This window comes from Eubalaena glacialis, chromosome 1, assembly GCF_028564815.1.
Source record: "Eubalaena glacialis isolate mEubGla1 chromosome 1, mEubGla1.1.hap2.+ XY, whole genome shotgun sequence".
NCBI classification, from domain to species: domain Eukaryota; kingdom Metazoa; phylum Chordata; class Mammalia; order Artiodactyla; family Balaenidae; genus Eubalaena; species Eubalaena glacialis.
The window spans coordinates 13,579,220-13,867,577 of NC_083716.1; the positions used below are offsets into that span (position 1 = coordinate 13,579,220).

General features: G+C 43.4%; 4 protein-coding genes and 1 pseudogene across 4 annotated transcripts; 2 read left to right on the forward strand and 3 right to left on the reverse strand.

Moving 5' to 3' along the window:
- Positions 1 to 40,667: 40,667 nt before the first annotated feature.
- LOC133093158 (non-histone chromosomal protein HMG-14-like) lies at positions 40,668 to 40,975 on the reverse strand (annotated as a pseudogene).
- A 58,478-nt stretch (positions 40,976 to 99,453) lies between these two features.
- On the forward strand, positions 99,454 to 188,152 carry PDZD8 (PDZ domain containing 8). The gene is made up of 5 exons (XM_061190983.1): positions 99,454 to 100,541; positions 127,582 to 127,707; positions 151,458 to 151,560; positions 178,753 to 178,915; positions 183,608 to 188,152. The coding sequence occupies exons 1-5, from the start codon at positions 99,676 to 99,678 to the stop codon at positions 185,812 to 185,814; spliced, it is 3,465 nt and encodes a 1,154-aa protein (XP_061046966.1). The 5' UTR covers positions 99,454 to 99,675; the 3' UTR covers positions 185,815 to 188,152.
- On the forward strand, positions 115,156 to 116,563 carry LOC133093163 (gamma-aminobutyric acid receptor subunit alpha-5-like). Its single transcript, XM_061192922.1, is given in 2 exon segments — positions 115,156 to 116,334; positions 116,336 to 116,563. Coding segments are annotated over 2 exon segments (1,392 nt in total). The 5' UTR covers positions 115,156 to 115,170.
- Positions 188,153 to 191,837: 3,685 nt separating the features above from the next.
- SLC18A2 (solute carrier family 18 member A2) lies at positions 191,838 to 225,963 on the reverse strand. Its single transcript, XM_061192930.1, has 15 exons — positions 225,843 to 225,963; positions 224,100 to 224,451; positions 216,280 to 216,338; positions 215,915 to 215,998; positions 215,502 to 215,594; positions 214,729 to 214,818; positions 214,582 to 214,625; positions 214,451 to 214,511; positions 211,805 to 211,900; positions 202,465 to 202,543; positions 202,246 to 202,297; positions 201,134 to 201,197; positions 198,944 to 199,063; positions 198,670 to 198,803; positions 191,838 to 191,942 (listed from the first exon to the last, which is right to left on the reverse strand). The coding sequence occupies exons 1-15, from the start codon at positions 225,961 to 225,963 to the stop codon at positions 191,838 to 191,840; spliced, it is 1,554 nt and encodes a 517-aa protein (XP_061048913.1).
- A 24,683-nt stretch (positions 225,964 to 250,646) lies between these two features.
- On the reverse strand, positions 250,647 to 262,355 carry KCNK18 (potassium two pore domain channel subfamily K member 18). Its single transcript, XM_061192943.1, is given in 4 exon segments — positions 250,647 to 250,936; positions 250,939 to 251,439; positions 259,625 to 259,753; positions 262,136 to 262,355. Coding segments are annotated over 4 exon segments (1,140 nt in total).
- Between the last annotated feature and the right edge of the window lie 26,003 nt (positions 262,356 to 288,358).

A 288,358-nucleotide genomic window follows, 5' to 3' on the forward strand; every position in this document is an offset into this window, starting at 1 on the left:
GTCTCTTTCAATCCCAGACCCTCTCCACCCTTCTCAGTGGCTCACACGAAAACAGCTTGGGACCCCCTCCCGGGTGGGAACAGTGAGGCGAGTTTGGGAGACCCCAGCTTGGGAGACCCCATCTTGACCCCAGACCAGTCCAGGACCGATTCTTCTGGCTGCCAGGGGAGAGCTGGACCCAGCAGTCTGGAGAAAAGAGTTCGTGCCGACTGGACACCTGGGGGTCACGGAGGTTCCTGGCAGGTGGCCGAGGCCCCGTGTCTTTGCAGGAGTCAGCGTGCAGAAGGTAGAGCTCAGGTGTGAAAGAGATGCAGCAGAGGAGAGGGCCCTTCTCCCCCAGCATCCCTGCCAGGTGTCAGGTGTGCTGAGTCAGGAAGGCCCCTGACCCGAGGAGACCCAGCACTCCCAACGCTTGGCTTGAGCCTGGAGCAGCAGCAAGGCCGACCCAGCAGGCATGGGGGTCACAGGTGACTGTCCCTAGACTCTGGACTCGAAGGAGCTGATGGTCCAAACGAGGCTGGGTCCTGCGCCACTTTGCCCCGCGGGAGAGCCGGGTCCCCCGGCCCTTCCTGGCCTGCCAGCCCCGCCCCTTTCCCTGCCCCCACTCACCGTCTCCCGCCCCTCCCCCCTTCCTTCTCTCTACCACTCACTCCTTTTCTTCCTAAAGTTAATTACAACTTTTTTCTCAGCGCCCTGATCTGGATAAGCCACATCTCATTAGAAAAAGATTTAGCTGCAGCCAAAGCAGTCTGGAGAAGGAATACCTAATCAACAGAGAAAAGATTTGGGTGTAATTGCTCTCTCCCGCCATTCTCCCCCCCCCCCCCTCCAATCTTTCTCTGCTCATTAATCTGAAAAGAAAGTCGCAGTTGAACGTCTTGGTGTTCAAGTACCCGCTGCTGCGGCAGACAAATCGAAGTGCTTTGGGGTTTTCTTTTGCGCGGGTGTCTCTATGGAGAGCTTTGGCTGTTGCGCGTAGGAGTAAAGCATTTTGCTGCTGTGGGGTGTGCATGAAGCACCTTGGGTGGGAGAGTAAAACTCTTTCGGGGGTGTGTGTAAAGTGCTTGGTCGTGGGGAAGGTGTGAGTGGGTGTGTGAACCTTTTGGTTGTTGGAGTGTGTATGTGTGTGAAGCTCTTTGGTTATTGGTGTGTGTAAATGAGGTGCTTTGATCATTGAAAGGGTGTGTGAAGCTCTTTGATTATTGAGGGGGGTGTATGCGTGTGAAGCCCTTTGGTTGGATGGGGGTGGGTAAAAACTCTTGGTGTATGTGTGAAGCACGTTGCTTGTTGGTTACATGTGCGTAAAGAGCTTTGGTGGTTGGGATACGTGTGTTTGTGGGCGTGGAATATGGCTGGGGTGTCTGGGAGGCAACCCTTCAGCTGTTGGTATGTGGGGATGCAGTGTAACCCTTCGGTTGTTTGTGTTTGCTGGGGTGTGTATGTGTGTCATTGTGTCATGCTTTGATTGTTGGGTGCATGTAAGTTCATTCATATACGCTAGTAGCCCCTTTGGTGTTTTCCTTTTGCCCCAACTAAATCCTAACCGATACTTAAATGGTGACACATAGAAGATGACTTTAGGAGCAAATCATCTCTCCAGGTATAGGGACCCCAGGTCTTCAAACATCCAGCAATGAAACGACACAGTATTTCCATGCCTTCCTTCAAAATTTGGAAATTTTCTACAATGACCATGCATGCCTTTGTAATTGGTGGGGAGAGGGGAGGATATTTTAATTAGTTTTATTTTTTATTAAAAAAGTACTGCATGCTCAAAAAGAAGAGAAGCCATAATACACACTCCTGGTATAATGTGAATATTACAAGGGGCCAGGTAGTGAAAAGCACCTCTCTTACACCCCTCATTTACTCCTCGGCCCAATTTAGGAATGAGCTATTATCGCCCTCACAGATGAGGACGTTGATGCTAAGAGAGGTTGGGTAACTTGCTGAAATCACACAGCAGATGGCAGAATCAGAGTTTGAACCCAGGCCAAGTGAAGGCAGAGCCCTGGCCCTCAACCACTGCCTTCCAGAAGAAAGTAAGGAACTATCTGGGAGCTGGGGGTGAAGGGAGAGTAGGTGGGTCCCTACTACCCTCAGAGCCTCTGGAGAGCCCAGGCCCCTGTGTCTAAGCTACCCCACCAACATTTCCCACTCTGTCTCAGCCCGGCTCACGGGTCCCTCCTTGTCCTCATCGGCCATCCCGCCCCGGCCCTCTCCCTGAACCCCAGTGGCCACTGCTGTCAGGGAAACACAGGCAGGTGAGGGCTCCTATCCCCCCTCCCAGCCCCCTGAGGGTGAAGCCCGGCTTGAGCCACTCTGTGTTTCTCTGAACACAGCCCTTGCGCAATCGCTGCCCTGACACCGGGGAATCAGCAAATCTAAGTCCTGGACACAGAGGTGGAGCGTCCTGGTATCAAGGGGGTTTCAGGGCAGGCCACGGAGTTGAACTGGGTGTGGCCAGGTGAGGTTCTGAGCTGGAGAGCAGGGACCGCGTCCAGGTAACCAGAGTCCTGGGCCCCAGGATCCCACCAGGCGGAGAGGACACAGTTCCTCCAGCTGTCCTGTCACTTCACCCTCCTCTCCACTCTTCATCCTCATTGGAGCTCAGTCTGTTGTGCAGTCGTTATGAACACTCCCGCCAAACCAAGGACGAAATAGACAAGGATTTTTGCAGAGAACACAAAAGCGCTGCTTGTGACGCTGAAGGGAATGGATCTGGGAAAGGAAGGTTTTCAAAGGTACCCAGTGACCTGAGCAGGGAGGGGCTGGGGATTTATCACCTCCCACCGCTGAGCCTAAAGACAGACCCTCCAGACCTGTCAGGGTCCCAGCACATCCTCTTCAGGTGAAGATGCTCTGCAGCAGACAAGGTATGAATACAGACTCTGAAAACATGGAGCCATGTGCTGAGAACATCCATCAAGGCTGAGAGCACTGCTGTTCAACGCAGCAGCCACTTGCCACATATGGTTGGTGAGCATTTGAAACGTGGCTAGTCCAAGTTGAGGTGGGCCATAAGCACAAAATACACACCAGATTTTTGAAGGCTTGGTATGAAATCAAACATGAAGAAAAAAGAAACATGAAGTATCTCCTTGTAATCCACTGTATACAATTATGTACATTACAAAATAAATTGCATATTGATTAGATATTGAAATGATAATATTTTGAATATATTGGGTTAAATGAAACAAATTATGAAAATTAATAGTGATGTGTGCGTGTCAAGTGCTTTGGCTCTCCTGTTTTCTTTGCCTTTGTTTAATGTGACTACTGGAAAATTTTAAATTACACTGTGGCTTGCACTTGTGGCTCACATTATATTTGCGTTGGACAACACTGGCCTAGAATATAACATACCCTTTCATGAGTACTGCTATCCCCCTTTTACCGATGAACAAACCAGATCAGGTGAGTGGCTTGGCCAAGGACACCAGCTGCAGAAGCCAGAATTTACATTCTGAGAGTGATCCTGGCTGGAGAGTCTACCACTTGATGAAACTCCTAAAACAAGAGATGTATTGTTGTTGTGACATGATCTTACACAGAAGTGTTTAGTGCCAGCAGGACTGAAGCACATTTGGAGTCTGGGGGACATTAAATAAAAGCCTGTGACTCAGGGATGAGGATGACCTCCTGACACTAGCCAAGAATGTTAAGGTGCAGGATAGTTCTTAGTGGTGCTTGGGCAGGCTTCTGGGTTCCCTGAGTGAACCTGGACCAGTTCCTTCCCCACTCTGGTCCTCACTTTCTCCATCTGAAGAGAAGGGGCTGGATTAAATGTTCTCTGAGGTCCATCAGGGTCCGTGGTGCATCTCAGCAGATTCCTCCCTCCCAGGGGTTGAGAGTGAGCTTGAGAGCAACTTGCTGGGTCCTGGGGTGAAGTAACACGTCTCTTGTGTCCTCTGTGAGATGCGGATGAGAACAGTGTGGACTTGGGAGAGTTGCTCTGAGGATTACTGAGAGAATGCAGGTGATGCACTCAGCACATGCCTGGCACACAGGAAGCACCCAATAAATGCTAGCTCTTGTTGTCAGTGTAGTAGTGAGCAGGTTGACCAGCTGGCTTGGATAGTTCTGGGTCAGCAGACTCAGATTCGCAAGCAGTATCTGCCTTGGAGCCTCCTCCTAACCTGACACACTCTAACAGCCGAATTTGGTCCAAGTCAGGGTCACCTTGAACTTGGCTTTTGAAGGGTTTGTTACCACTGCAACTCAATTCCCTGATTGCATGGGTAACAGAAGCGCCCAGGAAGAGCGCAGCTTGGCAGGGGCCCAGAGGACAATATTGCAGCGGGAGACTCAAGGTTCTTGTAACAGAGCATCTTCTGGCATGTTCAGAGGAAGAAGTGTTAGTTCTTAGTGTTATTTCTGTCCTTTGGTGGTATAGTGGTCAAGTGTCACTTTTCTGTCCTTTGATGGTATAGTGGTCAAGTGTCACTTTTCCATCCTTTGGAGGACTGATGCAGATCCATGACCGCAGGCTTTCTTCCCTGCTTTTTTCCCACCGTGGGAGGACTCTGACCTCAGTTCTTCTCAACAGCTGTTTTCATTTTTTTATCCCTGAATTGTGGGTAAACAACCTCCGATAATAGATAAAGGCTTTCTGAACTCAGCAGCTCACCTCCTACATACAACATCTTTCTCATGAATACAAGTCTGTGTTAGGAGTAAGTTGGACTTGATTTTGTCTGCTGGGTCATTATCTTGAACTTAATTGGGAGGAACCTTGAGTTCAGAGTGTAGGCTCCCAGCTGTCTCTAGCGTTCATCGGCCGCCATCTGCTGGGCAATCCTAGTATGACATGATCTCCTTGGCTGGCAGGGCTAAAGAGTGAAGTGTATTTCATTCAATCAGAAAATATTTATCAAGCAGGAACTGTGTGCCAGGCATAGTTCTAGGCACTTGGGATTCATCAGTGAACACAGAGACAAATAGTTCTTTTTCACACCAAAAATATTCCATTGTCTGGAATATTATTTATTCATTTACCTGCTGAAGGATATCTTGGTTGTTTCCAAGTTTTGGCAATCATGAATAAAACTGCTATAAACATCTGTGTTCAAGTTCTTTTGTGTACATTGTCAGTGCTTTGGATTTTGGCCATTTCAATAGGCATGTAGTGGTATCTCATTGTTTTAATTTGCATTTCTGTGATGACATATGATGTGGAGCATAGTTTCATACATTTTTTGTCATCTGTATATCTTCTTTGGTGAGGTCTGTTTAGATCTTTTGCCAATTTTTAAATTAGATTGTTTTCTTATTGTTGAGTGTTAAGAGTTCTTTGTATATTTCAGATAACAGTCCTTTATCAAATGTGTCTTTTGCAAATATTTTCTCCTCATTCTCTTGACATTGCCTTCTATCGAGCAGAAGTTTTTAATTTTACTGAAGTCAAGTTTATCAATTATTACTTCATGGATGATGCCTTTGGTATTGTATCTAAAAAGTCATTGCCATACCCAAGCTCATCTGGGTTTTCTCCTACGTTAATTTGCTCTTCTTTTTCTAGTTTTCTAATGTGGAAGCTAAAATTATTGATTTTAGATATTTCTTTTCTAATACACGTATTCAATGTTATAAATTTCCCTCTAAGCACTGCTGTCACTGCATCCCACAAATTTTGATAAATTGCATTTTCATTTTCATTTACTTAAAATATATTTTAAAATTTCTCTTAAGATTTCTTACTTGACCCATGTGTTATTTACAAGTGTACTGTTTAACCTCCAAGTGTTTGGGGATTTTCCAGCTATCTGTCTGTTGTTAATTTCTAGTTTAATTCCACAGTGGTCTGAAAGCTGACATTATATGATTTCCATTTCTTTTAAATTTGTTAAAGTGTGTTTTATGGCCCAGAATATGGTCTATCTTGGTGAATGTTCCATGTGAGCTTGAGAAGAATGTGTATTCTGCTGTTATCGGATGAACTAGTCTATAAATGTCAATCATATCCAATTGACTGAAGGTGCTGTGTACTTCAACTATGCCCTTACTGATTTTCTGCCTGCTGGATCTATTTCTGATAGAGAGGTGTTGAAGTCTCCAACTAGGGCTTCCCTGGTGGTGCAGTGGTTAAGAACCTGCCTGCCAACGCAGGGGACACGGGTTCTAGCCCTGGTCCGGGAAGATCCCACATGCTGCGGAGCAACTAAGCCCGTGCGCCACAGCTACTGACCCTGCGCTCTGGAGCCCACAAGCCGCAACTACTGAAGCCCGCGCGCCTAAAGCCCGTCCTCCGCAACAAGAGAAGCCATCACAATGAGAAGCCCGCACACCGCAACCAAGAGTAGCCCCCGCTCGTCGCAACTAGAGAAAGCCTGCGCACAGCAACGAAGACCCAATGCAGCCAAAAAAAAAAAAAGTCTCCAACTATAGTATTGGATTCTTCTTTTTCTCCTTACAGTTCTGTTTTTGCCTCTTATATTTTGATGCTTTGTTATTAAGCATATACACATTAAAAATTTGTTATATCTTCTTGAAATATTGACCCTTTTATCATTATGTGATGCCCATCTTTATCCCTGATAACTTTCCCTGCTCTGAAGTCTACTCTGTCTGAAATTAACATAGGTATTCTTCCCTTCCTTTGATTGATGTTAGCATGGTATATCTTTCTCCATCCCTTTACTTTTAATCCATATGTAATCTTTATATTTAAAGTGGGTTTCTTGCAGACAACATACAGTTTGGTCCTTTTTTTTTTTCCAATCCATTCTGACAATCTCTGTCTTTTAACTTGGATATTTAGACCATTGACGTTTAAGGAGATTATTGATATAATTAAATTAATATCAATATATACCATATATGTTACTGTTTTCCATTTGTTGTCCTTGTTCTTTGTTTCTGTTTTTGTCTTCCACAATTTTTCTGCCTTTTGTGGCTTTAATTGAACATTTTATATGATTTCACTTTCTCCTTTCTTAGCATATCAATTATACTTTTTAAAAAAAACTCTTCTTAGTGGTTGCTCTTGAGTTTGCAATATACATTTACAACTACTTCAAGTTCTCTACTTTCAAACACTATACCACTTCACAGGGAGTTGCAGGTACCTTATAATAACAACAAAAATAACATATAATAATAAAACAACAAAAAAAATCCTAATTCTTCCCTCCCGTTCCTTATATCATCGCCATCATTCAATTTGCTTATATATAAGCATACTTAAGTGTATGTGTGTGTGTATTAGTTATATATCCTTAGATATATAATCTAATACATTCTTACTAGTATTTTGAACAAACTGTATCTGTTCCATAGACCAATTAAGAATAAGAAAAATTAAGTTTTTATTTTACCTTCACTTATTCCTTCTCCAGTGGTCTTCCTTTCTTCATATAGATCTGAGTTTCTGATCGATATAATTTTTCTTCTCTCCTGAAGAACTTTTGACATTTCTTGAAAGGCAGGTCTACTGGTAACAAATTCCCTCAATTTTTGTTTATCTGAGAAAGTTTTTATTTCTCCCTCAGTTTTGAAGTATAATCCCCAGAGTATATGATTCTAGATTGGTGGGGGGGTTTTCTCTCAACACTTTAAAATACTTCGCTCAATCATCTTCTTCCTTGCATGTTCTCTGAGGAGAAGCTGGATATAACTCTTATCTTTGCTTCTCTATAAATAAAGTGTGCCCTCGCCCTTGCTTCTTTCAAGATTTTTTTCTTTGTCTTTGATTTTCTGGAGTTTTAATATGATATGCCTGGGTGTAGTTTTTTGGTTTTGTTTGTTTGTTTTGGCATTTACCCTGCTTGATGTTCTCTGAGCTTCCTGGATCTGTGGTTTGGTGTCTGACATTAATTTGGAGAAATTCCTAGTCATTGTTACTTCAAATATTGTTTCTGTTTCTTTCTCCCTTTCTTCTCCTTCTGGTATTTCCATTACATATATGTTATACCTTTCCTAGTTGTCCCACAGTTCTTGGATATTCTGTTCCACTTTTTCCAGTCTTCATTTTTCTTTGCTTTTCAGTTTTAGGAGTTTCTATTGAGATATTCTCAAGTTCAAAGATTCTCTCCTCAGCCATGTCCAGCCTATTAATGAGCCCATCAAAGGCATTCTTCATTTCTGTTACAGTGTTTTTGATCTCCAGCATTTCTTTTTGACTCTTTCTTAGAATTTCCATCTCCCCACTTGGAGCCATCTGTTCTTACATGTTGTTTACTTTTTCTACTAAAGCCCTTAGCATATTAAACATAGTTTTTAAAAAATTCCTGGTCTGATAATTTAAACATTCCTGCCATATCTGACTCGGGTTCTGAGGCTTGTTCGGTTTCTTCAAACTGTGCTTTTTGCTTTTTAGTATACCTTGTAATTTTTTTTGAAAGCCAGACATGATGTACTAGGTAGAAGGAACTTCCTTAAAAAGGCATTTAGCAATGTAGTGGAAAGACGTGGGGGGAGGGGAAGCATTCTTTAGTCCTATGATCAGGTCTCAGTTTTTGGTGAGTCCATGCCCCTGGTCTGTGAACTTCACCAATGCATCTGTTCCTCTCCCCCAACTTTGGTGAGACAGGATGGCTAAAGGGGGCTGAAGTTGGTATTTTCCTTCCTCCACATGGAAGGCTAAAGCAAGCTGGAGCTGAGTATTTCTCTCCACCTGGGTCAATTAGGCTCTGATAAAACCCCATAGTTTAGTCTCTAGTAAATAGTTTTGCTTGAGGGCTGGCTTGTTCAGAACAGAATTCTCTGGCATATTTCAAAATGGTTCCTTTTTCTATCCCCCTGCTGGAAGCACAAGGGGATTTTTCTCCATTATTCACTGGTGGATCCCCTGGAGATAAAACTCAGAAAAAATGTAGGGACCCCCTATGACTGTGAATTAAACTGGTGGAGAGTTTAATTCACAGACTTGTCCACACTGAGCCTCCAAATATTTGTCAATTACAGTTCCAGTTTTCCTACCCCTGCACTTGTTTCCACAGAGGTTTCTGCTCTGTTAAGTTGTGACTTTCTGTATCCTCCTGTTTGTTTCTCCAATTTTTGGAGCAGAAATTTGCCCTATGACCTCACTTCTCTGGTGAATATAAGAAGAGTTGTTGATATTTCAGTTTATTCAGCTCTATACATGCCAGGATGCAGTGTTATTTTATTTGTTAGGATGCAGTGGCGACTTCTAAGCTCTACACATGCCAGACCAGAAACTTAAAGTCGCCTGGTTTTCTTTTCTTGTACTGTCTTTGTCTGGTTTTGGTATAACAGGGTAATACAACTTCATAAAATGAGTTGGGAAGTATTCTCTCTTCTGTTTTCTGGAAAAGATGATGTAAATTTTATGCTACTTCTTTAAATGTTTGGAAGAATTCTCCAGTGTAGAACTGAAGATTGCTCTTTCAGAAGCTTTTAAAATTACAAACTCAATTTCTTTAATGGTTATAGGGCTATTCCAATTATTAATTTTATCTTGGTTGAGCTTTGGTAATTTGTGGTATTTGAGGAATTGATACACTTCTTTTAAGTTGTCAAATTTATGAACATAAATTTGTTCGATGTATTTGCTTAATACCTTTTTAATGGCTGCAGTTTCTGTAGTGACCCTTGTCTTATTTCTGGTATTGATCTGGTGTCTTCTTTTTATCTTTGTCAGTCTTGCCAGATGTTTATGAATTTTACTGATGTCTTTAAAGAACCAACTTTTTGTTTCATTGATTTTTCTCTATTGTTTTCCTTTTAATTTCAATGATTTCTGTTCCAACCTTTAATATTTCCTTCTGTTTACTTTGGGTCTAATTTTGTTCTTCTTTTCCTAGCTTCTTGAAGTAAGAACATAGATTTTTTGTTTGAGACGTTTCTTCTTTACTGAAGTCGTAAGCATTTAGTGGTATACATTTCGCTTCCAGTTCTGCTTTAGCTGCACATCACATATTTTGATGTTATATCTTAATTTTCATCTAAGTTCTATGTATTTTTTTATTTCCTTTGAGATTTCCTCTTTAACTCATGAATTGTTTAGAAGTGTGCTACTTAATTTCCAAGTGTTTGGAGACTTTCCTGTTGTCTTTCTGCTCCTTAGATTTTAATAATTGTCTCTGATAATATTTTATCTCCATGAGAACAAACTTTTTTCCATTGATCCTACCATTATTTCGCTAATGCTGAGAACAGGACAATAGTTTGTGCTCAAAAAATAAGGATGAATGAATGATGGAAATATTTAACTTAAAATCAATAAAGAGAATGCTGAAAGTTAAAAAGGGGGAGAGAGGCATCAGAACATTGATGATGATTATCGCTGAGTGGGGAAACATGGGTGCCCTTTTTGTTGTTTGTTTTTCATATTTTCCAAATTCTCTGCAATGAGCATGTACTACTTTTATAATCAGGTAAAGGAATTATAAAAGTGGAAGCTATGCTTTCTGATCATTCTCACTACCTCTCTGGCAGGTCACATCAGAATCTGAATTGCTGAAAAAGCTGAAGATGAGAGGCCACAAAAAGACCCTGTAGAAGGTCCCAGAGCTGAACTGACCCCAGCCCCCCAGGGAGACAGGTAAGGACCCTGCTAGCCATCCACTTTTGTAAGCTTCTGAGATTGCTGCCACGGTAACTTTATCACGAAGACCATGACCACTTTGAGTCACAAGGGTCAATTTCACGCTTCTTTTCTCACCCCTTCCCCCAAGAGGCCCCTAGAGGTCTTGTGAATTAATATGCATCCCAAAAGATCTAGTTTGCCATTGGAAATTAAACATTCATCTACCTAAATCCAGCCTTTAAAATTCCTTTGACAGTTTACTTTGAGGAAGCAGTATTGGCGTTTGCTTTCAAGATTCATGGTGTGCAAAAGATTACAAAAGAAATAAGAGGGAACGGAGAGGAGATACTGTCTTTTTAAAATATAATTATCTTTTACACCTTTAGTCACAGTCTCTTCATGTTTTTTGAAGGCAATTTCTTTGAGAAGCAGAGTAGACAAGACAATTTGATGGTAACCTCAGGTGGCCAGGGTCACCACACAAACAGTTCTTAAGTGTGGACAATTTCTGAAGATGAGTGAATATGCTTTTCTACTTATGAAAACAATACTGAGAACTTGGTTTAAATTTTTTAAAATATTTTCATTCAACAAAGAAATTGCCTAGACCTGGAAATCTTTTTCACCCTTTCCTACTTTTGAAGTGAAGTGACTTGCTATAAGGTCCAGGGATTTCCTGGAGGCCCAGGATTGGGCAAGTGTGTAACCTGATGCTTGGGGATGGCACAAGGTATCTACCATTCCTGGGGGACACCCCACACACAGTGGGAGACGAGTGTGGCAGCAGTTACATTCTCCTTGGAGCTGAGCCAAAGAAGGCATCAGGATCAACAAGCATACCTATATCGACTTGTCAGAGTCTTAAAAGGATAGCCAAGGAAATGAGAATCTAGAAAATAATGGCATAACCTGACGGGGGGGCGGGAAACAAGAATCCATATCCCAGTAACAATTCATAGCAAACAAAACAGCTTATGTTGAAACCAGCCAGAAATAGAATGTTGTGATGTAAACCAGTCTGTCCATTTAAAAAATCATTTAATTTCCATAATTCCTGAGCACCTGATTTCTGACTTTTTGTTGCTGTGGCTGACTTGACTGATTTGAACTGAATATGTCAAAAGGCATAGATTTGTTTAGTCATTTAATTTTTTTTTTTTAATTTTATTTATTTATTTATTTATTTATGGCTGTGTTGAGTCTTCGTTTCTGTGCGAGGGCTTTCTCTAGTTGCGGCAAGCGGGGGCCACTCTTCACCGCGGTGCGCGGGCCTCTCATTATCGCGGCCTCTCCTGTTGCGGAGCACAGGCTCCAGACGCGCAGGCTCAGCAGTTGTGGCTCACGGACCTAGTTGCTCCGCGGCATGTGGGATCTTCCCAGACCAGGGCTCGAACCCGTGTCCCCTGCATTATCAGGCAGACTCTCAACCACTGCGCCACCAGGGAAGCCCAGTCATTTAATTTTTATTGACACTGTCCAGTTAAATTCAACAGCATCAATTGCTCCTCCAGAGCTCCCCAGTGGAGACCACCCTGGCCCACCGTGGAGACGGTTCACGAGATAATTCTGGCTCTCTGCTTTCTGAGCACGTTGGGCTTCTGCTTGCCCACTTGCAAAGTTAGGTATGGCTATGAGTCTTGCTTTGGCCAATGAAATGTGTGCAAAAGTGACACTTCAGAAAGCCTGGGCAGAAAGCCCAGGCCAGTGTGTAATTCATTCCATCTTCTTCCCTCTTCTGTCATGGTTGTGGATGTGTGTGTCAAGATGAAGCCATTCTGGGTCCCAAAGTAACTGTGACGTGCAGAGCACCCCTTGCTGACCTGTAATGGACGGGTAGCGTGAATAGAACGCATTTGCTGTGTACAGCTGCTAAGATCTGGTGCTTGTTACTGCCACATAACCTAGCCTATCCTGGCTGATGTGCACGTAGGCACATAGGCACGTGAACACACACCCACGCACTTACTGAGTACCTGTGTGTGCAGGAGGGACCCAGGGCCATGGGCGGCAAGGGGGTGTGAGGTAAGATGCAGTCTCTGTGCCCAGTTTACAAGCTGGTTTAGCAGATTAGATAACTAGCCAGCGTAGGATGATGACAGCACAAGAATGCCTCCTGTGCCGGGTAGCGCCTCTTGGCAACTCCACGATCTCCCTCTACCCTTCTCGCCCTGCTCTCGGCCTGGCGAGACCCCCTGTCTGTACTCCCTGACTAGGCTCCTTCCGCTCTGGCTCCTGGTCAGGTTGCGTCAGCAGGGGGGCAGGGTGAGGGCTCAGCAGAAGACTGAAGGCAAGGAGGACAGTGAAGCTGGAATAGCTCTGCCTCTGGCTGCCTTCTCGCAGATTTGCTCCGACCGGCTGCACCCCTGGGTGAAGGCCGTAGCTCCTCTCAGTGACCCTCCGCACTTGACAGTCTCCTTCCAGGTTTCCACAATGCACCCTTTCCTCGCCCCTTCAGGCCGGGGGAGGGGGTAGGAGCCCAGTCAGTGACTAGCCTCAGCACCCTCCACTGTCCCCCTTGGTTTCCCTATACCCTGCCCTCACCTTTGTAAATAGTCTTTTTTTTTTAAGGAGACCTTAAATTTTCCTATTTGAGCATGCCCTCTGTCTGCTGATAGACCCCGAACTAATTGATCCTGCTTTGGGGAGTCAGCAGTGGAACGGAAATGATCATGCTTTGTCTTTTTATAGGGTCAGTTGGTCAAAGAGCAGGGCACTTTAAAAATGATCAATTCTTCATTTAGAAATGAATTTTTAAATGACTTTCCTTCTCCCACCCAAACTGGAAGCTTCTGCTCCCAAGTAGAAAAGGTTTGGAGGCAAAGCACTGGCCTCTTTGCACCTAAGAGGAGGGAGTGGGCCCTGCAGAGCCTTTGTCTCATGAAGCCCTTTGCAAACGCTGGGGCCACAGGAGCCAAGGAGGATGTGGTGTCACCTCCAAGGAGCCTCCCCATTCCCCCTTGTTTGGTAAAGTCGACACCAGAATTCCAACCACTATTTTCAACTTGAACCTGAGGACAGAAGCCTAATTTCTAGCTGCTCAAGGAAAATTCTAGGCCTTTCTTTTGGATTCCCATATATAGCATAGAGCTGCTTAGGAAAGAGATACCACCTCTTTGCCACAAGCTTACCCACCAGGAGTTGTCCTGTGTCCTGCCTTGGGATTCCTGTGTCAGATTCACTGAATTTATTCATTGGTTGGTTGGTTGGTTGGTTGGTTGGTTGGTTGGTTTTCCATGTGGAAAGCCGAAGGAGCCTTTGCGAGATTTGGACTTGGGAGAGTTCTGGGTTCCGTTTTCTATTCCCCCAACTGCTTTGGGCCCCTCTCCTTAGCTGTACCCAACTCTGGAAGGTGCAGCCAGGAGGAGGCTGGTACCTGGAGCCCCGGCATTTCCCAAAGCAGCTGGAATGAGCAGATGCTTGACTGCAGCTGCTGGAGCTGGACCCGGGAGGGCGGGTCAGCTCAGGCATGCTAGGATATAAAGTTAGAGGAAGTGCAGACAGCAGTTGGGAAGATTTAGGAGCTCTTGGGCTACACTGGATTTTACTGTGTTGTCACTGACATATGTTTGATTTCTCTCCTGAGCAGGTTAGAGGGGGGAGAGTTAAGGGAGGGCGTTCCCGGGTGCCAGGTCTGCACAGCTGGGCGGATGGGGAAAGATGCAGGGAGGGGGAGATTGTCTGGGAGCTCGAACATCCTGTTTTCTCCTCAAGTTCCGGAGGGTGCACGCCAGGGCCTGGGGTGGTACCACAGAGGGGTGATAAAACTCACAGCAGTACAGCTTGCATTAACAACTCCCTTGAATTAAAAACACGCTTTTCAGGGAAACAAATACGATTCCATCAGCAAACACATTATAATCATGAGGAAAGGCAGGGCTGTTGAGCAGCATAAGAGTTTCAGAAAAGAAGAGGGGAGATATTCTGGCAGGAAGGAGCAAGCTCAGAGTGCGTGACCCATGCAGCCTCGTCCGTTTGGTCAGACACTGGGAGCCCTTTCTGGAGTGGGGGAGAAACAGCAACTCCTACATGCTGGCCTCTCTTCCAGAAGTGACCAAACTGCAGGTTCTCTGTGGCAGTTGCCCTAAAGCAGTGCTTTCACACTTTAATGTGCACGCACAGCCCCTGTGGATCTTGTTGAAATGCAGGTCCTGATTCCATAGGTCTGGCCTGAGAGCTTGCACTTCTAACAAGCTCCTAGCTGAGGGTGATTTGCTGGTCCGTGGAACACACTGAGAATAAATAACAAGGCATGGGAGGGTGCTGCCTTGGCTCAGCACCACTTCCGCTTCCCTACAGACGACTCTAAAGCAAAAGCAGGTGTAGATGACCCAATTCAGCAGCCTGGGAAGTTTGGGGGAATGACCCAAGACTTGGCCTGGTGGCCAAGCGGTTGCATTAGGAGCTCCTCCAAACTCCCCTGCTCTCCCCCCCAAGAGTAAGCAATGTGCGGAAGTAGGTTGGGGTCAGCCGTCCCCAGGTAAAAGAGGCTGGTCACCAAGCACAAGTGTGTAGGGCAACGTTACCTTTGTGAATTTACTACAGCCCTGGACCTATGGGCCCCCAAACTTGACTTGCCACCCACTAACTCACTTATTCATTCATTGCTTCAACAAACACTGAGTGAGCCTCTATTACCCCAGACACAGTGGTTAGCACTGAGGGTCCAGAGATGAAGAAGCAGATTGTGTCCTCATGAAACTTACTGCACAGCTAGCCCCTGGGAATGGATCCATTTCTCAAGGGCACGTGGCTGATGTATACAAAATAAAACTGATGTGCTTATTTATTATAATATTTGTAATTATGATGATGGTAGCTTACGCTTTTTTAAAAGCCTGGGATGTACTCGCCGTTGTGCTAAGCACGTTGCATGGATCATCTCATTAATCCTCACGACAGCCCATGTGGCAGGTACTGTTGTTAAATCCACTTCAAAGATGAGAAAACTGAAGCTCAGAGAGGTTAGGTAACTTTCCAGAGGATACCAGCTAGTGAGGAGAGGAGCTGGGATTCATGCCTAGGCAGGCTGACCCCAGTCCAGGCTCTTAGCCTTTACCCCCAGGGGCTGGGTCCGCACTTCTGCTCATGGGCACATTTCCTCCCTGGGGGGAGAGCTCCTGGGAAGCCAAATGACAGTCAGTGGCTGAGCGAGTTTGGAATCTGATGGTGGGCAGTGGAACATTGGATGATGGGGGTGATATTAATCACAGAGGCATCACACTATACAACTTGATGCCTGTGACGTACCTATCCCCCTAAATGGACAGACCTTCAGCACCCAAGCACTCGAGTTCCTGGCCCAGGAGCCCTCTTTCCACTGGGGAAAGGCAAGAACACACTGCTTGGCTCTGCTAAGTCTTGCTCTCTCTTCCCTGGGTCTCCCTAGCTGTATACGCATACACACATACACACACACTCTCACACACACATACACATGATCATGCACGATCACACACATTCATACACCCACACACGTGCTCCCACTCACGTGCACCCACATACATACAACCACGCACAACACATATATGCACATACATTCACACACACACACAAACACACACACTTCCGATGACCTTATTCTCTTTTGGATGTGTTAATACTGCGAATCAGGTGAAACAAAATGTTTGCTCCTCTCTGCTTTGAACTAGTATATTTGTTTTAGAGGGTAACTCTCAGAAGACTACCTTATTTCTCTGAACCCAGGTTCCACTGGGGCCTCTCACTGCAGCCCAGAATTTCTTTCCAGTTTTAAAGCCCCCAAGTTGTACAGCCACTTCCCTTGACACCCAGGTGTCAGATACGAGGAGTCTTAAATGGTCTGGAGTGTCAATGGTTTCTTTTTTAAAAAAATACACGCTCGGTGGGAGGTTGGATAACTTTGCACCCAGTCTTCATTCATCCCGGTTGACCTCAGCTCTCCATCCCCATGTAAATCTGCCTTCTACCGCATGCTGGGCCCAGGCTGCTAGCAAGCCTTCTGAGGGCATTCTTCTCAGATTTTCACTTTATCACCTAACCACCAGTCCTAATAGCATCAGATAAGAGAGTTTCTGCTGTGCTGTGCTTGTTTTAAAAAATCGCAGATGCTATCCACCTGGAGTTAAGTCCAGCCTTAGAGAGACAGCATATAAACACCCAAGGAGACCAGGCATGCCCCAGCCACTGAGTTCCTCAGACACTCTGTGCTGTAGGATTTCCAGAGAGGGGAGATTACATGAGCTTGTGTGGGTGCAGAAGGCTTCCTCGAGGAGATGAGATTCCTGATGGACCTTTATTATGGGTTGAATGGTGTCCCCACCCAAAGTTCATATGTTGAAGTCCTCAAAATGTCCACCGTCTAATAATATAATCCCAACCAGCAATTCACTGAGTACTTCCAGAAGCTTTGTGTGCTTTGCTTCATTTGTAATCCTCCCCTCTCCTCCTGCAGAAGCTCCTATTATTCCCATTTTACAGACAAGGAAGCTGCAGCTCTGAAAGCTGAATGTGGCCAAGGTCTGAATAATTGCCACCCAGTGTCCAAAGTGCTCCAACTAGGGCCTGCCACACTGCCTTGGGAGCTTGGGACTGACTTTTCAAAGTAGCACAGGCAGTGGTAAGGGCAGAACAGTATCTGAGCTGCTTCTTGAAGGACTCAGAGAATCCCCAGCAGGCAAAGCAGAAGGGAAAGGAATTCCTGGAGCCAGGAGCACATGTGCAAAAGCACCTGGGTGTAAGAGAGTACAGTTAGGGGCATACGTCCTTTGTTTCATTCTGGAATTTAAGAAGCTTTCGAGGTAGTGATGGGAGATGCAGCTGTGAAGACAGGCGGGGCAAGATTATAAAGACCTTTGAATGGCAACCTAATAAGCGCAACTTCTGGAAGCAACAGGGAGCCATTGAAGGTTGTGAAGCGGTGAGAGAGCATCTAAAAGATTACGAGGCAGTAGAAGTGAGCCATATCGTCCCAGGGTGCCCTGGGCGATGGGGGAGAAGAGCCTGGGTGGCGGGATCTGAGAAGGTTCCTAGAGGCAGGGGCCTCTGCCGGAAAGGAGGATCCAGCTAGGCCCAGCGCCCCAGTGAAGGCAGCACGCTGAGAGGGAAAGGCAGGTTGTCGCATTAAGCCCCGAACAGAGAACATCACACCTGGGGTGTTTTAGGCTCAGCCCAGATTTTCCCTATACCCACCTCAGCACGGGAAACTAAAAAAGAAACAGCTAAGAAAGTGTCAGGTTTATTAAAACAGCTCAGTTCCGATCTCTCTCGGGCTCTCCAGCTCTGACTTTCCCGCTATTTTTAGGTGTTCCAGAATTCTCCACCCAGACATTCCCCATACCCCCTGAAGAGTGAGCATGTTTCCCGCCTCGCCAGCCATGGCCAACCCCACTCAGCTTCCTGTTCGACCCCAAGGCCCAGTTTCTGGTGGGAGTCTGAGGGACTCCAAGTGTCACAGCCCCCTCTTCTCCCTGGGTCTAGATTCCACAAAGAACCACCCAGAACTTGGTGTTATTCTCCTCTTGAAGAAAAGAAAGCCTAAATTATTTCTTTGGCTGGGTTTTTCACTATGACTGGTTTTCATTAGCTTTGCAAGTAGAAAATAAATTCCCCTCCAGTGGAAAGTTGCCACTTGTGTGCAGAGAGTCATTGTTCATTTAATATTTTTTATGCTGAATGACCCAAGCCCCAGTCTGCTGGAGCTCTGGCCAGGGACCTGAGAAGTGTGCTTCAGAAACCCTCCTGGCAGGTACTGTTTGTGGAGCTGGTGGCCGTTTGCCTCTTGTTAAAACTTGAGGGTTGGGCTTCCCTGGTGGCGCAGTGGATATGAATCCGCCTGCCAATGCAGGGGACACGGGTTCGATCCCTGGTCCGGGAAGATCCCACATGCCGTGGAGCAACTAAGCCTGTGTGCCACAGCTACTGAGCCTGTGCCCTAGAGCCCACGAGCCACAACTACTGAGCCCACGTGCCACAACTACTGAAGCCCGCGGGCCTAGAGCCCGTGCTCCGCAACAAGAGAAGCCAATGCAATGAGAAGCCCAAGCACCGCAACGAAGAGTAGCCTCCACTTGCTGCCACTAGAGAAAGCCCGTGTGCAGCAACGAAGACCCAACACAGCCAAAAATAAATAAATAAAATTTAAATTTAAATTAAAAAATTAAAAAAAAAAACCTTGAGGGTAGAGGAAACCTGGGGAACTTGAGCGATCTGCTCTCCACTGCCCAGCCCCGTCTGCAGAGCCTGGACCCCCTCTCAGCCTTTTCCTTCCGGCCCAAGTCCTGGTTCACCTGGCGGAGAAGCTTCTCAATGCCACTTCTGCCTCCCAGCCTTCCTCACCCTGGAGCTGATAAGGGGGGAAAGAGAAAACTGAATCAGGAAAGAAATCCAGCTGATAGAACTCCAGGTCATGCTGCTTTGTGGAACCAGAGGGGGCCTCCCTGGGCAGAGTTCTCCCTCTAAGGGGCCAACTCTGCAGGGGCTGAGACCAAGAGGGGTCTGGGCACCCAGGCCAGCCCCAAGGTACTGAGTGGCAGGTTAAGACAGGTGAGAAGAGGAGAGACAGGCAAGAAGTAGAGATGGGAGTAGAGACTGAGAAAGTGGGGCTAGAGGAAATGGAGAGATAGGTAGAGCAGAGAGACAGGAAGTGGAGGAGACTTGGCCAGTGGCAGGAGAAATGGCCAGCAGGGGCCCGTGTTACTCAGGATTCCTTTGCCAGCTGTATTCCCCATGCAAGAGGATGAGGAAAATTTAAGTCTCTACTGGGAAAATTCAAGCCTGGAGATCATTTAAGCTTTCCTGGGACTCTGCCAGCCGTCTCCAGGGTTTTGTCAAATTTTCCACCTACTCCCCTTTGCATGTGGAAACTCAGCCTGCATCTTAGAAACCCCATACTCAACACTGGCTTTTTTCAGCTCTCGGTTATTCAGGAGGGTTTGTGGATGAAGATGCACGGGCTAAGGGGTTTATAGGGACTGGCTGCAGCTATGCCCCTCTGCCCCACCTCCACCCATCTACGCACATACACACACACTCAGCAATCAGTAGTGCAGGAGGCACTGCTTGTGGGGGACACTTAGAGAATCAGGTATTGGGTTGTCCTGCTTTATCCCCCAGGGAAATACCAGGTAGCCGCAGAACCCCAGGACACGTCCCCCACTGCCTGGAATGACAGCACCTCCTCAGTGTAATTCAGGATTGTTTTCTACTTCATTGTGCAAATATAGAACCAAATCGCACAATATAAAAAGTATTATATAGGTGCGTATATATATATATTTTTTTTTTTAAGTTGATGGTCTTTCCCTCTCTCCTTTTAATCCTACCTTTCTGAGGATTACTATTTTGATGTGTACATTTATTTTTTTTAATGCTTATAAAAACACACTGACCTACTGGCTTTTATCCCCCAGACAAAATGGTGACGCGTAGTATTCCTAAACTTGCTTTGTTAAAAATATTTAGCAATATGTCCCAGGTATTGTTCCAGGTCATGAGATATGGATCTGAGTCATTCTTTTTTAACAGCTCTGTTGCATCCCATTGTGTGGATATACCACTGTCTTCTTAGTCCTTTCAGGCCATCATAACAAAAGTATCACAGACTGGGTGGCTTATAAACAATAGGAATTTATTCCTTACAGTTCTGGAGACTGGGAGGTTCAAGATCAAGGCGCTGGCAGGTTCAGTGACTGGTGAGGGCCTGCTTCCTGTTTCATAGACGACCTTCTCACTGTGTCCTCATGTGGTAGACGGGATGAGGGAGCTCTATGGGGTCTCTTTTATAAGAGCACCAATCCCATTCATGAGGGCTCCACCCTCATGCCCTAATCACCTCCCAAAAGCCCTAGCTCCAGTTATCATCATGCTTAGGGTTAGTTTTCAGCATATGAATTTGAGGACACAAACATTCAGTCTACAGTAATCATGATTTTAATAACCAGTCTTCTGTGATGGACATTCAGGTTATTTCCAGGTTGGGTTTTGTGTTTGTTGTTGTTTGGGAGTTTTATTTTTATTTTGCTATTATTATAAACAACCCTGTAATAATTACTATGCATCTCTCATGACATACTGGGGTTTTGACGCTATAGGGCAGAGTGCTGGAGTGGGATTGCTGAGTCAGAGGAAATGTGTGTTTAAAGTTGTACCAGGCACTGCCTGATAGCTTCTCAAGAAGATCTTGCAATTCGCACTCCTTCAGAATAATCTTCAACTCCAAAACCAGAGGGTGATAATTTCTCAGGGAAAGCCTTTTAAAAACATTTCATGTCACTTTTAGGTATTGAATAAGGTGTGAAATTACTTTATAAACTCCGAAGTGTTTACGGATCAGATATCAGCTGGTGATGACTTGCTCCTTAAATTCTTTTTTTTTTTAATTAATTAATTTATTTATTTATTTTTGGCTGTGTTGGGTCCTCGTTTCTGTGCGAGGGCTTTCTCCAGTTGCGGCGAGCGGGGGCCACTCTTCATCGCGGTGCGCGGGCCTCTCACTATCGCGGCCTCTCTTGCAGCGGAGCACAGGCTCCAGACGCGCAGGCTCAGCAGTTGTGGCTCACGGGCCCAGCTGCTCCGCGGCATGTGGGATCTTCCCAGACCAGGGCTCGAACCCGTGTCCCCTGCATTGGCAGGCAGATTCTCAACCACTGCGCCACCAGGGAAGCCCGCTCCTTAAATTCTAAGTAATAATGCTTCCAATCCCCATTCTCCAGATTTTCCCAAGTCAATGCCCTGGCAAGTTTTTTGGAAATTCTCTGTGAGAAGAGGGAGGAGTTTGCAGTTGTAGGGCCGCCTCTGATTTCTCACCCTGGGCAACCCTGAAATCATTCTGTTAGTAATCCCACACATGCTGTTCTGTCCCATGCCACATTTATCCAGATTAAGCCCTTTTCTATAACGCACACACACGTGCACACACACACACACCCCTCATACACAGTTATTCATATGCGTACAGACTACTGAAACTTTAGGGGAACTGAGAGGATTTATATCTTAAGATACATATAACTTAAAATTCACAGTTCAATATATCTGTTGCTAAAAATTCCCCCAAGCATTTCTGAAATAGGGCTCTGATCTTTGGATTTTTATTTGGTCTTTCCCTTCCTTTCTCCCCATATTTATATCCTCTCTCAAAAGAACAACTCCAAAAATATAATAAATCCTCCCCCCCCCTTTTTTTTGGCTGGGCCATGCAGCTTGAGGGATCTTAGTTCCCCAGCAGGGATCAACCCTGTGCCCCCTGCAGTGGAAGCGCAGAGTCCTAACCACTGGACCACCAGGGAAGTCCCTTCCCTTTTCTTAGACACTGAAATTCAGTTCATCCCAGCCTCTGCTCCAAGATTTTGTGACCCTGAACAGAAGGGCCTTTCGTATAATGGGATCCACCCTCCTTAGAAAGGCGCATGGGTTGTAAGTAGCAAAAAGTCTTCTCTCCTTCCATACCAAAAGGTTCATTCTTTTAATCCATTCTCCACCCAGAGCAGAGTGTTCTTTAAAAAAATGTAAATCAGGGCTTCCCTGGTGGCGCAGTGGTTGAGAATCCGCCTGCCAATGCAGGGGACACGGGTTCGAGCCCTGGTCTGTGAAGATCCCACATGCCGCGGAGCAACTAGGCCCGTGAGCCACAACTACTGAGCCTGCGCGTCTGGAGCCTGTGCTCCGCAGCAAGAGAGGCCGCGATAGTGAGAGGCCCGTGCACCGCGATGAAGAGTGGCCCCCGCTTGCCACAACTAGAGAAAGCCCTCGCACAGAAACGAATACCCAACACAGCCAAAAATAAATTAATTAATTAATTAATTAATTTTTTAAAAAGTAACAAATGTTCAAGTACAATTGGTGTCTTTAAAAAAAAAAAAATGCGGGCTTCCCTGGTGGCGCAGTGGTTGAGAATCTGCCTGCCAATGCAGGGGACACAGGTTCGAGCCCTGGTCTGGGAAGATCCCACATGCCACGGAGCAACTGGGCCCGTGAGCCACAACTACTGAGCCTGCGCGTCTGGAGCCTGTGCTCCGCAACAAGAGAGGCCGCGACAGTGAAAGGCCCGTGCAGCGCGATGAAGAGTGGCCCCCGCTTGCCGCAACTAGAGAAAGCCCTCGCCCAGAAACGAAGACCCAACACAGCCAAAAATAAATAAATAAAATTTAAAAAAAAAAAAAAAAAAATGTAAATCAGATTACATTACAGCCCTGGTCCATCCCTGCTGGCTTCCCAAAGCCATTAGAATAGAAGCCAAACCCTTTTCCTGGGCACACACCTGCACCCTTTCCTGCGTCCTTTTCCTGGGCACGTACCCATTTCTGCTCTCAGATCTCCAAACGTATTTTAGGTTCTGTTGTGTCCCCTCCCTGCCCTCTCCCTGCTTACACTGTACATAGGAACTCAGACAGGGAGGAGGAGCCCACCTCAGGCCTCTTGCTCCCCTTTATAACCCCCCACTACCCAGCCTTCATTGGGACTAGCTGGATCTCTTCTCCTGGGGGCGGGGGGGAACTGGCTTGGGTTGATCACCCAAGATCTTCCAGATCTTTTGTTCCATAGTTGGACCTTGGCTTTCAAAACTCAAAAGCCAAAAATTGAGCTCTTGTTCTCTTCACTGTGCTACAATGATCCTCTCTTGAGGTGATGGTCCGACGGCCCTAGATTGGGGAGGGGCACGGGATGGCAGGAAGAAGCGGAAGCAAACACTTTAGTGGCTGCATCAGCTTGTGTTCTCTTGGCAAAGACACCCTAGCAAGACGGCCGGCTTCTTTCTGTGAATACTTTGATAAGCTCTTGGATGGAGAGGTGGGCAGACACCCCAAGGGGCAACTCGAGGGACAGGGAGCGGCTTCTGTCCAGCTAACCAGCTGGCTTACATCGAGAGGGGGGTCAGTGCTGGCAGTGGACCCAGGAGTGCTCAGGCTAGCGAAGTTTTGAGAGACTGTACATTCATAGTCAGAGGAAACGTGAAGCAGGGAAGAGACATAGCATCTGATTCCACTTAGATGACGTACCTAGAGAAGTCAAATTCATAGAGACAGAAAGTAGAGTGGTGGTTACCAGGGGCTGGGGGGAGGGGAAAATGGGGAGCTATTGTTTAATGGGTATAGGGTTTCAGTTTGAGATGATGAAAAAGTTCTGGAGGTGGAAAGTGGTGAAGGTTGCACAATGATATGAGTGTACTTAATGCCACTAAACTGTACACTTAAAAGTGATTAAAATGTTAAATTTTCTGGTATGTGTATTTTATCACAATTAGAACAGTTTTTTAAATTGCATAATAAAAATTATAGACTTCATGGGAAAAATGGAGTTGGGACATAACACTCAAAAATTTTGTCGATTACACATTTTAAAAAATATGTAGGAACCTAACAAAACAGTAGCACAGTTTTACAAGTGTTAAATGGTTAAAAAACACATAAATACGACAATAAACATGGTACTGCACCTCGAAGGAAAAAAAACAAGAAAGATACAGAACAGAGATTCTCAAACTTTTTGGTCTCAAGACCCCTTAACACTCTTAAAGCGTTTTGAAGAACCCCAAAGGGCATGTGCTTATATGGCTGATATCTATCGATATTTTCCATATTCAAAATTAAAGCTGAGAAATGTGTAGCGAACAAGAACACAGAAGCACACGGTCCATCAGGGTGATGACATCATCGCATGTCACGTAGACTCCGGGAAACCCCACCACACACTCATGAGAGAAGGAAAGGGAAAAAGGCAAATAACAGCATAATATTCTCTTATGAGAATAGTTTTGACCTTGTGGGTCTCCTAAAAGGGTTCAGGGGACTCCCAAACATTCCCAGAACACACTTTGAGAGTGGCTGGTCTATTCTAGAACTAGGGCAAGGTCTCTAGAGAGGCCTGTAGAGAGGATGGGAAAGGGGGAGGAGAGGGTGTCCGAATGGGAAGTCAAGTACAGTCGGGAAAGGCCCCGCTAGGAGGAGCTCCAGAAAGGCCGATGGATGCAGGGAGACTTGCAGAGAGACACAGCTGTGCCCACCTGACCCGGTATAGCGGTCCCTGCAGTTTAGCAAGTGGGCCCAAGGCTGCCCACACGCAGCTGCTCCCCGGGAGTACACCTTCCGGCCCTTCCCCAGGGCCCCCAGCAACGAGGCTCTCCAGGTTATTCCCGATTTGACACAGAAAGGAGCAGTTGTTTGAAAGCGGTTTTCTGCCGGCCAAGCGAGGGATGGCCAAGCCCTGCCCTGTGATGCTCCCACAGATCCAGCGTGAGTGGCAGCCAGTTTAATAAGGCTTATTTAAAAACAAAAACAAATCAGCTTATTCTCAGCGTGAAATGAGTTGTGTTCGGCCTTAATCCCCTGTGGTCAGTCAGCGCTCTGCGGCGATGCCAGCCGTCCCAGTCCCCGCAGACCGCCTTAGTGAAGGTTACGTCCCCTTTCCAATGACGAGGAGCAGAAATCCAGTAATGCATTCAGTGCAGTGAAAACTTAATCCCAAATATCATTTTTACCCATCTGAGGAAAGTTAACCCGCTGAAGATTCAATTCAACAAACACTGCCTCTGAATTGAGGTCATCCATTTACTTAATTGTAACGTTGCTGCTTCTTGCACGAGATCCGGATCAACACCCAGGTCAAGGCTCTGTGATGGGTTTTATTCATCATGTTTTCTGCTTCCCTCTGGGTAAGTGAAGCCAGGATGGAGTGGCGATTGGCAATGTGCTCGCGCTGATGCCAAGTGGAGCTCCCAAAACATGCAGGCATTTATGGATCAGGAGGGGTCACAGGCATAGGGGTGTCGAATGACACGCCCCTTGGGAGGGCTAGGAAACTGGAGGAGCCTCTTCAGCAGGGGACTCCTGGGCCACATGGGAGAAATGGGGGAAGGGCTATGGAACCTGAAAGGAAGGCCCCTGCCCTACCAGAGTAGGGCACTGTGGTGGTCAGGGTTCTCCAGAAAATAGAACCGCTAAGATGTACATATACATAGGAAAAGATTTATTCTACAAAATTGGCTTACACAATCATTGAGGCTAACGAGTCCCAAGATCTGCAGGGTGTGTCGGCCAAGTGGAGACCAAGGAGAGCCAATGGTGTAGCTCCAGTCTGAGTCTGAAGGCCTGAGAACCAGGAGAACCAGTGGTGTAAGTTCCATTCCAAGAGCTGGCAGGCCAAGGGCCAGGAAGAGCCAATGCTTCAGTTCCAGTCGGAAGGCAGGAATAAGCCAACACCCTGGTCAGAAAGCAGTCAGACAAGGGGAATTCTACCTTACTCAGAGGATGGTCAACCTTTTTGTTCTATTCAGGCCTTCAACTGATTGGATGTGACCCACCCACAGTAGGGAGGGCAATCTGCTTTACTTAGGCCACTGATTTAAATGTTAATCTCATCCAGAAACAGCCTCACAGAAACACCCATAATAATGTATGACCAAATATCTGGGTACCCTGGGGCCCAGGCAAGTTGACACATAAAATTACTCATCACAGACACCCAAAGAAAAAGGGAGACAAAGATTATCTCCAAATCAGGAGGGAAAAGGTGGTGCTCATTTAGAAGCAAGAGAAAGCGGAAAAACTGGCTGTTCCAGGTCAGGCTGATGGTTGTGGCTGGGCTGGAGGCTCCCCCTTGTGAGTTCTTCCTGGTCCTGCAGCAGTGGGGAGCAGACCATGGACGTAGGCTAACTTGGAAGGGCCTACAGGGCCTGGACCATTAGAAACCAGGCTTTTGGGCAATAATCACCACTCCCAACTCTGGGGCTAAGGAGGACCTGCCCCCAGCTTCTGGGCCTTTCAAGACAAGGCGACATCTTAGACCAGGGTGTCTCCCCTCCTAACTGCATTTCTACAGCTTTATTAATTAAGGCTGGATCTCTAACAACCAACAATGAGAGAAAAGGGCCTTCACCAAGGAGAAAAGAAGGAATAAGAATTCAGAGAACCCGCCCGGGACCCTTGCAACACCTGGCAAGTACATCATCTTATTGAGCAATGAAGAAGGTCATGGTGGCCCACCTGTAATTAATCACAATTAATTATGATATAATCAACATAACGGAGTGCCTATGATAAACCTGACCCTGTGCTTTATGGTCTTAACTCATTTAATCCATTAATGACCTTAACTGGAACAACCCCAGAAGGTGGGAACCATTATCCTTCCCATTTTATAGAGGAAGAAAGTGAGGCACATAGGCAGGCACTGACATGGGGTCATACAGCTACTGAGGGATAGAGCTGGGATCTGAACCCACACGGTCCTTCCGGAATTAACCACTCCACTATGCCACCTCCTCGCATGAGTGGGTTCTCCATGTGGGGTCCCTCGGGTTTGGGTCATGCCCTGGGCACACGGGAAACTGAACGGAGAAAGAGCTGGGCCCAGGCCTGAGGGCACAGCTGAGTGGAGTGAAAAGCAGGCTTGCTGGGGGTGAAGAAAGAGCCGACTGGCTTCCAACCTGGATCCTTCTGTCTCCTGTCTTCCTCTTGCCATGGCCACACGCAGCCCCTGGAAGAGGATTACCAGAAAATTAGGAAAGAAACAGACAGCCACCTGTTAAAGGGAAAAAAACCAAAGGCCCCAAATGGCGTCACCTGTGCTAAAACCCATGATAACTGACCTAGATTTCATACCTGACCTAACTGTAGTTTTGACCTTCCCCAGGAATGTAATGGTAATCAGCCAGTCTGGAACTTTCTGGTCAGCACCAGTGAAGTACCCTATCACAGGGCCCTGTCCATTCCCCCACCAAGGGATGAAGAGGTAAACTGCATGATAGACCCTCATCCTCCCCCCACCCACCCCCCGAAAGAAGGTGACCTGGTCTGAAACAATCCTTTCTTTTGCTGATAGCTTCTGTGCGCCGCCCTCCTCCTGCCTATAAAAACCTTCCAGTTCATACAACCCCTCTGAGCACGCTTCTACTTACTAGGTGGGATGCTGCTGCGTTCTTGAATCATTGAATAAAGCCAATTAGATCTTCAGATTTACTCATTTGAATTTCGTTTTTTAACACATTTAAAGCAAGGCTAAGGGGGAGGTGGCAGCCCCAAGGACAGCAGTATGGGTACCACTGCCTGCAGGGAGGGCTGATGTTCTGGAACAGGGAAGGCAAGAGACTGTTCCCTGACTGAGGGCCCTTTAGCCTCCTGTGCCCCCTCCAGGCTCCCTTGTTACATCTGTAAACCCCGTGGTGACAGCGACTCTGTCTTCTCTCAACACTCAGCAGACAATCCACCAAGCTAGTGGCCCCTCTGCTCCAAACTGCTGTGACAACGCTTCCCAAGCCAGCCTTGGGCCTCTCTTTATCCCTGAGGAAAACAGCTAAGTCTGCCCTTCGAGTCCAGAACAAGCTCTGAATTTTAATTCTGGATTTAATTCCATGTGGGTTGAGCCAGGAGCCATTCGAAGACGGATTAGCAGCCCTGACGCTCAGCCTCTTGTCTTTGGGAAAAGGGACATGAATCAGCACCCACTAAGCCCACCGCCTGTGGAAGTCTCCCTGCGACTCAGATAGTGCCTTTTGGAATGACCCCTCTGGGCCTGTTCACCATCTTTTCGGGATCACTCTGCCTACCCCAAAGCAGGATTCAGCAACATGACGGGGAGGCAGCCGGAGGGGAAGGACACAGCAGAAATAAGAGGTATAATACCAATGGCCACGGATTCCTGGGGTGGGAGGTTTTCCTCCTCATGGCCCTTGATAGACACCAACACACACCAAAACTAGGAGAATAAAAGGGAGTCTGAGGAATTGGGGCTTGTATCAGTCAGGGTCCTTCAGAAAAACAGAACCAGCAAGAGATATGCATGTATAGTCTGAAGGGGTCTGAGAACCAAGAGAGCTGATTCCAGTATGAAAGCCATCAGACTAAAGACCCAAGAAGAGCTCATGCTTCAGTTCATGTCCAAAAGCAGGAAAAGACTGATGTCCCAGCTCAAGAGTCAGGCAGGAGGAATTCTCTCTTACTTGCAGAAGAGTCAATTTTTTGTTCTATTCAGGCCTTTGACTATTTAGATGAGGCCCACCCACAGTAGGAGGGCAATCTGCTTTATATCATCTATGGATTCAAATGTTAATCTCATCCATAACCACCCTCAGAGATGCACCTAGAATAATGTTTGACCAAATATCTGGGCATCCTGTAACCCAGTCAAGTTGACACAGAAAATTAACCATCACAGGGCTCAAAGTAGAAAAAGAAAGGGTACTTAGCATAAAAACACATAAGTGCTATGCATGAGAAGTCACCTTTGACCAGGGAAAAGCTTGATTGTGTTGCAGGTTCCCCAGCCTGAGGTCAGAGCAGGTGCAAAGCCAAGTGGGACTGAGTGACTGCAGAAGTGAAGAGGGACCCTGAGGAGGATCCCTGGGAGGGACCCAGGGTAAGGGGATGTGCAAAATATGTACAGCCTGGGCCGTATGTAAATCCAAAACAGACTGTTACCTTCTATCTCTAACTTAACAAAATTATTTATGCTGACATTTCATCTTAGGAATGAACGTTGTAACACAAATCATTTATTCAATCCCTCTAATAATTATCAACTCATTTGTGGAGTGATTTTTTAATTTTTTCTGGCTGCCACTAGCTGGGAGGTCCCTGTCTGAGCCACGGTTCACTATCAGGACTGCATCAAATCCTTCCAAGGTTGTCCCCATCAGATTGATGGTCACTGGGTCCCTGGCACCTGGTGTTCTGTTACAGCTAGTGAAGCATGGCCTTGTGCCCACACGTCATGGCTAGGAACACACACCTACCCCGTGGCCTGGAGGCAAAGAGCCTCTGCGACAGTGGCTGCCTGCCTTGCCACCGGCTCTGTTGTGCCCACCAACGCTGGCTGCTCTGGAGCGGTGGACAGGCACAGCACTCACCCTCGCTGCCCCCATCCATTTGGTGCCAGCAAGGGCTGCCAGCATCCTCTCCAGCATCTGGCCACCTGGTAACCTCTGGGCTGCCTGGGCCAATGTCATTTGATGGTTTAGAGTCTCATGAACTCATACTTTTTACCATCTGGTATGAGAGGATTTCAATATTTTAATCACCATGAGGACTTACCAGTGTGTCCTCAGCAAATAACAACCCTGAGTGAGAAGGACCTAGGGGGCATGAGGAAAGGGGTGGAGATAGAGGGGGACGAATGATGGGGGCTTCCCCTATTGGCTAGACAGGAACAGTTCAGGCAGGCAGCCCAGGAATCTAGGATTAAGACCCCCAGTGTCACTGTGGAGATGGGGAATGAGCTGGAAAGAGAAGCTAGAAGTACAGGTCTGCCTTGAACATCTCAACTCTGCGCACTCAATGGTAAGAATTAAGGGTGGAGTGCTGGGCATATATTAACATGTACCATGCACCCATACCATGCCAGGCCCCATGGAAGGCATGCCCCAAATAGTTTTCTTTACATTTCTCAAAGAAAAAATCTCTTTAAAGAACATATTATAGGGCTTCCCTGGTGGAGTAGTGGTTGAGAATCCGCCTGCCAATGCAGGGGACACGGGTTCGATCCCTGGTCCGGGAAGATCCCACATGCCGCGGAGCAACTAAGCCTGTGCACCACAACTACTGAGCCTGTGCTCTAGAGCCCGCGAGCCACAACTGCTGAAGCCCGCGCGCCTAGAGCCCATGCTCCGCAATGAGAAGCCACCGCAATGAGAAGCCCACGCACCGCAACGAAGAGTGGCCCCCGCTCGCCACAACTAGAGAAAGCCCGTGCGCAGCAACAAAGACCCAATGCAGCCAAAAATAAATAAATAAAATAAATAAATTTATTAAAAAAAAAAAAAAAGAACATATTTTTGGGCTTCACTGGTGGCACAGTGGTTAAGAATCCACCTGCCAATGCAGGGGACACAGGTTCGAGCCCTGGTCCGGGAAGATCCCACATGCCACTGAGCAACTAAGCCCGTGTGCCACAACTACTGAGCCTGTGCTCTAGAGCCCGCGAGCCACAACTACTGAAGCCCGCGCACCTAGAGCCCGTGTTCCACAATAAGAGAAGCCACCACAGTGAGAAGCCCGCACACCGCAACGAAGAGTAGCCCCCGCTCGCCGCAGCTAGAGAAAGCCTGCGCACAGCAACAAAGACCCAATGCAACCAAAAATAAATAATAAATAAATAAATACATTTTTAAAAATCATATTAAAAAAAGCTATTAATGAGATTTTTTTAAAAAAGAACATATTATTATCTCGTATTTCACATGAGGAGAGTAAAGCTCAGAGAGTTTGGATTTATTCATTCATCCCACAGATGAACATACCAAGTACTGTGCCAAGCACTAGGTAAGAACTGACCCAACAGACATGGGCCCTGCCTTCACGGAGCTTGCAGTCTGGTGAGCAAGGCCCACATTAAAGAAATGAGCCCGCAAATAAACATACAATTATATTATACATCACCATAAAATACAGTTTAAAAAAAAAAAAGGCCAAGGGTGCCGTGAGAGTGAATGACATGGGGACCTAATATAGACAGACCACTCAGGGAGGACTTCCATCTGCAGGAGCCCACGGTGACTCAGCCAGTGAACGGCAGAACCAGGATTCTAACCCACAGCCTTGCTCTTCCCACCAGTTTCCCCATCACTAAGCCAATGGGAATGGAGGGGCTGAACAATCTCCCCTTATATTTAGTCTACACATCTTGGATATATCTTAGGCTGCTGAGGCCCAAGGTTCTCACTTCTACATTCCCACCAACTATCCTACCTACGTCCCTCAGTGTATGGAGTTAGGATAAGTCAGACATGGGAGGCTGGTGATGGGACACTTTAAAAAAATGTTGAACAGTAGCAGGATGCTTTGAGGCCCATTCCTTACTTTGCTACTTACCAAGGATGAGACTGAGATACTTTGCTTTACCTAAACTCTAAGGGGTCATGCAATGATCATGGTTACCTTTTACTAAGCACCTACCACATGTCAGGAGCTGAATAGCGGCTTTGAATGAGCATTGTCATCTGTGGTTGCCTGAACTACCAACCCTGATTCTTCACTCCTCCATGCACCCATGCCCTTGCCATGGGCCAATTGTGGGCAGATTGTGTTTCCTGATCCCTGTCTCTGGGCTCAGTCACATGATTTATTTTAGACAATGGGATGTTAATAGATAAGATGCAAGCAAGGACTTGAAATATGCTTGAGCAGTCTTTTTCTTGTGTCTCTGTGATTGCTGTGAGAAGAGATTCCCCAGGCAGCTATTGCCACTTCAGCCTGGGCCCACAGTGAGGTCCATGGAGGAGACTGGAGTCATCCAGACATGCAGCTTGAACCAGAGCTACCCAGCCTAGCCCAGCTACAACAGCTGGTCCCAGCCAACCCTTAGAAACATTAGAAATAAATAGTTTATTGTTGGATGTCACTGAGATGTGGTGGTTGTTACACAGCAGTAGCTAGCTGATACAGTATTTCAACCTCATAACAACTCTGTGAAGTAAGTATTTTCTCTACAATTTTACAGACGGATACACTAGAATTGAGGTTTATACGTTGGCCTATGTCATAAAATTAGCATGTGGCAGAGTTAGGATTTAAATCTAGGACCTTCTGGGGCTAACGCCCAAAATGTAGGTGTTGGTGCTGCTTCAGTAAGACCTTTGCATTAATACCGATCCTGTGATGATGTAAATTTGGACATGATGTAATTGACAACTGGCCCCTAGAACCTGGAGCTGCCCAGCTGCACAAGCTCATCCCAGTTGTTTTATAAACGTATCAGTGATGCCACCCTATTTCATGCCTGTAAAATTTTTATCCCCATTCAGTAGCATTACAGCAGGTTTTGTTCTATTATAATTCTCTAGAGATCAAGAGGAATTTTTAGAATAAAACTTCAGTGTCTGGGGAAGGGAAAAAGAGAAATGAAGGAGATGGATTGTGTTTAAGAAGATAAAAATCCCAGCGAGGGAAAGAAGGAAAAAAATGATTACTATTATTCATTCCAAGGGGCTGGAGTGGAGCTGTCACTCCAACCAGGAGAACAGTGAGGAGGCTCTTGTGGTTATAATCAGGCAGGTGACAATGGTGACTTGATAGAGAGTGAAAGGGTTAAGTGAGTACCTGAAGAATGAAAGCTCATGATGTGACCAAGTGCCCTAAAGCCATTCTGTGAAGGAACTGGCCAAGTAAACCCACTTAATCGCAATGACATCCTCCAAGTTCTTTCTCCCTATCCAAAGTCACAAGCCACAGAGCCCAACTCTGGCTCAGAGCCAGTTTCCAGTTAACTGGGCACCTCACCTCTTCTCCAGTCTGAGAAGTGGCCCCCAAATGAGCTGGAGGAAGGGTCCCCAGCAGGGACCTTGTCCTCACAGCAGGAGGGCAGCTGTGCAGTCAGGGCACCTCTCTCTCCCCATGGGCGCACCCACCCGGGCCTGAGGTGCATCCCCACTCCATCTGGGAGGACTGCGGACCTGCGTGGAGGCTAGAGAGATTCTGGAGAGGCTTCTGGTTTTCACAGAGGCCAAACTGGGGGTGGGGAGGTGGGGGGTAAGGAACATCGTGTAGGAATCCAGGGTTGAATTGCTTTGGGTCAGAGATTGGTCTTCCATCTTCAGTGTGTGAACTGAAAGCCAGGAGGGGGGGTTGATTTGTCTGCCAAAGGATGCACCAAACCTCCATTCTTCACGCCTTCAGGCTCAGCTCTCAAGGAAGGCCTGGCGACAGGGCTCAGAAGCCCTCGGCCTGTGTCGGGCTATCCCTGGAGGCAGCAGGCATCTGCTTCCTACTCCCTTAAAACTCAGTAGCGGAAACTTGGGGAAAATAAAGGACAACCGTGTGGGTCACTGAAATATACCACCACTACAGCCTTGCTGCCTCCAGTGTCCCCAGACTTGGCTCCAGAGGCCAGTTCCGCCGGGGGGTGGGGGAGTACACCTTTCCCTGCTTAAGCATCTGGGTCATGGCTTTGCTAAGTGTTTGTTTCTGAGCAGACTGACGTAGGCAGCGACTAAGCTTGGAAGTCATAAAACGTGGTACTAAACCTGTCAGTGAGGCTGTCAGCTGGGCCAGGATGCAGACCCCTGGGTGTTGTTTGCAGCGAGGAAAGTCCTCTTGCTTCCAGCTCCTCCAAGTGCCCCAGGCCATCCACAGGCTCTCAAGGTGCTTTCTGATGGGCCAGGAGGTCCAGCTGGGATCCACCTCGGATGCAGAGCAGGACTGAGCCGTGGTAGAAAGATGGGCCAAGATCAGTGGGACCAGGTGACCTACGCTGGGTCATTCTCTGAAGCCCTTTCTGAATGTATCGGCAGAGGACCCTGGGATTTGACAGAGGGGGCTGTCTCCCTGGGGGTTTCCAGCTCAGCTCATTGCAACACCATCTGCTTCCTGTGGATGGTTTCACACACAGTGGCTGTGAAATCTGCAGTCTGAAGAGCCTGACCTCAGCTCAGCTCAGCCACGTGACTTAGGCAGGAAGCATCCTCTCTCTAAGCCTCAATTTTTTTCAGCTATAAGATGGGAACAATAGTATCACCTATCCTGCCTGCCCCACAGGCATTGGGAAAGGCTCAAGGGTAATAATATATTCAGAGGATTTGAAAAAAGGCAAAGTGCCATATAACAGTGAAGAATAACAAGTCTTGAGTCCAACCCAACAGACCTTTACCAAGTGCCACCGTTGTGCCAGACAATGTCTGGGCACCAGAGATGCAGAGATGAGGGAAAGAGATACAGTTCCTGCCCCCATGGGCTCAGCACTCTGCTGGATGCTTGGAGGAGACAAAAATGTATCCTAATAGTAGCACTAACAATTTTAATAACAGCTCATTCACTGAACGCTTTTATGGCTCAGGCTTGAGCTAAATACTTCACGTAAATGTAAATCCTTGGACAACTAGGCAAGGAAGACATTGTTATTTCCATTTTGCAGATGAGGAAACTGAGGCTCAGTAGAGTGTAGTCATTTGTCCAAGCGCACTCAGCTAAGAAGTGATTTCAAAAGCTCTCCTTACCAGATGTGCATCTCCTCTCCTGGACTTAGCCAGCGCGCACGTATTTTATATAGTTTCCTCTTACAACCTTTAAAACAGAACTAAAGAGCTTCGTGCTTTATTGTATCAGTGTATAAAGGGATGTGTGTGTAGGGTCTATATAGAGCGCCGGTCTGGAAGCATCTCACCTGTCCTCCTACTTAGGTTGGACCCATCTCCCAGCAGGTGAGTGGCCTCTCTGTCCAGTTGGCCCATGAGTGGTGGTGACATCATACCCTGGCCCAACCTTCTGCTTATTTAAAAACAAGCAGACTGGGGACTTACCTGGCAGTCCAGTGGTTAAGACTCCGCGCTTGCAATGCAGGGGACACGGGTCCGATCCCTGGTCGGGGAATTAAGATCCCATATGCTGCGCAGGGCAGCCAAAAAGAAAACAGACAAACAAAAACCAAGCAGACTGGCCCAATCTAGGCCTCCTTTTCCTGCTGTGGAACCTTGGGCAAGTTCTGGCACTGAGCTAGTGTTCTCTGTGAAATGGAGAGAAGAGTGACACCTGCTGTGAGGTGATTTTGTGGAGATGACAGAGAAGATGCCGCTGCAAAGCGTGTGGATCCCAGAAAGGCATCACTGCCTGCTCTTCCCCTTCCCCTGCCCTCCTTCCTGCCTTCTCTCCTCCATGTCTGTTCCCAGGCCCTCAAGGTAGAGGCTGCCCTCAGCCTTCCCAGCAGGCCAGGCTCCTGCTCTGGAAGCTTCTCCCACTTCTTAGAGGGCTCGTCTCAGCAGAGGCTGGTGGTTTTTCCTTGTTAGAGTTATAGAGGATTGTGGTGACTGGCCTGGGCACCCGGGAAGGTGGGGAGACTGTCCTGCAACACAGCATGTCTTAGATGTGGCTCTAAGCAGATGTCTGGGCCAAACACCGTTCATTCAGCTGGCAAGCGCTTGAGGGGCTCCAGCTGGTCTAAAGGCTCAGGGAACATGGAGATAAACCCTCCCTCAGGGGCTCTCCAAGGCCAGAGAGGACATGTGCTCACATCCGTGCTATAAAGGGCTGCAAATGTTTCCATGAAGTCTTCATGGAGAGCTGCTGGGACCCAAAGGTGAGGGTGGGGATTCCTGCAGGGAGGGGAGAGTTCAGGACTGGCTTCCTGGATGGGCTCCCCCACTGTAAGAACTGAAGAATGAGTCAGAGGAAGCAGGGCTGAAGGAGAAGTCAAAGCAATGGCGTGGAGGCATTTGGGGAGCCACAGGGGATTCTGTGTGGCAGAGCAGAGGGGAGACCCCAGGGGAAGCAGAGGGGCAGGCAGAGGGGTACCAGCTGGGGAGGCAGGGGGAGGGGGCAGATCCAGGAGGACTTGTGGGTGTGTTCTGGGCCAGGGGGAGCCCAGGATTCAAGGGCATGGATGACCGGATTCACCCCTCATGCAGCATGGACTCAGGGGAGACTAGAGACCTTGAAGCTTGAGGGTCCCAGTTAGGGCAGGTCTGACCTGGAAGGTCACTGTGTTCAGCTTCCTGTTTCCATTTCACTTGTTCCGGTATAAGAACCGGCCTATCAAGGAGTAGGGTTCAATTAATATTCTTCCCAGTACTTCATGAGAACCTGAAAGGAACACACACACCTGAGGGTGGCATCCCATGCTGCCTCTTTTCTCAGGACAGAATGGCTTCCCCAGGCACAGAACTGGGCCTGTCACTGAGCACACCTCCAAGGCAACTCAACTGTCATCACCATGTTAATTTTCAGAGTTGATTCTTTTCAGCCCCAAGAGACAACTTGAAGGCAAGCATTTTCCATCTTCCCAAATCACTATGACCCAAAAGAAAATAAGAAAGCTAATATTCAAGCTTCTTCCTCCTGGAGAAATTGAAAACTTGACCACTTTTTCTTAGTTTCTGCTACATCTAATTCAGTTGTTCTTAAGCTTGAGAGTGAATAGGAACTCACTTGCGGTGTCCATTAAAATGCCAGTCCTCGGGTCCCACCTTGAGATACTCTAGTTCCACAGGTCTGGAGTGGAGCCCAGGAATCTGCAGTTTAAGTTGCCCTGGTGGTCAGAGACCACATGGAGAAAACTGAAGTTTGGCATCCCCATTACTCACAAAATCTTTGAGCTGATGGAGCCTCCCCCAACCCCGGCCCCGCCATTGTCTCCTTTCCTTGTATGACCTCAGCTCGGGATTGCATCACTGAAGGCATCTGATGAGTCAGGAAAGAAGAAATTTCCTAGCCTTGTGGTAACTCTGCCAGAATCCTGGCCTCCACATGCAGGGAGACGTGGGGGGGAGGCAGATGTTGGAGGCTGCCTCCCAGCAGCCACCACCCCCACCCCCATCCACACTTCCATGTTCTTTCTTACTAAATAGAACCCCAGTCCTGTTCCGGAATCAGGTGACATGTGTTTCATGGCAGGCTGGTCCCCAGCCCCAGCCCCAGGGAGGAATCTTGATTGATCTAAATGAGCGGTTTTCAATCCTGGCTGTACCTTAGAGCATCAGGGGAAATTTTAAAGATAGCCATGAATGTATCCCATCTGAGATCAGTTAAAGCAGACTCTCTAGGACTGGGATTTTGGCATAGATACATTTTTTATTTTGTTTTTTAATTCTGCAGGTGATTCTAGTGTACAGCCATGGTTAAGAACCAAACCAATCATAATAGTAATTCCATTCTCCTTGCCAATGGTTGACTTAAGAATGAATGCATGGCATGTTTATGGCATAAAAGGAGATATAAATGGAAGGATCCATATTCTTCAAAAGGGGCATGAGGAAAAGTTATGTCTTCTTCTGACCTTCTGGCCTTTGGACATTGTGTGAGAGTGATGGCAGCCATCTTGTGACCATGAGGGACGAGCTTGCAAAGGTCAATGTGCTGATGATGGCTGAGCAAAACCATGGCAGGAACCTGGGTCTTGCATTTGCTATTGAAGCCTTGCATTCAATATTGAACTGCTAAGCTAACCAACCCTGGAGCCACCTTATCTCTGGACTTCTGGTTATGTGAGATAGTAAATGTTTTCCATATTAGTTAAATCACTGGTTAGGTCTTTTTGTTGTGGTGGTGGTTTTTTGGTTTTTTTTTTTTGGTTGTTTTGTTTTGTTGCTGATTCACCAGCAAAAAGCATCTTAGATGACACAAGAAGACAGAAAATTCTATCAAGGCCGCCTGTTGGTTCCAATTGCCCTTATAATGATGCTCTTCTTATCTTTCTGTAATGAATAACCACACCTCCCTTCCACAGAACCTCAACTGAATCTGGCTCCCTTAGGACTCCAGAGAGGCAGAACACCATACTGACTAAGCCCATGGGTTCTGGCACTGAAGTCAGCCTGCCTGATTCAGATATGCACTCCACTACTAACTAGCTGTGTGATTTCTGGTAGTTATTTAAGCCCTCTAAGCCTCAGTTCAGTCATCTGTAACTTAGGGATAACTTTTACCTATTTCCCAAATTTGGGGATTTAACATGTGGATTTCATGAGATAATCCACGCAAAAGTCCATTTCACAACATTCTTGGTGCCTACTACTCAGTATTGAGTTAGACATAGGGAGTCTGAATTTACTAGAACAGTCCCAACTTTTCAGTAAAGGCAATTCAATAGTAAAACTAAATGCCTTTCTATGACTGTAATTGTAAAAGTCAAGAAAAGCCCTTCACCAAGCTCTGTCTCAGTTCCTGTTTCAAGCAATGAGGTCTCCACGGCTCTTTCAGGGAATGGAGTGAGCATAGTTTTCATATCCTCCGACAAAGCAGAGATGAGCTGAGGTGTCCCATCGTCCTGTTACTGGGCACAGCACAGACGTGCGTGTCACCACAAGCTGTTCATGCCGCTGCAGCCGTAAACCCTCAGAGGCTGAGGATGCCAGTTTCCTGACAGATGACTCATCGGGCTCGGGATATCCCACAAAGATGCTGGTCTATCTGTGTGTTTCTGTAATGTCTATCACCATGGTACTCAGGAGCACTTGAAAGAGAATCACAAAGGTGGGAGAAAGCAGCCTCCTGGGTTCTGGGGCCTCTCCTGGTGAGGTGTGGCCAAAAGGCTGAGGGCCAATCAAGACAAGAAGTAGGTCTACCTCTTCTGGAATGTTCTGATCCCAGGGGTGAGCCTGGGTTACAAGTTCAAGGAGTTCCTAAGCCTAGCCCCTCAACAGCAGCAGCCCTTTCCCCACCACTGCAGCCTACAGTATCTGTGGGCAGTATCCAGGCAAAGGACACCAGTGGCTAAAGACGTCTCCCTGGTCTCCCTGGGGTTCCAGCCTTTAACTTGGCTTTGCCAGCAGTCACATGCTTGCTCTGCTGTTCAGCATGGCTAGCTCTGAAGGGTAGGATTAGATCGGAGGAGGAAACTATGTCCATATTTTACTTTAATCGCACCTGGTTGAATTTGTTGCAATGAAAATGTGGGGTTTTAAGTACACTTTTTTTTTACTCCCTTAAAATGACAGTGGGGATTGGTGGAGAGCAGAGGGGTGGGGCCAGTGGATGGGGGTCAAGAGACCTTTCCATGACTTGTCTGCAATGAGAGCTTCCTGGTGACCCAACCCAGGCAGGGTCCAGGCAGCATGGGGGAGGGAGTGTTGCCCAGCCCTTGCCTTCTTCTTCTTCCCTTCTTGCTTCCAAACACGGGTTTGGTACCCACAGACCCCTTCAGGTCTTGCTCACTCTGTCCATGAGGCTTATTCAGAGGCTGCACTCAAACCCTAACATCAAAGACGATTTGGACGCGGAGCCAGGGTGAAACCCCAAACTGCCACCATTTGATTATTTTTTCATGTGTCTCATGGTTCTGCTTTGACACTGTTTCTACCAGTACCTTTTTTTTTTTTTTTAAGATTTAATATGTGATACTTAGATATACCCAAAAAGTTTAAAATATAATTACCACATTTATGCCCACCACCCAGTTTAAGAAACAAACTTTTTACCAATAGAGTTGAAGCTGATCACACTCTCTCCTCCCCCTCCTCAAAATAACCTGAATTTGGCACCCATCCTATGTATCAGTTGGGATTAAGTTTAGCTACAAATCACAGAAAACCCAAAACAGTTGCTCAAGCAAGGTAAAAGTTTATTCACTTTCATAAAAAGAGATCTGAAGGAAAGCAGTTCAGGGCTGCTGTGGGAGCTCCATGATACTCAAGGACCAGCTGTCCTGTGTGCCACCATCTACAGTACAGTTTCCACCTCCTGGACTAAGATAGCTGCAAAGATCCAGCCATTTCATCTACTTTCAAGCCAGCAAGAAGGAGAAGGGAAGGAAAGAAGGTGACTTCTTGAAAACTGCATGCTATGGTTACGTCATATCCCACTGCCCAGAACTGAGTCACAAGGCTGCACCCAGTTGCAAGAGAAGGTGGAAGATGTAGTTTTATTCCACCTGGCTCTGTGCCCAGTTAAAAATCAGGAGTCGCCTTCTAAGGCAGAAATGGAGAGTGAGATTGAGAGACACCTAGTGGTCTCTGCCACAACACAGTCTTTTTTTTATTTCTTTCATAATTGAGATTTTATTGGTTGTTTTGAGGATCAGTACACAGACATTTCAATTTGTACACAATTCTTAACATACTTACCAAAAATCTAAAATATCATGTACTTGTGATTCTTTTCTGAACAGTTATTCCAGTGACTTTCCAGCTTAAAATTTGGAGGCAAATTTTCCTTGACAGGAAATCAAGTACCAATATCTTCAAATATTGATATGCTGTTACATCGTAAGTCCCCCTAATTCACAATTTAATATCATATACACTACATACTCAAATTGTCAATCACAGCACATTAACAAAGTTACTAGAAGAACTGGACTACCATGACCAAAGATGTTACAGAGTGCACAAAATTCTGCCCAGGAGAGCCAAGATCAAGGGGTGAGTGGTTTGCTTTAGGAAACAATTCTACCAAAAACAACATGGGAAGAGAAGTAATTTAAAGTATTTAAGACATTAAATGCACAACTGACTTTGGACTGCCATTTAGTATGCTTTGTATTATAGGATATAAAAGCTACCCCTCATCTATAGAATGTTAAGCTTGACACCCAAGACAATCGAAGCCTCCCATATTCAATATCCCACTATTTTCTGGTTGTACCAAAAAGTAAACAACCAGCAAATGATTTCACCTCTTAAAAAAAAGCATTGACACAAAAAATGGGATGAGGTGGGATTCCCTCCTTTTTAAAAATGTTTCTAGAGCTACTAAAAAACTTGCATTTACAAAACAGTTGATAAAAATATTCCTCTGGATTGTGCAAGAAGGGAGACAGGGGCCACTGATAGGACCGGGTGTGTGATATTAATCAGACTTGGCTTCTTTCTCTCCTGCTTCATCAGAGGCTGGGCTCTCCTCATTTTTAGTTTCTCCATTTTCTGCAGGGAAGTCTTCTTTAGTCTCTTGGTTAGCCACTTTGGCCTGTTTTCCTTTTGCTCCCCTTCTCCCTTTTGTTTGCACTTTTTTTTTCTGAAGATTTATCCTTTCCTGCCACCTTTTTTGGCTTCGTTTCCACTTTTGCAGGAGCCGGTTTAGCTGACAACCTCGCCGATCTCCTCTTGGGCTCCTCCTTCGCCGCCCCCTCGGTGGAGGTGACCTTCCTCTTGGGCATCGTGGTGGCGGGGCCGGTGCGTGCCAGGTGCCTGCGGGCAGAGATGCGCCAAGAGGCTTCGTGAAGCTGGGCTGCCTGACCGCTGCCACACTTCCCGCCGCTGCCGCCGCCGGAGCTGCTGGGACCCGCCCACATCACAGTCTTAACCAGAATGCCAATTTAGGACCTTTTTTTTTAAAAGAACATTTCTAAATATTTAGTTTAATTCAAGTATGCAAATAATAGAGCTCAATGAATTTTCACAAATGGATCAAGATATAGAATGTTACCAAAAGCCCAGAAAGCCCTCCTTAAAACAAAAAAAGAATTCAATTAGAAAATAAAATCCCAGGCTAGTAGCTAGCTCATTCCGTGTTGGCTCACAAGAATTTATTTTGCATTACTCCTTGGTCTTAACAAGAATGTATTCCCACTTTCTCTTCGGTAAGTCTTTCTCCTGATAAACTGAAGTTGAACTTCCCTTAAGAGAAATGCTGACCGACAAGGGATATGTCCATGGATTTGATACAGATGACTTTTACCGTGCAACTATGATGTGCCAGCGGCTATGCTGAGTGAAGATGCCACTTTTGATGCCATCCCCACTCCTGGATCTGCCACTGCCTGGGGTGTGTGACGTCACCTGAAACTGAAGTCACTTGAGCCAGCTCTGCCTTAGGCTTCTCATCTGCAGAATGGGGATAATATTATTGTGATGACTAAAAGAGAAAAATGTTGCCCAAGTGGTCTATAAATATGAAACTCGACTTAAAGACGTTGCCCATTCCTCTCGGAAGACCAAGTTTCTGAGTTCTACCTGCACCATTATCACCCCAGCAAACGGCTCCATTTCTGATGGTGCCTCCTGGCTCTCATGAAGGCGGGAGCCACCCCATCTCCCGTCACAGAGCTGATGGCAGACCGAGCACTGAAGAAACATCTGCTTGACAGAGCCAAGGGCTTGCTATTTTCTCCTTTTTTAACTGGATCTGAGCTGTGAACCCTTTGCCTCATGCTACTGCAGCCCTCCCCTAGGTTTCTGGAACTCTCGGGCTGTCTACATGCTTGACCTTTGTGTCGCCTTCTTCCCTCCCACCCTTTCATATTGTGCCAGCCCATACAGACTTAGCTCTTTTAATCTTGCTTCATAAATCATTTCCGTAAGTCGAGTCCCTGAAAATGTTTCTCCTGAACTCCCTCCAAACCGTATCTAAAACACTTACCTTCTGGTAAATGCATCATAGCCGATTCAGTCTGCCACCGCTGCTGTCATTACCAGGAGAAATACAATGTGGAAACTGCAGAGGAGCAGAAAAGGCAGGCCCTGGCACTCTGTAGGTTGCCGTGTGTCTCCTTTTTTTAAAGATGCTGAAACAGCATTGAAAAGCCTTGCATGTAATTTACATTTTGGTCTTTACCATAGCGGTATAACCTGGTGGTTAAGGGTTTGGACTCTAGCATGAGTGCTTGGGTTAATGTCCTGGCTTCATCACTTGTTTGCTGTGGGACCTTGGCCAAGTCACTTAACTTCTCGGAGCCTCAACTTCCTCAGCTATAAAATGGGAATGGTGAGTGTTTACCTTACTGCGCAGTTATGAGAATTAAGTGAGATAATGCATGCAAAGTTCTCCACATGGTGCCTGCTACTTAATGAGTGCTCAATAAGTGTTAGCTGTTGTTGGTTTTTCCTGTGGCCTACTTAATATCCATCCTCTTGTCATTATTAGCAAAACCCTGGTTTTATGCTGGATGCCAATACACCTTGGTTTAAAAACAACGATGCTAATGTTTTCTGGCTTCCCTTGCACTCAGAAGTGGTCATGTGACTCAGTTCTTTCCAAGGTGACTTCAGCTGGAATCCTCAGTAATGCACCCAGGAAAGCTTTTTAAAGGGAGCAAACTGAATTGGCATGTGCCTGTCTGCCCTTCTCGCCTTCCTCCTTTTTCTTGTTTAGAATGTGAGTGTGATGTCTGGAGCTTCAGCAGCCATATTCTGACCATAAGCCAGATTTGAGAATGGCAGCCATATGCTCAGAATGATGGAACAGAAGAATCAAATGAGGCTGGGCCTCTTCTCCCAGATGATGCTGTGGAGCTGCCATACTAGCCCTGGAGTGCCTTCCTTCAGACTTCTTGTTACCAAATAAACGAATGAATGAATAACCCCCCCCCCAATCTGCTTAAACCTTTGTCAGGTTTCTATTACTAGCAACCATGCACAACTCCTACCTGCTACAAGCATTAGGCTTCTTCTGATTAGGAACAACTCCAATTAGAGCTGTATGGGAGCCTGAAGTGGTTTTCAAACAGTGTGCCACAGAAGCTGGGAGGTTCCATGGAGCTCCCCTCTCAGACTGGAGATTGGGAGTGGGGGCATATGGGACCATGCTGCCTCTTCCTACCCCATCTTTTTTTCCCAACTTCGTCTTAATGTGTTGTAGAGGGAGAGGTGGCCCAGTTAGCTTTTGTTTAAAGAACAGATTCCAGGGCAAAAAAAGTAAAAGGTTTGGAAATCAGTGTTCCTGTTCCAACCCCCTCATTTTATAGACTAGTGATCTGAGGCCCCAAAAGTGAGGTCACTTGCCCAGTCAAGCTCAGCCAGGCAGAGCCAAGAGGAGAACCCCAAGTTTTCTGCTCTTTATGGGTGCCCTGCCGAGTGCTGGAACTGCCACAAAAAAAAAAAAAGCAGATCCAAAGAGTTTACAATCCCTGACGAAGCCCCAACCCGCCAAGCCCTGATCAGCTGCCCACTCTAGGGAGAAAGGACAGACCTCTCCAGTTAGAACTAATGAGGGCTGGGAATGCCCTTTCAAGGCTCTGGGCAGCCAGTCTGCCCTCCTGCTGAGAAAAAGTTGGACCTGTTTCCTCTTCTTTCTAAGTAATTCATTAATTGTTTGTTTATTTTTTAAAAACACACACACACACACTGGATGCAAAGGAGGTGAATGGATGGTGTGAAATCCTCAGTACATGGGGTTCTTTGTCCCTGTTCCTGTAGTTCTGCTTTTCAAAATGCTGGCTTCATCAATTCAAGATCAATGGCTGCTAAGTTGCAGCTGTAAACACCGCCTCATTCAAGGTCAATTAGAGAGCAACCTAATGTTCTATAGCAGGAAGTTAACCATGGGAGGGCCTTATTCACAGAGCCTTCAAATACTGTTTAGACGCCCTGTCCTTGCAGAGTTGCCCTGTTTGGGCACACTTGGTCTACTCAGTAGAAAACAAATTGCCATTTGGGTGGAATAACCAAATGTAATAACAATTCAAAATATCTCATTCTAGGACTTTAACTAGAAACTCTTTTCCTCATCCCTCCATTCCATCCAACCATCCATCCATCTATCCAATAAGTATTTATTGAGCACCTACTCATGTGCCTGGCACTGGTCCCAGAGAAAATAGGCAAGGTCCTCACTTGGAGCTTATTTGGGGAGAGTGGGGAGAGACTGAAAACCAGCACATAAACAAGCAAACACCAGAGCCTTTGCAAGCCGCCCAGAGGAGGCCACAGGGCACCTCCTCCGGGACAGCCAGGACAATGTAGCCCCACCCCCAGCCCAGCCCCCCGATTTAAAGCTGTGGTTAACTATCTTATAACTATCATATCGTGTAGCTCTCTCATAAGTAATCTTATCAGGTGTTTACTAATTATCAAGCACTCAGTGTTAAGTGCTTAACACTGGATTCTTCAGCTTAACTCTTTTAGGAAACAGGCTTTCTTCCCTCCTGCTGCCCCCAGGCAACCAGTGGCAGAGAGGGACCCCCCCCCAGAGCTCTCAGGGAGACCCAGATATCAGGGTGACCTCCGCAGCATTTCCCTTTGTGAGCAATGGGCAAGGCCTGGGTCTGCTTAAGGACTCTTCTTTGTAAACTACAAAGCTTTCAGAACAGCTGTGTGAGCCAAAAGAAAGAAAGCAGCATAACGTAATCTTTCATAAATTCATTAGGCAACTATTTGAAAAGGCAGTGGAGGGGAGCCAGAATAGACACTACACTCAACCTATAAACCAGTGATAACACTATCCTACTCACGGAACTGTTATGAGGATTTTTTTTTAAGTGATGCTGAGCACATTTCTGGCATAGAGGGGGGCCTTCATAGATGGTGGCCGAATCTGCCTTGAGGCAGGGAGTATCACTAAGAGATCAGGAGGGTGGCTCGAGCCAGAGGCACTGAGGGTCTGACCTAAAGAGGGAGCCTTGGGGATGAGAACAATGGCTGGGAAAGATGTTGAAGTACTAAGATCAGTGGGCCTTAGCCACTACCTAGGTAGGAGTGGGGGACAGCAATTCAGGAGGGCAAGGGGCTGGGAGAAGCTTGGGAGACTTACTGGGGGTGGTGCCATTGACAAAGACTGGGGACACCAGAGATGCTCAGTTCGGGGGTGCCGGTGGGCCACCAGGTAGACCTCCGTAGGCACCTGGCCGCTGGGGACTGTGGGAGTTATCCACATGGTGGTAGTCATGGCAGCAGTGGTTGGGGAGCTCTTGAAGGAAACATCCACTGTCCAGCATATGCACACACACCCCTTCGAAGAACTTCTCCCCCTCCACTCCCATTAGGGGCGTCTGGCAGGACCGCCGAGCCCTGCCCCACAAAATACAAGGGTAGACAACAGGCCTAACCCCACTTGATCCCGGCACACAACTCCCTTGGCCACGCGATTGCTCCAGTGGTGAGCTTATGACCCAACACAGAGTGTTCAGAGCCCTTCCTCAGGATTTTTAAGTTGGAGTTGGAGGAGAAGGGCTTGGTCTTTGAGTCCCAGAGTGGGAAGGAGTTGAGAGCTGCCAGGTACCATCCTCTGTGGTATGTGAAAAAGCTGATTTGCAGGAGAGAATAAGCCAAGCAGAGACAAGCAGAGTTGAGAAATCGAGAATCCTGACAGCAACGTGTTCCCAATTCCAGTCCCCCAAACCCCCAAAGCTGCGGTGCTTCCTTGAGTTCTTTGAGCTACTCCAGGCATGTGAGTCATTAAATTCCCTTTATGTTCAACTTGGCTTAATTTGGGATTCTGTCACTTGCAACCCAAAGTTTCTTGGCTACCTCAGTTCTCAAAGGCAGAAAGATTACAACACTTTAGTATTCATGGACCCATTTGAGAAGCAGATGAAAGCGATGGATACATACACAAAATGTTGCCTACAATCTAAGGTTCCACCCATGGGCTTCTAGAACCTCTGGGATACAGGAAACAGCAGAGAGCCTAGGCTGACCATTGGGGGGCAGTTCCTTTCAGAAGACCAGGGGAGACTTGGGCCAGAGGAGAAGCAAGAGCATAGAGATGGAAGGAGAACCAAGAAGAGGCATCATGGCAGAAGCCAAGGAGGAGATATTCCAAGAGGGAGGTTTCCACCAGTGACTGACCAAGGGTTGAGAAAGGCCATGAAATTTGGGAACTGCAGAATGGACGTCATGGGGAGCTCAGGAAGTAAAGCGTGGGGCAGGTTCACAGAAGCCAGGTTGCAATGTATATAAGAGTGAATGACCCTTGGAAACACTATGCTTAGGGAAAAAAGCCAGACACAAATGGTTACGTGTTCTATGATAACATTTATATGAAATGTCCGGGCTAGAGTAGGCAGATCCATAGAGACAGAAAGTAGTTTAGTGGTTGCCAGAGACTGAGGGAGGGAGGAATTGGGAGTGACTGCTGATGAGTATTGGGTTTCTTTTTAGGGTGATGAAAACGTTCCAGAATTAGATAGTGGTGATGGTTGCACACCATAGTGAATACACTAAAACCACTAAATCGTACAATTTAAAAGAGTGACTATTATGGCATGTGAATTATATCTCAATTTAAAGAAAAAAAATGAGCAAATGGTAAAGGATGGGAAATAGCAAGAATAGACCCTCCTCTGAGGAGCTTAGCATGGGTGGCAGGACCAAAAAAAAATGATTTTTCAGGATGAGAAACCCTGACTTCAGAGAGAAGGTAGATGTGGAGGGCAAAATAATGACCCCCCCCGAAATGTCCCTGTCTTAATCCCTGGAACCTCGGAATAAGTTACCTAACATGGCAAAGGGGAATTAAGGCTTCAGATGGAATTAAGGTAGCTAATCAGCTAACCTTAAAATTGACAGATTATCCTGGATTATCTGGATGGGACTAAAGTAATCACAAAGGTCCTTAAAAGTACAAGGAGGCAGAACAGTAAGTGTCAGAGTGACTCAGTGTGAGAAAGACATATCAGCTCCTGCTAGCTTTGATGATGCAGGAAGAAGGGGCCACAAGCCGAGGAATGTGAGCAGCTTCTAGAAGCCAGAAAAGACAAGGAACTGGATTCTCCCCTAGAGCCTCCAGAATGAAAAGCAGTCCTACTGACACCTTGACTTTGGCCCAGTGAGACCTGTGTCAGACTTTTGACCTGCAGAACTCTAAGATAAATTCGTGTTGTTTAAGTTATGGGTACTTTGTTACAACAGCCACAGGAAACTAATACTGTGGGATATTCCAAAGATAGAGATGATTAAAGTCCAGTGGATATGAGACGGTGGTGATATGGGAAGAACTTCGGCTGAGAGCCAGCTGATGTGTGAAACCCCAAACTGCCACTAAATTGACTGAGGAGTCATGGGCAAGTCATCCCTTCCCTCTCTGGGCCTCAGTTTTTCCCATCTGTGAAATGGGAATATTGGAGTGGATGACTTCTAAGAGCCCTTCCAGCTCTGACACTCTGACTCCATAGGCTGGTCCTCTGGGTGGTGTGGCTGCAGTCACTGGGGCAGCTCACACTGCATCTCTCTGTGCCGGGCCTCATGAGGGATGCTGATCTCATCTTTGGTTTTGCACTTTGGTTTGTCAGAGAGGCTGTCCTGCCAGAGGATGATGACAAAGGGAGTTCAGCTGCCTTCCACAGAGGCAAGAAGTTTGAGGGGATTTGGGATAACCCATCACCACCACCACTACCACCAAATGCGTCTTTCCAACCCCCTGAAATTCCCCCTTTGTGTGTAGGCATGTGCAAAAGGGGTTCCTGGACCCAATTCCAGTGCATGTGCGTGGAGGCTTCCCCACACCAACAAGCAATTCTCAGACGCCAGCAGAGTGTCCAGAAGTTCAGCTTAATTCTGACACTACCTTCTCAGAGACAGAATCAGATTCCACAGGTAAAGGACTCAGTCACACAAGACCGCCCTCCACTGCAGACACCAGTCTCAAGGCCAGGTTGTTACCTGACCAACCGGCTCTAAATCAGAGGTTCCCATGACACCCTCCTTGGGTTTGATCAACTTGCTAGAATGGCTCACAGAACTCAGGAAAACCTGTTTACTCACTAGATTACCAATTTATTGTAAAAGGATATTAAAGGATATGAATCAACAGCCAGATGAAGAGGTACATAGGGCGAGGTCCCAAACAAAGGAGTTTCTGTCCTCATGGAGCTTGGGACCCTGCACGGTGGCACATGGAAGTGTTCTGGGTCCCCCAGGTAGAAGCTCTCTGGGAAAGGGAGCCAAAAAGCTGTCCTTTGGGGGTTTTATGGAGGTTTCATTACGTAGTCATGATTGACTAAATCATTGGCCAAGGGCTCTTGATTCCACTGCAAGCCCCCTCTTCCCTCCCCAGAAATCGGGAGGGGACTGAAGGTTCCAACCCTCTAATCACACAGTTGGTTCTCCCGGCAGCCAGTCCCCACCCTGGGATGGGTCCAAAAGTCACCTCGTTTCCCTAACAAAAGACACCTGTATCACTCTCAACAGTTAGGAAATTCCAAAGGTTTGGGGAGCTGTGAGCCAGAACTGCAGACAAAGATCAAATATATGTGAGAAATATATTTTGGTCATCTGAATAACCACATATATCTTTCTCATAAAGCACAATATCACAGCATGGAAAGCATCTGCATCGTAGGGGCACGGCCACACTTTCCCCTGTCCCTACTGGCAGACATCACTAGTGAGTTTTAGCTTCATAATCCTCAGTGCAGCACCCCATGTAGCCACTGCCAAGTGAGCAGAGCTAGCAGGTGAAGTAATATCTATATGGCATCCTCAAGTTGAGGTATCACTGATGCCAGCATCCTCCTTGAAACCTAAACATCTTTGGGATTAGGTGAGACCTTAAAATGGTTTCAATCATGAACAGCAAACTGCGAGGTAATTAGTTCATCAAGGTTCTGATTGAGGTTCCTGGTTACAAACAATAGAAATCAACTCTGAGGGGAAAGGTGTGGGGAGGGATAAATTAGGAATTTGGGATTAACAGATACACACTACTGTATATAAAACAGATAAACAACAAGGACCTACTATATAGCACGGGGAACTTTATTCAATATCTTGTAATAACCTATAATGGAAAAGACTCTGAAAAAGAATGTATATAACTGAGTCACTTTGCAGTACACCTGAAACATTGTAAATCAACTATACTTCAATTTTTTAAAAATCGCTTACAAAAAAAAAAAAAAAAGAAATCAACTGTGGCCAACTGAAGAGAAAACATCAAATCCTTACTGAAGGTATTGGGTTACTCACAAAATTGAACATGAAGCAGAGAAAGAGGCAAGACCATGGAAGTTAACAGCGATTACAGTCACGTTCATGCCACAGGAAAAGCTTGATTGAGACATCACTGTTGACACCACTGGACACGCCACACCACGGCCATTGCATTGGCAGTTCAGCTGCTGCCACCCTGAACAACCTCTACCTGAGCCCATATCTTTGGGTCAACTCTCCAGATTCCAGGTCCTAGGGGAGAGAGCCAGTTGCCAGCATAGGTTAGGTGCTGCCCACTAGGGGGCAAGATCAGAGAAACGACCTCTGCCCCATGCCCCCTTCCCCAAGGAGCTGGAGGCTCTGCCCCGTACCTTAACCCACACTGTGGGAGAATGCCCCCTAGTACCAAGTGGTTTCACATGCTAGATCCCCTTAAAAGGGTCTAAGGTCCCTTGTGTTCAGATAATTACCATGGAATGTTCCTGCTGGAAGAGATTGAGATCTATAGTGCAGCACTCCTGTTTCAGAAGCTCGGAGCTCCTTGTTAGCATCAGAGCTGGGACTAGAACACAAGCCTCCCAGCTCCCCTTCCAGTGGTCCTCTGCCCCACTGCACTGTCCTCCAGCTTGCAACTGGCCTGCTCCGGTGTAGGACCAGGACAGAGACGAGGCGAGTGTGGCCATGGCAACCGAAAATCACAGCTTTTCCAAGACGGGATGAATTTCTTGAGCTGTCATACTTTTCTAAGAAGAGATGAGTAGTAGCTCTATATGATTTAACCCTTATACCTTTGTAAACATAGCTTTCAGATGAATACATTAACAGTACAACAAAACAACCCTTTTCCTGGTTTTGTATGTTCTTTCTGAGAATCTGATTGCCCCAGGGACCGACAGGTTACTGAACACCACAGCAAGGGTCTCTGGGCAGCAGGGGGCCACAGTGCCTGGGGTGAGAAGAGGAAGAGGAAGCAGGAGGGAACGTGGGCAGACAGGGAGGGAGCTGGGACTTCTAGTGACTTCATTATTTTTCATCCAGCTGGCACGGCAGCACTGCATCTTGGCTGGACAGGGCAATTAAACAGCTCCCCAAGCTCCTAATGAGTTGTTTTCTCAAGATTTAAGCTGCCCTCGGAGTTTCCCAAGGGAATTTATTCCTGGAAGCTAACTTCTCAGAAGTGGCCTCCCCTGGGTGCACCTGGTCCAAGGCTACTGGTTTGGCCAATTGGTTGGAAACCGGGAATTCTGGGTTCAGAGCCATGGCCTGTAATTTGCGAGGGGTGATCGGTAACACAGCTCAGCCCTAACTCCAGCACTCGTGATCGTAATCGTGCCTGCCAAGGACACTTCGCCTTCTGGGGCAGCTTAGGGGTCCTCCTTCCTCACAAGCCTCTACTGAGACACTCTTTCCACAGAGGGTCCACAGTGCTTTGCACCTACTTCACCTGGAGTTGGACCCAGCCCCCAAAGGCAGGATTTATAGTTGATCAGGAGCCAAAGCTCTGTCTTAGAGCAAAGCCTAAACCAACCAGACCAGACTCTCTCCTGGGGAGCTTAAGAGTTACAGAAAATCTGTTACTGCATGAGCAGTGGAACGATTTGCTGAGAGGAGGTGAGTCTTGGAGGGAGAGAAGGCTCCTGGGGCATGGCTGCTTGAGGATGTGGAGCACCTCACAATGTGCCCTGTAACCTCAAACAACCTGAGTGCAACTCTGATCTCTGTGACCCAAAAGATCATCTGTCACACACCCAAACACACACACACATACACACACACAGGGCAAGGTGGACCATAGGACACTCTTTTTTTTGGCCACGCTGGCATGTGGGGTCTTAGTTCCCTGACCAGGGATCAAACCCATGCCCCCTGCATTGGCAGCACAGAGTCTTAACCACTGGACCACCAGGAAGGGACAATGGGAAACTCATCCAACTGACTCAAGCCTGAAGGACTCCGCCTTTGCCTAACACTGAGAAGATATGTGGGATCCAGCAAAATTCAAGAAGTGTCCTCAGTTCCTCACTTTAGTTTGTCTGTGAAACATAGGCAGGGTTAAAATCTGGGAGCAATTGATCCCTCAACAAGGAAAAATATTCTCAGTGGAATGTAATCTTCTAAAGTCCCAAACTCTAGCCTTTAATAGCCATTCAAGAACCTTTATCCTGAGAAAATGGGACATGGAGGAGGCCTTTGGTTCAGTGGAAAATGCTGAGCTTAGGTAAGTTATGGAGGTTTGCAGGGCCACAGTCGCCAGGGCTGCAAACTTGAGTGTGGCTGCAAAGCGAAGGCGGGCCTTTGTGTGCCTCCAGCCCACTGCCCACCTTCGCTAGCAGCCCCAGCCATACGCAATGCTTCCATAGTGCTGTTTCATATCTCTATATCCCAATGCCTTCCCAATAAATTCCTTTCCTATCTTCAATACTGTAGGAACTAGGATTTTTTTAACTGCAAGATATGGAAACTGACATTGAATTATTAGAAGGCTCTGGGATGCCTCACAGATTCAAAAGAAGAGTTTAAGTACCATATCTCAATAACGGCATGGGTAGGACAGCTCACGAACTTGAGGGCTGTAACTCTAGAGAAGTGGTTCTCAACTTGGGGGGAGGTGATTTTGGCAATGTCTGGAGCCATTTCTGATTGTCATGACTAGAGATGAGGTGCTAGAGCCATATGCTGAGTGGAGATCAGAGAGGCTGCTAAACATTCCTCAATGCACAGGACAGCTCTCCCAACCCCAAGAAAAAATTAATCAAGCCCAAAATGTCAATAGTGCCAAGACTGAGAAACCCTGCTCTAGAGGACTACCATCACCATGATTTGGCTCCAATGATACCCAGCCTCTGAGGCTCTCCATCCCAAATTTCAGTTTACTGGGAGACAGAACTTGATTGGCCCACCTTGAGTATTTGTTCACCCCTGGATCTATCAGCTATAGCCAGGAAAACAGAGTGACCTAATATAAATTGGCCGCTGGGGACCCTTCTCTCGGTATTAGGGGATACTTAGGAAAAAATGACTTCTTGTGGGCCATGCATCCCAAGAGCAGTGGCCAGAGCCCAGACAGACATCACTCCTTCAGGAAGCCTTGCCAGCACCTTTTAATTAGAGTTATCTTGTACATGTTTGGTTTCGCCAAATTATGATTTGTCTGTTCATGTGTCCATCTCTCCCAAGAGACTATGAGCTCTCTACGGGTTGAAACTGGGTCTTACTCATCTCTGGAAGCCCAATGTCAATGTTCTGGTTACCTATTGCTACATAACTACCCCCAAACTTACTCACTTAAAATAGCAACCCTTTCACATCATGATTTTGTGAGTCAGGAATTTAGGCAGGACTCGGCTTGGTGATTCTTCTGTTACACACTGTCTCAACTGGGGTGACTCAGTGATATTCAACTGGCCACTGGGCTGGTCTGGAGAGTCCAAGATGGCTTCTCACATAACTGGAGGCTTAGTGGGGTGGCTGGAAGGCTGGGCTCAGCTGGGAGCCTCTCTCTAGTCTCAGGGCCTCTCAACATGGTGTTTCCAGAAGGGTAGTAACATTTCTTATGTGGCAGATCCAAAAGCAAATGTTTCGGGCTTCCCTGGTGGTACAGTGGTTAAGAATCCGCCTGCCAATGCAGGGGACACGGGTTCGAGCCCTGGTCTGGGAACATCCCACATGCCGCAACTAAGCCCGTGCGCCACAACTACTGAGCCTGCGCTCTAGAGCCTGCGAGCCACAACTACTGAGCCCATGTGCTACAACTACTGAAGCCCGCGCGCCTAGAGCCCATGCTCCGCAACAAGAGAAACCACCGCAATGAGAAGCCCACACACCGCAACCAAGAGTAGCCCCCGTTCGCCGCAACTAGAGAAAGCCTGTGTGCAGCAACGAAGACCCAATGCAGCCAAAAATAAATTAATTAATTAAATACATTTTTAAAAAAAGAAAAAAGCAAATGTTTCAAGAAGATGTATGCTGAAACTGAAAGGCTCTTAAGACCTATCATTAGAAGTCCCAGAACATCATTTCAGCTGCATCTCATTAGTCAAGCAAGTCACTGAGAACAGCCCAGATTCTAGAAGGGAATTAGATTCTACTTCTTGGTGAGGGGCAGCATTCATGAACATGAAGGGAAGAAATTGGTGGTAGTCATCCTAGAGGTTAGCTACAACAACCTAGTACAGTAATTGCCCAATAAACATTTAATGGATAAATGAATTAATATGAAGACAGACTAGCCCTGCTTCACACAGTTGATGGAATGGTTCAATGAAAATAAAGCACATGGGGACTTCCCTGGCTGGGCAGTGGATAAGACTGTGCCCTCCCAATGCAGCGGGCCCGGGTTCAATCCTTGGTCAGGGAACTAGATCCCATATGCATGCCACAACTAAGAGTTCACATGCCACAACTAAGGAGCCTGCCTGCTGCAACTAAGACCCAGCAAAACCAAATAAATAAATAAATATTTTTTAAAATAAAATAAAGTTTAATTTAATTTTATAAAAGGAAATAAAGCACATGAAAATGCTTTCCAAACCATCAAATGCTACAAAGACGTAAGGGGTTTGTGTTAGGAGAAAACTACCAAGCTTACTCTAGTTTACAAATGAGTGTCTGCAGGGTTCCCTCTGGGCTCCCCCCTCCCACGCTGAGATTCATGACAGACATCACTAATCAATCACAGCTCTTTTCCATTGATGCTGTTCATGGTCTCAGAATCCTTCTCAACACAACACTCCACTCACCCACTTCTAATTGATCAAAGTTGTCGTGGGACTTGAAACCTATTTGCTTTTGTTGTTCTTGCCTAAGTTCCTATTGCTAAACCATCCCCTAAAAGCCCGGGCCCTTAGTTTCTTAAAACATACACACAAACCGCTTCCTTTTTTACAGAGAAAAATATGAAGTTTAAGCCCTGAAGAAGATGAAATGGCAGACACCATCACCTTCCAAACTGGATTCATAATGGAAACAGAAACTGATTTATGGCAGTGAGCTCTGCCATTACGAATTATTTTAAAAGGAAAATAACTGCATGCAAGAGTAGTCATAAGACATCTCATAAAGGAGAGAATCTGTCTACCTTGACATATTTTCCCCCATGAAAACTGCCTTTCAAGGTGAGGCAAGCCAAAACTTGTATATCTGGGTGAATGCAAGCCGTGCTGGCTGACCACCGCCTGCCTCCACACTCCCCTCACACCCACCCTGCTGGCTCTTCAGCCTTTCGGAAAATACATTTTGACTGCTCAACTAAAGTCCTCGAGGAAAGACAGAGAAAAATCCACACAACAGCCTCTGGCTCTAACGTGGCTTTCTGCCATGTGATTGCTGATATGCTGCAAGGCCAGCAGCGGGTCATGCCTCCCGCGGGGTGAGTGGTCCCGAAAACTGCTTCTCTTCCCTTCTCAGCCTCAAGGGTCCCACCACTGTCCTCAAGCAAGAAAACAAGAGGCTGAAAATGACTGATAGAATTTTGGGAGAACAACTAGATGGCTAGAGGCCACAGGATTTGGAATGAGGAGACTTGGGTTCAGGTCTCACGGAAGTCACTTATTATTGGCAGGTCACCTCACATCTCTGAGCGCATCTGCTCATCTGTGCAATGGGAACAATACTAAGGGTGGCCTTGAGGGAGCTGGACCGTTCAAAGGCAGTGATGGATGGGAGCCAGGAGCCCTCTCTACACAACTGTACCAGGAGCCACCAGCAGGATATGGAACCAAACAATCGGACAGTCAGCTTTCCAAATGTGGAATATCCAGGTCTGTAAAGCTGCTTTTCCCTCCATGGCAGGAGTCAGGCCCTAGTGACTGGGATAATGCTTCATGGAGATATGTTCCATACTGTCTGCTTAGAAACAACCCAAGTAAAAGAGTAATAGCTAACCCTGCTGATACTGCCCTACCAGCACCTGCATGAAGTGTTTACAAGCAGTCCTCTAAAGCAGGCGCGAGGTGTTATTGTTCTCACGCTACAGATGAGGAAACTGTGGCACAGAGATGTTAAGGAGCTTACCCAATGTTTCCCAGCTAGCAGCTGGCAGACTTGGGATTCAAACCTACAGAATCTGGTTCCAGTGGCTTTAACCTCTATGCTACACTACCTCGCCAGAAGATGAGGGTGGCTGGAAAGAAGTTGGGACCAAGCAGCTCAGTCGGAAAGGGTGTCTTTCCTCCACTTCTTCTTATACTTCGGGAGCAGCATTTTCATCCTTATACTGCAGGGAAAATAAATGAGCCAGAGCTGCAGGTAAAAACACAGGCAAATCTCACATTTGACGTCAAGCATTGTGTTGAGTGAAAAAAGCAGAAAGATGATATACTATGATGTCATTTACATAAATGTTTTAAAACATACAGAAGATGATATATTACCTAGAGATTCAAACATATACAGCAGTACCGAGACATTCCTTGGAATAATAAATATCACCTGTAAGATTCACCTTGGGGACAGGTGCATATTGGGGCAGGGTACACAAAAGGCTTCAAATATACCTGTAATTTTGAAAATCAATTTCAATGGTGGGAACATGAATGTTCAGTAAATCCCTAGGCCTTTCTGGATGTCTGAAATATTTCCTAATTAAAAAAATAATTTTCCACCTTAGAATGCTGACATCTCAATATTGACATCTGGTTCATTTGTTGTCCCTTAGTTTATATCAGCTTCCATCCTTTTGTCAGCTGATGATCAGGTGGCCTTGAGCATCTGCTAATAATAACATTAATAATAACAATAGCCAACACTTATTGAGAGCTTAGTATGTACCAATACCGTTAAATGCCTTACAAATATCAACTCACTTAGAATTCACAGTGACGCTGTAAGGTAGGGACTGTTATTAGCCCTGCTTCATAGATGAAGAAACTCAGGGATGTGGAAAGTTTCTGCGGTTCCTCAGATAATATGTGGCAGAGCTGGGACTTGAATCCATGTCTGTCTGACCCCAAAGCCTGATTTCAAGCAAAATTCAGGTGCTAGGGGAGGGGAGAGGCAAGCAGGAAGGATGACATGGCCCCCAATCTCAAAGGGCTTCCCATTTGTAGTAGACACCATGATGCCCTCGTTTCCGCCACCTGCTGGAGGTGCTGCTAGCCACAGCTCTCGGCTGAGTCCCTCTCCAGGCCTTGCCCTTGGCTGAGGAGAGACAACTCGCCCAAGGTCACGCCTTCTTCCCGGAGCAGCTGCATCCAACGACTGTTGATGTGGGGTATAAAGGTCCAGTCTTTGTCCAACTCTGAGGGCCCTCCCAGGTTCAGAGGTCCTGGAGGTTGGCTGAGACCTTGGCTGCAGCTTTGCCGTTCAGCTTCTCCCTCTGCCCATTCCTGCAGCTGTCACTCCCCGCCGAGGCTGGGCACAAGAGCATCCCCAATAAACTTCTTGTGTGCAGAGAGCCTGCTTCCCAGCAAACTGGCCTGTGACACCATCTAATGGGGGAAGAAATGACGCAGGAAGGATCCCATGCTACACTGTAAATATCCCAGGGAGAGGTCGGAAGGGCCCGAGGAATTACAGAGGCTTCCTGGAGGAGGTGAAGATTCAGCTGAGTTGTTTGTTTTTTTTTTTAATTTATTTAATTTATTTAATTTATTTATTTTTTTAGCTGTGTTGGGTCTTCATTTCTGTGAGAGGGCTTTCTCCAGTTGCGGCGAGCGGGGGCCACTCTTCATCGCGGTGCGCGGGCCACTCACTGTCGCGGCCTCTCTTGTTGCGGAGCACAGGCTCCAGACGCGCAGGCTCAGTAGTTGTGGCTCACGGGCCTAGTTGCTCTGCGACATGTGGGATCCTCCCAGACCAGGGATGGAACCCGCGTCGCCCGCATTGGCAGGCAGATTCTCAACCACTGCGCCACCAGGGAAGCCCTTCAGCTGAGTTTTGAAAGATAGGTAGAATTAGAATATTACTACTTGGCCATAAAAAGGAATGAAGTACTGACACATGCTACAACACAGGTAAACCTTGGAAACATTATGCTAAGTGAAAGAAGCCAGTCACAAAAGACCACATGCACGATTCCATTTATATGAAATGTCCAGAACAGGGGAAATCTATAGAGAAAGAAAGTAGATTACAGGTTGCCTAGGTCCAGTAGCATGGGGCTGAGGGGACTGGGAGGTGATAGCTAAAGTGTGTGGGGTTTCTTTTTAAGGTGATGAAAATGTTCTAAAATTAGCTGTGAAACAATGCTCATACCTGTGAATATACTAAAAACTATTTTATCTTAAAAATTTAACTAGATGGATTGTATGGTATGTAAATTATATCTCAATAAAGCTTTTTTTTTGTTTTTGTTTTTTTATTATTATTTATTTTATTGGCTGCGTTGGGTCTTCCGTTGCTGTGTGCTGGCTTTCTCTAGTTGCGGTGAGCGGGGGCTACTCTTCGTTGCAGTACGCGGGCTTTTCATTGCAGTGGCTTCTCTTGTTCTGGAGCACAGGCTCTAGGCACGCAGGCTTCAGTAGTTGTGGCACACGGGCTTCAGTAGTTGTGGCTCACGGGCTCAAGAGCGCAGGCTCAGTAGTTGTGGCACAGGGGCTTAGTTGCTCCGCGGCATGTGGGATCTTCCCGGACCAGGGCTCGAACCTGTGTCCCCTGCGTTGGCAGGCGGATTCTTAACCACTGCGCCACCGGGGAAGCCCTAAAGCTGTTTTTTTTTTAAAAAAAAAGAGAGAATGTGGAGGAGGGTGGGAGAATTGCAGATGGGCAAAAACACAGGCAAATATGTGGAGACTTACGTGAGTGTGAGAGAGAGAAAGAGAGAGTGTGTGTAGGTATGACGGGAAATAGCAAAAAACAGAGGCGGCAGGAGGCTGTGGCCAAGTAAGGAAGGTCAGAAATCCCTGCAGGGAGGAAGTTCGCCCTGGAAGATCTGGGAGTAATGAGATGAACATGGTGCTTTAGGCTGATTAATCTGTGCAGAAAGGGCGGTGCAGAGGGGAGGCCGAGAGACCAGTTAGGGGACTCTTGAGGCAATCCAGGCATGTGGGCTGGGGGACAATGTCCTTGTTACAGCACGATATTACCTGGTTTACAAGAGACACACACGCACACACGCTGTAGTGTTAAATGTCCTTTTATGTCTTTCTCAACTGATTGTGCCCATCATCCCTGCCTCTTTCCCAGCTGTCCACCTGTCCCCCGCACTGACCCCTCAGCCACGTCAATATCCACTGTAATTATGTTCCTAGAAAGTCTTCTTCACTACGTTATAAGGTTTTCCCTTAAGATGGTGGTGAATTTACAAGAATGTCCAGCCTTCCTATAAATCTTGTCACTTACCTCAAAGGTGCTTTCTCACCTCCTAAACTAAAACCGTAATTTGGGCAACGATTTTCATTTAGTTAAAGATAAGAGTAATCTTGCCCTTCCCCCAGAACCTCACCCACCTGCGGTCTGGGACTTCATTAAATCACTCTTACCCACTGTCAAGGGTGAGCTGAGAGTCTGCCCACCTCTCTTGTCCTGAATGAGGTCAGCCAAATGCGACTACCCAGGCCACGCCCCAAGTTCAGCTTCCTTTAGGAACACAGAACAGTAGCGCTGGATGGACGTGAAAGGTCCTCCAGCTCCACCTGGCCATTTGACAGGTGAGGAAACTGGGGCCTTCCACTGATCACTAACTGGGGACCTGTGGGACTTCTCCCTCTGAGTCCCACCACTTGAACCACTCCAGTCTGGCCTTCAACCCAGAAGTCCGTGTGGTTATTCCACTCCCTAGGATGGTGAGCAAGTATTCCTGAAGAGGCTTTTCTCCTGGGTCTTCCTTCTTTCTAAGACCCTAGAGTTTCCTATATAGACACCGTGAGAGCCCCCATGTTCACCCAGCAACCATCAGACCTTGGGTCAAATGTCAGCTGAGGACCCCAGCAAATCAGTCCCAACCTAAAACTGAAGGCCAGGGTCTCTGGTTTCTTATGGTTGTAACCTCCATGGCCCAGGCCTCACCAGCCTGGGGACGCAAAAGTGGTGATGGCAACCTACATACCCAGTGTCACTGCTCCAAGCTCCTTCCTGCTTCTTGGCTTAAGAAAGTTATGTGCACCAGATAGCAATGCCCACAGGCAGGGACCAAGTCTGTTTTCTTCCCTGCTCAAGTCCCAGAACCTAGGTAGTAGTCAAAACTACATTTTATGACAACGGAGCAAAAGTGTTTGAAGAAAATGGAGAAAAGATAGTCTTTTCAACCAATGATGCTGGAACAACTGGACATCCACATGCAAAAAACTGAATCTAGACACACACCTTACAAAAAAATTAACCCAGAATGGATCACAGATCTAAATGTAAATGCAAAACTATTAAACTGCTAGAAGATAACATAGGAGAAAATATAGATGCCCTGAGGTTGATGATGTCTTTTTAGGTACAAAATCAAAGGCACAATCCATCAAATAAAATAATTTGCAAGCTGAACTTCAACAAAATTAAAAACTTCTGCTCTGCAAAGTATGATGTCAAGAGAATGAGAAGACAGGCCATAGACTGGGATAAAATATTTGCAAAAGACTTATCTGGTAAGAGACTATTATCTAAAATATATGAAAAACTCCTAAAACTCAACAGTAAGAATACAAACAACATGATTTAAAAATTGCCAAAATATCTAAACAGACCTCACCAAAGAAAATATGCCAGTAGTAAAAAGCTTATGAAACTATGCTTCACATCATATGTCATCAGGGAAAGGCAAATTAAAACAACAATGAGATACCACTACACACCCATTGGCATGGCCAAAATCCAAAACATTGACCACACCAAATGCTGGCTAGGATTTGGGGCAATAGGAACTCTCGTGCATTGCTGATGGGAATGCAAAATGGTACAGCCACTTTGGAAGATAGTTTGGAAGTTTCTTACAAAACTAAACATATTCTTATCTGGCCATCACACTCCTTGGTATTTATCCAAATGAGTTGAAAACTTATGTCCGCATAAAAACCTGCACATCTACATTCATAGCAGCTTTATTTATAATTGTCAAAACTTGGAAGCAATCAAGATGTTCTTCAACAGATGAGTGGTGGTACACCCAGACAATGGAATATTATTTAGCACTAAAAATAAATGAGTTATCAATCCATGGAAAGACATGGAGGAAACTTATACATGAGTATTACTAAGTGAAAAAAGCCAATCTGAACAAGCTACGTCCTGCATGATTCCAACTCTGTGACATTCTAGAAACGTCAAAACTACTGCTGTTTACTGGAAACAGTAAAAAGATGAGTAGTTGCCAGGGGTTAGGAGGGAGGGAGGCATGAATAGGCAGAGCATAGAGGATTTTTACGGCAATCAAACTACTCTGTATGATACCATGATGGTGGCTACACGTCATTATACATTTGCCCATAAAATGTACAACACCAAGAGTGATCCCTAATATAAGCCATGGACTTTGGGTGACAGTGATGTGTCAGCGTAGAGTCACTGATTGTAACAAAGGTTGTTAGTTGGGGAGACCACGCACGTGTGGGGACAGGGGAATATGGGAACTCTGCACTTTGGACTCAATTTTGCTGTGAACCTAAAATTGCTCTAAAAAATATTCTATTTAAAATACACTTTGAATAACTATTTCCATTTTCCTCATGTTTCCAAGGTCCACAAAGATGCCTGAATATGGGAACTCTGCACTTTGGACTCAATTTTGCTGTGAATCTAAAATTGCTCTAAAAAATATTCTATTTAAAATACACTTTGAATAACTATTTCCATTTTCCTCATGTTTCCAAGGTCCACAACGGTGCCTAAATCTGTCCGTGAACAAGCTCTGATCATCGCCTGCCTCAGAGTCCATGATTACACAGCCCCAAGACTGACCCATCCCTTGAGGTGCCTCTCTGAGGCTTGAACTGTCTCCGGCACGGGTAGAAATCCACACCACAGGCCTAATGAGATAAAGGATAAATACAAATACCCTCTGGGTTATGCTCAGTCTAGAGATGACCTAGAGCCAAAGTTTCTGGGCCCCAATCATCACATATCCACCTAACCTTTCTCTTAAGTCGTCTCACACTGTGCCCTGGGTGGCTAGGTCAGAATGCACTTGGCTGCCAGACGCCATGGTCCATCCTTGATGTCCCTGTTGCTAGGTTTCCATCTATGAGGAAAAGGTCCCTGACAATATGTGCACCAGATTGAGAGGGCTGGAAGGCTGCCTGGAACTAGAAACAGCTCCAGGTCCAGAGGAGGAGGGATGGGGGGAGACAAGGATCACCTGCCAGTTTGGGGATATCACAATAGGTTGAGGGGTGCAGGCTGCATGAGGACAGGAAGGGAGGGTCCCAGGAAGTGTGAGTTATCTTTTGGGTTGGTTCAGAGCTGTGCTTGTGTGGGCTGTGAATCTGCCTTCCCGCTCCAAAATGGCGCCATGGCCATCCGGGCTACTCGCCAAGACACAAGGCTCCTTGGCCTCACTTTCCCCCGGTTCTAACACAGACATCTGGACATCTGGACCACGGAAAAAACATTTGAGACAGTCAGGGAACTTTGTCCCTGCCCCACTCCCTAGCCCCAAACACTGTGTGATTTTGGACAAGTCATCTAGACCCTCTGGGTAAAGGTGAAGGAAGGCAACATAACAGAGCAGTGGAGAGATGGGTTCTAGAATCAGGCAGGCCAGAGTTTGAAACCCAGTTCCACCACTGGCTCCTCGGACAAGTTACTTAATCTCTCTAAACCCTCATTTCCTCATCCAGCAGTACCTCGTGAGGTTGCTGTAGGGCCCAAAAAGGAGTGAATGATTTCATCTAGGGTCACTGAATCTCTAACACCCAGTGCCTTTGTGGCCAGTCCATGAGTCCATCCTATATTCTTTCCCCTTCTCCCACATTTAGTGGCTGCTTTAATTTTATTTATTTATTTATTTATTTATTTATTTATTTATGGCTGTGTTGGGTCTTCGTTTCTGTGCGAGGGCTTTCTCTAGTTGCGGCAAGTGGGGGCCACTCTTCATCGCGGTGCGCGGACCTCTCACTATCGCGGCCTCTCTTGTTGCGGAGCACAGGCTCCAGACGCGCAGGCTCAGTAGTTGTGGCTCACGGGCCTAGTTGCTCCGCGGCATGTGGGAATCTTCCCAGACCGGGGCTCGAACCCGTGTCCCCTGCATTGGCAGGCAGATTCTCAACCACTGCGCCACCAGGGAAGCCCATTAGTGGCTGCTTTATAACACTTTTTTGCTTCTATTTTATTCAAACTGCATATTCACATAATTTTTTTTTTAAGAAATTCACGTTATTGATTGATTGATTGATTGATTGATTGCTGTGTTGGGTCTTCGTTTCTGTGTGAGGGCTTTCTCTAGTTGTGGCAAGCGGGGACCACTCTTCATCGCGTTGCGCGGGCCTCTCACTATCACGGCCTCTCTTGTTGCGGAGCACAGGCTCCAGACGCGCAGGCTCAGTAATTGTGGCTCACAGGCCTAGTTGCTCCGCGGGCATGTGGGAATCTTCCCAGACCAGGGCTCGAACCCGTGTCCCCTGCATTGGCAGGCAGATTCTCAACCACTGTGCCACCAGGGAAGCCCACATAATTTTAATTTAAAGAATCACGTAGTTCTACAAGGTTCCCCTCCCCCCAGTTTCTCCATCTCAAAGGCAACTACTTAAACTCTTTGCTTGATGATACTTTTCATACATCTGAAGTTGTGCCATCCTTGGAAAGGGAATTAACGAGCCAACAGAGATGTCCTAAGTTTTGCTTGGAATTCCGGTTGTTTTCTCTCTCTTGCTAGATCAGGTCCAGAACAGCTAAATCCAACAACTTAGAGGGAGGATCCAAGAACAGTAGCCTTCAGAGATGGGGCCGCAGAAACCCAGCTGTTTAACTAAAATACGTAGTCACTGTACACTTTGCTTTTAATCAATGTGCCTCTCCTGTTCCATTTTAAATCCCGGCGCTAGGGGCTCTGCCCGGCCTGGGAAGAGGTTCTGCTCTCTGGCATAGATCAGTACTGACATCCAGTGGTCACAGAGGATTCTCTGCCTGAAGCTCTGCATCTCTCTCTTCCCAGAATGCAGTGGATGTTCACCCAGGGAAAGGAGGAGCAATGGAGGCTGACAGCTACGGATAGGTGCTGTTAACCTGGATCTGTGTGATCTGTGTGATCTGCAGCCAGAGGCAAGCAACCCAGATCAAGGCCTTGCCAGCTTACAAAATGCCCAGGGGTTATTTGAATGATGACCCTAGAGTCACAGGGAGAAAAGGGGGCCATCACCGGCAATGTGGCAAGACCATAAAAAATTAAAATGTTAAAGGGCCACAGGGCCTTGGAAGACACACTGGGTTTTAAGTTAGAAAACTTGATTCAAGACTTGCTGCTCTGTGTCACCTTGAGCAGTCCCTTAAACTCTCTGTGCTTTAGCTTCCTCACCTTCCTCACCTGCTCAGCCAGCCTCATAGTGTTGTGGTGAACGTCAAATGAGAATGTTTGCAAAGCGTTTTGTAAGCTGCAAAATGCTGTACAGCTGGGGCTGCTAGGATGGAATGGTGATGGACAGGGCAGGGCAAGCTGGAGCTGGTGAGGCTGTGCTAAGTATTGATACTATGACTCTGGAGGCTTGGCCAGCTGACAAATAACACTTCCAGTTTTGGAAACTCAGCCTTGGACTGCCAGGGTGACCTCATCAGAAAAGGGCATTCTGCATTTTTCTCTGGACTCAAGTCTCAAAGATAAACCTGGGTGAGTAACTTCAAGGGCCATCTAACTTCAAAAATCACATATCAAACAGGTTTTTAAAAATAGAATCATAGGGCTTCCCTGGTGGCGCAGTGGTTGAGAGTCTGCCTGCTAATGCAGGGGACACGGGTTCGAGCCCTGGTCTGGGAAGATCCCACATGCCGCGGAGCAACTAGGCCCGTGAGCCACAACTACTGAGCCTGCGCGTCTGGAGCCTGTGCTCCGCAACAAGAGAGGCCGCGATAGTGAGAGGCCCGCGCACCGCGATGAAGAGTGGCCCCCGCTTGCCACAACTAGAGAAAGCCCTCGCACAGAAATGAAGACCCAACACAGCCATAAATAAATAAATTTTTTTAAAAAATAAAAAAAATTAAAAAAAAATAGAATCATAACCCAAAGGAAAAATATGAGGCACCCTTTATTCTAATATCCAAGGGAGCTATTGTTAATGTCAGTTGCACTGGTAGACTACACCCTTGTACATTTCCTTATAATTTTTTTTCTTGTTTTTCCATGTGTATTTGGACTAGGGTTTTGCCTAGGAAGACTGGTCTTGCAAAGTGGCTCTAAATGAAATTATGAGATGACCAGAGATAGAGAAATGGTGTGTGCGTAGGAGAGAAAACGTAGGGAGGTGATTTTGGAGGCTCAAAGACCACATTCCTGACTCTTTCTGTTTGTGCCATCAGATTTCAGAAGTTACCAGAGTGGAATTTTTAAAAGTTTAGTCTAGTCTTTCTACTTGAGCTTAATTTAAAGACACAAAAGTCAATCCTCTCGTGTTTCCTAAAGGTATCAGAGGGCTTTGAACCCAAAGAAGTATTATGCTGCTGCTTCCAGATTTCCATACAAGTGTATCTGTCAAGGAAAAAAAAAAAAAACTCTATTCTAGTCCCAGAAGGGGTTTATTACAGTTTATAGAATTATAAGAAGGGCTGAAAGAAACAAGTGTAATTTCCAGTCGCACAGTGGAATCAGGCCACAAGGGAGCAGCTGACTCTTGTACTACCAGGAAGCCACCTACTGACCTGGGAAGTGTCCAGCCCTCAGCAGCTCCAATCCAGAGCAGCAGATGTGTGCTGCACACTGCACCCACAGAGCAAGTGATGGGACATGGATACTTTTGCTAACACTGATTCAAAAGAGCCTGATTCCCCCCAGCTGGCTGAGCTTGTCAGCATAAGCAACAGCTGAGCAGCCTCTATTTCACATCCCCTTCCTAATCTCACCTAAAGGTGTCTCACTGGCTAAATCTAAACTACACCCAGAATCCTAGCTGTAAAGGAGTCTGGGAAATGTAGTTTTTCCATTTCTGGCTTCCGCACCATGGAAGGGAAACCAGAAGGAGAGTGTACCGAACAGTGAACACCATGCCCCCCACATGGCTTGTTTTTATTTTATTTTAGAGTTATTTTTTTAATTGAAATCTCTTTTAATTACAAAAGTCATACATGGTCACTGTCAAAGAAACAAACAATACAGAAATGAAGTAAAAAATGAATCCAAATGAATGAATGAATCCAGATGAATCCTGCTCCAATCCCATTCTCCAAAGGGAATCACTGTTCAGAGTTTGGAGGGTAGCCTGTCAGAGGTTTTTGTGCATTTGCGGAGGGGGGTGGTTGTACTGCATACTGTCCTATAATTTGTTTTGTCACTTGAATGTATATCCTAGTGGTCTTTCTGTGAGAAGAGATGTGATTGTAAGTCACATGTTTAAGAAGAGCAGCCGAGTGTCCCATCAGGGGAACCCTACCAGTGGACATTGAGGTTGCCTCTAATTATTCCCTATTATACATAATGCAAAAGGAACAGCTGTTCAGACATTTGGAAAGGTCAGATTTCCAGAAGCAAAAGACCTGAACCATATTTTGAAGCTATATCTTCCTAATCACCACACAGTCATGGGACTTTGACCAGAATTTGACTCAAAAAATTTCATCTGAGCCCTAAAGATTTTGACTCAGCAGACATTGATGGAGCCTCAGTTGTCAGCATGAGGGCTTCCTAAGCATGCCCCCCCCCCATTCCTGCCCTCTGCTGAGAACAGATAGGACTATGCACAGCTAACTAGTGCCCAGTTCAGGGAGGTAAAGCACAGAAGGCAAGGAGACCAGGAGAGAGGACATGGCTTTGACCTCCATGAGCAGTAGAGTTGGGAGTGTCAGAGAGCTAAGGTTAAGAATCCTGCTCTACCACATGGGGATCCAGGGACCAGGAGGAAGGCTGGGTCACATATCATCTGCTAGGTCCCCAGACAGCCACCTAGGACATGTGCCATCTCTTGGCAAAGTGGACACCAGCTGCTGCAGATCACTTCAAAGTGTGTTTCCCCTGCAGTTGTTTTTAAAACCTTCACTGCAGCTTGGCTCTGTGCAAGCTAGGCTGCCCCAGCATCTCAGCCAATTCTATCCCAAGCCTGGATACACAGTGGCCTGAGCGCTAAGTGTTGCAGTGGACATGTGCTGCTCTGTCCGTCACATCCTTTCTCTGCTTCTCTCCCAACAGTGTTTGATTTTCCTTTAGAGAAGTCTCCCTCCTCCATCCTCCACCATGAAATCTGGACTGAATTGCCTCCCACCCTCCCTGCAACATATCCCCCTTCCCAGGCTAGCTAGTGACTGATTCAAGGATAGGCCTCAGATGCAGCCTGAGCCATTAAGGAAAAGTAAATCCCAGCCCTTCTAAAAAATCAATGGTAAAATATCCTCTCCTTTTCTGAAGGCCTGAAATGGATGCATGCTGCTCCTTTAGGGGAATCTTGAAGCCTGAAGCTTCTGGGGGTCGTTCTGTGAACCCTGAGAGTGGTAGAGTAGAGAGGTAAAGAAATGACTTCAGGGACATCATTAGAGCCTGGATCAAGCATTACCTGAAAGCATGCTTTCTCTAGACTTCTAAATCACATTAGCTATTAAATCTACTTTATTGCCTAACCCAGTTTATATTGGAGTTTTCTGTCATTTGCATTGTACAGAGACAGACACTTTTTTGCATATCATCCACAGGGGTATTTCCCTTAAATGGCCTCTAAAAACAACCTATATGCAACCTCTACCACTGCCCCTTGGCACTACCCCAGAAACAGCTCAAGCTGGCCTCTCAGTGAGAGCTCTTTGAATGTATGGCCTAGAAAGTTAACCCAAACTGGCTTAGACAAAAAAGAGGAAGGACAGGAGGAATCAAAGCAAGGGCCTCCAACACTTCAGGATATTCTCTGTCTCTCCTCAGCCTCTGGCTTCATCCCCCAAACGTGCTTTATTCATGAGGCCGGAACACAGCTACCCTCAGCTCTGGGCTCACGTATGCACAATTATTGCTTAAGAGAAAAAGGTTCATTCCTCCAGCTCAAAGTATAAAAATCCCTGAGAACAACTCTGATTAGCCCAGCTTGGGTCACATGTACATCCTTGGGCCAATCACTGCAGCCAGAAGAATGAGCTTCCACAATGAGCTCTGTTGTTTGTTTGTTTGGTTGGTTGGTTGGTTGGTTGGTTGGTGTGGGGCAGGATCTATTGCCATGGCTCCAGACCCAATTTGTTGGAATGAGGAAGGTGCAGTTCCTTGAAAAGGGGGAGCAAAGCTGAGAAAGAGAATAAGGAATGCTGACAAGTCATAATAAAAATGCCCACGACACCTCAGAGCCATTGTGCAGATCAACTGACAATGAGTGCAAAAGAGCTCCCATAAAATGGCTTTGTTTAAAGCCTGCTATGTGATGCTTCCTGTCATTTGTAGACAGAGAGTCACTGGTAAAACTCAGAAGCTAAGTGGCCGGTCGACCAACCCAGGACTTAGAGGCAGGCGTGACTGGTTTATAACTAGCATTGTGACCTAGGGTGAGTCACAAAACCTCTCCCAGTTCAGTCCTATAAGGATTAAATGATATAATGTGCCTGGTACAACGTCTAAGGCTTTCGTGGCTTCCTCCCTACATTTAGAATCATTTTGGAAGAAGGATTTAAAGGCCCAGTTGTGAAAGTCTTCTCTGAGGATGTCAGCAGCTGGACAAACTGAGTGGGAGCCAACTGTCCAAGAAAAAGAAGTGATGCCAAATCAGCCTTAACCTAGAAAAGTTTCAAGATAGCCTCTATAGCCAAGAAATGCCAAAGGAAGGAAGCAAAGGAAATGTGAGTTTGGGTGGGCTTTTTTTCCTTACTCAAGCCATTGTTCAGTTAATATACTTTTTTTTTCTTGAAGTTGAGTCTGATATCAGTTCTTTGGGTTGCAGAGTCCAAAACTGGGTAGGCAATGTGCGTGGAGTTCTTCAGCCATTTATCCACATCCTGCAGGGGCCATAGGCCCATCACTGCATGCTGGGTGTATGACCAAACAAGACAGGTTTATTATCATGGTAGCCACATGCCCCAGATCTTCTAGGACTGGCCCAGTTTCAAATAGCCTGCCCTGCTCTCTTCAGGAGCTCGCCCACTCACTCTACACCCCATTTTGCTCTCTTCATAGCACTTCTCTTCATTCAAAATTTTCCTATGTGCTCATTTCTTGGTTGACTTGTTTATTTTCTGCTGTCCCCATTAGGACATCAGCTGCATAGGAACAACCCTCATCTGTCCTGCTCATTACAGGGTCATCAGCTCTCAAAACAGGACTGGCATTTGCGGGCCACTCAGCAATATTTATTGAATGGTGCTGCCCTGAATCAAATGATTGAAGAGTTGTCAGACCATGTGGCCTGTTTTTTTGTTTGTTTGTTTGTTTCACAAGAGATAGCCACAGCACTTGAATTTGGAACTTCACTCCCGTTTCGGCCTTACAATAAACTTGTGAGTTAGGCATTATAATTATCTCCGTTTTATAGGTGAGGAAACATTCAGAGAGGTAAATGGTTTGTTTGACGTCAAATGATAGAAAGGAACAGAATCAGGGTTCTCAGTCCAGTGTTCCTTCTACCCTAGCAACACATGGAAAAGTTAGATGAAGGATAGCAGATCAGAGCAGCAGTGAGGAGGCCTTGAGATCAGAAGTAGTTAGGGTAACACCAGAAGTTGCACTTTGTTTATTTGTTTGCTTCTGAAAGCTCTTTCTGGGAGCCTAATATAATTTCGATACAGACACTTCCAATTCGCTGAACTCTCTCATGACATCATCTGCTACAGATGCCATGGTCTTTCTTAAGATCCAGGTGGGGATTTTAAGGACAAAGAGCTCCGAGCATGTGAAATGCTTGATACAGTTTTGTTCCTCTGAGTCCGGACACTTTGGGCTGCATGTGACAGAAATGCAACCCAAAGTAGCTCAGACAAAAAGGAGGTATCTCATCCAACCACGGGAAGGAGAGAGCTGCAGCTGGGCCACAAAAACAACTGAAACCAGGAACTCCAACACCACCTTTCCTCTGCCCGTTGAGTTAATTCTCTCTCCCTGTAGCCCAGTTTTCTCCATGTGGCTGAGAACATGCTCACTCACATCTCCCATCTCATATCCCGAGGCTCCCACCTCCAGATGGTTCCAATTTTTTAAATTCACAGGGTAGAACTCTGATTGGTCCAGCTTGAGTCAGGGGCCCGGCACTGAACTAATCAATTGCACGGGTGTGGCACAGGCTCGGGACCACAGAGCCCAGACTTGGTCCTATTTCGGTGAGCCTCCTTTAGGGAAACGGCAATTGTTGTGATCTGGGCCTTCACCTCATGGGGAATCTACTAGAGTTGGGTGCCTGATAATTTTAACTGCCATGTTGCCTCTTCAGTTACTTTCATAGTGCTAAGAGATTCATGTTCTTCTTGAATTAAAACAAAACAAAACCCTCCAACTTTCTGCATTCTTAAGTGGTAAGACAGACATGGGCTGACGGACCTCTCAAGGTCAACCCCTACCCATCTGTGGTTTCTGGATGGCAATTTCCCTATAGTCCCAACGTTCTCCTCAGATGGGAGCATCCCTCTGCTCTATCTCGTAGAACCAGAAAACCTGGTACCCAGAGACCCTAGTGGGGCTGGAGAATAAACTTGGCTGAAGAGGATGAAACTCTGTTGAACCGTGAGCGGCAGGAAGAAACTCCTGGCCTCCAAGTGCAGCACCGGGCAGAGTCCAGGTCTCCTAGCTCCCGGTCCACCAGACTGCCACCCCTGTGAGCCCGAAGCCTCTGAGGCCTCACAGTCCTACATGTGCCCTGCCCATCTCTCCCTACAGAGATGTGGGTGTCCCCCCCTCCAGGGGAAACCCGGGACCTCCTGAAGACACAGATCTCCATGGATTTAGGAGTCAAACATGTAAAAGGCTCCAACACCACAATGGTGCTCTGCCCTTTGCTCTGTGGGAAAGAGACAGTGAAAACCAAGGAAGCAGGCAGTGCTCCTCATCCACAGGGATTAGCACTCCTAGAATTTACTGCTGAATCTTAAAATGTAAACCTAACGTTTCTCATGGTGGCTCTCAGGCTCAGGAAGACCTTCCGAATCTCAAAAGAAAATTGGGAGTCTGGTGCCTCTGTAGCAGGATTTCAGGGTTTAGAAATGGATCCAGTGCTTCCACCCCTAAAATGTGCCTGTAGTTTACAAAGTCATGCCTGAGATACCTCTACTGGGTGTATTTCTTTGGTATATAGCCCTGAGATATAGAAGTGTATAGCAGTGAGTGAGTGACATTTACCTGCCATTTAGAGGGCAGACAAGATGTGGGGATTACACACAGGAGGAATAAGGCCTTCTGAGAAAGAAGGAGGAGGTGATGCTGGAGCTAGGACTTAAGGGAGGAATAGTAAGTAGCTAAGTAAAGTCATAAAGAGCAAAGAGAGGTTATATGAGCATGGGGCATTCTGGAAAACTCTTGACTGGGGCATAGGGTGTGAGGTCAAGGGTAAGCCCATGAAAGCCCTGAATGTCATCTGACACATTTAGACTATATCTTCTAAGAACTGAGCAAGCACAGATCACTTTCCAGGTGAGCTAACTGTGACCAGAAAGAGGAGGGTAATTGTGAGCCATACATGCCCAAAGCAGAGCGCGGCCTGTGTTTCTCCGTCACCCCCAGCGGACACCAGCCCGCTCACTTACCAGCTCCCTTACCACAGTCAGCTGCCTGGAGAAGGTGAAAGAAGACCAGGGAAGGGCAACGCGCAGAAGATCCACCCAAGACCAGCCCAACCCAGGAGATGGCAGACAGCAGTTTGGAGGCTGGCCATGGTCCATCGGCCCCAAGTTAGAGCTGCTGGTGCCAGGCCCATATTAGAAAGGAGGGCTGTTTTGGCCCAGAAGACACTGTGCCTTGCCGGCGAGGCTTGGAGGGCAGGGCTCTGGACCACAGAAGGTTTATCACACCTGGGCAGGAGGAAGCCCCGCCTTCATAGGCAGTGAGACTCCCCATGAGGAAGCGTGGTGGTTTGGTCAGACTTGCAAGCACTCAGGCAGCCCGAGAGCCACCTGACTGCTTCCTCTGCTCCCAGGAGCCAAGGGGTCCTGAGAGAAACAGGCACAGAATCAACAGGGGTTGGTAATAATGGCTGTGCCCTCCTGCCTGCTCTCTCCCTGCCCCTCCCTTTAGGAAAAGGCAACTCTCCTGATTAATTTCTGGCTGCCTGTCATTGTTCCTAACTTGTCATCAATCCCAAGGTGTGCCAGGATGCTTTATATTTATCTAGAATTGCTTGCCTAGGCGTGCTGAGTCGGCAATCCTATTAGCAGAATTTTTTTTTCATTGTGTTTGTGAAATGAAATAAAATAAAGAGGCCCTATCTCCAGAGAGCTCTTCCTGCTTCATTTCTCTGAGCACCGTCAGGCTCTGGGGAGATCATGAGGTCTTTTCAGGGGGCCAAGGGTATACCTTTACCTTTGGTGCTGAGAAGGCCTGGGAGGACGTGTTGCTGGCTCCTCCAGCCAGGAGCAGGCAGCGTCGTGGTGAGGAAGAGAGGTCTGGCTGGCCGCAGCGGAGAGGTCATGCAGCTGATGCATGACCAAGAGGCGGCGGTACAGGACAGGGCGGATTAAGGCAGGGAGATGCGTCCTAGGCCCCGTGCTGCCCTTCCTACCTGGGGGTCTTAAGCATGTAATTCAAGCTCTGAGTGTCACTTTCCTCATCTGCAAAGTGGGGAGAACAATTCCCGCCTCACAAGGATGAAATGAAAGCTCATACGCATAATTCCTTGGCACAATGCCTGGTGCAGAGACATTCAGCTAATATTTCAGTCATCCCTTTTGGGGCATTACATTCTACAGTGCTGTATATTAGAGCTTGCCTTCTGATGGTGCAGGGAGAGGAGGGGACCTTTTTCTGGGTCCTTTGGAGGGAATAATAAAGGTTTGGGGAAGGCTTCAAGAGCCTGAAACATACATATGACTAATGAGACCGGTGGGCAGTGAGCCTCCTGAAACTGCTCCAAGGAAGTGATTTATTGCCCAGAAGCAGCGGTGCTCCAGCATCACTAGCTGGGGAGAACTCGAGAGCACTTTCCTGGGTCACAGACCTTAGCCTTGCACGCACCGTGCTCCACGTGAATAGTCTTTGTGTCAGAATTTATAAGAAGTCCATTCTTAGCTGGCCTTTGTGGCTGCCTGCCCCATCAGCACGGGCTCTGTGCAAAATTCAGCCCTCTTATTCATGCTGAAGAGAGAGCGGGGAGTGAGTTCCTGCCTTAGTGCGAGGTTAGGAAACGTTTTAAGCAATTTTCATAGAAAAGAAAACCCTCCTGCAAAGCCCCACTTGTATGGAAATCTTGGTCCAATACTGCAGTGGGGTATTACACAGTCAGTAAAAGCTGTGTGGGAAAAGGCCTGTGAAAAAAAGCAGAGTACAAAGTTGTGCATACTGCATGATCCAAGCTATGTTAAAATGCATTAAAAATGTTTAAAGATGAATAGATACCTTCTTATGTCTAGCCAATGGACACAAGAAGCCAATGAGCCTTTTATTTTTTTGGTCTTCTTCCTGCTTTTCTGTGTTTTACTAATTTTTCCGTGAGCATGTATCTTTATAATGATAATAAGGACAAAGAGGGGCTTCCCTGGTGGCGCAGTGGCTAAGAATCTGCCTGCCAGTGCAGGGGACACGGGTTTGAGCCCTGCTCCGGGAACATCCCATGTGCTGCGGAGCAACTAAGCCCGTGCGCCACAACTACTGAGCCTGTGCTCTAGAGCCCACGAGCCACAACTACTGAAGCCCGCGCGCCTAGAGCCCGTGCTCCTCAACAAGAGAAGCCACCACAATGAGAAGCCCGCACACTGCAACGAAGAGTAGCCCCCGCTCACCGCAACTAGAGAAAACCTAGTAAATGAAGACCCAACGCAGCCAAAAATAAATTAATTAATTAATTAAAAGAAAATAAGGACAAAGAGAAAAAGGAAGAGGAGGAGGTTAAGAACTTTGAAAGCCCTCTCAAGCCTCTGTGTATTGCTGGTTCCCATTTAAAATCACACTTTCCCTCTCTGGATACCAAGAAGTCATTGGGGAGGGGGAAGCACCATGGCAACAAGTCCATGGGCATCAGACCAGAATCTACAGCTGCAGAACCTAAGGCCACTTCCCAGGCCTGCAGTGTGCTGACAACCTAGGGAATTACGCCCCCTCATGTTGACTTTCTTAGCGTCTCACATGCTAGAGAAAGAAAACATTGATGAGGCCAGTGGTTCTCCAAAGGCAATCTTATACACAAGTTTAGTACATGAAACAGGTTAAAAAGGAGCCAGACAGCTTATTAGGAGGGAGGAAAAGAGGAAGGGAGGGAAGGAGGGAGGGAGAGACAGGGAAGCTTCAACCATCCCTCCTCAGTCCCCCACTCCCCACCCTCCATCCCCTGGTCCATGAGGCCCTTCTTTGGATTTCCATGGAAAGGAAACACAGCCTGAAAACCTTGTAAGGTTCAACAGGCCCATCGTGTGGAGAACAGAGACAATGATAGTGGGAAAGGGGGAAGGATTCTAAGTAATTGAGAAATATCTTTTTGCTGAAAATCCATTTCCATTTAAACAGCTGCATCCAGCTGTTTTAGAAACAAGCAATAAGAATGTATTTACCAAACAAATATGTCTTCTGGGAAAAGTGTAAGGTTTGACATGTGAATACATTTAAGTCTGAATTATCCAGTTGCTTCACGAGCCCTGCGATATGAGATTGAATAAAATCGTGATTACTAGCAGTTGATTGAGACTTACAAGTTGTTCCCAGTGAGTTCTCGGCTGGGCTTCGAGGTGGGTGGGGGTGGGTTGGAATACCCTTTTAGGTTTGTTTCTACCTAATTGTCTCTTAGAAGAACAGATTGCTGTGGGTGTTGCTTTTCTTTCTTTCTTTCTTTCTTTTTTTTAAAATAAAAGGTGAGTTTGTGTATTATTGGAACTCATTTTCAAATATGACCTAAAATATTAAAGGCAAGAAATGTGTTTTTTCTGCATTTGGACTATTTAACCTGGTACCTTTTCAAGGTCTAGATCCTGGTGAATGGGAAGCTCTCAGCAGCCTTCAAACACATCTGCCATCTCACCTGTTCAGCCACTGGGGAGTTGAGTGTTTTCTTTCTTCTGTCTTTAAAGAGAGGCAGCCAGAGGCCACAGGTGGCATTCTCAAACCTGCTGGTGTGAGTGAGTGTGTATGTGGGCGGGGTGCTCAAAGGGTCCCTCTGAGCACATTTCTGGTCTGTCATGTGCTATGTGCTGCGAGGACCCAGCTGTGAGGAACTGCAAGAAAGGGTCTGCAGAGGTGTCAGCCTTCTTTGTGCCCCAGAGGCAGCAAACTCCTCTGCAGGGACCCTTCACTGCGGCCACAGCAGAGACTAAGAAGCCTGATGAAGGCTCTGATGAAGACTGCCTACTCCACCAGCTACTTCTTGGGTGACCTTGGGCAAGTTTTTCCGCCTCCTTGGGGCTGTGCCCTCACCTGTAAAATAGAGATAATCACAGTAACTTGTTATTAAGACTTTTTACATAATCCCATTGGCATTGTGATTATGTGATTATGTAAGTAAATGCCCATAACTTTTAGAGAGACACACAAAGTGTATAGAGATGAAACAACATGAGATCGTGGGCTTAAAATAATAGAGCAAAAATATAGTGGGGAATGATCTCATTTACATCAAGTTCAAGAACAGGCAGAGCGAATCTATGATGATAAAAATGAGAATGAGAATGAGAATTGAAATGAAAATGAAATGAAATGAATGAAAATAAGTGAAAAACAAAAAATGGAAAAGAGCACCAGGCAGCTTTCTGGAGTGCTGGAAATGTTCTATAACCTGATTTGCGTGATAATTACGTGGATGAAAATATTCGGAAAAACTCATCAACCTGCAAATGATTCAGAAAGATGATGATGATGTTGATGGTGATGATAATGTGTGTGTAAAATATGATAAAACAAATGTGGTAAAATTTTAACATTTAGGGAATCACATTAAAGAGTATATGGGAATTCTTTGTATTATTTTTGTAACTTTCTGTAAGTACAAAATTATTTCAAAATAATAAAAGTTCAAAATAAAAAGAAAACTCATACCTGTACACTTAATATCTATGCATTTTACTGTATATAAATTACATGTCAAAGAAAAATTAAAAAGGGGGATTAGGAAGTATACATAGCAAGATCTTGATAAATGTTGAATCTGAGTGATAGGTGTATGGAGGTTCATTATACTACGCTTTCTACTTGTGTGTATGTTTGACTATTTTTATAATGCAAAACAAATTTAAAAAAATTAAAAACAACCAAAATATCTGTCAAGCTCCTGGCCATGTGCCTGGCAGAGGGAGGCTCCCGCCTCTGAGAATGGCCCTATTAGGGCCACCCTGCACCTTCTTGTAGGGTGATCAGGGAATTATACATCAGCCTGCTAATGCTGACATTGCCTGCAACCATGCTGGACAAAAAACGCACCCAAAGTTGATTTTCTCTGCCCTTCAACTAAATAAGGTGAAACCAACAGCCAGACAACGTTGGAGAAACATGTCCTTTCTGAACAACCACCCAGGTGAATCCCTTGCCTGGGTGTCTTTCTCCTGCAGAAGCTGCACTCATGTGGCTGCAGCTACAGCAAAGCTGCAAGGAAAAGTCAGGGAGGGCAAAGGTGGAGTCATGAAAACACCTTGTAAAACAAGCAGGAACCACTCTGGATCTAATTTCACCTTTGCAAGGTAAACATTTGCCTTGATGGAGACAGAGGAAAAAGTGAGGGCTGATGACCTTTGAAGTGAATCAAGCACATCTCTTAAGAAAGTCTCCGTTTTCATGAGGACAGGAGCACTGACCCAGGAGGGTGGAGATCTGGGTACTTTCCCATTGCATCAGTGATGATCCATGTGACCTTGGGTGAGTCACCTCCTCCTCCCTGGGCCTCTTTCCTCCACCCACAAATGAGGGTTTGGACCAAAGGAACCTTTGAGTACAATCGAGCTTTGTGATTCTTTAAAACAAACATCGAGCCTTAGCTGGGGAAGGACCCTAGGTCAAGGAGTGAGCAGCAAACGGCCCATGGGATCCACCAAGAGATGAGGCTTCACGTGCTTCCAGAGCCCAGGCAGGAGACAAATGAGGATGCAGGCAGGACAGAGACTGTGGGAAAGATACCTGGTATGGTCAAATCTGAATTTTCCAGAGAAACTGAAAATCTAGATTTTCATGTCCAACCTCCTGATTTTCAAATGATAGTAATGATTTCAAAAATTTTTATCAATGCAATGTGAGCCTAACAAAAATATCTGTGAACAGAATTAGGTCCCTGGGCTGCTAGATCGTGCCTTTGGTGTGACGTCATAGCCTCCAGGCTGGGGGCTGGATGTGGGGCCTCTGATCTTTTCAACATTAGGATTTGGTGTCTCCCTAACTCTCAGAGATCATTGCCTCAAAGATGAAGGCAAATTTTAATGACAAATATTTCAAACTTTTTTTTACTGTAACCTACAGTAAAAAATCCATTTACAGTCCATCAGTGGTCACACACACGTGCACACAAATATATAAAGCTGGAAGAAAAGATTCACAAAATAAGACTGACCCCTACTACAAGTGATGCCCTCTGATATTTTCTATTCTATTTTATCTTACTTCATTTTTTTTAATGCTGGTGGCAACCCATTAAACAGATTTCATGGATCATGTTAGAAAAACATTGTTTTAGAGTTCACAGTTACTTAATTCTCATTTAGTCCTCCCTCTCACCTTATGAGGTAGAAATTAATATCATCCCCATTTTACAGAACAGAAAAATGAATCTCAAGCTTCGCACACCAGATCGATTTTCTCACTTTTATTCTATTAATCAAAAAAGAAAAGAATGAGAGGAATTAGGAGACTCCAAAGGGCAAGATCAGAGAGGAAAAAGTCACAGAGTTTAAGCAATTAAGGAGGGCCTTGGGGAGAATAGAAAAATCCAGCCGAAGGATTAAGCTGTATAGTGTGGGACATGCAACTTAAAGGCTCCCCTTTGTCTACCTTATGAAATCTGCAGTAAAATCTACATGGCTCCCCACACCATGGGTGAGTGGCTTCTACAAGGAGGAACCATATTTGTCATCCAGATGACCCCAGCAGACTCAAAGGGGATAAGGAAGTTGCTAATGCCTAAGGTCACATTCATGAACTTGAAACTCCAACTCCCAGACTTGTAGGGATGGGTAGTTGGTGGGAAAATGAGTAGGATTCAAATTCAGATCCCTTTGACTATCAAGGCTGGCCTAGGAAACCTTGTCACTCAACTTTGCTGCCTCCCAGTTCATCATTAGTGAACTGACAAAAGCTCCGTGTCTTCTCCATAGGCAATGATCAGAGAGGACAAGAGACAGAAGCCTAGCCTAGGGATGTCAGTGGGGGAGATTTGGTTTCTTAAGACGCTGATGAACTTTGCTTCTAATTGGACCAGTCAGCTGAGCCTAATAATACTGTTTCTAATCAAGCGTTGCAGCCATCTGGTCTGGAGTAGAGAACCTGGCAACACTCTACACAGCCCAGCACAGCCCAGCACTGCCCAGCACCGCCTGGCCTTCATTTGTAGCATGTCTGTGCTGTATTCTAGGATGGTTGAGTGTATCCCCATCTCTCTGTGTCTTTTCCTTGTGTCTTCTACCTCCAGACTCCTAAAGAGAAGAAGTGGAGGTGACTGTCTGTTTGTAAAGCCCAGAGGCAATGATTTCAAGCATTTGCATTGGGTGGCTTTCTGTTTTCTCCAAAATGTTTGGTGTAAGCGCAGTTGTTGAGTAATGTTTAAAGCCAAAGAGTCCTAGATTAGCATCGCAAAAGTCAATTAACAAGGCAATTTCTTCCCTTGGTTTGTATTTGTATATTATTAACGAACCACAAGGCCTCCTAGTGCGGTAAATTAGCCTAGGTAACTGGGGAGCAGAGTACAAACATTTTTTTTCCCTTAATGGCCCCAAACTTTTATCTCATACAGAGAAAACTATATATAAGCACGGGAGAGCTCCCTGTTCTGGCGGCCGCCGTGGAAGCACATCGGAGCAGCTCTGATAAATATTGATGTCTGTTTATCCAAATGCCTCCGACCATGCTGGCAAGCCGCCACCCGCTCCCACCCTCGTGCAGCCCTTACTGGCAGGACTCATTATGCAAGGAGGAGACACAGGAACCTCAGCCGCCTTTGCTGACGGACTTTCAGCCTTTGTTTCCTGAACACACATACACGCACACACACACACACACACACACACACACACTCACATACAAATTAGGGGAACTAGTTGTCCTGACCTTCAAGGGTCAGGAATAAGACAAAACAAAACAAAGCCCCTATGTCCTATCTTTAATGGAAGGACAGACGTATATTCTCTTATGTATAAAGAGAATGGTAATTGGAAGATTCTGCTTCACTGAAATAGCTAGCTTAGGAATGTATGAATCCTACCCCGAAGTGCTGCTTTGTTACAGAATCAATGCCGTTAAGAAATAAATTGTGCTACATATACATACCAGATATGTAACATCTCCATGTTAATAACCACTCATTCAATTAGTCACAATTGAGCACGGACTATGTACAAGGCAGTGAGACCCATACCCGTCATTTAATCTCCACTCATCTATTTCTAAGCAGCACGATTCAGCCTCAGAATGTTTGGGACTAAAGCGGAGTATAAATTAATAAGGTTCGTGTATTCATTCCTTTAATAAATATTTATTGAATGCTTATCATGTGAATGCCAGGTGCTAGGCACAGAACAAAAACTGAAAAAGACACAGTGCCTCAAAGAGCCCAGTGGCGAGTTGGGGGGGAGAGACAGGTCGGCAAAGCACCAGAAAGCAGGCCACGGGAGGGGCGTAGCCCGGGCTCCTGGGACACACAGGAAGGAGTGGGCCGTCAGGGATGGCCAGTGATGGTTGATGTCCTGGGGAGAAGCCAGGCGCCCCTCCTAATGTCCTCTGCTCTTCCCTCCATTGATTCCTTCTCCTGGGGTGATAAACTTACTCCTCCAGGTGGCCTTCTCAGGAGGACCGGCAGACCTCAGACGGGCACCCCTCAGATGGGCAAATCTCAGCTGGGCATCTCCGCATGCCCCAGGAATCCCATCCTCTCCCTTTAGAGGCAAAAGAAAACAAAACAGTTCCTCGTTTCAGAATAAATTTTCTTCCTGACAAAATCTACCGTTTTCTGTCTGCCTAGGCTCCTTTAGACTGAGCTCCCTGATATGCTCTAGAGGATGCTGACCCTGAGGCAGCCCTGAAGGCACTCAACCAGGCCAGGGATGCCGGAGACTCTAGGGAGAGCTACTTGGGGTCAGAGGCCTGGTGGAAAGCCTCAAGCAGCCTCTTGTACCTGCAGGTGTGCAAAAAAGCAGAGCATAACTGCCTGATGTCTCATTGCTTCACAAGTCAGTGGGTCTGTGTGTGTACATATGTCTCTAATTTACATTTTATGGCTTTCTACCTGGATGGCATAATGAATATCTGCACACAATGCTCCCTTTACCTAGACTATCCCCCATCTCCCCACCCCTTTCAGCTTCATCTAGTTAAACACCTACTCACACTTCAGATCTCAGGGAAATGCGCCTTCCTCAGAGAAGCCTTCCCTGACCCCTTGGGCTAATTGCCAGAGTTATTCATTCTCACTGTGCCAGACCCCTCTCCTCCATGACCTTTGTTGTAGCTTACAATTATGCATTCCTCTCGGTTGTTTTCTTTTCTCTCTGCCTGCCTCTCCCGTGGTCATAAGCTCCATGTGGGAAGCACAACGTCCGGCTTATTCCCCTCTGTAATCCCAGCTCTAGCTCAGTGCTCTGTGTGTACTATGCACTCAGCAAATTCTCCTTGATTACTCAATGAATTTCAAGGAATGAGTTTCTCCCCAGAACCCGTTTCTCCTGTTCTGCTCCCCCCCTGCCTGGCTTGGATTTCTGTTTGGTCTGAAACTTGGCTTTTCAGATCAAAGGCATTATAGGCAAAGGCAAAGTCATTCTTACCTCCCAATATCTCCTGTGCCACTTGGCCTCAAGGAGCCCTTAGAAGCCAAAATGCAAAATTAGTAAATAGGAATTTTTAAAAATTAAGATCTGAGTGCAAACAAGCCAACTATTTTGCCAAGAGGAGCACACACTGGTTGTTTCAGAAGGCTATCATAGATACAAATCAATAATGTTTTTGTTCCAGTAGATTAACTTCACGTTGAGAACAAGAAAAGAATCTAATGGACAGCTCTTTGCTTTCTCCCCCTCTGCGATATGATGCGCTTACGCCAGAGAGAGGAGTCTGAGGACACAGAAGGTTAGAAAGCTAAGGACATTGCCTATAATGCGGGAAAGAAGACTTGGAAAGAAGGTCAGATTCTCCCTGACCTGTCAAGCTGGTGGATAGAACTGTTTATGCACTTGAAATGCGATGTGCAGACAGGTCACGTTGAAGGTGACTGTTTTGGCTGCATGTGTGAAGAACCAGAGAAAGCCAGCCTGCAGATAGAGAGAGGATGACAAGAGAGGTCAAGTGTCCATGAACAAGAGAGCCACCCTTTTCCCAAGTTCTTAGATCCTGGTCCTTGTCCCTTATGAGGCCAGCCTGAACTTCCCATCCTCGGAATCCATGATACCCCCTGTGTCTTCCTAGAAAATGCCCTCTCTCCACCTTTCTTGTTGCTAAAGTTAGTTTGAGTGGGTTTCTGTTCCTTACCTATTAGTTTCCTGTGGCTTCTGTAGCTAATTACCACAAACTGGGTGGCTTAGAACAACAGAAATTATTCTCTCACAGTTCTAGAAGCTAGAAGTCTGAAATTAAGATGTTAGCCGGGCCATGCTCCTTCAGAAGCCTCCAGGGGGCAGAATCCTTCTTTGTTTCTTCCAGTTTCTGGTGGCTCCTGGCATTCCTTGGCTTGTGGCTGCATCACTCCAATCTCTGCCTCTGCCTTCACATGGACTTCTCCGCTTCTGCCTGTATCTCTCCGCATTTGTCTCTTCTAAAGACATTTGTCATTGGATTTAGAGCCCACCTGGTTAATTCAGGATCATCTCATCTCAAGATCCTTAACTTAATTACATCTGCAAAGACCCTTTTTCCAAATGAAGTCACATTTATAGTCACTGTGGGTTAGGACTTGGACATATATTTTGGGGGGCCACCATTCAACTCACTACACCTTGCAACCCACTGAGCCCTGGGGTGAGTTGATCAAACATTCCTCATTAGCTTTGCAAAGTGTCAGTGACCAGTTGATGCACAGCCCACAACACAAACTGTTTATAGATTCTAAAGGATGCATAAATGAAATAAAAAGCAATTTGCATTTTTTTGTGGGAAAAGTGCTTTGTGGCAAATTGTTTTTGAATATTCTGGGATGGAGTCAAGCCTTGGTCTGTCACATCTGAACTCATTATCTTCTCTAGACTCTCTTGGATTTGTATTGATGATAATATAGTGTGGTGTATTGAACACTTGTTAGGTACCAAGCATTGTACTTGGCTCTTTATGGGGCAAAACAATGATTTTCTAAGTGTGGTATTATTATGCTCAGGAGTCACACTCAAGTTGGTCTAGTACCAAGTCAGAGTTTTCACTGCCAGGATGACCTTTTTGGAGATCTGGCACCTTTGAGGGCTGTGGATATTAGAGAAAAGAGAAGAACCTAATACGGGCAGCACCTACTATGCGCCAAGCACTGCCTTTGGTTCTTCACAATTGTTATCTCCTTTGATCTTTATAGTTCCTCCACGAGAGAGATGGTGCAGAAATTCATGAAAGGCTGATCACACTAGCCAGGGCTTCCCATGGACACAAGTGCTCAAGTCAGTAGGGCAAAGTCCCAGATGTTCCTTCTCATCAATTCCCAGGAGTACCAGCCCCTACAGAACTACTCCTAACAACTTAAGGAAACATGACACAGGTAGACACCAGAATGGCAGTTGTAACCTGAAGGTGAGAAAGTACCTCCTGAATTAGAATACTCTTCTTGCTGGAGAAGCTGCTAATGTCACCTCCCAAGTTGTGGACCTGGATGGGAACTGAAGGGAAGCAGCCTCCAAGGTCAAGCCCCAAAGAGAAGGGCTTCTCTTGGTACATGTTTTGTCTTAGCAGTTTTCTACCCCAACCCCAGGAAAGGATTTCCTTTCAAAAGCCTCACCCTATTCTCATAGTTTCCCTCTTCCTCCTTGTTGCCAATGGTATCTTTCCCCTCCTCTAGCCTTAAGAGTTGAGGACACACAGTGCAGATCAAGATCACAACTCACCTCCACCCTTATTCCACACACACAGTCGCCCAAGTCAGCCACCAGGACATCATCCTCAGCTCCCCCGTGCCCCATCAAGCCCTGCCCACCTCTCTGCCACCTCCGTGACTTCCTCTCTCCCCTAGCCAGCATTGCCCTGGATCAGGTCCCCAGCATCTTTTTCCTGGACTCAGTCAGATCTCCCTACCTATATTAGCTCTTGATTTGATCTTGTTGTTCCTTTGCTTTCAACTCTGTGATGGCCCCCCATCAACCTACAGCAGTGGTTTTCAAAATGCATCTGGAGGAACTCCAGTGTAATGCATCTTGTTGATGTTGTAATGAGCCGGTAAAATGGGCCTGAGTTTTGAACAAATTGAGAGACACAGTATTCCAATAGCTGGAAATGAAAATATCTCCTTTCTTACTGATAAAGCTATAATAGAGGGCATGGCTTAGCTCTGGCCAAATAGCATGACAACTCTTCACTGAGTTAAACCAGAGATGCCCTAAGCAGTAGGAATATTCCTCCTTTTTGAGAAGTGATTGTTTTTTGAAAGGAGGGTTCCTAGGTATGGAAAAAAGTATGAATTAATGTGCAAAACCAGGGGTTAGACTCCTGTCAGGCAGAATTTCTCAAAGTGTGTTCCATGGAATGCTAACCTTGAAAAGACATGATCTGGGAAGAAAGTGTTCCATGGTCAAATGCCTTTAGAGAAAACTGCCCGCCATGTTGTCCCTTAAGAATCACAGCACACATATTAGAGGCTCCCAGGTCTGCAGTAAGGAAATCAGACTGACTTTGCTTATCAGAAGTCAGTCCACTGATTCCCTAAATTATCAGACTAAAAAAAAAAACCTTTGAGAGCGGTGAGTCTTTTTATATTTCCATGTGAAAGAAACTCCATCAGAGTGAGGCTACAGACCTCTTTCTGCCCCCAAGGGAGGAGGAAGAGGTGAGCTACTGATTGGAGAATAGAGGGGAAGGGAGTACAGCTCAGACCCTTTCTCCCCCCTCTTCACCTAGGGCTTTCCTAAGTGGACCTTTGTTGTTCATGTTTGTTGCTTCTAACAGACTGTAGCTCTAAAATCTCTTCTGAAATGTTGCTGTTTTGATAGTAGAATGAGTTAAGAATGTTTTAATAAAAGTGTATGACTAAAGTGCAGCAAAAGGGTATCCTTAATTTCACAAATTAAATGCAATTCATTCAACCTTTACATATGACCTCTGAACTCTGACACAAAGGGTAAGGGAAGGGAGTAATGCAAGACCATTTGTAGCGGCTTTGTGGTTAAAAGTAGTATGAAGTCCTTTGAAGAATCCTTTGCAAAGCAGAGAATAGTTTCAAAGTAGAAGATTCCTAACCTTCATATTACATTGGAAATATGTGTCAGATTTGTTCATTAGACAACATGAATGGAGTATTAAGTGCTGCAGTGGGAAATTGTCCTTGGTCAAAGACCTTTTGGTTCCTCTTCCTTAAGAAAGAGACCCACGCCTGACCCCCACCTCATAGACCTTTGAGGTAACTAAAGAACATGGAAGAGAAAGGGTCTGCCCAGCTAAGCAATTTTATGGAAAAGACCGTACACTCATCAGTCTGGAGTCTTAATTATGCTCACTCTGATGGGAAGGACCATAAAAAGGCACATGGTCTAAATTGGGCAGGATCAATGTCTTTGGCCAGCTCTTGAATTGTCTTCAGTCCAAAGATATTTTGGTCTGAGCCAGGAAGTGAGACAGTGAGGGTAAAGACATCTGAAACCCATGAGCATCTTCCACCTATTGATCCAAAGGTATCAGAGGATGTCATGAGCCCAAGCATGGTTTGAGGAAAGTAGCTTTAGGGCAAGTGAGAACAGAATTTCCTGGGGTTGAATGCGCGTCTAAGTCAGTTTCTGTAGAGTTCCAGGAAAAGAGGAGTTTTGACAGCCATCAGTTTATTTGATCAATGCATTCAGGTCCTCAAATGGTTTTCTCTTAAATATGTGTGTATAAAGCCTGATAAGGCTCTTAATAAACCAATACTTATCAACGAATCCAGTAATTGTCAAAGCCCCTCTTCAGTTTGTATAAGAAACATGTGCACAGGTGTGACTTCTCGAGTCAATTGTTGCACAATTGGAGTGTGCTTGTCTACCCACAGGAGTTCACATATACCAAGTGAATCCAAATCATTCATTCAACACAATTTGAATTCCTGGGCCTGGAGTTATAAAGACAGATAGGATGTAGTCCCTGCCCTCAAGAAGCACAGTCTTGTTGGAGTGACAGACATGTTAGCAAATTAAAGGTCCCTGTGGAGTGACAGAGTCAAGGATAGAAGTGTGTACTGACAGCAGTGAGGTCCAGAGGAAGGGGTGTCAGAATGCCTGGGGAAGGGATAGAGAGTCTTCAAGAATAAAGGGGGAGTCTGGCAGGAAGCCAAGAGCCCTCCATTATGAGAGAATTGCTTGTGCAAAAGCCCTGAGGTGTAAAGTCTTAGTATTCAGGGGACTGTTGATGGTTAGGTATAATGAGTATTGGAACAGAGAAGGAAGGCATGTAAGATAAAGGTGAAAAAATATAGGGAGAGGTCAGATCTTTTTTTTTTTAATCAATATTTTTTTATTGACGTATAGTTTATTTACAATGTTGTGTTAATTTCTGCTGTACAGCAAAGTAATTCAGTTATACACATATATACATTCTTTTTATAAAATTCTTTCCCATTATGGTTTATCATAGGATATTGAATATAGTTCTCTGTGCTATACAGTAGGACCTTGCTGTTTATCCATTCCATATATGATAGCTTACGTCTGCTCACCCCAACCTCCCACTCCATCCCTCCCCCAACACCCTCCCCCCTTGGCAACCACCAGTCTGTTCTCTATGTTCGTGATTCTGTTTCTGTTTCATAGATAAGTTCATTTGTGTCATATTTTAGATTCCACATATAAGTGATATCATATGGGATTTGTCTTTCTCTTTCTGACTTACTTCACTTAGTATGATAATCTCCAGTTGCATCCATGTTGCTGCAAATGGCATTATTTCCTTCATTTTATAGCTGAGTTGTATTCCATTGTATATATGCAGCACATCGTCTTTATCCATTCATCTGTCAATGGACATTTATGTTGTTTCCATGTCTTGGCTATTGTGAATAGTGCTGCTATGAATATAGCAGTGCATGTATCTTTTTGAATTATAGTTTTGTCTGGATATATGCCCAGGAGTGGGATTGCTGAATCATATGGTAATTCTATTTTTAGTTTTCTGAGGAACCTCCATACTGTTTTCCACAGTGGCTGTACCAACTTACATTCCCACCAACAGTGTAGGAGGGTTCCCTTTTCTCCACACTGGGAGAGGTCAGATCTTTCACTCACTGCTTCAGATAGCATTACTGAGTACCTGTTATGCACCAGGAAGGTACTGCTCAATACAGCGCTGAACAAGACAGATGCAGTTCCTGCCCTCGTGGAGTTTATGTTCTGATGGGAAGAGACAGAATACACAAGCTAATAAACTTAATTTCAGATAGTGATGAGTGCTATGAAGGAAATAATCAGGGAAATGAGACAGAGTAATGGGTTGGGAGAGCAGCTTAGAAGGCATGGTCTGGAAAGGCTATTCTGAGATGAAGGCTATTAAAGAGGTAAAGGATGGAAAGGTCAGAAAGGACCCAAATGTGGAGTTTCCTATAATTTAGGGGACAGAGAGAGGAAGAAGAGGCAGAAAAGGAAACCAAAATAAATAATCAGAGATTTCAGACATCAGTTGGGAGAGGACAGAGTAATGGAATCCAAGGGAAAAACAGAGTATGAGGAGAAGAAAGGCCTCCACTCCATCACTCACCTTTCACTGGTATTTTTAAAATAGATGGTTATCAGATTCCCAGGTAAAGAGAGTGGATTAAGCTGAGCATCTGATTTTCCTCCTCTTAAAACCTCACTTAAAACTATATTAAAGGAATTTTTTGTAAGACTTAAACCCACAAGGACAAGGCTAAGAGACAACATCAAAATTCTAGAAAGCAGATAGATGAGTGTTAATTGACTTGACAGACACAAGGAAGCCAAATCCTAAACTGGCAATGGGGAATGTGAGAGCTAACATGAAATAATGGAATATGGAGAAAATTCAAAAGACTCAGGAATTAGTGGCACTGCATACCTTTCGAAATGAGGGTGAGGTTGGGAGACTAAAATTAGGAGGACTGGTTGAAAGCTGTTTGAGAAATAGATTCCCTTCTCCCACTCTACATCACTGGTGACTGCCCCTCTCTCACCCTGGCAGAAGACTGGAGGTATAACCCTTGGAGCAAGTAAAACACAGCTGAGGGTAGGAATGCTGTAGTAAAATAATGGGAAATCAGTAATGGATGCATACTGATCTCTGAGTTCCTCCTGATTTCTGCCCTTATTCAGTTCCCAGAACCCTGACATTCTGGTCTTTATCGTCAAGCCAGGAGAATCAAAGAGCATTCTCTAAGGAATCTGACTTGCCCAAGAGGAAATATCTAAAGATATAGCATGAACAATTACCCTAAGAATGGCTGATTCAGATCATTCTATAACAAAGTTCAAAATCTAGAAGCCCACCAACATACTCAAAGATCCCGTCAGCTTTTTGGCCCACCTCTCTTAAATATATACAGACAGCCAGGATTCCCTGACTCCTGAGACATAACACTCACATTCATGGTCAATTGATTTTTGAAAAGGGTACAAGACCATTCAACAGAGGAAAGAACAGTATTTTCAACAGATGGTCTGGGACAACTGGATATCTACATGAAAAAGAATGAAGTTGGACCCCCTACCTCACACCATACACAAAAATTTATTCAAGATGGATTATAAACCTACATGAAAGAGCTAAAACTATAAAGTTCCTAGAATAAAATATAGTAGTAAATCTTCATGACCTTGGGTTAATCAATAGTTTCTTAGGTATAATGCAAAAACACAAGCAGCCAAAGAAAAAAAGACATAAATTTGACTTGAACAAAGTCAAAAACGCTTATGCCTCAATGGACGCTATCAAGAAAGTGAAAAGACAACTCACAGAATGGGAGAAAATATTTGCAAATCATATACCTGAGAAGGGACTTGTATCCAGAAATACAAAGAACTCTTACAAATTAATAATAAAAATTAATAATAAAAGACAAGTAGCCCAATTTAAAAATGGGCAAAGGATTTGAATAGACACTTCTCCAGAGAAGATCATCATTAGACAAGAGGGAAATGCACATCAAAACCACAATGAGATCCTACCTCACACCCATTAGGATGGCTAAAATCAAGAAAACAAGCGATGGCGAAGAAGTGGAGAAATTGGAACCCATATACACTGCTGTTGGGAATGTTAAATGGTGCAACTGCTTTGAAAAACAGTCTAGCCATTCCTCAAAAGGTTAAACATAGAGCCACCATATGACCCAGCAATTGTACTCATAGGTATCTATCCAAGAGAAATGGAAATGTATGTCCACACAAAAACTTGTATACAAAAGTTCATAGCAGCATTATTCGTCATAGACAAAAAGCCGAAAAACCTAAATGTCTAACATCTGCTAAATGCGTAAACAAATTGGATATTCATACAATGGAATATTATTTGGTCATAAAAAAACAATGAAATACTTATAAATGCTATAGCATGGATGAATCTTAAAGACATTATGCTAAGTGCAAGTAGCCAGTGACCCAAAAATCACATATTGTACGATTCCTTTTACATGAAATATCCAGACTAAGCACATAGATAGAGACAGAAGGTGATTCGTGGTTGCCTGGAGTTGGGGTGAGAGGAAATGGGGAGTGACTGCTAATGGGCATGTGGTTTCATTTTAGGGTGTTGAAAATGTTCTAAAATTAGATCATGGTGATGGTGTCACAACTCCAAATATATGAAAATTAATCAACTATACACTTTAAGTGGGTGAATCTTATGGTGTATGAAAAATATTTCAACAAAGCTATTAAAAATCTCACTAATCATAAAGATATCGACGAACCGTAAAGATACTGTCCATATCTTCATAGCACTACAACATGTTTCCCCATCTTGCTATTCAAGGTCCTCTTGGCACTTTTTCAACTTGTAATAATGTTGTAAAGCCGCTTGGTCTTCAAAACTAAGATTAAGCAAGTCAACGTTTTGTAGTTAGAGGGAAGAGGTAATTTAAAGTTCAGTGGTCAGGTTTTTACTCAATAAGAAAGGGTAGGTCAGTAAGTGTTGTTTTACAACATCTTATAACCCAACACTTTAACACATGCTTATTAACTGTTTGCATGGTGTTAATAAGACTTATTCGTCTTTTTGAAGAAACTGAAGACTCAGAAGAATAAAGATGCTCAGCCAGGGTTCCGACTGAATTTTTCTTCACTGATGTTGATTATTTGGTTTCTCTGGATGTGAGGCAGTAGGGAGCAAAGAGCCGGTGTGTCATGGTGGTCACCAGGTCAGAATCTGGACACAGATGAACCTGGATTAGAATTCTTCCCTTGCCACTTTGTAGCTGTGTGACCTTCTGCATGCTTCTTAGCCTCTCTGTGCTTCCATTTCCTCTCTGTAAAATAGGAATTCTATCTTTACCTCAGTTTTTATTTGAGGGTCTAGCCCATTGCAGGTACCTGTGTTTTAAAAAGGCTTTTAATAGGCATTTGTGAGCAATACATCTTTGTGACTTTTTCCTGACTTAAAAAAAATAGTGTTGGCATTTTCTGCAGATCAGTATCTTATTCTTCTTTCATTAGTTCTGTTTTATTTTGATGTGTTTATTATTGAGTTACTTGTCAAAGTACTTCCCTGAAACTCTGCTATCAATCAGGAAATAAAGAAGTAAAGCATTTGATTGCTGTGTCTTTTGTTACTTAACAGTTGTGGCTCTACTTCTGCTTAGCAAAAGCATAGAGAGTGCAGAGTCAGAATGAGGACGCAGAGCTCAAGAACCCCATTCTTCTGATGTGTGGGGGGCAGTAAGGGACAGTGAGGGCAGGAGGCGCTGTACATCTTTCTGGCTCAAAATTGCCTTTTTTTTTTTTTTTTTTTTTTTTTAAATTTATTTATTTATTTATTTTCATTTTTTGCTGTGTTGGGTCTTCGTTTCTGTGCGAGGGCTTTCTCTAGTTGCGGCAAGTGGGGGCCACTCTTCATCGCGGTGCGCGGGCCTCTCACTATCGTGGCCTCTCTTGTTGTGGAGCACAAGCTCCAGATGCGCAGGCTCAGTAATTGTGGCTCACGGGCTTAGTTGCTCCGCGGCATGTGGGATCTTCCCAGACCAGGGCTCGAACCCGTGTCCCCTGCATTGGCAGGCAGATTCTCAACCACTGCACCACCAGGGAAGCCCTCAAAATTGCCTTTTAAGGTCCCATTCATCCCAGGGATTCTTTGGGGGTTGAGTAGGAGTCTTTGTTACAATGCAAATATTTCTTGGCCCTCAATAGCACATGAACAATAATAATTAAATTCAGTTGCCTTTGCTATTTTGCCATCTTTCAGTCATGTAAAAACTAGAGTTTTCCAATTTTTAAAAAGTTCTGCCATTGTGAAGCCATATTTGTCAATGTAGAGGGAGAAGACAAATCTTATTTCACAGCTTGATTTATAATTTTCAAACATTTCAAGCATTTGTACTCTAGCCCTGATCACACATAGTTTAAGGATGGGCTTGATACCTTCAATCAGATAATCAGATTGTTCTTTTTCTAAAATTTAGCTAGTAATAACTTATTGATACTAAGTATATGTCGGACTTCCTATTAAGTACTTTCTACATATTACCTTATTAAAGCCTCCCGATAGCCCTATATCACAGGTAATTTTATTATCCTTGCTTTACAGACAGGAGACTGAGGCTTGGAGGGTTTAAGTGACGTGATCAAGGTCATATAACCACTAAGTCCTGGATCTGAGATCTGACCCCCGGAGGCCCGAGTAACTTTGGGAAAGGGCACTTAGGGGAGATGACCTTGATGCACATCCTGTTGGGAGCTTGGACAGAAGGAAGGCGATACGGGAGGGTCAGGGTGTTGGAAGAAAGGGCTGCGAGGACAAGTCCCCACCAACTCTGCAGTCAGACCTGAGATGTGAGGTCACCTCCAGGGAACATCCCCAAGCACCAAAGGCTACCAGATGTCTGAATAGGTGGGGAGGAGTGCCAGTGTTGCCATTTCTTCCTGTTCTCCTGACTTTAACAATGCACAGGTAAGTAGAATGTCCCATTTATTTTTGTTACTCTTAGATGCTCAGTCATTTAACAGGCAAGTTCAGAAGACTGATTCCTTCTTCCTTCCTTTCTCTCTCTCTCTCTCTCTCTCTCTGTCTCTCTCTCTTTCTTCCAGGAAATACACACTGAGTTACTACTATGCACTAAGCACTATGCCAGCTACTGAACGAAACAGACAGGGCCTCACCCTGATGCCTAGTGGGGAGACAGACAGCAAATTAACATGAAAAGACTGAAAATTACAACAATGATACAAAATGCCATGAAGGAGTGGTAGGTGCCCTAGGAAAGTGTACTAGGGGAATCAGGGAAGACTTCCCTGAGGAAATGACATTTGAGCAATGATCGAGATGGTAGTAGGGGTTAGCCATACAAAGGTTCAGGAGAATTTTCCAGGCTGGGAGCCCTGTGAGGAAGGGACCCTGTGGATTGGAGCATGAAGATTCTGAGAGGAGGCAAGGGAGGATGGATTGTGAATAGAGGGCAAGGTTCCAGGCCTTCCAGACCAGGAAGTAGGCAAATTATGGCCCCCTGCCTATTTTCGTAAATAAAGTTTTCTTGGAACATAGCCACACTCATTTATCTACTGCCTATGGCTGCGCTTGGCTGCAGTGGCAGAATTGACTAGCTACAACAGAGAACTGATGGCCCACAAAACCTAAAATATTTACACTTCGCCATTTACAGACAAAGTTTGCAGACCCCTGATCCAAGGGGAGTTCCCAAATGAAAGCAATGCTAGGCAGACCAAAAAAAAAAAAAAATCCAAACGACATAATAGGCCTGTAATATCTGCCAGGCCGGTACCCACAAGCTTTGTAGAGGAAGCCACCTCTGCTCTTGCGGCCAGAGCTGAGCGGACCAGAGATCAGTCCCAGAGCAGCCTGCAACACATATATCACCTGGACACAAGGCAGGCTGATCAATACTGAGGTGACTCAGCACAAATGTGGGGTAGGGGGGTTTGGGGGCTCCACTGAAAGAAGCTAACCAATCAGACCTTCTCTTTTGGAACTATAAGTGCCAGGTCAGCAAAATAAGGAGGGCTGTTTGCACTCAGATTGACAAGGCCAACAACACTTAGAAATGTGTCCTGGTTTCTATGTAAATCACTCTACAGGGTATAAACAGGAATCCATACAGCAAACCTCCTTGGCTGAAAGAAAGGCAGGCCTGACTTTTCCTCCTAAGGAAGCTGGCTGTCTCAGTCACTACAATCTGATGCCCTGGGAATATCTTCCCCTGCCTTTTCAAGGGAAAATGTTTCTGTCTTTGAATTTCAGACAGCAAGAAACGAGCTACTCTCTGCAAGGAATAGGGTCAAAAGAAAGATAACCGCATTGGAGGAGCATTTAGACACCAGTAGGTGGCCAGGGAGATGTAACCACAAGAATTTCTTGGGGAGGAAGCTGAAGTAAAAGCTAAGTACCATAGAATTAGTAGCCCACAGGTAGTTGGGCAGGAGTCCTGAGTTCAAGTCCCTGCTGGGGCACCAGGGGCAGGTCACCTCTCCTCTCTTTCTTCTGGAAAATGAAGTTTCAAAATCATTCATTCCTCTACAAAGCTGTAGATTAATGGCTGGATCAAGAGGGCACTGTGGCTGAAGAGTGAGTAAGGTGGAAAGTGGGAGATGATAGGTAACAGGGACCAGGTCATTTGGAACTTTGGACTTCACTGCTGAACTTCAGCTTTCACGTTGTATGCGACAGGGAACTGTATTAGTTCTTGTGGCTGTTATAGCAAATTGCCATAAACTTAATGGCTTAAAACAACACAAGTTTATTCTCTTACAGTTCTAGAGGTCAAAAGCCCAACTTCCAGCACATCTCACTGGACTGAAATTAAAGTGTGGGCAGGGCTGTGTTTCTTTCTGGAGACTCTTTGTCTTTTCCAGCTTCTGGAGGCTGCCCACATTTCGTGCTCCTAACCCCCTTCCAGCTTCAAAGCCAGCAATAGTGGACTGAGTCATTCTCACATCACATCACTCTGATTTTCTTCTGTTCTGCCTCCCTCTTCCACTTTTAAGGACTCTTGTGATCACATTGGACATAACTGGATAATCCAGAATAATATCCCTCTCATAAGGTGAGCTGAGTAGCAACCTTAATTCTATCTTCAACATTAATTCCCCTTTGTCATCTAACACAACATACAGGTCCTAGGGATTAGGCTGTGGACATCTTTGGGGGGGGTCACTATTCTGCCCACCACAGGAACCACTGGTGCTTTTGAGCAGATGAGTGGCACGATCAGACTTGTCCTTTAACGTAATCACTGTGGCATCTGTGTTTGAACAGACATCAGGGTGGCAAGGGAAGAAGCAGAGAGGCCAGTTAAGAGTCCACTCCAAAAATCCAGGCCCAACCTGGTGCTTGAACCAGGATGATGAATGTGGTAAAATTCCAAATATATTTTGAAGATAGAGCCAACAGGATTTGTCAACAGACCAGGTATAGATATGAGCAAAAGAAAGGTGTCAAGGACAACACGAGGCTTTTGGCCTTAGTAACTGGAAGAACAGAGGCACCATTAACTGAAGCCTGCCCAAAGAACCAGTGGAGTTGAATATCAGCTCAGTTTTGCACACAGTAAGTCATTCTACACCCAAATGGAGATGTCCAGTAGGCTGTAGGATATATGGGTTTCCTAGAGGAGTTCAAGGGAGGGGTCCAGACTGATTAAATACATTTGGAAGCACAGCAGATGGGTAGTATTTGAAGCCATGAGGTTGGATTAGATCACCTAAGGAGTGAATATAAATACAGAAGAGGTGAGTGTGCCTGGGACCCCAACAGTTATACTGATTCCCAGCAGTAGATTTGGATCCATCAATAGATCTCAAGGACTTACAGTCTCCAAGCCTCTTGCTGCTGCAGCCTGTTATTCTCTCCCACAGTTACCTTCCCCTGCTTTGCAGGGGAGCACAGCCAACAGCAGTGCCTCTTCTCCCAGTCTACGGGGGCATTCTGGTATCAGTGCTCCCTCCTCCCTAGCCTCTTCCTTCAAACGAGTGGTCCCAAAGTTTCAGGAGAATAGGGTAGCTCTTTCTCACCAAAAGTGGAGAGGATGTCATGTGAATATATTCATTCATTTAATAAATATCAGTTGAGCACTTGCTATGTTCCAAGATCTATGTTGAGGACTGGGAAACACTGTGGTTTATAAGACACATTGTACAAGTGATAACAAAAAGGTGTGATGAACTTTTATCAGGATTGCATTTGGCAGCTAGCAACAGAGACCTGAGAAGTACTAGCGTGACAGCTTAAAGGACATATTTCTCAAATGTAGAAGAAGTCCAGAGGTGAGGATTGCAAGGTTGTATACAGCTTCAATATCATTAGTGTCCCAAGGTTCTTCTATCTTTCTGTTTAACTACGTTTAGTGTGTGGCATCTATCCTCAGGGTTACCACATGATTGTAAGATGGCCATTCCAGCTCCAGTCATCACATCTGTATGTAATGTGAATAGGCAACTAGCAGTCTCTGTCACAAGCATCAGGAAAAATAGGTTGTTATATGAGTACGTAGCAGGGGCTCAAGTTAAGGCTAGGACCAGGGACAGTCTCCTAGAAATAAATATTTAAACTTGAAGGGTAGCAGTTGCCTACAAAGGGAAGAGGGAAAGAGTTTCAGGTAGAAGAAGTAGCATGTGCAAAGGTCTAGAGATAAGAGAAAGGGCAAGGGACAAGGAGGAATCACAAGAACTTTAGGAATCCTGGAGCACAGCCACAAGTGGGGGCATATCGCGAAATGGAGTGGAAGATGTAGGCAAGGGCTAGCTCGTGAAAGCCTGAGGGATCGTGCTCAGGAATCAGCCCTTCATCCAGAAGCCTATGGAGAGCTGTTGAAAGATTTTAAGCAGAGAATAGCTTAATTTGGCTTGGCTGAGAATGGTGAATAAAGTAAGGAAAGGAAAGTTGGAGGTGGGTAGACCAATTAGAAGGCAGTGGCAGGAATTTAGACAAAAGATGACAATGGCCCAGGCTAAAGTAATTTCAGAGGATAGAGAAAAGTGGAATGGTTTGGAGAAGAATTTAGGAGGAATATAAATACTGATTAAGGCCTCATCTATCTAGTAAGAATCTGAATCCATGACCATGTGTAGGTGATAGGCCTACAGCTTGCTCTCCTGTGTTGCCTGTCTTTGTTTATGGAACCCCCATCTTCCTACTCACTCAATTATAAAACCTCAGTTGCCTTTGAGTTCTTCTCCATCCACTTAATTTCCAACCAATTCCATTGATTTTTCCTCTAAAATGTCTCATAAGTCCAACCTACTGCCTTAGTCTAATCCCTGATCAACTTTTATCTGGATTCTGGCAAAGCTTCTTCACAAATCTCACTCTCCCTCCATACAGACTCCACTTGCAATTTGCTACCAGTTATATCTTAAAGCAGATCCCACTCTACCATCTCTCCATCCATTCATCCTATGAGCATGCTTCCTAGTATGTGCTTTGCGGGCTGAGGATACAGAGACAAGAAAGCCATGGTCTTTGCTCTTGAGAAGCTCACAAGTGGACTCATGATTCCGAGCAAGTAACAGGGAATCTCAGAACATGATAAGAAATGCTGTTTCCAAGGTGACCTCAAAGTGCACTGAGGACAATGGAAAAGCTCCTAACCCAGACTTAGATGAGGTCAGGAGGGACAGGGGTGTGAACAGTCAGGGAAAACTTCCTGGTAGAGGTGACCCTTCTGTTCAGTCTTAAAAAACCCCAAGTAGGAGTTATTCAGACAATGGGCAGGTGGACCAAAGGGTTAAGGTCAAAAGGAAAAGCATTCATTCACATCCACAAATATTTATGGAGTACCCACCATGTGCTAGGCAAGACTGACAAAAATAAGGCAAGTAAGATAGATAATTGTGTGTTTAGGAGTCTGCAAACAGTCCCATATGGTTGAAGAGCAGGGCCAGGATTAGGGTGAGCTGAGTGATGTACTCACCTTGGGCAGAAAATTTGAAGGGGCACCAAAAAAACCAATCAACAAGATAAGTAAGGTTTAATGCAGCATCTAAAAAATAAAAATAATATGTTATCTATGATAAACAAAACATCAAGATTTTAAATAAAGACAGGATCTGACAGTGCCATGCCAAGAAATACCAGATCCTGAGACAAAAGGACAAATGTGGGTGGACAAAAAAAGTTGCCTGCCATTTCTGTAAACCAAGAATGTTGCCCATCATCAAGTCATCAGGCACTGCAGCTAACCCCTGCAGTGTGCCCTGAGAAAAATTCAGGGTGGAGAAAAACAGGATACTGGCCCTAGACAGTTAAGATTCATATCTAAGGAATAACTTCAATGAACCCAGACTCTTGCATCTTCCCATACATAGAAAAGCACTAAAATCATTAACTCGAGATGTCTGTTTTTCATGACTAGCAGTAATCTTTTTTTTTTTTTTTTTAATTTTACACTTTATTTATTTATTTATTTTTGGCTGTGTTGGGTCTTCGTTTCTGTGCGAGGGCTTTCTCTAGTTGCGGTGAGTGGGGACCGCTCTTCATCGCGGTGCGCGGGCCTCTCAACGTCGCGGCCTCTCTTGTTGCGGAGCACAGGCTCCAGACGCGCAGGCTCAGTAGTTGTGGCTCACGGGCCTAGTTGCTCCGCGGCATGTGGGATCTTCCCAGACCAGGGCTCGAACCCGTGTCCCCTGCATTGGCAGGCAGATTCTCAACCACTGCGGCCACCAGGGAAGCCCCAGCAGTAATCTTTTGATGTTTGACTACATGTTTTGTTTTGTTTTCAGCAAAAATTCCTATTCGTCTGGGCTCTTCCCTTTCCTCTTTGGAGCAGTTCCTCAGAGCTATCTGAGAGGCTGTCTCCCAGGCTGTAGTCCTCAGTAAGTTTTCCAAATAAAACATAACTTGCAACTTTTAGGTTGTGTGTCTTTCTTCAGTCAACATGTGAATCCCTGTATATACCTTTTAATATATTTTAATGGCCAGTTTATTCCAGAACATTAAAGTAGTTGAAAAAATATAGTAAATTTGAAAAGTAGATATATTAAAGTTCACATTAAGTTTAAATATTTTGTTTGTACCCCAAACAGCATTTATAATTTTACTTTCTGGCTTTAATGAAAGCAAATTCATCAATAATATCTTCATCCATCGACTGATGAATGGATAAAGAAGATGTGTTATACATATACGATGGAATATTACTCAGCCATAAAAAAATAATGAAATAATGACATTTGCAACATAGGCAGACCTAAAGATTATCATACTAAGTGAAGTAAGTCAAAGACAAATATCATATGATAGCACTTATACATGGAATCTAAAAAAATGATGCAAATGAACTTACTTACAAAACAGAAATAGACTCACAGACATAGAAAACAAACATGGTTACCTAAGGGGATAGTGGAGTGGGGGGGAGAGATAAATTAGGAGTTTGGAATTAACATATATACACTACTATATATAAAATAGATAAACAACAAGGACCTAAAAAAATAAAGACAGGAAAAAAATCTTCAAAATCTACTTCTGGAGTAGTGAGAGAAGAAGCTGAAGTGTAAGCAAAGGCAAGCTCACAAAGGATGCTAATGAGTTTGGACTGTATCCTAAAGAAATATTGACCTAAAATGAGAGGTCTTGGGGTTAGAGTTTATTCACATCTCCACTCCTCCACTTATTAACTTAGTGACTTTTGGCAGGTTATTTATCTGCATTAAGTGTCTGTTTCCCCATCCATAAACTGGAGATGATGGTACCTACCGCAAAGACAATTGTGGGAGTGTAAATGCTTCTAAAGTGCTTAGCACAATGCTTCCCATGCAGAATGGATTAATACACAATTTGAGGATATTGTATCTCAGTAATGTGAAAATTACTCAGATAATCTTCCACCCCACCTCCAGCTTCTGTGACATTTATTACAATGGTGCAGGAGTATTATAAATAAGGTTTTTGGTGGATATTAAGGGTCTACATTTCCCATGTGGGTTGAAACAGTGTAGAACTGAGACAGCAGCCAAGAGATGATCACAAGAAAAGAAGCTGCCTGGAGCTCCCAGATATCCCGGCAGGGCTCTGGACTTCGATAGGATGTGGAATATGGTTTTGAGCCTGGCTCTCTCAGCAGGCTAACATTTTTGCAGCAAAGGAGCCATTCTGGTCTCACACCTGGGGATGAGTAAGTAAGATGAGAACAGCTCGGTTCCAAAGTTCTGTACCTGCTCCAGTTGGGTCAGAATTCTGTTTTTTGTTCTAGAATCACCCAGACTCAGGACAGTCACTGGCTTGGGGATCTTCCAGGGCTAAAGAGGAGCCCTGCCCTGCCTGGCCCCTTAAGGCCAGCCAGAACCAACCTGACTTTTAGGTATGGAATATCTGACCGTTGTGGGACTAGGGGTGGATCTTTGTGTTGTCTATGTGGTTGGAGCACATAAGCATTTATGAAGTAACCAGATGGCAGGAGGATAACATTGTTGCTGGGCAACCTGGCTTCATTAACTCTATGGCTTTGGTCAAGGTGCTACCTTGTGCAAAATTCCCTGAAGTCTTTCCTCACCACCCCCTTCCTAACTCCCCCTTCCTGTGCACCATGGAACCAATAAGCCCCCTTCCAACTCTAGCAATCTTGGTATCCTAGTACTGAGTAGTGACCAAGGACTTAGGGTTTAGTTTTACACAAAACCAGGCACCATTGTGTGACCCTAGGCAACTTCCTTTGCCTCTCTGCGCCAGTGTTTGCATCTGTAAAATGGGTGGTGGCTAACTATAACTGTCTCTTAAATGAACTAAATGTGGTAATACATTCAGGGGCTTAACGCACTGCGATAGCTTGACAGTAACTATTCATCTTCCAATCATCTGGCAAGTTCATCCCACTCAAGTTCATCATTCCTCAAACCGGCTCTTTTTTTTATGTCCTTCTCGTTTAAATCTCGAATATCCGCCTAGGTAGTAAAGTTAGTCCGCATCTGACTCCTTTTTTCTCTGTCCCTCCTTCCCAGGGCCCACCCTCCGCGGACGCAGAGCGTCTGCTGGTCAGATTGATGGTCGGCGACGGCGGTCTCAGAGGCAGTGCAATCTTGTCCTCGGCTTGGGAAGTCTCCGAACGGCCAGCTCAGATCCTTTGCGGCGCTGCCCGGCAGGGAAAGACGCCAGCCCATTCTCAGGGACGGGAGTGGAAGAATCACACTGCAGCAGGGGTAACAAGGGGCGCGGCCAATGAGGGGCGATGGGCGCATTAGAAGATAACGGGATGAGCGGGGTCAAGAACGCGCCACCACGACATCTCCGCCCGGCCTCCTTATCCTCCAACCGGTGGCCCCAGTTATCCTCCCAGATCCGCGCAGCGGCTTCAGAAGTGACAGCCACGTGCATCGCGGGGGACTGGAAAGTTGGCGTGGGGGCGGGGTTGGAAGGGCGCCCGAGAGGTGAAGAAGGACCCGCGTACGCGTGCCCGGGCGCCGGCTGCCAGGCGACGCCGCCGGGAGCGAGTACGCTCCTGACGTCACGCGCCGTTCGTCCAATAAGCGGAGGCCGGAGGAAGGCGCCGTTCCGCTCTCTCCCGCCCCCGCTGCCGCCACCACAGCAGCCGCCTCCGGGAGCTTCTGAGGAGGCGCGGGCCGCCGCAGGCTGGGGCGCTGCAGTGCGCCGTCCGGAGCCCCCTGGACGAGGCCCAGGGAGCCGCTCGCCCAGACCCCGGCGCCCGATGTCCTCAAGATGGAGGCAGGGGGGAGGGCGGCGTGAAGAAAGCGGCGCTGTGGGCGCGGGGGCAAGGGCGCGGGCGCTCCGGGCGGAGGCGGTGGCGGGATGGGGCTGCTGCTCATGATCCTGGCGTCGGCCGTGCTGGGCTCCTTCCTCACGCTGCTCACCCAGTTCCTGCTGCTTTACCGCAAACAGCCCGAGCCGCCGCCGGACGAGGCCGCCCGCGCGGCCGACGGCTTCCGCTACATCAAGCCGGTGCCGGACCTGGCCCTGAGAGAGTACCTTTATGGCGGCGGCGGGGCTGAGGAGCCCTCCGGCGGGCCACCCGAGGGCGGCACGACTCCGGCCCCCGAGACCCCCGCCCCGCCGACGCGGGAGACCTGCTACTTCCTCAACGCCACCATCCTGTTCCTGTTCCGGGAGCTGCGGGACACCGCGCTGGCCCGCCGCTGGGTCACCAAGAAGATCAAGGTGGAGTTCGAGGAGCTGCTGCAGACCAAGACGGCCGGGCGCCTGCTGGAGGGGCTGAGCCTGCGGGACGTGTTCCTGGGCGAGACCGTGCCCTTCATCAAGACCATCCGGCTCCTCCGGCCCGTGGTGCCCTCGGCCACCGGGGAGCCCGACGTTCCTGAGGGGGAGGCGCTGCCCGCCACCTCCCCCGAGGAGCTGGCCTTCGAGGCGGAGGTGGAGTACAGCGGGGGCTTCCACCTGGCCATCGACGTGGACTTGGTCTTCGGCAAGTCCGCCTACCTGTTCGTCAAGCTGTCCCGGGTGGTGGGGAGGCTGCGCTTCGTCCTCACCCGCGTGCCCTTCACCCACTGGTTCTTCTCCTTCGTGGAGGACCCGCTGATCGACTTCGAGGTGCGCTCCCAGTTCGAAGGGCGGCCCATGCCCCAGCTCACCTCCATCATCGTCAACCAGCTCAAGAAAGTCATCAAGCGCAAGCACACCCTCCCGAGTTACAAGATCAGGTGAGAGGGGCGTGGGGGGAAAGGTCACCCGGGCGCGGGGGCCTGGCTGCTGGGACCCCGGGCCTGGAGGCACGCTGCCGCCTGCGTGGGTGGGAAGGGCAGCGACTGAATCCCAGTCCCCGCTTTCCAGGGCTCTTCCCAGCCCTGGACAGGGCCCTAGATAAAGGCAGGTAGTGCCTACGTTCTTCGCTTCCGAGGGGCCTTCATGGGAGCTAGAAACCTCTTCCTGTGTCCTTGGGCATCCAAGGCGCTGTCAGCATGGGTCGAAGCAGCATACTGAAGATGGAAGGGAAGTCCACCCTCCTCCCCGGGACGGCTCTGGGACTGTTGAGAAACTACTCCTATCCGTGGTTGCTGCATTGAGGGCAGCTTTGCAGCATCACCTTGGCCACGTTGAGAAATTGTTCCTGGACACAAAGTACAGGCGTGAAGAGTGTGCTGGTAGCCCAGGGCTGTTGTATTTTGCAACTGCAGGCCCGTTTTGCTGTGCTGCCTCGGCAACTTTCAGGGTAGAGGGAGTGTCTGTTGGAAAGGAATACTCTTCCACTGCAAATTGGAAACGAGTTGGGAGCCCATGCGCGTTGCAGTTCTCTGTACATTTTGTGTTAATGGCATCTGCCCTGTGGGGGTAGGTTCTGTAGCACAGACCCAGACTGCCCCTCACGTTTCAGCTCTTCCTGGCTCTGAGTTCCTCCCACAGTACCCGAAATGGCCCTGCAGATAGTATTTTAAAGATTGGTAGTGATTTTAACTGTTTTAAAGTCTCCCTATATCTGGCGGTTTGATTTTATGTAGTATACTATTTTGATTACTGTACAAGGGTTTTGGTTTTTTTTTTTTTAAACATCATAGAAGTGGAAGGGGAAAGGAAGTTTTGTAGGGCTAGAGGCTTCAGCCACTTTGGTCTGGGAAGGCTTGTCGGTGTTGAAAGGGTCATGTATGGCTATTTCTTCCAAAACAGATGAATTTTTAATTTTACTTTCTGTCCTCCTTTAATTTTGTGTTCATTAAAATGTTTGACCCTTTTAGATTTTGTTCTTTACTGTAAAATTATGTCAATCTGGTATTTGCCTTACCTAGTTTCCTTTAGTGGAAGTTACATATTTCTAGATCACTGATTTTCTACCACAGTTTCAAGCATCAGTGACCCAAATAATTCAGGAATATTTTATGTTTGGGTTTGGGATGGAGTATTGACTTGTGTTATGTGGCAGATTTACCTTAGTAATTGTGTTTTGTTTACGCTAATAGCACAGAGTGCCAGTTTAAAACCATCAGGTGGCAGGAGAAATTTATAATGGAAATATTTCCATAGATTTGCAGAGGATGGTGAACTGGTCATCCACTGTTTGATTTCCTGTTCTGTGAAGTAGAACATAACTTTATGAAACCTACTCTTTCAGCTCTGGAATATAAGTGACTAAATTATAAATGAGTTCTAGTGTTTAAGCAGTGAGGTGTTTATAGCAGTGTGTGGCTAAGAAAGTCATGAGAGAAAGTTGTTACAGATTTTGATAATTCTATCACAATTTCAATTCATGTTTTCTGGGTAACTTTCAGGTGATAAAACTTGACTAAGTTATTATTTGGGGGTTATTTGCAGGATAGCCAGTGGTAATGAGGGTACATGTCATTTTGAGGTGGTTTTTCTTTTAATGTAGACTTGGAATTAAGTTAAATCTGAAGGAAATTATGATTAGGAGTTATGGAGCCATTAATAGGTTTATTGCTTTGAAGGAACTTTATCATCTGTATCATTGAATAGCATCATCATTTAAAATGTAGCAAAATTGCTTTTATTTACTGTATCCAAAGGGATTTTTAAAAATATAGCATGCGTGTGTTTGGTTATGTATGATATTTCAACTTTTAAACCTTAAACATTAAATGATCACCTCCAGAAGTATACACACTTGTGCTCTTTATATTCGAAGGCATTTCAATGGTCAATCAGTAAATACTGTACAGAACGTATCACTCAATCTGTAAATATTTATTGTACACCTGCTATGTGCTTATCATTGTTCTAGGTGCTGGGGTTTCAATACTGAACAGTCTCAATCCTTACGGAGGTTGGAGTTTAGTGAGAATTCAATTAGCTATACTTCATAAGATTTAAACTAGAATGTGATTGATGGGGTTGAAGTAACTAGGAAGCTGATTTTAGTTTAGTAAAAGAAAATGATAGAAGTGTGAGGATGAAAAGGGCTGCTTCAGGAAGTGTTGAGTTCTCTCATCTGTGTGTAGCTGTTCTGCCAGGAATCTTTTAAAGTACTGATGTTGTGGTACAGATTCAAGTTTCAGCTAAGAGAATGAGTTAAAATACATTTAAGATGTATCACAATTCTCAACATGAGAATTAAAGTAGCTATGGTTTATCCTTTTTTATAGATGAGGGGATAGTGCCCAGAGTAGTTAAATAACTTGCTTAAAATCACACAGCTGTCAAGTTCTGATAAAGCCAAGCTGCCCTTTTTCCTTAAACTCTGCTGTGTTGTTCTTAAGGATTTTTTTTTTTAAGTATGTCATCAAAATAATATATGTGGGGGTAGCCTTCCAAATTAACTGAGAACTCTGAGTATGACTATAAAACTTTTTTTTTTTTTCTTAAAAAAAATTTTTGGAAATTTTGAGAAAGGATACTTTTACGGTTAAATCATAAGGTTAAACCTTTGGGTGCTGCCCCACTTAGCATTTCTTTTTTAATCCAGCAGATTTTATTTCTAAATAGAAGGTCTTGCTAGTTTATCCTTTTTAGCTATCTAATCTACTTAGTAGAGCTAAAGCAGTAAAGAAAATTGTATTGAGTCTTAGGATCTTTTAGCACTTGAAATTATTATAAAACAGAAATACCTTGCCAATTAACATTGTTGTCACTTCTTCCTCCTCTTCATTTGTTTTTTATTTTCATGTTGCTAAAGTAAAAGTGACCCATCAGGACTACCCGTTCCTGATGTCTCATAAAGAGATGAGAAGGGAGCTCAAGTGATTGGTTGCTTTCTGGGGACCCAGCTGATAGACATTTTACCCAACTAACACAGTTTGTAAAGCATTATAGTATTTTTTAATAAGTGTACATTTTCTACATATTATAATTCTAATTTTATTAATTTTACTAATATTCTGATTTCACCACCTCAGTGTTCATTGTTTTGATTTTTTTCTTAAAATGTATACTTTAAAATAGTAAAAGCCATAGTGTTTTTAAAATTATTATTAGTCAAAGATTAGTCTTCAAAAGAGAAGGATTACCACCAGTGTTCTTGACTACATGGAGAATCCATCTTCAACATGAAATCTGAGTAATAGTCCTGAGGAGTTTAGGGTTTGGGAGTCAGACATTTGAGATTCTTACTGATGCTTCTGTTCCTTTGGTATTATTGCTGTGTAGTTAGCAGTCGTTGCATACTGAAAGGTCAGATTCAGTTTGTAGGTACTTTGAATTTGGCCTGCACTGTGGTTTTCTTATTTCTTAATCGCCAACATTTAAAAATGGAAAATTTTGCATGATTTGGATTTCTGGCTTTTCTTAGGAAAATTTGGAAGATCTGGTAGCACTAGGCCTGCATTTGTCCTAGCAATAATAAGATGGAGAGATGGAGTCTAGTAGCAGCTGCAGGAACCTCTTACGTGTAGCTTGTAGTTCCCACCCACTTGCTACATTTACTGATGGTACTTGTCTGGCCTGGCAATGTAAACTTGAGATGCTTACTAAATGAGGAGCATTACTGTTGCTCTTCATCGAAATGGGAAGAGTTAGTTAACAGCTGGATAGTAGAGGGTGATAATTTCTATCCCTCTTTAAACATTATATCTTTGAAGAGACTTTCACTGAGCAACTTTATTTTATAAAAGACATTATCATTATAATGTTGAATGTTAAAAAAATCATTCTGTTAGAAATCTTTTAAAAATCCCTTGAAACATTTTTTGTTTCTCTGCAGTACAGTGATAGTAAGTAGACAGTGGCTGCTTTTACCTTGAGTTTGGTGGACTTTTGCTTTAGTGCAAGGTTTGGGTCATTAATTAACTATGTATAAGTGTTTACTTCTCTGACTTACAAATAAGGGGGCATCTACGTATTGACACTATTTGAATTTAATGAATGAGTATGGAACAAATATTTGGGGGAAACTTCACTTTTCAGGTTCACGGAATGTCTTCTGAACATGACTGTTTTGTCATAACTGTTTTGTTCTTAGTGACTGGAGATTGAGGAGGCGAGGACAGAACTGTATTTAGTTAGATAGGGTCTTTTAGCATCTTTATCTACATCTTCTCTAAATATACCATTAATTTCAGAGAACTAAATTAGGCTTGATCTGGAAAGCCTCATACTCTATAATGTGGCTTGTAATTTTGTTATTTCTTCCTTGGTCTTCTGAGATGAGGAAGAAAAACATTTATTCTTAATGTTAATTATAACATTTTAAATTTTACTGATTATTTGAGGTAAAGATAGTTTCGAGTAATCGATGTCTTCTTAAAAACTTTCAAAGTAAATTCGCTGAAAGCTGACAAAATCATTTGTAAAGTTAAGTGTAATGTGCTGTGTTTATTCACTTACGCTTTCATACTTTTCTTTCTATATATAGACAGCTTCTAAAAGGTATCTTTGCTTAGGCTGGAAAATACTTTAAAATAGCTGCTAAAATTCCTTAGTGATTGTAGGAATCAGTTTTACTTACTAATGTTAGTAGGAAATATAACTCACCTTTGATACTTTGGGAGAGTGGAGACAAGGACATTGGGGTATCACGCTAGCTGTTCTGGAGTAATGATGTAATGTATTTGCTAATTTTTTATCTGTTGTGCTTTTTCTGTACTCCTGCTCAGATGAGTATCTCTATATAAATGGAACTGTAAGATCATTATCTTAGATAGTTGTCATTTTAAAAATAGACACTTACTTTCAGTAATTATTTCCTGAAGACTACCATACCTCCTGTTGTGTGAGAGTACAGTGATAAAAAATGGTTAAAACAGAGTTCATGCTTTCAAGCTGGTTAGTTTTCCAGGGGAAAACAATGAACAATTAAAGCTCATTATAATGACATTTGGATACATTTAAGACCTTCAGTTTTGTGAGAAACAGAGGAGAGATCAGTGTCTCTGCTAGGCAAATACTTGATTACTTTGTGTTGTATAATATTTTGTGACCTTAGGTTCCTTGGTACACCTAAGTATGCTCCAGTTTAGTGTTGGTTTTAATAACTTCTTGCAAGTTGGGTTTTCTTAAGCTGTTTTGGATTATTATGATTTAGGCATTTAAAACACTTCAGATGGAAAATAATATATTGAAAATTAAATCTTTGCTCTAGAAATTTGACTTACATATTGAAAGGAGAAGAGTAATTATGAGGAAACTGTTGGATTCTAATCAGTAGTGTACAGGTCTGTTGGCTTCTGGGAAAGCCCCACTTTGTTACTAGAAGTAGTAGCCAAAGCAGATCATTATAAAGTAGATTGCATTGGAGGAGCATGCCTGACCACAAACTTCATATTGACTTATAAATATTACTAATTTATCATATGAGATAGAGGCACAGGTAATAAGATCAGTTTGCTAACTATATGCCAGGCAATGTGTGTGCAGTTCCATACACTTGCCATCTCTCTTAATAGTTAAAGGAACTGTGTAGGAGAGGTCGGTATCTCATTTTTACAAAGGTGTGGAAACTTGAGACTTTGAGGGGGTTAGTGACTTTCTCAAAGTCCTTTAAAAAAAAAGTCCTGGACTCCCAAAGCCATGCTGTGTTACTTCTGCAGAGATAAATCAATGGTTACTCTGAATAAACCAGGAGTTTGCAAACAAGCTGGTGTTAGACCCACAAATTAAGAATGGCTTTTACATTTTTTAACTTTACATTTAAAGTTGTTCAAAAAAAAAGAGAGAAGAAGAAGAAGAATGTGCAACAGACCATATGCACCCACGGATTCTAAAATATTTCCTGTCTGGCCCTTTATAAAAAATGGTTTGCTAATTCCTGCTCTAAACCCTTAAACAGAAAACCCTAAAAAACGAAAAACTGTGGTTAAGTGCGTACAAAAAAGGAACGTGTACGCATATATGTTGAAAGGTACTTTTAAACCTTTTTTTGAGGGTCCTTTTTGGAAAGCTAATGAAAACTGTGGATACTCTCTGCAGAAAAATGCATAAACAATTTAATTTCATGGAATTTTTAGTCCCCTGGAAACCTGTCTGGGGTCCTTAACTCCCCGTTGCATAGTAAACACAGACAGAGGGATACAACTTTCCATAAATATAACTAAAACTAACCTGCTAAAACAAATATTAAGCACTTAATATTTTTGCTGTCCTTCTTGTATGGCTTCAATGGCTCCGGCATTTCTTTTCTTTTTTTTTTTTTAAATTAATTAATTAATATATTTATTTTTGGCTGCGTTGAGTCCTCCTTGCTGAGCACAGGCTTTCTCTAGTTGTGGAGAGCGGGGGCTACTCTTTGTTGCGGTGTGCAGGCTTTTCATTGCGGTGGCTTCTCTAGAGCCTGTTGCGGAGCACAGGCTCTAGAGCGCAGGCTCAGTAGTTGTGGCGAACGGGCTTAGTTGCTCCGCAGCATGTGGGATCTTCCCCAACCAGGGCTGGAACCTGTGTACCCTGCATTGGCAGGCGGATTCTTAACCACTACGCCACCAGGGAAGCCCCAGCTCAGGCATTTCTAAAAAACCTCTCACTATCCAAGAAAGTATAACCTGTCTCTTTTTTTTCTCTTAGTAAGATTCCCTATAACAAGCTGAGACTTTCTGAATCAGTTGTTCAATACGAACAAGTTAGTTAGTTTCTACCACTAAATATCTCCTTTAGAAGTTAAATACTGACCCAGCATTTCTTCCCTTTACATTCTCTGTTTCCTCAGAACAGTGTCACCAGGAAACAAGTGCCGTTAAATCCCTTTGTTCCTTTTTTTTTTTTTTTTTTTTCCTTTGTTCCTTTTTAGAGTCATAGGACCTACCAACACTTTGGGCATGGCATGAGAGCACTTCACACTTCATTGGAAAGTCATAAAGCAACTACTGGGTCGTTAGCAGAAGTTTTACAGAGTAGTTTCAAAATCTCTCTTGCCAAATTGCTAGGACTCCCATAAAACCACATACTTACTGTATTTGTACTAGGGAAAAATGAGGTGTAAGTGTTAAATATTTACCTTCAAATGAGTAGAACTGCAGGTGCTACGTAGAGACTGCAATACCATGGAATTATTTCATTCTTTTGGTTGAAGCTATAGAGAAGTACTTAAATTGTCTATTCCAGTAGATAGAGTTTTGAATTAACGTATACCTGAATTCAGCGCTCTACCGTGCAAAAAGGCCTTGGACAAAAGGCCTTATCTTCCCTTAGTCTCTTAGTTAAGTTTGAGTTGTACACCCAGCTCTATGCTCAAACACACAAATACAAGCCTCTTATATGCTGAGGAGGTGCCTGTCTCTCCCTCTGTCCCTCCCTCTCCATCCTCCCCTCCCCATCTCCCCCTCCCTCTCCATCTCCCCCTCCCTCTCCATCTCCCCCTCCCTCTCCATCTCCCCATCCTTTTCTCCTTAATAATAAAGTGGGGAGTATAATATAAATGTGACCCTGAAAATTAGTTTGTAGGTATAACATAGACATTTCTCCAGGCACTATGCATGGGTCTAAGTCATTTACTGATTTACTCCACTCTCGGCCATACCTTATTTTCTGTAACTCTTATTTTCTATAACTCTTCCTCTCACTTACTCTTTTCTGGCCTCCTGGGTGTTCTCACACTCCAAGCTTGCACCCATCACAAGGCCTTTGCTAGTCCTTCTCCAAGAATGTTTTTCCCACAGATAGCCAAAGAGCTCACCCTTTCACTTTTCAGTTCCTTGCTTCCATATCACTTTTTGACTATCCTATATAAAAAAGTACACTAGCCTGTTAAACGCAGAATTTTTTTTTTTGCACAAACTTTTTACTGACACATAGTGTGTGTGTGTGTATGTTTCTGTGGGTATATACAGAAACTGCTCAAATCGTAAGTATACAGTTAATAAATTTTCACAAAATGAACTCAGCCTTGTAACTGAAGTCCTGGGATTTTGAAGTTAGTCTGTCTAAAGAATACCTGTTCATTGAATTTCATTAAATAGAATGTATAGAACATATTAACCTTTTTTTTAATGGTTGAAGGTTGTCGTTATAAACACAGACTGATGATATATAACCCAGTTCTGATTGTAAAAGCAGTATTGAAGAGGAATGTCTTCTCCCCTACACATACACAGGCACACACACGCACTCGAATGATGCTGATTGAGGTTTCCAACGGTTCACAGTGCTGACTTCAAGGTCTGTCAGGCACCCAACTGACACCATCTCTCCTCCTCTCATTCCCACACACAAACAAAGACAAAACACAAATGTGTTTGCAGCCTTCTCTGACACTCCAGAAGCCTTGGTTTTTAATTTCACATTCTTAGGAAAGGTCCAATATTGATAAACTGCAGATTATCATCCTTCCCTTGGACTGATATAGAATAACAATAAAACTTATTTTCACTGGTTTGGTGCATAATTACCAGTTTTCCTGAAACCAGCAAAATGCTTTAGAACATGTATTTCTTCTCTAATCAGCACATTGGGTCTTTATGCCCATAAATTCTTCATGTATTGCAGGGAGAATGGAGCTGATGATATGGTAGGTGGATTACTGGAATGCCCATGCTTTGATTTGCATAATTTTGATTTAAAAAAAAAAAAGCTACACAATTTCCCACTCCCCAGCTTAATTTTTCGTGATATGTACTTACAACAAAAATGCTGATTAGCAAGCATAGTAAAGATGTTTTAGTTGAGTTTATTCTTTTGTATTAAGTATCTGTTATGTGTACTTGTTTCATTGGTGAGGTATGTGCCAGTTGAATAGGTATTTGTAACCTAAGTATGTTTAGAAATGGTGTTTCTGCTAGGATCAACTCCATATCCTCCTATATAATCTGCAATTATAAGTGACTATTGTTTTCTTTGCTGTAAAATCTTAAGTAGCAATAATGGGGGAGATATTATTTCTGTTTAGTAGCTGGCTATAAGAATCTCTGTTTTGAAAAATGACTGTGTTGTTTTCTTAGTACAGCTATTTCATGCAGACATCAGTATCTACTAAATAGTGCATCTGGTGTGGTGTGCTCACTCGTTCTTTTCACACAATAGCTTTTCATGCATATTAGATTATACTCATACTTATTACTAAGGATGAATGTGGTTGCTGACTACACAGTCTCGCTACCTTAGTTATTTGGTCAAGCAAGTAAATAATTCAAAGCTTTTAGTTCTGTGAAACTTGCTGAGGCTGAAGTTAAGAGCCATTCTTCCCATAGCTAATTTCATTGTATGATAATTATTTTTATAATACACTGAAATTTTTATTTTGTTCTCACCATTATTAAGTACAATATTATTTTTGTAAAGTTTATGAAGATTATGTCTCATCTATTTTAATATTTGGAAAGGTTATTAGTTCTCAGTATTTAACTTTGGATTTTAATCAGAACTAGAATTGCAGACTCTTGACATGGGAAGAATTTAAGTAAATGTTTGTAGCAAAACATGATTCCTTTTGTTTACTGTTGCTGGAGTGGTAGATAGCACAGATTGAATTTAGTTCAGCTATTTTGAAATTAGTGAAGTGTAAGGAGAAAATTCATGACAATCTTAATCTGTAGTAAAGCCCATGAATACAATTTATCTAAACTATAAGCCATTTTGGGGGTAAATTGCTTACTTAAAATATTTGAGTAAATTATTCAAACTATTTGAATTTTTTAGTACTATAGAGTTAGGATTTGGATTCATTCTGAGATTCATGCCAGTCAACAAGCATTTTAGACCAGAATCTGTGGTAATAATTGTTGGAGCCTCTGTGCTCTTAAGGTTTTTCTTGAAAGTAACTCAGCCTCTTGCCCTGAAATAGTAGGATTATATGATGAGGAACATCTGTTTACTGTGGATTTCTTGATTTAGTGTATAGTTGGGTAAGTCATGTAACTTGTACTTTTTGATACTGAATGAAACAAAAATCTAAAGTTTTTAAAGTTCTTAGAGAAAAGAATTATGTAAATGTTGAGGTAGCATTATTATTCACTTCTCTGTTATTTCTGCATAGGTCTAATGTAGGAATTTCTCCTAAATGTGCAGGTACAAATCATCTTTAATATATTTTCATTTAATAAGTTCTGACTTTAGTTAGGTGACTGGTTATGAACTAAGTGTAGCATAGATATGGATAATATTAAAAATCATTTATAGTTCAGAAAATGTTTTGCTACTTTTATTTGGATAGAGAAAATTGAGGGGAAAGCTGGACATTTATAACCTTAAAGTATTAACTTTTGCCTCATTTCTCTTGTTCAGATCTTTTGCTGTTTCTTACTTCATATCTGGAATGGAGTTTTTGTCTGTTCAATACAGCTAACTGACTTAAGACAGACCTCTGTGTTATATACTTCATCTTTCTTATCTTTACATAGTAGGGAGGTGATAATTTTGGCATAAGATGTTTTCTTTTCCCCCATCCACTAGATTTCAGAAGAGATTCAGTTTACTCAGTAAATGTTTGATACCATCTTTGTCCAGGGCACAGTGCACTGCAAAGAGAATTAGTGCAATGAGGGAATAAATAAAACAGTCCTTCCTTCCTTCAAGATTTTTTTTTAATCTAGTGTGAGAAACAATGTACTTAAAGTAAAATAATGAGTTACAACTTGGAATTTAAGAAGATTTGCCATGACTAAGAGTTGTTACTAATGGTTTTCAAAGTATGGTTTGAGGACCCCTTTGGACCCTGAGAGCCTTACAGGGCAGTCTACCAAGTCAAAACTATTCTCATTATAATACAAACATGTTATTCACCTTTTTCACTCTCATTCTCTCATAAGTGTACAATGGAGTTTTCCAGGAGTTTCCTGATATGCGATGACATCATCACCCTGAAGGCTAATGGAATGTGAGCTTTTGTAGTCTTATGTTTAAAAGTATTATTTCTAGTTCCTAATGTGGCAAATATGAATTTATATAACCCATATAAACAACAGCTTTTTGGAGTCCTTAATAATTTTTTAAAATGTATAGGGGCCCTGTGAACAGAATATTTGAGAACTGCTGGTCTAACCTGAAGTTTATTTATTTTTTGCCATATGTAAAGGAGATATCCCTATTGCCTCACTTTCTGAGTCAGCTTTAATGAATATTAAATACATACATTATTTTTTGTTGCTTTATAGTATTGCTTGTACATCTTGGTGTTGTAAGGAGCACGGGGCTGGGCGGATGTGTTGCAGTTTTGACCGTACCATTTACTATGTGATCACAGAAAGCTATTACTTGAACTTCCTCATCCTTAGTTTTTTCACATGTAAAGTAAGACTTATAATGCTGTACATTGTTATGAGTTATGAGAATCAAGGATGTCTATAAAATTATTATGTAATTTGTAAATGTGCTAGAGTCGTATAAAGTGGTAATTTTTATATTCCCTTATTCAAAGGCATGTATTGGAAAGCTGGTAGAGAGGAATAGAAGGAGTTGGGATTTGAGGACAATTCTCATTGTTCTGCCCTTTTTGTAGCTTTGTGAAAGCTGAGAGTTTCAATTTAATTGATCATAGGCTACGGTAAGAGACCTTCACATTGTAGGTTGTGATGAACATAAAAAGACAGATGATTTATTAGACATGGTCAAGAGAATTACTTTGGTTCCCTGAGCCACTCATCTCATTTGATACTTTATCTCTCTCCTGCATAGGAGATCAGTTAACATTGACTCATCTTTGAGTCACCAGCTATTGAGTTCTGTTATGAGGGACTTACAGCCTCTATTATCACTCTTGTTCGACGTATATATAAAACCGCTTCAGAAAATTTTGAAGCATTTTAGATCTTGATCAGTCTGTGCAGAATTAGGAGTTTAGATAAAAGTGAACCTTTCATATTAGGTAGACGGTGTATGGATGAGCAGGTGGGAAAAGTTTCTTTGTAACAGTATTCGTTATCCTTGTTCGTTTTAGTTTCATTACCACTTAGGAGTACTTTTTTCTCCCTAGGAGTACAGAAATTAAAATCATTTTCCCAAGTATGAACTTTGTCAGCCTAGTGCACACCAAGGAATTCCATAAATAGAACAATTCTGCATGGGTTTCTCCTTAAGTCAGTTTCTTAATATATTCAGTTTAATATAAGCCTTAGTTAAAAAGCTTAATGACACGGAGGTATAAAGGTGATACCTAAGGTAGGAAAGCGCACTGGCTATTATTAACTTGTTTCCTTGCACTTGCAAGTTTATATCCTCACAAAGGACAACTAGTATAGTGACTGAAGTCATGGCCATGGGAAATCTGAAGTCCAAGGAAGACAAACAGCTATAACCTTGAACATCATACGTGGCGAATGCTGAGTCCTGATATGGTTCCTTGTGGAAGGGAAGAAGTTTGCTGTCTGACATGTCTCTAGGAGACCAGCCTTCAAATAAATAAATAGAAAGTTTGATAGGAAATATTTCCAGAGCACTTCCCTGTGCCAGATGCTTTATGTGAACTTTCTCATCTAATCCTTATAGTAACCCTAACATAGGTGCTAATTATTATCCTACTTTTACAGATGAAGAGACTGAGGCTCTCAAAGTTGAAATAGCTTGCCCAAGGTCTCAAAGCTAATAAGTGTTGGACCTAAAATTCAAAACCAAGCCCTAACTAAAACCTGTGTCCTTAACACTGCTTTAAACTACCATGTCACAAAGAAGCTGAGAAGTGAGGGATGCTAAGTGCTTTACATTATTTCATGTAATTCTTATAACAGCACTGTGAGGTTGGTGTAATTATTATCCTCCTTCTGCATATGAGGAAACTGAGGCTTAAAGGCAAGAGTTTGCTCAGGGTCATATTGCTACGAAGCAGCAGAATGGGATCCCAAGCCAAGCTGTCTGGCTACAGAGTCTGCTCTTACCACAGTTCTGTACTACCTGCCATATATGTTTCCTCTCCTCAGGCAACTCCCTATTTAGTTGGGAGGAGTGGGAGGTGTGGGAGAACTACAGAGAGACAGACATGTAAATGGGGTGATTAGTGGCATAACAGAAGTGTGTATAAAGTGCTTTTAGAACACAGATGGGGAAGCAATGACCAGATGGTGGGGGGTAGGGCTGCTGGTTAGAGAGGAGGTGACTCTGAAGGAGAACTTGAATAGTGAAAAGGAGCTTACCATGTGAGGCTAGTTATGGGATCAGAGTGATTAGCAGGCAGACACGTCTCTCAGGAGAAATAATGTGGCTGTGTTAACCTTGCTAAGTGTGGAGGAGCTTGGTGTATGAATTGTCTTTTTAATGTAATATCAGTTGAATTGTCTACATAAAATAGATTTGAAATTTAGGTTCATGGTTTACGAATATAGAAAATTAAGAATGTTTCAAACTATTTGTACTTTGTTTTCTTTCTAGTTACATGTAGTTTTGTATTAGTGTGCCATACTTGGCATAATAATGTGCACCATACAAGTTATGGCTAATAGAGGTTTGTGATGATATTTAAATGCAGCAGGAGAACTAATTATTTAAAGGGCCACTGAGGTGCCTCTGAAGAACGTAAATGAAGACACATTTTGAAACGATCACCACTGATTTATCTAGTTTATATATTTGGTTTAGGAGATTTGGGAGCACACTTATGTTTGCTAGTTCCTAATGTGAGAGAGTCAAGACTGTCAGACTGAAAGGCAAAAACCACACAGAATTCCCAATTGCCTAATTTATATCTACTTGTTCTACTCTCTTCCTTAGGCAGGATGTAGTGCCACTTGTATTCCTGACCCTGAAATAAGACTGTAGTCTCTGAGTGCCTGACTTTGATTGGTCTCTCTGTTCTTGAATACAGTGAACATATTTGTTGAAGGGATGAGATGACATTTGAGCTGATTGTTAAGGGATAGTGTAGCTTTAGACATAGGAAGATGGGATGGAAGTTCAGTGGAGGTAGGAGAAATAGCAAAGGAACAGAATCAGGACACTGTATGATATCTTTAGGGATTCAGTGAGGAAGCCAGTTTGATGAGACTCAAGCACAGAGAAGGAAGAAAACCAGGATTTGTGTACCTGTTACATGCTGGGAATTCTACGAGGTGCTTCACATGTATGAACTCCCTAAATCTTTGTAATAATCCTGTGAGGTAGCATTTTATTAAAGAAAATAAAAGACACAGACTTTTGTTTTCGGTTAAGAAAATAGTCTTTTTGGGGGGGAATCTGCAGCAGGGCAGAGCGCGGCCTCGGTTGCGGAGCGGAGCCGCAGGGCGGCGGCGGGAGCACGGGGGGCACAGGAGCCTTTCGGCCCAGGAGGACTGGGGAAGTTCGCGCTGGCGGGATGGGGCGGTGACTCTGCACTGGCCTTCCGCTCCTGCCAGCTGGTTGAGAGCAGGCGGAGGAGGAGGAGGATGCACCCTCGCCGACGGCTTGCCTTCCTGGGCCGGCGCGCAGGCACCTTGCAGAACAAGGAGTAGCTTGCGGACTTTGAACGTGTGGCAGATATTTCAGAAAGCTTCAAGGTCAAGGTGGAGAAAGGAACAGTTATTCTTCCAAATTCATCTGCGTCAGCTATTATTCTTATTGGGAATGGACAATGGAATGTTCTCTAGCTTTATCATGATCAAAAACCTCCTTCTGTTTTGTATTTCCATGAACTTAGCCAGTCACTTTGGCTTTTCACAAATGCCAACCAGTTCTGTAAAAGATGAAACCAATGACAACATCAAAATATTCACCAGGGTCTTGGATGGGCTCCTGGATGGCTACGACAACAGACTGAGGCCTGGGCTCGGAGAGTGTATCACTCAGGTGAGAACGGACATCTACGTCACCAGCTTCGGCCCGTTGCCTGACACGGAAATGGAATGCACCATAGACGTGTTTTTCTGACAAAGCTGGAAAGACGAAAGGCTTCGGTTTAAAGGTCTCATGCAGCGCCTGCCTCTCAACAACCTCCTTGCCAGCAAAATCTGGACTCCAGACACCTTCTTCCACAATGGGAAGAAGTTCATCGCCCACAACATGACCACGCCCAACAAGCTGCTGCGGCTGGAGGATGATGCCACCCTGCTGTACACCATGCGCTTGACCATCTCGGCAGAGTGCCCAATGCAACTTGAAGACTTCCCGATGGATGCCCATGCCTGCCCTCTGAAATTTGGCAGCTATGCATATCCTAATTCCGAAGTTGTCTATGTCTGGACCAACGGCACAACCAAGTCGGTGGTGGTGGCAGAAGATGGCTCCAGGCTGAACCAATACCACCTGATGGGGCAGACAGTGGGCACAGAGAAGAACATCAGCACCAGCACAGGTGAATACACAATCATGACGGCTCATTTCCATCTGAAGAGGAAGATCGGGTACTTTGTCATCCAGACCTATCTCCCCTGCGTAATGACTGTGATCTTGTCGCAAGTGTCCTTTTGGCTGAACCGAGAATCATTCCCAGCCAGGACAGTGTTTGGGTTGACCACGGTGCTGACCATGACAACCCTCAGCATCAGTGCCCGGAACTCTCTGCCCAAAGTGGCTTATGCGACAGCCATGGACTGGTTCATAGCCGTGTGCTACGCTTTTGTGTTCTCTGCGCTGATCGAGTTTGCCACCGTCAACTATTTCACAAAGAGAGGCTGGGCCTGGGATGGCAAAAAAGCCTTGGAAGCAGCCAAGATCAAGAAAAAGGAGTGTGAACTTACACTAAATAAATCAACAAATGCTTATACTACTGGGAAGATGACCCACCCCCCTAAACATCGCAAAGGAGCAGACCCCTGCAGGGACCTCAAATGCCTCTTCAGCCTCAGTAAAACCTGAAGACAAGACTTCTGAAAACAAAAAGACTTACAACAGCATCAGCAAGATCAACAAAATGTCCCGAATTATATTCCAAGTCCTGTTTGGCACTTTCAACCTAGTTTACTGGGCAACATATTTGAATAGGGAGCCAGTGATTAAAGGGGCTACCTCTCCAAAATGAGCGGCCATGCTCCCAAACTCCAAGACAGCCATACGTTCAGTGACGGGCACCAAGGAGAGGTTGAGCTTGGGAGACCTCCCTTATTTGGGCACTATCTTTCAGGAAATTTTTGCATGTTTAATAATATGTACAAATAATATTGCCTTGATGTTTCTATATATAATGTCAGATGTTTCAAAGATGTCACATTGATAAATCAAACCACTTTCTAGAAAAACAGGAGACAATGGCTCTGACACTCAGATGCTCAGTATCTTACGTTGATTGTTTACAAACAAGTATATTTTTAACTGTTCCAAGTGTTACCTAACAATGTTTTTTATACTTTGAATGTCATTTCATACAAATTTTCCCAGCAAATAAATATTTTAGGAAATACTCCATGATTATTACTTGACCAACTCTCACAAGAAACAAATTTCACAAAGAGCACATTTTTCATTGAAAAAGAAACTGTGGGCATTTATGTACAAAACTAATTGCCTTTGATAATTCTTACTGTTCTGAAATTAAAAGTACTGCATGATCTTATGTTAAGAAATAGAATAAACAAATATTTATGCAGACATTTAATAACAGAAATATATGGTACGTTAGATTAACAGATACAATGTTTCCCCAAGGAAAAATTTAACTGCTTAAAAGATATTTTTAGGGGGGGAGGTGGGAATGAAACTTACTTCTCTCCCTCCGACTCCCCCCACTAACTGAACAATGACCAAGAAAGAAAAGATCTTAAAAAGTAGTGTGATGACAGTCTTGGCATTTGGCCTGAGCATCCACTGTCTGAAACACTGACCACACCTCACTGCAGCCAGTGTGTAGTGCTTCAGTGGTGAGAAATTGTAAATGACTTATTTTCCATTTTATTTCATGATTGACTTATTGCTCTGTTAGCTTTTGTATATGAACCTTAAATGTTCATTAAAAAATAAAAAATAAAAATAAATAAATAAAGGAAAATAGTCTTTTTTAAGAAGAGGAAACACAATTTTAGAAGTCATAAAATTCTAAGTAATCGTTGAAAACCTGAACCAAGCCAGTGGGGAACACAGAAGAAAAGTAGAAGACATATTTTAGCAATATGAAGTTGGGGAAATAGAGGTGGAACTGGTTGGTTGTGAGAAAGGGGGAAGTAAAAGGTAACTTCAGGTTTCTTAGAGTCTATGAAATCAGTGGTGCCAGTAAAACAGGAGAGGAGGAGCAAGTTGGAAGAAAAGGTGTTCCATTTACTTTTAAACATAAATGTATGGAATTTATAGAAGCAGTGAGAGCAAATGATGTTGCTAAGGAAAATATAGAAGAGAAAGGAAACAGGAAGAGAGAACCCAAGTTGTTTTAGTATACACAACAAACTTCTTCTAATTCTCCATTATGGGAAATTTCAAACTTACTCAAAAGTTAAGAATTCAGTGAACCCCCATTATATGTAGCCAGACAGTCATTAACTTGTGGCCACTTATGATCATCTGTATCTTCCCACGCTCCCCTCCCTTGATTATTCTGAAACAAATCTCTAGGAGTTGGGACCATAATCTATGTTTGTATGATTCTAAATTTTGTGTTCTTTTTTTTTATTTTTTGACTGTGTTGGGTCTTCGCTTCTGTGCAAGGGCTTTCCCCAGTTGCGGCGAGCGGGGGCCACTCTTCATCGCGGTGCGCGGGCCTCTCACCGTTGCGGCCTCTCCCGTTGCGGAGCACAGGCTCCAGACGCGCAGGCTCAGCAGCTGTGGCTCACGGGCCCAGCCGCTCCGCAGCATGTGGGATCTTCCCAGACAGGGCCCGAACCCGTGTCCCCTGCATTGGCAGGCAGACTCTCAACCACTGTGCCACCAGGGAAGCCCTAAATTTTGTGTTCTTTATACAACACCTTGCCTCCTTGACAAAGCCTCATCCAACCTCTACCTGAATATTTTTGGAGATAGAAGGCATGCAGTGCATTGAGACAGTTGTGTCCTTTTTGACTGGCTCTAATTGTTAGAAAGTTTTCCCTTTTATTGAGTTGAAAACTCTAGCAGATTTATTATTTTGGCAAGGACACAAGAACCCATGCTGAAGTTAAGAGTAGATTTAGACTGCAGAATATTTTTATATTGGGTTTGTAGTAAACCCTTTTTCTCTAAAGATCACAGTGTTTGCAAACGGTTTTACTGCTGCCATGTGATGGAGATGTCACCAGCTGGCATTCAGGGTGCTTATAGAACAGTCTTGAAGAAACATCTTGGAGCAAAAACATATTTTAGATGTTAAAAAAGAGTATCTCAGATCCACATATGAGAAGAAGGCTTGGCGTCTCTTGTAGGTGTAAAATTTTAAATGTGTATTTTAAAAATGTTATCAGAGTAACCCATATTTTTAAATTAAACATGTTTTTTCTTTTAAACTTTTACTGAAGTGTAACTCACTGCTTAAAAAGTACACTCACTGGGCTTCCTTGGTGGCGCAGTGGTTGGGAATCTGCCTGCCGATGCAGGGGACACGGGTTCGAGCCCTGGTCTGGGAAGATCCCACGTGCCGCGGAGCAGCTGGGCCCGTGCGCCACGACTGCTGAGCCTGCGCGTCTGGAGCCTGTGCTCCGCAGCGGGAGAGGCTGCGATGGTGAGAGGCCCGCGCACCGTGATGAGGAGTGGCCCCCGCTTGCCGCAACTAGAGGAAGCCTTTGCACAGAAACGAAGACCCAACACAGCCATAAATAAATAAATTAATTAATTAATTTAAAAAAAAAAAAGTACACTCACTGTAAAAATTTAGTTCAATGAATTTTTACAAAATGAACAAAACAGCATTCAGAACAAGGAATAGAATTATTACCAGCAACCAGAAAGTCCCTCATATGCTACGCTACCTTCCCTGCTCTGCCTAAGAGTAACTACTATCCTGACTTCTTACCACCATTGCTCTGGGTGCGGGGCCGGGAGGTGCCTGTTTCTTAACTGTACATAAATTGAGCCATAGTGTTTACACTCATCATTTTTCTAGCTTCTTTGACTCAACAGTATGTTTGTGAGATTAATCCATGTTATTGTGTATTGATGTAGTTTGTTTATTATATTTGCTGTGGCGTCTTCCACATGTACCTCAATTTATCCCTTCTATTGTTGATGGACAGTTGGATATTGCTGTTATGAATATTCTTATACATGTTTTTTGGTGAACATTTATGCATATTTCTATTGGATATCTAGGATTGCTGGGTCATAGGTTAAGCATCTATCCCTGTGTAGCAGATAATTGCCACACAGTTTTCAAAGTAGTTACGGCACACTAGCAGTTTCACATCCTTTTCAACATTTGATATTGTCTGTCTTTTCATTTGAGTTAATGTACATAATTTAAAAATCAAATATAACAGAAGGACTTAGAATTAAAATCAACAATTACTTCCCTAAACCCTCTACTTTCCTCCCCTAGGTCACACTCTTCAGAAGCAACCATAAGTACTATTTCTATTTTTAACAACTTTTAAGAGGCAGTGATTAATAACACAGGTTTTGAAGCCAGACTGCTTAGATTATTTTCTTGGCTTCACTACTTATTAACTGTGTAACCTTGAACAAGTTATTTAACCTGTGTCTCAATTTCCTCATCTACAAAATGGAGATTAATTACAGTACCTATCTCATAGAATCGTGAGAATTAATAACAGTAATGACTTTTATTATGTGGTAAGTACTCAGTAAATGTTAGCTATAGTAATTAATTATGATGTTACCTATATTTTGCTCAACAAAGTCATACAGCTGTCTTGATTCAGCGACTTTAGATATTTTCTATTGATTGACTTCCTGCTAAGATAGATGAAGATTTAGCTAAGTGATATCCTCTCTCACCTTCCCTTCTGTCTTTTCCCAATCTAGTTATGTCACTATTTTCAATTCATTCATTGAACTACATCCTTATTTATATATAATAACATTTATGTTCTGTTCAGACTTAAATCTTCCTTGATTGAAATATTTATGTTACTGTTACGTCTATACAATTTTTTTTATTGCAGAGCTGCCTAATATGCAAGTTTATGCTTCCTTTTCTAGATTCCAGTTTCAAAATCTTTATGCCATTAAAGCACTACGTTCCTAGAGTCAAGTTTGAATTCTTTTTTATTCTCTTACCAAGTTGCCTTAACCAAATCTTCAAGATTTAATTGAAAAAGTGAACCTCTTCCTTCTCATGTCTTCTGCCTCTTCTATTCATTCCCTATTTCCTGGAGATCTCCTTCTTGGAGTTTTCATCACCTTCCCCAAATTGGACTTCTCTCTTGGTTTGCCAGACTTCTGTCATCTGGGTTTAGGACATCATTGCCTTCTTGACTTGGATCCACTATTTTCTGGATCACTTTCTTCTTTCTTGCTTTAGGCCCTCACTTTGCCAGCATATATCTTCATGTAACTTTTTAATAAAGTATGCAGTCTGCAGCAAGGCTCTTTGTACTCTCTGAACCTGTTGTGTGAAATGGGGAAATGATTTGCAACCGTGCCTCACCATGTTATTGTGAGTGAGGATCAAGCACAGTAATATATGTGAAACCATGACCATCCTTGTCAGATAACTTCAGACCAGGTTTAGAGCATGTATTCCAGCAGAAAACAGGTCGGTAGTCAAATCAGCCTCAGGAACTATAGACGAGGCTCCAGAGTTATATTTGAGTTCTTTTATGGACAAATTGTGTCCCCCAAAATGTTGAAGCCCTAACCCTCAGTGTAACTGTATTTGAGGTTATAGGACCTTTAAGGAGGTAATTTAAGTTAAATGAGGTCATAAGGATGGACCTCTAATCCAATAGGACTGGTGCCCTTAAAAGAAAAGGAAGAGATACCAGGAGTATGTGTGCAGAGAAAAAAGTCGTGAGAGGATACAGCAAGAAGGTGGCTGTCTGTAAGCAAGGAGAGAGGTTTTACCAGAAACCAGCCCTCTTGGCACCTTGATCTTATACTTCCACTGTGAGAAAATAAGTTTCTGTTTTTTAAGCCACCCAGTCTGTGATATTCTGTTGTGGCAGTGCTAGGAAACTAATATAGGTTCCAGTTTTGGCTCCAGTGTATAGTGTTTGTGAGACCTCTAGGACTGTTTCCTTATGTACAGTGTGCTAATGCCTGGTTTGGGGGGATTAAGTGAGCAAATAAATGCTTTATACAGTCAGTACCTGGTATGGTAGCCATTCAACAAATCTGTGTTTTTCATAAGCCTTAAAAGGGGCTTTAAGTTATTTTAATGGAGCTGTGTCATTTATGGTTTTGTTTCTTTAATCAGATAATTCTAACTAAACATTTATATACCAAAGCAATGACAAGAGCAATTATCTTTGGGTAACTGGGTTAAGTTTTTTTTAAAGTAGCTTTATTGAGATATAATTCATACTCCATATAATTCACCTATTTAAACCTACAATTCAGTGGTTTTTAGTACCACAGATATATTACAACTATCACCACAGTCATTTTAGAACATTTTTATCACCTCAAAAACAAAACCCCATACCCTCAACCCATCATCCTCCTAGCCCACCTACCACCCCCAACCCTAAGCAACCACTGATTACTTTCTGTCTCTATAGACTTCTCTATTCTGGATTTTCATAAGAATGAAATCACATAATTTGTGGCTTTGGGGCTTACTAGCTACCTACCTCTATTTGAATATTTTTTCTGCTCTTCTCTCTCTTCTCCCCTCCCCTCCTGCTGGCACTCCCTTTATGTGTATGTTAGTATACTTAATGGTATCATTTCTCTAAGGCTCAGTTTATTTTTCTTCATTTTTTTTCCTCTGTTCTTTGGCTTACATAACCTCTGTTGCTCTGTCTTTGAATTCACTACTTTTTTTTTTCTTCTGACAGTTCATATGTACTATTCAGAACCCTTTTGGTGAACTTCAAAATTGCATTTTACTTTTTTTTTAAATTTTATTTATTTTTTGGCCGCTTTGGGTCTTTGTTGCTGCACGCGGGCTTTCTCTAGTTGCGGTGAGCGGGGGCTACTCTTCGTTGTGGTGCACAGACTCCTCATTGCGGTGGCTTCTCCTGTTGCAGAGCACGGGCTCTAGGCGTGCAGGCTTCAGTAGTTGTGGTGCACGGGCTCAGTAGTTGTGGCACACGGGCTTAGTTGCTCCGCGGCATGTGGGATCTTCCCAGATCAGGGATTGAACCTGTGTCCCCTGCGTTGGCAGGTGGATTCTTAACCACTGCGCCCCAGGGAAGTCCCTATTGTATTTTTCAACTCCAGAATTTCCACTTGTTTTTTTAAAAAATTATTCTTATATCTATTGATATTATATATTTGATGTGACATTGTCATAATACCTCCCTTTACTTCTTTAATCATGCTTTAAAAAATTTTTTGTGAACATACTTGTAAGGGCTATTTTGAAGTCTTTTTCTGTTAAGTCCAATACCTGGTCACTTTAACTGGCAGTTTGTGTTGACTGCTTTCTTTCTGCTTTATGGATCATGCTTTCCTGTTTCTTTATATGCCTCATAATTTTTGTTGGAAACCAAATATTTTAGATAATATATTGTAGTAACTCTGGATACTGGTCCCCCTTTCCCAGGATTTATTATTTATTTATTTGTGTTTTAGTGATTTGCCTGGATTATTTTAGTGGAGTGTTAAGTCTCTGACATTGTGCCTTTTGTTTTCAACAATGCCCTGGGACATTGTTCTACACACAAATCCAGTCAAAGTGTGGGAAGAGTTTAGGAGCTGTTTTATGTCCTGCCTTTCCCTCTCCTTCTCCCTCAGCAAAATCTTTGAGCCAGGGCTCTGGAGCTAGGGTTGGGGACAATGGCAAGCTTCTCTGTGAGTGAAACCCCCACTCTAGCTGTTGGACACTAGATGGAGGTGGGATGAGGGGTGGTAGCAGCCTGAGGTTCTCTTGGCTTGCCTCTCTTGGCATAGAACCACTGTTTCATGAGCCAGGGCAAGGACAATCAAGGCCTCAGTATTCTTAGCGTGCTATGCCCAAGGTAGAGTCTCTGTTTCTCAAGTGGGAACTCGGTCAAAGAAAGGAGCTCCCAACTTCTTGACCATTCTTTCCCGGAACTCAGCCTAGTAATAGGTGGTCGAGGGCCAGATGAGAAACATTGATGCCCTGCTCTTAACCAGGAAGAAAGCCCTCTGACAGGGTGCTGGGGAAGTGAGGCAGCCTGTGTTCTTCGCTTCAGCAGTCCAGAGTGGAATCTCTTCCCTGCTGAGCAATCTTGGCTCCAACACCACAGACTCTCACCTTTCTTACCATATTTCTATAGGTTTTCTTGAATGGAAGTTTCTTTGTTTGCCCTTAGGACCATTTCCAGAGGCTTTAATATTTGTTTTAATAATTTCACCAGCTTCACTGGGAGCAGGTCAATGGAGTGTCTCATGCTGTCATTATAAAAGTCCATCTTCCCAGGTTGGTTTTTTAAAGTTTTCTACAAGAGGAAGTACAGATAGCTTGTAAAAGAAGGTTTGAGTGAGGGGAAAAGAAAGGGAACTTGAGTGAGAAAACAATGACATTTTTAAGTTGATAGGTTCACAGGAGATATAGGCTAATGAAGGAAGGATTTTGTGGTATAATGGGAAGATAAAAGGAAGGACTAGAAGTAGCCTACTTCATTGTTTGGATTCCTTTATGAGTTTGGGCTATTTAAAGACTTGGACTAAAAGTTTTGAAAACCAAGTGTTCTTTGTGAATGTTTGGTTTCTGTTTAGTAGCTTGAACAAATAGCTTTTGTTTTGTTTTATTGACATATAGTTGATTTACAATGTTGTGTTAATTACTGCTGTACAGAAGAGTGACTCAGTTATACGCGTAGACATTCTTTTCCATTATGGTTTATCACAGGATATTGAATATAGTTCCCCGTGCTATACAGTAAGACCTTGTTGTTTATCCATTCTATATATAAAAACTTACATCTGCTAACCCCAACCTCCAACTCCATACCTCCCCCAACCCTCTCCCCCTTGACAACCACCAGTCTGTTCTCTATGTCTGTGGTTCTGTTTCTGTTTCATAGATAGGTTCATTTGTGTCATATTTTAGATTCCACATATAAGTTATATCGTATGGTATCTGTCTTTCTCTTTCTGACTTACTTCAGTTAGTATGATAATTTCTAGTTGCATCCATGTTGCTGCAAATGGCATTATTTTGTTCTTTTTTATGGCTGAGTAGTATTCCATTGTATATATTTAGCACATCTTCTTTATCCATTCATCTGTCAGTGGACATTTAGGTTGTTTCCATGTCTTGGCTATTGTGAATAGTGCTACTATGAACATAAGGGTGCATGTATTTTTTTGAATTATAGTTTTGTCTGGATATATGCCCAGGAGTGGGATTGATGGATCATATGGTAATTCTATTTTTAGTTTTCTGGGGAACCTCCATACTGTTTCCCACAGTGGCTGCACCAACTTACATTCCCATCAACAGGGTAGGAGGGTTCCCTTTTCTCCACAGCCTCCCCAGCATTTGTTACTTGTAGACTTTTTAATGATGGTCATTCTGACCAGTGTGAGATGGTACCTAATTGTAATTTTGATTTGCATTTCTCTAATAATTAGCAGTGTTGAGCATCTTTTCATATGCCTATTAGCCATCTGTATTTCTTCTTTGGAGAAATGTCTCTTTAGAACTTTTGCCCATTTTTCAATTGGGTTGTTTTTGTTGTTGTTGTTGAGTTGTATGAGCTGTTTGTAAATTTTGGAAATTAAGCCCTTGTCGGTCGCATCGTTTGCAAATGTTTTCTTCCATTCTATAGGTTGTCTTTTTGTTTTGTTTATGGTTTCCTTTGCTGTGCAAAAGTTTGTAAGTTTGGTTAGGTCCCATTTGTTTATTTTCATTTTTATTTCTATTGCCTTGGAAGACTGACCTATGAAAACATTGGTACGATTTATGTCGGAGAATGTTTTGCCTATGTTCTCTTCTAGGAGTTTTATGGTCTCATGTCTTATGTTTAAGTCTTTAAGCCATTTTGAGTTTATTTTTGTGTATGGTGAGAGGGTGTTGAACAAGTAGCTCTATCCCACTGTTTAGTGTGTTATTTTAAAATGGAATACATTTTTTCTGATTTTAGTTTATTTTTGTGCATAAATCCTTTTAGCAAACCCCCTAGAAGCATTAATAAACCCAAATTAGACTTCACTACTTATAACATTGAAGTCACACACCTGTGAGAAAATTTTTAATCAAATTTTAGCTTTATACTTGACAAGAAAAGTTGATTCATAGAGCAGCTGTCATTTAGCAAACTTGGATTATTATATTCAAAGTTGCTAGTGTATGTAGTGCTTTTTGTGATTTTTTTTTTTAATAGAGTGACAGTTACATGTTCTTCAGGAGCCATAAGGCTTGTTTATTAAAAGCACTCAGCTACAACATCGTATTAACATGATAAATGTAGTTTCCTTTTTTCCTCTCAAAAATTTGGTGCCAGTCTGTCTGAATCAAATGATTTCAATGGAAATTAGGAAACTAAAGGGGCTTTCTGTTTTCCATCTGTTTCCAGAAGCAAGAGAAAAGCACTGAGCATTGTCTGTATACCTCCTTATCTTTCCCTAAGAATTTTTTCTTTAATCCTGTTCAGTGGGAAACCGTAAAATAGTATTTCTCCCTCTCTATCAGTATCTTTCAGTATAAATTGTTGTGGGCTATTCATATTTTCTAAATGTTTGTTTCATTTTTTATGTTGGATTTTTATAAATCAGATCAGTACATACTTCAGTCCTGATAGTGTGTGTGAGGGGTAAAGATAATTGTGAAACCAGGTCACATTTGAGATTTCAAGGCATAAGTGCCCAGCAATTTAAATGACTGCAAGATAAAGAAGAGTGAAAGCAGTGCATGTGGTCTGCTGTGATGTAGGACCTAAAGCTGATTATAGAAAGTGTTTAGGGTTTGGGTAGGCTTTGAGGAATAGGGAAAACCTCCAGTTGGTACAAAAGGCTTGAAAGCAGGAATATGCATGGCATCTTCTGGGTACATGAGGTGACTACACTTCCTAGATTGGAAGGTTTCTATAAGGAAAAATACCATTGGAAAGATTAATCGTGGTAGACCTTGAATATGAAGCCAAGAACTCTTGACTATCTTATATACTGTGTGTGGTTAGTGAGAAGGCATTAAAGCTTTTGAGCAGACAAATGTCATGTCTAATGACAGCGTGTAAGGTTAGTTGAAAACTATAGGCCCTCAAGCCCAATTTTCTCATTTTCTTTGTCCTTTGCTTTAATGGAGGAGTATGAATTATGTTTCAAATTAAAGTTTTTAAAGCTTACAGTTTGTAACTCACCACAAGCTTCTACATAAAACCCAAGAGTATTAACAGTGAGCACATAAAGACCTGAATAATTCATAGGTAACTGAAGTGTTACGTAGTCAACTAGTCAAACTAGCTTGAATTCTGGTTATGCCACTCACTGTGTAATGTTGAACAAATTCTTTAACCTTTCTAACCCTCACTCTTTTCATCTGGAGAGGGAAGTTAATCATATTGCCCACTCAGGATTTTGAGCATTGAATAAGATATAAAGCATGTAAAGCTCTTAGCACACTGCCTAGCAAATAGTAAACATCTCTGATAAATACCTTTGCTGCTGTTAATTGTTGTTGTTGTTATTATTATTATTTATCATTATCTAGTACTAATTGCTATCCAATTTTATTGTTTCCATGGAACATTGCATTCTGAATTTTGATCTTTTACTGTAGGAACACTCTTCCCCTCGGGTCCAGAAAGAATCTCTCTCCTGTCCCACCCAAGTTTCAGGGCCCACTGGTGGCTTCTAGATTTTCTTTTCCTTTGTTCTAGGTGTCCTGCCTTGTCAATGAGGGCATGCCAAAAAACCAGGAGGTCTGGGTGCCACCAAGAAAGCACTATTTGCTGCCAGTTATGGGGGAGTGTGGTAAGCTCTGGTTTTATAGGGCACATGCAGTATTAGATGTTTGTTCTGTGTTGTTTTCCTACAGGTAGGTTTTGTTATTACGCTTTAAAGTGTGGTGTTTATTATTCAGAAATTTAGACTTATCTTTACTTTTGTCAGGTTTAAGCCGTTTTTCCCATTCCAAACCTTGCAAGGATTCGAAGAAGATGATGAAGAGCATATCCATGTACAACAATGGGCGCTTACTGAAGGCCGCCTTAAAGTTACATTGTTAGAATGTAGCAGGTATGTTCTTTGTTTTGTCATTACTACATTATAGGAAAGAAAGTACACTGAAAATGTACTTGAGCAGTATTTGTGTTTATTCCCCACTGTGTTAATTTATATTGTATTATCTTTAATTGTATTATCTTTAATATTATATTATATTGTATATAATACTGTATATAATATTATATATAATATATAATTATATAATATAATATATAATTGTATATAATATTATATTGTATATATATTGTATTATCTTTAATTGTAAATTTCATAAAAGTAGTCCTTTCCAACTTATAAAAAATACAAACTATATTTTAGAAAGCATTCTAATGGCGGGGGTGATCATTTATCCTGCAGTAATTTCCAAACTTTTTAGATACATAATGCTCTGTTGGCATATTTCTTACTACCTATTAGAAAGCTGTTCATAGCATAACAGTTTTGAGAACTGTTTTTGATAATTGGAAATACCCTGGAAAGTTGCAAAACCAGACTTGTAAACTCCTGTGATTCTTAAAATTTTAGAGCTGGAAGGGAATCTCAGAAATAATCTTGCCCAGCCTCTTTATTTTCCAGCCCCATAGTCTAAGCTGTGTTCATACTTTGCTTGAACTACTTACTACATTAGCCTCCTTACTTATCTCCTAACACTGGTTACCGTTATGACAACCAGAATGAGCTTTTCAAAATGCATATCTGATTGTCACTTTCCTACTTAAAATTCTCTAATGGCTTCCCCATTCCTCTTAGAATATAGACCCAAATCTTTTTCATGGCTTGCATGCCCCTCTTTACCTCTCTAGTTTCTTTCTCCACCCAGCCCCTCACTCACAGTGCTTCAGCCACATAGGCCTTCCTAAGAGAAGAGGTTGGCAAACTTTTTCTCTAAAGGGCCAGATAGTAAATATTTTAGGCTTTGTGATTCACATGGTTTCTGTTGCAACTACTCAACTCTGCCTTGTAGTGTGAAAGCAGTCATAGATAGACAACAGGTAAATGAATGGTCATGGCATGGCTGTGTGCCCATAACACTTTATTATATGAATTTTATAATTTTTATGTGTCATAAAGTTCTTTTGATTTGTTTTTTTCAGCCATTTAAAAATGTGAAAACCATTGGTAGCCCACAGGCCGTATAAAAACAAGCAGTGGACTGGATTTGGCCCATGGACCATAGTTTGCCATTCCCTGCCTTAGATATTTTAACGTACCAAGCTCCTGTGTTGACTCTCCACTATTTTCCTGGCTGAAGGCCCTACCCCATCTTCTGTTCCTTGAGACTAGCCTTTCTTGCTTCACCTTAAAAGCTGCCTCCTTACTGTGTCTCCTGATCATTCCAACTACAAATATGCTATCCTTATGCTACATTTCTGTGACCACTTATTTGATGCTTAATCACTCTATTTTTATTTTCAGCCCATAATAAAAAATAAGTGCTTGAGTCCAGAGGTTTTATTTTATACCAAATATATCTGTATCCTTGCTAATAGGTTAATTTTGAGTATACTAATAATATGCTAAATATTTTTTTAAGTCTTGGAGTGAATCAATATTGTGTACGATTATGTCAGAAAGTCTAGTTGAAAGGGAATTCTTTTATCAAAGAAAGACTGAATATGCTGTAAATTTTGTAAAAGGGACTGCAATGTACAGTAAAATGATATATACAATAAAAATACGGTTCTACATAAGTCTGAATTTGAAGTAGCTAAGCCAATACGCTATGGTAAGCATAAGTATTAAATATCTAATTATAATTTGGGCTTGTCATATTATCATTTGGAAGGATGTTTTTCAAGTGGCCTGTGTCTGAGGAAATTTTGGACTGATACTTTCTTTCAGTGAATTTTCTTATAGATTCACAGGCATCAAAATCATACCATTGGATTACCTTTTCCAAAATAATCCTAGCAACTTCTAAACATTTGAAAGGCAGCTTTGTACAAAATTTCTTGACTCTCCTGTTGTTAATTCCTACCTACCTATTCACCCGCCCATCCCCAAACTTGCAAAGATAGCCTTGAAGAAGATTGATTGATTGATTCATTGAACAGATATTTAATGCAGTGTATATGATGTGTAATAGGTACTGTGCTAGGAACTTTAAAAAACTAGTTCTTTTGTCTTGGTGTTGCTGATGGGATTATGGATTAATTATATGTCTGTTGTTTGCGGCTTTTTAACCACTAGCTATTGTTGTCTCCTTTGCTCAGCATTCTCTTGCTTTATTTGAGATATTGCTCTCTTAAATCCTTGGGTCAGCCTTGAACCCAAGACTGCATGAAGGCATTGAGAGAGTGTAGTCAGGCATTATTTAGGTCATGTTGAATTGAGATAAATAATACAAAGAAAAACATTACAATTTGTGAAGTATATGTATCCTATTTTATTTTAATAAGGAACTGTGTAATGACTCTCTGAAAGAATATACAAGAAACCAATAAAAATTTTTATGGGGAAAAGGTTGAGGGAACTGGGTTAATGATGATGGACAGGGGTGAAGGTGAGAGCCAGACTTTTCACTATAACCTTTTTTATACTGTTTGATTTTTGTGACTGTATCACCTTGTCAAAAAATTTAAAAATAAAGACCAGTATTTCTGGAGAGTTGAAGGAGAAAGCATGGACAGTAGTTCATGTTCTTATGTTAGTCCTTGTAGGCCAGCACCTTTCCCCATGTGACAGCTTAATCTTGGGAACAAGCACACTATCTCAATAGTGTTTTAGTCACTATCTTTATAAACCCAACCATGTAAAGTTGCTTAGTGTTGTGGTGCTATGTGTTATTCACACAGTTTAAGGATTACTTAAAATTGTTAATGAAGGAGAGAATAAATTACTAATTACTATTTTCAACTCATTCCTGCTTTTTTATTCTTCTCATATTTTTATTAAAATCTTTCTTACATTGTTGTTTTTCTTCTGAACATTTTTGTTAGTAGAAAAAAAAGAACTCTCAATTCATATAGATTACAAGTTTGTAAGATTCAAACTAAAGAGGAGATACTACTATAATCTAAGTATTTTCATTTTTCCTGCTTTTGAATATAAATTCATCTTGTGGGGTTTATTGTAATCTCTAAAACAGAAAGAAAGTGACACTCTAGAGAAAATGGAAGAACAAATAACAGTGCCCCCTTTTTTGGAGGAAGGATAAAAAAAATGCTTATCATTTATTTCAATTTTGGAAATTTAAGGCTTAAGACCTCTTGAGATATTTTTACCGTGACAACTTCGCTTAGTGATATGAGAAGATTTGAAACAAATAGAGGAACGTTTTAGAATGATCAAATTTTTAAGAGCACATAAACCAATTAAGATTAGAACATTTCCGTAGACCACTTGTATGTATATAACGTTGTTTTGAATTAGCTTACTGTCACGAGTTGAAGTTTCTTGAGTTCTTAACCCTTAGGCATACATATTCACATTTCTCCTGCTTGAGCGAGCACTATTTAAACATGTCCAGGTTGTTATAATGTCATAGGGATCACTTAGTGTTGTTATAGTTTTAGCTTAATATTCGTATAAATGTTTATTTTATAAGCTTTTTATTTTTTTAATAGATCTTTATTGGAGTATAATTGCTTCACAGTACTGTTAGTTTCTCTTGTACACCAGAGTGAATTAGCCATATGCATACATGTGTCCCCATATCCTCTCCCTCTTGAGCCTCCCTCCCATCCTCCCTATCCCACTCCTCTAGGTCATTGCAGAGCACCAAGCTGATCTCCCTGTGCTATGCTGCTGCTTCCCACTAGCTAACTATTTTACATTCAGTAGTGTATATATGTCGATGCTACTCTCACTTTGCCCCAGCTTCCCCCTCCCACCCTGTGTCCTCAGGTCCATTCTCTATGTCTACATCTTTCTTCCTGCCCTGCAACTACGTTCATCAGTACCTTTTTTTTTTTTTAGATTCCATATATATGCATTAGCATATGGTATTAGTTTTTCTCTTTCTGACTTACTTCACTCTGTATGACAGACTCTGGGTCCATCCACCTCACTACAAATAACTCAATTTTGTTTCTTTTTATGGCTAATATTCCATTGTATATATGTGCCACATCTTCTTTATCCATTCATCTGTCAATGGACACTTAGGTTGCTTCCATGTCCTGGCTATTGTAAATAGTGCTGCAATGAACATTGTGGTACATGACTCTTTTTGAATTATGGTTTTCTCAGGGTATATGCCCAGTAGTGGGATTGCTGGGTCGTATGGTAGTTCTATTTTTAGTTTTTTAAGGAACCTTCATACTGTTTTCCATAGTGGTTGTATCAATTTACATCCCCACCAACAGTGCAGGAGGGTTCCCTTTTCACCACACCCTCTCCAGCATTTATTGTTTCTAGATTTTTTGATAATGGCCATTCTGACCAGAGCGAGGTGATACCTCATTGTAGTTCTGATTTGCATTTCTCTAATAATTAGTGATGTTGAGCAGCTTTTCATGTGCCTCTTGGCCATCTGTATGTCTTCCTTAGTGAAATGTCTATTTAGGTCTTCTGCCCATTTTTTAATTGGATTGTTTGTTTTTTTGATATTGAGCTCCATAAGCTGTTTGTATATTTTAGAGATTAATCCTTTGTGTGTTGTTTCATTTGCAAATATTTTCTCCCATTCTGAGGGCTGTCTTTTTGTCTTGTTTATGGTTTCCTTTCCTGTGCAAAAGCTTTTAAGTTTAATTAAGTCCCATTTGTTTATTTTTGTTTTTATTTCCTTTACTCTGAAAGGTGGGTCAAAAAAGATCTTGCTGTATTTTATGTCAAAGTGTGTTTTTCCTATGTTTTCCTCTAAGAATTTTATAGAGTCTAGTCTTTCATTTAGGTCTTTAATCCATTTGGAGTTTATTTTTGTGTATGGTGTTAGGTAGTGTTCTAATTTCATTCTTTCACATGTAGCTGTTCAGTTTTCCCAGCACCACATATGGAAGAGGCTGTCATTTCTCCATTGTATGCTCTTGCCTCCTTTGTCATAAATTAGGTGACCATATGGGCATGGGTTTATCTCTGGGCATTCTATCCTGTACCATTGATCTATATTTCTGTTTTTGTGCCAGTACCATACTGTCTTGATTACTGTAGCTTTGTGGTATAGTTTGCAGTCGGGGACCCTGATTCCTCCAACTCCGTTTTTCTTTCTCAAGATTGCTTTGGCTATTCGGGGTCTTCTGTGTTTCCATATGAATTGTAAAATTTTTTGTTCTAATTCTGTGAAGAATGCCATTGGTAGTTTGATAGGGATTGCACTGAATCTGTAGATTGCTTTGGGTAGTATAGTCATTTTCACAATATTGATTCTTCCAATCCAAGAACATGGTATATTTCTCCATCTGTTTGTATCATCTTTGATTTCTTTCATCAGTGTTTTATAGTTTTCTGAGTACAAGTCTTTCACCTCCTTAGGCAGGTTTATTCCTAGGTATTTTATTCTTTTTGTTGCGATGGTAAATGGGATTGTTTCCTTAACTTCTCTTTCTGATTTTTCGTTGCTTGGTGTATAGGAATGCCAGAGATTCTGTGCATTAATTTTGTATCCTGCAACCTTACCAAATCCATTGGTTAGTTCTAGTAGTTTTCTGGTAGCACCTTTAGGATTTTCTATGTATAGTATCATATCATATGCAAACAGTAACAGTTTTACTTCTTCTTTTCCAATTTGGATTCCTTTTATTTCTTTTTCTTCTCTGATTGCCGTGACTTCCAAAACTATGTTGAATAAGAGTGGCGAGAGTGGACATCCTTGTCTTGTTCCTGATCTTAGTGGACATGCTTTCAGTTTTTCACCATTGAGTATGATGATTGCTGTGGGTTTGTCATATATGGCCTTTATTATGTTGAGGTAGTTTCCCTCTATGCCCATTTTTCTGGAGAGTTTTTATCATAAATTGGTGTTGTTGGATTCTGTTTGCTAGTATTTTGTTCAGGATTTTTGCATCTATGTTCATCAGTGATATTGGTCTATAATTTTCTTTTTTTGTGATGTCTTTTTCTGGTTTTGGTATCAGAGTGATGGTGGCTTCGTAGAATGAATTTGGGAGTGTTTCTCCCTCTGCAATTTTTTGGAAGAGTTTGAGAAGGATGGGTGTTAGCTCTTCTCTAAATGTTTGATAGAATTCGTCTGTGAGGCCATCTGGTCCTGGACTTTTGTTTGTTAGAAGATTTTTAATCACGGTTTCGATTTTATTACTTGTGATAGGTCTGTTTATATTTCCTAATTCTTCCTGGTTCAGTCTTGGAAAATGGTACGTTTCCAAAAATTTGTCCATTTCTTTGTGGTTGTCTATTTTATTGGCATATAGTTGTTTGTAGTAGTCTCTTATAATCCTTTGTATTTCTTCAGTTTCAGTTGTGATTTCTCCTTTTTCATTTCTAATTTTACTGATTTGCGTCCTCTCCCTTTTTTTCTTGATGGGTCTGGCTAAGGGTTTATCAATTTTGTTTATCTTCTCAAAGAACCAGCTTTTAGTTTTGTTGATCTTTGCTATTGTTTCCTTCATTTCTTTTTCATTTATTTCTGATCTGATCTTTATGATTTCTTTCCTTCTACTGACTTTGGGTTTTCTTTGTTCTTCTTTCTCTGTTGTTTTAAGTGTAGGGTTAGAGTGTTTATTTAAGATTTTTCTTGTTTCTTGAGGTGAGATTGAATTGCTATAAACTTCCCTCTTAGAACTGCTTTTGCCGCGTCCCATAGGTTTTGGGTTGTTGTGTTTTCGTTGTCATTTGTTTCTATGTATTTTTTTATTTCTTCTCTGATTTCTTCAGTGATCTCTTGGTTAGTAGTGCACTGTTTAGCCTCCATGCATTTGTGTTTTTTACAGTTTTTTTCCTGTAATTGATTTCCAGTCTCATAGCATTGTGGTCAGAAAAGATGCTTGATACGATTTCAATTTTCTGAGGCTTGATTTGTGACCCAAGATGTGACCTGTCCTGGAGAATGTTCCATGTGCACTTGAGAAGAAAGTGTATTCTGCCACTTTTGGGTGGAATGTTCTGTAAATATCAATTAAATCTATCTGGTCCGTTGTATCATTTAAAGCTTGTGTTTCCTTATTTATTTTCTGTTTGGATGATCTGTCCATTGGTTTAAGTGGGGTGTTAACGCCCCCATATTATTGTATTACTGTCGATTTCTCCTTTCATGGTTGTTAGCATTTGCCTTATGTATCGAGGTGCTCCTGTGTTGGGTGCATAAACATTTATAACTGTTATATCTTCTTGGATTGATCCTTTCATCATTATGTAGTGTCACTCCTTATCTCTTATAACAGTCTTTATTTTAAAGTCTATTTTATCTGATATGAGTATTACTACTCCAGCTTTCTTTTGATTTCCATTTGCGTGGAATATCTTTTTCCATCCCTTCACTTTCAGTCTATATGTGTCCCTAGGTCTGAAGTGCATCTCTTGTAGACAGCATATACATGGGTCTTGTGTTTGTATGCATTCAGCCAGTCTGTCTTTTGGTTGGGACATTTAATCCATTTACATTCAAGGTTATTATCGATATGTATGTTCCTACTGCCATTTTCTTAATTGTTTTGGGTTTGTTTTTGTGGGTCTTTTTCTTCTCTTGTGTTTCTCACCTAGAGAAGTTTAACATTTGTTGTAAAGCTGGTTTGGTGGTGCTGAATTCTCTTAGCTTTTGCTTGTCTGAAAAGCTTTTGATTTCTCCGTCAAATCTGAATGAGAGTCTTGCTGGGTAATCTTGGTTGTAGGTTTTTCTCTTTCATCACCTTAAGTATATCCTGCCACTCCCTTCTGGCCTGCATAGTTTCTGCTAAAAAATCAGCTGATAACCTTATGGGGATTCCTTTGTATGTTATTTTTTGTTTTTCCCTTGCTGCTTTTAATATTTTTTCTTTGAATTTAAATTTTGTTAGTTTGATTAACATATGTCTTGGTGTGTTTCTCATAGGGTTTATCCTGTGTGGGACTCTCTGTGCTTCCTGGACTTGGGTGACTATTTCCTTCCCCATGTTAGGGAAGTTTTCGACTATAATCTCTTCAAATATTTTCTCAGATCCTTTCTTTTTCTCTTCTTCTCCTGGGACCCCTATAATTCGAATGTTGGTGCATTTAGTATTGTCCCAGAGGTCTCTGAGATTGTCTTCAATTCTTTTCATTCTTTTTTCTTTATTCTGCTCTGTGGCAGTTATTTCCACCATTTTGTCTTCCAGCTCACTTATTCGTTCTTCTGCCTCAGTTATTCTGTTATTGATTCCTTCTAGTGTATTTTTCATTTCAGTTTTTGTGTTCATCTCTGTTTGTTCTTTAGTTCTTCTAGATCTTTGTTAAACATTTCTTGTATCTTCTCAGTCTGAGCCTCCATTCTGTCTCCGAGATTCTGGATCATCTTTACTATCATTACTCTGAATTCTTTTTCAGGTAGATCACCTATTTCCTCTTCATTTATTTGGTCTTGTAGGTTTTTACCTTGCTCCTTCATCTGTGACATATTTTTTTGCTCTCTCTTTTTTTTTTATGAGTGGGATTGTGTTCCTGTCTTACTGGTTGTTTGGCCTGAGGCTTCCAACATTGGAGTTTGTAGGCTGTTGGGTAGAGCTGGGTCTTGGTGCTGAGATGATGACCTCAGTGAGACCTCACTCCGATGAATATTCCCTGGGGTCTGAGGGTCTCTGTTAGTCTAGTGGTTCGGACTCGGAGCTCCCACTGCAGAAGCTTCAGCCTGACCCCCGGCTCATGAACCAAGATCCCACAAGATGCGAGGGGCGGCCAAAAAAAAAGAACAATAACAAAGTAAAAAATAAAATTAGACTAGGAAACTAACAGATGTGTTAGAAAGAATATAAAAATAAAAATATAGATGAACCAACAACCGGAAGGTACAACAGTACCACAATAGTAAAAAAGAGGAGGAGGGGAAAGGAAAAAAGGGTTGGGGGGAGGCCTTAGCTGTGGAGGGTGGGACCTAAGCAAGGGCGAGGTTTGGGCAGTGGTTGGGGCCTATGCTTAGGACCCACAGGGCTGGAAAAGGCCCTGGAGGCTGTGGGGGGTGGGGCTTAGGCTCAACAGAACAGAAGGGGCCCAGGTGTGCCCCCCTCCCCTGGTCTCAGAGGGCGGGGGACCTCACCTGGGAGCCCAGCAGGCTTCCTGGGCTCGAGTGGGCAGGGCAAATGCCCTCCTCTCCTGCTCCTCCTGGAGGGCCCCTCCCACCTGCCTCTCCTGATCTCCCTGGTCTCAGGGGGCCTGATCCTGTCTGACCTCCACTTCTCCTACTCCTCAGTCCCCCCACATCCTACCAGTTCACTTGGGGGTTCCTCCCATCTCCTTGGGTGTCAGGGTCCCCCACCAGTGGCTGGCAGGCACCCTAGTTGTGGGGAGACTCTAACTCAGCATCTTCCCACACCACCATCTTGACTCCGCCCACTGTAAGCTTTTTAGAGCTTGCCCTTGAATCAAGTAAAAAGAATGTAACTTTAATAATTTTTTCCCAAAATCCATAAAATGGAACATCATATTCATCATCCACAGACAATGATGGCTCTGTTCAAGGACTTCTTTCTTTTTATTTTTTAAACTTTATTTTGAAATAATAAAATGTTTCTGTGTGAGGATTTTTTCTTTTTTAACTTTATTTTGAAGTAATCTCAGACTTACAGAAGTCTGTGTGAAGATTTATCAAACTTAGCTGTTGTAAGGCTTTGAGAGTGAATTTTGCCAATGAGAAAACAAGTTAGAAGTATTCATAGAAAACTGTTTACTGAAAATACTGGAGTTGTACAGCTGGAAGCTTTATGCTTTAGAAGGCAACATGAAGTGGAAATAATACTGGCTTTTGAGTTAGAAAGTGCTGTGTTCACATCCTAGCTATGTGCTCTTACTGTTATATGTTCTCAGGGAAGTTACACGTCTGTAAAAATGGACAAGGGTGCTACCTTGCTGATAATTGTGATCAGAGGTAGGTAAATAAACCACACTTGCCTACCACATAGTAAGGCTTCAGTAGATATGGCTTCTATTATTATTCCTTAATATAATCATTATCTTGTTTATCAAGAAGAAAACAAATCTTTAAACAAAACTGTTCTTTTTTGCATATTTGGTTATGAGAACTGGAATTTGAATTTTATTAATTTGAAAGGGTCTCACACTGTAAAGGGAAGTTCTTTTCTAATTATATGAAATAACAGTTTTGAATTTCCAAAATAAAGCTTGAGAATGGAAACACAGTTTTGTTCTATTTACCAAAAAGCAAAGTCATTCTGAATAGTTGCTTTTTTTTTTCGCATTGACTAAGGCTAGATTTTAACCACAGAAGAACTCAATTGCTGTATTTGTAGTATTGTTATTAGACTAAATTATTTCACATTAGTATTACAATCATATTAAGATTATTATTTTTAAATTTATAATTTATAGTCCATCTTCTAAAAGGATTTTAGGTATTTTGCAAAGAAAATAATATACCTATGTGCAATTAAATAGAAAATAAATTAGATCAAAAACAACCATGTAGAGAAGAGAAGATCAGTTTTCTGGCAGCAAAGGAAACTTGATGGCGTTCCTAGTTTTTATTTCTTGATAAACTGTGCATGTTTTTCAGGGGAAAAGAAATTCTGACCTCAAATTCTAGGAGGGATTTGTCCCCTACATCTTTGTGTAAAAGACATTGAACAATGTAATGGGTCTCTTTTCCCTTCTCTTCTCTTCTCTTCTCTTCTCTCTTTTCTTTTCCTGGTTTTAGCAACCAGTTATATTTTTTAAAAAACAAACTTAAGATTATAGTCAGTGAAGGCAAAGCGTATAAAGTTCTGTTGTGTGAGAGTTCTGTACTCTAGAGCAGTATATTTAGGATAGTCTGTCCTAATTATAGATAGAAGTTCTAATTAAGGTCAGTTCTTCACTGAGTCACACTTACACTGTTCTAAAGCCTCTATTTTCTCAGCACCTTTTAGAGTGTTGTTTTACTGGGTTCCAAAAATACATCATTTTTAAAATTTTTAAATGTTAACACAAATACAGAAAAACCACAGCGCTTGACATTCTTCTTTCATTACCAAGAGTTCTCCCTTGTTCCATAATTATCATCAGCATGGACTCATGGATTCCTGTATTTTTCAATCGCTGTAATTCTTTACTATCCTTAATTATTTTGGTGCCTAAATTATCTCATATATGACCACTAGGAGCCTCTTCAAATAACCCTGTATTTTTTTCTTTGCTTTTCTTCTTCTTCTCCCCCTCCCCCTCCTCCTCCCCATCCTCCTCCTCCTCCTTCTTTTCTTTCTTCTTCTTTTTTTTCTTTTTTTCTTTTTTTTAGGTCTTCACTACTTTCTTGTACATATAACAAGCTGTTCCAGGTTCATTTTGTATCTTCCCCATCACAGTTCTAGAATCGGCTATTTTTCCAAAAAGCCCTGGTTCCTTTTGGTAGAGAATGATATTAGGAATCAAGATCTGGGTGTTGGGTATCATCATTGCTACTTCATATATTCATAGGGCCCTTCAGTGAGCAGAGTTAGGAAATACATATATGTGTAGACACTTGTAAACATATACATACATACACACACAGACACAGACACACAATTTAGAAATCATGAGTTCACCTGATACTTCCAATTCTATTTCATCCTCATAGGGTTGTTCCTTGCCTTGGTTCTTCCCCGCCTTGGTTCTTCCCCCTTTTGTATTTTTATGTCCCTTGAGCCCTGACTCCCAATAATATCAGCACTTTGACTCATTTGCTCAATCCTATACTACATCTCAGATAGTTTTGGAATTGCTTTGTCCCTACGTGAACAGAGAACATACTTACTAAAAGGAATTCAGGATTTATTTGCAGTTCTCCCCTACCCTACCCATTGAGGGCATGTGGTCATGTACTGTATTCATAAATTATAATAATTTTTCCCCTTTAGTGTGATTATGTTGTTCATTTGAAATGTAGTTGGGTTCGTTTCAGTTTGCTTTCAGTTTCAGTCTCCCCACACCCCTGCCTTTCTATGCTTATTGATTCCTATTTTTTCATATGTAGAGCATTAACATGCTTCTATAACACAAAACTGTATACAAAAATATATACAGACGGCCCTTACTCAGCCTGGCACTGTGTTAACCAAAACCTTGCATGTCAGAACAGTGCAAAGCAGGGACACAATTCTGATATGCAGTTAACACAAAGTGAGGACTGCCAGTACCATCATTTGGATCTTCTTTACTGGTTTTTTTTTTTATCTAGTTCTGTCAATTAGTGAATGAAGTGTGTTTAAATCTTCAACCATGACTATTAATTTATCTCTTCTTTTGTAATTTGGTTATTAGGTCCATATTTCTTCTTTTTTTTTTAACATCTTTATTGGTGTATAATTGCTTTACAATGGTGTGTTAGTTTCTGCTGTATAACAAAGTGAATCAGCTATACATATACATGTATCCCCATATCTCCTCCCTCTTGCATCTCCCTCCCACCCTCCCTATCCCACTCCTCTAGGTGGTCACAAAGCACCAAGCTGATCTCCCTATGCTATGCGGCTGCTTCCCACTAGCTATCTGTTTTACATTTGGTAGTATATATAAGTCCATGCCACTCTCTCACTTTGTCCCAACTTACCCTTCCCCCTCCCCATGTCCTCAGGTCCATTCTCTACATCTGCATCTTTATTCCTGTCCTGTCCCTAGGTTCTTCAGAACCTTTTTTTTTAGATTCCATATATATGTGTTAGCATACGGTATTTTTCTGTTTCTGACTTACTTCACTCTGTATGACAGACTCTAGGTCCATCCCCCTCACTACAAATAACTCAGTTTCGTTTCTTTTTCATATTTCTTCTTGACATAATGACTCTTTTATCATTATGAAGGGTCCCTCTTTGTCTCATAATATTTCTTGTCTTAATATTTATTTCATCTGATATTGATATAGCATCTACAGATTTCTTATTATTTTCATGGTGTATATGTGTGTGTGTGTGTGTGTGTAGATATACAACTTTTTTTAACAACCTTTTCCTTTCGATCTATTTGTGTCTTTATATTTAAATTGTATCATATGTCATAAACAGTTGGCTCTTGCTTTTATGTGTATAACAATCTCTGCCTTTTCATTGGAGTGCTTAGTTCCCTTATACTTAATGTAATTATTGATGAGGTTGTGTTTTTAGGTCTGCCATTTTGCCATTTGTTTTTTGTCTCATCTGTTTTTTTTTTTCTCTCCTCTGTTTCTTTTCATCCTTCCTGTCTTGTGAATCAAATATTTTTTAGTATTCCATTTTAATTCCTTTATTGGCTTGCTAACTATAGTTTTACACTGTATATATGGTTGCTCTAGGAATTGGAGTATGCATCTTTAATGTATCCCATATACTTAGAATATTGTTACTTAAGGTAAATTACAAGAACCTCATAATAGTATATTTCCATTTATGCCCACATCATCGGTGTTGTCATATACAGGTATCCCCTGCTTTTTGAAAGTTCGCTTTACGCCACTTCACCTTTATGAAAGACCTACTTTAGTACCTGTTTTTGCTAACTGAAAGAAATTTGAAGAGGATTTTTACTTTTACAGAAATTGAAAAGAGAAAATGTCATTCAACCTTTGTTTTGCAATAAGCTGTTACAGAGGTAGCTGTGTACCCTAGCAGCAGTGAGAGTGACACCACCAAGCTCCTTCTCTGGGAACTACATTCAGCATCCCAGCATCAAGCCACCATAGCTTTGAACTGTATCTGTGAACATCTGTGCTTTATCTTGATTTATTTTGTGCATCCGTTAGCAAGATGTGTCCTAAGATAATTGCTTCTGCACTTTACACCATTTTTGCTTACAAAAGGTTTCATAGGAATGCTCTACTTTTGGATAGCGGGGGGAAACCTGTATATTACATTCATATATGTTATTAACCCATCAATAGTGTTATTTTTAGCTTTAAACAGTCATATGTCTTTTAAAGAAATTAAAAGAAACAAATTTTTTTTACATCTACTGTATATTTAACATTTCTATTGCCCTGCATTTCTTCCTTTAGATCAAAGTTACCATCTGGTATCCCGTCCCTCCAGCCTCAAGAACTTCCTTTAGCATTTCTTGTTATTTAGGTTTGCTGGCAACAAATCCTCTGTTTTTGTTTATCTGGAAATTTATTTTTCATTCAGTTGTGAAGGATAGTTTTCCTGATATAGACGTCTAAGCTGACAATTATTTTCCTTCAACACTTTAATTATTTCAATCCTATATTCTGATGAGAAGTCAGCAATCAATCTTACGGCTCCTCTCCACGTGCAATGTGTCATTTTTCTGTAGCTGCTTTCCAAGTTTTCACTTTGGCTTTCAGTCCTTTGGCTATGTCTAGGGGTAGTTTTCTTTGTTTGTTTTTAATGCTTCTATTTCAGTGAACTTCTTGGATATGTGCATTAATGTTTTCAATCAAATTTGGGAAGTTTGGGGGCATTATTTTTTCAGATATTTTTTCTGCTTCTTTCTTTTTCACCTCTCCTTATGGGATTCCAAATTACATATATGTTGGGCTGTTTCATTTTCTCCATAGGTCCTTGAGGTTCAGTTTGTTTCTTTAAACTCTTCTTTTTTTCTCTGTGTTCTTTGGATTGAGTAATACTAATCTGTCTTCAAGTTCACTGAGTCTTCTGCTATCTCCAGTCTGCTATCTCCAATTTTTAATTTCATTTATTATGCTATTCAGCTCTAGAAGTTCAATTTTGTACAGTTATCATTTCTCTGTTGAGAATACCTATCTTTTCACTCATTATTGTGTTTTCTTTAATTCTTTGAACAAGATGTTCTTTCAATTCTTTGAGTATATATATATTTTTTTCTTTGAAAAAAATATATAAATGCTGCATTGAAGTCTTATCATCTGGGCCCATTAGGAGTCAGTTTTTATTGACTGCCTGTCCTGTTGACCATCGGTCATACTTTCCTCTTTTCTTTGATTGAAAACTGGACATTGTAGATAATGAGTTGTAGCAACTCTGTATTCTCTTATATTCTGAGGATGATTGATTTTCTGTTCTAGTGGGCAGTTAACTTGCCTATTTTCAAGTTGCAAACTTTGTCTCCGTACTCTTCCCACCCTCCCCATCTTCCCAGCAACAGCATATATTTCTCTTCTTCCTTTGTCTTCCCACTGCTGCCTTTTTAGACTGCTGCCCTAATTTTTCCTTCTTTATTTAGCAATCAGCCAAGGATTTGAGCAGAGATGGGACTTACCCTCTCAGTGATTTCTTTGTCTCCCCATAATTTCTAGCTGCTCTGCTGGCTCTGCTGGCTTTGCACTCTATCCTGATTCTTGAAACCCATAAGGCTTCAACTTTCTGCTGCTTGAACTACGCCACCACTTTCCTGCAGCCATAGCCCTGAGCTATGAAAACCCCATGCTAGCAGTTTGTACTCCGTGTTGCAATTTTATGAAATTAGACTGTCCTCTGGCTTCTGTCTGCTTTGGGAAGGTTTACATTGTCTTTAAATGTGTTTTTAAAATTCTTTTTATCCAGTTTTTATAACTGCAGTCTGTTGGAGAGTTTGTGTGACCACTTTACCACTATTACCAAAAGTACTGTTCACTTGGTTTTCTTGTAGATGTTGTTGACAGGTATTGCCTTTGTTTTCCCGGTTGTTCTTTGTGCTTTTATGGGAGGATTTGGGGAGACTCAAAACCATGCTACCACCACTGCCATCCTTCTAGAACCAGAAATACATATTTTTACTTTGATTTTATAAGGCAAAGGAAAGGATTTAATTATGTGATTAAACTATTTTGAAATAAAATCAGCTGTTTCTTTTATTAGGTGAGGCAGCTTCAAGGTAAAAATTTGGTAGAAGGAATTAATACTTTAAGTAGCATTATATCCATATTATATAGTGAAATGTTTAGTTCTTCTATAGAGAAGGCTGTTAACATGGAATTTTGAAATTCGTTTACAAGATGAGCTGTTTTAGAAGTTAAAACCAAAGAAATATTTCTAGCTTGCATTTGTTTGTGGTCTTCCATTTATTTTAGTATTGAGTTTTATTATATTCACTTGTTTATTTTTTTTATTTTTTATTTTTTTTAATGTATTTATTTATTTATTTTTGGCTGCGTTGGGTCTTTGCTGCTGCGCGCGAGCAGGCTCTACTCCTTGTTGTGGTGCGCGTGCTTCTCATTGCAGTGGCTTCTCTTGTTGCGGAGCACAGGCTCTAGTCACATGGGCTTCAGTATTTGTGGCTCGCGGGCTCTAGAGCACAGGCTCAGTAGTTGTGGTGCACCGGTTTAGTTGCTCCGCGGCATGTGGGATCTTCCCGGACCAGGGCTCGAACCTGTGTCCCCTGCATTGGCAGGCGGACTCTTAACCATTGTGCCACCAGGGAAGTCCGACTTGTTTATTTTTGACTCAAGTGGTAACTTTTTTAAAAATTTTATCTGAAGTAAATAAGGCTAAATATTAACTCCCCGCCACCCAAAGTAGTTGGTAAATTTGTGTTCCTTATACTCTGCATTTATTTTAATGTTTGACAGTTTATCTTTTTTAAAAAGAGAGAATATCTAGCTAAATTTGAATATATTTGGGGGCATGACTCTACAAATACCTCTGTTGTTACTAATAGCATTTACTTATTACCTGCAATATATAATATATGGTAGGTACTTTGCATTCATTATTTCAGCCCTCAGAACATCTTTATGAGGTTAGTATTATATCCATTTTATAGATGAAGAACTGAGATCCATAAGTTACTTGCCCAAGATCCCATAGCTGGAATTTGAATCTAGGTTTGTTTGACTTCAAAATCCTTCACTCATTCTATCTTCATAGCCTTTTTTTAAAACTTGTTGAAGAAAATTTTGGTTCTTAAATTTTTCATATTATGTTAGAAGTATATAAATTTTGGAAATTTTTTTTACCTATTTGAAGGCAAGTCATTATATTTTTTTAAAAATTACCTTTTCAAGAAGCTCTTGGGATGTAGAAATGTGCATTAGTAATGAAGCATCATTAAGATAAAGGCTGAAGTTGTTTCCTTCATGGAGGAGAGATAAAAGGAAATTAGCTCAAACATGAGACATTTAAATTTGTGTAAGGGAAAACTTCCACTCAGAACGAATTACTTGGAGCTGTTGCTGAATATTACTCCTAGTGGTTTTTAAAGCTATATAGATCTATAATCATAAAGGTCTGTCAAGGTTGCTTTTGACTAGAAGAAGACTTTTCAGAAGATTCCAAATTTAGAGTTCATTTGTCCTGGGTTTATGTAGGTATTCTTCCCCCACCTCCTCTTTCCTAAGATTACTGTGTTGGAAAATAGTATTGTTTCTTTTGTAATTGTACAGGCATAGCTCCAGAACACCACAATGAAGTGAATATGACAGTAAAGCGAATGACATGAATTTTTTGGTTTCCCAGTACATATAAAAGTTATATTTACACTATACTGTAGTCTATTAAGTGTGTGATAGTATTATGTCTAAAAAACTGTACATACCTTAATTGCAAACTACTTTATTGCTAAAAAATGCTAACCATCATCTGAGCCTTCAGCGAGTCATAAAATCTTTTTGCTTGTGGATAATCTTGCCTCAATGTTGATGGCTGCTGCGACTGATCAGGGTGGTGGTTGCTGAAGGTTGGGGTGGCTGTGGTAATTTCTTACAGTAAGACAACAGAGAAGTTTGCTGCATTGATTGACTTTTCCTTTCACAGATGATTTCTCTGTAGCGTGCAGTGCTGCTTGATAGCATTTTACCCACAGCAGAACTTTTTTCAAAATTGGAGTCAGTCCTCTCAAATCCTGCCACTGCTTTATCAACTAAGTTTATGTAATAGTCTAAATCCTTTGTTGTCATTTCAAAAATCAGTTGAGTTTGCCATCTTACATGGGAATGATTCGTGGTGCCCCAAAATAATTATAATAGAAACATCAAAGATCACTGATCATAGATCACCATAACAAATATAATAATAATGAAAAAGTTTGAAATACTCCGAGAATTAACAAAATGTGACACAGACACGAAGTGAGCAAATGCTGTTGGAAAAATGGTGCTGATAGACTTGCTCGATGCAGGGTTGTCACAAACCCTCAGTTTGTAAAAAATGCAATATCTACAAACTATAGTAAAGCAAAGAGCAACAAAGCAAGGCACAATAAAACGAGGGTATGCCTGTATACCTCTACTGCTATTTCATACAGTAAAACAGCTGTTTTAATTCTTCTGATGTCTGAATTGTAAAAGAATTTAAATTAAGTATGAACCAAGATGACATAAAGCCAACACTATGTTTTAAAATGCCAAACTCCAAAATGTTTAAGTGCAATGTTGGCATGCTATATACTTATATATGATACTTTCAACAAAAATGAACTGTAAAATGAACTGTGGTCAGAAAAATAAGAACTCAAAATAGTGTTTTATCTGAATTTTCCCTCTCTTTGCACCATTATTCCATGACTGTCAATTAGTTCCTCTAATGAATTTATTGAAGATGTCTGAAGGTGATATTAAGATACACTGTTTTCAGAAATTGCTGTTTATATATGGATTGCATAGAAAGAGAAATTGAAGGCCCAGAGACAAATTAAGAGGTATTTAGGTTAAAGGTGAGGAAGTAAGTTCTTGAAAGACGTGTATTAGTAGAAACAGGAAGGGATAACTGGTATAACTAGGATAGGGTTTAGTGAGTGACTGAATATGTGGATGGGTATAGGTGGAAGAGGCAAAGGAATGTTAAGGATTTGAGTCTAGGAGAATTATGGTCTCATTGACTTTGATTTGGTCATCAAGTACTGATTATTTTCTAATATTAGAGATATAAAGATCAAGACAAAGCTTCTCTCTTTCAGGACTAGTGGGGGAAATAGAGGTGCTTGTTTCAGAGGGAGATGAGTTTGACTTTATATGTCTTAAGTAGTAGGGCATGGTTAGATTTCCTTGTAGAAGTGTTCTGCAAACTTGATGGTTTAGACATGGAGAAGGAGAAAGACAGGGACTGGAGATTAGGTTTGGAGGTCTTCGTCATAGACAGGGAGAGTTAAGTCCTGGGTGGGGATAATTTCCAAGGGGGAGGAGTATAGACCAGAGGTAAGCATATATAGGAGGTCAGCCAAGTTTGATTCTTTTCACAACCCTTGAGTTGATATTTGACTCCCTTCAGGTGTGAGATTCTCCTTTCAAATTAAGTTTAATCATCCAAAAAAAGAAAAAAACATTTTTGGTTTTCACTTTTGATTATAAAAAGGACTTTCTTGTAGAAGGGTGCACAGGGAATTCCTTTCCTTTTCTCAGTGGTTTGGTCTTGAGTCATATAAATTCTCTCTCTTTGTTTCTTGATAGGTGATGTTTGTGCTTATGCTCAACATGAGGTTTCAGTACACCTTTGCCTTTAAAAAAAATAAACATTTTGAAATTGGAAAGAACTTTTATAGAGCTAATAGCTCTTTCCAGAGACAGATGTCTAAAGGCAATTTTCTTTGCCTTTTTTGTTTGCAGTACAGACTCCTACTCCCTTAGGAAGTAGTAATAGTAGAAATGTATTTGTACTCATTTCTTGTTAATTCAATATATGTTGAGTGTTCATTTTACTCAAAATATGTATTAACCAGTGACTGTTGCTACTTGTTTCTGGTGATTATATAATTTGAATGGTAAACCTTTGTTTAACTCAAGACTGAATTGTAGATGTACAATGAAAGTGGATACTTTTGTTTTAAATGTTCTATGTAAACTAAAGCAAATGCCTTCTTAATTCACCCAGTTGGCTGGTACTAGTGGTACAGTGGAAACTCCTTTCTGGCACTTCTCTAGAAAATTATATGTTTTTCCAAATCAGTCAAGATATCAGTCAAGAAATCAGGAAAATGGGGGATACTATTATTATTCTTCTAAGAGAATTAAATCTTAATCAACATAGAATCATTAGTAGTTGAAGGAATCCACTGATTGCAAGTCAAAAGCAGGTTCAGGAAACACTAACATAGGAATTATGTCCTGGGAACCAGATCTGGTGCTTGTAGGAGAGAAACAGTCAATCTAAGCAGTCAGTCTCAGGTATCTCTTTTTCCCTGTCTGTTGCTAATGGTGGGTCATTCTTGCAAACAAAATAAATACTAAGAAGTTTATACACATCGTATACTTTATACAGATCCTAAGAAATAATACTTTTTTAAAAGAAATAAGTTTTCTAAGCAAAATAGATCCTTACTAAATTGGCATTTATGACACATGCTTTAGTGTAGTGTTGTTAGCTTTTCTAGAGTACTAGTAATGTTTGCTCAGTTTTTCCAGAATATTCACCATTGGCTACAGATCTTTGTAACTACTTTAACAGAAGAAATGTAAAGAGTAGAAGTGAGTATTGTGGAGTGCTCTGACATAGAATCAGAAGTTGATCTAAAATCAGAATTAATAAAAGCAGTATCTATTTCAATGGCAAAATTAAATTCAGGGTAATCAGACAAAATATTTTCATCCTTAAGAAAAGAAATAAATATCTGAAGCAACATAGAGCCTAACAACCCAACCTAAAGGTGTTTTTGGAAGTACTTTTAATAGTTGATCAGTTGCTTTTAAAATGAAAGTTTTCTGTATCTGGAATATTTGTCACAAAACAAAGATCAAGGCTATCTGATAGGGCAGTTAATGTTTCATGTACTTTAAATTTTCATTGTTAAGAATGATAACTATTAAATGTTAATTATTTGTGGTATTTCAATATTTTAAATGATTTTTATTTGGAATTTATTTTAAGGGACCCTTCTTTTAATATTTTCTGTTATCAGATGTCAACATCAGATAAAAATCCATTTTATATTTTATTGAAATACATAATCTTATTGCAGTGTATTGATTCATAGTAAAAATAAAACAAGCATTTATTATTATATCTTTTTGTAACAAATCTCTGAGACTTTTGATATAACCCTAATGAACGCTCATTATTCTTTTTCTCTTTAAACAGCTTTATTGAGATATAATTCACATACCATACAATCTATCCATTTAAAGTATATGATTCAGTGTGTTTTAGTATGTTCAAAGGGTTCTACAGCCATCATCACAACCTAATTTTAGAATATTTTTGTCCCTCTCAAAGAAACTCCATACTCATTAACAGTCAATTCCTAATCCCCCTACTCCTCCTCCCCCAGCCCTTAAGTAATCAATAGTCTACTTTCTGCCTCTATAAATTTGCCCATTTCCAGACATTTCATACAGTTTGTGGTCTTTTGTGACTGGCTTTTTTCACTTGGCTTGTTTTCAGGGTTCATCCATATTGTAGCAGGTATCATTACTTCATTTCCTTTTGTTGCCAAATAATATTCCATTGTATGTATATGCCATGTCTTATTTACCTATTCATGAGCTGATGGACATAAGGGTTGTATTCACTTTTTGACTATTATGAATGATGCTGTTATGAACATTCATGTCAAGTTTTGTATGAATGTATGCTTTCATTTTTCTTGGTTATTTACCTAGGAGTGGAATTTCTAGGTCATATGTTAACTCTATGTTAACTTTTTATGGAACTGCCAAAATATTTTTCAAAGTGGCTGCATCATTTTACAACCCCTCCAGCAATGTGTGAGGTTTCTAGGTTCTCCACATCCTCACCCATACTTGTTATTGTCTGTTTTTTAATTAGCCATCTAGTGGGTATGAAGTAGTATCTCATTGTGGTTTTGATTTGCATTTCCTGATAGCTAATGGTGTTGAGCATATTTTCATGTGCTTATTGGCTTTTTGCATATCTTCTCTGGAGAAATGTCTATTCATTTTCTTTGTCCATTTTTAAATTAGGTTATACTAGGTCCTTACGAGATACATGATTTGCACATATTTTCTCCCATTCTGTGGATTGTCTTTTTGCTTACTTGGTGGTATCCTTTGAAGCACAAAAATTTTAATTTCAGTGAAGTCCCATTCATCTATTTTTTCTTTTGTTACTTGTGCTTTTGGTGTCCTATCTTAAATCATTGCCTAATCCAAGGTCACAAAGATTTGCTTTTATGTTTTCTTATTAGACATTTAGGTCTGTGACTTATTTTGAGTTAATTTTTGTTGTACGTTTTTAAAATGTAAAAAAAGGTGTTATGAAAAATACAGAATGACTTATGATTTCAGGGGGAGATTCCCAGCATTATGCTTTCTTTTTTTTTTTTTTTTTTTTAAAGTTTAATTTTTTATTTATTTATTTATTCATTTATGGCTGTGTTGGGTCTTCGTTTCTGTGCGAGGGCCCTCTCTAGTTGCGGCAAGTGGGGGCCACTCTTCATCACGGTGCGCGGGCCTCTCATCATCGCGGCCTCTCTTGTTGCGGAGCACAGGCTCCAGACGCGCAGGCTCAGCAATTGTGGCTCACGGGCCCAGTTGCTCCGCGGCATGCGGGATCTTCCCAGACCAGGGCTCGAACCCGTGTGCCCTGCACCGGCAGGCAGATTCTCAACCACTGCGCCACCAGGGAAGCCCGCGTTATGCTTTCTTATTCCTGAATCCTGTAATATCTGTTGAGAATTTGAGAGTACTAGCTGGTGCATAGCCTTCTCTGCATGACCGTAAAGACCTTTAGGTAGTTTGCTCTTTTGGACACATGGTGGCAGCAGAGCTTTGATGAATGAAAATTCTCATTTTCCTAAACTTAGTATTTTATACTTATGAATCTTCTTAATGCTCTTGGCAGTAAATTGTTGAGCAGTAAGTTTAAATTGCCTTTCAGATTAAAAATTATTTAAATTTATGAACTTTTTTTTGCCATGAGTTTATTCTGATTTTTCAGGTTATGAAGCCAGTTTGTGAAGTATGGACATGATTTGCTTGAGTTCTCCAACCTTAGGACACAATTTTCTCTTATTACTCTAAGGTCTTTTATCCACTTTTCTTTCATTATCTCACTCCTATCCCTATAATCTTCGTGTAGAGATAAAGTAATAGAGTAGCAGTCAAAATGTTGATTAATGCTAAAGATAGTCTCAAACTTACTCCTAAAAAACATTGGCAGACTTACATTCTGGCTTAGAAGATAGATAATATAGAAGTTGAGCATGTGGGTAACAGTTTTTTCCTTCAATAAGAAAAACTGCTTTATGTCATCTCAAGATTGGACCCAAGATTTCCTTTTTAGATCTGAATATTAAACAGTAAAATTAAGTGATACAATTATTCCCTGACAGTTATTTTCAAGATAATAGAAATAATAAACATTTATTGAGCACTGACTGTTTGCTAGACACTATGCTAAATGCCTTATATGCATTGTCTTTTATTCTCACAACAGCTCTAAGAGGTAAGTTTTATTTTTGGCCTGAATTTTCCAGAGGAAGAGATGGGTTTAGAGAAGTTAAATAATTTGCCCAAGGTCACATTAGTAGGTAGAGATGTACATGTATGTATGTGTGTTCATAGCAACTATATTGTACTATTTTGTGTTTAATTTTTATAGATATGGTATCATACTGTATATATGTATCACTCTGCAACTTATTTTTAAAATTCAAATCTATAGCTGATTTGAAAATCTATAGCTTTTGCTACTGTGTATAGATATCTGGTCAATTTGTTTACCTCATGAATAGGTACTACTTTCTATTTCTTTGATTTAGCTGCTGAATAACAACTTGTCCTAGAATTTCACCTAATTTTTAGCTTTACTTTTCCAGTAGAGGGTATACAAAGTGTTTAATTAAATTTTTCCTCTGTTAACAGAGTAATTTATTACTTTTTAGTATAATGATCAGAAAGAAAAAGTTTAATACATATAATTGGTATAATAGTCCCCTTGTTTTATTTTATACTGCAGGTTACTTATTTTTGGATCCTACGACAGAGAGGCAAATATTCATTGCACTCTTGAGCTGAGCAGTGGCGTTTGGGAAGAAAAACAAAGGAGTTCTATTAAGATGGTAAAATAGATTTGCATAGCTTTACATCTGTATAAAGTTTATATTCTATAAGTGTTGTTTTATTAATATTTCTGTATCCTAGAGTTATTTTTGGTCATATGCAAATAATTATGAATAGCTCTTATTTGTCTTGTTGCAATATATCCATAATAAAATGAATCATGTAAAACTATAGTATTAATTGCTTGCATAAGAAACCTTGTCTAACTAATTTTCCTTTTATAACTTTAAAGTTGTTTCATAGTTGTGGAATCAGAAGGAAATGATTCTGAACACCTTAGAAAGCATGTAAATTCAGAGCATTCATTCATTCATCAGATATTTCATGAGCACTTACTTTGTGCCAGGCACTGTGTTAGATGCTGGGAAAACAGTTCAAGACAAGAGACCCTGTTTTTGTGGTGCTGTCATAGGGGAGAGGTTTGATAATCGTCTGCCTGTAGAGAGAAAGGATTATAGGAGGATGGGGTAAACCTGAAAGATCAGATCAGTTAGGAGGTATTTAGGGGGAGGTGTTGGCTACTTTAACTAGGTGGTAGCCAAGGAAATGGAAAGAAGAGAATGGATTTCGGACATACTTTTGGTGTGTGAAGGACTTAGAGTTCCAGTTTCTTTTTTGATCTCTCTCAAAAGAAACTGTCACCTAAATTGCAAGACTTTGAAAAAAATGTAAAGGCTTTTAAAATATTTTAAGTGCTATAATTAAAAATACACAGAAACAGTGCTTTACTCTCAACATGTTTTTTAAATTTTATTTATTTATTTTTGGCTGTGTTGGGTCTTCGCTGCTGCATGCAGGCTTTTCTCTAGTTGCAGCGGGCGGGGGCTACTCTTCATTGCTGCGCCACGGGCTTCTCATTGCGGTGGCTTCTCTTGTTGTGGAGCATGGGCTCTAGGCGCATGGGCTCTAGAGCGCAGGCTCAGTAGTTGTGGCCCACAGGCTTAGTTGCTCCACTGCATGTGGGATCTTCCCAGACCAGGGCTTGAACCCATGCCCCCTGTGCTGGCAGGCGGATTCTTAGCCACTGCACCACCAGGAAATGCCCTCTCAACGTGTTTTAATTGGACTTGTTTGGGTTCTTTGGATTCCTAAATGAGTAAAAATTGTCACTAGTTATTAGCTAATTTGTTGAGCTAATAACCAACAACCAAACAACTCAACCAAAGTTGAGTTGGTGTTTTCTGAATATTCTGCATAGCAGTTTTAATAGCAGTTATGTTATGCTTCTTGGAATTTGCATAAATCTAGTTGTCTATTAAAGATTTTAGAGCATTTATCAAGATGTTGTCTACAGAATTTCTTTATTAAGCCCATGAAGTTTCACAATGAAAATAGAATCCCGGAATTTTATGGCTGAAATAGGGAAAAAAAAAAAAATCAGTGTCCTAAAGGGATCCTCAGCCTTTTTTTAAAAAGAAAATTTATTTAATTTACTAAGCATATACTGAAATATTGGGCTGGCCAAAAAGTTCGTTTGAGTTTTTTTCACACCATCTTAGGGTTTGGTAATAATAAAATTCCAAGAGTGCTTTTGGAACCCCTAGACCTCTCCAGAGTTGCTTTTAGTCTGTTTTAAGGTAAGATCTATTTAGTACATCAGTAGTTTTTTGCAGGAATAAATTATAGTTGTGTTCTTTAAAGCTGTATTTAGTAAGTTCGATGTTTAGCTGTTTCTATCACATTTAACTCTTGGTGGCAGTATAGCAAATCCTATGATTATTATTTGTAGCCAATATTTAGGAAAACTCTCTCTCTATTATGTCTTCATTATACTGGTGAATAGGTACTTTTGAACTGTACTACCTAGCTGTTTTATAGTAGTAGTAATGTGCTTTTTGGTATTTCTGGGATAGTCTGTTATTCTTCATAGCATTTTTAAAAAGTTACAATTCTCTTAAATAGATACATAAGCATATTGCCATGCTGTCAAAAATTATGACTTTTAATGGTTATGTGGTATTTTTTTGGATGCCTCTTTGACTTTTAAATTGTTTCCAATTTCTCCATGTAATAATTGTGAACATTCTTATATAAAAAATTGAGCAGTGTGAAATTCTTTTGGAATAAAGAGAGTAATTTTAATGAGTATGAGAAAGTAGGGAGAAGTAAAGCTGGAAAGGGAAGATGGGCTGATCCCCAGAGTTTGAATGTATGAAAGTAGTTGGGAGAATAGGATTTGGGGCATGGGAATGACAGGGTCAAAATAGTTTTTTTAGGAAAATCTCCCCTTTCTCTCATGGTTGTTCATGCCACCTTTAAGTTACGTCTCAAGCAGTTTGAAGCAACTCCTCAGAGAAAATAACCAGCTTTATAATTTGTTCTGAAATAATAAATACATGAAAAAGCAGTATTGTTTTGTCTAGGTATGAAATGGTCATAACTTGCCATTGCAATTGGCATTTTCAGTTTCCTTTATTATACTTGCAAAAATATGAGATTAGACAGCTTTAATATTTTGTAGCAAAGGTTAGTAAGACTTTAATCTTGAGTCATAATTTTAGATCTTAGCATATGTCATAGGTAGTTTTGGAGAAGGAATTCTAGGTTACTAATTACATCTGGTGTCAAAAATGTCAGCAGCACTGAAGTGTCTCCAGGCACTAAATTACATATGTCTGAATTTAATAACTCTAGGGAGGAGAATTAGAGTGTTTCTCAAGATTACATAAAGCATTACAGAATAGGATTTGATAATTTGAGATACATTGTAAATTTGGCTAGCAAAAAAGTACATCATTTTAAAAAAAAGCATGCTAAAAAGTATTTGAGTTTAGAAGCTATCTTTGTATAAATAAATAATTCAGGTTTAAATCAGTTTTTTTAATTTTGAAATGTATTAAGTGAAGTTAGCCACCAATTTCAATGAATATGCAGAATGAAAGAAAAATTAATTACGTATTTTAAATATGCCTTTGAGTTTTTCAGACATTTTTTAAAGCATAATGTACCTTATGCTGTTAAATTAGGGAAGATCAATAATAGATGGAAAGTTTTAAATTTGTAGTATTTGCACAAATATGGGGGGGTGGTGGAGATGGGTTGGGCAGGTGTGGAGATGGAACAGTTGTAATGCAATAGCTGCGAGTCCTAGCAAAATCTAATGAATAGTGGCTTAAGCAAGAAAAGGAATTATCTGTCTCGTGTGATAAGCCCTGGGTTAGTATGGCAGCTCAGCAATATTGTAATCAAGGAGCATGGCTCTTATTGGCTTTCTCCTCCATCATCCATAGCACAGGGTTTTTGTCTCCATGGTTGCAAGATGGCTAATGCACCCCTAGGTATCCATCTTTCAAGAAAAAGGGTGAGGCGTAAGGCATGCCGAAGAGACATGTCAGCCAGGTTTTGGTTTTTTAAAATGCTTTCCTAGAAGTTCCACTTATATCTCATTGGCTAGAACTAAATCACGTGGCCTCCCCCAGCAGTAAGGAAGTATGGGGAATCATTTTAGTTTTTCAGCCTTAGTAGAGGTAGAAGGCAAGGGAAAAAGAGTTACTAATGCGTTTTAGGAGGCCAGTCCACAGTCTTGCCACAAGAAAAATTCAAATTTATTTGATGACTTTTTATTTTTAATGGAATTTTTCTTGAATTGGGATATCAGGGAATAGTTGAAAAGAAGAATTTAATAAATACCCTGCATAGGACCTACTTCCTATTTATTAGATATCTGAGGAAAGTTTGGATCAAAATCAGACACTTAGGTCAGTGCCCTGCTTATTAGCTCATTTGCACAATGAAAGAGCTCATAGGGTAAATGAGGTACTTTGTGGTAGTGTTTGTTCCTTAAAAATAATAAATAAGGAAGATTCCTCCTGAGAATCCCATAAGATTTGATAGCAAATAAATTAGAAATTAGGCTTAAACAAAAATTATAAGATCATCTTGCAAAAGATGAGAGAGCCAATACTAAAAATATGTTTACCTACACCAAAAGAGACAAGGCACTTTATGATTTATTTCAGTCTGTTGCATTATGCAGGTTTGGCGATGATAATTTGCTTCCCTTTCACTAGGGAAGAAAATTCAAGGAGTCTTCAGATTTTAAAAAAGTTTCAGGCCATGATATTTCAGTAGGAAACTATGAAAACAACTGTATAACTCTAGAATTTATAGTACTTATCAAATAACATTCACAATAAAATTAATCTGACATATTAAACATATTGAGTATACATAATCATTATTATATGCATGGTAAAGCAAACAGATCTCATAAATGTCACATAGACACACATAGTTTTTAAGAGGGAGAGATCCTGAGTCTTACCCTCCCAGAGTTGGAGTTCCCTCATCTTTCCACCCACTTGCTTTACCCTTAGCCCCAGACATAAAATAGGTTATCAGTAAATGTTCTTTTCTCTTACTCTCTCTCAACTATCCTGCCTGTGCCATCCATGTCTTCTCTTCTATCATTTATCCCCACTGTCACTGGAGTCTTCAAACATTGTTTTATTCTTGGTGCAACCTGGAATTCTTGAGGCCATTTGGAGAGAAGAGAAGAAGGCACCATGAATATGAGCTGTGGAACCTCTGAATCTGGGAGTTCTGGGGTAGAGGAAAAAGCACTAGGGGCCTTTTGGCATCCAGCTGTTCAGTCTAGTTCTTTCCCTTGTTCTCCATTCTGAATAAAAGGAGTTATGAAAAGAGTTTTAATTTTAAAAACAAGCTTTTTAATGTACATTTTTTGATACTAACCCTATTCCCTCTCCTTCCACCCTACCACACTATGCACTCAGACACTTGATAGCAATTGTCCTTTGTAAGGGTCAAGTCTTTCCTTCTCTAATTAGAGATAGAAGGCTAAAAATCTAACTTGTTAAGTCAGTCCATTGGCATAAATATGTCACTGTCAAAGAGGAAGGAAGAATATCGATTTCTTCCTTTGAAGTGGAGATGAATTAGAAAAGAATCTTCCCTGAATATATTAGGTGGACAAAAGAGAGATCCTGGAACTGTCATGTGTTCATTGTAAAAAGAAGTAGAAGCACTTCATGTAGCCCAGTATGCAGGTACCAGAGGGAACTATGGTTAAAGACATTAGGAAATGTCATATTTCAGATCTGTCTGAAAAATAAGAAGTAATAAATCCCTGAAAAGCATTCAGCAAACAACTTGGGGAGAGTCCATAAATAATAATTTGGAGCTCTTAATCAGAATGAATGTTTTCCTTTCAGAGGGTTATATGGTGTCAGCTGGCAACTTGAAATTGGCCACTGCTATAAGAAGGGCTTTAGATAGGGTCTACTGCACCCAAAATTATGAAATCAGAAGAATTATCTAGAGTCTAGACTTTATCTTTTTGTTTGATTTGAGTGGTACTTTTCCTTCTTTGTACTGCTGCTTCCCTATCAGAACCTCATTTTTTTATATATATAAATTTATTTATTTATTTTTGGCTGCGTTGGGTCTTCGTTGCTGCATGTGGGCTTTCTCTAGTCGCGGAGTGCGGGGACTACTCTTCATTGCGGTGCGCGGGCTTCTCATTGAGGTGGCTTCTCTTTGTTGCAGAGCACGGGCTCTAGGTGCGCGGGCTTCAGTAGTTGTGGCATGCGGGCTCAGTAGTTGTGGCTCGTGGGCTTCAGAACACACACTCAGTAGTTGTGGTGCACAGGCCCAGTTGCTCCACAGCATGTGAGATCTTCCCAGACCAGAGCTCAAACCCATGTCCCCTGCACTGGCAGGCGGATTCTTAACCACTGCGCCACCAGGGAAGTCCCAAAACCTCATTTTCTGAAAGGATCTGATTCTGAGAAATAAATAATTTATATCAGGTTCCCTTCCATTTTCTTTTAAACATACCCTTACAATTAGACATTTGAAGAGATGATGCCTACTTTCTAAGAACTGTCAGTGTAGGAAAAGAGACATGTGAACCAAATATGTCACATATGTAATACTTCAGAGTCTATGAAATATTGATACTTTTACCGTATACAAAGAGCCAAAGTCTTTTGCCCGTAGGATCTGTACTTGCTCCCTTAAATCCCACTACCTCGAACAAAACTAGACTGTGTGTGGTATTCTGATAATTAGGAGACAATTTGGGAGTGGTGTTAGTGGAATCATTTTAGAGCAGAGGCAAGGAAGGCTCTGAAACTATGGGGAGATGGAATTTGAGTGGAAAGGCCTTCATAATAAGATCAGCCATGTTTAATTGCCAAAAATTGAGCCTGATAATGTGCCTTATAGAGTTCAGTGAGTCTCCCTTTACTTCCAGAGTAGAGGTTAGGGCCACTGAATACAGGAAACATTTGGTAGAGGGAAAGTAGTCATTTTGGAGAAAATACAATGTATAGGGAAATCTTTCCTGTCTAATATGAAGATGCCAAACAAGCATATAGAAGAAATGGAAACAGTAAATGCATTTTCAACTTTCAGAAAGCTTTTGATGAAGATCCATACCAGAGGTTCCCAAATCATCTAATTACTAGGAGAATATTTTGTCACAGATAGAGCTGCATTAAGGATAGGGGAAACAGGGTAAAAATGACCAGGTGTGATATCCTGAATGATTGAGTCCAGGACTTTGATCAGTTTTCACAAATGATCTAAAATAGCACTGTCCAATAGAAATAAAATGCATGCCACTTAGGTAATTTTAAGTTTTCTTGTAGCCATATTTTTTAAAGTAGGAATTAACAAGTAAACAATTTTAGTAATCTTTTATTTGACCCATACACCTAAAATATTGTCATTTCCACATGTAGTCAACATAAAAATTAAGGAGATTTTTTTTATAGTCTTTGAAATCTGGAGGATATTTTACACTTATAGCACATCACAATTCATCCTAGCCACACTTCAAGTGCTCAGCCACATGTGGCTAGTGGTGACTGTATCAGACAGCACAGATGTAGAGGGAGCAATGTACAATATAATATTCAGATTTGCACATGTCATTAAACTTCTGTCGATAAAACATGACAAGTTAAAAGGTACAAAATTGAGAAAGCTCTCTCAGGACAAATATGTAAGAAAGAATTCCAAACTGCCTAAAATATGTGAGATCTAGGCTCCCTAAAGAAATAGACAATATATCATTGTACCTCCAAAACAAGACAACTTTTCATTAGAGTGGGTGTCACAAAATGAATATGCTTATTTTAAAACTATGAAGTTCTCAGAGAGAATAAATTATTTGTACATTTCTGGTTTCTATAATACAAGAAATTTATAATTGCTAGATAAGGTGGGGAGAAAGAACTGAACTTTATATGGAAGTGAGATAGCCATATAAAGATAAATGGATGGGAAAAAATTAATGTTCTTCAGCTGAAAAGACAAAGGTGGGTGAATGATTAACGGAATCATATAAATATACAAAGTAAACAATAGAATGATCAACAGATTTATGGAGCAAGGAACTAAGTCTCTGGGTCTATGAAGATAAATCTCATAGCGCTAATGATAATTACATGCTAAATGCTAAAAGAAGGGCACTTAAAAGGTCTTTGGTAATACTGCATACTACGTACTTGCTGATAGACTTTGCAGGAGCACAAATATGCCATATTCTATTTATGCTATGTGTCCTGCACCTAGTAGAATTCCTGGCATGTTGCAGTTGTTCAATGAATGTCCTGGGAGGAGGGAGGGGAGGATAAGTGGCCTTCATGGCCCCATACTTCTCACAGGACAGGCTCACCATGCTTCCAGCTTCTGCTTGATGCTCCAGCCCCTGGCCTCACCTAATACTACTTCTTCCCTCTGTCCTTCCAGCCGAAGGGTGGTAGTGACTATCTGAGACAGAGTTGCTTCACTGTCTCCTGTTTGGTTCTCGGTTCTTCCATCACTGAGTAGCCATTTCCTCCTTTTAAAGTCCTTCTGTTTCAAATATTTATGTGTGTCTGCCTTCTTATCAGTCCCTAACTGACTCACCAACCAATCATCATTTCTCTGGGAAACTTTTCCTAATGAGCATGAAACTCTTTGTTAATATTTATCACAGTTGGGAGTTTTCATTTATATTTGTATGATAATTTGATTGGGGTTATCTCTGCCAGTATCTTCCTTTACAGCAGATACCATGATTGTTTTTGCTTTCAGCACTTGGCATTTAGTGGGTATTCAATAAATGTTTTTGGGAACACTGAAGCTGTCTGTTTAGCTATGAGCCTCCATTTACCCTTAACCTTTTTTCTTCCAAACTTTCAGCATGACATAGTTACATTTCTGTCTCTTTTCTTCCTTCAAGGCTATCTCTGATGTATGGTTTAAGCAAATAAAAGTGTTTAGGTTGAGGAGGTCCACAAAGTTAGATTTACTGCTCAATATTCCTTCTGTATAAAAAGCCTGGTTTTTAGAGTGAGGAGTTTACAAATATGGTACATAATGGTATAATGGCATTATTTAAAATATCAGAAGAACTTCTTACCCAATGCGTGTAGTTCAGCATAGCCTAAATAAAATGACTGTGGGATCTAAAATTTTACTTGCCTTACTTCCCTTTTATTTTTGGAGAGTTTTAGAAGTTCTTGCTGAATGATATTTGTCCATGAATTATTGAGTGTACATACAAAGAGTCTCAAAGAACTCCCTAAAGAACTGTGGTTTCAAGTAAGAACATCAGAGACAGATAAATTTATAAATACATTAGGCTAGATGCTTCAGAGTTGGCATTTTGGTGTGTTTGTTTAAGGCCAGATGCCTTGCAGATAGTATTATTTGGTGCTCCTATTTAACCATTTGCCATTTACAGTCTTAATCTTGTCAAAAGGAAGAGAAAGATTAAAGCAAATAAAGCTTTTTTGAAAATGTCAGTTTTTATGAAAACTCTGGTTTAGTTCCATTTGATAATATTTGCAAATACAGTAGGGACCAAAGAAATTTTAACCATATGTAATGTTCTATAATTTGGCTTCTTAAATAAACTAAATGCCTTTGAGCTTTAGTAGTAAATCCTATTCAGCATTTCCACTCTTAAAGTTCATCTTGGTTAGAAATGAGGGATGCAGTTTTCTGTCTCATATTTTCTAAGTGTGTTTAATATGATTGTGAAATTCTGTGAAAAGAGTAGAAACTTAGGTTAAAATATAGAAGTGTCTCCAAATCAAGTCAGTGTAAGGCACTGGGTATGAGAAAGAAGAAACTGAGTATGAGGTGCAAGGCAATGAGAATGTGGTCCCTTCCTTCAAGGAGGAGGAAATAAGAACAGTATGATGAGCATCAATATTACTATAGCATATGAATGCTCTAAGAGAGTTTCATAATAAAGTACTATGAGGTTCCGTTGAAGGGGAGATAGCAGTCTTTTGGAAAAACCAGGAAAGAATATTTTGAGGTGACATTTGAGCCAAGCCTCACAGTATATATAGGATTTCAAAATGGTAGTAAGGAGGGCATTTCAAGGTGGAAAACATGGGGTAAACCCAAATAAAGAGTATGAATGTTTGAGTATGTTTAGGATACATTGAGTCATCCAGGTTGGCTGAAGAATATGGTAATGCAGGAAGTTCATGCAAAACAAGAGTAAAAGGATTGGACCATGTTATCCAATTAAAGAAGTGCTTTGAATACCAGCCTAAGAAGTTTGGCTGTTACTCCCAGACAGTTAGCAGTTATGGAGGCTTTTAAAATGAAAGTGATCTCATCACAATCTTGCTTTAGGCACACTTGGCTCTCACTTTGAGTCTTAGCTATTTCACTTATTGACAGAAGGATATTTCATTTATTGACAGTCCCCAAACCTATCTCATCCACAAGTATTTTATTCCTCTATAAAATGGGAATGATAGTGCTTCACATGGTTGTGTAAGGGACTGGAAGGTTTAAGACAGGTAAGAACTTCTTAGGAATAAAGAGTGTTAATGTCATAGCACAGTAAAATGAGACTCCGTATATTAAAATGTCTAGCACAGTATCTGGCATATAGTAGGTAGTAAGATGTTTACTAAATCTGGCAGCAAATGGGTAAAGTCAAGGATGATTTGACAAGGGGAAGACTTGAAATAGAAGAGGTGAAGGGTAATGAAGGTCTGAAACAGAATGGTGGTGAAAATGGAAAATAGAATCATTGTGGCTTGGATACCACTGGAAATGGAGGGGGTTTTGGAGAAGGAGAGAGGAAGCCAGAAAGACAAGAGCCATGAGGAGGGAGAAGGAAGAAGAGGAAGGAGATCTCATTCTGGATGTGTTGAAGTTGAGGTACAGTGATGGTCAAAAGTCAGTCCAGAGATGGATTTTTTTTTTTTTATGTGCTGCTTTGATTATTCATTTTCGTTTGTTTGTTTTTAGTATTTTCAGTGCTGTTGATGAAAGTTTTAGTATCTGGTAAGTTGAACACTTTATTTGGGGTATATGCTCTGTTTTTAGATTTCTTTTTTCAAGTAGGATAAAGAGAAGCAGAATGGTTTCACAAAAGAATAATAAGAATCTATTTTTTTGAGAGAGCTTTTGAGAACAAGTTAAGGAAATAATATTAATGAAACTTAAACGTTGGTTTTAATAAAACTTAAACATTCTGTTTCTTAGAACCCTCCAGTTCACTGCAATCCAAGTAAAACTGATTCACTAAGTTCATACTTTGTCATGAACTAAAACATTCCTATTCAAGGCACAGTAGCACCTTACCGTAGAAATCCATTTAGCCAAATAGCTCATTTTCTGAGTCATACACTCAGATGCAGGATACAGAACTAGGCAATAAACAATTTAGAAAAGTGTTAGAGAGGTTTTGTCAGAGATCCTGCAGTGTATACAATTCCTTGCCCACGTGCGTTCAGTCCAGTGATATTTAGGATCAATAACAAGATGTGAGTGATTTCTCTGTGCCTCTCAGGATTTTAAGACATACGCATTAACCATTTAATTCTTACAACAACTCCATGAGAATAGGCACTATTATCATCTCCATTTTATGTACGAGGAAACTGAGACACAGAGAGAAAGTAACCTACCCAGATCATCCAGCTAAGCAGGTGGTAAAAGCAGTCTGCACACCCAGAGCCGGTATTCTTCATTACTGTACCATCTCCATGAATGGTGGCTTCAGGTCCAGCTCTTCCACTCAAGTTCTATGCCCGTGAACAAGTTATTTCATAATCTCTAAAAAAGAGATAATAGTAATGGTTAAACACTTAGCCCAGTATCATGGTAACTGTAACAGTAACTTTTATTACTGAACTTGACCCAAATGCCGCCTCTTTTGCTCCAGTGTTTTTAGTGCTATCTGATATTTTGTATATCCTTATAAATCCCCCTCTCCCTTTTAAATCCTTCCTATAACAAGGGGAGGAGGACAAGGAAATAGCTTCCTCAAAGGATAGTGTTGCTTTAAGACAAGAGTTTCAAATGGTGACTTTTAAGAACCTCAGCAAGTTTATTAAAGGCTATTATAAGAAGGATAGAGATCAACTAGCTGTTGGCCATCTCAGCTGAGGGTAAAGCATTGACAAACTTAAATTTCAGGAAGGTTTAAGACAGGTAAGAACTTCTTAGGAATAAAGAGTGTTAATGTCATAGCACAGTAAAAAAAGTCTAGATGTCTGTAATAATATAATTTTAGAACATATAGGAAGTAGTAGCACTCATTTTTGCATTTTACTATAAATGTGAAGTTTATCATTTACTTATTGAAGGTACTTTAAGATGCATAGGCCAAAAGTAAAACCAGGTTGAAATTTGTGTTATCATCTTCAAACAGCCAACTGGAAAGGGCAGCAACAACAATGCTTAATACATGTGCCCTATTAAATGAGTATTTCCATAAGGTGTTGTGTATTTCTCCACGTAAATATTGACCATGAATAGCATTTAAAGTGGGTTTAGGGACAGCTGCGTTTCCCATTTGTAAGCATGTTGATTACATTGATACTGGATTGTACTAGGCAAATATGTGGTTATATCTGAAAGCTGTTTATATATAAATAGTATGCTCTATACTGGAAGAGATAATGTTTTTATTAATCACTGTAAAAAAAGACTACTTCTGGGTCAAACATTATATTTCTTTAAAGGTTATCAAGTGATTATCTTAGAGTATAGACAGATGGCTTGTTTTCTAAATGATGTGTGAGTTATCTTTCATAAATTGATCAACACTGAGAATGTTGTCAGAAGTCTAAGTAAGAAACCATTGAGCATAAGGAAGTAGCTATCATGAAGCAGAGTTTTAGTTTTTGTGGTGATACATTCATTTGTGAAATTGGAGGATACTTGCATATTTTAACAGTAAAATCAGTAATTTCTATAAGATAAAAGTGATATATGTTTGGAAATTGGTATGAGCTTTCTTTTTTTGCCCATATTAAAAATAAATTCAGAAGGCTATAAAGAAAGCTGCAAAAGTCAGCCATAATCCTACTATCCAGAGAAACCACTAATAACTTTTTAGAAGAACTTTATAAATACAAGTATACACACACTATTCATGAGGTATGTTTATGGTTCTCTTTTTTTTTTTTTTACATCTTTTTTAGAGTATAATTGCTTTACAATGTTGTGTTAGTTTCTGCTAACAAAGTGAATCAGCTATATGTATACATATATCCCCATATCCCCTCCCTCTTGCGCCTCCCTCCCACCCTCCCTATCCCACTCCTCTAGGTAGCCATAAAGCACTGAGCTGATCTCCCTGTGCTATGCAGCTGCTTCTCACTAGCTATTTTACATTTGGTAGTGTATATGTGTCAGTGCTACTCCCTGACTTCGTCCCAGCTTCCCCTCCCTGCCTCCCGCCCCTGTGTCCTCAGGTCCATTCTCTACATCTGTCTTTATTCCTGTCCCGCCCTTAGGTATGGTTCTTTAAATAAGAATAAAATGAGATTGTGTATTTTATAACCTACTTTTTTTTCCAACTTAGCAATATACTGCGGGCATATTTTTATTTCCATATACATGTATTATTGTTTTTATATCTGCATGATATTCCACTGGGTACCATAATTTATTTAACCAGTCATTTATTGATAAACATTTAGACTTTTTCCAATTTTTTGATGTTGCAGAGAAATCTATAATGGCAGTGTATATATATTCATGCACATTTAAGTCATGGTTTGGCACACTTTTTCTATAAAGGGCCAGATAGGAAATATTCTAGGCTTTGTGGGCCAGATAATAACTGTTGCAACTACTCAACTCCGCTGTTTTAACTCTAAAGCAGACAGAGACAATACATAAACAAATGAGTGTGGCTGTTTTCCAATAAAACTTTTTTAGAACAGCTATAGTTTGCTGACCCCGATTATGATTCCTTGATCAAAGATTACACAAAAATAAAAGGCTAGTAATATGTATTTCAAAATTGCATCCCAGCTAGAATCAAGTCTATAAATTAGATAATAGTATTGTATCAATGTTAATTTTCTGACCTTGATAATTGTACTATGGTTATATAAGAAAATGTCCTTGTTAGGAAATACACACTTAAATATTTAATGGTGAGGGGGCATCATGTCTGCAACTTATTTTCAAATGGTTCAGGAAAAAATATGCAGAGAGAGAAAAAATGTTAATAATTGGTAAATCTACATTTAGGATAAATGGAAACCCTTAGTACTATTTTTGCAACATTTCTGTAAGTTTGGAATTATTTCAAGATAAAAAGTAATAAAAAACAATCTGGCCCTAAAGCTCTCATACTTCCTTAGTGAGGTGTAAATCACCCTGTAGAAGGACATTGGTAATATAGGAAGCTGAGGGTTGACTTGGTGATTCAGAATCAGAGCTGTTTCTATTTGACAAAGGAATTAAAAAGGGCAAGAGTGTTGCACTCCATTGTTCCCATAACAACTCAGACTTTATATACTTTTCAGAGTTTTTTATTTCACTGGAATAGTTGTATAAATTTTAAATTATTATAGTTTCAGATCAAAATATTAATGGAGACTTCAATCACATTTAAAAAGGGAGAGAGAAGAAACCCTTTGTATTGCAAGGTAATCATTTGGACGTGATTACTTTCCTAACAGCCTTTGAACCTGGGCAAAGGATCAGTTTTATTCTTTGGATCTCTTAGGTCAATTGTATTTGTATAATGGACTTTATTTTCTCAGCATATTTCTCATCTTTGTTGTCTCTCAAATTAGGATGCAGTCCTAATTTACCATTCAGTTGCTTTAGAGACAAGGTTATCAGATGGCCAAGCTGGCATTCCGTTTTAGAGATTGAGGGGCCTCACTTGTATTTTCACCCCAGAAAGAGGTCTTCCTAATTCACCTGAAGAGAGATAATAAAAGTGCCTGGATTGTGCTAGATATTTATTCCTGGAGTTCATTTAATCTTGACAACAACCCAGTGTGGTAGACATTAGTATCCTCTTTTTACAAATAAGACTCACAGAGGCTAACTCACTTGCCTGAGACCACAAAACTAGTAAACGTTAGAGCTAGAATTCAGACCCAACGCTGAATACAGACCATCCCAGACACTTCAAGAAAGAATTTTGAATCTGTCCTAGTACTGAGGAGGAGTTGATTTCAGTATTTTTGTTGTTTGTTTTGTTTTTTAACTATTCATTAAGAAGTGATTACTGAAAATTTAGGCATTCTACTGACAAAGAAAATGTTTACATGTAAAATCCATGTGAGAGAATTTAGGATTTATTCCCTGTACTATGCAAATATGACCCTTTAAGAACCCCCCCCTTTTAAAAATAATTTTTGTCATCATTTGGGACGGGGCACGAAAATTTACTTCTGCAGTGGCACTCTTTTTTATTTATCTGGCTTATGAGTTTAAGATCTGTTATGATTTAAACCTTTATGAAGTGGTTAAACTTTAATGACAGGTCTTTGAAAGGTTTTGTGGGAGTTGATAGTAATTTGTATGCCAAGAGATAAAAACAAGACATTTGCCGTATGTCTGTTTCAAGAGTTATACTTTATGTGAAAAAGGTGGTATGATTACATGCATCCCAATTGTGAATCCTCTTTGCTGATAAGAGACAGTTTCAAAGGAGACAGCTAATAAGCATAGTATCTCCTTTTTTCTGTTAGAGTGATAAATCTGAATGGAGGGCGATTGAGAATTTAGTTGAATCCTTGGAAGCAAAATAGTTACCCAGTAGTTGAGAGTCCCATGAAATATTTCAGTTTGAATCTTCTGTGCTGTTAAAACTGCCTGAGTGTAAAAGTAGATTAAATTGATACAGAATGACCCGTCAGAGACTCAGTATTTTCTCTTTCTTATGTGTTTCCTTTTTCATTCTAGAACCTAAACATTGTTTTATTAACTTCTCAGAATTATAATTTATTGACATATGCTTTAGAAGCAGAAATTGAGTAATAGTACTCTAGTTCTAACTCAGTTACTTCATAACCGAGCCAAATGTTACTTGCGTTACTTTACACTCAAGTGTGTTTGTGTGGGGGAGAAGAAGAGGGAGAAGAAGAGAGGAGGGGAAGGGGAGACAATGAGTATGAATAAGAACATGCACTTTTCCTTGTGAGTGTTTAGCATGGTACTAATGAAGTTAGTGGAATCATCAATTATGGTTGTGATTTTTAAAGGTGATGGATGGTAAAATATGAAATCTGGCTCTAGATCTTTAACAGCCTCATTGCTGCTTCTAATTGAGATGGACAGTAAGCTGTTGGTCCCTAGCCTAGCAGTAATCTGTGCCCTGTAACCATAAACAAATTGGTTTGACATCTGGTTTTCAAGCAAATGACCAGAAAGTTATACCTCTAACAGACTCTGTGCCGAGTTTGTTGTACATCGAAGTTCCCCTTGCAAACGGCTCAGTAACTTATTTAATATAAAAGTTGTTCTAGTTTTAGAAATCTTGACCTCTCAAATATAAATCAGAGTTTGGGGATAAATCTTTAATACTCTAGTCATAATTGCCTGGGTCCCTGATATTCAGAATTCAATTGCCACATCTCAAAGCAAGCCAAGTAAAGGTGATCTGTACAATGGCCCATCAAAAACGATGATTTTTAGTCACCTTCTGGAAGTCCTTAGCATGTAGAGTTTTGGTTACTTTGACCAAAGGAGCTGTATTGTATTTCGTGAACACAGAAACCAAATTTTGTAAACCCAAGTGGCTTTCTGACAGAAATATTTGGATGCTGCAATAATAGAATGACTTTTTTTTTTAACATCTTCATTGAAGTATAATTGCTTTACAATGGTGTGTTAGTTTCTGCTGTATAACAAAGTGAATCAGCTATACGTATACATATATCCCCATATCCCCTCCCTCTTGCATCTCCCTCCCACCCTCCCTGTCCCACCGAAGACCATTTTAAAAATTTGAATAATCTCAGAATATCCAGGGTATTTGGTTGGCATAAACAAATAGTTCTACTTTCAGGCATGAATTTTTGAAAGCTTGAGTTTATAAGCTAATTGCTCTTAGACTCTCTATACTTGTTACTCTAATTCTATCCATGTTTAAGATGTTTCCCCAGCCAGAGGAATAGTACACTTTTCTGGGGTAATAGAAGTAGGAAGCCAGGATGCTAGGTGGTGTCAGCTTTTAAAAAGGAAGGGAAAGCAGGTCAAATCTCTATAACCTATGAGAAAGTAGGTAAAGCTAGAGAGCTGGCCTGGTACTGAAAAGAGACCTGGAGGAGGAGGAGAGGGTAGAGGTTTGACTTGACAGAAACAGGAGTTTCCCATATAAACTGTTCTATATAGGTTCCTTAGCCAGTCTACAAAAGCCCCTGTTATAGCTGACAGGGTACATGTTTTCAATTTTTAAAACATATAGGCAACAAAACCACTGCAGATCAGTGCAGTAGTAATTGACTACTACAATGAATAGGAAATGCCCTTCCAAGAAATGTTTAACGACAGGGATTAAACTATGTAGATGGCTTCTTCTTCAAGGCACCCCCCTTTTGGAATCAAATGCTATTTGGCACTAGCAGCCGTCTGGCATCTTTTTTTTCTCAAAAAAAAAAAAAAAAAAAAAAACACTCCTAGAGAAGGCTCTTCTGTTGTTCCAGGCCATCACTGCCCTGAGGTAATCCAGTCCCTAACCATCTGAAAAGAGCTGTGTTAAGTGTACTTTCCCTTCCTCGTTTAACCTTGTTGTCCTGGGTCTTTGGTGGCTGGCTCTGGGCCTTATCCACTGCACAGGAGAATGAAGGAAGGGAGAAAGGAGATTTAGGTTTCAGTTCTCCCAGATAGGTGGGAAAGTATTAGTCCAGAGACCTTTCCCCTTGAATCTTGGCTGGTCCTGGGGCCAGACAGGCAGCAAGGCTGGGCTGAGCTAGCCCAGGAATTTAGAGCTTGCATGTGTGCTGCCCAAGTCAGACCTGTTTCTGTACTTCTCACCATTTTGGCCATTGTGTGTAGGATTTCAGAACTAGGGCATTCTGTCTTTCATTATTACCTGTGAGGGGTCAGTCTAAGCAGTCTGTCCAAGTGACAAGTGTGCTCATCTCAACAGCGGATTTCCCTGAGAAAAGCAGGGAGAACTTTATGATTTACTTTCAGGGCCTCAGCCTTCATTTAGCAATTTCTGAAGTGCCTCTTTCTCAACATTCAGATTTTGATTAGGTAAATAAAATGTATCCATGGGAGAGGTCTATTTTCTGACCCCCTAGTTTTGTACTTTATGGCCTTGAGAGTACTTGAGTTTGGGGAATATGGATAATGTTGAAGTGTCCTTTGAAAGGAGAAGCACTTAATGGTTTACAAATACATGTATCTTTATGGAAGTTTCTTGTAAATGGTATGTTTTTTAGCAAGCAATCAAACTTTGAAGCAATTTGAAACTTGCTTCACTTTTAAACATTTGACTTTTTTTTTTTTTTTAGGGAAAAAACCTTTGTCTTCTGCTAATATTCATGAAATTGGGATTATTTTTAAAAGGACTTGGATAGATCCATGTGGATTAAATATTATTTGCTTTCAAGTTTTCAGCCACATCATAGCATTAATTAGCACATCCAAATGCTTTTTATACCATTCACCATTTATTAACTTTGACTATCTAGGGCATGAAATGGGTAATGGAATTGATGTTATGCTGCTTTCTTTTAAGATATCTTTCAGTTGAATGAACCAAGATTCCCTCCCTCTTCACGTAGACTGAAACTTGTCAAAGAGCTGTAATACTGAACTTTTTTCACTTCCTCAAGTATGTTATGCTAGCCCTCATCTCCTCCCTTCAAACCTGCCGGTCTCAGATATATTGCCTCCACTCTGACCTGGCCTAGCAAACTACTACTAATCCTGCAAGTGTCAAATTAAATTTGTTTTTTAGGAATGCCTTCCCTGCTCTCTAAATGTTAGTTAGGTGAGTCCTATTAAATCACACAAGTAATTATTTGTTCATGCCTACCTTTTCTACTACTATGAGGCCAGGGAAGCTCATCTAAGTTGTTCACAGTGCCTAAGCACTTGAATGAGTGAGTGAATCACTTAATGCATTTTTTTTCCATTACTTTTCTTCCTCAGTAGTTTTGTAATAGGTTATGTTAAATATGTGTTTTTTAGGTCAGTATTGGTTTTCTGAAAATATTACCATCATTTCATTTTGGGGAAAGGAGGTAGAGAATACACCAATATGCCTGAATATCATGGGCATCTTTTTTTATTTTAATATAATGAGAATTCTGGTAGAATAGGTATTGGTTTACATTATGGACCAGGAATGGTTATCCCATTATGGAATGGGAATGGTTATCTGCATCTAAAAGCCTACTGTTAAAAAGTTCAGCTTTATACAGGTGTTGTGTACATACATGTACAGGTTATTGTGTCACTTTTCCCTTTCCTGTCCCCCTACTCTACTAAAAAAGCTAGGAAATAGTCCTCATGATGTCTTTTTCAGAAGCTTTTTTGATGAAGGAATACTCAAAAGTATACCTGGTCACAGTTATTCAGGGTCTTTCACTTAGTGATCCTTTTACTCTTCTTGCATTTTTGGTTTTTTGCTCAATGTTACAAGCTCAAGTAAGAGAGAACAGTTTGTAAAAGAGTTATATTGATGTGTTATTAAAATATATCCTCTTCTTATCCATTGTATAAAATTATGTCCATGTTAGGAAGGGATTAAAAAATCAATATGTTGTTCCCCACCCTGCCCCCCCCCCAAGGTGAAAATAAGGCATCCCAGCTGGGTCCAGGAAAGGCTAAAAGGATGTCAGAGTGTGAGAGCTCTTAAAGGCTATCTTGGTGTTTTTACTAAATTGCTCTCCACCAGATAGGTACACATACAGCTAGAATTTTTTAACCTGTGTCTAACATGATTGGTGAAGTTAAATGCAGGCTGTCTGCAATCTTGTATGTGTTGACTAGTGATTAAGCTCATGTAATTGCTGTTTAGTATGTGTCAGCAATTCTTGACAATTGATAAACTTTTTTTTGGTATGTCATGCAAAAAAATACTAGAAATAGTATTTCTCTTCCAATAGAAGTTTATCTTTTGGTTTCAACAAAATTCAGGCCAATTGACACAGGCTAAGCCACAGAGAAAGCACTTTCCATCCTACATTTTTTTTTCTATTCCTATGATAGATTGGTTTATTAATTATTTATCTATGTTGACAACAATGTTAAAGAATTTCTTCATAACAGTTCAGAGTATAATCAACTACTAAAATATGAGTTGCAGATAATAAAGCCCACTTTATTTAGCACATGGAGGGTGCTACAAGGGCAGGGAGCAGGGGTGTGCTCCTGGCCCAGCAAGGATGGCCTCCAACAGTTCTCCACTCCTCCCAGACCCTCCGAAGCCCACCGCACTGCTCCTGGGAGTAGGGACAGCAGCTCAAGCCTGGAGACGCAGCTTATGAGTTTGGAGGTGCCTGGGCCTGCACCCTTCAGAGACCTTCTCTGTTGCTAACACTCCAGGACCTGGAGCTGCCAGCCTGGGGGGTCCTCTTGTTATGGAGCAAGGGCTCCTGTGGACTATGAGGACTATTTCCTAGCGTTTTTAGTAGAGTAGGGGGACAGGAAAGGGAGAAGTGACACAATAACCTGTACACGTATGTACGCAACACGTGTATAAAACTGAACTTTTTAACAGTAGGCTTTTAGTTGCAGATAACCATTCCCATTCCATAATGGGAAAACCATTCCTGGTCCATAATGTAAAGGTGCAGAAGGAGGTGAAAGCCCAACACTGACAGCACATGTTTGAATCAAAGTAAGGGTTTATTTGCAGGGTGCCAAGCAAGAGAGTGGGAAACAAGTCTCAGATCCGCTCCAATTTGGACTTTGATTGAGGGGCTTTTTTAAAGGGGAAGAACAAAGAGGCTGGGATTAATCATCAACTTGTGACATTTCTTTTTTATTAATATGTGATTTTTTTTAAAAATTGAGGGATAGTTGATATACAGTATTATATAAGTTTCAGGTGTACAACATAGTGATTCATAATTTTATAGGTTATATTACATTTATAGTTATTCTAAAATATTGGCTATATTCCTTGTGCTGTACAATATATCTTTGTAGCTTATTTATTTTGTACATAGTAGCTTGTTGCTTTTAACCCCCTACCCCTATCTTGCCCCTTCCCTCTTCCCTCTCCCCACTGGTAACCACTAGGTTACTCTATGTGACATTTCTTTTTTTTTCTTTTTTCTTTTTTTGTAATTGAAATATAGTTGATTTATAATATTGTGTTAGTTTCAGGTGTACAGCACAGTGATTCAGTTTTATGTATGTATTTTTTCAGATTATTTTCCATTATAGGTTATTGCAAGATATTGAATATAGTTCCCTGTGCTATACAGTAAATCTTTGTTGCTTATCTATTTTGTGTACAGTAGTTTGTATCTCTTAATCCCATACTGTATGTGACATTTCTTTTTTTTTTTTAATTTATTTATTTTTGTCTGTGTTAGGTCTTCATTGCTGTGCACGGGCTTTCTCTAGTTGCGGTGAGCAGGGGGCTACTCTTCGTTGCGGTGTGCGGGCTTCTCATTGTGGTGGCTTCTCTTGTTGCAGAGCACGGGCTCTAGGCACGCGGGCTTCAGTAGTTGTGGCACACGGGCTCAATAGTTGTGGCTCGCGGGCTCTAGAGCACAGGTTGTGGCACACGGGCTTAGTTGCTCCATGGCATGTGGGATTTTCCCTGACCATGGCTCGAACCCGTGTCCCCTGCATTGGCAGGCGGATTCTTAACCACTGTGCCACCAGGGAAGTCCTATGTGACATTTCTTAATCATAGTTTAAGGAGTCAGGATGTCTCTGTTTTATGATTCTCAGGCCAGGTGGTCCATGGTTCAGGGGTCTGTTAGCTCGTCTTGCGCTGGAGAAACAACTTGAGTTTGTATGTTAATGATGATATCTACAGCAGCAATTTTGGTACATTAATGATGTTAACAATAGTAATCTTAGCCATCTGACTCTAGTTGATTAATGTTCGGTTAGCACAGGATTGGGGTAAGAGGTGACAAAGAAAGGAAATAAAATTTTAGATAGAATAACTGTAAACTCAGTAAGGGAACTCTGTTTTAGGGGGACTTGGTTTTACTCTGTAGGACGATGGTGAGGATAGCACCACACTTCTGAAGCCCTGAGCCCCCATAACCTCCTGAACAGGCCCCTATCTGCAGAAGAGGCAGCCTCTGGTGTCAGGAGGAGCTGCTGGTATAGCACTGGCCCAGGTACTCCTCCCCTTCTCTGACCCATCTTGCAGGCGCTAAGTCCCTGCAAGCGCGGGCGGCAGAGGCCCCTGGCTAGGCTCGGGCAGATTCCATCCTACATTGATAATGTATTTGTAGCTTTGTAGTTAATAAATACAGCACTTTGAGTTTAATGAGATATTGTATATGATGGTCTCTAACACGGTGCCTGGTAAGCCATAACCCGTTTGAAACAGATACCTACTAAAACTCACTTAAGCAAAAAAGGTGTGCTTATTTTGAGGATTCCATGGTACTTCATGCCACAGTCAGGTGTCAGGGCCACTGTTCATGGTTGTGTGGGCTAGGCTCTGCATAGCTTTTAGTAGTACAGCCAGGCCTTAGCAACAAACTGGAACTAGAAACTAAATCACTGTCAGGCCTCTCTCTCTTTGCAGACAAAATGAGTTCTGCAGATGTTAGTTTTTCCTTAATCATAGCTTATCTTTTGGAATAGGGGAGTACCCAGATTTTGGTGGACTTAAAAACACCTAATTGGCTTTTTATGAGAAAGGAAAAGTTATTACATGATTGTTAGAATTGACTGAAGGTCTCCCATCCATAATCTATCCCTGTATTTGTTATCAGACATTTTACCTCCACTTTCATCCCGCTTTTCTTTTTTTTAATGAAGATTTCATGATTAGCAACCCAAAGGAAAATATATTGTTCCATGTTCACTTTTTCTTCGCTATGCTTTTATTTGTCCATAAGAAATACAATTTTTTCTCTCCCTGCTATTCCTTTTTTCAGCCCCTTCCTTTTCCTTTCATTTGATATGTCTTTAGTCTACTACATAGAGGAAACCTTCTAGCAGGATGAAAACATAATTTTGTGAAAAGGTAGATATTTACCACCATTGGTATGGTTTCTGTTCTTTGGAAGTAAAGACCATGCTTGAGCCCATTCTTCTCCTAGTGGGTTTGAACTGGCTGCTGTTCTCTTACTGAGTGTCGATGTCAGTCACCGTCTTTGTCTTTTCTAATGGGATAGTTTTTAAAGTCATATGATCATAAAATTATTTTAGCTTCTCAATCTTGATCCTGTAAAAGTAAATTAAGGTTTGAATGATATAAGATAGTTTAAATATTCTAATGCCCTGAATTGATGTTTGTTTCATAATATGTTTGCCTTGTTTCCTCAGCTGTATATTGAGTTCATTCACAGCAGATTGGCTTTTAAATTTCCTTTTGTATCCTGTTTTGACTAGTAGTGCTAAGTCTTACTAATAAGTATAATAATAAATACTGAAACTTTTCATAGCTCTGCATCTGAGAAAGACATTGTTGAAGACATATTTCACCTCTAAATATTTCAGTATGAATCTTCTAAAAATAGAACATTTTACATAACTACAATAACCATCATCACACATAAGAAAATTAATAATTCCTTAATTTCACCAAAGTTTCAGTCTATATTAAAATGCTCCCAGTGTCCCATAAATGTTTTTGTAGATTTTTTTTCCCTGAACTAGGATCTTACCAAGATTCAGACATTACATTCGGTTGTTACATCTCTTTAGTCTTTCTTTGTCTCTCTCTTTTTTTTTTTGTAATCTAAATGTTTCTCTCCCCTTTTGGGTGATTTTTCAAATCTGTTCATTCCTTCTACATTTATTAACTGGCTTCTTCTTAGGCAGGAGTAGGGTGGGGGGGTAAAGAAAAACTTCGCTTTGACTGAGTGCTAATAATTTAATATGTAAACAAATGGATAGGTGAATTTAAGAGCTAATTGCAGAAGCAGTACTTACATAAATCCTACATTTAAAGTGAAAGCTATGTTGTTGAAAGAAAAACCTCCAAGAAAAGCAAAAGGCTATACAAGACAGAAAATGTAAAGATGTCCAGGTTCTCAATAAATAATATTTCTATAATCACAATATTATAAACATGACAGACTTTCAGTCAACCTTGATAGCTTAAAAATAGTTTAAAAATTAATATAATAGTTATCAACTTTCATGGTAGAGTTTAGAAGGTAGAAGGTATAAAGAGAAGTGAAGGGAAAGATAGAAGTCCTAGTATCAAGAGAGATATTGTCTGTAGTTGATGAAATAAAAAATATAGGGGTATAAGTATATTAATTAAAGTTATAAAGAGGTTATGTAAAGGAACTAAAAATAATGATGTAACTCTACTGTAATTTGGGGGCAGGAGAATGGACTATCATCCCTGTCTATTATACTAGGAAGTCAACACGTCTAAAATTTGATATCTTAAGAAATAATGATGTTAATTTCTACAACTAATATCTGTCCTTAGGCTAATACCACACTGTCTTAATTATGCTAACATTATATAGTAAGCCTTGAAATTAGGTAGTGTAAGTCCTTCAGCCTTGTTCTATTTAAGGATGGCTTTGATTATTCTAGGTCTTTTACCTTTCCAAAGGCCTGCAAAGATTTTGACTGGGATTACTTTGAATCTGTAGATAAATTTGGGAGGAATTGGCATCTTAACAATAATGAGTTTTCCAATCCATGAATATGGTGTCATTCTTCATTTATTTAGGTCTTCTTTAATTTCCCTTTGCAGAAGTTTTCAGCATACAGGTTTTGTACATCTTCAATTAAATTTAATCCTAAAAGAAGATGTGGTGTATATATATATATATATATATATATATATATATATATATATATATATATATATATATATATACCCACACACACACACACAATGGAATACTACTTATCCATATAAAAAAAAAAAAAGATGAAATCTTGCCATTTGTGACAACATGGGTGGACCTTGAGGGCATTGTGCTAAATGAAATAAATCAGAGAAAGACAAGACCTTATGATTTTACTCATATTGTGGAATATAAACAAATAAAAACAAAATAAATGAACAAACCAAACAAAAACAAACATGTTGATATAGAGAACAAAGTAGTGGTTACCAGAGAGGAAGGGGCCGGGAGGAGAGGTGGTGGTGAAATGGATAAAGGGGATTAGTTGTATGGTGATAGATGGAAACTAAATTTTTGGTGATGAGTACACACTGTAGTGTATACAGAAGTAGAAATATAATGTACATGTGAAACTTATATAATGTTATAAACCAATGTTACCTCAAAAAAGATAAATTTTAAAAATTTAATCCTAAGTATTTTTATGCTATTACAAATTAATTTGGTTTCTTTATTTTCTAATTATTTGTTGGTAATATATAGAAACATATTTGCCTTTTGTATATTGACCTTGTAGTCTGTGACCTAATTTCACTTATTAGTTCTAAAAGTTGTTTTGTAGATTTCTTGGGATTATCCATGTATAGGGTCATAGTATATGCAAATAAAGACCGCTTTTCTTCTCCCTTTCCATTCTTTATGTCTTCCCTTTTTCTTACATCATGACCCTAACTATACCCCCCAGTATAATAATGAATTGAAGTGGTAAGAGCAGAAATCCTTGCTTTGTTCCTGATCTTGGGTAGAAAACAGGTCTTTCACCCTTGAGTATTATGTTACTTATAGATTTTTGTAGATGCCTATAATCAGATTTATGATGTTCCCTTGTAGTTCTACTTTGTTGGGGGCTTTTATCATAAATGGATGTTGATTTTTTTTGCGGCTATTAAAATATTTATATGGTTTTCTCCTTTCTTTTCTTAATATGGTGACTTATACTAATTGACTCCTGGGTGCTTGAATCAACCTTGAATTCCTGGAATCAACTCCACTTGGTTATGATTATTATCCTTTTCATATATTATTGGGTTGAATTCCCTAAAATTTTGTTAAGAAATTTTGCATCCATATTTGAACATTGGAAATATTAGTCTGTAGTTCTGCTTTCTTGTCTGGGTTTGGGAATTAGGGTTACATTGGCCTTAACACATGATTTAGGAAGCATACCCTCCTTCTCTATTTCTAAAAGATTCCAAGTAAGATTCCAAGTTATTTCAGCAATTCACAATGAAGCAGTCTAGACCTGGAGGGATTTTTTTTGTGCAAAGGTTTATGAATTTGATGTTTTTAATTGATATATGGGTGCTCAAATTTTCTGTTTTTTGTCAGTTTTTCTCATTTGTTATCTTTCAAGGAAATTTTTCCATTTCATCTAGGTTGTCAAATGTATTGGCATAAAGTTGTGCATAATGTTGCCTACTGTCTTAATGTCTCTAGATTCTGTAGTGATATTCCCCTCTTATTTTGATTTTGGTAGTACACATTTTTCTTTATCAGTCTATCCTAGAGGCTTATCAGTTTTATTGACTATTTCATTGAATCAGCTTTCATGATTTCTCTGTTGTTTTAGTTTCTATTACATTGATTTCTGTTCTTCTTTTCCTTCTACTTTGGGGTTTCTAGTTTTTTAAGGAAGGAACTGAGATCACTAATTTTAGAATTTTTTTCCTGATATAAGTATTTAAAGCTATAAATTTCCTCTAAACACTGTTCTGGTTGCATCCCACAAGTTTTGATAGATTGTATTTTCATCATCATTCCACTCAGAATTTTTTTTTTTTTAATAAATTTATTTTTTTACGGCTGTGTTGGGCCTTCGTTGCTGCCCGCGGGCTTTCTCTAGTTGTGGCGAGCAGGAGCTACTCTTCGTTGCGGTGCGGGGGCTTCTCATTGCGGTGGCTTCTCTTGTTGCGGAGCACGGGCTCTAGGCGCACAGGCTTCAGTAGTTGTGGCACACGGGCTCAGCAGTTGTGGTTCACAGGCTCTAGAGCGCAGGCTCAGTAGTTGTGGCACACGGGCTTAGTTGCTCCAAGGCATGTGGAATCTTCCCGGACCAGGGCTCGAACCCACGTCCCCTGAATTGGCAGGTGGATTCTCAACCACCGCGCCACCAGAGAAGTCCCCAGAATATTTTTTAATTTCCCTTCTGATTTCTTCTTTGACCATGAATTAAAGTGTGTTGTTTTACTTTCCAAATGTTTGGGGTTTTTCTAGTTTTCTTATTGTTAATTGATTGCTAATTTAATTCCATTCAAAGAATGTATCTTGGATTTCAGTCTTTTTAAATGTATCGATGCTTGTTTTATGACCATAGCACATCCTGGTGGACTTACCATGTGTACCTGAAAAGAATGTGTATTCTGGCATTGTTAGGTATAGTGTTCTATAAATGTCATTTAAGTCAAGGTTGATCATGTTCAGGTCATCTGTGTCTTCGTCTGTTTTTTCTAGTTATATTGGTTGCTGAGAGAAGGATGGAGAAACAGGTATAGCTCTAATGGCAGGTCTGGTAAAGTATTAATTGCAAAGGGAGATGCATTCAAGTCAAGGAGAATTTGTTACTATATTTTATAACCTACCACAGGGTTCATTTTAATTATTCTTTGTGCTTTTGTATATTTTTTAAATTTTCTGTAATAAAACCTTAAAAACCAAATCATCTTTGGTAATGATGTCAGAGTTTAGGGAGTGCATGCCACATGCTATACCAGATGTAGGAAAAATATTTAGGATTTCTATTTGTTTATTTTCACCTCATCATTTAAAAGGTTCGATGGCACAAATGTGCAGTCTGAGCATATGTTAATTTATATTGTCACAATAAAAGATTTCCTCCCTCCTTTATTAGTCTGTAATAATAATCACTGTGGTATAAAAGCGTCAACTGTAGTGCTCTCGATGTGTTGTGTTTTCTCACTCCACTACTGTGAACCCATTGAATCTGTTTTCATTTTTTTATCTTTATCAAAGGTTGAATTAATAAAGGGGAATTTACAAAGTGTCGGACTTACACTTCGTCTTGTCCAGTCAACTGACGGGTATGCTGGGCACGTCATAATTGAGACTGTGGCCCCAAACTCGCCTGCTGCAATTGCTGATCTTCAGCGGGGAGATCGACTGATTGCTATTGGAGGTAATTATGCTGATGTGCAATATACCTGACATTTACAGAGAAAACCAGAGAACAGATGTGGAGGTTTTTCCTCTCTTCCTTCATTTTTTTTATTTTTTATTTATTTTTTATTTTTGGCTGTGTTGGGTCATCATGGCTGCATGCAGGCTTTCTCTAGTTGCAGCAAGCGGGGTCTACTCTTCATTGCGGTGTGTGGTCTTCTCATTGCAGTGGCTTCTCTTGTTGTGCAGCACGAGCTCTAGGCGCACGGGCTCAGTAGTTGTGGCTTGTGGGCTCTAGAGCGCAGGCTCAGTAGTTGTGGCACACGGGCTTAGTTGCTCCGCAGCATGTGGGATCTTCCCAGGCCAGGGCTCGAACCCGTGTCCCCCTGCAATGGCAGGTGGATTCTTAACCACTGCGCCACCAGAGAAGTCCCTCTTCCTTCTTTATTTCTATAAGCACGTTACTTTTACAATGGAAAGAAAGTAATAGCTATACTATAAATAAAAATGTGAAGGAAGCCTTAAAAAATTTAAAACACATGTCATTTTAGTTCTAATTATAAATCTTTAAAATACTTCATCTTTAGACCATTTTCCTCCTTCTACTTCTATTTTTTTTAATTGAATGTGAAAGAAAGGGCAGGTCAACAGTTATCTTTCTGTGTGGCCACCACCATTACTACTCTGAGCCTAAAACTGACAATGTTAGCACTACTGCCCCCATCACTTAGGACTAGATAATGAACAGGAGAGAGATTCCTTGTCTAAGAGGGCATACCTGAACTGTCCTGTGGCCCCATATTGGTTGCCCCTTATTGTTCCTGACTGGCCAGCCATTTGTTAGTAGATTGTCATTCAGAGTGCAACCCAAATCACTGTCACTGGCAGAAAAATGTGTCACCTGCATGCCTTCCTATCAGTTGGATTGATGACAACAAAAACTCTATTGTTAGGCAGATTATTTGCTTGCATGTTTATAAATAAGCAGTAAGACTCACTGTGGACACCAGTGGGGGAAAAGTCCAAACCTTTTCAGACCTTTGTAGTACCTGGCCCACCCATTCTAGGCTTGTCAAGAGATTTCTTGAACCCATGGTTGGTTACAATTGAGCTTTTAAAGGCAACATGGACTATTCTCTCATAGCTAAAACAATAAATAACAAGGTAGATTAGTTCCTAAATTAAGGAGCAGTTGTCTTTGGTTATATGTCGAAGAAACTCTACCTTTAATTCATATCCATCATGACAATAAAATAATGAAAATTATTTAATTGCATACCTGGAAGCCCAACTAAGTCAATATTTCACATGGAAATCCCTCTGATTATGTCATAAACAGTGCTTTTCAAACTCTCTTGTGTTTTCCAATCACCCAGGCATGGTGTTAAAATGTGGATTCTGATTCAGTAGACCTGGGGTGGGGCTCCAGGTTCTGTATTTCTAGCAAGCTCCCAGATGATGATACTGGTTCATAGACACTTAGGATAATAAGGCTATAAAATAAACCTCATCTGTTACGTGGTTATTTAACATAAACATAACAGTTATCCCTCAGCTAAAAATCGTAGTTCAGTATGAATTTTTTATATGTATACATACCCTGTTCGGTTTTACTTACAGCATAAAATTGTTTTCTTTTTTACGTCCTTTTATGAAAGATTTTTGTTTTCAATTATACAAGTAGTAAATATCTATTATCAAAAATAAATAAATAAATCCAAGCAATATAAATACAGGCAGGGTGAAAACGCAAAAGTCATCTCTTCGTGTCTAACATTTGTAAAAATAATAATAATATTCATTGAGATAAGGGGAGGGTATGATACACATTCTTTTTTTTATAGCTATACTTTATTTGTATGGGTATACAACATTTAAAAAACATTTAGTAACGGGATTGGTGATAATTGAAATAAGATTGGCAAAATGTTTGTTATATTTAAGCTCAATGATGGAGTTCATTTTACTATTTCCTCTGCTTTTGCGTATATTTGAAATATTCCAAAAGAAAAATAATCCATATTTGGCTGAACAGTCCAAGAGGCAGATGTTAAGTCACAAAGAATGAGTTTAGATTGAGCTGAAGTTTTTTGCCTACCTCAGATCATTAGATGGACTTAATTTTTATTTATGTCAAACTACAGTTTTGCTGGGACATAGGGTGGTTAAAGGGAAGCAGCAGAAATTAAGGCTGGATGAATCATGAAGTCATACTAGAAAGCTCTGAATTTCAGTATGAGTTTGTAGGCTAAAGGTTTTTGAGCCAATGTTTTAGGAAAACTGGGAAGCAATATGTTTGGTGATTAAAATAGGGAAGATCTAAGTGAGGGATCATAGTAAAAAGCTGTTTATTACTATAGTGGAGGCCAGTGGTCAGGAGGATCTGAACCAGGAATGACAATGGACTGGAACTCTAGGAGGATTGACAGCAGACGGAATCTAGGGAGTCAGCCATCTCCATGATTCAGATCGGCTGAACTGGGAGGGGAGGGTGGCAAATGGATTCCCGTAGTAGTGAGAACAGGAAGATGAGAAGGTCAAAGAGAGATTTTAACTTCACTGAATTTGTAGTATCAATGAAACATCCAGGTGGTGATATCCAGAAGTAGCTGGGAATGTACGACTAGAGTGAAGAAGAGGGGACGCCAACCAAAGAAAAAGTTGATAGTTGAAACTACTGAAATGGGTGTAATCTAGGGAGAGAACAAAAAGGCAGAGAAACTAAAGACAAAACCATGGGAACGTTTGCATACAAGGGACAGATACAGGTGGGGGAAAAAAGAAAGCAGAGGTGATCAGAGCCAAATTAGTACAGTGTTGTGAAAACCAAGGAAAACAAGGTTTTAAAGGAGAAGAAGGGAGGGAATTAAAATTTTAGCAAGGATAATTGATAGAGCAAAGTCCTGAAGGGGATAGGGAGTAGGATCCAAAGTACAAGGGATACTTCCTCCTCTAAGATAGCTTGATCCTGAAAATGATTGGCAGGGAGAAGAGGTGGCTTCTTACTGATCTTCAGTAAATAAGGTGATGTCATCTACAGAATAAAAGAGAGTAGGAAGGGTGGGTTTCAGGGGAATAAGAAAGGTTTGAAGCTGGTGTTTGGAGACTTAGTTGTTTAGAGACCAGTCAAAAGAATGCTAAAGCAGCACTGAAAGCCTTGCTGCAGATAGATGGTATAACTCGGGAGTTGTATCCAGGTGATAAGCTCAGGAGCAGGAAAGGGCGATAAGGGGCTAGCAAAGCTGGGGATCAGAAAGACAGGTAGATTGTAGAAGAGGAAAGGGCTGGGGCAAAAGAATTAAAAAGTTTGATGTGAACACCACTGAAGTCTTGAACTGAGGTTGGGGAGAAAAGCAAGTGGTATCAGGAGACCAGCTGGACCATGAGAGCAAAGGAGGAATGACTGGACATGGAAACTACCTCAAAACAGATTCAGTTAGCAGACAGGATTGTTAGAGGTGGAAATAGGAGATTGTGATCAGAGGTTAATTTCCAAGTAAAAGATCTTTGATGTGGAAAACTTCCAAGTGATGACCAGGTCTAAATCATGGTCTTGCCTGGGCAGCCGAAGTAGGAGAATATAGAGGTTGAGGAACTCTGAAGTCAGGTTATTAGATGGGGCTGATGTTACTTTGATTTATTTAGGATGGCCTTAAGACCTTTGGAAAGCAAAGACCCCTTCTCACCTTTCTGTAACTCCTACAGAAAGGGTTGGCTTAGGTAAGTACTGTTTGGGGAGGGTAGGGAGAGGGCAGGGAAAAAATAGAGCCTTTAAAAGATACACCTAGAATATCCCTAGAAGAATACATCAGAAGCTTTGATTGCCTCAGGGAAGGGACAATATGTCTGGGAGATAGACGTGGAAGGGAGATTTTTCACTGTACATCTTTCTGTACTTTTTGAATTTTGAACTAATTGATGTAGCACCTATTAGAAAATAAAATGAAAACTTAAGATAGATATTGTTGATATAGATACAGATAGTAAACAACTTGTTTAACTTTAAAGCCTTCCTTATTCTTTCTGGTCCTGAAACAGATTAGTTTGATGGGTAAGACTAATGAAAAGAATCTGTAAGAGTCCACTATTCATAATAGTATTGGGGTGGCCAAAAAGTTTGTTCAGTTTTAAGTGAAAATAAAAGACATTTTTCATTTTCACCAAGACTTTTATTGAACAATGTATTCACTAACAGAATGAACTTTTTGGCCAACCCAATATTTTGCTAAGTTTATTTCAAGCATTGGTCTCTTAATTTGAATCATTCACCATACAGCTTGTAATTCCTGATGCATTTTACAATTTCCCTCAATATAATCACAGTTTCCCATCATTTTAAGCCTGGTTTAACCATTAATAAAATCCTTTTCAATAGGTCTCACTCTGCTCACTTCAGTTCAAACTGAGGGAAAATGTCTTTTAAACCTAGGAAGGAATGGGAAGCAATTAGGAGTTAGCAGCTTGACACCCTCCTCAGGATTTTCATGTCATCATTTGGTTTGAAAAGGTAAACATTTCCAGGACATCGGAGCAGTCAGGGTTTAAGAATCAGTACACTGATGTATCCATAAGCCCGTAAGATATTTTAGAGGTTTCACTATTACTTTTCCATTAGTTAAGTAATCATGAATTAATGGCAATTACACTTAGTGAATTTAGGTAATTTTTACTGCAGTAATTTACATGTTTCCCTTTTAATATCTTAAAACAGGTGTGAAAATCACATCTACACTGCAAGTGTTGAAGCTTATCAAGCAGGCTGGTGACCGAGTCCTAGTATATTATGAAAGGCCTGTTGGCCAGAGTAACCAGGGTGCAGTGCTGCAAGATAACTTTGGACAGTTGGAAGACAACTTTCTGTCAGGCTCATGCCAACCAAACTATGAAGAGGAGACAAGTGGGTTGGCAGTAGATGCTGAAAACAGAGACCTGGATTCTGAATTTGAAGACTTAGCAAGTGATGTGAGAGCACAGACTGAGGTCAAAGATGAGGCACAGTCATTAAGTCACAGTCCCAGACGTACTCCAACAACACTTTCTGTTAAACCCCTTGGAACTATATCACCAGTTTTAAACCGTAAATTAGTTGTAGGAAGTTACCCACCACCCCCAAAACTTCCATCCAAAGAAGGAAATAAGCCCTTGGCCCTAAAATCTTCTGAGATAACAGAACCAGCACAAGTGTCAAAGCCCACCCAAGGATCCACTTTCAAACCACCTGTGCCACCACGACCGCAAGTCAAAGTTCCTTTGCCTTCTGCTGATGCCCCAAATCAGGCAGAACCAGATATTCTCGCTGAAAAGCCAGAGAAGGTGCTGCCACCGCCTGCTGCAGATAAACCTGCTGAAAAGCAAGCGAAAAATCTGGATCACGTAGAAGAAGCAGCTGCAGCTAAGCAGTTTTTAGCAAAGCAAGAAGTGGCAAAAGATTTGACTTCAGAAAGTTCCTGCCCTCCTAAGGACAGTTCAGATGACCATCAAACGTGGGAATCGTCAGAAATTCTCTATCGTAACAAGCTAGGAAAATGGACAAGAACCAGAGCCAGCTGCCTCTTTGACGTAGACGCCTGCCACAGGTACCTAAACGTCGCGCTGTGGTGCAGGGAGCCTTTCAAATTAGGGGGTCTCATCTGTTTGGGGCACGTCAGCCTAAAACTTGAAGAGGTGGCTTTAGGATGCTTAGCTACATCGAACATGGAATACCTTTCCAAATTCAGACTGGAAGCCCCATCACCTAAGGCCATGGTCACGAGAACCGCGCTACGTAATCTGAGTATGCAGAAGGGGTTCAATGACAAATTTTGTTTCGGTGACATTACTGTTCACTTCAAATATCTGAAAGAAGGAGAGCCAGACCACCATGTAGTTACTAACTTAGAGAAAGAAAAAGAACTCCATTTGGTCGAAGAGGTTTCTGCCCTACCTAAAGAGGAGCACTTTGTTGGACAGATGGGTTTAACAGAAAATAAACATAGTTTCCAGGATACTCAGTTCCAGAACCCAACTTGGTGTGATTACTGTAAGAAAAAAGTTTGGACTAAAGCTGCTTCCCAGTGTATGTTCTGTGCTTATGTTTGCCATAAAAAATGTCAGGAAAAGTGTCTAGCTGAGACTCCTCTTTGTGGAGCAACTGATCAGCGGATAGACCGGGCCCTGAAAAATCTCAGGCTGGAAGGACAAGAAACCCTCTTAGGCCTGCCCCCTCGTGTTGATGCTGAAGCTGGGAAGTCAGTCAACAGAACAACAGGTTTGACAAGACATATTATCAATACGAGCTCTCGTTTGTTAAATCTGCGTCAAGTCTCTAAAACTCGCCTTTCTGAGCCAGGAACTGATCTAGTAGAACCTTCACCAAAACACACACCCAACACATCAGACAACGAAGGCAGTGACACAGAGATCTGTGGCCCAAACAGCCCTTCTAAACGGGGCAACAACACAGGAATAAAATTAGTGAGAAAGGAGGGTGGTCTGGATGACAGCGTTTTCATTGCAGTCAAAGAAATCGGTCGTGATCTGTACAGGGGGTTGCCTACAGAGGAGAGGATCCAGAAACTAGAGTTCATGCTGGACAAACTGCAGAATGAAATTGATCAGGAGCTGGAACATAATAATACCCTTGTTAGAGAAGAAAAAGAGACAACAGAGACGAGGAAAAAATCACTTCTTTCTGCTGCTTTGGCTAAATCAGGTGAAAGACTGCAAGCTCTAACACTTCTTATGATCCACTACAGAGCAGGCATTGAAGATATTGAATCTTTAGAAAGTCTGTCCTTAGACCAGCACTCCAAAAAAATAAGCAAGTACACAGATGATACGGAAGAAGACCTTGATGATAGTGAAATAACCCAACTAATAGACTCTCAGCCATTCAGTAGCATATCAGATGACTTATTTGGCCCATCTGAGTCTGTGTAACAGTCTGTTTAAACTTTCAAGTGATTGATTGAGGAAAAGTTGCATCTAAAGTACCACAGATATAACCACATTTAAACCCTCTTATTATGCACTTTGGCCTGCTTCTTCACAGTTATTTGCTTGTATAAGAACTAGAGTGGAAAAGGTGGTTTTCCAGCAAAAACATGACCAGCTCACTAAATTGGTTGTTTCAGATTGCATTTATAGCTATGCTTTTTGGGTTTATACTGGGAATTTATTTTTACTAATTTATTTTTAACTTTTTCTAATTATGTAATTATGTAAGCTGACTTTTCGTGTTTATGTAGGTGTGATGTCTCATTGTGTTTTTTTTCCTTCCTCTTCCTAGTTTTTGAATTAGTGTTAAATAGGATACTGTCCAGATTCTTGAAATATTTTCATTTCCATCACAGTTATAACAACAAATTTGCTGCATGCCCAAATTGACAACAGCAATCATTGAGGGAACAGGTTTTGAATCTTACTTTGTGTTATGAAGTTTGTCATATCTACTTGCTTGAGATTTTTGTTATTTTGGGGTTTGGGGGAGTGCTTTTTGTTTTGATTTTGCCAAACGTAACATGAAAGCAGATGCCGCAGCTTTAGTTAGTTATGCTGATTTAGTAAAAAAAAAAAAATTTTACATATATTGCTTGTTTTTTATGCTTTTGTGAAACTTTTTTCTAAAGCTTATGTGCAGTTTAAGTACAGTGAGAATATAGTGATTAATTTGAAGAGCTTGCATTGAAAACCAAAATGCAATAGGGAATAAATACAGAATGCAGTTGGTCAAGAATTTTGAGAGGATGACCAGATTACTAAAAAAAACAGTAACCAGTAGGATTTTGAAATATAATCTTTCAAAATGTTGACACTTGCCTTTCAAATGGAAGTACTAAACATTTATGATTATTTTTCATCTTCAGTTCTCCCATAGGAAATAAAGCATGTAGATATTTGAAGTTTCAGAGGACTGTTCTTAAAATGACTTTGTTGATATCTGCTTTGGCTGTTTTGTTTTAGAAAAATAGTCATGCATGAGAATGCTGTAAGGGAGAGGAATCATGCAAAATAGATTTATTGCTTTGTCTGACATCCTACAGGCTTAAAGGAATGGTGATCGTTCTGAATGCTTCTGTAGTTCAGACTGTCTTATTAAAAAAAAAAAAAATTACACAGCATAGATACATAGGAATTGGAACCATTTATCTTAACATGAAGGTCTAGTCTGATACTCAGGCCATCGTGTGGATCCCAATAACACATGACTGAGGGAAAACATGTGAGCATGACCTCTGTTGGTATACCATAAAAGTTTTGGCCTTTTATATGTCTATAACATAGATATGTACATGTTTTTCCCTTTTGTAGGTAACTGCTATGATAATTGCTATATAGTGAAATGGACATGAATTTTAAACTAGATGGCAGTTTTTATGGCTGGCAGGAAAAGGCATAGTATAATAGTAAGGATTCTGACCCAGGTCTATGACCCAGGACTCCATACAAGAGTTTAAGTTCAAGCTCTTCTGTTGGCCATTAGTGAACTGTGTAACCATAGGCAAGCCACAAAAGGGCTCCATGCTGCAGGCTCCCCAGCTGTAAAGTAGGAATAAGCAAAATTTTTTCTACCTCACAGGATTGTTGTGAGGAAAACAACAGCATAACTGCAAAAGTTCTCTGAACAGTAAAAAGCTATTGAAATAAAAGGGTTATATGGATGATAAAAATATTTTTATGGGTAGAAAAGCCATTCCACTTTTAAAATCAATAGCCAGTTCTCATTCTTGCTATTTTATTATTTATTAAGTAAAATATTAGGAAACTAAATACCTTTCTTGGCCAAGTTTATAATAAAAATACATCTGTGTATACCCCCCATTTTTGTTTAAACATGCTTGCATTTTAAAAGAACACTGCTGTAGAAGTCTTTATACACCAAATTCACTGAAAGCTAAAATGTTGTTCTCTAACAATAGCCTGAAACAATCTGCCCAATGTAATAACCAACTGTCATCTTATAAAAAATCACTTACCACTGACAACCTGGAAGGCAGAGTAAGTGGCTGGTGGTTTTGGATTATACCATGGAAGTTTTAGTGACATCCAAGCATGCTGCTGAAACTGATGCATTTGAAAGAGCTGTAGAAATAATGCAAAACTTTGGTTTCATAAAAATCTACTCATGTTTGAAAAGTATTTAACTCTGTAGAACCACAATTATGGAAAGCTCAGTAATGCTGCTAATGATATTTGTAAAATATACCTTCAATGTAGTACAATATTTTTCTATTTACTGGGAGAGGCAGTAGAGGCATCACAGTTGTAGTTTCGTGCAAGGGGGGGCCGGGGGGGGTGGGACACTCCACTAGCCTAAGGACTAGTAAGGTATAAGGCTTCAGTGAAAACAGTTGTATTATATCACAGTCCTGATGTAATCTTTCTGCCATGCTATGTTATCAATAGCTAAAAAATAATATTAAATAAAAACTACCACAGAAAACAAGAATATCTTCATTTGATGTCATCTGAAAAAGGTGACTGCTGCATCTCTATGGAATTATTGCCTGGTATAATTGGGCCATGAAGATAAGCTTAACAAAGTCCGCTTTTGCTAAACAAAATTGCTATTCTGAAAATTGTCTAAAAGCATTAAATTTTGGTTTTACTATTTTTTTATGCTGTGAAATAATCAGATTTATGGATTTGCCTCTGCTATCTAGTAGTAATTGGACTAAAGTGTATTTGCTACATTGGTACTTAGATGAATTATTAGGTTAGACAGTCAAGCTGAGCAATATTTTAGCATTTAGAATCAATTCATATGCTATGTTTCTTAATATCAAACCTTACATTCTTCAGTATCAGAACTAGTTAAAATACTATGTGGCCATTTTGTGAATTTGAGAGGAGAAAACACATGCTAAAAATTTGAGGGTACTGTCAATTCTAAATTTAAGTAAGTATTTTTGAATTTTTTGAAAGGCAGTTTGAAGGTATTTGGCTCTTACTAATAGTAAGATAATAAAATCTTAAGTCCCCTAAAAGTGAATAAATTTAAAATCACTTTAATTTTAAAATGTATTGAGTTTATTTCTAAATTGAGAGATAACAGCTTTCCTTTAAAAACAGGGTTGGGGGAGGTTCCCTTAAGCCTTTTTAAGCCATGGATCCATTTTAAGATCTGTTTAAAACCATGGATTCTCACCCCTGAAAGGTGCACACATGTGCACCCTAAGTTTTATGGAACTTCCAGGGGCCGTGGACCTACTGTGTCAAGTGGCTGCATATCATAGTTATTTTCATCAGATATAGTTAGTTGTTCGTAGCAATGAGGAAAACAATATAACTTTAGAGATGCAAGGATAACTTACTGGTTGGTTCCACACTGACACCATGTGGCTAGTTACATACTTCAATTTAAAACAAATTTTGCAAAGCCAAAAAGTATGGTTCAAACTAGTCTGGAGTGGATTTTACCTGATGCCTGCAAGCAAAGAAGAATAGTTTTTAATTGAATACCCACAGTTAAAACAATACCTTCTTACATATTTTATTCCAATGATAATATCTGGTTAACAAAGGAATACAACAGGCACAGTAGTGTTCAGAAGATTTATTAAGTAAACTAGCTAAAACATGACGTAGGTGGATACACTTAGCAGTCAAAAGAAAGAATTGAATATTCATCACTACCTCATTAAGCTTTTTGTATCTGTTTTGCCAGGTACAAACATAAAAACCACCTCTGCTCAAAAAATAAATGTTCAGAGAGCTGTGTGTTCTTTGTTCTGATACACACATTAAAAAAAAAAAAAAAAAAAAAAAAAAAGCTGCTCTTTTCATAGTCTTGCCAACCCCAGAATACTAGTTATATAAAAGACCTTACAATTTTTTTCTCCTTCAGATACAACTGACACCTTTTGCTCTCAAAACAGTTCTGAAAAATATATATCTTTTATATGATCTCTAGGGATCACCAGCAGACATGGCTGCCAGTCATTCTTGAAGAGACTGAAGCCTTGCAGGCAAAAATAAAAGAGGGATAAGGTACATGGTATTGGGAGTGAGGAGAACCACAAACCCTGCAAGAGAATTGATTTGCAGCACATTCTTTTTTAAGGCTCGCCCCTACAGAAGTAGAGAACAATCCTGCCTTTTTACTTTAGCCATAGAAGTGCCTCCAGCAAAGCAGAGTCCTTGTGTAAGTCGTCCAATGCAAATACACGAGTAGGATGCTTGTTTGCTTCCAACACATACATGCACTTGAAAACCAGACTTCAGATCAAAGCCCCACAAAAAAAGCTTCATAAAGAAAATGGGAAGTATTAGCTACTTTCTTAGAGAATTATAAGGTTGAGGGGTCCTTCCAAGTTAACAGGAGCACAATTTTATCTTAACAAAGAACTGACATTAAGTAGTTTTTGTTTACGATTACAGAACTACAGAATGAACAAGTGTTATTTGAGACATTCCACACTATCTTCATATCTCATACAAAACTCGATGTAAACTAACAATGTTCACTAACACGGTACTTGCTATCACATAGAAAAGGCACATCAACGTCGTCATGCTTAGAAAAACTACATCACACAGCACTAGGTGATACAGTATTACATAGACATTTTTAGATGTTTGGGTTTTTTCCTGCCTGTGAAAGGGCGTGTGCCCTGACCACCCTATTATTTTTACCTGTTTTCCTAACACGATTGAAGACAATTTCATTCCTTCTTCATCTTCATGTAAAATTTGTTTTCACATTGATGTGAACAACTTTCAGAAGTCTAAAAAATAATAGTTTCAAACAACTCAAAATTAGTAGAGCCCTAGAAAACACTTGGATGACTTCCAGGTCAAAGATAATTATAGTCTGATATTTTCACATCACAGCAGCTATTAGCCTTTTAAATTTCTTTTCTAAAACCTGAGCTAGGTGTTGATATATCTCATCATGCTTAAACAACCCTGACAGTATAAGGTATATCTATCCTCAATTTTCTGTCATCCGGTAAGACAAGTATATATCTGAAAGGGAAAGCTTCTAGTTGTTTATACGTTTGGGTGCTTTTCTCTGCTTTCAGAACATTTACTATTTTACCCTTATTGGCTTTAATGTTTGCTGCCAACCACATGACATGTAAACATATAATTTACAACCATCTGTTTCCAGGTAGGTGATTACATAGAAAACTAATGCCCGCTGAGATTCATGGATAAATCCGAAAGATGACTGGCTCAAGTTCTTGTCTTCTGCATCTGGGATAACCAGCTTTTAACTCACGAATATATTGACAGTACAGTTGACCCTTGAACAACACGGTTTGAACTGCACGGGTCCACTTATATGCAGAATTTTTTCAATAAATACAGGCTGCAGTACTACATGGTCTGTGGTTGATTGAATCCAGAGATGTGAAACCATGGATACGAAGGGCTGACTGTAAAGTTGTACGCAGGTTTTCGACTGCATGGGTTGTCGGCACCCCCAAACCCTGTGTTGTTCAAGGTCAACTGTAATTACAAGTTCAGTAACTCAACATTCAGTGTCACTATATAATATATGCCGTCTTACTTGATTCTGTTTTTCAGACTTCCTTCTAGTTCCTCATTATTGGAAGTGTCTCGGAGATAATGCGTGCTTTAAAACACTCATTACCAATATTCAGAAAATATATAAGACTTTTTTGCCCAGGTGTTCGTGAATGTAAGTTAAAAAATTATATTTGATTTGGATTCAAATATTTATAGATTTACACTATTTCGTCAAAATATATTGTATAATATTTAATAAAATCAAATACATAAAATAAAGTTTTCAACACTATTTATACAAACCCCTAGAAAAGCTGCTTTTTCTTTATAAGGCTGTTGGCAATCGATCATAACCATGGAAAAGAAAACCTTTGGTTGTTTTACTCTTTCACCAGGGATGAGTGGTATCACTAAGACAGTTCTGGATGAGTCATTTTACTGGAAACACTGTTTTATACAATTAGATACTTGGATGACTTTTGAGGGTCTCAGTCACTTTCAGATTCTTCATCCTCACCTATCGGATACGACTGGATATTATTCTGAGTATACATTTTTGTTTTAATGGGGCAGTTGTGATCCATGAGGATAGCCTAAAAGAGAGCAAAGTGCAGATATATTAACTTACTGTTTCATAAAGAGAAGATAGTCTTACCCTGTTTCTAAGGATTAGTAGTTTGAAAACTACATATAGTACCACCCACTATCAACCAACCAGTAATTTGGTGCAACTGCCAGGTGCCTTCCCTAGAAGACCTGGAGTTCTAAACTGAAAATTCCAGGCAATAGGAAGCAGCAGCAGCAGTCTGCAGTATTCCCATTATACCTGCCAGGAGCCATAAGTCGATTTGGAGGAAGCTGTAAGCTATGAAGAAAGGGATATGCAGGTTAGGTTTAGGTCATACTTAGAATCTTTGAATTAGGGTGGGGGGATCTGGAGGTCACCCAATGCACCTTCACAGTGGCAACACTTAATAAGGAGGGCCTCCCTCCTTAATGAGGCAAAGCTCTCGTGTTAGAAACATCCCTGAGGCTGGATTAAACCTGTCTCCATGTTTCTATTTGTGGATCAAGTTCTGACTCCAGCCGTCTTCACAGCCTGCCCTTACAATATTTTAAGACCACGGCCATGGCCCCTTAGATTTCCCTAGACTAAACGTCACAGGGCCCTTATCTTTTTAAAAATGGCATTTCAGGAGGACCTCTCCCCAAATCCTGGCTGGCCTCTTGCTCAAGTGTATTTTAAAAAATACATTCCTCTCATGTACCATAAAAATCTTGTGCACTCCCTTATTGTTAACTGAAAACTTTTTTAAAGGTCAACTGATCCTCAACTGATAAACATCCTCAGTTGATGAGCACTGTAGTCATCATTCTTCACGAAAAGTGTACAGACAAAGCACGTAGTCTGAGTGCACAGCTGGGGTGTATCATGCCAGGACTGTGCTAAGCATTTTCAATGCAATACTTCAACTTCACAATAACCTATGTGGTAGTTTGATAACCCTCCGTGTAGGCGCAAAGGTTAAAGAACTTGACCAAGGGATGTACAGCTAAATGGGGCAGATACGAGCCCAGGCAGCCTATGCCAAAGTCTGCTCTGGCGATGCCCCACAGGACAGCAGGAGTGTAGAGCACGACATCAGGTGCAACTGAAATGAATTCTCTCATCAAGAATGTCTTTCAGGGGCTTCCCTGGTGGCGCAGTGGTTGAGAATCCACCTGCCAATGCAGGGAACACGGGTTCGAGCCCTGGTCTGGGAAGATCCCACATGCTGCGGAGCAACTAGGCCCGTGACCCACAATTACTGAGCCTGCGCGTCTGGAGCCTGTGCTCCGCGACAAGAGAGGCCGCGATAATGAGAGGCCCGCGCACCGCGATGAAGAGTGGCCCCCACTTGCCGCAACTAGAGAAAGCCCTCGCACAGAAACGAAGACCCAATACAGCCAAAAATAAATAAATAAATAAATAAATAAAGGAGTTCCTTTTAAAAAAAAAAAAAGTACTTATACCTTTAAAAAAAAAAAAAAAGAACGTCTTTCAGAGTTTTCCTCCACGTAAACTATTCCCTCCAGTGCCTTTCTGTGCAATTTGAAAATCTAAATGGCAGCATTTATCTGGATTAAAATTTATCTTCTGTTGGCCTATTGCAACCTATCTTGGCACTTGTTAGCTACTCCTCCCAGTTCTTGCCCCACAGATGTGATAAGCTGCTATGTCTCCACTCAAGTGCTTAACCCATTTATCATTTCCCAAGAAATGCTAAAATGATCTGCTGCGTGGCATGTTAAGATAAGGACTTCCAGGACCCTCTAAGTTAGGCTGCCAGCTCAAATTGTCAGCTGCAAATTTAACTATTTTTTTCATTATGCTTCTTGCCAAGTGAATTGATACATGGACTTCATAAAGAGCTCAATTTCTAAAAATAAGTAATTGAGGCAACAGACACTGTATACCAGGACCATTCTCCCCACGTGGGTGTGTGCTCGTAACACAAAAGGTCTAGCCACCAAAGAGCTCGATGTCTTGCCTCTCTGGATTGGTGATCCTCAAAGAAATGTGCCCAAGAATCACTTGAGGGGGCAGGTTAAAAATGAAATCCCCCGTCCCTACCCTCACATGAGGGTGAGAAACGTGCTGCGAGAAACACCGCCCGACTTATGTGGCATTTTCTAGGGCATAGTAGGGTCACATGGCTGACAACAGCTTACTGGGCACCTACCAGATGTGTGTGTCAGTGCCCTTAAGGTCCTCTACCAGCAACTTAGGTACCTCACTGCACACGAGTGACAGGTTCCATAGGGTTTGCAGGCTGAGCGCTCACTGTGGGTTAAGTGCTCAGGGAAAGCAATGTGGAAGCGATGGGGGTAGACTTGAAGCTTGAATGATGGAAAGGATTTTCACAGCGAGGGAGTTGGGAATGAGCGCGGCAGAGGTTATTTACCAAACAAGACATTAAGTAAAACAGCCTGCCTCCCCGCCAACCCCCCCCCCACCCCCGATCTGATGATGAGGCACAGGGAGACGTTCACGGGAAAGCCCAACCGGGGCCAGACTGCAGGGCCCCGAATGCCAGGCAGGGGCCTTGACCCCAGGCCCACAGGTGGCGAGGCAGGCTTGGAAAGGATGGCCATCATTCTACCTTATCACAATTGCCTTCTATCACTTGGTTGTCCACCATTATACCTAACGGTAGGTACATGTAGACTTAAGGACCTCTGGAACCTAGCACTGGGTACGTAATACGGACTCAATTAAAAAACTGCATTGCAAGGGAAGAAGTTCAGTCAGACCAGTTATTTGGCATCATATAGACTTAAATAGAATTTATCAATTAACCAAACTGCATTTGTTGACACTACCTATAGCAGGTTAAGAAGTTTTCTTTCTTAAAAGATCATCTGTAGCTTTTAAAACCTAGCTTACTGGCTTCTGAACCTCTTTTGAAAGATTTATTGTGCCATAGTTGTTTTTTTTTTTTAAGTTGTACATGATTAAGCCAGATGGCATCTAATAGTCCAAAAGTGCCACGAAAAGAGGGGCATGAACAAGATCAAGTGGGTAAGTCAAGTGCATGGGGGACGTGTGCAGAGTGGCCCGGGGAGCAGCCTGGTAATCAGAGCAGGGGCTTCCCTGGTGGCGCAGTGGTTAAGAATCCGCCTGCCAATGCAGGGGACATGGGTTCGAGCCCTGGTCCAGGAAGATCCCACATGCCGCGGAGCAACTAAGCCCATGCGCCACAACTACTGAGCTTGTGCTCTAGAACCTGCAAGTCACAACTACTGAGCCTGCGTGCTGCAACTATTGAAGCCTGTGTGCCTAGAGCCTGTGCTCCGCAACAGGAGAAGCCCGCGCGCCAAAATGAAGAGTAGTCCCCACTCGCTGCAACTAGAGAAAGCCTGTGCGCAGAAACGAAGACCCAACACAGCCAAAAATAAATAAATAAATAAATAAATAAATAAATCAGAGCAGTGCTCCATGCATTGCTGTGTGGAAAAAGGTGTGTTTGTTTGACTCTGGACTGAAGAAAAAGCAAAAAAAAAAAAAAAGAAGGGGGAGGGCATTTTCATCTGAATTCAGGGCAATGCCTGGTTCCTAAGAGTTGAGCCCTGGTCCTACCAAATGCCTGGTTTCATATCAGACACAGGAGAGGCATGATTTCCAAACTGGTAAAACATGCCGGACAAAGTGAAGTGTAAAAATAACACAAATACAAAGCTGGGACAGTGAAAAAGTAAAAGCATTAAAATGTAAGAGTTCCAGGCTTCAAGACTTTGAAAGATACCAGGCCTATGTGCTAGAAAAGATTTATTTACCACATCTTTTAAAAAAAAAAAAAAAAACAACAAAGTGATGGTTTTGCATCAGGGTCACCCAGTGGAAGAAAGCTGCAGTCCTCAAACCACCTACTTTCCTGTCTGGGCAACAATTAGAAACTTCAAGAGTAAGACCTAAGAAATGTGCCCTATCTTTAAAAATAATTCAACCCGAAAAAATAAAACTCCATTCCAGAACACAGCTTTCCTCCTCACTGGGTATTCTGACAGTTAGAGGCTGTAAGCAATTGTCTTATAACTGGAACACAGTTTCCTAAATGACAGAGTTGGTGTTTCTTATACTTGCAGAGGAACTGGAGTAACAGGCTTTTTTCTCTGCCTGTATTGATAACACTGATTATTTTAAAAAAGAAAAAAAAGCAGAAATCCAATAAACCAAATGGAAGAAAAACTCAAGTGCTCACAAACTGGTTCATGACTGGATGACTTAGGGTCCATAAAATAGCACTCGAATTTTCCATTTCTAGCTGAAGTCCAAACACCACTTAATCAGAATGCTTCCTAATGAAAGAATGATTTGCTAAGGTTTGTATACCTTCTTCTGGCTCTCACGTCCCCTGCGTTTGGTAACTGCTGATCCTGAATGCCAGCACTTGTCTGTATTGGATTTTCTCAAGTGGGCAGTAATCGATCGTCCCTCCTCCACGGCACTCACTGCTTCCTGCCCTCGCTCCCCTCATCATCCAGCGCTATTGGTTTCCACCTGGTTCCTTCCTGCTCTGCCTGCACAGTGAGTAGGTGGCAGCTATTGGCTGCCACCTTCGCATGCTGCCATTATGCCAGTCAAATGGCGTCTGACACGATGCATTCAATTATGGGCATCAATTTTGGGCAGGCAGATGCGCATTCTCTCAAGTTTTTAATGATTCATCTTGCCAGGCACTTATTAAGGATTTTGACATTTTACAATGGAAGTGGCTTCTGGAAGCCTGTCATTCTTGTTGCTTTGCCTTTCAGAATTGTCTCTTCCACTTCCTTCAGCACTTTTCTTTTTAAATGAACTAAAGCCTTAGTTTAAATGTGGGAAGAGGCACTGAGGCCTGACTTCCGCCCATCACGTGGGGACCCCAGAGTGGGAGCTGGCAGGGCAAGCTCACCCTCCCTGGTCCCCTGACCTCATCCACTTCCTCCAAGACCTCAGATAAGCCCTCACGCTGCTGCCAACGAACGGATAACACAGCAGCCACTAACGTCTGCTGCTCGGCGAGGGAAGCCCACTGGGCAGCCCTGGGCTCTGAGAGTAAAAGGAGGCGCTCATCTCAGAGAGGAAGAGAGGGAGGAAACTGGGGTACTGCTGGGCTGACAGAGTAAGTCAGGGTTAGGTGAGAGCAAGAAAGGAGAGTGGGGTGAGATGGGAACGCGTGACAATTTATTGAGCATTTACTGTGTGCAGACTGGGGGGTCGCACTCCGCTAGTATTCTTTCATTTAATCCTCACAACCACTCTGTGAGGTCGAGGCTATCTTCCCGTGGGACAGACAGCTCGGCTCCAGGGCTGCCCGTGCTGGCCCTGCGCTGTCTCCTGAGTCTTAAACAGTCTCCTGGATGACAGGAGCATTTGTAGGTGATTTTTTTTTTTTTTTTTTTTTTGGTCAAATAGGGTTGGGAGTAATCTTCATTCAGCCTTAATCAGATTGATACGGTGACAACAGGACAAGCGTTGTTTTCTGTGGTTGCACAGAGAATTTTCTGACCCTGATTGGGGCCAAGGTACTGTGCTGGGGTCGGACAAACAAAGGTAGACAGGAAACTTAGATAACCAGGCTGGAAAACAGGAAGTGCCCCGAGACAGATATGACATAGTGCTATGGCTGTGGCTGTTCGGAGCTGGCAAGCGTAGGCAAAGAGGAAGAGTCAAATGGCTTGTGAGTAATTCAAAATCACCTACTTCAATCCTATAAAGGGCACAAGACCAGTGCTCAGTGCTGGACATATTTTTTAAATATACTGCACATATTAATAAATACAAAAAGTGCCCAAAACAAAAACTGCACACAACCTAACTTCAGGGTCTGTGTCTCTCTTTAAATCCACTCTTTAGGGATAATCATGTAAAAGGGCAGTCAAGAAATGCCAAAGCCTTAAAACGCATTTCAGGTCAAACATCAGAGAGAACTTCTGACGTACTCCCTAGAGAACAGCAACAAGGGAACCTCACACCCATTCCTAAATGCCAAATACCATCTCCCCCAGCCTTGTTTCTCTCATTCACCTTTAACCTAAGGCCCTCATCTTTCAACTAGACGAGTGTCTATCACCATTTGATGTTTAAAAAAATCAGCAGCAGCACCAAACCAGGTATGAATGCTTATCAGAAAGGGTAAAATGACCACTGCATTTCAAAATTCAAATTTAGAATCAATAAGTTTGAATTTATTCAGAAGAGGAACACTTAACACTCAATACTACATCTTGCCTATAGCTATGATTCTGGTCATGAAATTATGAACTTAAACGTTATACATACGTGCTAACATGTGCCCAAAGGTGCATAAACAATATTTTTCCATAAGCGTCTGTTACCTACATTAAAACCATCTCCAGAATCTTATGCAGTAAGGACTAAGACACTATTACTGAAAGCTGTAAGGGTTAGGAGAAAAGCAAACAGGACCAAAAATGGCTGATCTTAGAAGTAAGCACAAGAGGCAAAAAAGTTATCTTCAAGATTTTCAAGAACCTTAGAAAATTAAATTGAACAATCCCTGTTTATATTTGGTTGATGAAAAGAGCTATATTGACTGCTAATCTATGTACAAAAATAGTTTCATTCTTCAAATATATAAACATAATGCTTGATACAGTAAAACAAGTAGCTGCCCTATGTGGTATAAACTAAAAAGGAACTCTTACCATTTACATTTGGGGAGTTCTGTTCAAAAGGAGCAGAAATATATTTTAGAACTAAGCCATAAGACACTATCCAGGAGACCATGATAAAGTTATCAAGAAATACTTCATTGCATCCTAAAATTTGCTTACCATTTTTTCTTCCTTGGCAGGTGGACTTCGGAGAAAAAAGCAGAGAGGAGCAAAAAGAATATCAATTATTCCAATAATTGTCATGAGCCATGGAAATCCAATCGCCTTTGCGATAGCCCCACCAGCGGAAGGACCTTTCAGGAAACAGAGAATTAGATAAAGCTCTCTCTAAATGTCTTGTAGGCAGAAAGATGCAAAGGTTTAAATAATTTTCAGTAGGCATTATCAATCATGCACTGAGAAAAAAGGTTGTGTTGAAAGCCAATGTCCTTACCTATAGCATATCCCATACAAAATGCTACATCGGCAATGGCATACACACTCCCATAGACGGACACGTGCCGCAGGTCAACCAGGTAGCCCATGATGGGCATCATTGACGAATCCACCATGCCTGTGGACAATCAGGGAACACAGTCTATAGAAATCTGATGGAAACCAATAATGAACTGAATGTCAGGGACTGTGTCCTAAACTCACGACCATGCCAAGATTTCTCACTGCTACCTGCAAGTCTTGAGGCAAACTCCCTACAACATACCTTTGGCTGAAGACAGATTGAAGGTGCTTGAGGCTGAGACTGGAACCCAGACCACCATTTGCTGTTCTCCACCTTGCCTCACCTTGTCCTCCACTGTCTGGTGGACAGCACCCAGTCCTCTGGTGACTCACCTGCCATTCTTCAGATCCAGAGGGATGCTGGTTACTGGTTGTGTGGACCCCAAGCCTGCTTCCTGTGGGTGTTTTCCTGATTCACTATTTTCTGGTCCACTCGTCCTTTGCCCTCAAAGAGTGGGCAAACCTACATGCCTCACTCAGCTCCCTCCCCAGCCACACTGTGGCCTCACACTTAGATTATGAGAGTTAAAGTTGAAAAGTATTAGGGAGAATCAGAAGGAACCAGAACAGGAAGGAGTCTGAGGGATCATCCTGCCCTACTCAGGAAATTAAAATCGAAAGAGTGTTGCTCATTTACTTGGCTAAAAAACCAAAACCGCCACCACCACCTCCAAGACCTGTATTAGAATCTCTGGTCTCTTGCATAGTCGGGGACAGGAAGCATAAAGAAAAAACACATATATTCAGAGTTCTGGGTCCAAATCCCCGGCTGGGTGAGCGCTGTCATGCCTTCTCTCTCTGAACATCAGTCTCCCCATGGATAAAAGGGAGATGATAATGACTGGCTGAATGAGGTGATGGCTGTGAACACGCCCAGCAGGGCGTTCAAATGATAGACCCCGTACCCGAACACCCACCAGGGGCAGGAGGGTAAGGGAGACTTCTTTCATTCAACTAGTATTTGCTGATCACCTAACATGTGCAAGTTGCTGGGACACAGGGGAGAACAAAACGAACAAAGAGTTGGAAAATAAATTACGACTGTGGGGCTCCCCTGGTGGCGCAGTGGTTGAGAATCTGCCTGCCAATGCAGGGGACACGGGTTCGAGCCCTGGTCTGGGAAGATCCCACATGCCGCGGAGCAACTAAGCCCGTGAGCCACAACTACTGAGCCTGCGCGTCTGGAGCCTGTGCTCCACAACAAGAGAGGCCGCGACAGTGAGAGGCCCGCGCACCGCGATGAAGAGTGGCCCCCGCTCACCGCAACTGGAGAAAGCCCTCGCACAGAAACGAAGACCCAACACAGCCAAAAATAAATAAATAAATAAATAAATTTATTATAAATAAATAAATAAATAAATAAATAAATAAATAAATAATTACGACTGTGATTGAGGCTATAAAGGCACTGTGAGAGGTTATGTATACGTATACATACAAGCTAGGAGAACCTAACCTGGTCTAAGGGGTCCACAAAGGCTCCACCCTTTCTACTGTACCAAAGAGTCAACTCCTGCCTTTACCCTGTGACAGATTTACCTTTATTTTTATCATGATCAATGTGTATATTATAAATGAGAAACAAGCATATGCTATTTATCCAAAATATTAACAAGGTTTTTCCCTAACATATTACTTACTGTTCCTCACATTACTGCAAAGACTCAACCTCTTTGCCTGTGAAAATTCCTGCAGTACAGCTGGTCATCAATACATCAGTCTACCTTTTCTGTACCAAACCTTATACAAAACATACATGTGAAGTCTCTTTGTCCCCCAGCCTCATATGAGAAGGTCTGTGCACAGATATGAGCCCAAACAAATGGATTCTGAGGAAGCAGTTCTCCTGTTTGCCCAAGCTCAGCAGTGGAGTGTCGCTTTGCTTCTGTAAATAGCAGGCTTTTTATAAGACCGGTTTTCAGGAAATAAATGACTAGTACATGGAAGCCGGTACCTTTCTTTGGACGATCTACAAGCCGTACATGAGCTAAGCTGCCCACAGCCTCCTGTCAAAGTTCTAGATATTTTAGATTGAGTAGCTATAGTCTGCCCAAGTAAGAGGAACTCTGTCTTAGTAATGAGAAAACAAAGTTTTAAATTTAGGTAAAAGACTCGTGTGACTTACCAATTGCAAAACCAACTCCAAAGGTGGGAGCTATGAGTCCATAAATGTTTTTTGCAAGAGGAATCTGTAAGAGGAAATAAATGTTATGCTAAAATAACATGCTGGGGCTTCCTTGGCAGCACAGTGGTTAAGTATCTGCCTGCCAATGCAGGAGACAGGGGTTCGAGTCCTGGTCCGGGAACATCCCACATGCCACAAAACAACTAAGCCCGTGCACCACAACTACTGAGCCTGCGCTCTAGAGCCCGCAAGCCACAACTACTGAGCCCGCATGCCACAACTACTGAAGCCCACGCGCCTAGAGCCCGTGCTCCGTCACAAGAGAAGCCACCGCTATGAGATGCCCGAGCACCGCAATGAAGAGTAGTTCCCACTCGCCACAGCTAGAGAAAGCCCGTGCGCAGCAACAAAGACCCAACACAGCCAAAAATAAATAAAATAAAATAAATAAATTTATTAAAATTAAATAAATAAAATAACATGCTATCCAACTCTAAATCATCTTGGAAAGTCTTAAAGATATGCTTTCTTTGGCCTGTTATGCGTGTTCCCTCCTGGAGGAAGTAGGAGGAGAAGCAGGATGAGGTTTGGGCAGAAGTAGACCCTCCAAATCTTTAATAGTCGGAGTTGAAATGGGTTTTGTGACCACCACAAAAAGCTGGTTCACTGCCATATGTGAAAGTTCAGCCTCGTCCATACACCATTTTTGAAAAGAACCATAAGGTCTCATTTGGGATAGATATTGGCCTTTAGTAGAAGATGTTTTATTCTAGAAAAACATCTTGCTATTGTTTCTGGCTAGCTGCCCTAAAGTGTTTAAGACACGCCAATGTTTAAGATGTTGGGGAGCGGGCTACAAAGTGAAATAAAAACTATGTAATAAAACATTCTAAATAATTTCCAACCAACATGAAGCGAAAATAAACCCTTTGGAGAGTCTTGTCCAAAATTTTTAAGATGATAAAAAATGATGAGAAGAAAATGGAAGATGTAATAAAACTCAATGTCAACAAACTTCAAACTGCTATAAAATATTTCTTGGTGATTTTTGCCCAAAGCAAAAGTTTCATTCACAGATTATTTCCACTTGCCAAATGTCATCTTTCACTCACACATAAAATGCTGATTCCGACAATTATCATTCCTAGAAGAGCACAAAGCCACCTGTCAAAAAACAAAAAAGCACCATCAATACATGATTTCCGCCCCCACCCAAGTTTTCAATGGAAATCAAAACAGTAAGTTGTAATCGTGAAGGCAGAAACACTTGGAATTTTTTTTAAAGAACTACATTATTATAACAGAGTGAGTGTTGTCTCATTTCATCTTACCTCCCCATCTTGTGCGCAAGGATCCCAAAAATATTGGTTCCAATGAGATAAGAAATACTAGCTGGTAAGAAAGCAACGCCTGCAAATGTATGAAAAGGACATCTTATCGGTACTGATATCAGTCACATGTGAGAAAAACTAATCATTGTGAGACACCACGCTGGTGATTAGAGCTGATGAAATGAAGCCCTGGGGCCTGCACCCAAGCAGCTAATATCCGGCGGCTGCCAGAGCCCGTCTGGGCCCCACGCGGCTTATCCGGCCGCCCAAAGCTGCCGAGACGCTATAGAAATGAGATTCCTCCCTCTATCATCAGCTTCATCTCGCCTCCACCTCTGCCTGGTGGCGAGCTTTACCCGGAGACGACACCGACAGCTCCCGGCATGGGCAGTGAGCAATGGTGGCATCTGCTTCTGTTCCCCACCCCCCCCTTCATGATTTGTATGACAGGAGAAAGACATGGGCATTGACAAAATCGAGGAACATTAAGATGAGGGCAAAAAAAACATTAAAATTATCCCACACCTCTTCACTCATATAATCACCACAGTTTTCCCTTGTAAGTTTTACATACATAAATAAATGTGTGTACACAGGATTTAGGTTTTTTGTTTTTCAAAAAAATATGGGATTATACCTATTATACCTATTATACCTATGGTTCTACATCCTGCTTTTCTCAATAACCTTCATGAACATCTTTCCATGCCAGAAAAATAAATAAGTAAATGTCTCCGTGGTCATTTTTTGTGGCCAGAATGGCTTGCTGGTGACTCCTGACTCCCAGAGTGAAGCATGGAAACCATCTCTGAAGCCAAAGCTTCAAAGCAGGGATGCAGACCAGCTCAGTGGAAGCCCCAGACAAGCTACATCTTTCTGAAGCGAGTGGGGTGCTGAGCTCACACATGTGACTCGGAAGCCAGCATATGTTATTTTCCATGGACAGCAGATACAGTTGACCCTTGAACAACATGAGTTTGAACTGCACAGGTTCATTCGTACGCAGATTTTTTTCAATAGTAAACACTACAGTATTACACGCTCCACGGTTGGTTGAATCCACAGACGTGAACAGCAGCTACAGAGGAACCACAGACACGGAGGGCCGACTATAAGTTACAGCGGGTTTTCATCCGTGCAGAGGGTCTGCGCCTCTAACCCCCGAGTTGTTCAAGGGTCAACTGTACTCTCAGACAGCAAACACCCACTTCACCATTCTCACGCCCAAAGCATGGGATTAGGAGGCATGAAACAAGGTGTTCATTTCAGCTGGAAACTTACCACCCAAGGCTTAATTAAGTGGGTCACTTGAACCTCTTAGAGCCCAAGAGACGGTGACAGCTCCTACTGCACACACCTCACGGGGAGGCTTTGAAGATCACACGGCAACGTGCACAATAAGGGCTGTGGCACCAGCCCTCCCAGCCTGATCCCTGTGCCCTGTCACTCCATACAAACCCCGCCTCACTCACCACTCACCCCAGCCTGCTGACCTTCCCCAAACTGCAGTAAGCTCCTGCGGGCAGGGACCACTTCATCTGTCTCCCCGCAGCCCAACTCCACGGTGGCACACAGGAGGCGCCCAGAACACGCTGACCATTTAGAGGAAAGACCCTGCGTGAGGACGTTCACTTCACAGAGCTGGAAGTACTCAAGGCCGTCCCTTGAAGGCACCCCCGATGGTCCAGCACGGGCTTACTCCATGGGGTAACAGACAGGGTGTGGTCGGGAGCCCAGAGTCCTCCCTTCTTGACTTTCAAGCTGCAGACGGGGCCATGCACTCTTCGGACCTCAGGTTCCAAATTCCCTTTTCCTGTTCTGACACAGCCTCAGCATCGTCTGCCTCGCCAGGACCTCCACCCCCTCACACAATCCACAGAACCTGCCTCTCGGAACTCAAAGAAACCTCAGTGTGCCTCGGGGAGGAACGGGGTCCCAGGAGGGGGCCATCCAGCTCTGCTGGGAAACCTGGGGCCGGGAGCCCACTACTCTTCCAGACGGCGCTTCAGGGGCGCCTCCTACTACAGGGCCGCATCCTAACACCAAGCCCCAAGCCTCCCACCACCTCCACCCGCCGGCCCTGGTTCACATTCCAGAGCCAAGAGAAGCTGGCTTCAACCCCCTCCCCTAGCCCCGCCGCCAGCCGTGGGGAGAGTGAGAGGCATCCCTCCCACCGCTCAGCTTTCGCGACGAAACACGGCCTCTGGGTTGTTCTCCAGCAGCAGGGCGCCTACTGCGGCCCCTCTGTACAAGTTCACATTCTCGACCTCGAAACCTGGTTCCCAGAACTGCCCCAGCCCACGACGGACACACAGCACAGGACCACTAGCATCTGAGGAAAAATAGAAGGGCTGAAGAAATCCTACAAGCCTCTCCCGAGGTCTGGCCCCTCGGCCACGCCCCTCGGGGGCAGCCGCACAGTGACGAGTCTCAGGAGCCCCAGCGGCGCATGCGCCCACCCGGCTTGCCGCGCACAGACCTGCGCTTCCTCCAGGCCCTCGACCTCGCCTTCCTGGGGTGCTTTCCAGCCTTGGGCAGGGCTTCACACTCTCACCAGAGGATCCCCCCAGGTTCCTCTCAGGCCTTCATTGGTGCCTGTGGAGATTTTTTTGAATCTGCGACTAATTGGACATCTTTATCCCTCCCAAATTTGTATCACCGGCAAACACAACAAGACTTCTCTCTAGGCCTTTCCCCAGCCGCATGAGAAGTGTTGACTGGGGCTGGGCCACGCGCGAGCCCCTTCTCTTCCCCTGGGGTGCCAGTGCCTGCTCACTCGCCTCTGCTCATACAAGAAAGTTTAACCAAGAGGGACCACCCACCTGCCCCTAGTGCCTTTATGGAAAGTCTGGCTTTGACCACAGGCTTGACCTGCACTCAAGGGAGAGGCCTGGACCATCACAAAGTCCACAGAGAGCTGATCCTGGACACGCAGCCCCAAAGTGACCATAAGAATGAGGCCTTGGGCTTCTTCCGAGCTCCAGTGACCCATCCCTGTCGTCCCCAAGGACTCAGCTAGGAACCAGAATGGGGCAGGGGTCCCATCTGGACTCTCCAGAGGGAGGCTCGGAAGGTTGAAGTCACCACATCCCAGAACCACAGGAGGCTGGCCATCATCTTGTCTTTGCCACCCAGCTAGGCTGGCACGGGACATGCCTGGGGTCACAGCTGGCTGGGAGCAGTATGGTCCCCCACCAGCAGGCCAGTGTCCTTCCCTCCAGCCCACACTGCACCACCACACCTCGTTAAAGAACCAGAAGAAAAAGTCTGTTTCCACCCTTGTCTGGGGCCTGCTACTCAGAGCCTGTGCTTCCCTTTTGGGGTCATAGCCCTCACCATGAACATCAACTTTTTGATTCCCTAAGCCTCAGGGTGTCAGGGAGAGGTCACCTGACCCAGGATTGAGGTAAAGAGATGCCATGATGATTCTCTCTCCACCAACCCAAACCCAGGGCCACGCCCAAGTGGCAGCACAGGAGTTTGAGGGATGGGCTTGCCAGGGAGCCCTCTGGAGTAGGGATGGGCTGCGTCTTTACCTCCCCCAAAATGATGGCCCAAAACACTGCGTTCAACAAGAACAATCATGCGTCCCCTACGCAGCTCATGAGATTGTTTTGCTTTGACTTCAAATCTTACAGTCTTTCTCCCGAAACAATCAGAGAAGCAAAAGGTAGAACGGCTTCCATTTCCACACTGGGCTGGAGAGAGCTCACACAGGGAGGGGCTGAGCTGCCTGGGCCTCCGGGGAAGTCCTGTGCCACCTCCTAGAGCTGGGTCCCCGCCTCGGGGACAGGCCCACCCAGGGGCCTTCTCACCCAGGCTCGGAGGGGTCTGACGGGCTCGGGAGAGGGGGCCGCAAGGTGGCAAGGCCCACCTAAGAGGAGAGCTTCCCCTCACTGGAGATGACACTGCAAACAGGAACAGAAATCTGATTCTCTTGAGGAAACCCAAGTCTAGCTCTGAGACAAGGAAGGAGTCATCTCACTGGTGGAAAGGTACAGGGTCGGGGGAACATCTGGCAGGGGTGATAAGCCCCACAAGAGGACCTCCTGATGAAATCTAGGCAGCCTGCGGCCTGCTATCTAACCCGGATGGCCTGGGTCCCTGACTGACGTGAAAGACTTTCTACAGAAAGCCTCGGGCTGTGTCTGGAGAAGAATAGGGCAAAGCAGCTGAAGAGCCCTGCACATGGCCAGGACGCGTTCAATTAGGGTGATAAGTCAGTTAAGTGGAGAAAACAGAAACACCAGGAAAGCATCTCTACCCAGGAGCACGTGCAAAGCCAACATGGGAGCTCCACTCACAGCCACGCGCCACCGACACAGGGAGCCTCCTGAGGAGACCTGAAGGCGCTGATCAGCACAGGCACAGAGGGAAACAGCCCTAGAAAAACAGCTCCCAGGGTGTCATCTGCCGGTACCAGCACCGAGACACGAAGAATGTCTCATCTTTTGCAAAGCTGCTATTCGCTAACTCGAGGACAGAAAAAGTCCACCCCTCCTGCAAAGTGGTGAGCTCTCCTTAGAACCTTTGAGAGCCTTTGGGTTTCCTCTGTTCTCTCCATGGCCAGGAAGTTCAGAGCGAAATTCCTGCTAAGAACTAGCCTTAGTTTACCTCCCAGTATCTTTCCTCCTTCACTAAATGATTCGTTGTTGGGGGCCCGGTTTGGTTTGGTTTTGCGGCATAATCCACAAACCATACAATTCACCGTTTTAAAGTGCACGGTTCACTGGTTTTTAGTATATTCACAGGGCTGTGCAACCATCACCACGATTTAACTCCAGAACGCTTTCATCACCCCAGAAAGAAACCTCACACCCTTTAGCAGTCCTTCCACATCTGGCCCGACCTCCAACCATTTGGGGCTTTTTAATGAAGGATTTTTGGGGTTTTTTTAATGAACAAACACAGAAATTCAATGCAGAACCCAAAAGGACTAGTGCCCAGGCCAGGCCAATTGGAGTGAGGCTGGAAGATCAGGGACCAGCCCAAACCAGGAGGCAGCATCTGCCAGGACGCCTCCGCAAAGGGAATGCAAGTTCACCTGAGGAAGGTTGGGGGCACTAACAAGTGGGCTTATTCAGAACTGAGAGTCTCCATCTGAAGATGTCCGTGTGTAAGGTGAAAGAACTATGAAAAGAAAATAAACCTCTAGGAAGGACAATTGTTAAATTCTTAAAGAAATGTGTGTGTGCAGGGACTAGCCTTCCAGATACGAAGCAATATTCTCAAGCTAATTAAATAGGAGGGTATTGACACAGGAATACAAGCAGACAAATGGAACACAAGAGAGAAATCCAGAAACAGACCCAAGAACACACGGTCATTTCCAGCATGACAGACGTGGGAAATACCAGGTGGACTCCTACGGTTCCTGGCTGTAGGGCTGACGAGCCATAAAGAAAACAGTAACACCGGATCCCTATCACACACCTTATAGCAAAATGAATTCCGTGTAAATCCAAGAGTTTAATGTAAAAAATAAATCACAAATTTACTGGTGGAAAACATAGGGAAAAAATAATGTTGGCAAGGGAAAGGCCTTCCTGAGCCTGACTTGAAATGACAATGATGTAAAGCGGAAGCTTGCTAAATCTGACTCAGAGCATTTTAAATGTTCCGAGGGGTAAAAAATTTTTTTAATTTAAAATAAAATAAAATAAAATCCCACCTATAAAGTCAAAAGACACACAACAAAGGGCAATATTTGCAAAACATCTGATAAAGGATTAATATCTTAACATACATAGAACACTTAAAATCAATTTTTAAAAAAGGACAGAGCTCAATAGAAAAAATGGGTAAAGGATATTAATAAGAAGTTCACAGTAAAGGGAATAGATATGGATAATAAACATATGAAAAGGTGCTCAATTTCACTCACAAAGAATTTGTAAAAATAAATCAAAATGAGACCCCCTTTCTCACACACTCGATTGGAAAAGATTGATAATACCCGTGTTAGTGCAATGCTACCAAATATCAAAATGCCAGTTTAAGTTTAGGAATTTGCCCTACAGATATATGTACTTCCAAACATGAGCAGGAATACGTGGAAAGGATATTTCACTGCGGTATGGTTTCTGATGGCAAAACTGGAATGAACCTAGATGTCCAGCAATGAGGACGGGTTGAAAATGTATGGTATAACCCTAACATGGAATAAAAGGCGATCAGAGCAGGAGGAATGATGGGTTTCCAGTTAAACAGGGCAGACTGAAGCTACGAGTTTTTCTCTATTCCCACTCGAAATTCCATTTAAATTTTAGTAAAGGAATAAAACAAAACTATAGACCCTCCCCCTCTCTGCCCAAGGAGAGGCAAAATGAAAGGGGAAAAAGCAACAAGAGGGAGGAGCAAGGAGAGGGAGAGCAGAGACAGACACAGCAGAGGGCACTAGAACCTTCCACCTGCTCACGGAGCGGGCAGAAGCAGCAAGACCTTTGTGCCTCAGAACCCAGAAAATTAAGGGACTGAAGGCTCCAGGTACTGTGAACATAAGGCTCAGGGCAGAGGCTGTCAACCAGAAAGAGAGCGGTTGGACCCCCCCGCCCTCAGTGGTTCACCTAGCAGGAGAGGGTTTCTTTACAGAAACTGAACTGAAAAGGTTCAGGGATGCCAGGCAGCATGGAGACCAGGGATGTCACAAGAGGCTGAAATGGGAGGTGAAGAGAAGTCTTCCTACTGAATGGTAAAGGGTATCATTTCAACATCCCTCCACCGCCCCACACGTACACAAAACCACTTAGGGTAAATGTGAAAGGGCTCTTCAAAAGTGTGATACGATGACACCAATTGTAAAAGTTCAACAGAGTTTAGAGGAGGAGGATGAAGAAATCAATGGAAATAAGGGAAGGCAAAATAAGAAATTAAAAGTATAAAACATAGAGGTCCCAACATCCAACCAACCTGAGTACCAGAAAAGAGAAGAAAGAAAATGGAAGAGGGGGGAGGGATTAAAGAAATAATACAAAAAGTTTTCCCAGAACTGAAAGAAGGGATTTCCCAAATGAAGAGGCTGACCAAGCAAGTGCCCAGCACAGTGGAGGAAAAGACTCCCTGCAAATCAGCATCGTGGATGCTCATAACCTAGAGAGGAAGAGAAGATCCTTTGAGCTCCTACAGAAGATGGGGAATGAGGACACTGGCCTCCTCAACAGCAACCCTGCATATGCCAGAAGGCAACAGCAACCCTGGCCTCAAGACTCGGAAGGAAAAGGATTTCCAACCAAGAATTATATACCCAAACAGACTAAGTCAACCAAACTCAGGATAAAGTTGAGGTAAGGATAAAGATGCTGCTGATAAGCAGGATCCCAGAGAACTTTACCTGCTGTGCACCCCCTCTCAGGAAGCTGCTGGAGGACGGGTTCCAGCATAATGAGAAAGTAAACAAAAAGAGAGGAATACAGGAGAGGAAGATACAGGAAACAGAAGAGAGGCAAAGAAGATGCCCAGATATTAGAAGAGGAAAATCTCTGGATGGCCTAGGGAACAACTCTAGACTGGAACAGGAAGTCAGAATGATTGGGACAGATGCCCACAGACAAGCAAAAACACAGAAAGGTTACGTCTGTGGATGTACTTGTCCATATTTAGAGGGTCTTTCATCTCTGCAAAAGAGTTTGAGGGATATATTCATAAATGCTACACAGAAAACTAAGAAAATAGAAAGACACCACAATTACTAACTGCAGGAAAAACAAGAAGTTTGTAAAAAAAGAAAGGAAATAATCACAGAACCCTACAGAGCTCGTCTTTGAATAATATTTACATATTCACAATAATGTCAATACTGAATGACAATCTAACCAAAACCTGTAATACAACTGTTTTAGGAGAACAGAAGGTGAGAAAACATGTGAGTTGGTTGGTTGATATTTTCAGGTAAAGCAATAATGGCATTAAATCCTCATCTCCTGTATTAGGAAGCTGGTGGACAATGTCAGAAATTGGAAAATCAAAAAATAGGAGTGTACACATTATTTAGAGACATAAAGGAAATTAGCAGAAGAAACTAAAAGAGTTGAAGGTGATCAAATCTGAGGAAGAGATTTGGAGATGAGGAGGCATGGGGCAAAGACTGCTGTCTTTTCATTATGATTTTTATAACATATTTAACTTAAAAATTGTGTACATGTGTAACTTTGATAAAAAATTTAATTAATTGTGAAAAGTAAATCTACCCATTCTGACACAGAAACATAGAAAAACAAGAGGTCACACAGTGTGTAAATGGCAAGATTCCACATGGGTTGGGTTTTCAGGCATTTCACAAAGATGGTGATCAATGCAGAACAATCGAGGAAAAAACACACAGAACTGTTAACAATGAATGTCACAGAGGACTGGGCTGAGAGAGGGGGAAAGATGAATATGAGATTTTTACAATTTTTACTTCCTCAGTCCCTGTACTTTGATTTTTTAACAATAAGCATGAATTACTTTCTAAATAAAAAATACTTTCAAAAATTCATCCTCTTAAAAACAAAGTTTGTAATGGATAAAGAAGATGTGGTACATATACACAATGGAATACTACTCAGCCATTAAAAAGAATGAAATAATGCCATTTGCAGCAACACAGATGGACCTAGAGATTATCATACTAAGTGAAGTAAGTCAGACAGAGAAAAACAAATAGCATATGATACCACTTATATGTAGAATCTAAAATATGACACAAATGAACTTATTTAGGAAACAGACTCACACCCATAGAAGATAAACTTATGGTTACCAAACAGGGAAGGTGGGGGGAGGGATAAATTAGGAGTTTGGGATTAGCAGATACAAACTACTATATATAAAATAGATAAACAACAAGGTCCTACTGTATAGCACAGGGAACTATATTCAATATCCTGTAATAAACCACAATGGAGAAGAATATGAAAAAGAATACATATATGTATGTATAACTGAATCACTTTGCTGTACACCAGAAACTAACACAACAATGTAAATCAACTATACTTCAATTAAAAAAAAATAAAACTATGTTTGTTGTTCTTTCCCATAAATTTTATTACTTCCACATATATTTAATATAACTTGTCCAGTTCAGAACTGTGAGGAAATGCTGAATGTATTTTTCATCTCTCATTTCTGCCCAGGTCTGATGCCTTGTTATTAATTATGCCCCTATCAGGGATAATACAAAAACTGGACCCAAAACAAACCCCAAAGCTCATTGCTAACCTAAGCACTGACCCCATTAAGTGACAAACAGAAACAATCACTTTACCATCCTGCTACCGGCAGCTCAGCAGGACTACAGTAATGAGACCCAACCTGGGGACAAAAATTCTAGAACCAGAAACTCGCGGCCCAGTCTTACCCAGCTGCCACTTGTGGGAACACATGGTCTCCATCATCCAGATGGGCAGGGCTGGCTCCAGCATGGCAATCCCCATGTTTGCAAAGCAGATGGACCCTTAAAGGGAAGAAGAAGGTTAGTGTCCTTCTGTTTTGGGTCTCAGGTGTCCCCTACCATTTCCAAACACAGTTAAATCCCGTGTGCCCACAGCCAGAACAATCAGCTCAGATACCCAGAACGTCTACTTTTGTAAGAAAAAGACAAATAACAGGTCAAAGGGATAGTGGGGAGTGTTGCTTTTTAAATTATTATTATTACTTAAAACAACTAGAATCCCAGAGTCATAAAGTGTGGAAGTGGAGGGAGGCTTAGTGATCACTAGGTTTAACCTTCCCAATTTATTAATGAAGAAATGGAGTTCCAATTTATTAATGAAGTAACTTGCTTGAGGCTACTCAGCAGCTCAGGCTGACCATACACAGACTCAGGCAACCTGAGGCTCCTACACCTATGTTTCATTGTATAACAAACACAGATATTTCTAATGATGCCCTTGGTTGCCCAAAATTCAAGTGCATTCAGTGCAAATATGCTGTTGAGGGATTTTTTTAAAATCAGCTATACCTATAGGGTATCCATGCAAATATCCATTATCACTGTGTTAACCAGAACCCTTTGTAAATGTAGAACCACCTGGAAAAAAACACACATTGCTGTCCCCATTGTTCGGAGAGTTTCCTGTGCTGTGTGCCGTGGAACCTCTAATTTGCTAGACTCCTGATCCAAAGAACATTGTGCGATCATAATTAAGGTGTTTACATACGATGAAAGATTTTTTCATTCTTTGTAGCATTTAAAGACAGAACATAAAAATGATGCTGAAATGGCTGGACTCCCCTCACCCACCTATTCCGTGTTTTCTTAAATTCTGTATTTGTCTATTTGACGTTAATTACAGGGCCAAACTAACAACCAGAGTTGTTCACGTCTCCCCTGTGATCCAGAAGCCATACTCTGAGCCCCTGCTTTATCTAACTCTCACCCACCTCACCAGTATCTCCTGCCCTAAATCCACCCAGGCAACTGGGGAGAGCACCCAGACTGGAATTATTTAAACTAGCCAATCCTAAACTGTTTACCCTCCCCTACCTTTCCCATGGAAACTCCACTTTCTCATGGAAATGCCTAGGTTCTGGCCTGGGTCTTCCCCTCGCCCCTTTCTGCCTCCTGACCCAACCTGGTGCCTCCCCATGTGGCCCTGAGCGACGTGGCATGCCCCCTTTTCTCCAGAAACATAAGTAATAAAATCATCCTTTGGTGGTATTAATCTCTCCATGTCATCTCGTCACTCAGTCACCTCTGTAAACTAAACCCCAGCGGTAAAAACGAGACACCGCCTGCCCCCCAGCTCCACCCCACACCCCACCATCCAGGCTGCCCGGACCCGCCGACGGCCTGACACTGAGTGCCGGCTCGATTTCTATATTACCTCCAAGGGTGGGTAGGGGTGAGACAGTGAAGGCCCAGGCAGCACGGCCTGCCCACACGTGTGCCCCAAGGTGCAGGGACTCGCATCTCTGGTCCCCCATCTCTCACCACACACGTCCTCACCCCCCAGCTCGGACAGCCAGGGCTCCAGGGGAATCTCAGCTCCGGAATGTTCCCTGTGTCTTGCTGGGGGCACAGCGAGGTCCCCCTGCATGAGGAGGTCACCACACCAGGCTTATAACCCTTTGGTCAACAGGCATGACAGACAAGGTCTAGACCAAGGCCTCTTATGTGTTGCCGGGACCAAACCCAGCAGTACACACCTTAACAAAAGCAGCCTGGGGTTCTGAAAGCGGCTGAATCTGAATGCCCTCAGGCGGGGCGTGCCTCACTTCACCCAGGCTCCCCCCAGCCCTAGTGTCTGTGACTGCCGCTTAGACACACCTACCCCTACCTGGAGGGAACCCTGACCGGGCCTGAGGCCACCCTGCATGGATGCCCTCTCCGGCCTGATGCCGAGGGCCACTGCTGACCACTGTGTCCAGGCCCAGGCCGCGTAAGGCTAGTCCCTCATGAGGCAGCTCCAGGCCTGTGTCACTGGGGTGGTCTTGGGAGGTCAGCTGCTTGGATGGATGCAGCCCATTATCCTCCCCAAGAGCCACAGAACCCCAGGGCGTCCTTTGAGCCCATCTCGGCCAAGAACCCAAAGGTGTCTTCCAGCCGCCTGTCCGCCGCTGCGCAGGATGCCCTCTGCAGAAAGAGAGGCACCCCTTGGTCCTCTGGGGCCCTGCTGTCAGTCTCTATTCACAGATGCCAAGGTGAATCAGAGCACCCACCTAAGGCACCGGCAGGGAGGCCATGGACCCATTCCAGAAGTTCAAGGCCAAACGACGACAGCCTCTGACACAAACACAGGGAGCAAGTTTGGCCCAAAACAATCCTCTGTGGAGGGCGTCTCTGTGACTCAGGCATCTTTGCCCCAGATGAAAAACAACAAAGGAGCTTGGCTGCGTCAGAAATTAATGACAGAAGAAAACCATTTCTTCTGACGTGTAACCTCTTTGTGCCTTTTATGTTTTTCTACAGCCCAACGTTTCCAGCAGCAAAATGAACGCCGGTCCTCACCACCCACCCCCACCGCCTGGCTGGGAAGAACCAGGGGTGCTGGGGGAGCCCCACCTGCGGCGATGAGGATGTACGGGTCCTTCAGCAGGGTGGTTAGCGGCGTCCCCTTCTGGCTCTGTCAGGGAAAACAGGGGTTAGAAGAGGCCATGCGGCCACCGCAGCACCCACCTTGCCCTGCGGCTCACCTCCGGCTGCACCCGGGACGGCTGGAGCACAAACAGCTGAATGGCTACAGGAGAAAAAAAGAAGTGGTGTGGCCCCAAGCACCTGCCCCCAGGGACGCCAAACTCAGGGCCCCCGAGGTCACGGCCAAGGCGTCCACATGGACTCACCTCCATCCAAGAGCACCAGGGCAGCCAGCACCAGGAACGGAGCTGTCTTCCCCACAAACTCGTACAGCACACTCCCAAAGGGGGGGCCCACTGCAAGGAAGAGAGAGAAGGGCCAGTGCCAGGCCCAGGACTGATGACCACCCCCTGGTCTAGAACCATCTTGCGTTTCTTGCGTTTCCCCCTCTACTTTGTTCCAAACACTGTGTGGGGTGGCCACCCTACATTCTGTTCAGGACTGTTAAGTTGCCCTGGCAACTTCCTCCAAGTGGTTTCACACCTGAGACATGGAATCACTCCCAGAGTAAAGGTCAGAGGAAATAAGGCCCGGCAACAGAAGTGCACAGGAAAATGGATCAGTGAAGACTTCATGGTCATTACACAGCAGCACAGACAGGGACTGTGGGCTCCCAGATGAAGGCCAGGAATGTAACAGAAAAGGGAGAGGACCTGGATCTCTCAGGGAAGGTGTTTGCACCTGGTCTGGGAGCTCAGCCCAGAAAGTGGGAAGGTCCTCAGGTGGGATGGTAACTCAGAGAATGTTCAAGAGGAGGGGCCTTGGCAGGCCATCCTGTTCAAGACTTGGGTTTACATCTGGGCCCGGGAGAGAGGTCTGGGGAGTCCAGGTCCTCCCAGGTCAGGACTCTTCCCACCATTTTTCAAAGGCTCCGTGAAATTAGGGAAGAAACAGAGGACAGTAGTGTGAAAGGGGGCTCACTGTCCAACGCCAGATAGGCCCCTCCCCCCAGGTGGCCCCCACAGTGGCCCTCACCCACCTAAGACCCCCATGGCCAGGCCTCCCAGGGCAATCCCCATGGCATTGCCTCTCTCCTCGTCATCTGTGTACACGCTGGCCAGCATGCCCATCCCTAAACAGGAAAAGAAACAGTGACAGCCAAGCTCTGGGAGCAACAGAATAACCATCACGACTCGCCCTCCCCCACCCCCAGCCCAGACTGTGGTCTTCCCACACCTGCCAGACCAACAGAACATAAGGCCAAGCAGCATCCAACAAGGAGGTGGTACCTTCTCTGAGAACCAACCACCAACCACCACCACCACCACCAATACCTAGATTCCCTGAATTATTCCAACTCATTCTGCAAAGGGCTGCCAGCCTGGGCAATGCCGGTGGCCCCTCCAACAGATGGAAGCCCCGGGGCACTGACTTAGGCATTTCCACACCTACCAGCTACAGAAGAGCAGGAGGAGCCGATGCCCTGCAGGGACCTGGCGATCAGCAGGAAGACGTAACTGCGGGAGAAGGCGAACACTGCGGAAATAGGGGCCAGGCCACAGTCACTGTAGACCCACTGGTGCTGTGACCCAATCAGCTCAAACAGGGACCTCCCTTAACCCGATGGGGTATTTCCGTGTTAACTACGTTGTGCTTTTGCTCCCTGAAGACCTCTCCTATCAACTTCTTTCTGCAGTTGTTGCCAAAACACACCCCCACCCCCACCCCCACCCCCGGCTGTGTTCTCAATTCCCAGCTGGTGGTGGTCAGAGCCCACCCGGTGACCCACACTCAGAAGGCAAACATCAGACACTTACTAACTGTTGAGATAAACATGATGCAGAAGCCCGTGAACATCGGAATTGGATAGCCGATTCTGCAAAACAGAACCACAGTGAAAACCTGGTGACTGCTTTGTATTTTTATAAGCCTTTATATTGAGTCTCTCCTGCTTACCCTTTGGGATCAGGTGGATAAGTGTTTGGTCAACTTTTCTAAAAATTCATAGAGTTGGTGCTTCCTATATGACCTTTTTGTGTTTGACTATCTTGGAACGTGAATACATTTACAGATTGCCACTCTGAAATTTCTCTGGAATAAATGTTAATAAAATATTGGCAAGTAACCCAGAACACGTTCAAATACACAGCCCCTGTTTCTATCATTTTGTAAAAATTTCTTTAATTATAGTCTTTGCTAGAGCTTCCCCAAAGGGACAGCTGCAATCAAATGACTCTAGTAAAAGGTCATCAAGTGATTCAACGGGCAGCAGATGCAATGGCACTACATCTAAGAGGCATTAGGAAGCAAGGAAATTTTCAGATCTGTCTTCACGTTGACCCCAATGAAGCCAGCTGAGAGAGACAGACCTTGTTTTCTGTGCAAAAATTCAACATCCTATTTGCTCTGTAAGACCATTGTCTGTACAGGGCTCTGCCACCAGGCGGACGGGGAGGTGGGGAGACCTTGGCCTCCTGGCATCACACCCCTGCCTGGACACCTGGCCCTGCCACTTAACCCAGGCAAATCTCCCCTCAGTCCCACAGAAAGACCACCACCCACCTCCCAGAGCTGGAGTGGGTATGACATGAGATATGGATGTTAAACTGCTACCAGGGCAACCGGAACAGAAAAAGTGCCTCAGAAATTTTGTTTCCTCCCTCATTCTCTTCCTTTTTGCCTGTTTGTGCAGATTAAGCAAGCAGGTTGGTCCCTGCCATATGGACAGGGCATGAGAGTGAAGGCAGCTTCCTTCCCTCCCACCACCTGGCCTGAGAGGGGCCAGCACTGGCTGAGCTACTGCCCTAAAGGAGATCTGAGTCAGCCCAGAACAGCCCTGAGCATCTCCAGGCCTCATCTCCCTCCAGCCCTGGACCCTCCAGATCCTGGAGAGAAACCAAATGAGGAACAGGAACCCCGAGTCCCAGTCACACAGCCTGGGAGGGCTCTTCTATTCCAGGCTTGAACAAAAAAATCATAACACAATACCTTCACCTTAAGGTAACACTCCATTCTCCAAGCACTTACACACGAGCTCAATGATTTGATAAGGGCAGACGACCACCTCCCCATTTTACAGATGAGGAAACTGAGGTACAAAAAATGACTTGTCTAACGTCCTAGGGCTAATTTCACCCAGGGCCATTCAATCCAGTCCAGGACTTTTCCTTGCAAACTTTACTACCTCCTCAGGTATATGCCAAAAGGCATACGTGGCTTTAAATAGAACCCTTCTAAAAGTTCTGGTCACACTTACAAATATTTTTAACTGCTTCATGTGCATCCAGAAACCAAACAGCATCACAAAATCATAGCATTCTCAGGCAGTCGCCCTCCCACAAACCCAGGCAAAGATTCCTCTACTGTGACCTGAAATGAGCTTGTAATTCACAAAGCAGGGCTTGAAGCCAATCCTGTGAACTAGGAAAGATACCAGAGTTCTGAACTGCAGTTCAGATGCCATCAAACGACAGCTTCTCCTGTCTCAACTAACACCGAGCTGACTGCTCTGTGCTCTTACTCATGTAGGAAAAGAAAGCCGTTCACAACACCAGGTCCAACATGGCACTGCTGGATACTGTTGAAGGAAACCTCCAGGAAACTCAGAGAACTCACAGGCAGTTTATTTTCTCAGCAACTACTGCATGTCTGGGGGAAGAATGGACATACGACTGCCCTGGAATAAACACAGGCTTCTCATCCCTTTCAACATCCTACTTGGAAAACCATACATATGTCAAAGCTATTGGAATACCGGCAACATTATGTCCAGTCTACAGCCCAGCCACTGGCCAAGGTCACCTGGCAGGACACAGCTGAGGTGGGCTCCTTCTTACCAGGAGGCTCCAGCACTCCTGGAGACTATAAGGGTCACCTGTGATTCTCACCACAATTCCATGAGGCAGCTGGCTTTATCCCTATTTTCAGATGGCCACATTGAGGCTTGGGGAGCTGCCCCAAATTCAGGGCAATGGGCATGTCTCGTGTGTCTAAGGTGTGGCAGGTCCTGCTAGCATACACTTTGGTGGGGACACCAGTCACAGGAGCAGAGATTCACACAGGTTGAGTGGAACCCAGGGTCCACAGTATCTTTTAAAACCAGGTGGCTCCGTACCCACAGGGCTGTGTGCTTACGGAAGATCCTTTTTACCAAGGCCAGGTGCTGTGTTTTCTTTAAAAATGCTGTAGCTACTGTTTTGCTTTTTAATTCCTTTGGAATTTTAATAAAGCACGAATGGAATAACCAAACGGCAAAGCTAGAAGGAAATTCAAAGGCTGGCCAGTCCAAACCCCCAACGTGCATGAGAAAGCCGAGGTTCAGAGGTGGAGCGAGCCAATCGCTTCTGATACCACTGGGCTCCCGCTGCTTCCTTCTTGTTACCAGACACATGTGCCCTATGCTTTCAACATCAGCCAAGCCGCTGGCAGGGCTGCCCAGTGGAAAGTGCTGGGCAGCGTCCTTCCCTGGAGCTCAGCCCCACGGCCAATGTGGCCCAAGGGGCAGCTCCTGGCTCTCCACCCTCAGACTCTCCTGACCCCCTGAACACCGACCTCAGGAGACTTGCTCAAGGCCCCAGGGTCACTGAGTGATGGGCAGATCGCCACTGTCCTTTCTCCTTCCCCACAATGTCTCCTAAATGGACAGAACCTCAACTGGCATTAGTCATAAATGTCTGATTCGGCCTCTTGTCCCAATTCAATGCCATCTCAATTAAAGTGCTACTAAGCAGAGCCACGTCTGATGTGGCAAACCTTTAACCAAATATCCCATTATCACCCCCTCGTGAGTCATCCTGGCTCACAGTCATCTTCACAGAGCATCAGGGAGCAGTTAATCCAGTTGAATTAAAATAAAAATCATATATTTGAATCCTAGAAAAAAGTGCAAAGCAATAAAAGTTATATTCATTACATATCCCTACCCAGTCAGCAGAGAAACCCCACTATGTCTCTAAATTGTCACTGGCAATCAGTACTTATTCTCTAATGCTACTAATTAGTTTGTCTTTACCATAAAGATTAATGTAAGCTCTCTTCCCAGGCTTGCTAAGACCTGGGTTCCCTCTGCTGTGGTAAGTGGCAAAAGCAAGGACACAGAGTAGGGGACAGGGAAGGGTACAAACTGTCACCAGAGGAGACAAGAGGTGACATCTCCCATTTCAATTACCTCAACATACTCCCCGGAGCAGTAAATGGAAAGGTATTTTACATTTGCTAGGATATACTAGGAAGCTTGTGGTCAACCATTTCATAAATAAAACAAAATTCTTAGGTTCAGCCCCTGGGTCTGTCTTTTTCAGCTATCAGATGTGTGTGGGGAATTACGCGCGCCTTGGATTTCTTATTCTCCAGGGTGTTCACTGACGCACAGGTCACGTGAGGGCTTTGCTCCCACGAGAAGTACCCAATTCCACGGCCAGCTTCTTCTGATTTTGAAGCAAAGACGCTGTCACACCATCTCCACCACCCTAATGACATCAAGGATGGGAAATCCCTTTCCAGAATAGCTGGTTTCCCTGTCCACGGAGGAGCTTTCTGAAAAGGTCACTGCTTATTCCTACAAAGCCCACTTCAGACCAACTGCCGGAAGCTAAAGGGAAAAAAAAAACCCCACAGTAGATTTTGTAGAGATTTCATGCCCTGCAGCTTTCTCCGACTTTCAGATGTTAGCTAAGATTTGTGAGGAAAAATAACTGGCTTTCAAATATACTAGGTAACTATGGAAATAAATTAAGTCACTGATGCTGGCTTGATAAAAAGCAGGCCACTAACACAATGACAAGCTGAGGAGGGAACCATCCCCACCCCTGTCCCCGGAGTTAACCCCTTCCCAAGCTGCCGGGTTCGTTTGGAATATCCTGGGTCTAAAGATGCAACTACTATGTAAGCCTTACGTTAAGCAACTGAAGACCATGATGCCTCGTTCTTAACCTGACTTACAGAAGAGAGAAATGTAAAGGTGGTTTTCACATTGTTTACCAGCCTGGAACATTCCTTTTATGTGTGTATGTCTAAAATCCACTTGCCGGGCCAAAAGACAACAGGTGTTGCTAGTATAAGTCCTTCTACCCCCTTTTACTCACAACTGCAATCACGAAATTAATAGTTAAACTGGAACGATAAAATAAGTCACACAAGCCTCAGAGATGGCAATTAGATCAAGCAAGGCACCCACAGGCTTTGGAAAGTGCGTTACTGGACATGTGATCACCACACTCGCCAAAATCAAAAGGTCCTTTGCTCCCTATCTGGTCACATATTATTCAGTAAAAATATAATTCCCAAAGAGTAAATGAAACAGGAATTACTTGTATCATATTAACAGCCAAATGAGCATTTAAATGCTTCCCAAGAATTGTCATTTTTTATTCTCAGGGTTTGGCATGAGATCTTATCCAATATTTAAAACAGACAGGCAGCCTGCATCCTGTGTCACCACAAAGCCACTCACTCAGCAGCATCGTGACCATGAATTATGGGGCCCCAGGTTGTAATATGGGGGTTCGGATTATGACCTGTGTGATGTTGGGTGTCTCATTTCAGAGTGAGTCCCACTTACGGCAAGAAGCTTTAGAAAGGAGCGGCTCCAACCAGCCTGTCTCTAAGGAGCTCCCCTCACATCTTTGGGGATGCAGGAGGCCTTTCTTTTCCCCACTATCAGAAGCACTGCAGAGACATTGGGAAGTTGGATCAGCTCACATCACGGGCTGGAAAAAGATATTTTTCTAGGGCCAGGGAGGTGAGGGAGGATCCATGTCCCAAAAATCAGGCTGATTTTTCCTAAACTCCCTCCCATGGAATAAAAATAGCACCCAACAACTTACTGTTTGGACCTTCCCTCATTCAGCCTGGCACAACAAGGCAGAGCCCAAGTAGATGCAAAAAAGACTGATTTTGACCTGCATTGTTTACATTTCGTAGCCAAAGATACAAACTGTGTAACAGTAAGCAGATGGAAAGAACAGGAGGGAAGGAAGGAAGCCATTGGCCAGACTCTGGACAAATGCTTTCTCCTCCTGAGTAGCAAACCCTTTTGCCTATAAAATACTAAGACGGACCCAAAAGCTTTTGCTAAAGTCTCCTCAAGATCTGATGCTTCATGTTTTAACTACTCTTTAACCAGAAACATATTAACCAAGTGTAAAATGCTATTGTAAACTCACTTCTTTACAACACTGAAAATGTGAGTCACACGTCTTGTTGGTAATTGCGGATGTGATTGGCACAAATTACATCAGAAGGCTATTTGCAATGGCTCACAAGGAAAGAGTCTGTAAAGGGAAATGTATTTATCACTTCTCTGAGCAGAGCCATGGAGTGCCCAGAAATGCTGAAAGTCCCCAAATTCATATCTACTGGGCTTGGAAAATATTAGAAAAAAATTACTTATCATGATCATTTTGGAGGGACAACAGAGTTTGTTGTCCTACATCAATATTAAAACTTGTTTGCATTTCCACATGACAAGGCAGTGCTAGAAGATGAAGATTATTTTGAAATTTGCTGGAGAGCTGGGAGAAATCAGCTAGGGATTAAAATTTTGCCCTCAATAAGTTCCAAAGTGGATTATGCACCATACCAATAGACTAAATCTCACAGGTCACTAAAGGAAATTAGTTTTCTCTTGGCAGATAATTTTTTGGGAGCCCCAAACATGAGCCTTAGGTGGCTGCAATGTCAAAGCGTTTGGAGTATTTACTAGCGGAAAGGTCTCACTGGTTTTAAACAAGCTGCTGCCCGGTAGCATAAGCGAAGCATTAAAAACAAGAATGGGATTTTTTTGTAAGCTTTTCATTTGCCATTTACGTTTGGAAGATTGGAACACACATCATTTCAGCCGAGTTTCTAAGTATTACACTGTACAGCTAGTGACATTCACGTCCAAGTGATTGGCAAGGCGTTATTACAATAATGTCCTCAATTTTCCCATACAGTATTTGAGCTGTTTGCTTTCTCAGAATACAAAACCCTGAAGCTGTTTTCTGTAATTATACCAGATGCATTTTAAGAAGCGCTCTTAGGCTTGAGAAAAGAAAGAAAACCCTGTAACTACGAAGGTCTGTTTGGTTTTCCTCCTGAAGAACAGAGGAACCGCTGAACATCACCGTGATAATGGTGCCGCTTGGTGGGCTCCCAGTCAGCCCAGCGTCCTGCGTTAACTTGCTCGGCATTTTATGCAGCAGCCTGATAACACTACACAGCAAACTGCAGGCTGGATGTGGCCTGGGATGGTTAAAATGGATTCAGTGGCCCTACTCGGCGCAGAAAATCGAATCACAGAAGTTGAAAATGTGCTTCCATCGGACTCACCATGAGTACGTTACCAGCAACCTGTGCGCCAGAGGACAGCTCGTGCGGAGGAGGGCGGGTCCCCTCTTGGAGCCCCTGCCAACGCTCCAGGCCTCCCACCCCCCAGAGTGGGCCCCGCTCTGAGAAGGGTCCCCTGCTTGGTTTAACGCTTCTGTTGTTGCCATCTTGAAATGCTTGATAATATTTTAATAAAAGGCCCGGCCAGCCCTGCTCCACCTTTCCCAAGGCCAAAGCCTGGTAAATGTACAGACCTCCCTGCTCCCAGCCTGCAGGGGGTGCTGGGCTGACCTGCTTAAAATTGCACTCAGCTCCCTGACTCTGCAACTTGGCTTCGGAACCTCTAGTGGTTCCCAAGTGCCCCCCAAACGAGCCCCACTCCTCTCTCATCTAGCATATGGGGCCTCTTATAGCTCAGCCCCGCCGGGTCCCCCCAGCCCCGTCCTCCTCAGTTCACCCCGCCCCCTCTTTTATTCTCTTTTTTTCTCTAGTCCTTGTCTTGGTTCCTGCTACTAGGCCTGGTTCACAGGTAGGACTCTGGGCACCGCCGCATTTTTCACACTGCTGCCTTTGGGGTCACACTGTTATATAGCGGCCCCCCACCACCACTCACACTCTACCAGCTCCCACTCTTGGCAGCTGACACCTCCTCCCCTCCTCTGCAAGCCCCCTGTCCTGTACTTGGAGCCCCCATATATCAGGCAGAGCTGGCCCACCTCAGTTGTAGAAGAGCAAATACTTGCTGGATGGCCACCAGCAATGGAAATGTGAACAGTTATTCAAAATAATGTGGGTCCCAAAAGACTCCAGAACATTGAGATTAATATAGAGCTAGTTTGGGCAGCTTGAATTATCCAGAAAAAAAAGCCTCTTCCCTTTGTGCACGTGGATGCAGCTTAGTACGTGGCAGGGGAAGAACTGGTACACTGCCTAGGACCTCGGTGTCAGCGAGATGTTTCACATACGCAGCAGGACCACAGCTCATGTGCTACGTTCCCCACCTGGCCATCCCCACGAGCACTGACCACGCCAGCCCTGAAGGAAACCACCTCAGCTGTCTACTAGGAAGCGCATGACCAGAGGTGCAAGAGAAGAGAAAGCCATATGGTACGTACAGTCCCCCAAGGATGGTCATGGTGGCAATGAAAAGGAAGACCAAATGGGAAATCGTGATTGAGTAAGGACAGAAACATAAGGCGAAGGAGACTGGCTTTTTCCCCAGCTTTGGTTTTCCAGATTCTGATCAATGAATGAGAAGCAAAAATCCCAGGGGGAAGTGATCTGGAACAATATAAATATCACACTTTTTGACCAAAATGATATAACCCACCTGTTGGTCAGCAGTCCTATGAACGGGTTGGTGAGGAGCTGGACGGTGGCTTTCGAGGCAAACAACAGGCCGACCTGCACGTTCTCATTCAGGAGGTCTTTGTCTCCACTGGGACAGTCGGAAGGGGCGGTGGACCTGTTAGCCACTGTGCGCTGCGTGGTGGCCTCATGCAGCAGCGCCCCCTGAAGGTGGCCGGTGCTATTGCCGGCGACCACGGTGGAGTTGTCATAATAGGAGAAGATGTTCTGGAAGCCGCCGAAGGTGGAGGCTTTGAGCACTGGCTTGGCAGTCTGGATTTCTATAGCATCTTTCTCATGCTCGATGCTGTACAAGTAACTTGGGATGATGGGGACTGGGAACAAGAGCAGGAGAGTGGTGATTACACTGAAACCCTGCCCGGGACCAAAGCCAGCAAAACCGCGGTCTCGTCAAACGCTAAATGAAGCCCAGACAAGTGGCATGTCTGCCTCCGGAATGGGAACTCCACGCCGACACTGAACAATTTCACGTTGCTCAGCTCTGCGAACAAAGCCCCAGAAGCTGTGAGAGCTCTCAGGGCCAGCTACTGTGCAGACCTGACCCGCCCCAGAGATCCCTGTTCTTTGTGGGCTTTCCCATTACAGGGCTCCTTCACAGGAATATTTTAGGAAAGCAAGATTCGGTCTGAAGTCTAATCAGTGCTGACCTGGGGTCAACCAGTGCTTCTCGGAAAGAGGCTAGAAAGACCTTTAAGTGAATGAATCAAGGAAACAGAAAGCTAAATTTCATTAGGTGTCTTAGAAAAGAATAAACCTGCAGGAAGTAATAATTCGGAAATTCTGCAGCAGGCCCACTTCATCTTTCCATTACTTGAGTGGGAAGCTTCAATGTTTCACACAACCTGGAACATTTGAGACTTTCGGAGAGGAAAAGAAAAACTGATGTACTGTAGGAAGCTTTGGGCATGTGCATCACAGAGCATTCAAGACAAAGGAGGCCTCGGGCCCTTGTTACTGAACTCAGATGAGTGCCCCCGCCCCAGATGTGATATTCCTGGAAGTGAAACCCTGACTGTGTGATGTTCTGAAAACCATCGAGAGAGAACTTTAAATGGAGAGAAGGGAAACAACCCTTTAAAAAATCATTTTTTATTCATTAAAAATTGGGATTTTTTAAGGAAAAGCATGTCAAATCTGTTGCTGTTAATGGTGCTAATTAAGAGAACTGGATGCCAATTATTTAGTTTTTCAAAAATCCATTACAGGAAAAAGATGAAAACAAATGCTGTTAAAATTGCTCTTGATGTGGGTCCTGTAATGTCTCCATGTCAAGTCATTTGTGGAATCACTACCTTTAAATGTCCCTTCCTTTTATGGAGGGAGGGATTTTGACCTGTTCCTTGAGGTGACAGACCACATTATTGACCCACCTTTCCGGGTAGCATAATAATTATTATAACATTATTTTGAATCCTGGGACTTGCTCCTCCTTAATAGATTTTTTTTTAATCGCGTTGAAAGTGACAAGGGGAAGCAGGAAATTATCAGGAGGAAACATAAGTTCTGGGTTTTATCTGCTGTCACATTTTTTGATCGGACTGCCAGGAAAACGAAGCCACAAACACGGCTACTAGCCTAGACGAGGCAGTCTTGGGGAATGTATTTTTGCAAAACGTGTTCTCCAACTTTCCCGAACCGCGCTCGGGTAAGCGGGGCGCCCTGGGAAGGGGTACCCGGGGAGGGGGGACGCCCGGTCCGTACGTACCCACGACGGTGAGCAGCATGTTGTCCAGCAGCAGCGCGAGAAATACGATGAACAGGATGAGCTTCCGCGAGTGACGGCTCTCCTGCAGCCAGCGGAGCAGTGCCAGCTCGCTCAAGGCCATGGCTCCGGGGCTCGGCTCCGGGGCTCGGCTGCGGGCGCGTCGCGCGGTCGGTCAGGGGCTCTGCCGGGCTGGGGGCTCCCCCAAACCCAGGGCCCAGACTTCGCCCGGCCCGGCCGCCGAAGGGGCGCTCGGGAAGCGGCGCGCACCGGGCGGCGCCGGATGGTCCCGGGCGTCCCACCCTCGGCTTACCTTCGGCGAGCGCGTTCTCACCGGCACCTGCGCTCCTTGTTAATAACGCCCGCGAGCGCCGTCTGGGCCCGATCCTGGGCGCCGCCCGGCTCTCCGCCGCCCCCGCGGGTCCCACTTCACCCGCTACGCGCTCGGAAAGTGCCGCGGGACCCCTGCGCACCGTGCGTCCTGCGCCCCGGGTTTCCCGGGACGCCCTGGAGCCCCGTGCGCGGCGCCTCGGGGGGCTTCCCCTGCCCTCGGCCGGGCCCCGCTCTCCCCCGCGCCCCGGGCGGCTATCCGTCCCCAGCGCCGAGCCCCGCGGGCAGGGAGCGGGGTCGGCGTTACCTCGGGTGGTCTGCGGCTGCCTGCCCCGGCCGCCGTGGGCTCCGTCCGTCCGGGCGGCTCCGGGTCGCAGTCTCCGCCCCAGCGCCCGGCGGCCGCCGCTCAGTTTACCGGGTCTGGCTCTGACGTCAGGGCCGGCGGGGGCGGGGGGCTGGGGCGCCCCGGCCTCCGCCCTCCCGCGCCGTCACTGCGTCGGAGTAGCCACCGCCTTCCTTTCCCCCCCAGGTCCCCGACCAGGTTCTGAGCCCGGATCCTAAGGTCGCCCCGTCCTGAGCAGACCCTCGCCCCTGTCCCTGCACTTGGCCGTGAGCCCTGGGAACCCGGGCCCGGGTGAAGTGGATGGGTCGCAGAGGGAGGATGTCAAAAGCCCCAGGGCAAGGGGTCAAGGATTCCGGGGTGAAGGGTCAGGGGCCAAGAAAAGGAGTCAGGGATTAGTGGTTTCATCTGGCCCAATTAGGAGCTAAAGCTCTCTTTGAGCCTCCCTGTTCCTGAAATTGGCCGTGACGACATGAAGGCTAGCGAGTGTGCCAGGGAAAGAGGTCTTAGGGTGTTGGGGGCCGGGGACCGATCTCTTTCCTGGAGAAACCACTCTGCACCCCACCACCCCTCCCCTCTCCCACCTCGGGATCATGATGCGGGGTGCCACTTGGAGTCTTTGGCCATCGGGTCCTCGGGTACCCTCCAGATGGTGATGTGGAAACAGGGGGAAAGGGGACATCTCTCAGTGTCACCCCACAGTGAGAGTGGGGTTCTGAGGGCCCCAGGCCCTGAATCCAGTTCTCATAAAATAGGACCATGTCACCCTGAGCAGGGGACACTGGAGAATAGGTGAGTGCCTGGCGCCTTAGTAAAAGGGCTTAGGGGGCAGCTGCCCCAGGCCCTGTGTGCTGTAGTCCTTGCCCCTCAGCGTTTTCCCCAGGGATTCTGGTTAAAAAGATGGTTGAAACAGGCAAAGTGCCTGTTTGTGGCTGACCTGGAGCTGTCATCCTCACTACCAAGGAGTAGGAGCCCGCCTTTGATTTCCAAGTCCCTCCATTTTATAAACAGAAGAGAAACAAACAGACATGCCCCAGACAGAGCTGGAGCTCTGAAGACCCTTCTAGGGGGCGGGAGGAGCAGGAGCTGTTTTCTTGGAGAGCCACTTGGAATAAATGTTATCAGCTGTAGCCTCAGCAGTAGAGTCTGGCCTTGTTTTATTAATGCTTCCTTGTCAGCTGGAGACTGCTTAGAGCAGCAGGGTGATGTGTAGGGCTCCGCACTCTCTGCACCTCCTTACTTCCTTCCCGAAACCCCCCTGTGCTGCCCCCGATGAGAGAAAAATGGTTGGATAAGTAAGTAGGTCAGTAACATGCGGACTCTGGGATGTCCCAGGATATGTGCAACTTAAATATTAAACAGGGAGGAGAGAAGGAAAACCACTTAGGAGGAGAGAACAGATGGCAGGGAGCTGTTTCAGCTGGCTGTGAAGGGTATCACGTTCATGGGGTGCCCCAAAGTGCCTGGAGTTTCAGAACAAAGACACAGGTCCTGCCCCTGTGCCCCCTGGGCAGAGAGGCATCATGGTTAACGGCTCTTGTCAGGATGCCTGGGTCCCAGTCCACTACGTCCTTGATTGGTGACCTCAGGCACATTATGTATCCTCTCTGTGCCTTAGTTTCGCCATCTCTGCAATGGGGATGCCAAATGGACATACTGCAGGGTTGTTGTGAGGATTAAGTGGGGATCCACAGTCATCCCTTAACACAGTGCCTGGCACAAAGTGAGAGTCGGGGTCCACCATTCATCCATCCAACAAATATTTGTTGAGCTTTTAGTACATGCCAGGCACTGTGGTTGATACTGGAGAGACATTAACGGCCCAAAGAGACAAAATCCCCATCCTTGGGGTGCTTACGCATTCTGGTAGCAACACCACAACAGTGAACACAGGAAGCCACACCAACTCCAGCCCAGCCAGCTGGAGGAATATGGCACTAGGGAAAATGCCAGTCCCTGTGCTGCCTCCTCCTGATCTCTGCCACCACCCCTAGAGCACCATGGCCTATAACAGTGTCTTCAAACTTCTTGTTGACACCCCCAAAGAGTTTTTAAAAAGACAGGTATGCCTCACACATTTCTCAGTTGACATCTAAAATATTCTTTTATCATAAATTTTAATAGTTTAGGGGTATATTATGTAAATTCACTTTATATATAAAACCATTATAACTCTCTTTTAAATGTACCCAATGAATTATAAAACTACCATATTATATTTAAAAATACTAACAAGTTTCTCTTTAACACTCAAAAAATTTACATTGTTTCCTTTATGCCTTCAAAGTATATTTTCTTTCCGCTTTCAACAGAATTTTATCCAACTGTAATGTTTTTGTTATTTAAATCCAGTATTCACCACCTTATCTATTATATGAACTGCAACAAATATATGAATATGCATTAGCTTTTTAAAATTTTCTTATGGCCATAAGGTTCTAAGTTCTAAGGTTCTCTCTAAAATTGTGTTATTGTAACAATTATTAGTAGTATATAAATGATAAAGCCTCAGACATATAATATGAATTTTGATAAATATTAAACACAAAAAGGAACACTGTATTAGAAGTGCATTACCTAATGAGATGGGTGGAGAGAGGATTTTTGGAGCCTTAGAAGAAGAGAAACTATATTGTTTTTACGCCTCAGAACAATGTAACCCAGTAAAATGGTTAAGAGTCAGGTTGGGTGGCAGGTAAGCCTTTCCTCGTCAACTGAGAGACGGGAGATTGTTGAAAGGGGAGGTGATAAAAGAGAATCCTCGTGTCTCTACCTGGGTCCATCTTAGCCAGATCAATTTTTAAATACAGGACATATGGAAATTGAGGGTCTCCTATGGCTTGGGAAGTCTTCATACATACCCAGTGTCCTGAAGTGGCAGGTTGAGGAGCCAACCTGGGAGGCCCTGCCTGATCTGGGACTTTGGGACTCTGTAGCTTCTTATTCAACTCAGCCCCTGCCTTTCCCCTCCAGCCGTACTGGTTCCTCAGGACCTTTGCACATTCTGGTCCCTCAGGACCTTTGCACATTCTCTGCCTAGGAATTTCTTCCTCTTCTTCTTCTAGTTATCTCCTTCTCGTTCTTCATTACCAGCCCTAGTGCCACTTCTTAGGAGGAGCCACACTTTCATGGACATCCCCCCAAGTATCAGACAGGTCCCCTTCTCTTATAAATCCTCATGGAACTGTTACTTCCTCCGGAAGATGTCTGTCCATGAGGAACAATACTCACATAAGTGTGATCAGTTATCTCTGTCTCCCTAGGTTATCAGGACTGGGGATACTCTCCTTGGTCATCACTGAGGTTCCAGAACACAGCTGATGCTCATTAAATACCTGCAAAGAGGATGTGCTCTGGGTAAGTCGGGTTCCCTTCTGAAGCGGAGCCATGGGGACCAGAGAGAGAAGCACCTTTGCTGGAAGGCAAAGGTTACACCTCCCCCCACCGGAGGCCACTCCTCCGGGACCAGGCTTTGAGGAAGCCCCCTAGTGAACATAACATTTATTTGCTCTTCCTGGGCACTCAGACTGGTGAGCTCAACCACCTTTTTCAAACACTAGGGACTGGGAAGGTACAAAGGTACCACCAGGGTTGACTTTTTTCCACTAAGTTTCAATATTTAGGAAAGGTAAAGCATGGAGCTCTCTGGAACATAGCAGTTATTTGAAATAGGCATTATTTGAGATAAACTAACATGAGTTTAAGCTATGAACGGCATCCCGATTGGGTCACTTTTACAATTCTGTGAACTGGGGCATGTTATTTAACTTTTATGTGCCTCCGTTTCTCATCTGTCACTCAAGCATGATAAGAGGGCCCCCTGACAGAGTTGTTTTGGGGATCAAGGGAGATGATCCTTGCATGGTGCCTGGCACATAGCAGAGGCTCACACTTTAAGTGTTCCCTGGCCTCGGGAAAGTGAAAGTGCTGATACGTGGGAGGTGTAGCTGGTCTGTGGGGAAAATCCTCAGGTGCTCCCCCAACCAGAGAACTTGGAAATAATGAAAACAAACTTATGACCTGGACATTATGCTTTGAAGTGCAAACAAAGGATCAGAGCAGAAATGAACAATAGCATCCTGAAGAGACACAATGGTTCGTGGGCCAGCAGAACCTGATACGCTGGTTAACACATGGGTAGAGAAAGGAGGTGGAGTACCCAGTGGAGAGCCAGGCACAGGGTAGAGCAGGCTGTTCGTAGATAGAGGAAGCCCCAATGGCTCCCAAGCTCATGAAGAGACACTCAGACCCACTAGTGATCAGAGAAATGCCAATTAAAATGAGAGGGAGATGCAGCGCTACACCCATTGGACTGGCAACAACTAGGAAGTTGGGTAAATGCCATATGTTGGTGAAGATGTGCTTTCCTTGGTGGTGAGTGGGGACTGGTGCAGCCTTTCTGGAGAGCAATCAGGAGTGCTTGGTGGGATTAGGTCAGCACGCGCCCTCTGATCCAGTCTACGACTCGGGGAAATCCCTAAGGGGGAAGAACTAGGGTAGGCATCGCAGTGTTTTTGGTGGCAGTGGGAAGTTAGAGGCAACCTCAGTTTCCATCACGAGGGAATAAATAATTGAAATGTGGAGGATGCTCGTGGTGGAGCGCCATGTAGATGGGATTACCCGGGTGTCTGTGCACAGATTTTACTAAGTCTTGAGTATGAAGGAAGGAGGAGGAGAGCAAGTTCTGTAACAAGATTGCATGTTAGTTCAGTAAAAGCACACAGAGCACCACTTATTTTGGAGGTTTCATTCCTATTCAAGGGTCCGTATTAAGCCCCTCGGAGTGGGTGCCTTTGTAGAGAAGGGGCCAAGGAGTGAGCATCTGGGATGAAGTGGGAAAGTGGAAATAAACCAAGAAATGGACCTTGCAAGGACCAATGATGATAGTACACTCAGAGCTGAGACAGATGATCAACTCAACTCCCTGTGCACGTGGTTCCCCCCAAAGGGGGCTGTGGCCTGTGGATGCCTAGAGAAGTCAAAGCCTTTCAGTACAGAGTTGGCTGTTCTGAGCGCATAGGCTGTACGTGGGTTTTATCTCCTGGGGCAGGCAGGGCTGTGCTCTGTCTCAAGCCAGACTGACAGGAAATGAGAGCAGATGGAAACCGAGGTCCAGGAAAGAACGGAAAGCATCAGAAAAAGTAAGCTCTCTGGCTAAATGCAAAAGACACAGGTGGTTTTCTGTTTTATTTTGTTTTGTTTTTTGCCTTTTCCCTCTTATTTTCTTTATAAACTTTTAACTGTTTAAAATTATAACAATTGAGGGATTTATGGCACGGGTAGGTATATCATTTATAACAACAATAACTTAAAGGACAAGGTTGGTTGTGGGGCTATAAAGCAGCCAGATTCCTGTATTTTATGTGACGTGGTATATTATTAACTGTAAATGGACTGTAAAATGTCAAAGTTGTGTATTGTAATCTCTAGGGCAACCACTGTATAAGTAATACAAAGAAGAATAAATAGCTAACAGGAAAATTAAAATTAAATGGAATTCTGTAAAGTATTCAAATACTTGTAAAAGGCAGGAAAGGAGGAACAGATGAGCAAAAAAAAAAAAACCCAGAGGAATCAAGCAGAAAACAAAAAATAAAATGATAGATTGAAATCCAACTATATTAACAGTTACGTTGTGTTCAGGGACACACGATTAAAGGACAGAAATTGTCAGAATGGATTTTTTAAAAAACAGTCCCACCTCTATGCTGTCTATAGGAGACTCTTTAAATGTAAAGACACAGGTAGGTTGAAAGTAAATAGATGAAAAAAATACACCATGCAAACTGTAAGCATAAGAGGGCTGAAGTGACTACATTAATATCAGATAAAATAGATTTCAAAACAAAACTTTAGATGGTGACATAAAGAAGGAGATATCATAATGATAAAAGTGATTAATTCAATAGAAGACCTAAGAATCATAATGTGTATACACCCAACAGTAGAGCTTCAAAATGTATGAAACAAAACCAGACAGAATTAAAGAGAGAAAAAGAAAATTTCACAATCCAAATTGGGGAATCTAACACCTAGACCAAAAAATCAGCAATACAGAAGATCAGAATGATGCCATCAACCACCTTGGTTTAATTGATATTTATTTAGCCTGAACAAATAGCAGACTTCACATTCTTTTAAAGTGTTCATGGAAGGTCTCTGCCAGGAGCTATCTCATTCAGAGAGGTTTTCTTTTTCTCTTCGAAGCCAGCTCTACTGTTGTTGAACACACATACAAAGAGTGAGGTCACAGTTTTTTTAAAATGCATTTTATTTTTATTCTTTTCTGAGTTCTTCTGCATACTGCAAAAGCACATTTTCTGTATGAAATTGAACCAAATCTACTGTTCTGGTTTTAAGACAGAATGGCAAAGCAAATGTCAATTTACTTGAAGGAGGCCTTGCTGATGGCCAATGAAATTAAGTCATAGATGCTCTAACTTAATAATTCAATCACTGAATTAACTGGCTTCATGCAGCATTATCTGCAAAATGTGGGTCTCCAGGTTTGGCCACTTTGATAGAATCACTAACCTGTCTGAGGACATTTGCTGTAATTAGAGGCTGCAGAGGAGCCAGCCAGCTGTGAAGGGTAATGTTTCATCAGCTTTATGCCTTGATTCTCCACTCTCACCTGGACTTTGCAGTCATCCCCAGTGGCTACTCCGATGGCCACCAAGCCCTCCCACAGTCCAGCCTCCTCACCAGCTCAAGGGAGTTTCAAAACACCAGGGTGGTCACGCTACTTACTCCCTGTCTAAACCTTCAGCGGCCCTGCACTTGGGATAATGTCAAATGTCTTCAATGTGGCCCAACGGGAAGTGCCTGGTCCAGCCTCGACCACTCCTCCATCCTCATTTGCCACATTGCTCTTGACTCCGATCTAAAATTGGATTCCCTTATAATTATCTGGGCTCTCATATGCCTTCAGATATCTTTGTGTATCACGAGGGTCCCAGCATTGCAGCCTGAGGAGCCCTGGCCCGGAGGCCCTTCCCAGCCTGGGTCGTGCAGCCTCCATACATCTTATGCCACTTGGCCCCTGCCTTCTCCCTCCAGCCACAGAGGGCTCCTTTCAGTAGGGTTCCCCGCTTCAGGGCCTTTGCACTCTCCGTTCCTTCTGCCTGCGAAGCTCTTCCTCTCCCTCTTTGTCTGATTATCTTTCTCATTCCTAGTCTCCCATCTGTTCATACATCCTTCTCACCCCAGAGCCTTTGCTCCGGCCATTTATGCTGCCTAGAATGTCCTTCCCTCTTACCCCTTTTAACTAGTTAGTTCCCCCTTAGCCTTTATGTCTCAGGTCAAGACACAGGTAGGTTGAAAGTAAATGGATGGAGAGGTATTTCTTCTCAGGGAAGTCATCCCTGACCCCTATGCATTTGTCCCCTGTACTATCTTGATAGGTCCCTAAACCTTTCATTCCTGGTACTTTTCATTATAATCACAATTTTACTGATGAGACTGTAATTAATGTCTGACTTCTATATTCCTCCGCCACGCAAGCTGAGGCCAGGGCAGGGCCTCTGGCATCTCGCTCCCCGCGTCATCCCCCCAGAGCCTCACACTGCCTGGCACAAAGTATCAATAAATGCAGCGGTTGACTCAGGTTTCCCTGATCACTTAAGCAGTGAGCGCCCTCTGGGGGTAACTCGAGGAATTGACCTCTATTCTCACAGGCTGTATAGAGACAGCAAAGTGCTATGTCCAGTCCAGCTCATGTGCCTTTGCAAAAGTGACGCCCTTCACCTGCACTGTCCACCCCCTTTCTTCTACCTACCCAAGCCCCTGCCTCCTCCTACCTGGTTGGGGTTGAAAAACCTTTTTCCCACTATCCCACCAACTCACCAAAAAACCCACTCAATTTATGATCCCATAAGGAATTGCCATCTCTGCTTGTTTCACAAGCCTCAAATAATTGAGTCATTTCATGCCCCCTCCCTCCCCAGCAGTTACCTGCAGCCATCCCGCCCCCACCCCCAGCCCCCCAGCCTCTGTTCCTTCCTGACTCTGAGTCTTTACTTAGGCAGATCCATCCACATAGAATGCCCTTGGGAAGGGGAGCTCAGCCAGAAGCCAAACTCCCAGATGTCATCACATGGTCACGTTTTCACCATCAAAGCTGAAGGCTCACAGCCATGGGACAGGCATCCTCTACCGCTGTAGAATGGCTCCTGTTTCCTCCTAAGAGCCCCCCAATCCCAGTCACCACCTCCTGCACAAGCAGCCCCCTCACCCGCTCCCTGGCACCAGTACCGCCTCCGATCCATCGGTGACTCAGCGGATCTCATTGAACCACTGCTTCCAACGAGCCCCTCCCCAGCTCAAGAGCCTGAGGTGGCTCCCTAATGCTCCTGTCTAAACCCTTCTGCCTACGTTTTAGGGTCGTCCGCAATCCACCCACTGCACCCCCAGCTCCCACCCTCTGCTCCAATCAGACTGGCCTCCTCAGCAACAGACATTATTCACATTCTCCTCATCCCTCTGACTCTGCAAATCTTATTCCTAGCCCGAGAGCCCAACTCAAGTGCTCTGTCCCCACAAAGTCAAGCCTGGGATGACCCACAGCCTGCCCTGGGCCGCTACCTCCAAGAATACACAAAGCCCTGATAGCCTGTCCCCCAGAGCATTTACCAGCCAGCGCTCTTCCACAGTAGGTCCACCTGGGCTCATTCTTTTTCTTTTTTCCACCTGGGTCATTCGCCCCTTGATGGCAAGGGAGGTGATTCCTTCCTCTCTGTCTCCCCCAGGATGGCTTGCACTGTGCACTGTACAGAGTGGACCCCTGGGACCGGCATCAGGTGCACAGGGAGGCGCCTGGGGCCAGAGCCTTCTGCCCCAGTGGATCTGCCTCAGTGTCCTCATCTGCACAGGCAGCGGATGGACCGGCTAGACCTGCCCTGTCCAGCCCAGGAGCCACTCACCACCCATGGCCGTGGAGCGCTTGAAATGCCACAGGCCGAAGTGAGATGTGCTGTAAGTATAAAACCTGCTGTATAGCACAGGGAGCTCAGCTTGGTGCTCCGTGATGACCTAGATGGATGGGATGGAAGGGGACACATGTGTACATAGAGCTGGTGCACTTCATTGTACAGCAGAAACTAACACAACATTGTAAAGCAATTATACTCCAATAAAAAAATATGAAAAAAAAATACACACGGAGTTTCAAAGACTTAGTATGAAAAAAATGTAGAGTTTCCTTAATGTTTTGTATTGTTACATGCTGAACAATATCTTAGATACATTAGGTTAAATAAAATATATTATTAAAACTAATTCCACCTGTTGCTTTTTAGTTTTTTAAAACATGGCTGCTAGAAATTAAATTACCTCCATGGCTGGAGTTTGTGGCTCACATTATATTTCTACTGGATAGTGTGGGGATAGAACATCAGTGCTGGAAGGGGCCTCGGACGTTAGAGTCTAATGGCTGTCTCTTCCACGCGAGAAAGCAGACTCAGAGAGGGGCAGAGGCTTGCCCGAAGCCACCCCACGTGTGAGGTCCGGGCAGTGAAGACTAGAGCTCTGCTTCCCGGGCCTTCGTGGTTTGGGGGCAGCTGGTGTGCAACACTGGAGGGGCCGACAGGTGGGTGCCCGCAGGTAGTCCTCAGCAGCAGAGGATGCTAGAAGGGACTTGGGAGGCTCCCCCCGCCCACTCAGGGCTGTCTTTGCCCACTTGCTATGCTGACCGCACACCCAGACATCCGCAGGGCAGGAGATTTTAGTGGATAATCAATAGTCCAATAGGGCCGACTGCAAAGCCCCAAACCTAATTATTTTGTTCAGAAACTTGTCTGTAACTAAAAGGCATCTGAGAAATCACTGTCACCATCTCTGAGGGGGAAGAGAAATCCAGTCATTATGTCCAATTGGATTTACATTGACTGTTGTCTTGTTGTAGATGTTGTTGTCTCCCTGCAAAACCAGTTTGGGTGCCACAGGGACACACACACACGTACACACTCACACACACAGACGCATACACATGTATGCATACATACACACACTCACACACATACATACACATAAACACAAACACACACACACGGGAGAGCTGTCTCTTTCCTAGGAGCCTTTGGGAAGGTTCTGGTCCACCGTTTTTGCACAGGTGGCCAGAGCTGCTGTTAACCTGGGTGACTTTCTGGGTCTTATTTTTGAGGTTCCAGATTTTGCCACCCTAATTCCTCTGAGGAGAGTAGAAAACGAATCCCTTTAAAATGGCAGCATGGAGAGACTGAATATCTTCTGCAACCCCAGGCATTTGCCAAACCCCCTAAATGAGAGAAAATACTTGAGGATGAGAAATCTTTTGAAAATTAGTTAAGACATTTGCCTGTCAAGTCACTTGTGTGACTTTAGAATTGCAATAGGAAAAATCTGGAAGCTCCTGATTGGCTGCACACGGGGGACTGTGAAAGTAAGTGGTGGTCACCCTTACAGTGAAATACCCAGTGGCCACTTAAGAAAATGAGGTAGTGCAAGGTTTACCACGGAAAAGTATCCAAGACATTCTTCATTCTTTGATTTGTGAAATCAAAGCTCACAGGATAGCGTGTCTGCTATGATTCATTTAGAAAAACAAGTGAACTTATCAAAAAGGCTATAAATACATGTACTAATGCAAAATGCAGACAGATCAGTTCTGGATGGGTGATGGTCAACCCACAATACTGTACAGTCAATACAGTACTGACTGTATTTAGTTCCAGGGACTGAAAATAGTGGGGGGAGGGAGAGTAGGAAGGTGAAGATTTTTACTCTCCACGGGTAACTTTATGCCCTTCCAATTTTTTTGAAGTGTTATTTACCACAAGCTTCTATTGCTTCTTTCTCATATCTTTATTATGGGATATATCATATATACAGAAGAGGGCACAAAACATATGTTTACAGAGTAAAAAATAATTGTTCAGTGAGCCTCATGTGACCCCACCTGGGTCAAGATATAAAACCCGGCCGGGGGCTTCCCTGGTGGCGCAGTGGTTAAGAATCCGCCTGCCAATGCAGGGGACACAGGTTCGAGCCCTGCTCCGGGAGGATCCCACATGCCGCGGAGCAACTAAGCCCGTGCGCCACAACTACTGAGCCTGCGCTCTAGAGCCCATGCACCACAACTACTGAGCCCGCGTGCCACAACTACTGAAGCCCGCGCACCTAGAGCCCATGCTCCACAACAAGAGAAGCTACTGCAGTGAGAATCCCGCGCACCGCAACAAAGAGTAGCCCCCGCTCGCCGCAACTAGAGAAAGCCCGCGTGCAGCCATGAAGACCCAATGCAGCCAAAAATAAATAAATTTTTTTAAAAACCCAGCCGGAAGCCCCGGAGCTCCTGGGGGTCTCTCCTCCATCACAATAACCTCCTTTCCCCTAGACTTCCTGACTTGTTAGATTTTCTGTTCCTTGCTCTTTTTACAATTCTACCACCTATGGCATTTTCCTAAAAATATAATTGAGGTTTGCCTGTTTTTTATCTTTTTATAAGTGGAATCATCCTGTAGGTCTTCTTTTCTGATTCCTTTTCAGTCTCACCAATATCACTGGTGAGGTTCATCCATATGATGTATACCTAACGTTCATGCCTAATCACTGCTGTATAGTATTCCATTGCAGGACCATATCGCAATTTCTTTGTTCCTTCTGTGGATGGACATTGTGGTGTCCCGCATTTGTTATTAGCAGTGTTGCTAATAACACACTGGAGATGTGTGGCCTGAGTTTCTCCAGGGTCTGTGCCTGGGAGAGGAACTGCTGGATCATGGGATACCCACAGCTTTACCCTTCCCAGCAAATGTCAAATGCTTTCTAAAATAGTTGCATGAATACATATTGCTAATTTTTAAAGTTTTTTTTTTAAGGTCTTTATGCAACTGGAAAATGAGAAGGTGACATGGGTTGTAAATTGTGTGCTGACCGACCAGCCTGCTTCAGATCTTGACACGGCCCCTTCTCTCTGTTCTCCACAGCTCACATCTCCCCAGAGATGAGGGAGGGGCTGGTTAGCAGGGTTGCTGATGACACTGAACCGCACGCATCCCCAGAAGGAAGGGATTCCCCAAAGCCGGTAAAGCTGAGAGGCCGCTGAGCCTACATGCCCAGCAGCAGACGGTCCATCCTCCCGTCTGTACTGCAAGCCCACTGTGCGCCAGGACCACGCAGGGCACCTGAGTGCCTCTGATCTCCCAATGGACCCCACAATGATCAGGCAAGAGAGCAAAATGTCAACAGTCCCACACAGTGGGGCAACTTTGCCAAGTTCAGGGTGTTTAGATAGAAGCTGTTCTCCCATCCAAAACCTCTCTTTGCTCTTTGCATCAGTTTGGCCTTCAGAGAGAAGGGTAACCAAGTACGAGATGACTCAGCCTAGGGCTAACAATACCGGCATGACTCTCCAGTGGGCCCAGGCAGCATGATGGCTCTAAGTGGGATTGGCTGGGCCGTGGGATTGGCTTTGGGGAAAGACTCAGGTTGCCTTTGGAATGGAACCTGGTGTTCCTCAGTCACCTGTTGGGAAGGAGGAAGGGAGGGTGCTGCAAAGGGAGGAAAGGAAGGTGGCAGAGGGCGTGCTCTGCCCACTGGGCCCTCCTGCATTTTGGGAGCAACCCCAGGAAAGGTGCAGGGTGGGGTCAGGGCCCAAAGAATAAGTAGCACCAACAGCGCCCCAGCACCTCATCTACTAACATTTCTTCAACAAACATCCTGCCCTAAGAATGCACAGTCCAGCCAGACAGAGAGGACCGACACAGGCCTCAGTCACAGGGTAAGTGTGTGGAGGCCAGCAGGAGGCACGGAAAGGGGGGAGGGCAAGGGTGGGGCCTCGAGGTGGGATCCAGAGTCTGAGAAGGCAGATGCCTTAAGAGCGAAGCCCTGGGTCTACTCAGAAGGAAACAGAATGGGATTTGCTCTCTTTGCACCAGGTTCCTTACTTTGTTCACACTGAAGGCAGGATGTTGTCATCCCAGGCAGCTTTACATCCTAAATGCACCTCCTTCTGTGTATTGGTCTCTGTGTGGCCAAACAGCCTGGAGAAGCTTCAGTCTCCTTAGCATCTACATCACAGAACATTCCACCTGGAGAGAGCCTTAGCGAATCCTCAGCTGGTGGTTTTCATTCCTAACCCACTCTCTCTCTGTCTCTCTCTCTTTTTTAAGTTATGGACGTCTTTCTTCAAACAAAATGTTATAGGGAAGCAGAATATATAAAACGGAGCAAAGCAAAGCTACTCAGGCCAAAACAGGGGTAAGTGACTGGAACCTTTGCCTGGGTTTCAGAAAACTGTATGAAAACCCCTGGGCTACTTCAGTCCCCTTGTACTCTGGGGAAACTGAGGCATGGAGATGTGGTCCTGACCATAAGCTCTAAGAAAGCAGAGACCTGGAACATTCTCCAGGATAGATCATATCTTGGGTCACAAATCAAGCCTTGGTAAATTTAAAAAAATTGAAATCGTATCAAGTATCTTTTCTGACCACAACGCTATGAGACTAGATATCAATTACAGGAAAAGATCTGTAAAAAATACAAACACATGGAGGCTACACAATACACTACTTAATAACGAAGTGATCACTGAAGAAATCAAAGGGGAAATCAAAAAATACCTAGAAACAAATGACAATGGAGACACGACGATCCAAAACCTATGGGATGCAGCAAAAGCAGTTCTAAGAGGGAAGTTTATAGCAATACAAGCCTACATCAAGAAACAGGAAACATCTCGAATAAACAACCTAACCTTGCACCTAAAGCAATTAGAGAAAGAAGAACAAAAAAACCCCAAAGCTAGCAGAAGGAAAGAAATCATAAAGATCAGATCAGAAATAAATGAAAAAGAAATGAAGGAAACAATAGCAAAAATCAATGAAACTAAAAGCTGGTTCTTTGAGAAGATAAACAAAATTGATAAACCATTAGCCAGACTCATCAAGAGAAAAAAGGAGAAGACTCAAATTAATAGAATTAGAAATGAAAAAGGAGAAGTAACCACTGACACTGCAGAAATACAAACGATCATAAGAGATTACTACAAGCAACTCTATGCTAATAAAATGGACAACCTGGAAGAAATGGACAGATTCTTAGAAATGCACAACCTGCCGAGACTGAACCAGGAAGAAATAGAAAATATGAACAGACCAATCACAAGCACTGAAATTGAAACTGTGATTTAAAATCTTCCAACACACAAAAGCCCAGGACCAGATGGCTTCACAGGCGAATTCTATCAAACATTTAGAGAAGAGCTAACACCTATCCTTCTCAAACTCTTCCAAAATATTGCAGAGGGAGGAACACTCCCCAACTCATTCTACGAGGCCACCATCACCCTGATACCAAAACCAGGCAAAGATGTCACAAAGAAAGAAAACTACAGGCCAATATCACTGATGAACATAGATGCAAAAATCCTCAACAAAATACTAGCAAACAGAATCCAACAGCACATTAAAAGGATCATACACCATGATCAAGTGGGGTTTATTCCAGGAATGCAAGGATTCTTCAATATACGCAAATCAATCAACGTGATACATCATATTAACAAATTGAAGGAGAAAAACCATATGATCATCTCAATAGATGCAGAGAAAGCTTTCGACAAAATTCAACACCCATTTATGATAAAAGTCCTGCAGAAAGTAGGCATAGAGGGAACTTTCCTCAACATAATAAAGGCCGTATATGACAAACCCACAGCCAACATTGTCCTCAATGGTGAAAAACTGAAACCATTTCCACTAAGATCAGGAACAAGACAAGGTTGCCCACTCTCACCACTATTATTCAACATAGTTTTGGAAGTGTTAGCCACAGCAATCAGAGACGAAAAAGAAATAAAAGGAATCCAAATCAGAAAAGAAGAAGTAAAGCTGTCACTGTTTGCAGATGACATGATACTATACATAGAGAATCCAAAAGATGCTACCAGAAAACTACTAGAGCTAATCAATGAATTTGGTAAAGTAGCAGGATACAAAATTAATGCACAGAAATCTCTTGCATTCCTGTATACTAATGATGAAAAATCTGAAAGTGAAATTAAGAAAACACTCCCGTTTACCATTGCAACAAAAAGAATAAAATATCTAGGAATAAACCTACCTAAGGAGACAAAAGACCTGTATGCAGAAAATTATAGGACACTGATGAAAGAAATTAAAGATGATACAAATAGATGGAGAGATATACCATGTTCTTGGATTGGAAGAATCAACATTGTGAAAATGACTCTGCTACCCAAAGCAATCTACAGATTCAATGCAATCCCTATCAAACTACCACTGGCATTTTTCACAGAACTAGAACAAAAAATTTCACAATTTGTATGGAAACACAAAAGACCCCGAATAGCCAAAGCAATCTTGAGAACGAAAAATGGAGCTGGAGGAATCAGGCTCCCTGACTTCAGACTATATTACAAAGCTACAGTAATCAAGACAGTTTGGTACTGGCACAAAAACAGAAATATAGATCAATGGAACAGGATAGAAAGCCCAGAGATAAGCCCACGCACATATGGTCACCTTATCTTTGATAAAGGAGGCAAGCATATACAGTGGAGAAAAGACAGCCTCTTCAATAAGTGGTGCTGGGAAAATTGGACAGGTACATGTAAAAGTATGAAATTAGAACACTCCCTAACACCATACACAAAAATAAACTCAAAATGGATTAAAGACCTAAGTGTAAGGCCAGACACTATCAAACTCTTAGAGGAAAACATAGGCAGAACACTGTATGACATAAGTCACAGCAAGATCCTTTTTGACCCAGGTCCTAGAGAAATGGAAATAAAAACACAAATAAACAAATGGGACCTAATGAAACTTAAAAGCTTTTGCACAGCAAAGGAAACCATAAACAAGACCAAAAGACAACCCTCAGAATGGGAGAAAATATTTGCAAATGAAGCAACGGACAAAGGATTAATCTCCAAGATTTACAAGCAGCTCATGCAGCTCAATAACAAAAAAACAAACAACCCAATCCAAAAATGGGCAGAAGACCTAAATAGACATTTCTCCAAAGAAGATATACAGATTGCCAACAGACACATGAAAGAATGCTCAACATCATTAATCATTAGAGAAATGCAAATCAAAACTACAATGAGGTATCATCTCACACCGGTCAGAATGGCCATCATCAAAAAATCTAGAAACAATAAATGCTGGAGAGGGTGTGGAGAAAAGGGAACACTCTTGCACTGTTGGTGGGAATGTAAATTGATACAGCCACTATGGAGAACAGTATGGAGGTTCCTTAAAAAACTAAAAATAGAACTACCATATGACCCAGCAATCCCACTACTGGGCATATACCCTGAGAAAACCATAATTCAGAAAGAGTCATGTACCAAAATATTCATTGCAGCTCTGTTTACAATAGCCAGGACATGGAAGCAACCTAGGTGTCCATCATCGGATGAATGGATAAAGAAGATGTGGCACATATATACAATGGAATATTACTCAGCCATAAAAAGAAATGAAATGGAGGTGTTTGTAATGAGGTGGATGGAGTTAGAGTCTGTCATACAGAGTGAAGTAAGTCAGAAAGAGAAAAACAAATACAGTATGCTAACACATATATATGGAATCTAAGGGAAAAAAAAAAAAAAAAAAAGAGGTCATGAAGAACCTAGTGGCAAGATGGGAATAAAGACACAGACCTACTAGAGAATGGACTTGAGGATATGGGGAGGGGGAGGGGTGAGATGTGACAGGGTGAGAGAGTGTCATGGACATATATACACTACCAAATGTAAAATAGATAACTAGTGGGAAGCAGCCGCATAGCACAGGGAGATCAGCTCGGTGCTTTGTGACCACCTAGAGGGGTGGGATAGGGAGGGTGGGAGGGAGGGAGATGCAAGAGGGAAGAGATATGGCAACATATGTATATGTGTAACTGATTCACTTTGTTGTAAAGCAGAAGCTAGCACACCATTGTAAAGCAATTATACTTCAATAAAGATGTTTAAAAAAAAAAAAAAAAAAAAAAAAAGAAAGCAGAGACCTGGTTGGTCTTGTACCACACTGAATCCCCAGCATCCCAACCCCACCCCAAGTCCTAGCACATAGTAGACGCTTAGTAAATATTCATTGGATAGTGACATACAAGCAATGCTGACTGTCTCTGCAGGGTCATCTGTTTTCCTACACATGAAATTGCTTTCCAACGAGACTAAAGGGAGGCTTGAACCTCAGAGAGGCCCCTTAATTGCCCATGTCTTGAATTTACAGCATTTGAAAGGGTTTTATTCTCTGATCTAAATGGCAAGAACAAAAGCAGAGCAGTAAAGAGCCCAGGAGGATGAAAAGAAGCCATAATTTGCATCCAAGATGGAGGTGCCCTTTGTTATCCCACATCCAAGTCAACTTCAAAGTTCTCTGCTGAACAGATAGATGCACATCAGTCACCATGGCAACAACCAAGAAGCCCAGCCCACCCAACCCTGACAGCCCAACTCCAGGAAGCTGGGGATGGGGGGGGAGACAGAGGGACTACAGTGGGTGGGGAGTACAAGTACCCATTCAGCCTGGCCCCTCTGTCACCCAGCTCTCTTACTGCTTGCTTCTCTGTTGAGGGAGGGAGCTCTGAGTCACCAGCTCCACCTCAACACACGTGAGCACCTGCTACGTGCCTGGGCATCAGAAGTGCTCTCCTTAAGAGTTACACCTCAGTGTCTGGCACACAGTTATTGAACAAAAGCTTGTGATGCATAAATGAATGAAGAAGCCAAAGTCACCTGAGAGCTTCTAAAATATACAAACGCCAGGCCCCGCCTGAAATCAGCTGCATCAGAATCGCTGGGAGGTACACTCAAGACTGGGGAGCTTCTTGAAAGCTGCACACATGCCTCTCAAGTCAGAGCGGGAGAGAGAAGAAAGCAGAGTCAAGACAGCCGCACAGGCATGTGGCTTGAGCTACTAGCAGGCTGGGGCTGCCACTCCCCAGATGGGTGGGGCAGAGCAGGGCCCAAGGAGAGGTTAGAGCTCTGTCCTGGACTTGTCCAGGGAGAGGTGCTGGGGAAGCAGTCGCGAGTCTGCAGTGCTGGGGAGAAGCCAGGACTGGAGATGGTGTTTATATCCATCAGAGTGGATGAGACCGAAGGGAGGGAGTGGAGACAGGGAAGAAACGAAGGGTCCAAGGTATAAGCCCTGGAGCCCAATGAGGAGGGCCCAGCAAAAAAACATGAGCCATCAGAGAGAGAGCATCAGGCAATGTGGTGTTGTGGGAACCAAGAGAAAGAGACAAGCGCAGGCTGGGGAAGAAGGATGCAGTCATGCCTGGAGACCTCAGGGTACCGAGTGGGGAGCCAAGGAGGAAGAGTGCCTCTACCCCACGCGTGCTGGGGTGTTAGCCGGTGAAGATGCCCCACCTGGCTGGGGACTGCCCATACTGCCTGGGCCCACGGGATTGGGACCACCCTAGAATCAGCAGGGGCTCACTGAGTGTCCTGCAAGCTGACTAAATGCATCCTTTTCCCCAGTCGCAGTGGGAGTGAGGGAGGGGTGCTGGAGAAAGCAGAAACATGGCATTTTTTGCCTCCTAATCATAGTAATGGAGACAGCTAGGATTTTTTTAGGCGCTTGTAAAGCTGGGCACTGGGCTACAGCACTTCACATGGATTATCTTGTTCGACCCTCACAACAACCCTTTGAGGTAGGTACTATTGTTATGTCGACTGGCCAGGCTGCCTGTCTCCACAGGCAAAGGCCTTAACCATGAGGATGCGCTGTCTCTTCCGGGTCAGCACATTGAGGGTGCCCCCAGGGAAGTTTCTGGTATCTGAGTATCTTCCTCTTGACTCTATCAGTCACCTTCTTTGGGGGCATCTGTGGACGGTGGGCAGTCTTACCACCTGGCAGAAACCAGGGCACAGCTCTTGTTAGTTTGTGGCTCCACTTAAGGTTATTTACTGTGTGCCTGTGTGTGCACAGGCTGATGTGGCCAAAGGGGATCCAGTGGCCGATGGCAAAGCGGCTGGACCTCTGTCTGGGGAGGACACTGGATCAGCAGGGGGCTGGCTGAAGGAGATAGACAGCATTTGCTCCTGTTGAGTACCTGTCAGCCAGGGGCAGGTTTGTGGATGTTTATTCAATTTAAGGGGCCCTCTTTAAGAAAAAACTACAAAATTGCCCATTCAAAACTAGGTTTGAATATGAATACTTATTTAGAATGAGAAAAAAATAACAAATTTAAATGCCAACAAATACAAAAATATACAACTGCGTGACCACACTGTCAGGGTGGAGCCAAGCAAGGACCCTGAGCATAAGCTTCGTCAGTTTCCAGGTGAATCACCTCTGCCTTGGACACACTGACCTTGATCAGAGCCAGTGGAAGTCTCTGGTCCCTTGTTTCAAGCACCACCTTCTGGGGCTTGGCCTGGTCCACCCCGAGGCAGGAGATAGATGGGCTCCAGGCTAGACATTTACAACTGGCCTCCTGTTCACACCTCCTGGGGTGAGAAGAAGACGGGCTCCAGGCCGGACATTCATTACCAGCCCCCTGTTTACATTTCCTGAAGCAAGAGACAAACGGACTACATATTTATGACCGGACTCGTGTCTATATTTTGAGATCTGCACCTCGATATAAAAACCAGGAACAGAAATAGGGTAAATAACCGGACACTGGACATTTTTATGGCAGGGACAGAGTGGGACTAAACCCTGTTAAAAGATCAAGAGGTCATACATTTCCCATCCTTGGGGCAAGGGAGACATTGCACATGTGCAGAAAGGCTCCTTGGGGGTCAAAAAGGAGGGGGCGCCACCCCATAATAGGTGATGCTCAGGCCGTCCCATAGGCCTCTGGGCTGTAATCCATCTTGGAAAAATGTTGCGCACGCGTGTTGGGGAGGGTCCTAGGGCAGGGCGGGTGCAGAAAAAGAAACCAGATAATTGGCCAGAGGTAAACAGAGACCCGGAAGAACTGCCCTATAGAAATGACTTAACCGCCTCTTCGCTGCGCTCATCCTCATTAGGGGGACGCCCACACCCTTGCTCTCTGGGTGTGCATCTCTGCCCTGCTTCTGTCTTAACTAAAAACTGTCTCTCTGTGTGCTCTCCCACTTGTTTTGCTGTGTCTCTAATAATAAACATTGTACCTGTTTTTACAGTTCTGCCTCTGTGAGAAAGGCATTTTTCACTGGGGGCAAGAGCCAGAGGGTGTGGTGGCTAAGATTCCTAGTTTTCATCCAGGCTACCCAGGTTCAATTCCTGGGCAGGGAATTAAGATCTCGCTTCACGCCGCCACTCACTGCTGCCTCTCCCAGATCAACCCCAACTGCAGAGGGGACACTGTTACCCACCCCAGTGGTCTGGCACAAGCGTTCAGGGGCAAAGGCTCTGATCCGAGCACCAATATTTACCTTCTCTGTAGATTAGTCATAGGGATTTATTCACACCACGGACGTATACCAAGTACCTACTACACGCCAACACCATGCCAGGGCCATTTCACCGTGAACCCCTCAAATATAGCTAAAAGGTTTAAATGTGTAACGTGGGCAGAGAGCCTGGCACATATTAGTTGCTCATTAAAGCTTCTTCCCATCTGCTAGGCACCCTCCCAAGCTGAGGCCAAGGTCAGAGCAATGCATCCAGCAGCCTATGAGCCAGTCTCCTAGGCAAGCAGTCCTACTTCCCACCCATCAAAGCAGCAGCTACTCAAACCCTGGCTGGTGGGTGGGCGCGGGGAGGGGGAGGGGGGCAGGCGTGCGGGTCAGCAGGACCACAGGGGCTGCCCAGGACAATCCTCTCCTCTCTGGAGAGACCCAGAAGCAGGGCCACAGCCAGGACTGGCACTCCGGCCAGGTCTTCTGTCTCCTAGTCCCTCTGTCCCCAGCAGTCCTCCCAGGAAGCACTAGGCCTCCCCAAGCCCCTTCCGGTCAGAGCATGCCTGGCCCTGGGCCTCTCCACCCTCCCACTTAGGACGGTGCCTCTCAGTGAGAATCCCCCTCCGCAGCTGAGAGAGAGAAAGTGAACCGCAGCCCCCGACAGCAGCCATTCTTGGGCATCACTCCCAGGGCCTCCCACCCAGCAGATTTCAGGTGGGACAGGGCACCTGCACATTGTAGAAACTTCCAGGTGTCTTTCTTGCAAGCTCCATAAGGTCCGGAAGGCCCTGCTCTCTCTAATGAGGCTGGTGGATCTGAGAAGCATCCAGGGCGAAAGGGAGCTAATGGCAGAATTACTGACAGGACGCCACCTGTCAAGTGGCTGAGACTCGAGTGGTAACATTTCAGGCACTCATAGGAGCTTGGCAGGACGTGTGATTTGAGAGATGCGGGACAGCCGTCCGAGGTGCCCCCTTGAGAGGGATGCTCTGAGGACGTGGTCCGAGGCGTTGCTTCCCCGGGTGTCCACGGCGAGGACAGGGACCCGACACTCTTCTTGCCGGCGCCCAGGGGCCCCTTCCTCCGAGGGCCCGGGCTACGGATGCACCACCTGCTGGCCTCAGAGTGCGGGCCCTGCGCGGTCTGGCAACGCCCACCTGGTGGCCACTTGGGAAAGGACCCAGCTTGGGGTCTGGATGTGGCCGGTGTGCGGTTAAGTGGTGGCTGCCCTCCTTGGCATTTGTGCACCTAAGTTCTGCCCAGAGTTCTCCCGTATGTGGCAGGCACTGCGGAGTACGGATGGGAGGATTAAAAGAGAGACAATGATGGTGAAAAAGACAATCATTTCATTCGGGCAGCTCTGAGTTTGGAGAGGCCCTAGTTAAAATCCTATAACAGAGGAAGGGGTGACAGTGGATGCAGTGGGTGCATAGGGGAGACCAGGAGTCAGGGGACACTACCCAGAGGAGGGGACATGTGTGCTGAGGCATGAACTTAAGGCTTCATCAGTCCTAGAAGGGAGAAGGGCATTCAGGCTGAGAGAGCAGCTAGAGCAAAGTTCTCAACTCTGACCACACACTGGGGTCGATCGGGGACCTTTTAAATGGCTCAGGTGGCACCCCCGACCAATGACTTCTGAATCTCAGGGGGAGAGAGATGGGGAGACACATGAATTCTTTGAAGCCCCCAGGTGTCAGTGTACAGGCAAAGTTGAGAACCACCAAGCAAAGGCTTGGAGGAATGAGTTTACATTCCTGCCCAGGGGTATGGGAATAAAAAGCCCGAGGTAGATGGAACATGGGGTGTGTAGGGCAGAGATGCAAGAAATGAGGAGCAGGAAGGCATGCTGGGCCATTTCCTCAGAACCACAGAAGAATACCCAGTAGCAAATGAAGTAAGCAAATGATAGTGACCTTCAATTTACATAATATGTGTCCCTGACAAACTCCATGTTTGCATTTGAACAGGAGTCTCTACTGCCTTAGGAAGGGAGGGGCTGAGAGATTGAATATCACCTGCTATTACCTCCATGTTTCTGAGGATATGCCTCATTATCTTTGGAATCCTCTTTGAGCCTGGAAAACAGCAAGCACTCAATGAACGTTTGCCAAACTGAACTTTGAATCTGATCCTGTGCTCTCACTTGAGTGGCCAGTCTTGATTACCTTTGGGTTTGAGGGGCTTTGCTGCACAGAAACTGGGCGACTGTGACTTCAGGGATGTCAAGAAACTCCACAGAAACCCTAGTCCCAGTGGCTGCTGCCTGAAATCCCATGTCTTTCAGTGGTTCTTGTTCACACCGTGTCAATTCCATTTCCTGAGGTAGGTCTTAAAGAGCTGAAGGGGCAAAAAAACCTAATAGGTTTGGGGAAGAGGAAGAAAGATCCAGAAAGGAAGGCCTGCAGCCCCTTCGGATTGCTGACTTCCTTTCTTTTCAAGCTGGAACCTCCCGGCACTTTTCATTGGTTTTTGCGATTTTTGTTCTATACCCTGCAGCAAAATTCACCATTTACCCAGGAGCTGACTAATTTGGCCAATCACAGGACACAAGCTGATTTTCCCAAGATTCTCTCAAAGAAGCATTCAAGAAACTTTGATTCTCTCAAATAAGACATTTCTAATAACTGACTAGGGAAACAGTGTGACACTTGTAGTACTGCGTGCGTGGGCCAACCAGTTCATACACCAGTTTGGAACATCCTCTCCCAGGCTGGGGTCCCCAGCAGTGACTCTGAGACAAAGCTTTGTGTGCAAGTGGGTTATCTGGGGGTGATCTCAAGAGGAGGGGAGACAGGAGACAGAGAAATGAAGGAAGCCATACAGGGTGGACTCTTGGGCAAGTGAGGCTTGATCCCCCTGGGGGAGACGGTGTTGAACGTGGCACAAGAAGCTGGGGCCATACATCCACCCACTCCCGTCGGTCACTGGTTCAGGGCTGCTCCCAGGAGCGTTCATCCCTCGGCACTTCTAGCCTGCCCTGCGCATGCTTATGCTTTAGTGGCCAGAGAAAGTCCTCAGGCAAAGGGAACTGGAGTACCAGGCCATATGGGTGAGGCACTTACAGCATCTGCCACGCAGATGCCCCATTCACATGCCAACTCATTCATGAACAGGTCACGAGTACAGCCACCAATGAGTGCCAACCCTTACACGTACCCATCCACTCACATAAGCATCAACACTTTCACATGCCAACTCATTCAGGAGGTGCGATCATGTGCTGCTTGGTGAGAACACTGGTCTACACCGAATCTGGTAATCAGGAGCTATCCCAGGCCCCTGTGAACACAGGTGACAATTCCTCTCAGTGCCATCAGTGTATTTTACAAGGGCTGGGATTGGGCTGATCCCATTCATGCAGTCATTCAAGAAAAGAGGTGGCTCAGAATAGCCCTGTTTCATCAAGGGTAAATGGGGAGCGGCTCAGGAAGATTTTAATTTAGCTGAAAGTACAAATTGCAAAAACAAAAGGTAAATTTTTTCTCATGTTGCAAGAAATCCAGTGACATCTGTAAGGTGGTTTCATCTACATTAGGTGGGGCTTTTGAAAAATGAAGACAGGGCAATTAATTGAACTTTGGAGGATGGTGACAGTTTTTGTCTAATGTCCTGATAGGAAGGGCATTGGCCATATTTCTGCAGGGCCTCGAGACTGAAATCAGCTGTCATGCAGGGTGTGACTCTGAGGCCTCAGGTGATGGGCTGCAGTGCCACCAGCTCTAACTACACTGTCCCAAAAGACAAGACAGCCAGCTGGGCCAGCATCATCACACGAGAGTCGACGGAGCCTTCACTTTTTAACAGGATCGTAACACTTCCCATTTGCAAAGAACAGCATGACATTTTTGTAGATGTGAATCAGCCTGTTTTGCACCAACTTGAAAGCCATGCGCACAATCTCCGTCCCAACGATGATATAAATGGAGAAGAACAAGAAGAAGTGAGGGTGTTCTAAAACAATGTCCCCAAACCCAATGGTGGTCAGCGTGACAAAGCAGAAATAGAAGGCATTTTCGAAGTTCAGCTGCTTCTCCCAGATGGGGAGGATGGCAGCTGCACAGGAAATGTAGGCGAAGACCACAAGGCGATGATGGGGAGGGGGATGTCCAGCCTCTCCACCTGCAGCCCCGCCTCATCCAGGTTGTTGATGATGGAGTACGAGAGTCTCCCGGACACCAGCTCAGGACACGAAGAGCTCCTCTCCATGGCCTGAGGGGGCACCTGCAGTGTGTTCCCTTTCTCTTGTGCTAGAAGTCTCTCGAACAGCTCCATGTTGCTGCTTGGGATTGACGGGGCAGGTTTGGGGCCCGGGAGCTCTGGGTCGTTGATGGCAATCCTCGGGATGGCTTCGTCTATGGAATTGGTGTCAGGTCGTCTTTCGCAGGGGGGTCTGGAGCGCCACTTGGGAAGGGGAGGGGGGAGGAAAGGGAGTTTTTGGAATTGGTGGTAGGACATGGCTAAGATGGTTGCCAGGATGTCGCCTGTGTCTGTGAGGACCAGGAACATCAGGGGGATGCCAAAGAGAGCATAGAGCATGCACAGGTACTCGCCGAGCCTGGTGACAGGGTAGGTGTTGCCGCAACCTGAAAAAGAGGGCAGAGACCGGGACTGCCGGCTGCTCTTCCCCCTCCCCTGCTCAGAAAGCTTTAAAGAGGGGCTTCCCTGGTGGCGTAGTGGTTGAGAATCTGCCTGCCAATGCAGGGGACACGGGTTTGAGCCCTGGTCTGGGAAGATGCCACATGCCGCAGAGCAACTGGGCCCGTGAGCCACAATTGCTGAGCCTGCGTGTCTGGAGCCTGTGCTCCGCAACAAGAGAGGCCGCGATAGAGGCCCGCGCACCGCGATGAAGAGCGGCCCCCGCTTGCCACAACTAGAGAGAGCCCTCGCACAGAAACGAAGACCCAACACAGCCACAAATAAATAAAATTAAAAAAAAAAAAAAGAACCGTGTGCTCTGACATATCTCAAAATGGTTCCTTTAAAAAAAAAAAAAAAGCTTTAAAGAGACCTTCTGCCATTTCCTTTCCCTGGCATATGACATCTTGCACAACATGTTTAAAAATATTCATCTTAAAACATTCATCCACTTGTCTGACATTAGGTCTGCTTTGCTGGGGGAGCAGGAGGTGAAACCCAGCTTCTCTTTAGGATAAGGGACGACTCATGTCCAGATCTTGGACCCACAATGTCCTTGGCAGGAGACAACCCCGTGTTTGGGAGGAGCTGACTGCCTTGCATTTTGCCATTTCTGAGCACCTGAAGGAGGATGGGCCCAGCCCACCTGGAGGGCTAGGAAGAGCACAGGTGACAGGACGTGCGGGCTTTGCAAACACAACCCTCACCTCCATCATCCTCCATGAAGGCATCGGTTTTTACGAAGCCACCCTTGTCCTTCCTGGGGTGTCTGGGCCTCTGTGTTTGTTTCTATATAATAGGCACTTATTATGTGCCAGTGGCGTGTACAGCAGTGTGTACAGCACGGTGTTTGGGACGGTGGAAAGCGGGACGGTGACTAAAATACAATGGCTGCCCTCAGAGCCGTTTGTGACTCGGCAGGTCAGACGTGTTCATAAACCAGAGTGAAACGTTGAGGACCCCAGCATCTAGAATCTTACCCACCTCGTCTCCAACTCCAGCTGTGCCATTTACTAGAAAGTTACGTGACTGCTCACATTTTCAGGTGTCTTACCTGTAAAATGGGGATGACAATACCTGCTTTGTCTATTGACCAGCTGGAAGGATTACAAGAGACCAGCACCTCACACGCAGTGAGTGTGTCATTCTCGGGAGGTTGGTGTCCTCATTCTAACAGCTGTTTTTTTTGAGCATTTACTGTGGGTTGGGTATTAACCAGCCTTCATCGGTAGGTGTTATCACCATTACAGATGGGGAAACTGAGGCTCAGAGAAGTGAAGGGACTTAGCCAAGAGCATACGTGTGATAAAGTGTGGAGTTGGGGGTCAAACCCCCAGGGCCATCCAGTTCCCAAGCCAGCTCCCTCCGCTGGGCCAGGAGCACCGAGGGGGTGGGACCCTCCAACCATCAAGAACAGGATTGTCAAGCAAAGAGAGGTTGAAGCCTCCATGCTCTTCAGGAGCCCCCTCCTCCCATCACCCCAGGGCCCCCCCCCCACCTCGTGTCTAGAGAGGGCGAGATCAGAGGGATGTCGAACCCCACAGCGCAAGTCGTTGGATCTTCTGGAGTGGGCAAGCTCACTGCCTTCGACAAAGAGGAGAAGCTTCTGTATTTAATGCCTATGTTTAATTTTTGGTGTCATAAAGGATGACTAATACAGAAAAACCCAGCCTAATTATGTAAATTAATTGGAAGGCAATTCCCAGGCTGGCTCAGCCCCAACCTCCTCCAGGGCTGCAGCTTCCTGTGCAAACTCTGGCCTCAACCTCCGCCCTCCAGGCATACGCACGGGATCAGGCTGCCCATCTTCAGCAGGGTTCTGGAAGAGGGCTGTGGCCCTCACCAGGTCGCATCGCTGTGCACCCCTCCCAGGGCACTCCACGCCACCCTGACCGCGTCCATGAGGTACCATTTGACGGCAGGGGTGGTGAACTCTCTGTGCATTCATACTGTTTGTGCACGTGAGTGCTTACTGCATGCACTGGGACACAGTGGTGAGCAAAGCAGATATGAATCGAATAACCACCCTCGTGAGTATGCAATTACAAGTGGAGATCAGTAACAAGATGTGTAAGAGCAGACCAACAGATTAGAACAAAGGCATCCCTCCTGGATTTGCATTTATTGAGCACCTACGCTATGCCAGGCTTTCGTGGGTGGGATTGGGATACAATGAGGAACAGGCAGAGGTCACGCCCTCTGGGAGCTCCTAGTCGAGCGGGAAGCAAAGCCTTGAACTCAGCTCCCCACCTGTCCAACAGGACCCAAGGGCACCAGGCTCAGGAGTGAGCCTGCACTGGCTAAACCTCCCGTCAGAAACCCGAGGCTGTTCCGCAGGGCCGGACGTTCTGAGGGGGTGCCCAGGGTTTCTGTTGCCTCTCTTTCCCTTCCCCGTTCCCTGCAGGTCTCCAGCAGCTCAGCCCTCCCCTCAGGGAGAGAAGGTTGCAGAAGTGACCTCAGGACAGCATCTTGTCCAGGCTTCGGTGAAAGCCCAGAACCACTGAGGAGATGGGGGTGGGGTGGGGTCTCAGGGAGAGGGAGGGGGTTGGGGACAGAGCGGGGCCCTGGAGAGGATGACCAACAGCCCAATGTGCCCAGGACTGAAAGCCTCATGTTCTGGTAAACCCTTAAATGCTAAAACCATGGCAGCCTCGGGCACACCAGGGAGTGGCTCGCTCTAGCCAGGGTGATTGTGGAGGGTGAGGAGAGATTCTCCGGAGCAGGGAAGAGAAGAGAGGAGGGAGCCTGGAGCCCCTCGTGGCGGGGCAGGAGCTCAGAGAGGCCTGGCCGTGGAGTCTCAGGAGCCTAGGCCCCGGTGTCAGCAAATATCCCTGCTCCTGAGCTTGTCACAGGCCTTGCAGTCCTTAGGGGTGTCAGCAGCAGGGCCCGGGGGCAGGCAGCTACCCTGTTTTCCAGATGTTGCCTGGAAGCCCCCAGCTCTCGTGCACCCCTAGGAAAGTCAGAAGAGGCTCCCCAGTGGAAGCCCCCCAGCCTCCAGGATGGAGTCCCAGGGTGAGATCTATTTTATTTAAACAAAAGAATATCACATTTCTTACAGGATTTATGGAGTAAAGTGCCTTTTAGAGTCAGAATTCCCCGCATAGCAGAACCCCTAATGCTGGCAACCACCGTAATGCTGGCAACCACCGTTGTTACTGCATTTAATGGACAAGGAACAGGGGAGTCAGGTGACACGCCCGGAGTCGCACAGCCCACAGCCTGTGGGCACCCCTCGCCTGAAGACCTCCCTCCACACGCACGCTCTCCTTGGCAAAGGTGGGTTTAGTGGATTATAAACAAAGTCATTGTGGCTGCCTCTGGGTGGAATATGCTTACAATCCAGAGGACATGCCACATTGCAGAGAAAGCATCAAGGAAGTAAGTCTCAGAGAGCACAGGCCCCTATGAAGGAAATGTATTGCCTACCCAACTACTGAATGCTAAAACGCATAATGGAAAATCATATTATTTCTTATAATGCATGCCGATATTCCAATTCCATCAGTCCACGCCACTTAGCCTGTGAGTATTTAACAGCCCATACACTTCCTAATCCAAGGGGGCTGATCCAATTGGGAATGACTGGGGATTGACCAACCTCATATCTTTCAGGGGTCCCTTTTGCAGCATCAAGGCCAGGTGCATTTCAGGTGACCCAGAGATGCAGGGCAGGAAGCAGTATTACCAGCAGGACCATTATTGATTACAGGCAGCGAAGAACCTTCCCCAATCCTCTTCCAATTGTAATCACTGGATGGCTTGATGTCTTAATGGACTTGTACCATGAGTGGCAGCATCGTTTTCTTGGGATATAAACCAAGCTAATGCATTTCCATTAGGTCAGTGGTTCATAGCCTGGATGACCATTAGAATCACCTGGAGGGCTCTGAAAACTACTGATGCCTGGGTCTGTCCCTAGTAAGTCTGACGTGATTGGTGTGGGGTCCAGGCATGGGGGCGTGTAAAAGATATCCAGGCAAATCTGATGTGCAGCCTGGCCTGAGAACACTTGCCCCAGGAGGGTGCTTCTCAAACATCTACGTGCATCAGAATCACCTGGAGAACTGGCTAAAACACAGATCACTGGTCCCACATCCATAGTTTCTGACTCAGTAGATCGAGGATGGGGCCTGGAAATTAATTTGTATCTGTAACAAGTTCTCTCTGGTGATGCTCACGCCATTGGTCCAGGGACCACGCTTTAATAATCATTGCATTACATCACTGGTTCTCAACAGGGGGCAGTTTGGCCCCCCAAGGGCCATTTGGCAATGTCTGGAGACATTTTTGGCTGTTGCAACTGGCGAAGACAGCAGAGGAAAAGGTGGGTGCCTCTGGTGGGTAGAGGCCAGGGATACTTCCAAACATCCTACAATGAATGCGAGGGACAGTCCCCGCCACAGAGAATCCTCTAGTCCAAGATGCCAATAGTGCCAAGGCTAAAAAACGCTGCCTTAGATCAGTCCCCTTTTGTTCTTGAGAAAAAACCTAACGAAACCCGATACTCTCAAGCCCAGTTTGCTTCCAGTCTCTTCCTCGCGCTTGCTGACCCCCTGTAACTGTTGTTTCTCAAAGCATCCCCTGGAGCTCTGGGGTCCCTGAAAAGGCCAGCTGTGCCCTGCTTCTACCCTGCTCGAAACGACTTCCCTCCCAGAGCCCAAGGTCACTGCTGAATGGGACAGTCACAGCACTTACCTCGTGGGGCTGTCATGAGAATTAAACAAAATCATGCATATAAAGCACATTGGCACAACGCCTGGCGCTGGTAAGTGCTCCGTAGTGCAGCTATTAAGTTACTGTTATTCTTTCTGCTCCTGACCTGTCCCTGCTTGGATCAACATTCAGGTGAATGAGACCGGTTCTGAAAGAAACCACATGGGGGCGCCCTTGGACACAGGCATATGTGCCCATTTAAGAAAGCGTGTTGCAGTAGGCACAGGTCGTCCACCCAGCAGCCATTCCCCCATCTTTCCCTGGAATGCCGCTGCTCTCTCACCCGATTTAGAGATAGATCCGATCTGTCTAAGTCATCCTGGTAATCCAATCCCCTTGCCAGGGACTGGCTTGGGGGGTGGGAGGCTTCCAGGAAGAGTTTCTTGCTGATTATGACAGCCAGCCTTTTCTCTATCTATGAGATGCAATTATGCCCGGACGGGAAGTGGACCTTGGTGACCATCTTGTGACCCGCTGAGCAGGATGGAGAGAACCTGATAGTCAATGTCACAGCTGAGCTGCACATCAAGCAGCCTGAGAGCTGTCCCCCACTGGACTTCCTACTTGGGAGGTGACACATTTTCCTTGCAGTTTAAGCCAACTGGGTTGGGTTTTCTGTCAGTCAGTCGCAGCTGATCCTCACACTGACCCACAGAGGCAGGTCTGGGAGGAGTTATAGATTAGGGAACAAGGCTCAGACGGGCTAAATTGCTCACTGGAGGTCACACAGCTCTGACCCAAGATGGCTGGCCTCCAGAGTCCGCAGCTGGCCACTGTGCTCCACCTCTACCCCGAGTGTGAGGGGACCCCGGGACGAGTGCCCAGCCACAGCCCTTGTGAGCTCAGGCCCCCCGGGGATCGGTATTCTCTTGAATTGATGCTCTCTTGAATGAAGATGGGGCCCCAGTACTTTTCGCTGCCCAAGAGGGGCAGGGGCTGAGCAACGAGTCACACTCTTGGTGGGGACGCTGACCCAGGAGCCCCTGACCCGTGGCCGAGGGCAGCTCCACCACCTCCACTCCTGTGACCCCCTCACCACCAGCAGGGGTGGCTCCTGCCAGGCCTGGCTTGGCCCCTGCACCTGGCCCACCCTGCTGCCGCACTGCAGAGGGAAGCTGGGGCCCTTAGTTACTAGAAGGTCCTCCGACGCTGGCCCAAGGACACGGTGCCTGAGTGCAAGACCAGCCCCGCTTCTCACAGCCCGCCAGCCTCAGTGGTCTCGTCCTCAGAGGGGCCTCTAAGCCCCGGAGCTTTGCCTGCTGCCTGGCTGGAAAGCTCTCTCAGCCTTCTTTGCCTGGTTAATCTCCACAGATCCTTCAACTCAAAGGTCACTTCCTGGGGCTTCCCTGGTGGCGCAGTGGTTGAGAATCTGCCTGCTTCCCTGGTGGCGCAGTGGTTGAGAATCTGCCTGCCGATGCAGGGGACACGGGTTCGAGCCCTGGTCTGGGAGGATCCCACATGCCGCGGAGCAGCTGGGCCCGTGAGCCACAATTGCTGAGCCTGCGCGTCTGGAGCCTGTGCTCCGCAACAGGAGAGGCCGCGATAGTGAGAGGCCCGCGCACCGCGATGAAGAGTAGCCCCCACTTGCCGCAACTGGAGAAAGCCCTCGCACAGAAGCGAAGATCCAACACAGCCATAAATAAATAAATAAATAATTTTTTTTTTTTAAAAAAAAGGTCACTTCCTCAGACAAGCCTCTCCCCCATCCCCGAAAATCAGGACCACCCTCCCCCATCCTGTTTCACCCACTTCCACAGCTCAAGCTTCTCCTCTTGGGCACGTCTGTGTGCTTAGCTGTCCATTGTCCCCGCCGCCATTAGACTCAGAGGCCCACCAGGGCGGGGAGGCATCCAGCTAGTTCAGCCCCATGCCAGGCACAGAAAAAGTCATGTACAGGGAGAGGCAGTGGGGTTTCAGGTTAAGACCCAGACAGCCTGGACCCAGACAGACATGAGCTGTGTCCCCTTGCAAAAACGGTGGACCTGCCTTGCCTCAGAGAGTGGGAATAATAACAACAGCTACCTCAGGGTTGTTGCGAGGTATGAACGGGCTAATCATCACAAAGAACTTAAAATGGAGCCTGATGAGTCTTAAATACACATGCGTTAGCCAGCGCAGCCGCTGCTGTTGCAATCATAGGCGTTCGGTATTTGTGAAGGAAGGAAGGAGAGAAGGAAAGGAGGAAGGGAGGGAGGGAGGGAAGAAGCAAAGGCCATCTCCACAGCCCAGTTCCAGTGTCCGGTGTCACACAGGAGCCCACCCTTTGTGCAGCCACCAAGAGGAGGATGTGTGGCTTTGAGGGTCCACAGAGCCCATCTTAAAACGTGCAAGTGGTCACTGTAGGGAAGCAGCTCTGCCTCCACACCCTCCCCTCTGCCCGGGGCTCCGGAAGGGACTTCGCTGGGACAATGTCTTGCACAGGAGTCTTTCCCTTGCTTGGAGGCTGGAGACACGTATAAAGCAAGTGCAGGGAACAGGGTGAGGCCAGCTCCTTCCTCTCCCCAAGTCCTTCCCTTCTGGGCACTGTCATCCACTCCAACGGGACACAGGAATCTGAGCGGCCCCTGCTTCCAGGCATAGCGAGGCTCTCCCTGGGGCTCCCCGAGCAGGGGTAAGCAGAGTCTCCACAGCACCCCACAGACCTGCAAAGCTGGCAGCCTACTTTGGGGAAAGAGCACTGGACCTGGAGTCTCAACAGCTCTCGTGGGCACCAGCTCCACTCACTGCGTGACCTTGGCCCCTGACATCACCTCTCTGGGCCTGGGCTCCCGGACCTGATTCACCGTGGGCTTTAAAGGAGGCAGCTTAGCACGGCCCCTGCAGGCAACTGTTAGCTCTCCTTAGCGCTGCAGCTCCCCTTCCTCCTCTGCCCTATTGTTGGCGCTTCCGGTCCTGCTCTGGCACACCGTCCTCCCTCTCCACGCCGTGCCCTCCTCCATTCCCTTGGAGTCAGCTGCCATCAATATGCTGGTGACTCTGAAACCCACTCCCCAGCCCCAAGGCTGGGGTAGCTGTGCTCCCGCGATACCCTGAGCACATCACACGGACCACGTTTGGTTGCCCCCGAGTCCAGGAACCTGGGCAGGCAGGTACCCGGCAGGTTGTGTTTTGTACAAGAGCACTCACTGGGAGACAAGAAGAAGCCGAAACGCAGCCCACACCTCGCTCACTGGGGCCTTTGCCCGGGGAATGGGGCCGTGCCCACCTGAAGGAAGGGTATTCTTTTCTCATTCGCACAAATGGGCCAGTGGCAGCCCTGCTCACTGCCGTCTCCCTGAGCACAGGGTAGGCACTCCACAGCTCTTTCTTGCACTAAATGAATTGAACACTTCAGCATCCCCACCAAGGGTCCTCCTCCCCCTCTCCCCTGTGCCCACCCCCAGCTTTCTCTCACAGGCCTGCCCTCGCCCCTGGACTTACCCACTGTGCTGATAACTGTTCAGCAGAAAAAGAGCGAGCTCAGGAAGGACCAGTCTGCAGACCCGCTAAACCACTGGGGCTTCACCTTCTGCAGCAGCTTCCCGAGATCCCGCTTCCTGCCTTCCTCAACTCCAGAAAGAGAGGACCAGAGTGAGAGAGAAGGTTACACCCTTTAAAACAGGTCCCGCCCAGGGGAAGGGGCGTCTTCCCCAGGGACCACGCCCCCTGCCTTGTGGCCCTCATCAACACTAAATGGAGGATCTCAGAGCCCTTTGTTCAATGTCTCTGCAGTTTAGGCACTGCTCCAGCACCTGCAGAGATTAGGAGGCCACATAACCCTGTGTGCTGAGCACCCAAGAGAGAGGCCCACGGGGGTCCGGCCTGAGCTCAGCCATGGAATTGCCCTGTGGCCTTTCTGAACTTTCTGAGCCTTGCAAAGGGGCCTACTAACTTCTGCTCTGTCTCTTTCACCGGGTCTGAGAACTGAAAGAAAAAGGTTTTTATGAAATGCAAGCTCTTGCGTGACTGCAAACCATATCCACTCCGGGAAGCCATTAAGCCTGATGGAGTGCGGTGATCATACTGGGATCAGCTGGCTGAGGATGTCTGGGAAGACTTGGCAGAAGCAGGCCTGGGGGCCCTGGTTTCTCAGGGAGGTGTCCAAATGGTACCTTTGGCCTGGCAGCCAGTGGGTTTTAGGGATCCCAGAAGTCACCTGCCAGCTGGCACAGTTGTAAGAAGATGTCACAGAGCCTGGCACAGCAGGAAGTCACCACTCGTTTGAATGGGCACCAACCTGGGAGTCCAGACACCTGCAATCTAGACCCAGTTCTGACCCTGACTAGTTCCTGTAGTCGTGGACAAGAGGCTTCTTTCTGAGCCTCAGTTTCCCCATCAGGGAGGCAGCATGACATGGTTTTGGAATCTAAACGCCTGGGGTTGAATCCTTGAATCCCTGGCTCCATTTTCTAGTGGGTGACCTTGGGCAAGTTAACTACCAGTGTCTCAGTTTCCTGATCTGTAAAACGGGGACAATTCATATCCACCTCATAGGGTGGGTGTGAGGATCAAGTGAGATAGTGCATGAAAAACACTTGGCACAGGGTCTGCACTAACCAGCACTTACTGAGCATTTTAATCTCCAGTGAAGATCAGTACAAAATGCGGATGGATCAGCTCTGTTTTCCTATACCATTCTGTGCATCAGAATCACCCAGGAAACTTTTTAAAAATAAGATTCCCAGCCCGGTTCTGGAGATCCTGATTAAGTGGGTTTGGGGAAGAGCCTGGGAATGTGTATTTTAGACCAGCTCCTTGGATGATTCTGATGCGTGGCCAGGTTTGGAAAGCCCTGAACTTGTCGACAGTCTGGACCCAGTGATGGCTCAGAGTGTCTGATGGCAGACGGCATCTCCTGGGGTCATCTGAGTAGGCTTGTGTCTGTCTGACACAGATGCAGAGAGAAGGAGTAGGACCCTCCACGGAGAGGAGACTCTGCCACCTGTGATCAGCCTCTGGTCCGCCCCTGCTGAAAGGACCTCCCACAGGTTGGAGGGGTCATTACCAGCCTGGCTGAGGACCTGTCATACCATGGGACCCTGTTCTTCCCTTGAACTTTAGAGTCTGTTTTTCCTTTGTCTTTTATTTACTCTCTGTTATTTTATCTTGCTTTGTTGAATGCATCTTTCCAAGCTTTAGGGGACAGTATGGAAATAAGTGACAAATATGAATGAAAAGCAATAAGGACATATATAAAGTGCCTTGTGCCTTCCAAGAGGCTTCATGTCCATTGTCTCATCTGCTTCCCACAGGGTCCCTGTGATTGGCGGGCCTGAGATTGTGGGCCTTCTTCTCCCTGGCAGACTGAGACCCAGAGAGGGCAATCTGCCCCAGATCACACAGCAAGCTGGGAGAGCAACTGGGACAGAAACCAGGACCCAAGTTCTTCTCACAACACCTCCTTCCTCCCCTGAGTCCGACCACAAAAAAAGGCCACTTGAAACAAGAAGTAGGAGAGCAGGGGGCAGGCTACTATCTTGGCAGTCCAAGCCCAATTTGGATTGTTCCTTGAATTCCAGTCTTTGTAAACTGAATCACGGGGTGGGGCAGGCAGTTCTGAGGACCAGCCTAGGAACCCACAGCTCCAGATCTGGTCACCCATCCACCCCACCTCACCTCATCAAATCTCCAGCAATCCATCCTCCTCAGAGTCTGCCGGTCTGGGTGGGGTTGGGAGCTGAGGCAAAGGGAAGGGAGCACCCACTGGGTGCTCAGCACTTTTCCTACATTCTTTACATCAACCCTGAGAGGCCGTCCATTATTCCCACCCCCATTTTACAGAGGGGAAAACTGAGGCCCAGAGAGAAGTCACTTGCCTAAGGTTGCCCAGGAATGGGCAGGATGCAAGCAGAGGGCTCCCAGACTCAGCTTCCTACAAGGTAGTTCTCTGCTCTCTGGGGCCTGCCTCTACCCAGAGAGAAAAGGCCCGCCCTGCCCAGGTACGCCACCTACCTGTTCTGTTGCATTTCAAGATGTCACAGAGCTTCTCCAGGAACTCCTCAAACTCTGGGTCATCTGCCCCCAGGTCCTGGCTGCCCTCAATGGCTGAGAAGAGCGCGGCACCCACCAGCGCGTACGTCACCAGGGAGCAGTGGAAGCAGAGGCGAGGGAAGATTTTCTTCAGGGCCTCCCAGCAGCACCTCCTATCTTGAGGCGGCCCCGCAGCCTCCATCCTCCCAGGAGTGGGCAGGACAGGAGCTGCTGGAAGAGGGAGGACCCCAGAGGTCCCGCCAGGAGGAGGAGGGGGAGTGCCCCGAGAATGGCCCGGCTCCAGCGCTAAGTGGATGGTGCCAGAACTTCCCCCAAGGACTTGGGAAGCAGGCGGCACTCCTTGCGCGTTCAGTTCCTGAGAGTTTCTCAGATAGCGCGCCCCCTAGTGTCTCAAATTAATATTGATCCACCAGGCAGGAGCGCTCCCAGCAGCCTGGCTAGCCCGAGAGCTGACCTTCAGGGGCTTTGGGAGGAATGCGTGGTGGTTGCCTTGTGCTTTGGACTTTCCCATCCCAAAGTTGCGCTTTTGACTCCAGGTACCAAATGTGACTTTTGGCTTTTAGTCAAGTGATCATCCTTCCTGGGGGTTGTCTGTGGTACCCTGACTCTTGGACAGGTAGAAATTATAGTAATTAGTGCGGCCAGAGCTCCACAGTTTACAAATGGCCTTTATTCTGTGTGGATCTAATTATTGGTCCCAATTCTTCATTCCCCACTAGCATACCCAGACTTGTCTTGGCCTCAAGGTGGGCAGAGCATACTTCCTTCTTAGCCTTGGACTAAGCCACGTGACTTGCTCCAGCCAATCAGGTGTTAGCAGACATGACGTAAGCAGGGGGCCTGAAAAGTGAACGTACAATGGCACTTGCTCCCCTGTGCCTTGCCTCTGCCACTAGGGGAAAAAAAGTGCCCCACATGGTGGATGTGGAGATGTGTGGGCGTGTAGATCCCCCTTCATGAAAGGTTTCTCCATGCAGCTTCGAGGAGCATGGTTCCTGACAGCCTCCAGCTATTCGTTCTTTCGGGGTTTGCTTCAGCTTTCAGGCCCTGTTCTCCAGGAAGCCCTTGTCCAATGGCTGAGCAAGGTGGGGTACAAGAGCTTAACCATTTCTGCCGCCTGCCGGACTCCTCCAACATGAAATCTTCGCTCTCTGTTGGTCTGCCAGAGATTTTGTCAGGTCTGCATCGTGATATGAAGGCTCCCCTTGTCCCATCCTGTTTCCTCCCTTCGCCTTTACTTCCCAATAAATAGAGCTTTTGGATGCCTTACTCTATCTGTGTCTGCTTCGCAGAGGATCCAACCTGCACTAGTGGGCAACGGGAGTGACCTGAGAGAGCAGGCTCTTAAATGGGGTTTCAGCGCTGGGTTGCTCAGTACCCACTGGTAAGGAGATGGCGTGCAGGCAGCTCTTGGCTCAAGGTGGCCATCCAGTTGTTACACTTTTGGCAATGGTGAGGTGGGATGGTGTGCAGGTGCAACAATTCAGGCATTTAAAACATAGGAGAGGAATGATAAATATAAGGATAAGTTTGGATGGTTATTAGGAAGTTGCATTGATCCCCTGAAGGCAAACTTAGAAAGGGAGGTTAGTAGGACAAAGCACGGCCTCCACTGCAGTTGAACTCAGGACGGCAACTGATTTTCGTTGTCTCCTTACTTCACTATTCATTCTAAATTCTCCTTGCCCTCTGCCACCTCTTTTACTGCTTTCAATGGATTTGCCAACGGCATGACCCAAATTCCCATTCCTGAAGGGTCTGAGTCCTTGGTAACCACAGCCTTTCCAGGTTGGACTTGCTTGTGTTTGTCCATTGGGTCACCTGATTGCCACCCATATTCCTCCCTGCTCCCATTGTGTGAAAGCCTTAATATCAGGTATAGTGATTCCTCCTACTTTATTCTTTTTCAAGATTGTTTTAGCTACTTTAAGGACCTACTGTATAGCACAGGGAACTATACTCAATATCTTGTAATAATCTATAAGGGAAAAGAATCCGAAAAAGAGCATATATATATATACATATATATGTATAAATATATAACTGAATCACTTTGCTGAAACTAACACAACATTGTAAATCAACTATACTTCTAAACAAAAGTCCTTTCTATATGTTTTTAAATAATCTTATCTATGTCTACATAAAACCTTACTGGGATTTTGATAGGAATTGCATTAAACCCATAGATCAATGTGGGGAGACTTGACCTCTTACTATGTTGAGCCCTCCACTCCGTGAACACAGTATGTCTCCTGTCTGTCTCTCCTGGCCATTGCTTTTGAAAAACACCTTAGCTTGTGCCCATTATTCTTTACCCAAGTCAAGAATTAACATTTTAAGATAACAATGCGGGGCCTTCCCTGGTGGCGCAGTGGTTGAGAATCTGCCTGTCAATGCAGGGGACACGGGTTCGAGCCCTGGTCTGGGAAGATCCCACATGCCGCAGAGCAACTGGGCCCGTGAGCCACAATTACTGAGCCTGCGCGCCTGGAGCCTGTGCTCCACAACAAGAGAGGCCGCGATAGTGAGAGGCCCGTGCACTGCGATGAAGAGTGGCCCCCACTTGCCACAACTAGAGAAAGCCCTCGCACAGAAACAAAGACCCAACACAGCCATAAATTAATTAATTAATTAATTTTTAAAAAAAGATAACAATGCATAAGTCATTTGTTATTTGTTATGTAATGCATTCTGAGTGCTATTTAATGTGTTTAGGGGCAATGTTAATGGATGAAAGTATTAGATGGTAGAGGTCAGAAAGTGTGTTTGTACTCCTCTTTTTAAGTCTTTTTAGAAGACATATTTCAACATCTAGAATAGTCTAGAGAATAACAGAACCTGTGTACTCATCACTCTCGATGATGGGCCTCATGACGTAATGCACCTTCTGGAGGTAGACTGATTGCTGGGAAGAGAAGGACCCTGTGATGGGCCACAAACTGACAGTAAGTGAGCTCCAGCTCATTGGCCAGATTATCTAGCTGCATGTCACTCAATGTGTGTGTACAAGAGTCTTTTCACCACATTTCGGCCAATGTGATGGTGGCAGCAGGAATGGGTAAGAACCCACAAGAGAAGGGGACTCTTGTGGATAAAGTCAGGGCCATGAAATCCAGCCACCACTCTCCACTACATGAAACACCTTTGAGGTGATCTGAGTTTCTTTTGTCTTTAGAAAGGAGAAATTTTCCTACAGTCCCATAGGTTATCCAGACCCTTTTCCTAGGAAGGAAGTGAGACAAGGTAGCTACAGGCCTCTTCCTGAAGCCTAAATCTCTCTCTTAATGAGGCATCAGATGGACCAGACAAGAAACCATTCCTGGGTCGGCTAGAGACTAGATTATGTGAGGGCAATTAAAATCCCAATGTCCATCAAAGGAGAGGATGTAGATACATGGGTTTATGCACTTAAATATAGTGAGGGATGAATGACAAAGTGAGATGCAAACACTATGTGGCTTATGGAGTCAGAAGAAAGAGGGATGCTGTGAGCTCGAGTGGCCCCAGCAGCCCTCATGAAAGAGAAGAATTCAAAATACATCAAAGGGGACTTCCCTGGTGATGCAGTGGTTAAGAATCTGCCTGCCAATGCAGGGGACACGGGTTCGAGCCCTGGTCCAGGAAGATCCCACATGCCGCGGAGCAACTGAGCCCATGCGCCACAACTACTGAGCCTGCGCTCTAGAGACTGCAAGCCATAACTACTGAGTCCGCGTGCCACAACTACTGAAGGCCGCACACCTAGAGCCCATGCTCCGCAACAAGAGAAGCCACCGCAATGAGAAGCCTGCGCGCCACAACGAAGAGTAGCCCCCGCTTGCCGCAACTAGAGAAAAGCCTGTGCACAGCAACAAAGACCCAACGCAGCCAAAAATAACAATAAGTTAATTAATTAATTAAAAAAATATATCAAAGGAGGAGATGAATAATGGACAGATGAGAGCATATCCATGGTAATAGATTGGACTGAGGTCAAATTTTCTAGTTCTGGAGGTGGGGCTAAGGGTAGATGGAAATAATAGCAAGGATTTTTCCCCTTCTAAACAAGTGACTTTTTTGCAGAGAACACAGGTGCATAAGATGCAGGTAAAATGAAATCACTTTCCTTTTAAGCCAGTGAGATGGAAATTGCACACATCACTTCTGCTCACATTCAGTTGATGAGAATTTTGTCACACCCAGCCACAAGGTCATCTGGAAAATGTAAATGTAGCATCTAGCAGGTGGCAACTGCCCAGGAAGAAGGGGGGAATTGATTATGAGGACACAACTGACCACAACCACACTAACAGAGCAACAACGTCCTGAGACTGCTGCTAAGTCGCCACACCGGCAGAAGGAGACGCACGTCTCTGAGTCTTTGATAAGGGCTTTCATAAAATCTCCTTTTGCAGATGACTTCTTATTATAGCCTGCAATTAATTGTCCTGGTTGGTGGGGGAAGAATGAGGAAAGCCAAAAGATTAAAAGCTTTGAGGACTTCCCTGGTGGTCCAGTGGTTAAGAATCCACCTGCCAATGCATGGGACACGGGTTCGATCCCTGGTCGAGGAAGATCCCACATGCTGCGGGGCAACTAAGCCCGTGCGCCACAACTACTGAGCCCATGCTCTAGAGCCCACGAGTCGCAACTACTGAAGCTCACACGCCTAGAGCCCGTGCTCTGCAATGAGAAAAGCCACCACAATGAGAAGCCCACGCACCACAACGAAGAATAGCCCCCGCTCACCACAATTAGAGAAAGCCCGCATACAGCAACAAAGACCCAACGCAGCACCCCCCCCAAAAAAAAGCTTTGAAAGTGCTTTGGGAACTCTAAAGCACTGTATAAATTCAAGGGGTGATGTTCCTGTTTGGGGGTTTGCTTTTTGTTTGGGGTTTTTTTGTGATTTTTATTATTCTAGAATGTTGGCGTATGGAGGTTCCCACCCTTTCCATCCTGTCTGTTCAGCACCCAGTAAAAAACTGATAGACATATTGAGAGGAAATTGTGAACATAATCAAATGGGGAAACAAAACAAAGGTGGACCCACATATGATCCAGATGTTAAAGTAAGCAGACAAGTACTTTAACTATAACTAACATGTTAAAGAAGATAGAAGAAAAGGTTGACAAACGGATGAATGAACAACGTTAACAGAGAATCTGTAAGTTTATAAAAGACAATCAAAAAGATATTCTAGAATTTAAAATTTAAAAATATGAAATTTAAAACTTACTGAAAATGAGAAGACAAGCCATAGACTGCGAGAAGATATTTGCAAAAGAGAGGTCTGATAAAGGATTTATCCAAAATATATAAAGAACTCTTAAAACTCAATAATAACTCAAGAAAAAGAACAACCTCATTTTGCAATATATAAGAACATCAAATCAACATGTTGTACACCTTAAACTTACACACTGTTATATGTCAATTGTATCTCAATAAAGCTGGAAAATAAAATAAAATATTTATAATTTTTTAAAAGAAAAAGAACAACCTGATTTAAAAATGGGCAAAAGATCTGAACAGACACTTCAAAGGATACATACAGGTACAAACAAACATATGAAAAGATGCTCAGCATCATATGTCATTAGGGAATTGCATATTAAAACAACAAAGACATACCACTACACACCTGTTAGAATGGCCAAAATCTGGAATATTGCCAACACCAAATGCTGGTGAGGATGTAGAGCAACAGAAACTCTCATTCACTGCTGATGGGAATGCAAAATGGCACAGCCACTTTGGAAGACAGTTTGGTGGTTTTTTATAAAATTAAACACACTCTTACCATATGATCCAGCAGTCACACTCCTTGGTGCTTCTCCAAAGGAGATGAAAACTTACACCTACACAAAAGCTTCATGTGGATGTTTACAGCAGCTTTATTCATAATTGCCAAAAGTTGGAAGCAATCAAGATGTGTTTCAATAGTTGAATGGATAAATTAACTGCAATACAACCAGACAATGGATTATTATTTGGCACTAAAAAGAACATGAGCTATCAAGCCATGAAAAGACATGGAGGTGCTTTAAATGCATATTACTATGTAAAAGAAGCCAATTGAAAAAGGCTGCATAGTGAATGATACCAACTATGTGATATTCTGGAAAAGGCAAAACTAAAAACTATTGCAAGAGTAAAAAGATCAGTGCTTGCTGGGGGGTAGGGGGTAGGGAGGGATGAATAGACAGCACAGATGATTTTTAGGGCAATGGAATTATTCTGCATGATACTGTATTTGTGGATACATGTCATTATACATTTATCAAAACCCAAAGAATGTACAACACCAAGAGTGAACCCAAATATAAACTATAGATTTTGTATGATAATGATATGTCAATGTAGGTTCATCAGTTGTAACAAAGGTACCACTCTGGTGTCAGATCATGATAGCAAGGATTGTTGTGCATGTATTAGGGCCAGAAGTATATGAGAACTCTCTGTAGTTTGCTCAATTTTGCTGTGAACCTAAAACTGCGCCCAAAGTAGTCTACTTTTTTTAAAAAACTTACTGGATGGGTTTAATTGAGGACTCGGACACAACAAAAGAAAGAATAATGAACTCAAAGACAGTCAATAGGTCCAGTCAAGGTGGAATAACAGGGATAAGACTCACTGGGGGAAAAAAGACATGAAACAATGTCAAAAAAAACAAAAAAAAAACAAAAAAACCTGAACATCAGGCAACAAAAGATAGTGATCTACAGAGAAAAGAACAGACAAATAAAAAATAAATAGCAAGATGATAGACTTAAAACTAACCATAATAATAATCACATTAAATATATATGGTTTAAATATCCCAATAAAATGGTACAGATTGTCAGACTGAATTAAAAAGCAAGACCCAGGAATTCTCTGTTGGTCCAGTGGTTAGGACTCTGAGATTTCACTGCTGTGGGCCTGGGTTTGATCCCAGGTCAGGGAACTAAGATCCTGCAAGCTGCACTGCACAGCCAAAAAAATACCTAAATAAATAAAACCAAAAAGAAAGACCCAACTAGATGCTGTCTACAAGAAAAACACTTTACACATAAAGACACAAATAGGTTAGAAGAATGGAGAAAGATATACCATGTTAACACTGATCAAAAGAAAAGGCTGTAACGGCTATATTAATATCAGATAAAATGGATTTCAGAGCAAAGGATATTACCAGAGATAATGAAGGTCATTTCATAATCATAAATGGGTCAATTAATCAAGAAGACATACAATCTTAAATGGTTTTCTCTTAATAACAGAGCTTCAAAATACATGAAATACCTGAGAAAGAGTTCAGAGTAATGATCATAAAGATGATACAAGAACTTGGGAAAAGAATGGATGCACAGAGCAAGAAGTTACAGGAAGTTTTTAGCAAAGAGTTAGAAAATATAAAGAACAACCAAACAGAATTGAAGAACACAATAACTGAAATGAAAAATACATTAGAAGGAATCAATTGCAGAATAAAAGAGGCAGAAGAACGAATCAGTGAGCTTGAAGACAGAGTGGTGGAAATCACTGCTGCAGAACAGAATGAAGAAAAAAGAATGAAAAGAAATTATGGTTAAAGAGACTTCTGGGACACATCAAATGCACTAACATTCGCATTATAGGGGTCCCAGAAAGAGAAGAGGAAGAGAAAGGGCCTGAGAAAATATTTGAAGGGATAATAGCTGAAAACTTTCCTAACATGGGAAAGGAAACAGTCACTCAAGTCCAGGAAGACAGAATCCCATACAGGATTAACTCAAGGAGGAACGTGCCAAGTCACATAGTAATCAAATTGACAAGAATTGAAGACAAAGAGAAAATATTAAAAGCAACAAGGGAAAAGCAATAAATAACATACAAGGGAATACCCATAAGACTATCAGCTGAGTTTTCAGCAGAAACTCTGCAGGCCAGAAGGGAGTGGCATGATATATTTAAAGTGATGAAAGGGAAAAACCTACAACCAAGAATACTCCACCCAGCAAGGTTCTCATTCAGATTTCACAGAGAAATCAAAAGCTTTACAGACAAGCAAAAGCTAAAAGAATTCAGCACCACCGAACTAGCTTTACAACAAAAGGAACTTCTCTAAGCAGGAAAGTAAAGGCCACAACTAGAAACAAGAAAATTATGAAATGGGAAAACTCACTGGTAAAGGCAAACAGATGGTAAAGGTAGGAAATTACCCACTCACAAATATGATATCAAAACCAGTAATTGTGAGAGGAGGAAAGTACAAACACAGGATATTTGAAATGCATTTGAAATTAAGAGATCAGCAAATTAAAACAATCACATATACATATAGAGTGCTATATCAAAACTTCATGGTAACCACAAATGAAAAACCTGTAATAGATATACACACAAAAAAGAAAAAGGGACAGTCCTCGCGGGAGGCTTTGGGAAATAGGCGCGAGACTGCGGTGGTGGGTCTGTTCTTGGTCTCGGTCGCTGCGTAGCGGACGCTGTCCTTGATTGTGCACTTACTGAGTGCGGCATACCTTGGAGATACTGCCAGCTTGGTCCCAGACCACCGCAAAAAGGAGAATATCACAATAAAGGTGGCCACAAACCTTCGATGTGTAAAAAATGCAATATCTGCAAAGCTCAATAAAGTGAAGTGCAATAAAACGAGGTATGGGGGCAAGATGGCGGAAGAGTAAGACGCGGAGATCACCTTCCTCCCCACAGATACATGAGAAATACATCTACACGTGGAACTGCTCCTACAGAACACCCACTGAACGCTGGCAGAAGACGTCAGACCTCCCAAAAGACGCCCTCAGGCGACCTACATGCAGAAGCGGGTCCAAATCCAAAGCTGAACCCCGGGAGCTGTACGAACAAAGAAGAGAAAGGGAAATCTCTCTCAGCAGCCTCAGAAGCAGCGGATTAAAGCTCCACAAACAACTTGATGTGCCTGCATCTGTTGAATACCTGAATAGACAACGAATCATCCCAAATTTAGGAGGTGGACTTTAGGAGCAGGATATATTAACTTTTCCCCTTTTCCTTTTTTCCGTGTGGATGAAAGGCTCTTGGTGCTCCAGCCAGGCATCAGGGCTGTGCCTCTGAGGTGGGAGAGCCAACTTCAGGACACTGGTCCACAAGAGACCTCCCAGCTCCACGTAATACCAAACGGCGAAAATCTCTCAGAGATCTCCATCTCAACATCAAGACCCAGCTTCACTCAACGACCAGCAAGCTACAGTGCTGGACACCCTATGCCAAACAACTAGCAAGACAGGAACACAGCCCCATCCATTAGCAGAGAGGCTGCCTAAAATCATAATAAGGCCACAGACACCCCAAAACACACCACCAGACGTGGATGAGCCCACCAGAAAGACAAGATCCAGCCTCATCCACCAGAACACAGGCACTAGTTCCCTCCACCAGGAAACCTACACAACCCACTGAACCAACCTTAGCCACTGGGGACAGATACCAAAAACAACGGGAACTACGAACCTGTAGCCTGTGAAAAGGAGACCCCAAACACAGTAAGATAAGCAAAATGAGAAGACAGAAAAACACACAGCAGATGAAGGAGCAGGGTCAAAACACACCAGACCTAACAAATGAAGAGGAAATAGGTAGTCTACCTGAAAAAGAATTCAGAATAATGATAGTAAGGATGATCCAAAATCTTGGAAATAGAATAGACAAAATGCAAGAAACATTTAACAAGGACGTGGAAGAACTAAAGAGGAACCAAGCAACGATGAAAAGCACAATAAATGAAATTAAAAATACTCTAGATGGGATCAATAGCAGAATAACTGAGGCAGAAGAACGGATAAGTGACCTGGAAGATAAAATGGTGGAAATAACTACTGCAGAGCAGAATAAAGAAAAAAGAATGAAAAGAACTGAGGACAGTCTCAGAGACCTCTGGGACAACATTAAACGCACCAACATTCGAATTATAGGGGTCCCAGAAGAAGAAGAGAAAAAGAAAGGGACTGAGAAAATATTTGAAGAGATTATAGTTGAAAACTTCCCTAATATGGGAAAGGAAATAGTTAATCAAGTCCTGGAAGCACAGAGAGTCCCATACAGGATAAATCCAAGGAGAAACACACCAAGAGACATATTAATCAAACTATCAAAAATTAAATATAAAGAAAACATATTAAAAGCAGCAAGGGAAAAACAACAAATAACACACAAGGGCATCCCCATAAGGTTAACAGCTGATCTTTCAGCAGAAACTCTGCAAGCCAGAAGGGAGTGCCAGGATATACTTAAAGTGATGAAGGAGAAAAACCTACAACCAAGATTACTCTACCCAGCAAGGATCTCATTCAGATTTGATGGAGAAATTAAAACATTTACAGACAAGCAAAAGCTGAGAGAGTTCAGCACCACCAAACCAGCTTTACAACAAATGCTAAAGGAACTTCTCTAGGCAAAAAACACAAGAGAAGGAAAACACCTACAATAACAAACCCAAAACATTTAAGAAAATGGGAATAGGAACATACATATCGATAATTACCCTAAATGTAAATGGATTAAATGCTCCCACCAAAAGACACAGACTGGCTGAATGGATACAAAAACAAGACCCATATATATGCTGTCTACAAGAGACCCACTTCAGACCTAGAGACACATACACACTGAAAGTGAGGGGATGGAAAAAGATATTCCATGCAAATGGAAATCAAAAGAAAGCTGGAGTAGCAATTCTTATATCAGACAAAATAGACTTTAAAATAAAGACTATTACAAGAGACAAAGAAGGACACTATATAATGATCAAGGGATCGATCCAAGAGGAAGGTATAACAATTGTAAATATTTATGCACCCAACATAGGAGCACCTCAATACATAAGGCAAATACTAACAGCCATAAAAGGGGAAATCGACAGTAACACAATCATAGTAGGGGACTTTAACACCCCACTTTCACCAATGGACAGATCATCCAAAATGAAAATAAATAAGGAAACACAAGCTTTAAATGATACATTAAACAAGACGGACTTAATTGATATTTATAGGACATTCCACCCAAAAACAACAGAATACACATTTTTCTCAAGTGCTCATGGAACATTCTCCAGGATAGATCATATCTTGGGTCACAAATCAAGCCTTGGTAAATTTAAAAAAATTGAAATCGTATCAAGTATCTTTTCCGACCACAACTCTATGAGACTAGATATCAATTACAGGAAAAGATCTGTAAAAAATACAAACACATGGAGGCTACACAATACACTACTTAATAACGAAGTGATCACTTAAGAAATCAAAGGGGAAATCAAAAAATACCTAGAAACAAATGACAATGGAGACACGACGATCCAAAACCTATGGGATGCAGCAAAAGCAGTTCTAAGAGGGAAGTTTATAGCAATACAAGCCTACATCAAGAAACAGAAAACATCTCGAATAAACAACCTAACCTTGCACCTTAAGCAATTAGAGAAAGAAGAACAAAAAAACCCCAAAGCTAGCAGAAGGAAAGAAATCATAAAGATCAGATCAGAAATAAATGAAAAAGAAATGAAGGAAACAATAGCAAAAATCAATGAAACTAAAAGCTGGTTCTTTGAGAAGATAAACAAAATTGATAAACCATTAGCCAGACTCATCAAGAGAAAAAGGGAGAAGACTCAAATTAATAGAATTAGAATGAAAAAGGAGAAGTAACCACTGACACTGCAGAAATACAAACGATCATGAGAGATTACTACAAGCAACTCTATGCCAATAAAATGGACAACCTGGAAGAAATGGACAGATTCTTAGAAATACACCACCTGCCAAGACTGAACCAGGAAGAAATAGAAAATATGAACAGACCAATCACAAGCACTGAAATTGAAACTGTGATTAAAAATCTTCCAGCACACAAAAGCCCAGGACCAGATAGCTTCACAGGCGAATTCTATCAAACATTTAGAGAAGAGCTAACACCTATCCTTCTCAAACTCTTCCAAAATATTGCAGAGGGAGGAACACTCCCCAACTCATTCTACGAGGCCACCATCACCCTGATACCAAAACCAGGCAAAGATGTCACAAAGAAAGAAAACTACAGGCCAATATCACTGATGAACATAGATGCAAAAATCCTCAACAAAATACTAGCAAACAGAATCCAACAGCACATTAAAAGGATTATACACCATGATCAAGTGGGGTTTATTCCAGGAATGCAAGGATTCTTCAATATACGCAAATCAATCAACGTGATACATCATATTAACAAATTGAAGGAGAAAAACCATATGATCATCTCAATAGATGCAGAGAAAGCTTTCGACAAAATTCAACACCCATTTATGATAAAAGTCCTGCAGAAAGTAGGCATAGAGGGAACTTTCCTCAACATAATAAAGGCCGTATATGACAAACCCACAGCCAACATTGTCCTCAATGGTGAAAAACTGAAACCATTTCCACTAAGATCAGGAACAAGACAAGGTTGCCCACTCTCACCACTATTATTCAACATAGTTTTGGAAGTGTTAGCCACAGCAATCAGAGAAGAAAAAAAAATAAAAGGAATCCAAATCGGAAAAGAAGAAGTAAAGCTGTCACTGTTTGCAGATGACATGATACTATACATAGAGAATCCTAAAGATGCTACCAGAAAACTACTAGAGCTAATCAATGAATTTGGTAAAGTAGCAGGATACAAAATTAATGCACAGAAATCTCTTGCATTCCTGTATACTAATGATGAAAAGTCTGAAAGTGAAATTAAGAAAACACTCCCGTTTACCATTGCAACAAAAAGAATAAAATATCTAGGAATAAACCTACCTAGGGAGACAAAAGACCTGTATGCAGAAAATTATAGGACACTGATGAAAGAAATTAAAGATGATACAAATAGATGGAGAGATATACCATGTTCTTGGATTGGAAGAATCAACATTGTGAAAATGACTCTGCTACCCAAAGCAATCTACAGATTCAATGCAATCCCTATCAAACTACCACTGGCATTTTTCACAGAACTAGAACAAAAAATTTCACAATTTGTATGGAAACACAAAAGACCCCGAATAGCCAAAGCAATCTTGAGAACGAAAAATGGAGCTGGAGGAATCAGGCTCCCTGACTTCAGACTATATTACAAAGCTACAGTAATCAAGACAGTTTGGTACTGGCACAAAAACAGAAATATAGATCAATGGAACAGGATAGAAAGCCCAGAGATAAGCCCACGCACATATGGTCACCTTATCTTTGATAAAGGAGGCAAGCATATACAGTGGAGAAAAGACAGCCTCTTCAATAAGTGGTGCTGGGAAAATTGGACAGGTACATGTAAAAGTATGAAATTAGAACACTCCCTGACACCATACACAAAAATAAACTCAAAATGGATTAAAGACCTAAGTGTAAGGCCAGACACTACCAAACTCTTAGAGGAAAACATAGGCAGAACACTCTATGACATAAATCACAGCAAGATCCTTTTTGACCCACCTCCTAGAGAAATGGAAATAAAAACACAAATAAACAAATGGGACCTAATGAAACTTAAAAGCTTTTGCACAGCAAAGGAAACCATAAACAAGACCAAAAGACAACCCTCAGAATGGGAGAAAATATTTGCAAATGAAGCAACGGACAAAGGATTAATCTCCAAGATTTACAAGCAGCTCATGCAGCTCAATAACAAAAAAACAAACAACCCAATCCAAAAATGGGCAGAAGACCTAAATAGACATTTCTCCAAAGAAGATATACAGATTGCCAACAAACACATGAAAGAATGCTCAACATCATTAATCATTAGAGAAATGCAAATGAAAACTACAATGAGATATCATCTCACACCGGTCAGAATGGCCATCATCAAAAAATCTAGAAACAATAAATGCTGGAGAGGGTGTGGAGAAAAGGGAACACTCTTGCACTGTTGGTGGGAATGTAAATTGATACAGCCATTATGGAGAACAGTATGGAGGTTCCTTAAAAAACTAAAAATAGAACTACCATACGACCCAGCAATCCCACTACTGGGCATATACCCTGAGAAAACCATAATTCAGAAAGAGTCATGTACCAAAATATTCATTGCAGCTCTGTTTACGATAGCCAGGACATGGAAGCAACCTAGGTGTCCATCATCGGATGAATGGATAAAGAAGATGTGGCACATATATACAATGGAATATTACTCAGCCATAAAAAGAAATGAAATGGAGGTGTTTGTAATGAGGTGGATGGAGTTAGAGTCTGTCATACAGAGTGAAGTAAGTCAGAAAGAGAAAAACAAATACAGTATGCTAACACATATATATGGAATCTAAGGAAAAAAAAAAAGGTCATGAAGAACCTAGTGGCAACATGGGAATAAAGACACAGACCTACTAGAGAATGGACTTGAGGATATGGGGAGGGGGAGGGGTGAGATGTGACAGGGTGAGAGAGTGTCATGGACATATATACACCACCAAATGTAAAATAGATAGCTAGTGGGAAGCAGCCGCATAGCACAGGGAGATCAGCTCGGTGCTTTGTGACCACCTAGAGGGGTGGGATAGGGAGGGTGGGAGGGAGGGAGATGCAAGAGGGAAGAGATATGGGAACATATGTATATGTATAACTGATTCACTTTGTTATAAAGCAGAAGCTAACACACCATTGTAAAGCAATTATACTTCAATAAAGATGTTTAAAAAAAAAAAAAAAGAAAAAGGAACTCAAACACAACACTAAAGATAGTCATCAAATCACAAGAGAAGGGAACAAAAGAGGAAAAGAAGAAAAAAGACCTACAAAAGCAAATCCAAAACAATTAACAAAATGGCAATAAGAACATACATATCAGTAATTACTTTAAATATAAACAGATTAAGTACTCCAACCAAAAGACGTAGATAGAATGGATGCAAAAACAAGACCTGTATATATGTTGTCTACAAGAGACCCACCTCAGATCTAGAGACACATACAAACTGAAAGTGAGGGGATGGAAAAAGGTATTCCATGCAAATGGAAATCAAAAGAAAGCGGGAGTAGCAATACTCATATCAGATGAAATAGACTTTAAAATAAAGACTGTTACAAAATACATTAAATAAAAACTGATAAAATTCAAGGAGAAATAAACAAATCCACAACTGTAGTTGGAAATTTCAATACCCCTCTTTAAATAGTTCATAAAAGTAGGCAAAAAATCACCAAGGACATAGTAGACTTGAACAACACTATCAACCAAGTTGATTAATTGACATTTGCAGAAAATTCCTCCTCACAACCACAGAATATATATTCTTCTAAGTGCAGATGGAATGTTTATGGAGATTGATCATATTTGGGGTCATAAAACCAGTCTCAATAAATGTAAAAGGATCTAAGTCATACAAAGTATGTTCTTTGGTCACCACGGAATTAAATTAAAAATTAGTAACAAAAAGATAACTGGGAGTCCCCTAAATACTTGGGAACTAAATAACATACTTCTGAAAAACCCATAAGTCAAAGAAGAAGTCACAAGGGAAATTAGAAAGCATCTTGAACTGAATGAAAATACAACAGATCAGATATAGTGGGATACTGCTAAAGCATTATTTAAGTGTTGCAATGGGCAGTAACATGGTCAGAATTTTTCTTTTTAAAAGGTCAGTCTGTCTAGCAATTGAGTTTAGGAGGAGAGGTGAAGAACAAAAGAGGAAGTAGGGATTAGGAAATTACATCAACCAAACATTTCATCAATATTTATTGAGTGCCTGTACTGGTAAGCACTAGGGTGCTGAGGTGGTAGCAGGGAACAAGACAGAGTGTCTGCCCTCAAGGGGCTTCCATTCTAGTGAGGGGAGAAAAAGAAATGAATACACGAATCAGATGCCGTCAGGTGTTAAATGTGGTAGAATGTGACTCGGTGGGTGGGCGGGGCAGATGGGAGTGGAGGTGGGGAGCAGCTTTAGTGAGGCTGGTCTGGGAAAGGCCTCTCCTCAGAAGTGACATTTGAGCTGACCCCTAACTGTGCAAAGATCCAGGATAAGAGCTTTTGAATCAGACAGAATGGCAAATGCAAAAACCCTCAGATGGAAATGAGTGAAACCCAGGTGGCTGGACACAGGGAGCAAGGTGCCAAATGGAGACCAATGAAAATGGAGCAGCAAACGGGGGGCCCTCGTAGGCCCTTGATGGCCATGCAGTGTATCCCAGGTACAAGCGGAAACCTCTGGAAAGTGTTGAGATGAAGGGTGATGTGGCTGGTTCACTCTTTAGAAAGATCCCTCTGGCTTGGTGGAGGAGGAAAGTAGACCAGTTATCCAGGCAAGAGATGGTGAGGCCTGCACTAGGGTCATAGCAGGGAAGATAGTGTGAAGTTATTGGAATCCAGATATATTTTGGAGGTAAGCAGGGCTTACCAATGAATAAATGGGAGAACAGAAGTCTTGAGGAGGGTAAATGTGAGGTCTGAGAGAAGAGACAGGAAGTCCAGATGGAAGATGGCTTAGGCTAGAATAGTGTTGACAGAGATAGATTTAATATTCTCTATTTCACCGACTCTAAGATCCACATTTTTTCACATTTATACTTCTCTGAAATTGAGACGTACTTTCAATCAATAGCATCTTTCAATTGCTATCAACCATGAAACAATTGTGAGGTTGTTGTATGGTGAAAACATTCCATTGACACTTTCTGGTAAGATTAAGTGCCAGCAGCAACACATCTTAGATTTGGTAAAATGTGGATATATTTGCAGGCAGAATTGACAGGATTTAATGATGGATTGAGTGAGGGGAACGAGGATGAGAAAAATATCATCATAATTCAGGAGACGGAAGTCCCAAATTCTGAGATGGAAGAGCAGCAGATTTTGAAAGAGAGAGATCAACTTCTCACTCAAAAGTAAGTTTGGAGTTCCTATAAGGCATATTAGTGAAAAGTGTCGGAAGGCACTTGGGTATTTAGGTCAGAGCTCAGAAGAGAGAAGGCTGGAGATCCATAATTAGGCAGATAGTATATGATGGTACACGGAGATGGTAAAGGAGTGAACAAGATTTCCCAACACGTATAGAATGAGTAGGAAAGATGGCCCATGGCTGAGCCCTGAGAAGCTCCAACATACGGGGCAAGGAGAGGAGAAACCTACAGGAGCCACTGAGGTCAGGCAGCCAGAGTAGTAAGTGGGAAATCATGGGGAATTCCATCTCTGAAACCAGGACACCCTAGAGTCATCAATCCAGTCAAGTGTTGCTGACAGGTCAAGTGAGATGCAAATACACGTGAGTATCAGCATAGAGAAAATCCTGGAGGTTATACACCACACCATTACCAGAGATTATCTCTGAGGGCTGGAATGCAGAGACTCTTCCTTTTTTTTTAACTTTTATTTTCCAATATTGCATATTTCTGTAATGTATTAATTATTTAAAAGGAAAAACTAATAAAGCAAATCTGCAAAGTATATCTATCTTGTGGGTGAGGATGCATCCACATAATAGGTGTCTGATAAATGTTAATTTTCCTCCCCTCCCTTCCCGAGGTTTTGCATTCTGAATGGAGTCTTCCAAAGAGGCAAAGCCCTCAGAATGGTTTTTAGAGGTGGAATGAATTTCTGATATCTTGGAAGACAGGTAAAAAAGACCGTTTTGAACAGAGGATAGGCCCTTTCCACAGCCCTGAGATCACATCACAGAGGGGGCCGGCGGCATCTCCCACAAACAAGACTGTGCCTACATGCTCATTCCCCTGACCCTGCAGAAGAGGCGGAAAAGGAAACTCGGAGTTGCCTTGAAATTTAAGCACAACTTATATTCGTTCTACTCTGAGATCTGAATTTTTAATAGTTTAGAAATGCTCAGCCCTTCAGAAGGTGAGCAGAGGTCCAAACACTGAAAAGAATGAATACCCTGCTGGTGATTTCTCCAGCCTGCTGTTCATTTCTGAAAACGTTCCTTGAGGTGAATAATTTATGCCACTTATTGATTCACATTCCTTAAGAGGCCTGGGTTAAAGGAGGCTGGAGGTTTCCGCACAGTGCAAGCCCAGCTTCCCCAGAGGCATTTCCAGCCGTCAGGATGCTTGGCTGTCCTGGCCCTGTGGTTTGAGGGTTCTCTAACTGCAAACATCCCACAGTGCAAACATATTTGCATCAAGATCATGAATGTCCTTGATACAATGTAAATATGACATAGAAAAAGTAAGTTTTTAAAATAACCTCAGCCAGCCCGTTACAAAGAGATAACAAGCCTTATCGGGGATGGTGCGGAGTATAATTGTTCCTGTTCCTTACTCTTTGCCTCTAATACCATGATACAGCCACACCTGCTGCCCTGTGACTTTGCAGTGCCTCCCAACAGAGCCGGCAACTATTATATCCCTTTTCCATTAAAGTTGGGCTTGGCCATGTGACTTTGGCCAATGAAAATAGTAGCAGATGTGATGCCAGAAATGGCTTTTTTTTTTGGCTGCATCGGGTCTTAGTTGCGGCACACAGGATCTTTGTTGAGGTATGCGGGATCTCTTCCTTATGGCGCACTGTCTGCTCGGGTTTCTCTCTAGTTACAGCGCACGGGATTCTCTCTAGTTATGGCGTGCGGGTTTTCTATCTCTAGTTGTGGCATGCGGGCTCCAGGGCACGTGGGCTCTGTAGTTTGTGGCACGCGGGCTCTCTCACTGAGGCACGCGAGCTCAATAGCTGTGGCGCGTGGACTTAGTTGCTCTGCCGCATGTGGGATCTTTGTTCCCCGACCAGGGATTGAACCTGCGTCCCCTGCATTGGAAGGCAGATTCTTTACCAGTGGGCCACCAGGGAAGTCCCCAGATATGGCTTTTTAATGTGTTTCCGTGGATTGGGCTTCTGCTATGCACCTTAACATCTCTGGGAGCTGTTTGTGCGGGACATGTGGAGCCAACCAGAACTCCCCGCCCCCATCCAAGCAAAGGCAGACCAGCCAGCTGGCAAACCTGCAAGAGATCTGGGAGAATAAACAAGGAGTTGGTAGGAATTGTTAGATGCTAGAACATGTCATCTTCCTGAGGACTTGGTTCATCAAAAAGTTAAACACAGAATTACTGTATGACCCAGAAATTCCACTCCTAGATACATACCCCAAAGAATTGAAAACAGGGACTCAAACACACACCTGTACATGAATGTTCATAGCAGCACTATTCACAATAGTCAAAAGGTGGAAACAACCCAAATGGCCATCAATGAATGAGTGATAGACATACAAGAGAATATTATTCAGCCATAAAAAGGAATGAAGTACTGTTACATGCTACAATGTGTATGAACCTCAAAAACCTTACACTAGGTGAAAGAAGCCAGATACAAAAGGACAAATACTGTATGATTCCATTTCATTTACTAGAATAAGCTAAATCCATAGAGACAGAAAGCAAATCGGTGGTTTCCAGGTTCCAGGGGGAATGGGGACTAACCGCCTAGGTAGGGAGTTTTCTTTTGAGATGATAGAAGTGTTGGAATGGTTACATAACATTGTGAATGTACTAAATGCCACTGAATTGTTTACTTTAAAATGGTTGATTTTATAAACCATAATGAAAAGAATATGAAAAAGAATATATATATATATGAATCACTTTGCTGTACACAAGAAACTAACACAACATTGTAAATCAACTATACTTCAATTTTAAAAAATGGTTGATTTTATGTTATATAAATCTTACCTCAATGAAAAGAAAAAAGAAAAAATTGTCTTCATACAAATGGGATGTGTAATACCTACAAGTGCCACCAGTGTCATTTCTCTTTTTAATGAATCCACTCTGAAGTAGGAGCATACCAGGTCTCAGAAGCTTGCAAATTTTAATCTGTGAGTCAATTTATGAGTGGATTTAGGTAATCTGGCTGTAAATCCACTTAAAGATTGCCTCTAAATCACTATCTTGAAGTAAGGCCAAGGCATTAAGGGGGAATCTGATCTAGTTACAAGCACACATTCCTTCCAGGGATGAGTAAAGCTTTGGGGACATTCTCCAGCCCCTTTATAAATCCAAGTTTATAAGGCTTTATAAATTGTTGAACTCACCACACCACTACAAAATTAGATTCGCTGCCACAAGGGGGCAGTGGTGTCCAGGCAATGCCCCACCAGTTAAGAGGACAAATTAGAATTCTTGAGTTGCAGATTCCAGTTTTCATCATTGAAAGTGGTAGCAAATAACCCCAGCCTACTGAACACATCATCAGCTATTTAAAAATATATAGTATGTATGTTGAAAAGAATATTGGATCTGGAAAAGGATCTTTGGAAAACATGTCCATCAAGTTTATATAAATATAGAAATTGGGTTCAGTGAGCAGCCCAGAGCCACAGAGTGAGGCCTGGAACCCAGGTCTAGTGTTTTCATGTCTGATGCTCTCGGTACCACAGCCTCCTGCTCTCTTGAGCTTTCCTCGACCTTTCCCTGAGCTTTCAGAGCAAGTGATGTCTGCGTGTTGACATAAGCACTTCTCACTGTGATTGCGGCAGGGCAAGTCTCTCTTCCAACCCCACGGCTGCCTTCGAACTCCCGCCTTGCTGCTCCTGGCTCCCATCTCCCAAGGCAAAAGCATTAGCAGAAAAGCCCGGCACTCAGAGTCAGAGCTGGCGGTCCGAGACCAGTGACTGGGGACGAGAGTCCACGCAGGGCTGATAAGCTGTCAAAGCCTCCACCATCTGTCAAGACCTATGAGAACCCCGTCGGCACGGGGCAGGCAAGCAGCTGATGTGGTCGATCACCCAGCGTCAGTCTCAGAGGCACACAGGCAGTTCACCTTGTGACCTGCCCCGGCTCTAGCGTTCCTCCAGGAAGCACTCCAATCAGCAAAGCCCCCTGCTAGGTGCTGGAGGGAAGGAGGCATCCTTCAAAGGTGATTAAGATGCCATCTCAGCGCTGGAGAAGCTGCCAATCTGGTTGAGAAACTGAGACCAATCTAGGAAAGGGTAAACAAGAATACAAGCACCAAAGCAGCACAGAGCAGATTTCCAAGTCCTCTGCAGGAACCATTCACCCCAGGATACACGCACATCAGCAGGGCTGGACATCAGAAGGAATTCCAACTCCTCAGAATCCGAAGGGCGGCCACCTCGCAGAGGGGGACAGTGGACCCTTTGCCCCACTATTAAAAGGTAGAGGATCTTTTCTCCTATAGCTTCTTACTGAAAACGCAGGCCGCCACTGTGTCACTAACTCCCTGCAAACCCCACAGAGCTGGATTATTTCTGGTAATTGCCACCAGAGGGAGCTCAAAGAACAAGCCTGAATTTTCCTTCCTTGTCATTTATGAAGGAAGAGGGGGAAATGCTGCTTTCTGCCTTCAGCCTGTCCAAAGACCAGTTAAAACCCCGTAACAGTTTTACTTCATTCCTACTTTGTGAGAAGTACACATGGCAGAATGATGCTGGATCTGTAGATTTACAGAATGGCTGCCCTCCTCCCTGAGCTTCCCATGAATATTTCAGACTCAGATGATCCCCACAGCAGAAGTCCTGCCTTTATAATCTGCCCATAGTGCTCTCTTCAGAGGATGGGATGCCAACATTCTCCCCACCTGGATTCACAGCCTCCGGAACTGCCCTCCCAACCAGAACCAGGCCCAGATTCTATCTCCAACATCCACAGGAGTACCAGCCCCACTCCTCAGGCCCCTCTTTTCCAAGCTACCCGTGAACATATGACAACACTGATGTGACAGACCGTGTTATACAGGCATTGAAATTAAAGTGGAAATTGCTTCCAGCTGCTAGATTCCCCATGCCTCCTTTTTACTGCAGATCCTCATCTCAGTTGGGGTGGGGATGCAGCAGTGTGGTGTTCTGTTGCCAGGATGAAGTGACGAGATTCCCAGGGAAGAGATACAGCAGCTGCATCCAAGAGCATGACAAGCCCCATCTTAGATCACTTGTTGATTAGAATAGTTGGAGTTCACGAGGTTTTCATCCTTATTACCATGTGAGAACATCACAACTGCTTTTTCCTTCTTCTCAAGATTATTTTGCTCCTGCAGAAATTTCCCTTTTTTTAATGTGTTTGGAGACAGAACTGTGAAGAGGGATGCTGTCTTGGGCCCAGGGGCCTTTGGTTTTCATGCAGAACCTAGGGGGCAACCTAGCAGGGCGGGAGAGGAGGCAGAGGGAATTGGCCCTGACTTTCAGGTTTGGCGGTTCAGCACAGATTGCTGTTGTGGGCTCCTGACTTGAAGGAGGCCAGTAGGCCAACAGGGAAGTGGATCGGTCAATACGGTTGCACGCACTGTTCCTGCACTCATGGGACATCAGAGGAGTGCATGACCGCTCAGAAATGGCAGCTGCTCCTGGAGACATCTGGAAAGGCTTCCGAAGACAGATGTCCCCCAGGCTTCTCTTGGAAGGCTGATAGGTGACTGCAACCACCACTCTGGGTTCACCCCTCAGCCGCCCCCCTGGCCTGCACCAGCACATGTTCCCTGAGTGGCGCCTTCTGAGTGCTTGCCAAGTCAGGTGACAGGATCACCGGGGGCTGCTGCTGTCCTGGGTCTTATCTCCTTCCCCCAGGTCTCAGGTGACATTCATGACTCACGCCCTCGCCTTCTGGAGCTCTGTGAAGGAAGAGTGTATTTGCATTCTCTTTCTTCTAGTGCTTGGTTAAAAACTCAGACTCTCTTTGAGACGGTGTACGCAGGGTTTTGGTTCAGAGGTGGGTAGATCCCTTAACTGTTTTCACCCACACAGTAGTTGCACCTCATCTGAAATGGCCTAGAACATCCATGCCATTGGCTTTGTGGCCGTGGACCCTGACTTCCCCAGCCACCCTCATGTCCTCTGAATGGTATTTTATGGTTTGCAAAAAGCTTTCACTTTCATTGTATTATCCCCATTAGACAGATGAGGAAACTGAGGCTTGCCAGCATCCAAAAGTCTGGTGAATCAGGAACCATATTACAAATCTGCAGAATTGATAGTCCTGAAATCGAACTATTGATTTTACAAGCCTACCTCATGGAGGAGACAATGCTAATCTGAGGCACTTCATTTTGATCAAGTAGCTGTGCCTGAGCTTGGGGGAATCTCTGGATAACCATCTGGATTCCAGAACCCACATGACCTGGTGCTGCCACTAGAAGGCTGATGCTCTAAGTAATATCCTGTATCCAATTTTGCATCTATGGTGGATGTCTTTGGTTTTGCTGTCCATCACCCTATCTGCCTTCTCCCAATACCTCAGTTTTCCTAAGAGTGACCACTCTCCCTCATATTTAGTATGATGTTTCCCCTGTGTCAGGAATGGACATGCAACACAGACTTGAACATTTGGAGCCTTGCTTTCTCTTGGGCACAGTGATTGGTGGAGGCATGAACACGTGGTCCAGTCAGAAGCATTGAGACTCCTGCTGTGATCGTTAAGAGATAGGCACTCTCTTTCACAGCACTTGAGAAACCTGAGAGGATGCAGGCTTGGAGTATCTGGCAGCAATCTTGTCACCATGAGGAACCCAAGAAACAGAGAGTGACTAGCTGATGATACCATTGGTCTCTGGATATAGCTATGCCTAAAATGAGTATTTCCCTGGACTTTTTTGTTATGTGATCCAATAAAGGCCTTTCATTTCTTGGGTCAGTTTTGAGTTGGCTCAAAGGTCCTAACCAATGTAACATCTCTTCTACTACAAAAACCAGTCATCCCATTATAAACACATTCATTCCATTTCTAGACAGTGGGCTTGGTCCTTGTCTCTGTCCCCCTTGTCAAGTCACAAGGAAGCTAACTGAGGACTCTGGCTACCCATCCCTTGGTCCGATGAGTTGATTCTTGGAATGAGGGCAAATTGCAATATCCAGGAGAAACCAGCCAGGCATCTTGCTTGATACCCAAGTCTGTCTCATTTATTTGTATAAGGATATGTTGCACTTTCTTCACAGCAAGGCCTTTCATGTCTTCTAGTCTGCACCTGGAGTCTGTTTCCTCATTTACAAAATGAAGGGGATGGACCAAGTAATTTCTAAAACATCCACTACAACTAATATTCTGTTACCCATTTATACATTCTTTAACAAAATATAGAAAAAAGTCCTTATCAAGGAAGTGTGGTCTGTGATCAGAGGGCTTAGGCATTTGGGAAAAGCCTGAGGTTTCTGGAAAATGTCATTGATGGGGATGTGCTTTCAGACTCTCCATTTACAGTAAGCTGTGACCCTAGAAATGTCTCGATTTGGGAGAAAATAAAGAGGAATAAATGAGAATAAGCATCGAGGTGGGTCTGTGTGGGGCACTTTCTTCTTTGTCCAAGGCCTCAGATCTGTTAGCAAGCACCGTCCAAAGAGCAGCAGAGGCGGGTCCCTTTCAGGAAAAACTTCTCCTCGTACCAAGGTTTCCAGAAAACTGTGTTTGGAGAGCTAAGAAGCTTGGCCGTGAGTAATTTGTTTTTTAAATAGCCCTGTTAGTTGGTCCACATTGTGTTTTTCATTCCACCAGAGCCAAAGGTGGCGTTTCTTTTGTTTATAGTATTAGTGTTATATTATTGGTGATCTCATTGTTCTTGTTTGTGACATGTTTACCTCGGTGGGACAGTTATTGTAGGAGGCAAGTTGGGGGCTAATCTACCCACCAAACCTGCAGAACTAAAGAAAAAGACGCCAATCTGTCCTGCAGGGTGCACATTACTCCTCTCTTGGATTGTTAAAGTCTAATTATAGGCTGTTGATCCCAGTTAGAACCATTTATAAGCCTAAACACTGTTCTGCAGTGTCTTTTGCCAATAGGTGTGTTTCATTCTTATTGTTGTGTAAAACATAACATTTGCGCATTTGGGGGACTAGAACAGGTTAGCGTTCCTTTGGAAAGTCAGATGGAAAACAGGCTAAATGTGACTCAGAACTGGACGGGGGAAAGCAGTAGACCTTGATGCTTATTTATTAGGAATTTCTGAAACCTCAGGACTATGGAGCTCTCCTTTCAGATCTCAGCTCAAATGCCACCTCCTCTGGGAAGCTCTTCCTGACTGCTCATCTCACGTTCTTGGGACAGCAGATTTCCCCCACCCCCACCACCAGCTTCCTGGCGTTTATCACATTTCATATGACTGTGTGGATTATTTGATTGTATCTTTCCAGTAAATGGAAGACTGCCTAACAAACCAGAGTGCTAAGTACAGATAGAGACAAAAAGACCAAGTTATAAGGTACGATCATGCCACCTCAGGACTGGCAGCTATATTATCCTCTATACCAGCCTCCCACTGGTGACACCATTATGGTCCCAATTGTGTTCTGCCCATGAAGCACAGCTAAACCCGTAGATGTTCAGCAAGTTAATAGTAGAGCTCCTGCTGTGGCCAGGTGAACTTGACCATGGCTCTCTAATGGCGAAAGTGTGTGTCATTGCCTCGGGAACCTTGTGTCTGTTATCCCATTACTCACCCTCAACTCTAGTCCTCGTAACCACATCATTAAGGGGGAAGGTTAATATGGAGAGCGGGGGAGGGGAGGGAGAAGGGGACATGAACATTGCATATTACATAACCCATGATTCTGACAGTGGTCCTTCCACCTGCTTACACCTTATTGTATTGGTGCTAACATACCCCATCTCTTTCCTCTTCCTTCTTCCTGTGTGTGTTTTAAATTTATCCAGTAATCTGTGAGATTCAAGCATTTAACTTGGTCTGCGTGCCTTTCTATTCTGTCACCTCTAGAATAGCTTGCCTGGTAGTGCATTTGGAGGCTAATTTCTTTACAACATATTGAAAGAGTATACTGTGAATTACCTACTATGACTGCTAATTAGGGTGAGGGGTAGGGTTAAACTACTTTCTGAGTCTAGCTACAAAAAAAGCCATTTCATTGCCATTCAACCGTTATCCATTGTATTAACTGTTGAGAATACAGGGACAAGAAAACAGCCGTGGAGCTTACAGCAAAAAAAGACAATCTGATGATCACACGAATAAATGTGAAGTTTTAACAGTGATAAGTCCTCATGAAGAGAAGGTGTATGGGCCTCTGAGAGCATATGACAGGGGAATTTGACCCATTCAGAGAAGGTAGGAGTTAATGAAGCAAAGGTAAAGATAACCTGTGTAAGGCCCCATTTGGGATGAATCAAATCAACCACTCATTCAGCAGGCAGCACCGGCCCTGAGTGCCTGGCCCCCTGTTGGGTTCAAGAGTACAGAGCAGAAAGACCAACCCTGCCCCAAGGCAGGTACAAGAAAACTCTTAGGCTTGGGAGGGTCCTTGGAGAATCCTGGGGTCCTAACTCCCAGCCTTA

Bases quoted from the DNA above. Each gene is read 5' to 3' on its own strand.
- SLC18A2 (XM_061192930.1), bottom strand. From the start codon at position 225,963: ATGGCCTTGAGCGAGCTGGCACTGCTCCGCTGGCTGCAGGAGAGCCGT. The intron at 215,999-216,279 runs GTAAGTGTCTGA...CTATTTCCGCAG, and splicing joins CATGTTTATCTCAACAGTTA to TGTTCGCCTTCTCCCGCAGT. The intron at 202,544-211,804 runs GTAAGACTGGGC...ATACATTTGCAG, and splicing joins TTCCCACAAGTGGCAGCTGG to GCGTTGCTTTCTTACCAGCT.
- PDZD8 (XM_061190983.1), top strand. From the start codon at position 99,676: ATGGGGCTGCTGCTCATGATCCTGGCGTCGGCCGTGCTGGGCTCCTTC. The intron at 100,542-127,581 runs GTGAGAGGGGCG...TACTTTTGTCAG, and splicing joins CTCCCGAGTTACAAGATCAG to GTTTAAGCCGTTTTTCCCAT. The intron at 127,708-151,457 runs GTATGTTCTTTG...TTTATACTGCAG, and splicing joins ACATTGTTAGAATGTAGCAG to GTTACTTATTTTTGGATCCT.